Source organism: Acinonyx jubatus, chromosome A1, assembly GCF_027475565.1.
Source record: "Acinonyx jubatus isolate Ajub_Pintada_27869175 chromosome A1, VMU_Ajub_asm_v1.0, whole genome shotgun sequence".
NCBI classification, from domain to species: Eukaryota; Metazoa; Chordata; class Mammalia; order Carnivora; family Felidae; genus Acinonyx; species Acinonyx jubatus.
In genome coordinates this window covers 117555508-117843865 of record NC_069380.1, presented here as the reverse complement: position 1 = coordinate 117843865, position 288358 = coordinate 117555508, and the positions used below count along the sequence as shown (strand labels likewise).

Genomic DNA, 288358 nt, shown 5'->3' with positions numbered 1-288358 from the left:
TGTGAAGTAAACAATTACAGTATTCTTATTTCAGAGACCTGCTCTTAGGCCAATACCAGTAAGTTTGCTTATTTACAACAGCAGAGGATGAGGGCTGCTTCATTTGCTCAAAGGGAAAAAGACATAATGCAGTGTTCATGTGGTAGCAGGTATTTTCCCCTTTAGGTCATTTAATCTTCAAAACAAATGTATAAAGTAAAATATGAGCATCCCCATTTTACAGATGAGGAAATTGAACTTTGAAAAAGGTTAAATCCCTCATCATAGAGCCGTTTTCCAGGAGTGGAGCTGATCATCAAAAGAAAAACAATCTTTAAAAAAAAGAAGATGGAGAAGAAACCTAAGAAAGATGTTGGTACAAAACACATTGCCAGCTCACTCATGTGGATGTTGAAAATGAAGAGGTTAAGGAGGACACCCATTCTTTTGAGAATTCATTTGCTTTTCATAAAGTAGACCTGAAACACCATTTCTCACCTAATGATATATTCAGACCAAAATGCTACCTCCTGTGGCTCAGCATAGGTTATATTGGAAAGTTGTGTTTTCTTCTGAGTGCAACCAAAAGCCATGGAAAGGATTTTGTGGGGGAACTGACCTGTCTGATTTGGTGTTTAAAGGTCATGCTGGGTGCTGACGGGATAATAGGTTGAATGTCTGTCTTCCCAACTGGACAGAAGGTGATGTTCTTATTTGCTTTTCATTCACTTATACCTGTCTGTGCCCACTCAAGTGTCCTCTCCATGAACAGTGGAGACTGTGACTATTTTTTCATTACTGTGTCATCAGTGGGTGGAACAGCATCTAATTCAGATTTAGGTTCCTGATAAATATTGGTTGAGTGAATTAATACAAGAATAAGACATTGAATGAAGTACCACATGTTGAACATAAAGTATGTTGAGTGCTATGAGAAAGCATAGAGTGCCAAGAAGGCATATCAAAGGAGAAGTTGACCAGGGATGGGAGTGTGATGATATAGCCTGTTTCTCTATTAGCTCAGAGGCAAAAATGGAGAGAAGTAGATTCAAGGCATATTGGTGACATAAAATCAATGGTGCTTACAGATGGACTTGATATGGAGGCTGGGGGAATGCGCTAGGTATGAAGATGAGCTTTGTTTGCTCAGCCCTCTAAACTGGACATCCAATTCAATTCAGGATAAGTAAGTGACTGTTTCCCAAGTTGTTTATTAGCTATTTGTACAGAAAAACTGCAGCATAGCAAGGCTGATTTTCCAAATAGTGAGATTCTCTCTCTGAAAATAGGATGACAAGAGGGGTTATTTTTATATTTACAGGAATCAGTTGGTAGCAGTCTCTCTATGATGCTTTCTTCAATACTCGCTCCCTTAATCTCCTGATATTTCTATAAGGTTTCCATGGCTAGGTTTCCATGACACCACAACAGTTTCATCCATTCTGTCAAATAAATAAATAAATAAATAACTGGTCAGGGGAAAAAAAAAAGCATGAACCTGAATGAATGCACCGTCTCTCCACCCCACAAAACACATGCCCACACACACACCGTTGCTCCTAAGCACAGAGCTAGGTACAGATATTTACAACAATCAATTGCCTTGAATGCTTAGGTTAAAATAGCTTTCATATCTTAAAGACTTTTGTAAACCATCTGATTAATATTTATAAAGAGCAATTTCCAAGTTAAGTGTTCTTCCACTCTGGACTCTGAAAGTGATTCTCTTGAGATTCGTTGCTAAAGGCAGATGCTATTGTTTTACAAATTACACATGAAATTCCACTCATCTTATCATCCTCAAAGACCTGCTATTATTTCATTATCTTGATTTCAAAAGCCAGTAGCAAAGGAGATTATTTTCAGAGATGTGTATGAAGCATAGATTTCCCCTTTCCCTCAACTTCCTTGTTTAGAATTTGTTGGCTAGATGGCCCTCCTGAACTTGCCTTGTGAGATTTCCAATTTTTTTAACCTTTTGACTTCCTTCACCCATTTCTCATACTCCCACATCCATCCTCCCCGTCCCTCCCACTTCTAGCAACCATCAGTCTCTTCTCTGTATCTATGAGCCTGTTTTTATTTTAGATTCCACATGTAAGTGAGATCATATGGTATTTGACTTATTTTACTTAGCATAATGCCCTTTTGGTTGATCCATGTTGTCTCAAAAGGCAAAATCTCCTTCTTTTTTATGACTAAATAATATTCCGTTGTGGGGTGTGTGTGTGTGTGTGTGTGTGTGTGTGTGTATACATATACACAACAATTTCTTTATGCATTGCTCCATTGATCTTTTTCTCTGACATGAATATTTTGGCTGAGCACAGAGAGTTCACTCACAAGTTTCATATCTACTCTCCAGTTCCAAAGTGTGCCTTCTGCAACATAGTGGGCTTTTGAATCACTGCCGTGGTGACTGGTGGATGTATGTCTATGTCAGCGTTTCCAAGTTGTAAAGCTTAGATGACTAAACAAACAGCATGTGTACTCAATCACTTCCTCCTTCCTCCTCTGACTGTAGCATGTTGGGTTTTCGTTACATGGGTGCACCCGTAGATGGTGCACAATTCTTGTGAAAACAGTCGAGAGGCTGTGCTATCTTCTCAGGCTAAATGCTCTCTACAAGGCAGTAGCCACATAAAACACATCTAATCATCAAAATTCTTGGGGATTTAATAACAGGGGTGAGAGTACAGCAGCCTCTCTGACACCAGAGGTGTCGTTCAGAGGTCTCAGAAATACCCACGCTTGTTGCCATTGTTCTCAGTTTGCAACACATCCAATTTCTATTGATTCTCTCCTTTGTCTTCATAAGTGTGAAGTTTTATTAGCTCCATAAACACAATGAAAGCCCAAACCAGGCACTTCCCTGGGACAGCCTTATGGGTCTAGCTGGAAAATTTGTACCTTCTTGATGTCTGCAGAGTGGCCATATACCTTTATGTGTCTCAGTTTCATAAAGGGCTTGATGAAGGAGCTCTGTGATGCACAGATCCCAAAAGTAAATGAACATGTCATTGTGAAAAATCTCTGGAACTGTTCTACCACAGTTATGCTTGGAACCCTGAACAAGAATATGAGACAATTTTAATAGACAGGTGTGTAAAATATAGCACAATGCCCCAGTGGCTTTTGAGCATACGTTTCCTTTTTGTTTTTCTTGCATATAACATGTATATGGGTAGGGGGAGCATGTTTGATCTTGCTTAGAACTCTTCAAAGTTTGCCCGGTGCAGCTGTGTCTTGCCATAGCTTTACAAGGCCCTGCATATTACGGGCCCTGCTTTTCTGCACTTCGTGCTCAGTTACTTGATCCTTTTTCCTCTGTGGTTCAGCCACCTGGCATCCTTTCATTTCCTCAACACCTTCATCTCCCTTCCCACCCCAGAGCCTTTATACACCCAGTTCCAGTTCTGGACAACTCGCCCCACAAGTACATGTACACAGACATTCACCAACCACACTCACTCATCAACCACACACCCTCTTCTACCCAGTTAGCACCTACTCATCCTTCATATCTTAATTCAAGCACCACTTTTGCAGGAAAGCAACCCTCCCAGGTTAGATTAGGTTCTTATCTTAAACCTTGTCATAGAACCTATTCTTTTCTTTCAGAGCACCTGACTCAGCTGGCAATTATATAACCATTTGAGTAATTCTTTATCAATGGCATTCTCCTCCCTAGATTTTGTAAACCCTGTGCAAACACAGACTGAATCTATATTTTGTTCACCATTGTATCCTCAGCCTTCCACATTGAGCCTAGTTGACCTATAGTAAATATCAGGTGGATGGATGGATGGATGGATGGATGGATGGATGGGTGGATGGATAGACGGATATGCTTAAGTACATGTGTGTGTCTGTCAGGTAATTGGAATATTGCTGCTGTAACTTACGAAGTAGATTTTCAGTTTTCTTTAATTGAGACTTTTCTGATAAACAGAAAGTAGAAATGACACTACTCTTCATATGAATCAACTTGTTTGCTAATTCTGCTTACGGAATCAGCATTCACTCAGTCACATAAACACCACAAATGATTCATGGGCCTCTGGTTAGCATTGAAGGAAGAAAAATCTATTTATATGACTTATGAAAATCATATAAATACCATGTCTTGTTAACTATGCATCGTTGTTCATTTCACCTTAACCACAAAACAGTAATCACTCCTCTTTAACACCATTAACAAATCGTAACGTGCCAGAGATAAGATACTCAATAAACACGTGTTTAAATACATTAACAGTGACCAAGTAAGTGTTCCGTTACACACCCTGCACGCTCAGCAGCAGCCGCCCTCCCTCCCCACCTCCCCGGTGGACCGGCCTGTGGAATTTGGGACAGTTCCAAAGAGACGGGATGAAGAGTACAAATACGCATGGTGACGCTTACAGAGAAATGACATGGGAAGGTCCCATCACCCACTACTGACTGGTACAATACAGCTGGGAATGCATTTTTCATTGTGTACCAGATAATTCAAATAGTTGCAGAATGGACAAACGTTGATAAAAAGCACATAGGGAATCAGAGAGCTTAAAATAGTCAAGATTGCATACCAAGGTCAGGTTGAATTCTGGCTACAAACTGCTTGTGCCCATCCAAAAGCTGGCTTAGGGAGAAATGGGCATAGTAATATTCTGCTAGTAAAATTACATTTAAATATAGAAACCAAGGCCTTTTATAATTACCTTATACTTTGGTTTCCAAGTATGTTGTCCAGTCTTGCCTAAAGGGTCCAACAGTCAAAGGAATCATGGAAAATCAGTCTCATGATTCGTGAAAATGCGCTCTAACGTATCCTATAAAGACTAGTGGTGAGCTCTAGAGCAATATATGAAAAGTGACCCTAATGCAAGCCTGATTATCGTTTTCATTCCTTTTAAAATTTTTAAACTTAGAATTATATTTTAAAGCTTGAATTAATCTGCCTGGATTTGCCATCATAGAAATAATTCTCCTAAATCTATGGTTTGTGTTACTTTTAAAAATAAAAGTTATACATGCTCATTGAGATATGTATCTAGATTTACATATAAATATAGGGACATCTATATAGGTAACTACATTAAGTAGTACAGCCATTTATAAATTTAAAAATACCCTTCATTTGCTCCTTCTCCTGCTGCCTGTCATATCCTGTTTCCCAGAGAAACTCAGGGCTAACAATCTTGATATATTTACTTTTATTTTTACACAAATAGGATCCTACCATAGACACTATTCTGCAACCTACTTTTTTTTCTTTTAAGATGTATTTTAAATACATTCCTTCCCATTGAAGGAAGCTGAATGAAGACTGCACAAGACTTTTTGTCCCCATTGTAACCCCTTTGCAACTTCTTTGAGTCCATTAATATTTCAGAATAAAATGTTTTTTAAAAAGTAATTAGCTTTGGGGCGCCTGAGTGGCTCAGTCAGTTAAGTGTCCAACTTCAGCTCAGGTCACGATTTCACAGTTCGTGAGTTCAAGCCCCACATCGTGCTCTGTGCTGACAGCTGAGAGCCTGGAAGCTGCTTCAGACTCTGTCACCCTCTGTCTACCCCTCCCCTGCTTGCACTCTGTCTCTCGTTCTGTCTCAAAAATAAACATTAAAAAAAATAATAAATAAGTAAAAGTAAATGAATAAAAAGTAATTCGCTTTTGATTTTTAAAAAATGTATCTTAGTTATGATGTCACTTTGGCACATTATAACTGCCTCACTCTGTTGACTGTGTTATGAATATTTAATTGTTTGGATATGTGATAATTCTTGTCATTAGTCTCCTTTTGATGGGTATTTACATTGTTTTCCACTCCACTGGTGTTACAATAACAATGCAGTGGACAACTTTTGCCTACTTTTTGCCTTTTGTACTCTTGCCTCCAACTGTAAGGTAATTTGACACCCCACCTGTTTCAATTCTTCTTGTGTATCAGACATGTATTTAAACTTTACAGTCTCAGGTAATTGTGTCCACTTGTGTACAGGGAAGTTTTGTATTAGCAGAGTCACATTGTTGTAAGAATCATCTAGTCAGAGCAGACATAAACAAATTACTGAAAGGTTTGTGTCTACTCCTGCAAGCTGTCTTTGTTTTTTGGCCACGGTTTCTCCTGGAGGGGGTACATGTTCACCAGATCTTTCCTCTGTATTCAGAGGACAGTCTTTAGGACACCTGTGTGACTGAGCAGCCTTCAACCTTGACACGCTCAAACAAACAAAGCCATCTGCAAGTTCGGCAAAGAAGAGAGAAGGAGTTTCCCCAAGTTGGTTGAAAACACAGGCAAAAAATAATGAACTTCTAAAAACCAATCGCTTAAAATGGTGCATTTGTCAGGCCTTCTAAATTTAGCACCAATTTCTATTTGACAACCAATGACAGACTTTATCGGAATTTAATACTTCATCCCCAGCATGATATCAGACTTGTGTTGAATGTTAATATTTGCCACCATAACGGATAATCCATGTTTATATGTATTAATGGAACAAATTTAGGAGCTCCTACTATTGCTGGGCACTGTAACATAGATATTGGAATACAAAAATAACTAAGGTACCATCTGTACCCCCCAAAAAACACTCTATCCAGGATAGCAGTTCTTAACCACCTTTGCAGCCATGGTCCCCCTTGAGGACCTGATGAAACCATGGAACTAGGAAAATGTGCATGTGCATATATACCCAGAACTTTATGAATGACCTCAGCTAGTACTCCAAGCTTGGGAGCTAACCAATAGTCTATGAACCTAGTTTAAGATTTCTTGGTCTGTTGGAAGTGCAAGATGGGCAACGAGAAAAATTCGAGATCATCCAGCTGGAAGGATCCTCTAGTGAAGAATGTAGTCAATACCTTATCATGCTTCTCATTTGCAGTGCTTCCTTCTATCAGTGTTCTCCTGTAGTAAGCTGACCCCATTTCTGTCAAATAAGGCAATATGCTCAGAGAAATGATGTGACTGGCCCAAGGCCACTCAGCTATAAGCTGGAAGAACTTCAACCATAATCCAGGTCTATGACATGTACTCTGTTTTGGCAAATGGAATAGACTACTAACATGAAGTGCCATGAGCATAATTTAGAAAACAAAAATCCTGGTGTCCATAACAAGTTGAAAAGTTCCAATCAGTCATCAGGATTACCTTTTAAAAGTATTCCACCCCCAAGCCCCCAGTCTCTTTCAATATCTTTCCCTTTCTCACTTAGTACTTATTTGTTATACAATGAGTCCCCCCTATTAAATTTTGGATTCCTTGAAGACAGGGGCTATGGTTGGTTTATTTCCACCTCCTCAGTGCCTAGCAAAGTGCCTGCCATAGTAGCACTCATTGTTCATTGAGTGAATGAAAGTTCATTACAGAAAAAAAAGAGATTAAAGAGACTGGCTTCTACCAAATGTGTTCCTTGGTTCACGTCCTGCCTTCAGAGAATATCTCTAGGAAATGAAATGTGTCATCAGTTCATTGATATATTACAGTATTTTTCCAGCATTTTTCATTCTCCTTCCTCTCCACACCCCTTTTCTTAGCTATCTGTGATATTTGATAAAAGTGGAACCAAGCTGGGCCAAGTCTAGTTTAAACATTCAACACTAAGCAGTCTTTCACTTCACATAATCAAAATTTTTCCATGTTATATGCCAAAATACAAGAAACCTTAAGCAATAATTTAATTATTTAAATTATTTGCAGGGTTTGGATATTTTTTAGCTGGAAGCTTATTGGAAACAAAAACAAAAAACAAAAAACAAAAAAAAAGGAAAAAGCCAACTGTAGCTTACCACCCAACCCAATCCAAATGACAACTTTGGAAGCATTGTGGTTGCTGAAACAGTAAGTGAATGGTTTAACCCCTCTTGGGTCTTAGAAACCATACCCAGCCTTGCCAAGAAGGTCTGAGGGATTAAGTCTGCATTCTATTTAGCCACACTGAACTCCTTGAAGGCAGAGTCTATTTTCGATCTTTCTTTTTTTAAAAATATTGTCTGGCATATAGTGAGCACTCGGTAGTTTTCTGCTAAATTAAGTTGGATTTTTGCAAAATGTATACATATCTGTAATACATGTTTATGTGGGTATACACATTGTATAAATATCCTATGTGAGTGGGTATCCTAAAAGGGCAGGCTATGCCCCATATCATCCCAAACACAAACTGTAAAAAGCCCATAGTACTTATTTGTGTGTGACCACAGGTAAAGTCAGTTATGTTGTAGAATTCTATCTAGTATGTGCCCACTCTGGTGAAAACCACTCTGCATAGAACCAATTCTTTACAATAATGTCTCTGAAACATTTTCCTAATTCAAAATATAACATGCCCCTTTATACTATCTATTTAATGGATACTTTCAAACTCAAGCCATGAGTGGAGACAGTAGTACCCTGCTTCAGCCAGTAAGTTCCACTGTGCCACGTCGACCACCCTCTCGGACACGGAAGGCTCCCCTACACCATTGTGAGCAGTCTGTGGTTCCACATAGTGAATTGTAACCCTGCATGAATAGCCTCTCCCTGCCATTTGTTTTAGCCTTGCTATACAGTCCTAATCCACAATGGCTGATGACGGTGGGCTGGTAGTGGAGCTAGACGAAGCTAAAAAAAAAAAAAAAAAAGGATCAAAAAGCCATGCAAAAATGGCAGTTTTATGAAGGTTCAGTGTGCTTTTTAGGAAATGGTTGACACAAAACAGAGGGCTGAAATCAGCAGGTAATGGGATTTGCGGAAGTTGAGCCACAGCAGCAAGAATCTAGGAAACATCATTGTAGGCTGAAAGGGTCACCTGCAGCTGGGAGCAACCAGGGTCCAAGGTAGGCCAGGACACAGAGGAATTGGAGGAACCAGGAGAGCGATTGTTAAAGCACAATACTGCGACAAGTCCCATTTTCAGACATACACGCATAATTCCACCATGACATTCTTGAATTTCCTGCTAGAAGCACCTAGTCATTCTAGGAAAAACAAGGTGGGCCAGGAGAAAGTTTTGACCTCCCTTCCTGTCTAGGTGGCTTTTGCAACAAGAGACACTGAACTAGGAGGAAACATTTGGAGTTACTAACACTCAACACGCAATGATTCCACTTTCTCTCAAACTACCTCTCCCCATCCAGGGAGTGAAATCTGAGGGCTCTGAGGAGGGGGGCCAGGCCATCTCTACACCTCTATGCCTTGTACTCTCTGGACCCACACTGGGTGGATTTAAATGTGGTCACTCTCCACCATCACCTAATTTAGCACCCTGGCACTTAATAAATATTTAACACTATCAAATGTGCTTGCAGGAACCAGCTTGGAAATGAATTGCCTCGTTTTTAAGCAGCTGCTTGGGAATTGTGCGTTTTACAAAAACTGAATTGACTTGTTAGTAAAAACAAATGATTCCATGTGTTACACGATATTTTTTTAGTGTTAGTTTCAAAGCCACATGCCCCAGAAAATAGATCCCTTACTAAGAAGGAATGACTCAATTTTTTATTAAAATGATGGTGTTATTCATCTGTTAATTCGGCAAATATTTGAGCACCTATTATGTGTCCAGTACTATTCTAGGCACTGAGAATGCAGGGGTGAACAAGGCAGACAAGCTTTCATGGTGATTACATTCTAAAAAGCAGAAGTAAATACACAAATAGATAGCTACATGATGTCATGTACTGTAAAGAAAAAGAAAGTAGGGAAAGGGGATTAAGAGTGAGAAGAGATGCCATTTAACAAAGTAGAAGACATCCCAGAAAAGGTGACACTCAAGTAGGAGACCAAAATAGAATGAGAAAACAAGGCATGTGAGTATCTGGAGAGAGTTTCAGGGAGACAGGAGAACAAGGGCAAAGGCCATGTGATAGGGACATCCTTGGAGATGCTCAAGGAACACCAAAAAGCCAGGATGTTTGATGCTTGAGGAGAATGAAAGATGATGTTGAAGAGGGAGCAAGAAGTCACATTTACCAGGGTGTACAGGCTGTGCTGAGGGTGCTGGCTATCATCCCAAGTGTGATAGGAAGTCACTGGAAGCCTTTGAGTAAGACATGATCGCACGGAACTCTAGATCAAACACCCCAAACAACTTTCAAACCATCCAAGTAAAAACCTTCTCTTTCCAGTCAAAGGGGACTAGATATTTAGGGAATCCCTCATGTAACAGTATATCAGAAAGTGATGGGCATACACTCCAAATGTATGCTGAGTTGCCTATATACAAGACAGATCCTTGGAAGCTAAAAATATGAGTGAAGAAGGTTAAGTAAGCAATGGAGTGGCATTTGCCACAGGCTTATGGGCTAATTCCTGGCGCCTTAAAATCTGTATTTTTTTTTTTGGTTTTTTTTGGTTTTTTTGTTTTGTTTTGTTTTGTTTTGGGACAGAGAGAGACAGAGCATGAACGGGGGAGGGGCAGAGAGAGAGGGAGACACAGAATCGGAAACAGGCTCCAGGCTCCGAGCTATCAGCTCAGAGCCTGACGCGGGGCTGGAACTCACGGACCGCGAGATCGTGACCTGGCTGAAGTCGGACGCCCAATCGACTGCGCCACCCAGGCGCCCCTAAAATCTGTATTTTAAAAGGCTTTCCACCTAAAGAATGAAAGCAAACCCTGAGATAAGAGCAGAACAGTACAGTAGATCATAAGACTCAGAGTTGACACCCCATTGGTTAAAAAAGAAAGAAAGAAAGAAAGAAAGAAAGAAAGAAAGAAAGAAAGAAAGAAAGAAAGAAAGAAAGAAAAGAAAGAAAAGAACCATCATATAGTAGAAGATGGTGGTAATAGATGCCTGTTTGGATTAAGGCCTTAGGTGGCATGTAAAAAAAATTTTTAGTATGTCTGAAAATTCCTAAATATGATACTGCAGTCATATAGATTTGGGACCATAATTTATAAAACTTTTGTGGCAAAAAAAAAAAAAGAGAGAAAATTTAAATTGGTATGAGGTTAAAAGTTTCCCAAGAAGCCTGCTTCTACCAACACAAATCCTTTTGGGAATAAGATACATCTCGCAGATAAAGTGTGTAAAAAATATGAGATCACTATCGAAAAATGCATGCAGAAATAAGCCACAATGAATGAGAGATGAACAACTATAAACTACAAAAAACAACTACAAACTGTAGAATCAGACAAACCAAAACATCTAGTAATATACAATGTATCAACTATAGAACATAAGACTATTTGAATAAATGTCTACATAAATAAAAGATGGTACTGAAGTTGTAACTAGGAAATAAGAAAACATGGGGCACCTGGGTGGCTCAGTCAGTTAAACATCTGACTTTGGCTCAGGTCATGATCTCACACTCGGTGAGTTCGAGCCCGGCATTAGGCTCTGTGCTGACAGCTCAGAGCCTGGAGCCCGCTTTGGATTCTGTGTCTCCCTCTCTCTGCCCCTCCCCTGCTCACTCTCTCTGTCTCTCTGTCTCTCTCTCTCTCAAAAATAAATAAACATTAAGAAATAAGAAACTATCAAAACTGATCAGGCAGATATGAAAAAACAAACAAACATAATTCCTAGACATGAAAATATAAAAATTAAAAGGAGAAATTCAATGCAGTGTTGGCAAAACAAATTAGACATAATTCAGGAGAAAATTAATGAACTGGGAAGTAGAAGAAAATATCCAGAGAGAAGCCAAAGAAGAAAAAAGGCTATAAAAATAAAAGAGGAAAAAAATGAGAGCATAAGAGACAGAGGAAATAGTGATAAAGTCTGGATATACTTTCATTAGAGTTATGAAAGGACATCGTGGAATAGAAATATTTGAAAAGGAAACTGACTTAGAACTTTCCAGATGATGAAATCGATGACTTTGAATGTTTATTCAAATTCGAAGATCCCAAGCATGATTTAAAAGAAGGAGGAAGAAGAGGAGGATGGGAGAGGAAAAAGGACCAATGAGCTAATGAAAAGAAATAACACATGCTTAGACATATAATGGATACTGCATCACTGAAAGCAAAGGGGAAAGATCCGACTGTGTAGTTTTTAAAAGTCAGGAGAGAACTAGAATCTTTTCTAATAATAATATATGTACCACTACTTCTAAAGCGGTGGTTAAAGGGAAATATACTGCTTATATTAGAAGATATGAAAGGCTATAATTACCTAATTATCTACTTTGAGTGTTAGGGAAATTTTTTAAGGATAGTAGATAGAAAGAAATAATAAATATAAGAGTAGAAGTTAACAAAATAAAAAAAAATTCAGTAGAAATGTTTAACAAAACCAAAAATTGGCTCTTTTAAATGACTAATAGAAGTTACAATACACAATAATTTACAAGATTGATCAAGGTAAAAATGAAAGAAGGCACAAATAATATTATAATTGCAAACCAGAACATAATTAATATATGGTATAGACATTAAAAAGGTAAGAGAGTTTGAAAAAGGATTTGTACCCAAAATTTATAAAGAGCTCTTGCAATTCAATAATAAAAATATCAAACCCAATAAAAATTAAAATGGGAATATACATAAAGTACAGAAAAATTATTTTAGAAACACATTACAGAAGAATGAGTAAAGGAAATGATATCCAGCATCATTGGTCATGAAAAGCACAATAAGATACACATATATTAGAATGAGTAAATTCTTTAAATTTGAAATGAATGAATGAATGAATGGAAGGAAGGGAGGGAGGGAGGAAGGATGGAAAGAAAGAAAGAAGGAAGGGAGGAAGGACAGAAGGAAGGCAGGAAGGAAAGAAAGAGGGAAGGAAGGAAGGAAAGAGGGAAGGAAGGAAGAAAGGACAGAAGGAAGGAAGGAAAGAGGGAAGGAAGGGAAGAAGGAAGAAAGGAAGGAAGGAAAGAGGGAAAGAAGGAAGGAAAGAGGGAAGGAAGGAAGGAGAGAGGGAAGGAAGGAGGGAAGGAAGGAAGGGAGGAAGGAAGGAAGGAAGGAAAGAAGGAAGGGAAGAGGGAAGGAAGGAAGGAAGGAAGGAAGGAAGGAAGGAAGGAAAGACAGAAAGGAGGCAAGAAAGAAATCTGATAACACCAAGTATGGCAAGTATGTGTAGCAACTGGAATTTCATGTATCACTAACAGAAATAAAATTGGTACAGCTACTTCAAAGAACACTTGAGCAGTCTAAAATAAATTAAGCATATACTTCCCATGTGACCTAGGAGTTTCACTTCTCAGTGTCTACCCAAGAGAAATAAAATCATATGTCACCAGAGTATTTGTACACCATGTTCAGAGTATCCATTAAACAAAATAGTCAAAAAGTAGAAAGGATCCAAATGTGCATCAACAGGAGTTGATGGCAGGCATCTGACAGGTGACAGGAATATTACTCAGCAATAAAGAGAAGAAGCTACTAACACAACAGCATGGATGAATTTCAAAAACATCATGCTAAATGAAACAAACAGTGTACAAAAGACCTAGTAACATATGATTCCATTTATATTAAATTTTGGAAAATGTAAGGACGTAAAAGAAATACATGGCTGCCTTGTGGCAGGGATTGAATAAAAAAGGGTATAAGAATTATTTCTCAGGTGACCAGAGTATTCTAAAGCATATTTAGTGATATTTGCATGACCGAATGCATTTACAAAAACTCATTTGAATTCACACTTAAAACGGATGAATTAATGGCATTTAAATTACAAAAAAAAAATGTAAAGATGCTGAAAATGAAACAAGATGAGAGGATATTATAAAAACACTGTCAAAAATTTGAAAATGTATATAAAATGGATTGTGAAAATTGCCAAAACCTAGAAAAAATAGAACACTTAAATGGTACTATCATCTTTAATAAAGATCAGACTGTGGTTACAAATCTTCCTTTCATATAGGCTCCAGACAGTTTTACAGGTGAATTTTACCAAATAGTCAAGAAGCAGATCATTTTAATCTTAAACTATCCAGAAAACAGGGGGAAAAAAGGTGAGAAGGGAAACAGTCTCTACCTACTTTTAAAGACTTGTAGGGCCGCCTGGGTGGCTCAGTCGGTTAAGTGTCCGACTTCAGCTCAGGTCATGATCTCACGGTCCGGGAAATCGAGCCCCGCGTTGGGCTCTACGCTGACCGCTCAGAGCCTGGAGCCTGTTTCAGATTCTGTATCTCCCTCTCTCTCTGACCCTCCCCCGTTCATGCTCTGTCTCTCTCTGTCTTAAAAATAAATAAATGTTAAAAAAAAATTTTTTTTTAAATAAAGACTTGTATAACCTTGATAGAGAAACTGACAAGAGAAATTGGAGAAAGGAAAGCTACCCTCTAATCTCGTTCATTAACTTAGATACAAGAAATCCTAAGCATTATGTTAGCAAACCAAACTAAGCAAGGTATAAAAAACATAAGTCATAACTTAGGTTTTGGGCTAATTCCCAAAATGCAAATTTAGTTCAAATTTACAAAAATCTGTTAATGTCGTTCACCATATCTAGTGAAAGGGAGAAAACACGTGATCATTACAATAGATCAGAAAAAGGAGTCAATAAAATTTAGCACCCATAGTGATAAATCCTCTTAGCAAACTAGGAACAGAAAGGAGTGGTCTTAACCTGATAAACAGTAATTATAGAAAACCTGGAGCCACCACCATGTTCAGTGGAGAAACATTACAAGCATCCCTATTAAAGTCAAAATCAAGACAATGCCCTCCATCACCACTTAATTCAGTGATATATTGGAGATCCTGGACAGAATAGCAAGCAGAAAAAAAGAAATAAAATATATAAGCATTGAAAAATAAATAAAACTCCCAACCGATATAATTATCTACATAGCACAGAAATATCTACAGGCCAATTCTTAACATTAACAAGAGAGTTTAACAATCCTACTGGATAAAAGATCAATATACCAAAGTCAGTTGCAAGTCTTTAGTTGCCAGCCATAAGCAGGTAGAAAATATTTATTTTTAAAAAGATAGCACTATTAAGGTACTAAAATACAAGGTATTGAAGAATTATTCCCACAAAAGATGTAGAAAATTATGTAGAAAATTATAAGCCTGTTGAAAGGATATTTATTAAGTGCTGACAATGTGCCAGGCACTCTGCGGGTAGTAGAAATACAAAGGCTAGTAAGACGTACTGTTCCCATTCTTCAGTGCCAACAGGCTGGTGACAGAAACTGTGCCCAAGCAAATGGATGCCACACCTTGGAACAGTGCAAGGGAGGTGTGTTTAGATACGATAACAGGGATGAATCATGGGTAGGTGGATCAGAAAAGAGGCATTCACAGTTGGAGACACTTCAATGCTTACTCTGCAGATGAGTAGGGATTTTCCAGGAGAGCCAGGAGAGAGAAGGAGTAGGCAATGCTTGCAAAGCAGAAGGAACAGGATGGGAATAGGAAAAGGCAGGGGACAAAAAACCCTGTTCTCCACAGTCATAACCAGCTCAACAGGGATTTACTGAAAATGCCATCAGCTGCCCCTCTTCTGACCTTCTTGGCTGTCATATCCATCCCATCCCATCTCTTCCCTCCACATCTGCCTGTTAAGCTATTTCCTGGACCTGAAGACCCAATTCACCTTGCTTTCCCTACCCTCCCATGTCACCCCAGTGTGATCCATTTCTTCCTCTGTTCTGATAGTAACTTGGACCTCTAATTTTAATGGCACTCCAGCTGCATTCTTCTCTTTTACCAAATAGCGACTGAAGTATTTCTACTGCCTTTGCAAAATATCAAGCTGATAGAGTGGGCACTCAACATACGTGTTTTAAATGGACTGTCATTGCTCACTTCTGTAGAGTTGCTCTTTGCAGAAGATTGTGATCTGCAGGAAATCTTCGTTGTTGTTACATGACATCACAGTGAATGACCTCTGTCGAACTTACAGGGGGACCATCTAACACTCGGCCTCTCAGACCAACTCAACACTTTGTGCTTTAAAACAGTATGGGTCTCCTACCTTCTCACTGCTGCGTCCTCTCTCACCCAAATCCCGTGTGGGAATGCAGACAGGTTATGGACTACTGGGCTGCATTCTGCTGGTTAAAATGTTAGTTTGCATGTCAGCTTGTTTCCACCTGTGCACTACAAAGCACCCTCACCTACACATGCACGGAAATCATTTGATATTTCCTGGAGCTGTACAATCTCTACATCATTTGTTAAGTTCCTAAGTTTGCACAATTCATTGTAAATAATGCTGTTCCTTTTTAGGTTCAGAGGAGGTATGGGAGTATGGAGTAGTAGTAGGGGCACTGGATTTGCAGTTCCAGGAAGACACTGCTGTGAACTTGGGAGAAATGTCTAAAATCTTTAAATCTCTAATTTTTTAAGGCTTCTGTTTCCTCATCTTCAAGGAGGTGATAATGTCACTCCATGACCTATCTCATTTGGCTGCTATGAGGATCAAACAGGCCAGGTGATTGTGCTAGAGGTTTGAGAGGTGTAGAGCTCCCTTCCAGTCCCATGTGCCATCACTGTTATGAAGAGTAACCAACACAAGTTGGTAATCATTTCCCTTATCATGAACTTAAATCCTTTGAAGCTAGTGTTATCTACTTCAGCAAAATCAGCTCTGTTGAGGCATGCTCAGGAAGTTCACTGAGGACATCACCATTTTTAGATTGCTAAGATGAATGCATGAGTGAAATTTATCATCTTCCTTCAGCACCTTTCAGGATCACCCAAAGTCTATCGTTTTTTTTTTAATTGAGATATAACTGACCCATAACATCATGTAAGTTTAATGTACATAACATAAGTGATTGGATACATTTATATTGCAACATGATTAACACAGTAGCGTTAGCTAATACCTCCATCACTTCACACAATTATCATTTCTTTTTTGTGATAGAACATTTAGCAACTTTAAAGTTTATAATACAAGAGTGTTAACTATAATCACAATGTTGTACATTGTATCTCCAGAATGTACTCATCTTCTAACTGCAAGTTTGTACCCTTTGGCCAATTCCCCCACCCCCAAGCATCTGGTACCACTGTTCTATTCTCCGTTTCTGTAAGTTAGGGTTTTTTAGGTTCCACATATCAGTGATATCATACAGTATTTGCCTTTCTCTGACTTCTCTCACTTGGCATAATGGCCTCAAATTCCCCCCATGTTGTTACAAATGGCAGAATTTTCTTTTTTCTTGTGATCTAATAATATTCCATCGTGTGTGTGTGTGTGTGTGTGTGTGTGTGTGTGTGTGTGTGTGTGTCTATGTATATACCACATCTTCATTCATTCCTTCACTGATGGACACTCAGGTAGTTTTCATATCTTGGCTGCTGTGAATAATGGTGCCATAGACATGGGAGTGCATATATCTTTTCTATACCCTATTTTCATTTCATTTGGATATACAGTCAAAATTGGAACGCTAGATCATATGGTAATTCTATTTTTAAATTTGTTGGGGAATCTCCATACTATTTTCCATAGTGGTTATGTCAGTTTACATTCCCTGCAACAGTGCACAAGTGTTCCCTTTTCTCCACCCCTTCACCCACACTTGTTATCTCTTGTCTTTTTGATGATAGCCATTCTAACAGGTATGAGGTGATATCTCACTGTGGTCTTGATTTTCATTTCATCACTGGTGTTTAGTGATGTTGAACACCATTTCATGTACCTCCTGGCCATCTGTATGTCTTCTTTAGAATAATGTCTATTCAGTTCATCTGCCCATTTGGTGATCAAAGTTTTTGTTTTTCTGTTACTGAATTGTGTGTGTTCTTTCTATATTTTGCATTGTTGGTCCTTTAACAGATATGTGGCTTGCAAATATTTTCTCCATTCCATTCCATTCTCCTGTTCATTTTGTTGATCATTTCTTTTGCTGTGCAGAAGATTTTTAGTTTGGTGTCGTCCCTCTTGTTGATTTTTGCTTTTGTCATCTGTATGTTGGGTATCATATCCGAAAAAATCACTGGCAAAATCACTGGCAAGCAGCTTTTACCCTACTTGTTCTTCTAGGACTTTTATAGCTTCAGATCTTATGTTTAAGACTTTAACCCATTTTAAGTTAATTTTTATGAGTATGTAGGATAGGAGTTAAATATCATTTTTTTACTTGTGGTTATCCAGTTTTCCAATGCCATTTTTGAAGAGACTATCCTTTCCTCACTGAGTAGTGTTCTTGGCTCCTTTGCCAAATATTAACAGACCACATATATGAAGATTTATTTCTGCGCTCTCTATTCTGTTCTTTTGGTCATGCATCTGTTTTTATGCCAGTACCATACTGTTTTGATTACTATAGATTTGTAAAATGGTTTGAAATCAGGAAGTGTGATGCCTCCAGCTTTGTTCTCTTCCCCAAATTTGGTATAGGAGGAACAATCCTCAACATAATAAAAGTTATGTGACAAACTCACAGCTAACATTATACTCAGCGGTGAAGATCAGGAATAAGACAAGGGTGCCCACTGTCACCACCTTTATTCAACATATACAACTGGAGCCATCAGTCAAGAAAAAATAAATAAAAGGCATCCAAAGCCGAAAGGAAAAAGTAAGTCTTTTTATTTGCAAATGATATGATCTTAAATATAGAAAATCCTAAAGACTCAACCAAAAAGGAAAACTGTTTATAAACAAATTCAGTAATGTTGTGGTGCATAAAATCAACATGCAGAAATCAGTTGCATTGCTATACACTAACAATGAAATATCTGAAAAAGAAATAAAGAAAATAATCCCATTCAAAATAGCATCAAACTCAATAAAAAAACTTAGGGATAAATTTAATCAAGGAAGTGAAAGATGTGTACATGAAAACTACGAGACTTTGATGAAAGAAATTTAAAATGCCATAAATGGAAATTTTTTTTCACATCCATGGATCAGAGGAATAATATTGCTAAAATGCCTATACTACCCAAAGTTTTATAGATTCATTACATTCCCTATAAATTCCAATGACATTTTCCAAGAATTAGAAAAAAACAACCCTAAACTGGAACCACAAAGGATCCCCAAATAGTGAAAGCAATCCTGGGAAAGAAGAAACCAAGTCTATTTTTTAAAAGAGAGCCATTGCTTTATATATATATATATATATATATATATATATATATATATATATATATATGTGTGTGTGTGTGTGTGTGTGTGTATAAATATATACTTATATATTTATATATATTTATAATTTATATATAAATTAGATATATATAAATAATATATCCATTATCTAGTGGCACTGTTTCCAGTAAAACAAACCACCAGAATACATCCTCTTCATATTTCCAGAAAGATTACATAATAGCTCTAGGTTCCCTATCTGCTAAATGTTGTCAAGAATCCCTCCTCAACCAACACCTGTCTGACATGCTAGAATCTTTCTTTAATTTCCTATTAAATATCTAGCATTTGGAGCTAGAAGTCATCATCATCTCCTACTATTGTAATCCTCCATCATGCATTCAGACAGTGAAATACTATGAAGCTTTTTAAAATGAGATATAAGATCTGCATTTACTAAGTTAAAGAGATTCATAATATGGTTAAATATTAAATGAAAAAAATAGTGTGTTATGAAGCAGTACTATGGTATGATCTCATTCGTGTAATAGAAGATATGAACTTGTTTTATCACATAGCTAAAGGTCTGGATGGAAGTCAAACTAGGGTAATGATTAAGTGCCTAGACTTTAGTGTCAGACCCATTCTCTATTTGACTGGATGATGGTGGACAGGTTGTTCAATCTTTTTCCATCTCATATTTTTTCTTCTTTAGAGGAGGTAGCAAAAGAATTTGCCTTCTGAGGTTATTAGGAAGATTAAATGCGTGAAGTGTATAAAACATTTAGCACAGTGTCTGGCCCACAGTAAGTAGTCTATAAATGATACCCATTATTATGATGCTGAGTAAAAAGATACAAAAATGTCATCCAGTATTATCTCTGGGTATAGACTTAAGAATGATCTTTAGGTACTTTTTTGGGCCCCATCCCTAACTTAGTCAACCATTCTAATGTGTTGACGTGTACTTTTTGTATATGCATCTTGTGAAATAAGATTTTATAATGAGCTATTTTAATTATATGGAACTATCATTTTATATGTCTCATTGACATTAATTTTTTCACCAAGCATGATGTCTTTAAGACCCATCCATGTTGCTATGCATACCTTTAATCCATTCCTTCTCGATGCTTTTAGTACTCCAGAGTGGGTGTCCTCAACATTTTATCCAACTGCTCTCTCAGCAATTGGACTCAGGGTGCTTCTGACTCTCCACTGCTACGAATAACATTGCAATGAATCTCCTCAAGCACATCCTCTCAAGGATCAATGCGAGGGGTAGAATTGCTGTGTTTGGGCTATGTACCTTCTTAATTTGCCTAAGTAGAGCCAGATGCTCTTCAGAAATGCCGTAGTAGTCTTGCAATGATGAAGTTCTTGTATCCCCACTTCCCCACCAACACTCGGCTGTATCCATCTTTATAACTTTTACCAGTCTGATAAACATAAAGCATTAACTCATTGTTGTTTTACTTTTCTTGGATTACTAACGATTTGAGGCGTTGTTTCCCTTCATATGTTTAGTTAGCGATTGAAGTTTACTCTTCTATAAATGTCCTGTTTGTATCATTTGTATATTTTTCTACTGGTGTCGCTGCCTTTCTCTTGTTGATTTATAGAAGTTACTTGTGTTATTCATTTAGTGAGGTCTAGACATTGTAAATATTTTTCCAATAATGCCTTCTGTGTAACGAATGTGTACATGGTGACTTCTTTGAACAAGAAGGCTTAATGTTGATGGACTCAAAGTCATCAGCACTTTGCCTGAGATTTGTGGCTTTGAAATTTTGTTTGAAAAGCTTTTCCTTGCCCTTAGGTCACCAAGATATTTTCCTACATTCTGCCCCATTAATCTTTATAGTGGTACCTTTACTCCTTCGGTCTTCACTTCATGTGGAGTCCACATTTGTATGGTATGTGAGGCAAGGATCCAGTTTTATTTCTGTCTCTGTAGTGAGTCAGTTTTCCCAATGTAAGCTGCTAGGTACTGACTTGTGATATCTTTTTCATCATATTCAAATTTCCACATATACATATGGGTCAGTGTCTGAACTCTCTGTCCTATTTTATTGGCCTATTCATCTGCTTTTTGTACCAGTACACCACTATTTTTTGTTACTATGGCTTTGTTGTGTGTTTTCATAGAGAGACCAAGCTCCCTCTCTATTCACGCTTTTTAAGCTTGACTTAGCCATTCACAAACTTTGTGAACTTTCTTCCATCAATCTGTTAATACACTAACAGATTCATCCAAATAAACTTTAAAGCAACTTGTTACCATGTTCCTCAAATACCCCTAAGAAGAATTTTTTTAGGGTTGTATTGAATTTATGAATTAAGTGAAAGAATTGATGCCTTTGTAGAGTAACATTAAGTTGTGTCATCAAAAAGCATAGGGTTTTCTTCATTTATTCAGATCATCTGTTATATCCCTTACTAATATTAAAAAAAATTTAATCTTTATTTATTTTTGAGAGAGAGAGACAGACAGAGCATGAGCAGGGGAGGAAGAGAGAGAGAAGGAGACACAGAATCCAAAGCAGGCTCCAGGCGCTGTGCTGTCAGCACAGAGCTTCATGCGGGGCTTGAACCCACAAACTGCGAGATCATGACCTGAGCCAAAGTTGGACACTTAACTGATTAAGCCACCCAGATGCCCCAAAGAGTACTTTTCTGGGGTGCCTGAATGGCCCAGTCGGTTAAGCGCCTCACACTTTTATCTTTTTTTTTTAATGTTTATTTATTTTTGAGAGGGAGAGAGACAGAGCGTGAGCAGGGGAGGGGCAGAGAGAGAGGGAGACAGAATCTTAAGCAGGCTTCAGGCTCTGAGCTGTCAGCACAGAGACCGATGCAGGCAGGACTCAAACTCACAGACTGTGAGATCATGACCTGAGCTGAAGTTGGATGCTCAACCAAATGAGCCACCCAGGTGCCCACCCTTGCTAATATATTAAAGTTTTCTGTTCTCTCTGTAGATACCTTGTACATTATTCTAGTAATATAATTAATTCCTAGATACTTAATACATTTCTTGTTAGTGGGAATGATGTATTAGTATTTATTCCATTTCTCATTGGCTGTTGCTAATGCTAAAAAAAAATCTCATATTCAGTAAGCTTGGTTTTCTCACCCCTTCTAATAGTCTGTCTTTGAAATCTGTTGATTTTTCTAGGTAAAAGATTATATCATATGTAATCAATACAACATTATCTCTTACCTTCTTTCTCTGTTAGTCAGCTTTCACTCAGTTATGCTACAATAACAAACAATCCCCCAATTTCAGTGATTTATAACAACAAAACTTTCTTCCTCACTCATGTAACACATTGAATATATGTTGGCTTCAGCTCTGCTCTGTATGTTTTCTTTTTCCGGGATCCAAGATGAAGAGGCAGCTCTAATTAGGACCATACCATTCTTGGAGCAGAGGAAAAGCTCAAGGGTGCCAGCTAATCCACACAACAGTTGGCAAAGCTTCTGCTCAGAACTGGCACCCTGTCAAATACATTCGTATTCACCGGACAAAACAAATCCCTTGGTCAAGCCTGGTGACAATAGGGTTAAAGTTTCCTCCTCCCAGAGGAAGGTCTTACAAATTACATGGCAACAGGCAGTGAGTGTGCTTTTTCTTGCAGGGAAGGGGTTAGTGAATAATTGTGAACAAGAATATAACCTACCACCCCTCTCACTCTCATTCCTATTGTTTCTTTGTCTTTTCTTTAGCTTCAGCCAAGACCTCTAGTGGTAACAATGAGCATCCGTGTCTTAACTTCATCTTGAAGAGAATGAATCTTAATTTTCTCCATCAAGTGTAATACTTAATATAAAGAGTTTTTATCAAGTTAAGGAAATTCCCTGCTATTTCTAGTACTAGGAGTTTTGATCATAAATTTGTGTTGAATCTTATCAAATGTGTTTTTATCTTGATTGATTTCATCACAATTTTCCCCATTAATTTAATACACTAGCATTTATAATAAATTTTCTCTGTTGAACCATCCTATATGTCTGAGATACAGTCTGAATCTTGATGTATTATTTTTAAATTAGCAGTAAGTTAACTAATATATCATTTACAATCTTTGAACCCATGTTAATAAGTACAAATGGCCAATTGTTTTCATTTATGTGTTGTCCTCACTTAACTTTGAATAATGCTATGCTAGCCTTGTAAAATGATGTGTATACATTTTTCCCTTTTTCTTTTTCTGAAAGCATGTGTGAGGTAGAGATTAATATTCCTTAAAACTTTGGTAGAACTTTCCAAAAAACCATCTGGGTCTGGAGTTTTTTGAGAAAAACAGAGCTTTTATCATTTTAGGTTACTTAATACATACAGGTGTAGTCAAATTCTCTATTTCTTTTCTGTGTCAGTGTGGCATTTAATTTTTTTTTCTAGGAACTTATCCATTTTAACTAGGTCTTCAAAATTGTTAGGCTATAATTGATCTTAAAATTCTCTATTATGATGGATAGAAATATACCAGAATGTTTGAAATTAACACCAAGAGTAGGATTAAGGATTATTTCTCTGTTTCATATGTTCTATGTTCTTTTTGTTATAGTCTGAATGTTTTACACTAAGATATTGCTTTTATATAATCAGAAATAACTTTGGCTCTTTCCCTTTTGAGTTGAAATTAATACGTAAAATTTACCTAGTCTCGAGTTATTTTCAAACACTCATGCCTCATCAGAAGAAGGTATTTGGTGAATCCTTGGGCAGACTTTGTTTCTCAGGCACTGATTTCATCTCTAAACAAGGGGAAGGGATTTCCAGGGGAAAACATAACCTGTGCGTGGCCCTGAATCTCCCTGTGCACTTCCAATGTTTTCTAAGCAATAATAATTAATAGGCACTATCTGACCCTCTTGGATTTATACCAATTTGGTTTATATAAAAGGACATTTTTACCTAGCAAGCCCTGGGTACATTTTTTGTTTCTTATTTGTAGCTGAACTCTTGGAACATCCATTGTTTGTTCTGTTTGCCCTTGTACTGCCTTCACTCGCCACTCAAGTATGGGTTTTATTAAGCGGTGTATATTTCATCTAAGGCCTCGGAAATGTACTTTTTGAGGAAACAGCTTTTCTTGGTATTTTGTGGTGAGTGGTGACTTATTTCTGTTTGGTCTTTAGCATGTGTTGTGTGTGGGTCCTGACGATTCAATGAAGCTGTTTTCTGTTGAAAAGCTGTCAGAAAACACAAATCAAATCCAGTAACTGAATAGACACAGCCGAACAGGTTCAGCTAGTTCACATGCATTTTAAGACGAATGTGTAAGGAGGGATTTTTCACTATCCTCCCTTTCAATTAAATGTCTTTCGTTCTCTAGAAAAATGTCTACAGTGTGTGTGTGTGTGTGTGTGTGTGTGTGTGTAGAATGATATATTCAGAATGATAGATTCTTCACCCATCTTTGTGTTTCAGTCATACTGAAATAATCCTAGCCTCATTAGTACATTTTCTTCTCTTTTTAAAAAAAAATTTAATTTTTATTTATTTTTGAGAGAGAGAGACAGAGCACCAGTGGGGAAGGGGCAGAGAGAGAGGGAGACACAGAATCTGAAGCAGGCTCCAGGCTCTAAGCTGGCAGCACAGAGCCCGACGCGGGGCTCAAACTCACGGACCAAGAGATCATGACCTGAGCCGAGGTAGGACACTCAACCAACTGAGCCACCCAGGTGCCCTCATTAGTACATTTTCTTGACATCAATGAAGGAGATCACAGGACTCTGGAGTGAATTAATTTGGGAGGGACTAGAAAGCACACACAAAAAATTGTTTTCATTCACAGAACTCTCCGTCCTCATCTTCAAAAAGAGGAGGAGACCATGGTTTGGGAACGTGGCACATGATGTGCCCTCCTCCTCATTAGATGGACGTACAAGAACACTAAGGGGGAAAGAGATTGAAGGCATAGACCCCGGCTCTGCTAACCTTAAGCTGAGTGACCTTGGGCAAGGTATTCACCTCTCGGTTTGGGTTTCCTAATACAAAAACAGCACTTAATTCATATCTTGTCCTAAGGATTAATGGAGATAATATATAGTAAAGCCCCATACTTGATATGGTTGTGTCTATAACTTTTGTTTGTTTCCCCACTTGCCTCCTCAGGGCAAGAAGTTTTGTTGGCTTTGTTTACTATAATATCTCAGCAGCTAAAATAGTGCCAGAATTATAGCAGGTCCTCAACAAAAGCAACATTTGTTGATTGAATGCTGAATAAAAAGAAAAGGCATTTATTTTAGTAACTAGAACATATCTGGCAGTAGGTGTTTAATGAATAGTACTACAATGACAACTATTATAGGCTGTAGAAATGGTGGTGGTGGTGGTGGTGATGGCAGAAACCTGGGAGTGAAGTGCTGTGGTTCATAGCGAGGCTCTGGGAAGCAGGCTGCGTGTATTTGCTTCTGGAACATAAGTATGGACTCCGACCTGGATCTCACTTTGCTCATCTGTAAGATGGGTGTCATAATAATGGTATCTACTTCATAGGGTTATTGTGAGAATTAAATTCGTTAATATTTTAAGCATATTTAGGATAGTGCTAGCCATTACTATCACATCTACCTATGTAGTAGGTAGTAGGTAGTTACTAATTAGTAACTGCTATTAGGGGCTTAATTTTAAGGGAGGGCATTGAGGGAGACTGCCTCATCAGGAAGATACTATGTGAAAGAAAGAAAAATCGTCAAAACAATGGAAGATGCCATTTTCAATAGCCAGTAAATAAATATAAGAATCTTTATACCTAACAAGTAATCAAAGAATGGTGATAAAAACAGGGAAAAACACATTTGACCCATTAGATTGCCAACATGAAACACTGATAGCACCCAATGTTACCAAGAGGTGGGGCAACAGACACTTTTGTACGTAACTAGTAAGAGCACAAATTGGGACTGTCAGCTCTCTTTCTCAATCTTTCCTCTGTCAGTTCGGCCAAGCCAGAGTAGAAGCCCCTTTGAAACCCAAAGAAGACTGGCTAGCAGAGAGATGCTGCAAGCAGAGCTCCCAAGACACTGTCATCTCAAAGTCATGTGGCTGCCACGACTCCTGCAGTGGGAGTGAAGGCAAGACCCGCAGAATCATGCCAGAAGGCCATTTTGACTGTGAGGTGGGAACAAAAAACACCCAGGCGGTTAGTCTGTGGCTATAACCTAGCTGTTTTAATCCACAGCCTCAAGAACAACACTGACAGCCATAGATCTAAATGGTTTTAGGAATTAGCCACTAATAATGACACCTTGTATTGACAGAGTGACTTATGCATTCTCAGAAGATTCTCTTTGCTCTGTTCTCTCGTAATGGGTTTTTCTGCTGAGTTAAGTGTCCCCCATGGCTCAGATCACTTTGGCTGTGATTTAGCTGGGCTCTCCATGTTCGTTGAAATACTAGATGCAGCCACCTGTGAGCCAGGTGTTTTGTGTTGTAAGGCAGTTTAAAATGCTCCCTTAAAATACCCATGACCTCATCCAGTTCCCCCTGGACATGGAAACTAACAGCTATTGAACCTGTATACGTCTGGCATTGTTCAAATGTTACCTGACACTTAATCCTCCCTGAAACCCAGGGATTTATATCCCCATTACACAGATGAGGCCACTGAGACTCAGAGAGGTAAAGCAAATTGCCTGAGGTTACTTACCTGGTCGGTAGAGCTGAACTTCAAGCCCAAATCCATATGACTAAAAATCTGTGTCCTCCCCACCACACACACACAATTAAACCACCAACGCCCAACCTTTAAAACAAACCAACAAACAAAACTATTTCTGAAACTGCATGAGGAAAAACCCATTTTCCCATAGTTGACTAGGATTAAATAGATTTGTGTAGCAAGCCTATTTAAAAGTTCTATCAAATTAGAAGCCAAATTATGTTTTACACTCACATCCAAGCAGTTAGGTGTAAATATGATGATGACGTGAGGGGGGTGGTGGTGGAGGTGATGTCTTTTATTTGTGGAGCGCTCAATCTGTGCCAAGCACTGTGTATGCTCAGTGTGTTGCATTCTTGCCCTGACGCTTTCCATTCTGACAATAAGCCAGGTGTGCTGTGTTGTATGGCACAAGCCAACCCAAGAGCCCAAGCATACCCAGAGAGGACACAGCAGTCCCGAGATTTGGCCTCAAGCCCCCCGACTCCAGAGCCTTTGCTTCGAATCGCATCTCTGCCCTTTGTCTGACATAGGGCACCAGTACAAGAAAACAGACCCTGGAAATATTCCACGAGTTTCCACTGCACTGATGGCCCATTCTCAGATTTATGTATTTCATTCTGCAAGGCTCAGACATATTTAGACACTTTAAGCTAATCATTACCTGTCACAATTTATCTGAGCTGCTCATTGTCAGCAAGCACATGTAGACTTCAAGACGCATTTGCCCTCTGCTTTATATCATGTTTTTTTTTTATACAGCCATAATATTAATAGATGGGCTCTATTGCTAGCAGAAGGCCATTTTTGTGGACTTCAATATCATATAGGTATATTCTTGACCTAAATTAATGGGATCGTTGCCTCAATCTTCACTAATTTGGGCTCATGGTCTTGCGCACAATTGAGACAAAAGTCAGTCAGGGCTGAGATGACATGGTGTCCTCCAAGGAATCAAAAAAGAGCCGAGCTGAGCCCTGCCCAAGGCCCATAGATTCCAGGAACCTGAAGTTTAGATCCCCACCCACGCATCACCTCCCCTGACAGGGAGCAGGGCTGCCCACTCGGTTACCTGACTCCTCACCTCACGCTCAGAGGTCGTTACTATAGTGATGTGTGCCTGCTGTGTGCCCGCCAAGTTGGCGGCCACAGCACATACCTGTGGCATGGCGTTTCTGCTTGACTTGACAGCAGGCTTTTATACAAGTGGAATTGTAAGCTCTTATTAACAAACTTACACACAGTCTCCACTCTTTTCCTGCTAGAAGCAGCGTGACAGCCAGCTGTTGAGTCTAGTAAAGCATCCCTTTCATTGGGCAATTTGTGAACTATCCCTTCACTGAGGTGAGGTAGTTCTTTCTAATTCTGCCCAGTGTATTAGTTACATGGTGGAACTTGGAAGGATGGCAAGGCAAGGGAGAGACATCTGCAAGTGTTGAAGACCCAAGTAGACCCAAAAGATTACTGTCTTTTCTTGAATAAGATGGTGCTTTCAGTCCACCCCATACCAGCCCCACATCTCCAATACCAAACTAAAATGAGTGAATAAAATTGTGAGCTAAAAGTCTGCCGCTGAAATAGAACAGGGGACTTTTGCAATTGCACCCTGGAGTATAATTTCCTTGAGGGTGGAAACTTTTAAGATTTGGTAATAGCAGTCAAAGAGACAGGAACAATGGTTTATGACTCACACCCAGCCAACAAGGATGGCAAACAGTATAATTTGAGGGGCACCAAAGGGCCTAAAATATGACAACATATCAGCTCCTAAAATTCCCACCATTAACTTCACTACCTATAGGCCTAGTAGACATGCTTATGATGTTTTTAGTATTACTCTTTAATTTTAAAATTAATACATGCGCAAGATTTTAAAGAAAAAATATTACAGAAAGTATACAATGAAAACTAAACTGTTTCCACTCCCTTGAGCCTTGATTCCATACTCCAAAATTACTATTAATGTTTCATAAGTTGTATGTCCTTCCAGAAATTGGGTAATGTATACTGGATGGATGGATGGATGGATGGATGGATGGATAGATAGATAGATAGATAGATAGATAGATAGATAGACAGACAGACATATATGTATATATGATTCTGCATAAAAGTTATTCAAACAAATAATATCACCTTATTCATATTGTCTTTACCTTACTTTTTTACTTAATGCATTCTGGGCATCTTTCAAAATTAGCATTTTTTTAATCTTCTACATTCTTCTAAATAGTTGTATGGTACTTCCAAAGTCCCTCCTCCTCTAAGTGTGCTATAATTTAGGGGCACCTGGGTGGCACAGTCAGTTGGGCATCCGACTTCAGCTCAGGTCATGATCTCGCAGTTGGTGGGTTCGAGCCCTGCGTCGGGCTCTGTGCTGACACCTCAGAGCCTGAAGCCTCCTTCAAATTCTGTGTCTCCTCCTTTCTGTGCCCTTCCCATGCTCATGCTCTGTCTTGCTCTGTCTCTCAATAATAAATAAATGTAAAAAAATTTTTTTAATGTACTATAATTTATAAATATGGTCCCTTAATGATGGGTATCTGGATAATTTTAATTTGTTGCTCTCGTAAATAATATAGAAGTCAACATCCTCAAACATATCTCATTGCATATGAGGGCCTATATCCACAAGTATATCCATAAGATTGTTTTCAAATAGTGGAATTGCTAAAACAAAGAAAATATACATTTTAAATTTGAAAATATTGCCAAATTTTTACCAAAACAGTTTATGCTTTTCAGTAGAATGCCATTCATACTTAATAGCATTCAATGCCATTCAGTATAATGGCAGCCGTAAATCTCCCACATCTTCACCAACACTGAGTCTTATCAAACATTTTAATCTTATTAATTTCATTAAAAAATCATTCATTTTTATATTATTTTTGTCAGTTTAGTTGCTTATAATTGCTTTGCTTTGTGTTTCTTTTATTATGACGTGGTTGAACCTCTTTTCATGATTATTAGTCACTTGTATTTTTTTCTGCGATCTTCCTCTTTGTAATCTTTGCTCATGTCTTTACTTTTTTCTCTTTTGTGCAGTGAATGATACAATCTCTAAAGATAGCCTTTGTCACATGTGCAGCATATATTTTCTCCTAGCTTGTTATTTATCGTTTTACTTTGTGTATGGCATTTCTTACAATTTAGAAGTATCTCATTTATGTAGATAAATATACATGGATAAAAATTGATTTTTTTATGTTTATTTATTTTGAGAGAGAGAGAGAGAGAGAGAAAGAGAGTGATCAGGGGAGGGGCAGAGAGAGAGAGGGAGACAGAGAATCCCAAGCAGTTTCCACACTGTCAGTGCTGATGCAAGGCTTGAACTCATGAACTGTGAGATCATGACTTGAGCCAAGATCAAGAGTCTGACTCTTAGCCAACTGACCCACCCAGGCACCCCAGTTTAATAACCGTTGGAATATATGTGTTCTAGTTAGACATTTGATGATCCCTTTTTCTGACTCCTAGAACCCATGTGATTCTTACCATGTATTTGACATGTAACTTTTACTGAGTTGTATTTTAGCTAACATCTGTGTGTGTGTGTGTGTGTGTGTGTGTGTGTGTGTGTGTGTGTGTTAATCCTTACAACCAGATTAAAAGCAACTTGAAAGCCTGGAGAAATGAAAGATTCTTGTTCATTCCCCACCCCATAGTGTCCAGTATCTAGAAAAGAGAAAGTTAGACTTGGGGGATTTCAAATTAGGACACTGCTAAGAAGAGTATTGTGTGAATCTAGAGACACAGAGGCCCTAACTTAAATAATGACCCAAAGGACAAGTAAGATATTTCCCAAAGAAGGTATGAATGAGTCTCAAGATTAACCCAGTCTCCTTCCACCTTTTGCCTAGAGTGAAGATAGTTCCTAGTATTTCAGGCTTTTGCCCCCACCCGCTTTCCCAAATTTATCTTGTACCACTCTTTCCCTTTTTCTCTATATCCTACACCTGGCTTTCTATTTATGATTCAAATGCATGTCAAGTTTGCTTTTACCTACGGCCTTTGCCTGGAATATTCTTCCCCTCGATTTTCACATTCCTGACTTCTCTTGTTGTTCAGACCTGCAGCAGACTGGGTTTTCCACAGTTGACTGCATCAATATATATTCTACAATGTGAGGTTGATACTCTTCCATCAAGAAACGGGGGTCTATGTTGCTCCCTGTTGAAACTAGGTCAGTTTTTGCAATTACCTTAACCAACAGAATGCAGCAGAAGTGACACTATGTGACTTTCGGGCTAGGTCATAAAAAATAATAGTGTTTCCACCTGGCCCACTCTAGCTTGGGACACTCACCCTGGGAACCCAGCCACCACATTATGAGACCAGGATACCTGGACAGACCCCATGGAGGTGTGCAAGGAGCAGTCCCAGTTAAGTTCTCAGCTGGTGGTGAGCATCAACCAACAGCCATGTGCTTGAACAAACCCTGAAATTCTTCCAAGCCCAACCTTTTGAATCTTCCAGCTAAGCTCCAGACATGGTGAGGCAGAGACAGGCTGTCTCCAGTATGCACTCTCAGAATTCCTGACCCAGAGAATTCCAAAAGCATAATAAATTGTTGTGTTAAGCCACTGAGTTGATGGGTAATTCATTATGCAGCCATAGTAACCAGAATAAGACCTCAGCTTAAATGACCACAGAAGAGGGCTTCCCTGACCTCCCAATCTAAAGCTGTGATCTGCTTACTGCATCACCTTACTTAATTGTAGTCCTCCACACAACATTCTCTGCTGGTTTCCTTATTGTCTGCCTACCTCCACTGGAAAGTCAAGTCCAAGTGCACAAAGATCCTAATTCTCTTGTCTACCCCAAAGTCTTCAGCACCTACAACAGTGCCTGGCACCTACTAGGTGATCAAGGAAAGACAACTCTTTTCTTTGGGGATAAGTTGTAGTTTCCTTTTCTGTGGCTGTATGTATACTTCAAAGAGTGGTTTAAGACAAATACAAATAAAAATCAGTAATAACCAGGAGATAAATATCTGAGACTTTTTAAAATCAGGCTTACAAATGACAGAGAGGGAAGAAATAAAGGAAAGTAAGGCAAACTCTTTAAACGTTAAAATAGAAAAAGGAAGAAAAAGATCTTGCCAAAGAAAGTGATGTTTATCAGCCACATACACAACTGAATTCTACCCTTATGATATGGTTTGTAATTTCTTAAAAACAGTATAATCCTCCTTGTTTACTCAAAGAATAGCAGCATGTTGGTCAGAGAATTCAGTAAATGATGTGGGAAAATCCAGCTCTTTGAAATCTGATTTTTTTATGGTTGGATAGAATGTTAAACCAAAATTTTTCTCCATTCCCCTACTCATTTACCACTCTTTGCCCAAAAGTGGTTGGAATCAGTGACCAAACCGATGGAATATGAGAGAACCCATCGTGTATGAATAGAAGTCAAGCTCTTTGAAAAGCTTGAGTCTAATGGTTCTTAGCAATTGTTAATGAAGTAAGTCTGGGTTAGCCAGCTACCTAGGAAGCTTCTTCCTGAGACAGTGAGTCTTAGAGCATCTAAAAATGTCTTGTTTCCTCCCTTGAACAGCACACTTACACTTTTGTTTTTGAAATCAAAACCACCCTTGCTATCTTACAAATGTTGGAGCCAATTTAATGGTTTCATTGGCCTTTAAAGAAAGTATTGGAATCTCAGAAAGGAGCATAGAACTAGAATATTATACAGAGTTGCTAGGGTAATAGGTATTTTTGTGGCGTCCTTGGGAAAATGAACACCTAACAGCCATGAACTTGCAACTTGCTTGTGCCTATTATGTCTTACAGCTTACAGTGATGACTTCTTGTCGCTAAAAAATGTTCAAAGTTCCTTGGCTAAAAAAGGCATAGGAGATGAGGCATGGCCTGTTTGAAGCTAACTATTCCTCTGGAATAATAATATATAATACAGAACAAATAATGCCTTCCAGAGGATGCAGGATTAAAATGAAAGATGCTTAATCCTCTTCTCTTCCCTGCTATCCAACACTTAAACATGACTCCATGGACCTTCATTATGTACCCACTTAAAATACCCAAGTTGATCTCATTTACAACTGCCTTCACCTTTCCTTCTTATTTGGCACCAATTCTGGAATTTTTATCATGAATCTCAGTTTCACTAAGATTCTTCACAGCCCTCTCCTTAAGTATCAGTTGAAAGAAGTGAATTCAAAGATTATAAAGTAAAATTACTTACCCCTCTCAATCATCATCTGTTGAGTCAAAAGGTAGCTGGGAAACTGACCTGAAAACAGGACTTGACCAATTATTAGAGCATGTCTTAACAAGACCAAAATAGTAGATACAAATATACCCATGAGTTAATTTTACTTAACTATACAGGGTGCCTAAAATTCCCTTCTAGCCTTTCTTCATGCCCTGATAGGAAGGCAATTAAATGAGGAGAATATTAAAATTAGTCAAAAAACAGCAATACTTACTATGCAGCCATTGGGACCTTCTGCTCCATCCTGCATTTCCTAAGTTAGGTTAAGCCAGGTCTCCATGTCCTCTTGTGACTTGGATGTCAAACAGATGGTCTCTGGATAGGAGTTACCCAACCAACTGTTGACTTCCCAATCTGCAACTTGCCTTCCTACAGGACTAAATGGGAGCTAATTAGATGTCATTTACTTATAAATTCTAGTCACAAATTAGATTTTCTGCCTTCAAAGTTAATGTCCTTTAAGTGTTCCAATGCTTTTAACCCAACCATCCCTGTTTTCTAACTTTCCCTTCCAGTTCTTTGCCTTCTCTATTTTTAAACAATTATTAGGAAAAAGTTTGTTCCAAGAACAATCAGAAAAGAACCCAAACCCAATCAGCCAAATAACCACAGTCATTGTCGTCGTCGTCGCCATCATCATCATCATCATCATCATCATCATCATCATCATTATCTTTATAACAGGGTGCCAAAGGCCAGCCTGGTTTTAAAAGAACAGATTGCAATAAGCTTAAGATTCTTGAGAGTTCTGTCTGTACTAAATTGAAGCTGAAAAATGCACACTTTCCTTATTCCTTTGACCAAACTCCGTATCCTAACTCAAGAAAATAAGCTTTCAGGAGCTTTTTTGGAACAACTTAAATGGCAAGTTGAAAATCAAATAGCTCTGACACCACAGTGATTTTGATGAGTTAACTACCAATGTATATACCATATGGATGAAATTCTTCCTGAAATGCATGTGGGTGTGTTTAAGGGTAGAGTGCTTGGGGCAAAACACATTTCAAGCTTTTCAAAAACCCATTATTTGCAAAATCATTTGATGTACTTTTTTTTTTTTTTTTTTTTTTTTTTTTTTACTGATTCCAAATCTGGCCTATTTCAAAGACAAAGAGTTCCTGGTCTTTCTAGGCACCTTTCCTCTTTCTTTCTATATAGGCACATTCCTTCCTATCCTCAGAGAGAGAAAATGTCCAACTCCAAAAGCCCAGACTGTACCCACACCCTCATGTCTAACAGCAAAGCAACACACTAGAAAAAAGAGACACTGAAATTCACTTCCAGTGGAGTAGCTAATGGTGGGCTTCTCTATTCAACTCCAGCAGGCCACCATCGCTATAGGATGTTTTGTAGCCACACCATCCTGTCAATGCATATGGAGCTTAGGGTTGAACCTTCTTTCGTGGACTGCTATTTTTTTTAAGTTTATTCACTTATTTTGAGAGAAAGAGAGAGAGCACATGCAGGAGGGGCAGAGAGAGAATCCCAAGCAGGCTCTGAGCTGTCAGCACAGAGCTGGATGCAGGTCTCAAACCCACAAACCATGAGATCATGACCTGAGCCAAAACCAAGTGTCCAACACTCAACTGACTGAGCCACCCAGGTGCCCCATCATGGACTGCTATTAAGCCAAGTTTCCCCAATCCCAGAATGTATCCCACCACTGAATTTTGAAGTTAAGTGCAGGAATATACAGTTATCTTTATGAGCCTTCACCTTGTTGATTTTGATTCATTGTTTAGTGTTTTAAGATTATTCTGAATCCTGATTCAGTCAAATGCTCCAGTGGAGTTACATTATACAAGAGGATTTCAATCTAGTGTCAGTGTGTTTAGTGTTTAGTCAGCTATCACTGGTATTCTAGATAAGGCTCAGAATCCTTCTCAAATAGTGTTCCAACTCCTGCTACCAATCAATCTAGTTGGCATTTGAGATTACATCTATTCACTCTGCCTCCTGCTTTAGATGTTCCCTTTTCTCTTCATTAGAATTATTCACAGTGGGCAGTCAGAATTACAGTCTTTAATATCTACATGTGTCTTGAGCTAGATCTATTTTAGAATTTCTGCCTATGACAAGCCTACCCAAGTCATTTGAAAGCCATCTTCCCAAAACCTGAGACACACATGTGAGTGCCTAGAATCTCCTCACTTAATGGCAGGCTCACCTTCACCAGGTTCTCATCCTTTCCACATCATCAACCAGTGGCCTGATGGTAACAGGAAAAACAATGGTAAGCTCTTGGGGGGTTTTCCCATACTTTGACAAAATAAAAATAAATCAATAATTTATCAAGGTATATAGGGAAAAAAGCAATAGAAGATTAACTGTGGTTGCTATTCATACCAAACCACATGAATAATGTGGAAAATACTTTCCTAATGACAGATTATATAGGCCAAAGGCAAGAGAACACTGCTTGACCCATCAGCTAAGGGTGTCAAACAACTATGTGTCAATAATACCTCTTCTTGCTTTCTTATGTTCCAATGTCAAATTGATTTCATTCATCAACTCTAAGAATTTGTATACAGATCGTAAATCTAGTGAAGGCAGGGGTTTTAACTTATTCACTTCCACAACCCCAGTGCTGGGCATGGTACCTAATGTATATTAAATACTCAGTAAGTATATTAAGAATGAATGAAAATGAAATTTAAACAATTACTCCCTATTGTTTCTTTCTGAAAAGTATTAAGTTCTTCTTCTACCAGAGTTTTTACATAAAAAGCAATTTGAGTAAGAGTGAACAAGTTGCTCTATTTATTGAACTTGATTTTCTGAATTTAGCAAATCCGAACTTTTGAAAGCAAAAGTAGGAGTTACTGATTTCCTATCTTACTCACATCTTTCCCCACTCTTAATCTTAAAACAGCATGTGCTCACACACACACACACACACACACACACACACACACACACAAGAATGATGGAGACAGTGTAGAGAGCATATTATAATATTTTCTTCAGCAACTAAAGTGGATTTGCACACAAAACTATCCACACTGCCCCTTCTATCTTTCTTGTATCCAGGAATATTTTTTGCTAACTGACTGGTATGAGTTTGGCCTGCCAGTCAGCTCTGGAACCAAAGAGGAGCTAAGTGGCTCCCATAAAAACACAATCATCAGATTAATCTTGCTTGGCTGGGTACCAGTCCAGCTAACCATCCATTGACAATCTCATAACCTTCTGCATTCATCCAAAACAAACAAAACAGTGCCTGATTCTAAAAGGAAGAAGAAGAAAAAATGAAATATTTCTGTCCCATTTACCTTTCAAATAAAAGACAAAATGTAAGCTAGGGTGTAATATGAAAAGCATGGGTTTAGTAAGATCACAGTAGCTAAGTCACTTTGGGTACAAAGTGTATATTTTTGAGTGTACCTGGTGCTTTCAAATCAGGACATTATAATAACTGAAAATTATAGGGCAGTGATGGAGCTTCGTGGCTCAGAGCACAGCCTTTGAAGTTATGCAGACCTGAGTTTCAGTTCCTGTTTTGTCACTTTCTTTCTGTGTGCCTTTAACACATTATTTAATCTCTCTGTGCCTCAATTTCCTCAGCTGCAAAGAGGATGCTAACAGTTTCTATTTCACGGGGTTGTTGTAAAAATTAAATGAGGTAATCCATGTAAAGCACTCACAAAGTGCCTGACATAGAGAAACACTTAATAAATGTCTATTATTATAGCCATGATTCTTACATTAATCCAAGAGGAATTGATTTGGCAGGAAGGTTGAAGGATGGCATAGAAATAGCATAGAAGTGTCGTACCACTGAGAACATAGCCTTTTTGAGAAATAAGCTACCCAGCAAGCCCAATCACTAATTACAATTCATTTGGAATGAAACAGAGACAAACATACCATTGTAAGAACCAGGATAGAAAATTGCTAATGAGGATTGAGACAGTGGTTTGAGGAAAAGGCAGATCAGTCTAGTGTGCTGTGGACAGAACCCTCTGGCCGGTGGCCCCAGACAAGAACGTACTGTGAAAGTCTTCACCATTCCACCCAAAAGCTGAATCAGAGTCCTGAGAAGCCAGATCAGTCCTGTCTTACATGTGCCTGCCCTTTGGTAGGCAACAACCTGGTGCGTGGGGAGGTAGACGTTTTACATGGGAACTAAAACCCTTCCAGGACATGCTATAAGGGAGGGTCAGGAGGTATGCTACACTAGGGGATCTCTCCATGTTGCCTGAAGTTGAGTGTCCACATTAGAGGTCCTTGCAGTGGAAGCTTATGCCGCATGCAAATCTATGTTTCATTAATGTCTTTCACTTGCTATCCTACAGAGACAAGGTGGACAGGCCCAGACCTCATGGAGCTCACAGTTTAGTTAAGTGGGCAACTGGACTGTGTGACAGTACGAGGTGATGGGTGCCGTGATAGAGATATATACAGGGTATTTGTGGAGCTCAAGAAGGAAACATGTAACTAATCTTGGGGGGTGAAGTGTCTGCTTAGAGAAAATATCAATGATGGGACCTGAAGAATGAATAGGGTTAGAAAGGCAACAGGGGCCAGAGTGGGAGAGAAGGAAAGAGGGACGAGCATGGGCGGAGGTCCAGCGGAAGAGTGAGAGCATGGCATATTTGAGGGATTAAAAAATGGTCTGTGCAGCTGCAGGCAGGGAGCATGGAGCACATTCATTTTTGTGATGGATATCCAACATTAATTTGCACTTACTCTATGCCAGGCCCTGTGACAAGCAGACCCATTATGAGTATTAGCTCATTAAATCTGCACAGCAATCCTATGAGCTAGGGACTGTGGTTCACCTCATTTTACTAATGGGGACATTGCAGATGAGAGAGGTTGGGACTCAGATATTAAGTCCTGAGTCAAAGCCCTCACATCCTGTAAGTGAGCTGGGTTTTCTACCCAGGCAGCCTGGCTTGAGCGTTCACACTGCTCCTTCCCGGGGCACAGGGTCCTGCCACCGCAGGGTAGCTCACCACAGAAGTTTTAAGACCCAGGGGATTGGAAAGTACTCTTGTGGAAAAGTTCATGTCTATGGTTTACCTAAAGCTAAATCAAAATAAACCTGCCCCCACCACCAAAATCTCCAAATATGCTTCTCAGTGATAGAAAGTATGACCACAGGTTTTTTACTTCTACAAATTTTTAACAGGTTTTACCTCTACAGGCTCCCATTCTTGCAAAGTCTCAGTTGAGACTATTTTCTATCCTTTAGGTAGAAAAACCGCCTCATCTGAGAGGGATGTTCCATCTGGGACTCAGGCAAAGTTTCCAAGCGTGCCTGAGGCTGGATTCTCTCCAGATACCAGGGGAAGCGCCCAGGTAGCCATTCGAGAAAGAATAAAAGTCACTGAAACTTTTCTACACACAATAGCCAAATCGAATATCGGTCACTGTCAAAGTCCGACAGCACCTAGCCTAATGTCTTGCACATAGTGGATGTTTTAAGAAATATCAGGAAATATCAGTCATTAATGAGTAGATAGGAGCATGAATAAATAAATGAAGGAAGTTTCTGTTGCTTATTTGTTTCTTGGCTTTCTCCTTAACATGGGGTATGATAGCGTAAGGAGAAATATGTCTGTCTGGGGCCAGAAGTTGTAAGAACATATACAACTCTATGACCACAGAGGTCACAGCATCTTAAAGAGATCTTTGCACACCCATTTGACAGAAGCATTACTCACAATGACCCAAAGGTAGAAGCAACCCAAATGTCCATCCATATAGGAAGGGATAAACAAAATGTAGTGAGTACATACAACAGAATGTTACTCAGCCTTGAGAAGGAAGGAAATTCTGACACACACATGCTACCACACGAATGAAGCTTGAGGACATTATGCTAAGTGGCCTCAGTCAGTCACCAAAAGACAAATACTCTACAATTCCACCTATATGAGGTACCTACAGTAGACAAATTCACAGACAGAAATTAGAATGGTGGTTACCAGGCATTGGGGGGGGTGGAGGGGGCGGGGGGGGGGAGGAGAGAATGCAGAGTTATTGTTTAAAGGTATAGAGTTTCAGTTTTGCAAGATGAGAAAGAGTTCTAGAGATAGATGGTAGTGATGGTTACCCAACAATGTGGATGTACTTAGTCCCACTCAACTATACACTTAGAAATGGTTAAGATGCTAAATTTTATGTTATGTGCATCTTACCACAGTTTTTAGATTTTAAAGACAAAATAGAGATGTTTTCAGCTACAAAATAATTAAACTATTAAGCCTAATTATAAGTATTGGCATCTGATATTAATTATTGTATTCATTAACATGTTTTATATAATATATAAGTACACTATAATATAGTAATTTACATAGCTGACACCTACTTTGCTCACCATATTGTAATGTAATGATAATCTAACAACAACAATAATTGCTATTATAGTTAACATCTATGAACACTAACCAGGTGCCAAACTTTATTTTAATTATTCTTTGCCTCATATGTTTATAATAATACTATCAGACAGCTGCTATTATTTTCTCCTATTTACAGATTAGGAAACTGAGGTCCACAGATGTTAAATAAGTCTCCAAAGGCACACAGCTGATAAATGCATAGCTGACATAAATGAATAGCTGACAGGTGGTAGCTGCTTTGACACATTCTAGCTAGACCAAGATGTTCGATGCACCTGACCAACAGTTTGGATTAGATGGGCCAGAGGTCCCAGTAATTAACAACCTCACGCCAAAACTCTCCAGCTACAGCTGATCGATAATAAGAATAACATAAAAGGGGCTCCCAGATGCCTGGCACCAGAATGAGGAGTTTAGATGCATCTTCTTGTCCAGTCTTCCCAGTAACGATAGGAGGCAGGTGCCACCTATTGTGCCCATTTCACAGACGAGGAAACTGTGGCACAGAGAGGTCAAGAAGCTTTCCCAAGGTCATACAACTAATGAGTGGTGGAGCCAGGACACAAACACATGCAGCTCACGCTGGACTCTGTTCATTGACCATAATGCCAAGTGAGATGCCAGTTTCTTAAATTGTGATCCGAGATTTAAAATTTGTTTATTTTGAGAGAGAGAAAGAGAGCATGAGCAGAGGACGGGCAGAAAGAGTGGAAGAGAGAATCCCAAGCAGACTCTGTACTGTCAGCCCGGAGCCCCACACGGGGCTCAAACCCATGAATCATGAGATCATGACCTGAGCCAAAACCAAGAGTTGGATGTTTAACTGACCGAGCCACCCAAGAACCTCATGATTTGAGATTTAACTTCTTGGCGTTAGTCATAACAGTTACAAGAAGAGTTCATCTTAATTGAGCCCTCACCATAAATCGGGCTACATGCTTCCCATGTATTTGTTACCTCCTAGGTACCCCAAAAGGACCCTCTGAGGAAGGTCCTCTCATTGGTCCTGTTTTATAGGAAAAGAGAGCAGCCTAGGTCTCCCCACTAGCAAGGGGTGGAACCAGGATTCAAATCCAGGTGGTCTGATCCCAACTGTAGTCTTTCGAGGCTCCACCCAGACTCCTCAGAGTGTCAGAGCCTGAAGCATCTGAGACAGTTAGATGTCTCTAACTGTCTCTAACAGGAGACAGTTAGAAATGCAGCCTGTTAGACCTTACTGCAGAATGAATGAATGACAGTCCAGATGTTAACAAGCTTGGGTGACTGGTGTGCATACTGAAGCTTGAGAGATGCGGGACTATATTTCACTCCCTTCCTCAAAGGCAGGCCACAGGGATACAGCAGGAAGCAGTGTAGACCTGATCCTGCCTTCCAACAGTGTCCACAGGGTTGGAGGGAGGCCAAACAGACCACCAGACCGGCACTTTGAGTCTCAATCTCAGGGGACAGGTCTTGGAAATCTGTATCTAACAAGGCAATTCGTATGCTTCTATAGTTTGAGAGCCACTCTTATCCCTGGTAAGGCTCAGGGGCAGAATCAGAAAAGGGAACACCAGCATCTTTCCTACTTTTCCTATCACCCCAGTCTGTAGGGTCAGAGAGGCAGACTACAAGAAACCTCTCCAACAGGCTGCACAACTGGCAGATGAGGAATTGAATTTGTGCCCTCTGTGTGCATTAATTTAGAACATTGAACCTCAGGGATCCATGCGATGCTACTTAATGTGGCGCATGAAGCTGCAGGCACTCCCAATTGATCCTGGGGGTATTGACTGGTCCCTATGGAAACACCTCTTGCCTCTGAGCCTGCCTTTGCCTGTCTGCCACACAGTGAAGGCCATTGCCCCCAGCACTCTTGGGACAGACAGTTCGAATATGACCGTGGTAGCCAGGCCCTAGGCAGACACTAACCAATACCACAAGCACATCCCAGCTGGGAACCAATTCCCGTCTGAGGTGCTGGCCTGATGCCTGACTCCTAAAGAGTTCGTACACAGATCACTTATTAGCAATTCTCTGCCATTACTGAAAGCTGCTAACCAGCCTCAATGGAAAGAACTAGGGGAAGAAATGCAGGCAAACTGTTCCCAGGACTTGGAGTTTGAAAAACAATATCAGAAGAATGGAGAGGAAAGAAATAAGAGGGGTAACTTGCTTTTTTCCAAATAGTACTAACAATCGTAACTAGCACATAGAAGTGCTTTTACATGCTGCACTAAGGAATCAACATGTCTCGCTGAATTCTCCCAACAGCCTTGTGAAGTCAGTATTGTTTTAACTATCCCCATTTGACACAGAGAGGTAATCCTGTAACTTTATAGGAAATGAGAGAGAAAAGGACGAAAAGGAAGGAAGGAGAGAGAAGGAAAGAAGGAAGGAGGACAGAGCTCTTAGCTTTCTTCTGGTAGAAAGAAGAATAACTATGGAAGGCCTAAGGCAAAAGAAATTTCTCTGAGGATCAGGAATAGTGTAAAGAGAAACTGACTTTTTACCTTAATTTGGAACAATTGAAATACTCAAGAGATTGATTTGTTTCTTGTTCTGTAAACTCAGACAAAAATAAGTTGGCTGAATTTAACCACCCCCAAGTAATACACACACACACACGCACGCACGCACACACGCACACACACACGCACACCACATACATACGCTGTTTGTTTTCCTAATTATGACTTCTTGGGAATGAATGGAAAATTTGGCAATCCGATTAACTGTAGCTCACAATAAAATAGCACTAAGTGGGTGTTTTATATGCTGTTTGTTTCTCATTCTCCTTGGAAGATTGTCAAGAGTTTAATGAAACTAATACTTTGGGATTTAGATCTTTCTTAACCAGAAACCAGAGCCTTTCCAAACTAACAACTGGAAATAACTCAAGTTCTTTTGAGCCTGTGGGATGTGCCAGGCACTGAGCTAAGTACACCGCCCTACTGAATCCTCTCAACAACCCTATAATCAAGATATGATTAATAATTCCATTTCACAGATCAGGTACATGAGGCTCAGGGATTGCATAACTTGCCTAAATGCTAAATGGAGGAGCTAGAGTGGGTACCCAGCCAATTGTACTCCAGAGCATCCCTTCTTAAGCACTGTGTTGAACACTAAGCTACAATAATGTTGGCACAAAAAAATCTTTCTTTAAATTAGGCAGATTGGTTGCTTGGTATGCTGTGGAAATATAAAAATATAGTTTGTCTAATTGTTTTTAATGATTGTACAGACTATGCTTCTGAAAGATATCATACCTTTCTAATCAGAGTGGTTTGACCACCCAGGACACTGAGGGAATGTTTGTTATTCTAAAATATTATTAAGGAGTCATTGTGCCACTCATTCATTCAGACTTCTCCCCCCAGCCTCTATGGGAAGTGCACATTTCCCACCTGGGTCCACTGGGTATGGCAGATTGCCCCACGGGGCTGATGCCTTCATTCATCCAATAGATTCCAAGCACCTGAATGTGCTTGCCATGTGCCAAGCAACATGCTGAGTACTCCAGGAGCTATTCATTAATTCTCCCAAAGGCCCTGTGAGGTGGGTGCCAGTATTATCCCGATTTTATAGATGGAGAAATATAGATTCATAGTGGTTAACTATAGCTGGGTTTCTCACCAGGCCTGTCTGTTGACTCTGGAGCTTGCTCTCTCAAGTTCTATGTAATAGTGAGCAGGAAAAGATAGACACAGTACCCACCCTGAATAAGCTCTCACAACAACAGAGGAGATGTACATGAAACCACTAATTACCCAATTAATTCTTTCATTACCCAGACGGAAAGTACTACCTAGTTGAAGTAGAGTCCCCTGTGCATGTGTCGAACAGGAGCAGCTGACCTGGGGAATCAGTAAATCTTCCTGAAGAAAGTGATCGTTCCTTTTAGAGCTGAAGTGAGTAATAGCTTACCAGGAAAGGAGAAAAGGGAAAAGCATTTCAGACTGAGTAGAACAGCATATTTGAAGACCCTGATGTATTAAGAAATATTGGCATGTTGGATAAATACTGGCATTAGAAAGGTATGATGTCTCCTCTTATAACAGGAGATACAAGAATCTATTGAAACAACCATCCACTGTCCTCATCCTTTCTCTCATACCTCCTTGTGTTATTCTCTCTACCAAGAGAGAAGCTAGCCTCAGGTTAAATCCACCCACTATCAAATTCCTCACTGTGTGCCCTGTGTTGCCCAATAGAGTTTCTACACATCATTGATAAAGAATAAAACAAGTGGACAAGTGGACATGAAACCTGTTTGATCCAAAGTCAAACAATGTACTAGGGAGGAAAGAATCTATAAATCAATTTTTCTTATCAGATATCATATGTACAGATAGGTTTTGTAGCTGATTTCTTCAATATTTAGCTATAATTTTTTAAAGTATATGAACTAATGAGGAAAGACTAGTCTTTCCAACAAATGATGCTAGAAAAACTGGTTATCAACCTGTGAAAGAATAAAGCTGGACTCCTCCTTTACATTATACACAAAATTAACTTAAAATGGATCACAGACTTAAATTTAAGAACTAAAACTTTAAAACTCTTAGAAGAAAACATAAGTGTACATCTCTGTGACATCAGAATAGGCAACAGTTTCTTACATATGGCACCAAAGCTCAAGCAATCAAGAAAGTAAACAAATTGAACTTAATCAAATTTAAGAATGATTATTAAAAATGGTTTACTACAAATAGTTTGAGTTATCTCAAAGGATACTATTAAGAAATTGAAAAACCATTCCCTTAAAATGGAAGAAAATATTGATTGGTAAATCATATCTACCTGACAAGGAACACGCATCCAGAATATAACAAGAACTCTTACAACTCAACGATAGACAAAGAGCCCAATTTTTAAATGGGAAGAGGATTTAAATAGACATATCTCCACAGAAGATAGACAAATGGCCAGTAAGCACAAGAAAAAATGCTCAGTTAACATAATTAGATATTAGGGAAAAGAAAATCAAAACCCCCATGAGATACCCCTTCAGTCTCATTAGGGTGGCCATAGTGAAAAAGACATAATAACAAATGTTGGGCAAAGATGTAGAGATTGAAACATACATTGCTGGTGGGAATGGAAGATGGCTTGGCAGTGCCTCAAAATGGTAGACAAAGAACTACCATGTGACCCACCAATTCAACTGGGTACAGATTCCAAGGTATCTACCTAAGGGGAATAAAAAGACATGCCTACATAAAAACTTATACATAGGGGCGCCCAGGTGGCTCAATCGGTTAAGCTTCCAACTCTTTATTTTGGCTCAGGTCATGGTTCCAGGGTTGTGAGATGGAGCTCTACATCAGGCTCTGTGCTGAGTGTGGCGCCTGCTTGAGATTCTGTCTCCCTCCCTCTGTCTCTCCCCTGATCACACATGCTCGCTCTCTCTCTCAAAAAAAGAAAAATTTAATTTTTTTACACTTATTTATTTTTTGAGAGACAGAGACAGAGTGTGAGTGGGGGAGGAGCAGAGAGAGAGGGAGACACAGAATCTGAAGCAGGCTCCAGGCTCCATGCTGTTAGCACAGAGCTTGATGCGGAACTTGAACTCATGACCTGGGAGATGATGACCTGAGTCAAAGTCGAAGGCTTAACCGACTGAGCCACCCAGGTGCCCCAAATTGTATACTTTAAATAGGTGAATTTATGGTATGTAAGTTATATTTCATATATATATTTTAAAATTCATATGTACTTGAAGTAGTGTCATAACCCTCAAGTTTACTGGAACAGCATTTTTTCTTTTCCCTTTTTACTCTCAGTTCCTAAGGAAAGGCTCTGTTACTGTCTTTCTGCCCCTCCTCCTCCCGTAAAAGGTACTTCTTCCAAGATGGATATATTTCAATGATGGTTAGGTCCTGTCTTCTCAACTTTCTGCATCTTCAGGCCTGCCCAGTCATAATCATCTTCCTCCTAAGTAGCCCTGAAGCCCTGGAGAGTCCTGAATTATTCAAAGAAGGTTAAGATATTTTCCCTCTACTGTATTTCCATGGCTTCTATGCACCTCCTAAAAAGTCTGAACAGAAAGCTTGAAATAAATTTTCTTCGTAGGCCAAGCTAAGCAGAACAGCAAAAATAGCAACAATAAAAGCAATCCATTCTGAAGAATTCTAGTTATGTGAGTTTTTGGTTTTTTTTCTATAGTCGCAACAACAACTTTTAGACAGACTTGGGCCGCAGTGTGAGGAATTTAGGTTACACAAAAGTCATTTTCTTAGAAGCATTTCTGAACAGTGGGCTATTGAGCAAACATGTAAGTTGTCCTTCTATGGACATCCTTTGTTTGTTTGTTTGTTTGTTTGTTTGTTTGTTTGTTTGTTTAAAGATTTTTGTCTGCGAAGTCCAAGCTACAGTAGGGTTAGTCTTTCCTTGAGGTAAGAGGGTGAGCATAATTTCTTACATTCCCCGTCCTCCCTTATTACCTCTATTTAATGGTTTCCCTTCAACTCTTTCAGCTCTCTGGATCCATTCTCTGTTTTAATGTTGTTCATTTTTAGCTTAATAACCACCTCATTCTATGCATCATCTCTGAAAATTTCGGGGAATAGCCATGTAAGAGAAATGCGCTTTTTGAATTTAGAACAGTACATCATGTGTATACTTTTATATTATGTCCCATTTGTGCTTCTCCAACAGCATTGGCCGAGCTCAGTGGCAAACTAAAATGACTGATGTTTTCCATTTGGAAAGGATGGCTTATTTAGCAAATACATAATAGCATTTATTTTAGTTGCCATTAAACATAGTTTGGTGCCTTTGCCTCCCAGACCACTTCGAGTCTTCAGCCTTCCAAGTTTGAGCTGTTTACCGTGGCCAAGAAGATTATAACCTCAATGCTTTTGCTTTACTTTAAAAAAAAAAAAAAGCCTCTTCTTAACCCTGATGAACTGATGAGCTTATCAGAAAAGCTCTGTCTTTAAGTTTTACAGGACAATTTTTTTTAATACCAGTACAGTCTCTAGCAGAGTAATAATAGCAGGTAATATTTCTTGAATTCTTGCAATGGCCCCGAGGACTGTTTCAAGATATCGAGGTAGATGTAGAGAACACTAATTTATTTAACCCCACCAGTGACCCGATAAGACAAGTACTATTATTATCCCTGTTTTACAGATGAGGAAATTGAGATACAGAGAAATTAAAACTTTGTCCTAGACCACACACCTGGTCAGTGGCAAAACTGGGATTTAAACCCGCTCCCAAGCCACAATGCCTGGTAGCAGGAGCTTAATAAACCTCTTTGAGTGAACAAGTGAAGGATAGAGGGCAACAAAAGCAATCTATGACAGCGAAATTCCATCCACTCACTCCACCCATCTTTTCCAGGCATTTGCCCTCCAGGAAGCCTCCCCAGATTACTAGAATAGAAAGGACATTGTTCTGTGTCCCTCCTCCCTGCTCTTTCACCTCCTTCCTAGTCCTGGGGAGACCTTGACAGGGGATGTATTGGTAGAAACAAATGTGTGCTTGCAAAGCAAGCCAGTTCCCAGGAACCCAGACATCAGTGTGTAATACACAAAATAAATCCATTCTTTGACTCATTATGTCCATAAAAATAAAACAGTAGGATTCTGGTGAAGCAGATAGGGATAGCAACAATTCTGTAGGAATCCAGGGTTCTGACCCTGCATTTTTAACTTTGTCTGTTACTAGCATTTGTAGGAGACCAAGATTGTATGACTAAATTGGAAACCCTCTCTTTGGTGCCTTGCTAATTAACCAGACAAATGAACAAGGCGGCTCTTTGTCAGTTTGCAAACCAGAAGTCAATCGTTTCAGGTCAAAACTTGGTGGTAGTGGCTGCGTTCTTTGTTGCTCTTAGCATACCTTGGTCATTTTGGGGAAAGTGTCAGTATGAGAGCTGAAGGTCCTGACAGAAAGCCTGCACCAACACTTGAAAAAAAAAAAAATGAAGGGGAGTTAAACTGAGCTGAGATCACGTGAGCGGAACAAAAGCCCAGCAACCTTGTCTCACCTTTTGGGAAATTTCCACTGAGCCTGGTTTTGAGCCACATGCTGAAAGCGCTAAGTGTGCTGCTTTACATACGTGAGTTCATTTCATCTTCCCTGCAGTCCTACAAGATTATGTATTGTCCTAATTAAAGGGAAGTAAAGTCAAGATTTGAACCCATGTCTTTTGAATTCCAAACCTCTCGTTTGAACCATCACACCTCTCTTACTTCATCATACATCTGAGCATGAAGACACAACCTTGCAACAAATACCTTTCTGGAACCAACTCAACTCATTTCAACTCTGGAACCAACTCAACTGTCTCCTCAGTAGAATGTTATAGGCAGTGGAAACCCATGGGTCCAATCAGATTTCCCTCAAGAGTCTGATTTTCCCACAGTCTGTTCGTTGGGAGTAAGGTATTATTATTCCTAGAACACTCCAGTTAATGTGTGTAGAGGATAACAAATTTATACAAGTGATAAATTATTTTATATTCTTATTGCAATGTTTTATTTTAACTCTTTTGCTATATTACACCTGAGTAATGAAATCTGGCTATGGATGCTCTGATGCTGCATAATACATCAGGTTTCCAAAATCCTGGGGCACCTGGGTGGCTCCATCAGTTAAGCATCTGACTTCGGCTCAGGTCATGGTCTCACGGTTTGTGAGTTCAAGTCCCATGTCCAGCTGTGTGCTGACAGCTCGGAGCCTGGAGCCTGTTGGGGATTCTCTCTCCTTCTCTCTCTGTCCCTCCCCCACTCATGCTCTGTCTCTGCCTCTTTCTCTCTCTCTCTTCTCAAAAATAAATGAACATTAAAAAGTTAAAAAAAACAGGAAAGAAAAGAAAAGAAAAACCCTTTCAGCAATGCCATTTCATTGGATCATTGTAGCAACCTTATAAGATAGGTAGATGGGGGGCTATTATTCCATTTCTACAGAATGAAAACTGAGACTTTGTCTTCCCAGTGTAGCCCAGCTGCTAAGGAGTTGAATGGGTCTGGGATCCACCACCTCTGCTTGACTCCCATATCAGTGTTCTTGCCCCTCTTCCACATTGCCCCTCAGAGGTCCATTCATAGGTATCTCACACAAACATAAATTGGGTTATCCAGTGCCCTGCCTCTTGCATGGCTTTCACAGACCAAGTACAGGTCAGTTTGACAATGAAAAATGAAAAGATCCTGCATACTGGTGGGAAGAAGTATGCATACTTCATACTAAGAGAAGAAAGTACAAGGACAAGGACACTTGTAGCACTTTGTAACAGCAAGAATTTAGAAAATACTCCATCAGTAAGTAAACGGATTCATAGTAGGGTAGTCATGCAATGGAATACTACACATTGGTGAAAATAAATAACCTCTAGCCAAATGCAGTGGTAGGAATGAATAACAAAAAGTTGAAAGGAGGCAGCGCCTGGGTGGCTCAGTCGGTTAAGTGTCCACCTGCTGGTTTCAGCTCAGGGCATGATGTCACGGTTCACGAGTTCGAGCTTCACATCAGAATCCGCGCTGACAGTGCAGAGTCTGCTTGGGATTCTCTCTCTCTCCTTCTTTCTGCCCCTCCCGCTCACTCTCTTTCTCTCTCTCTCTCTCTCTCTCTCTCTCTCTCTCTCTCTCTCTCTCAAAATAAATACATAAACTTTTTTTTAAAAGTTGAACTAAAGATGCCATTTGTGGAAGGATACATAGAGTACGACACTTAAAGTATGAAAATACAATATTATACATTTGCATATATGTTTAACGAAAGTATTAAGAAATGTATAGAAATAGTAGTAACTAAATTCAGACTACTCATTGCCTCTAGAGAGCAGAGTGTGATCAGGGAGTGGGAAGCAGGAACTTAACACTTGCATCTGTAACCGATACCGGGGCTTTGTGATATTTTTCTTTACGCATTGATGCATGTCTTAAATATCTTGTAATACCTTTTTCAGAATGAAAATGAAGAAAGCAACCATTCACTCTATGAGCCTTGACTGAGGGCAGGTGGCATGCCAGGCGTTGTGCTGGGTGTTGGAATACAGGGGGGACAGGAGGGGCGTTGCACCTGCCCTCAGACCCTCCAGTCCTGCAGATGAGACAGAAGCATGTTTAGTGCTAGGAAACACAGGAGCTACAGGAGCTTGTGACCAGGAGGCTAATATAGATCGAATGACCTACGAAAGCTTCCAAGGGAATATGAAGCTCAAACTGAAACTAAAGAATGAAACATTTTGGTTATTAGGAAATGGAAGAATAACCCACATTAATTCTACTCAAAATATCTGTGTCTGAGGCTAAGCATCAGAGTGAGCAAGGTGGAAAGTGGCCTGAGATAAGGCTGGACAATGAGTAGGAGCCAGATCAGACGGGACCTCACCCTCACTCCTTGCTAACATTTTCTTATTATTATTTTGTTACATGCCGAGTATCTTATGAATCCAGGAGTCTTTTACACTGCTACTCAAGAGGACTTGTTTTTAGTATAGCTGACAATGTTACATTACTTCCAGGTGTACCCCATAGTGATTCAACAACTCTATACGTTATGCCTTGCTCACCTCCAGTGTAGGTACTGACTCTCGCCACATAACTCTATTACAATACCAATGACTGTATTCCCCATGCTGTGCCTTTTATTCCTGTGGGTTATTCTTTCTGTAATATAGGTGGAAGCCTTTATCTCCCACTCCCCTTTACTCATTTTGCCCATCTCTCACACGTCTCCTCTCTGGGAAGCATGAGTTCTCTGTATTTATAGGTCTGTCCTTGCAAACATGTTAACTTGATGGAGCGCCAGTGATGTGCCTGATGTGGGGCTACACGTTGGCAAGTATAAAGTGGGGGTGGGGAGGAGAGGGCAGGGAAGCAGAGCATTCTGACATGTTTCAGTGACTGCACTCTCTTGCTTGATCCAGAACTGTACCCATATCCTTTCCTAAAATAGAAGCAATGTCAGCAAGCGAGGGCAGGGAGCAAGAGACATGGAGGCAGAATGTGTGAGCTGGCTGGGCTTCCCTCCCCTTCCTACGAATGAATTGCTGTGGCAAGTTTCCACATTGTAGGTATTTTACAATTTGTCATAGGCAAGTTACACAACTCAGTTAGTGATTAAATTACCAACAGAGCTGCTATTTGAGTAAGAGAGGTTCAAGGTTGCTTCTGGCTCCTGTGGTCTGGTTTAAAGGGAATTGGATTAATTCTTTCCTAATCTCCTTGGTTAGAAGAGAGAAACACAAAAATCATGTCCAGTGTGCAGTAGACAGTGCAAAAAGCAGCATCCAACCTCATTCATCAACCACTAGGGTCTCTGTGTCTAACCTTGGTCCCATGTTTAGATTTATAAAGTGTGAGATCATTGTCAGTTTCATTTATCTCTGTTATTAAATTTACTGGGCCTCCTTCAAATGGCATTATATCTTCTTATCTAATTCAAATAAATGTCTTACTCATGGCTAGAATGCAGATGGTGAAATCTCATTGTTAACTCAGTATTCGAGATAATCTCGGTGTTTTGCTTTCCTAATAGAATCTTGAATTCATTACTCATGCCTGGGATTCCACTCATTTTCACCAAACTTTTCTTAAAACTGTTCATCTTAAGCATTCTCTCCATCTCAACGTTTCCACAAGGATGGAACATTCTTGCTCTGTTCTCTCGCATTCATCTTGATCTGTTTATCTTATGTAAAATAATCATTCATCACAAATTTGACAATTGTGTTTATTTTCATTAATTATGATTAAATATGCTCGTGGGGTAGTCGCTAAAATCACAGGCTTCGGAATAAATCCAGAGTTTGGATCCCAGTTCTGTGACTTTATGGTGGCTTCACCTCAGTTTCTTCATCTGTAAAATGGGGGTAATAATAGTTGCATCCTAAAAGTGTTGTGGAAATTAAATGAGATTATTTTCAGTGCATTGCCTGGGCCAGTTACTCATAGCAACCATTTAGATGTAAGTCAAACAGGGAGCGCCTGGGTGGCTCAGTCAGTTAAGCGTCCAACCTTGGCTCAGGGCTTGATCTCATGATTCCCAGGTTCAAGCCCACGTCATGATCTCACAGTTCACGGGTTCAAGCCCCACATGGGATTTTCTGCCGTCATTGCAAAGCCTACTTCGGATCCTCTCTCTCTCTCTCTCTCTCTCTCTCTCTCTCTCTCTCTCTCTCTCTGTCTCTTCCTACCCATCCTGCACACACACACTCTCTCTCTCTCAAAAATAAACATAAAAAATAGATTTTAGCCAAATGGAATAAGAAAGATACTGTACTCTGTATTTGCCTTGACTAGAAATGCAGTTTATCATTTAAAAGTTTGAACCAACCTTCTGAATTGTGATTGTGAAAGGGATTTTCTTTCTGCTTTATACCATCCTGTACTTAGATCATTTGTATCTGAATTATTGGTTTTTGCTCTATCATGTATACAAACCAGTATCTACATTCAATTTGTTTAGTTTGGTTCTGTTTTCCTGGTGACTTCTTCAGCTGCCACAGGAGAGCCCCTTGGAGTGGAGAAGGCAGCAGGGTGCCCTACTGTGACTATCCCAAAACAGAGCATCTGAGATTCCCACCCACATCAGCCAGGGATGCCTGGTAACCAAGAGCAAGAGCCTGCAGGGCTGGAGGCAGCTCAGATATGGACTAGGGTTACATCCCACATCCTGCCTGAAGCAGCCACAGCTTCCACCCCACGCCCTGTGCACTGTCCTACATCAGAGGCCTTTTACCTACTCTAACCGCTGCCTGGAAGTCTTCCCTACTCTCTTCCTTCATCAGACTAATTCCTGTTCATTTCTCAGGTCCCAGCTCACATATCACCTTCTCCAAGAAACGTTACCTCACTCCACAGGCTTCACAGAAGCCTCTATGATGTTCCCTAGCTGTCTCTCTTGTGTGGGCAGTCCTCATTCTACAGAGTTCTGGTAAACAAACTTTGCTTACCACGATGTGGTCATATAACATCAGTCCTCCAACAACAGGGTTCAAACTTAATTACCACAGTAGGTAAACTCTAATTGCATAAAGGAGAAATTTCACTGCTTGTTTTTCAGTCTATCAAATCACTTCATGAAAAACAGATTTGCACCACGATCAGTGACAAATTATGTCACTCCTTCCAAAGTGTGTTGGTGATGGGTCACTGCACATTTGTTAGTTCATGTGCAGGCAGCAACAGCGGTAATTGTGTTGCCTCTTTGTCTCCCAGTGATAAACCCATGTGACATTTTACAGATATGGATAGTCAAAAGGGGAAATTAGCCAGAAAAGATGGAAGTGCAGCAAAGAAATGAAATGTGGTTACCCTGGAAGTCAAATTCAAATTGAATGTAAACGGAGTTACAGAAGAAATAGCTGACCAGGGAATGTATACATCATGCCACTGGGATATAATCCAGATATATGGCCAGAGGGACTTAGTAAAGGCAAATGTATCGACAGCAATGAGCACAGTGGTTGTGACCAAAAGGATGATGACGTTCCAGAAGCGGTGCTGGCAGACCAATTCACATCAAAGGTACTCTCGGTGATACCTCACATTGACAGACAGAGAAGAAAAGGGTAAAATGGTGGACGCTCATCCACATTTACAAAGGAGTTTGATAGGGGCACCTGGGTGGCTCAGTAGTTGAGCATCCGACTGTGGTTCAGGTCATGATCTCACTGCTCGTGGTTGGAGCCCCACACCAGGCTTTGTGCTGACAGCTCTGAGCCTGGACCCTGCTTCGGATTCTGTGTCTGTCTCCCTCTCTCTCTCTGCCCCTCTCCCACTATCTCTCTCTCAAATATAAAATAAAACATAAAAAATTTAAAAAAAAAAAGAAAGGAGTTTGATAATTTGCCCAGACATTGGTAGGGTGTCTGCACTGTATTGTTATATGATGGAGAGGGCAAGCCCTATTCAAATGACTCTTGGTAAGTTTTTTTGCATTAATGTTTCTAATGCTTTAAATTACAGCATGCTAGATAAATAACAGTTTTACTATCTTTTGTATTTCCCTGTACATTTATGACTGACAGAGAGTTCTCAAAGGTCACGGAACAACCATAATTTTTCCCCTTGGTAACGATGATCACTTTGCATGGTGTCAGCCTACATGGCAATTTTCACGGTCCTGCAATACTGTGTGAAGGGAAAAGGGCTATCATGCAGTCAGTTAGCACACATACTCACACAGATAGAATTTTAAGTTGGGATGAATGGGTGAGTGAGTGAGTGAGTGAATGACCGAATTCTAATTGGGCTTCACTGATACGAAACACTGGGATGAAAGAGGATATTCTTTTCCTCCCTTGCCAGTGTGATTTGCCATAGTTTCTCCCCCATCTGGATGCCCATATTCCAAGGAGTAGATATGCTCTCTGTGCTCAAGTTAATTCGGTAGCCCTAATAATAATGGCCTGGAAGCTTAGAGTAAGCTCCCAACCAGCAGGTCAGTGAAGCAACTTGCAATTGACTCTACCAGGTCCAGACCTAACCCCAGCCAATCATAGCGAGTAGCACCACTGTGTCAACCTGGAGTTGCATTTTCCGTTTCAGATACCCACAGGTTTAGACCATGGTTGTGAGGCAGAAGAACATCTTAAATAAATGAAATTTACTATTGTAATATAAACCTCAGTCCGGCCAATAACTTTCTTTTTATTGAGGTAAAATTGGTACATAACATTGGCCAATAACTTTTACAACATCTCCTCCCACATCTTTACTAGAACTGTTAATAAATATCCAGATTTTATACGCTTTTTTTTTCATGCTGAGCAGTAGTGACGTGGCCAAGATGTCAACCTTGCCATGACAGTCCTTCAAAAGCCGTAAATGTACTCTCAGGATAATTGAAAACCAAACTATTCCTGTATTTTCTCAGTACTTTTGTCATTATAATCCTGTTGGAAATACAACTGGAAAGAGGCAGCCTAGGAAATAGGCAGTATCCCCACAGCTTTTGTATGTCAGATGGACGATCACATTAGGACATTTCCAGGAAATTCCACAAACCAACTTATTTATGTTTCTTTTACTCCTGGGATTCTTCTACAAGAATGTTTTAAAAACTGAAGTAACCTCTTTCCAAAGGCTTTTAATAATTCTTTGCTCCATGGGTATATTGGAATTTTCTTCCAAATCTGTTGCCTAGGGGGTGGCTGGGCATTTCATTCCTTTCTTTATTTATTTGGCAAACATTTATTGAACACCTACTCTAATCTCAGCTCTATGCTCTGCACTGGAATCAACGCTTAAACGGTCAGCTATGCCCTTGTGAGATTTACAGATTGATGGCAGAAACAGACACTCAACAGATGAACCAAGAGGAAGACTTGGAATTAAACTCACACCACATGCCATTAAGGGAACAAACAAGAAGGAAGGCGAGATACCAGGAAAGACCTTCCTCAGGGAAGGTGGGCAGGGAAAAGCTCTCAGGAGGTGAGGTCTGGAGTAGGAGTTGAGGGAAGAAATTTCCATACAGGGGAAATCACAGGTCATGACTTCTGACACAGGAAGCTTGTGAGGGGCGTGCAAGGAAATATGAGAGAGGAACTGGAAATTCTGTGCAAAGCTGTACCTGATTGCAGCCCATTTAAAGCCAGAGTAACTGGTACCATGGTGAGCCAGCCTACATCCCCTGCCACAGCCTGGTCCCCTCAGGCTGAAGGGGTGTCCACAAGGGAGACTTCCTCAGAGAGCCTCGGCTTCACCCCATCTGTTTCCTATTTGCATTAGGGCTGTCCTGATGGAAAAGTCATGCTTGAGGCTCCATCCAGGCCCACAGCTCTGAAATTTGCTGACCCTGACTTGAGGGATCACACCAAGCTTCTTAGTTTCAGGCCAGTCTTTCCCCATGTGCTTTCTCTTTTAACAACTTCAATACTGAAGTTCTCTTCATCATCTCCCCCCCCTCCCCGCCCCTGCTCCTCACAGCAGGAGGTGAGGGTGAGGGGGCCCTCCTGAAGGAGTCTTCCTCAGGTTGTGGGAGGGGATAGCTGGCCTTGGGTCAACTCCGCACAGGAGGGAACCTTCTTGGTAGGGGCATAGAAAGTCAGGAAATCTACTTTCCCCATCCTTTTTCTTCAGGGTTTCAAAACAAGCAGGGCCCTTCATTTTTAAAGCTCATTATAGCCCATAATTGAGAAAGTCTGTGATTTGAACTAAGCCAAGAAACTACTTACCACATGTCATCATGTCATACAATAAAACTGTAACTATATGTAGAGCAATTTTTAAATAATCCATTACAGAAGTTTGTCGGCTATTTAGTCCAGCTCTTCACAATATATCTCTTATTAACAAGATTTGGGGAAAGGGGGATAACAGAGAAGGTGATAAATCCAACAAGTCACTTCTCTTGAGCTTCTTAGCTTCTTTTTTAACCAAAAGGAGATAAATACTTGGGGCACGTGGGTGGCTCAGTCAGTTGAGCATCCAACTTTGGCTCAGGTCACGATCTCATGGTTCATGGGTTCAATCCCACGTCTGGCTCTGCACTGACAGCTCAGAGCCTGGAGCCTGCTTTGGATTCTGTGTCTCCCTCTCTCTCTCTGCCCCTCCCCTGCTCACACTCTGTCTCTCCTTCAAAAATAAATAAACATTTAAAAAAAAAATTTTTAAGGAGATAAATGCCACTGTCAACCTCTTAGGATTGTTGTGAGGACTGAATAAACTGATGGGTGTCAGCAATATGGCCTAGGCTAAGTCATAGTTAGGGCTTCTAAACAGTGAGTATTATCATTATTTTACAATGAAATACCATTTCTCTTAAAAAAAAAAAACAAAAAACAAACAAAAAAAAAACTATCCTGTACCTGGCTTTTTACCACAAAGACAAATTCTTCTTTCTAGTAAGATGAGGCAAGGGTTTATTCTTTATGCTAGGGTGATTATTTTTGTGAATTTTCCTTAGATTTCTCAGTTTTGTTAATAATTTACAGATTATAGCTGGATCATTACCTCACGGATAGCACAGTTCAGTCCCACAGAGGGCAAGTCTGAAGCCACATGGAGTCTGGCAGGTTGCTGGTAAAAATAATCCACAACAGTAGTCTCGACTTCATTAGAACTCTTGACATATGGTATACACCGTATTTATTCTACTTCCTAAGCAAGAGACACTTTAATACTCATTACTCTATGAAGTAGTTACAGTCTAGATGTAAAGGGCCTAATTGGTAAACATTGTGATTTTTGACACCAGAAAAATAATAGTAATAAAATTGTATTTCCTGATTCTTTTTTAAAATGTATTTATTTTTTTCATTCCGGGGTAATTAACATAGTGTTAAATTAGTTTCAGGTGTACAAGATAGTGATTCAACAATTTTATACATTACTCGATGGGATGACCACTGGGTGTCATATGTCAGTGATGAATCACTGTATTCTACTCCTAAAGCCAAGCCAAAGTTAACACTGTATGTTAACTAACTTGAGAATGAATTAAAAAATAAAACAAAGTACGAATTCCCCTGGCGGAAAAAAAAAATAAAAAATAATTCTATACATTACTCGGTACTCATCTCCTCATCCTCGATAGATTTCTTGGGTGCTAACCATGTGCCAGTCACTGTGTTTAGTGTTCTATATGAATTGCCTCATCTATTCCACCATCTGTAAGTTAGGCACAACTCCTACCCTCGTTTTAGGGATGAGAACACAGAGATGTGGAGTTACCACGTTTGCTACCCAAGGTCACTCAGCTAGTTAGTGGCAGACACAGGACACAAACCCTGGTCTCTGTCATCCTGACTGTGCTCTCCATGGGAGAAATTTCCACATCCTCTTCAAGCTAATTGTGATGGAGAAGAGCAGACTCCTGGGGAAGTCACATCACCTCTCTGTGCCTCAGCTTCTTCGTTGGTCAAACAAGGACAATATTCTGCTTCCTCAAACAGCTAGTATGAGGGTTAAATAAGATGATGAATGAAAAGCACTTAACCAGGAACAACCTGCCTTGCCCTTTAGGAACCCCGCTGAACCCCCTGGAGTATCACACTTTACTCGGTCAGAAGAAATTTCCCCAAATGGCTTGGCCTGACAGTCCATTGTTCCTTACCGGGGTCAAGTTCCTAGCTAGCTCCATCCCCGTTTCCGCTTGTGCAGTTGGAAGGTTAATTTCTTATAGTTATTACAATGTTCCTAATCAGTACACTTGATTCCAATCTAAGAAATATACATATTTCCACAATTCTGTTGATTTCTGTGCTAAAAGATTCAACTCCAGAAGTTCTTCAGAGTCATAGTCTTCTCAGTTCCCAGCCTTCCTCTTCATAGAAATGAAATCTTAAAGAAATTGATCAGGCCATCCTTGTCCATCCTTTGAGGCTGTGCCTTGCAGGAGGAGGGATTGACATTGTACCTTTGTTGTAGCGAAGCCATGCGAATTCATAAATGCCACACACCATCATATTAAATTCTATCTCTGTCTCTCTTTCTCTCTCTCCATTGCCTACCTGCCTACCTACATATCTACCTATCTTTTCACTATCAGTTCTCATCATTATATGGAAGTCCCTTATGAAAAAGTGGGGTTTTTAAAGTTTATTTATAGAGGTGCCTGGGTGGCTCAGTCGGTTAAGCATCCAACTTCAGCTCAGGTCATGATCTCACAGTTTGTGAGTTCAAACCCCGCGTCAGGCTCTGTGCTGAGAGCTCAGAGCCTGGAGCCTGCTTCAGAGTCTGTGTCTCCCTCTCTCTCTCTGCCCCTCCCCTGCTCATGCTCTGTCTCTCTGTCTCAAAAATAAATAAAAATATTTTTTAAAAAATTTTTTAAGTTTATTTATTTATTTTGAGAGCGAGTGAGCGAGAGAGAGCAGGGGAGGAGCAGAAAGAGAGGGAGAGACAGAATCCCAGGCAGGTTCCGCACCATCAGTGAGAAGTCCAACACGGGGCTCAAACTCACAAACCATGAGATCATGACCTGAGCCTAGATCAAGAGTTGGATGCTTAACTGAATGAGCCACCCAGGCACCCCTGAAAAAGTATTTAAAAGATGGGCGCTGGAGCCAGACTTCCTGGCACCACTACTTCCTAGCTGTGTGACCTTGGGCAAAGTTGGTAACTTTTCTGTGCCTAGTTTCCTCATCCATAAAAAAGGATACTAAGAGTATCTGCATTATAAGGTTATTTGAGAAGTCGATGAGTCCAGTGCTTAAAACAGTACCTGGTACGTAGGTACTTCGAGATGTTACTATTTATTGTTCCAATTCATAGGTGGTAAATTCTGCTTTTGAAAGGTGAAATAACTTACCCAAGGTCACATGAGCCATGAGTTACAGAGCTGGGACTGACTGATTGCAGAGGTGGTGCTCCAATCATGATGCTATACTGTCCCCTGTTTAGCACATACCATGTGTTCTTTACTCAGTGAGCATGGTTGAGCATTGTGGGATACTCAAAAGAGACAAAAACACCCTTTACCAACGACTTCACTTCCAAGAACTTGCGTGAAAGAGAAACAAGTGTATAAGGCATGCATAGAAGGATGGTCATCGCAACATTATTTGTGATGGCATAAGACCAACAAATGTTGCAGTGAAAAAGAACTAGAATATTAAAAAGCTGTTACATTTGTTACAAAATAAATAAATGAATGTTTCTCTACGTATGATCTTTTGAGCACACATTTTTCATGGAAAATGTCAAATAAACTTTTGAAATATTGTTGGGGAACATACAGGCTGTGGGAATAGTTGTCGATTGTGCAGGGAGAACGGGGTCTCATGGATTCTCTAGGGCTCACTGTCTCTTGTTCTCTTCTTGTCTCTGGAGATCTTTCCAACTCAAACCATCAAAGTGACGCTCTGGTCAGGGTCCGCCAGATCTAGGAACTCAACACTGTTGCCACAAGGAAAGAGATTTTTAGTCCTAGTTTCAGACTGTAGAGTCTCAGGGGTGGTCTCTGGGCCAGCCTGGGAAGGTGGGGAGATCAAATGTCGGGCTGGGTGGCTTCCTCATGACTTAGAGAAGAAATCACTGCACTTCAGGCTTTTACCCGATTTGTATCTACCACATGAAACACAAGTACCTGGATAATCAGAAAAAGGTTTAAACTTTTTTTTTTAATTAAAAAAAAATGTTGGGCTGCTTAAATTAACACAGCGTAATGTGCACTTCCCTTTGCATGTATGGACAAAACCCTTTTTAAATCTGTATTAAAAAATAGAATTGGCAGTGGCTTTTGCTCCCATTTGAGCTTGCCAAAAAGGTTGGAAATGAGCATGCTTCTTCCTGCCTGTCTTGGCTGGGTTCCCTTTTAGAAGTTGGTTGAGACAGAATCCTTCTCTTCCCCAACTTTCCCTTGAGCAGTAAGTAGACTAAGGGGTGGGGTCCAGGAGAAGGGCCTCTGCCTTTCACAATCAAGGAGGAGGTGATATAAGAATATCAGATGCTGGCAACAAGATTTTGGAGCTTCTGATCAAGTTCCCATGTTGTTGTTTAATCCTTAATCATCCCTCTTGGCATACTTCCCATTGCTACTGCTTGCATAAAGTTGGAAAGGCCTAATTGCCTCAATCTGTATTTTCCATAAAGTTATGCTTCATACAAAATGCACAGGGACTCCCTGTATGATCATTTTGACCTAATAGGTTGTTTTGTTTGCTTCCAAGAAGTCTCTTCTATCTTCCCCTCACATTCGAAAATTTTCTTAGTTGCAAGTGATGGTCAGCAATATGGTAACTATGTAAACATTTCCTGCAGAGAAACAAGATGTTAGTTGAATTCCATACCCATCTCTCTCAATGGGTTTAATTATCAGTGGGGGTTGCTACCGTGAACAGGGGTCTTTATGGAAATTACCTTCACTATTTTGTTTTTCCTGAAGACTATTCTTCAGAAATAATCATTATTCTTCAAACCTTCTACTCCAAAAGAAAAAAGAAACAAGGGAAGTAAGGAAGAAAGGAAGGAAGGAAGGAAGGAAGGAGTGAAGGAAGGAAGGAAGGAAGGAAGGAAGGAAAAAAGAAAGAAGAATGGATGGAAGGGAGGACAGGAGAGAGAGAGAAGGAAGGAAAGAAAGAGGAAGAGAGAAAGAGAGAAATAACAGTTGATTCTAGAACAAAGAAAGATCAGATTGTTTCAGTTAATTATTAAAAATGAAATTTGAGGGTTCTTGTGATCTAAAACATGTCACTTGACTCTAGGCTTTCTCAGAAAAAAAATTCACTAAACTCTTCAGGAATGAAAGTACAAGATACACCCAAGTTATTGCATAAACCCAAAATGCTCAAGGCCATCCCATGCATGTGAAAAAGGCCAAGACCTAGGTGCCCTCCCTTTCCTACTAAAGAGGCCCTTGCACTAAAATCACTTTCCTTCTAATGTTTGAATTCTGCTTTTCATGAAAACTGTCAAAACCCTCAATAACCATAGGAGGAAAAATATCATCAATTCCTAATAGCTTGTAGTCTGTTAAATCTTTCCCTACCTTGGGATGAAGAATGATTTCTTTCTGTTGCTTTCGTTTTGTAGATTTTACTATAGATGAACACAGAGAGAGAATGAATATATAGCACTTACAAGAAAACGTGCATTTCTCACCCCATGACAAGAGATGTTATAGCATGTCATTCTTTCAAGGGAAGAAAGAAAAAGAATATTTGGTTGCATGTGGAGAGGCAACGAGAGGGAACAGTGCCTAAGCCAGAGTAGCATTGGGCCAGGACGCCAGCACTGGATCAGGTCAGGTGTGGGCACAGTGTCAGGGAGTGGACCAATCTCTGCAGGAGGCATTTTCTGCTCTGATCCCTGATAACCTGGGAATACCAGCTCTGTCAGATTAGCATGTTCCTGAAATAATATTTGAGCTTTGAGTCCCTCACCACATCCATTGCACTAAATTCTTAGAAATCAGAGCCAGTTTTCAGTCCTGAAGGCATCCGAAAGAGATACTTCACTGGCCCAGCTTCAACCAGGTATCCACCCCTGAGCCTGCCAGCTAGAAGCAAGAATGCAAGCTTGGCTACATGGGGACCTACTGGAGCAGACTGAAGAGAAAATCTCAGAAGAAGAAAGGATAAAGGAAACCTTGTGACTTGTGAGGCCTTGGGGAAAATAATTGAGCCTCTCTGAGATTGTGCTCATCAGTAAAATGAATTATACCTCCTACTGCTCTTTAAACCTTAAACTACTTGTCAAAGGTGCTAGGACTCGACTTAACTATAAGTTTAAGTTGGATCACCAGTGTTATGAGCCTACCAAAAAAGCAAGCTTGATCTTGGATAGTAATGATACAAGTAAATACAAATTAAAATGAGGCAGGTCACAGCCTTCCTTTATTAGATATAAATATGACTCCCCTGGCGTATTGGCTTCAGTTTGAGGTGCCTCACTGAAAGAGATATTAGCAAAGTGGAACAGGATATGGTGGGACTTAATAATACTTCTTACAGCATACCATGAGAACAAAAAGGATTTAAAATACACTGGTCTACAGGGTCTTAAACAGTCAGAGATTTGCTTATTTGTTTGTTTTTACATAGCAAGGTATCTAGAGACAGGTAACTCCTGGCATTGGGTCAGTGGTTCAATGATGTTAAAGTTAGCATCTCTGTGATTCTCTTGACCTTTCCTCATGGTTGCAAGTTGGCCATCAGAGCTCCAGACATCTCATCCATGTTCAAAAAAGGGAAAAGGAGAGAAGTGCCACTAGCTTGATTTGACCATAATATCAGAAAAGCAAAAGCCTTCTGAGAAAAGTCAAAGAAGAGTTTTGCTTATATCTCATTCATTAAAACTGTCTCATGGCCACATTTAATGCAAGAGAGACTGGGAAGGTATTTGGCAAGGAAGAAAGGAATTTATCAATAGCTATAGTTCAGCCAAACACGACTGTCAGAATTTCCATTGTTTCCTTTTCCTTTTTTAAAACAATTTTTTTAATGTTTATTTTTGAGAGAAAGAAAGAGAGCATGACTAGGGGAGGGGCAGAGAGAAACATAGACACAGAACCGGAAGCAAGCTCCAGGCTCTGAGCTGTCAGCACAGAGCCCAACACAGGGCTCAAACTCACGAACTGCGAGATCATAACCCGTGCTGAACTCGGATGCTTAACCGACTAAGCCACCCAGGCACCCCTTTTTTCCTTTTTAGAAAAAAAAATATTTCAGGTATATGTAAAAGAAGAGAATCTGATTGGTCCACCCTAATTAGGTATCCATGGGATCTAATCAGCTATGGCTAGAATACAAACATGGTTGTAAAGCATCTGTCTGTGACTGTGAGCCTCTCAAACTAGATTGTAAGCATCTCTAGTTAGGAGTGACAAACATGGGGAAAAAAAAAAAAAAGGAGTCACAGCCTCCACCATTCATTTAGTTAATATCCACTGAATGCCTAGTATGTATCAGATACTGGAAGCACAGGAGACACAGATGGGTGCCCTGGAGATATTACTGTGTCTCTACAATTCTTCAACTATGTGTGGAACATAAAGAAATTTGTTGAATGAGGGACGCCCAGGTGGTTCACTCAGTTAAGAGTCTGACTTCGGCTAAAGTCATGACTTCATGGTTTGTGAGTTTGCGCCCCAAGTCAGGCTCTGTGCAGACAGCTCAGAGCCTGGAGCCTGCTTTGGATTCTGTGTCTCCCTCTCTCTCTGCCCCTCCCCCGCTCATGCTCTGTCTCGCTCTGTTTCTGAAAAATAAACATTTAAAAACAAAAAAGGGAAAAAAAAGAAATTTGTTGAATGAATGAACAACAAATAAACGCAATTCTAAGAAATCTGGGAGCTGTTCTCTGCAGTCTTTGTGTAAACAAGTCCTCAAACTTACTCTGGATAGCTCTAAAGGGAAGACTGAATGTAAACACATAAAAGCTACGTGGAAATACTTTGGCCCAAACATAACTGAAACTTTCCAATAATCAGATATATTCAAAGATAGGGTAGTGAACCTACACCAGCACTGGAGGTATTCAAGTACAGCCTGATTAACTACACAGCAAACCTGTTGTATAGGGAGTAGAGATTAGATAAGGGGTTGGACTAGGCAGGTCCTCCTCTAGTCCTTGACATTTTATAAAGTGCAGCATATCACTTAATTAAGTCAAGACCCTACTTTCTAAAAAAAAAAAAAAAAAAAAAAAAAATCCCTCAAAATTATGTGTAAAATTTCTATCAATCTAGTGATTTTCATATTAAAATGCCTGTAATTGTTTACCAAATGCCGTAAATCTGGCCCTTTCCTATGGGTTAGTTTCCTGTGGTTAGTTTCATAAATCACTTCCCTTCTAGCCTTTTCACCTTACATAACCCTTCACATTGTGACAGGATGGACTCAACCATTTGTTTATGCAGATGACCTGATGTGTTGCACCACAATACTTGAAAAAACAATGAAGAAATGCTTGCTTCCTATTCCAAGACTATTCTATACGGAACAAAATTATTGTTCTGAATCTAGCCCTTCCATTGCCATCTGTGCATTTGAAAACTTAGAAGCTTAATGCTTGAAATTAGGCTCTCCGTTGCTTTAAAAACACACTGGGATGCCTGGGTGGTTCAGTCAGTTGAGCGTCTGACTTTGGCTCAGGTCACTATCTCACGGTTTGTGGCTTGGAGCCCCGCATCGGGCTCTGTGCTGACAGCTCAGAGCCTGGAGCCTGCTTTGGATTCTGTCTCTTCTTCTCCCTCTCTGCCCCTACCCTGCTCACGCTCTGTGTCTCTCTCTCAAAAATGAACATTAAAAAAATTTTTTTAAGTAAAAAGCACACCACTCTGGAATCACAGGTTTAACAGCACAAAGAGAACTTAAAACTCTTACGTTTTCTCAAATCAGGCATATGGTATTAGGCAGCACTAAAGAATCACAGAATAGTCCTCTTTTAGCCTCTGCCAATCTGTCTTGGTTGTGAATCCTAGATTGTTCTCTGTCTGCTGAAGCAGTCAGTAAGCATTTACTGAGTGCCTGCTAGGAATGTGGCCGTATGCTAAAGTTAGGGCCTGGCATGATGCGTAAGAGATAGAATCTCCACTCTCCAGGAACTTTCAGTCTTCAAGCAGAGAGGTCACATGTATACAGAGAACCAAGAGAGTCTGACACACATGAGCGAGAGCCAGCGTCTGGCACATAGTAGGCATGAATAAGTGTGTAAGAAGAGGGCCCAGGATGACTCCCAGAGCTCTGGCGTGCATGCCTAGATGGATGCTAATGCCAGTCACTGTGAAAAGGAAACCTAGGAGGGATAAGAATGAAGGTAGAGGAAGTGAGGAGCAGATCATGAATTTGTCTTGCACACCCGTGGGGAGTGAGATACTGCAGAGAATCTAAGAGTTTGATATAAGCGTTTAGAACCCAGAGCCTATATCTAGGATGGAGATACAAATTTGTGAGTCAGTTGCACGTAGGTGAGAAATGAGACAGTCTAGATCCACGGTTGGAGAAATGCCATCTTTAATGTCTGGGTAGAAAAAGATGTATCCACAGCTCAGGCAGACAAGGACAGATGGGTATCACAGAGATGAAGGGGACAAGAGAGGTCAACAGAAGAGGTGAATACTACTGACAGTCAAGTGAATGAGGATACAGGGGGCTGTTGGCTTTGGTGGGAGGTAGCTGGAAAAGAGCTGTGGAGGAGACGGCAGGGTTTGTGCTGATGAATGAACCAGTGGAGATGGTGGTCAGACATGGGCAGAAGGAAGACAGGCATTCTGGGCAAGGAGCCACCGTGGTACTTAAAACCCAAACAATGAAGTAGTAGTCAAAGAACGATGTGTGTCTGAGCAGAACTCCCCTGCATAGCAACCTTCCAGAAGGGGACATTGCAGAGGAAACTTGAGTCAGGTGGGGCCTGCATGTTTGGCAGAGAACTTGGATTTTTCTCTCTAACAAAAAAGAGTCATTGGTGGTTTCTGAGCCTAGAAGCAACTGTGTATGGTCACAACAGAGGCTCAGTAGTTACGGAAGATGTTCCCCTTCTGGTAACTGGGTCGGGACACACTTCAGAAATACAAATTTCAGGCTGAGATTCAGCCGCAAAGGACAAAAGCATACATTTAAGCGGACAGATTTGTTGCACTGCCCTGTCCTCATGGATGGGAAAGGTGTTATTATCACAGCAATGGCCATCACCTTTCCAAAGAGAAGAGTAGGAAACCCGAGCTCCAGACCAAAAATGGAAAAATAGTAACTATTTTCCTCCTGTGGTTTCTGACTTGATGAGTTCTATAAGGATGGGCTGTGCTGTGTTCAAGGAGTTGAGTTGACCTGGTTCCCACAACAGAAGCTTCATCAATTCTGCCTCACGACCTTGGTTAATTTGACAAGTATGAAGTCTCTGCTTGCTCCTGTAGACTCAGGGCCCTCTGGACGGTTTGGGCCATCTTTGTGTTTAGATGCAAAACCCTGTGGTCCTGACCCCTCTCGCCTCCTGCTTCCTGTTTCTAGCAAGGAAATAGAGAAGGGAAATGAGATCAAGGGGGGTTGGAGTCCTTTCTGGGACTTTTCAGGGGGAGAGGGGGTGCTGGAAAAATCAACAGAGTTGGTGCCAGGCCAAGAGAGTTGAGAAGAAAGAGGAGAAGAAAGTTGACTCCTGTCTGTGTGCCTCCCATCTTGCCCTCCCACCCAAATGACCATAATGACTACAGTGTGCCTTCCTTCGTTGATTTCCTAAGAACTTACTAAATGTTCAGCATGCCCGGGTGGATCAGTCTGTTAAGCGTCTGACTCTTGGTTTCAGCTGAGGTCATGGTCTCAAAGTTTGTGAGTTCAAGCCCTACATTGGGCTCTCTGCTGACAGTGCAGAGCCTGCTTGGGATTTCTCTCTCCCTCTCTCTCTGCCTCTCTCTCTCTCTTTCTCAAAATAAATAAATTAATTTTAAAAATTAAAAAAAAAAGAACCTATATGCTCAGTACTGACCCAAGCACCAAGGATTACCCAGCGTCGACACCATCCCTACACTCATGAAATTTGCAGTCCAACAGGACACACAGAGAATCAAGCAAGCAGTCACCTGGGCTGATACGCATTTGCAAATACAAGTGCAGTGTAAGTGCAGCAACGGACAGATGCATGGAACCAAAAAACGAGGACGCCCATCCTAAGGGCACCTTCCCTGAAGAAATGTTGCTGGAGCTAGAGCTGAAGGATAATTAGGACTTTAAATAGTACCAGGATTAGGAAGAGAGTCAAAAGAGGCAGAGCATAGGCCCTGAGGCCTGAAAGAGACTAACAGTGCTAGGAATGAAGAAAGTCCAGGCAGGACACAAGGACAGGCAGAAGAGACGGTGCCAGGAGGTCCCCAGGGACCAAACCATTCAGGGTCCCCCAGTGGTAAGGATTTAGGTAGCTATCCTAAAAGCAATGGGCAGCCACGGAGCATTTTTAAGCAGGGGGTTGGATAATGAGGTCAGACCTGTATTTGAATCATTATTGTCAACAACAACAGTATGAATGATACTGCAACTAACTCTCCATACATGTTTGGAATTAACAAGGCACTTCCCCATCCACCCCCCCCCCCACCGTCCCTAGAGCTTGTCCCTAATCTTGTCCCTGTGGTTTTTTCCGGGGTCAATAAATTGCTTGGCTGCTGCAGAAGGAAGAGAAAGAGGCAGCCGGCAGATGTTCCCCTGAAATAGTGGCCAAAAGAAAACTGCTTTCAGGCGGCTGGCACATACTTAGAAACGTGGGAGTCAGATAAGGGCATCTTGGAACTGTCTGGAGGTTAATCCAGCCTGCTTAAGAATACTCTGCATATGAGGGAAATGCCCAGGATACACTGTGCATTAGAAAAAGCCAGGGATAGAGCAACAGAGGCAGGAACCAGTGCCCCGGGTGCCCCTGTGTCCTCATATACTTAGAGGTGCACATGAATGTATTTGCATGGGAAAGAAGCCTGGAAGTCAATACACACAAAACTGTTAACACAAGTTAGCTCTGCAGAGTGGGACTGTGGCAACATTTTTATTCTTTCTTATGCCTTCCCCCTTCCCGGGGTTTCCAAATGTTTCTTTAGCGGCAGTCAGTGAGTGGACAAGAATACAGCCTCCACTGCCTTTCTAGAGGTCTTGGCTGGTGCTGGGTCCTATCCCTCCTAGTTTTCACATCCCCAAACTCCCTTGCTCAGCATCATTGATGACCAGGGTAATCTGAGAGGGAAGATTCAGCCTCTATTGACCCATTTTCTCTCAAGACAATCACTCTGCTCCTTAAGATCTCAAATGACAACGTAGAAGGACCAAGGGCAGGGCTCACTCAGCCTCCATTCAACCAGTAAGCATTGAGTGGCATTCTCTTTACCAAGGGCTGTGATTTAGATAAGAAGAGAAAAATGGGTCAACACTCACAGGAGCCACTGAGGTGGCTAAGCCTCACCCTTGTATGTTTTACCACTCATCCCCCTGACGAGGAAACCAATAATTTCACGAGACTAATATTTTATTTTTATTTTTTTTGAGAGAGACATTTAAGTTTATTTATTTATTTTGAGAGAGACAGAGACAGCATGAGTGGGGGAAGGACAGAGAGAGGGAGAGAGAATCCCAAGAAGGCTCCACACTGTCAATACATAGCCTGACATGGCCCCAACTAACAAACCATGAGATCATGACCTGAGCTAAAACCAAGAGTCAGATGTTTAACCAACTGAGCCACCAAGGTGCCTCAAGACTAACCTTTTAATAAGTTTAGGTGCCATGGTCACTTGGATCTAGAGGTCAGGGCTAGTTTTCAGGATTGACCAGAGTAGAAAATAGTCATCCATTACATATAAGCCCCCAAATATTCTGGCCTATGCCCATGCCATGGCATTTGGAATCTCCATGTAACTTCTATCCTAAAATAATGCCTGTGACATAGAAAGCTTTCATAAATGTTTCTTGATGTGCTTGTTAGGGACCTCCCAATAGATGATGAAAGAGTCTCAAGCCAAAAGAGGGATTCACATAACTGAAAAAAATTCTGTGGTAGAACTGAGTCTCGTTGGCCTGGGCTGGTTCATGTGTCCATTGCTGCACCAGTCATTTTCCCAGGAGGATAGAATATGTTGACTAGCTACAGCTGGGTCAGGCACCAATCCCTGGAGTCTTGGGGCAGGCGTCATCATCCCACAAAAACTCCAACTGAGTATGGGATAGAGATTCTTAAAAAAAAAAAGAAATGAAGTGTTGTTATCATCAAGGATGGATGCCCACCTGGCAAAAATAGCAGATGTCCACAGTATCAAGGCACTCATTTAGGACCTTCTCCAGGCACTTACTTCCAGCCGAGTCTATGATGTGGTGGGTGGAATGCTAGGCTTACAAGGAGGAGACCAGAGTTCTAAACTCACATGCACCATGTTGAGTCTATGTATGACTTGGCTCATGCCTTTCCCTGAAACGTCCTTTTGACTTTCCTCACCCAGCTTTTAGCTTTCCAATCCTACCTCATCCTTTACAAAGTGGCCTAGACACCATATCCAAGAAGGCTTTCCCTGTGATCTCCCTATGAGCACCATAATACACTAAACATACCATACTCTTTGCACCTAAAGTATTCGAATTAACTATATATAAATATATTCCAGCAAAATAATCATGGTAGGAATCTTGTCTTACTATGCTGTGCAGCCCCAGCTTCTGGCACATTCACTGGCCCCAAGGACATACTTATGAAATATTTATTGAACTAAACCCTTCAGGACTCCATTTTCCCATATCTAAAATGAGGACATTGGACTGTGTGGGTTATCAGATTCCTTCCAGCTCTGGAAGATCATGGATCAACTAGCCTTTGTCACTAGAGAGCAAAATCAGGAGAGAATGAGACCTAGGGAAGGTCAGTTTTTATTTGGGGGACAGAAATCCAGAATAAATCCTAACCAAGAGGAGATATGCCTGGCCAAATTCGGCAGCCCATGAATTTTGTACCCCTAAGAGGAAATAAGGTTAATGTGTGTGTCAAAGAAAAAACCGAGTGATGTGAAATAGAGCTATTTTATCTCCAGACTGTAAGCTCACCATGTAGAACACATGGCTAGTCATAGACACAGTGCCTAGCATGGCTGGTCACAGAGTAAGCGCTCAACATTTTTGTTGAACCAAATGCCAAAAATCAACATCATCTGCTTCTCCACCCAGAGAATGGACTGGTATTTACCCAGTAAGGGGAGAATCAAAAAAAAAAAAAAAAATGTCTGTCTGTACCATACAAACAGCCATGGACTATCCTGACTGATCTCACCATGCCAGCAATCCAGCCTGAACAGCCTCTGGAAAGCTTTCTGCTAACCAAGAGGGAAGGGTGGGGGGGGATATGTAAAGAGTAAAAACTAAGGTCCCTTAAAATACCAAAAGCTTAAGAGCAGTGAAATGGTCCCGCTAGACTGTGAGCTACTTGAGTGTCTGCTGGGAAGGCTCATGCAAGTGTTATCACCAGCTTCCTCAGATTCCTTGCTATTCTTTCAACATCTGGTAGAGATTGAATTAGAGGCAGATTGAATTTATGGTGAGAGGAAAACCCACTCTGAAAGTAGGACAAGAGAGTTAGTATTTCATCATATTCTTAGGCAGAATGTTCCCAAGAGCTTTCCCATTTTTTTTAAATTGTATGTCAGTAGCTTGAAAAGGGGGAGTAGAAGTTAAATTTTTATGAAAATCTCATATTCTAGGATGAAGTCTAATTAAAAGCTTTAAAGATACATTTGCCTCAAAATAAAATTAATTCTGTTTTATCTAGTACTGATCTTCTAACACTCAAGAGAGAGTTTATTTTCAGGGACATTACCTCATCAGTGGTGTTGCTGGTTTGTTTTTTAAACCCCTAGGAGTTTGTGCCAAAAGATGTGTTTTGTCTCATGACCAGAGTTTTGGTAATATAAATGTACTTTACTTCATTTAATTTATTCATTTAATTTCTGCTTGGGTGATAGTCATCTGTCTTTTCCCCTCTTCTAACTCAGACTTCCTGACAATTTTATGTAGAAAATTAAAGTAATATTCTTTCTGAACCTGAATTGATTTCGCCCAGGTCTTGTTTCAGAAATAATAGCAAAGAGAAATAATAGACTCAAGGACCTTGAATTTCACAGATTCCTTCTTTGCAGTCTGGCCTAAAGCCATATGAAGTCAGAGGCTTTTTTTTTTTTAATTTCTCTCTCTTCTTCATCTCTCACATTTAAAGAGTAATCACTTGACTCGTGTCACTGGTTTGTAAGACTTTGCTGTTGCTGCCGAAAATAAATTGGTTCAAGGGCTGGTAATTAAATCATCTACTTATAGTTATCCCCTTTAAAAATTACTGGAGCCAGAAACCTTCCCTCCCCACCTAGTTCTGGGAGCCAGTGTCAAACAGATCTTATACCCCCCAGCTCTTGAGGTTAAAGGAAACCCTCAAGGTCGTGAAGTCCAGCAAAATTGGGGGGGGGGGGGGCAGCCATCTGGCTGTAATACAGCCTCAGTTTTCACATGACTGTTTTATTTGGCCTCATTTACCCAAATATTTGCACTTATTCTTTCTTTTACTTTCCCTATGTCTCTCTCTCTCTCTCTCTCTCTCTCTCTCTCTCTCTCTCTTTTATTTTTCCTCCATAGTATAGAGCAAAATAACTGTTGCTTAGTAAATTGACCAGGATAAAAATAAGCACATTTGAGGAAGGAAACCAATACCTACCTCCACCCCACCCTATAAAAAAAAATGATTGGTAAGAATTTATTTGCTTGTTCCCACAGATGAGGTTAGCCAAGTGATGTCTAGGTCTCCACTCTATTATATATAGATGCAGCCTTAAAATTAGCTGTATATTCCTCTAATGTTGTAGCATTACTAATGTTGTGTCACTGAGTGATAGAGGGGCCAAGATGTCACTATTAGGGTAAGGATTTGGGAGAACCAGGCCTTATACCTGGCATTGTCTCTACCCAGCTGTTGGCTGGTAATGCCCCTTAAATTCTATAGGTCTTAATTTCCAAACACGTAAGCGTGGCCTCAAAGCTTCATCCAGTTCTGATATTCTGGAGTCTTTGATTTCTTCTAAAATCTTCTCTAAGTGCCAGTAATCTGTTCCTAGTACTCTTGTGATCTCCATCTTTATCCTTAAAAGAAAGCAAGAGCTGCACTGACGGAATGTTTTTCACTTTGATCATAGACTTTTACTCTATAATGTTGGTAGGAAATGTGTGATAATATTTATAGGCTCTGTCAATTGCCAATTTACAGACATTCCCACTTTGTAAAGGGCAGTTAGTTCCTGCTACCCGAAGACATGCTCTGTAGGAGCCACACTGAAACTGGGCTCTCTCTAGTCTCTCTCCCTGATTCAGCCCCCTCTCCAGTACATAATGGGTCTGGCCACCAAAGGAAGAAAAGCATTCCCAGGGCCCATCCCCTCAGCTTCTGTCCATATATAAAATCTAGAACCAGCCTGTCCAATATAGTAGCTACTATCCCCATGTGCCTCTTGAACACTTGAAATGTGCAAATCAAGATGTGTTATGAGTGTGAAAATGCACACCACTTTTGAAGACTCAAAATGTGGATGTAAAATATCTTATAAACTTTTTAATACTGATTCCCTTTTGAAATGATACTATTTTGGATATATTTGATTACATAAAATATATTATTAAAGTTAATTTCCCCTGTCCCTTTTTACTTTTTTAATGCACACATTAAAAAATTTTTAAATTTTAATGTGCACACTAAAAAATTTTAAATTATGTGTGTGGGACTCACATCTGAACACAAAGCTGCACAGAGGTTTTTGCTACTACTGATAGGTAATGGCTACCGAAATCATTCCAGCAGCTTCTCTAGAGGAAAAATCTACCCTGGGTGAGGGGCCAGGAGTAAGGTGTGAGGCCCATTCTGGGCTAGAGTCAGATGGTCACATTTCTTTAGGCAGAGAGGAGAGGCCCCATACCCCCCCCCCAAAGGAGAAAAATATTTCTCAAAGCCAAGTTACATAATTTCTGATGTTTTTAAATTTCTTTGCAAAAAGTTCAACACATTCACACCAAATTCAGCACCAGGAAAGCTGCCAGTTTGGCAGTCCCTTACTGAATTTTCTCTCTGATCTGAGGTACAAAGTTGCTGGACTCTCTAAGTGTTCCTTCCTGCTGTAGTACTTCTGACCTGCTTGGAGAGGTTACCGTCAAGAACGTAAAACTACAACAGTGAGCTCGCATGACGCTGTAGGAGAAAGGCTGTACAAGTGGAAGCAAAAGAGAACCCAAACAGCTTGAAACTGATGCCAAGAGGAAAAAACTCAACTTACCTTCACAAACATCTTCCTCTCTAAGAGGTCTTTTAGACAACAGACTGCAAACCTCTTTCATCAAATATGTGATGTAGGGCGTGTTTTATGTGCTTTACTTCCTCCCATCAGGAGCTATATCTTACTCTGGGTGAATCCCTCCCTGGCTACCCTCCCTACTAATCTCCATGCTATGTATGCCACAGCCTCCTAAACTGCTCAGTTTCTCAAGTACACCTGCTGTTCTTTCTGTGCCTAAAATGCTTGTCCTCAATCCCCTCCCTCCACCTGAAAAAAAAACTGCATATCTTTCAAAACTCAGTCACAGCCTGGTTTTCTTTCTGAGGCCTTGTCCAAACCTCAGGGCCCTGACTGGCCTTCAGGTCCCATCCACAGGAGGCCTGAATTGCACACTCCACCTATATTTTTGCTTCCCTTTCCAGTTTTCAAGATACTTCAAGTTGTGGACCAAATATTTTTTGTGTCTCTGTCAGCCACACCTGCCTAGTTTCTGGCCCGTTATAGGAATGTGAAAAGTACTTATGGAGAGAAAAAGTGAATGAATGAATGAATGAATGAATGAATGAATATTTATTTTTGTTGTTTCAGAATGAAAGACTGAAATTATTTTAACAAATTGAAGTGTTATATTTCTGTCCAATGCTAAAACCAAGTGTCTTTCCTTTTGAACTTCAAAGCCTTTGCACGAGACTTGTTTAATTCCAGAAGACACCCAGAGATTATCTATTTCTCCATGCTTAACTTATACTTCACTCTGTTTTATTAGTAAGTGTGCAAGAGGCACGATAAAGAGGCAATCCAGTGGTATTTGATGATAGATAAGCCATCTGCTGTGCTATCAATCATCCATGGAACACACCCGTTCACTTCTTGGCTTAGGAATCAGGATAAGTGCAGATTCATCCATCTGTATACCATTATGCAGGCCCTTTGTGGTCAAGGAAACGTATTTTGCAAAAGGTATAGTAGATGAGAGAGCTACTTCTATGACCGTGAAAAGACAATAAAATCAGCTAGCCCAAATTGAAATGGAGGCCATTCTATCCATATAAAAGCCCAAAACAAAAACATTTATTCCTTATTTACTTAATTTCAGGCATATCATGATTTGTCAGTAAATAAAATTGAGAAACTTTATTGTTCTCTTTTCATGCCTTTTGTGGTAAATGGTGATCTTGATGTGAGCAAAGATCAAGTCTGTCAAGTCACCAAACGGTGACTATTACCGTAAGGAGGTACTCCACAAATATTGTTGACCAAATAGACGAAAGAATGGCAATTGCATGTGAGGTAGAAAAAGGCATGTTATCAAATTACTCCCCTAGCCACTTGATGTTGAGAACAGTGTGGTTTTGGTAAACATGTTCTCTCTTCTGTAAAAAGAAGTTTGATGAGATGATATTGTTGGACTACAGCTTTCTCCCCACACCATTCTTGAATGTAAAATTAAGAGAGACATGTTTTATGTCAAGAGGAAGCCAAATGAATGACGGAAACTGTTTTCATTCCAGAAGCAATAAGAAAACATGGAAAACCACATTTCTGCAAACCACGTTTCTCCACTACATGGAGTATTCAGAGTCCAGTAGATGAGAAAGGAGATGCTGGTACCAGAAGGGAGACAGCAACCCATGGGCACTATATGTGTGACTGGTTTCGTCTCTCTTTCCATTGAGTCAACACAGACTGGGAAAACATTGTGCTAGGTTTCTGAGTCTCTGAGTTATTTGAACCTTTCAAAAGCATGTTGAAACCAGAACTTGGAGAGGGGAGATGTTTCACAGAATGGAAAGTTACAATCTCAAGGGGACTTGGTGCCAGAGTTATGACTGGTTAAAAATAGTGGATTTGCAAAGGGCAGTAGTTTTTGTCAAAATTAACTAACCCCTTACTGGTATTACTCTGAAGTTAGCCTAGTACGGAAGAAAAAAAAATAATAAGAGAAACACACTTTACTTAATTATGAGTCCCCAGACTAAAGATTTTTTAAATTCCCTAAAGCTTTTTTTTAAGGTGTACACCATGATATTTTGATACACATAGTGAAATGATTACCAATATAAAGCTAATTAACATATCCATCACCTCACATAATTACCATTTATGTGTATGTGTGCATGCGTGTGCTTTAGATCCACTCTCTTGGCAAATGTCAAATATACAACATATTATTATTAACTATATCACCATGCTGTGCATTAGGTCTCCAGAATTTACCCATTTTATATAAAACTGCAAGTTTATACCCTCTGATCAATATCTCCCAAATTCTCCCACTTCCCAGTCCCTGGTAACCACCAATCCACTCTATTTCTATGAGCTTGACATTTTTAGGTTCCATATATATGTGAGATCAGAAGTAACATCCTCCGGGTTTATCCATGTTGTTGTGAATGGCATGATTGACCATATTTGAGTGAATAATATTCCATTGTGTGTGTGTGTGTGTGTGTGTGTGTGTGCACATACACAGACTATTCCATGATGCATATAATATTCCATTTTTATACTATGGAATATAAAATACATAAATATATAAATATAAATATAATATGTATAAAATAATACATAAGATCTATATAAATAAAATATATAAATTTTATATGTGTGTGTATGTCGATATATCATATTTTCTGTATCCATTTATCCATTCATGGACACAGATTATTTCCATATCTTAGCTACTGTGAATAATGCTGCAATGAAGGTAGGTGTTCAGATAGCTCTTCAAGGTAGTGATTTTTTTGAGAGAGTGAGAGAGAGCACACACAGGGAAGGGGCAGAGGGGAAGAGAGAGAGACAGAGAGAGAGAGAGAAGATCTTAAGCAGGCTCCACACCCAGCACGGAACTGGACTTGGGGCCCAATCTCACAACCATGAGATCATGACCTGAGCCAAAATCAAGAGTCAGATCCTTAATCGACTGAACCACCCAGGCGCCCTGGTAGTGATTTTATTTCTCATGGATATACCCAGATGTGAGATTGCTGGATCATATAGTAGTTATATTTTTATTTTTTTAAGGAATCTCCATAGTGTTTTCTATAATGGCCATTCCAATTTCATTCTCATCACAGTGTACAAGGGTTCCTCTTTGTCCATTTCCTCGCCAATAGTCAATATCTTTTGACTTTTCAATAACAGCCATTCTAATAAGTGTGAGGTGATATCTCATTGTGGTTTTGATTTGCATTTCCCTTTTTATTAGTGATGGTGGATGCCTTTTTATATACCTATTGACCATTTGTATATCTTCTTTAGAGAAATGGCAATCCAGTTCCTTTGCCCATTTTATAATTAGGTTAATTTTTTTTTTCTTTTCGTTACTGAGTTGCATGAGTTCCTTATATATTTTAGATATTATCTTCTGATCAGATGTAAGATTTGCAAATATTTTCTCCCTTTCCACGGATTGCCTTTGCATTGTTGCTTATTTCCTTTGCTGTGCACTTTTCACCCCACTTGTTCTTTTGTATTTTGGTGTTTTATTTTGTTTTGCTTTTGTTCTCTTTGCTTTTGGTGTCAAACTCAAAAAGTCATTGCCAAGGCCAATGTCAAGGGGGCTCCCATTTGTTTTCCCGAGCACAGTGTCCTGAAATGCTCACATTGGTGTACCTGCTCCCAGTCCCACAGCATTGAGCAGCTTTTCTGCACTTGCTCATGAGCTGTGTGCAGACGTGTGAGCTTCTGTGTCACCGACAGTGGCGGAGCGTGCAGGGAGACGGCCATTGTGCAGAGGGAACACCAGAGAATTAGAGCTGTGGATGGACCAGTTGGGGGGCCCACAAGCAAGCCGTCCTGAGTGCTGGTCTCCTGATGTCTGTATAGCAGTTAATAAGACCCACATCCCCTTATTGAGTTCTGAATCCTGGTTGCTAGGATTCCCCACCCCTCTTCCCTGCTCCCAGCTCCTCAGACTCAGCCATACTTATCCCTTCAGTATTCTGGGTGAGAGAGAAAGCAGTGGGAGTCTTGGGTTGCATCTTGGGAAGCTGGGTACTTACTCACTATGCTCTTGCTTTCCCCTGTGAAAGAAATCAGGACCTGGGAGATCTTTCTGGCATCAAGCTCTGCCACCTCAGGAGAGCAGTTGTGTGGGTAACATGAAACTATTGTTCTTACACTCTTGGATGTGTCTACCCTTGGATTTTTTTTGCTGCAGAAGTATTCTGGAACTTTTCCACTGGACTCCTGGACACCCAATTTCATCCTTGGAGGTTATCAAATCTGTGTTCTATGGGGGGATGACAATTGAAAACTCCTATTCCACCATCTTGTTGATGTTACTCTTCAGTGAAAGTTTGAGAAAACTTTAGACATTTTGTAGAGAGGATGCTTCTCCTACCTCCCAGAATATGAATATGTTTCTATCATCAGCACTGTTGTCATCATATCAATGTGTATAGCTCTAGCACCTAGGAGGCATTGGAGATGCTATAGTGTAGTGGTCAAAAGCATGATGTGTTGTACTATACAGTCAAGCTAAATATTCCATTTGTTAGTTTGACTTTAGGCAGTCTGTTTAACCTCTCTGGAAATGGCAATGATAATAATACTATCTGTCTCCCTCAGAGAGTTCATACGAGGGTTAGATAAGATAATGCATGCAATGTGACTGGCATATTGAACGCAGCCAAAGCCAGTGACTACTTTTATTGTCGTCATCATCATCATTATCATCACAAAAATTAGTATGATGTGTGGTCATTTAGGGCAGGACTAAAATGTTTACCTTTCCTGAGTATGAAAAGAAAATCATCCTATTACATGACATAATAAAATTAACAAGGTTGTGAGTGGAGGCCTATACATCTATAAACAATTTTTTAAGATATCAGCAACATTAATTTTTGTAAAAACAATTAACCGGAAACCATACACTCAAACTATTTACAAGTTCGCTGTTCTTTGAGCCTTACCATTGTTTTTTTTTCTTTTGTTTTGTTTTGTTTTGCCATTTTTTTTAAAGTAGACCTCACACCCAACGTGGGGCTTGAACACAGGACCCTGAGGTCAGGAGTCACATGTTCCGCTAACTGAGCCAGTCAGGTGCCCGCTCTAATCCTGAACTTTGGAAAACGTGATCGTATCAGTATTTCTGTCCATATGCTTTCAGCTTCATCTGTGTTACTAAATATACAGTCATTGAAAGCTGTAAACTATAATTCTTTTTACTATATTATGAAATTCAGGTTTTACCCTATTCAACCGACGCAATTATTTTAAACAAATTAGTTTTGTGACTATAGAAGGGGAGAAGGAGCAAAAGGAAGGGAAGGGGGGGGAGGGAAAGGTAGAAAGGAGAAAATAAAGAAAAGTCTTTCATACATTTACTTGAAAAGTAGATATTTGCTAGAAAACAGGTTTACTGTAAAACAATCTTTGTTTGCAGAAAATGAGCCAGGCTTCATTATTGAGCAACTTTGGAAGAGTTGTAATGTTAACTCAGTTCTTTGTTCTCAGTAGCGTGTTTCTCAGAACCACAGCACGAGATGAGGGAGCTCCAAATAAATCATGAGCCATTAAGGGAGGCTGCCCAGTTACCAAATTGTAAACTATCACTTCTAAACTTGGTTTGGCCCAGTTTAACCCTGTAACGAGAATTTTAACATTATAACACTGAACAGTCTCCAAGAGGCTTCTCTGAGACAATCTCTCTCTCCTCACGTTTATATATTTTCATTACCCTGTGTGTCCACAATGGGAGGAGATCCAGATTCCAGTGTAATTTTTTTTTAATAATTCAAATATTACAGATTGGATTGGAGAGGCTATGTTTCTCCAAAACTCCAAAATGATTAGATTGCAGACTGCGTGCTTTGGTTTTACTGACTTTCTTTTTTCAGAGACAGGATGTTGCATACAGAGCTCCAGTACCCATTTCAGACTTAATCAGTTTTCTGGAGTGGAGGTTGGGGAAGGGAGTCCACCTACTAATAGTCTCCCAGGTGATTGTAATGTGCAGTCATGTTTAGGAACAACTGCTCTGAGACTAAGACCAAGAAAACCTTGCCTAGATGACCTTCAAGGACCCAATGATCCTGTCTTCTGCACAGGATGCCATAAACCTTAACCAAAAGGAGGAACTCACTCTAAATGGGAAGTGGGAAGGGCAGAGGTAAGGTGAGTTCAGGCATTCTACGAGGCATCCTCTTCCTATCTCTGCTCATTCTTTATGTTCCAGTTCAAACACTATCCATGTGTGTATTTACTGAGCACATACTAGATGTGCTAGATGAGCAACACAGGGCAGTGGAACAGGCACGTGTTAACTGACTCTAACATACGCTGTGATGAGTGCGCCTCATGGTGTGAACCAAGTACAGTGGGGGGCAGGGGGAAGAATGAGTAACTCCGGTGGGGAGGAGGAGAGAGCGTTTCAGAGCAGGAAACTCACTAGATGGACCACAGAAGTTACTTCACTACACAGAATAGTGAGGAGGAGGTGTTCAAAGGCAGCAAGACTATAGGAAGCTTTGGGTATCTTCAAGAAATGAGGAAAATCTGTTCTCTGACACAAAGTAGGAGTAACTGGTAATGTCAGCTGAGAGGGCCTAGGAACGATGACATCTCAGTGCCTAGAACTTGGTTTCTAATATCCTTCTCCAGTAAAGGGTACCAGGGCTGCTTAGGGAACTGACAAATCCTACAACTGGGGCAGGAAATATGCCAGAGGAGCCCATCAAAGGGGCATAGGAGCCTACTGAAAGAGCTCCCAGCCACCAAAGCCGGCTCCATTTGGGGAATCAAATGAGTAAAATGGTGTTGAATTAGAACCCAAAGTGTAAAACAAATATTCTTTAAGTCCACGGTGATATAGTGATGGAGTGAATAAGTAAATGGGGGGAAAGAGTCAAATCTCCCATGCAGAAGAATTCCAGAGTTAAGTAGATGTTCTCGGAAAGGAGGAGCATAGTTACCTGCCCCTTAAGTGTGGGCTGTGTGTAGTGAGTTCCTTCCAAAGAACACGGTATGGAAAGAAAGAAGAAAGAGGACCTCAGAACTTCAGTATAATCCTGAGAAAAAAAAAAATCCCAATTGAGGGACATTCTACAAAATACCTCACCAGTACTCATCAAAACTGTAAAAATCATTAAAAAAAAAAAACAAAACAAGGAAAGTCTGAAAAACTGTCAACAGCCAAGAGAAGCCTAAGAAGGCGTGGCAACTAAACAATGTGGCTTCCTGGATGGGTTCCTGGAACAGAGAAAGGACAAAAGTGGGTAACAACTAAGGGGTTCTGGAGAAAGTATGGACTTCAGCTGACACAAATATATCGACACTGGTTCATAAAGGTGTGAAATGCACCATATTAATGCAAAATGTAAGTAATGGCAGAAACCGGGTGTGGCATACTGGGAACTCTCTGTACCGTCTGTGAACATTTCTGTACTTGTAAACTGATTCTAGCCTCTAAAGTTGATGTTAAAAAACAGGGATGCTCACATCTGCCTGCCTGGTAGGGTTGTCATGAATATCAAATGACCCGAGGATTGTGAGCTTACTGTCTAAACTCCGATGTGCGTTACAAATATAAATGTTTAAGTATTATTTTATTTAAACAAAATTATTTTTGCGTTTAAGATTCTTTTTAATTGAAGTTATTCAATTATCTTTTTAACATGTAGAAGTATTCTTGGTAAGAGGTTTAGATAGAGACTGATTATTCAGGCTGTGACCAGACTGTGGAGAGCCCCGGAAGCTGTGTGAAGGAGTCTGGGTTTAATTGTGGAGATCATGAAGTGTTAAAGGTTTCTTAGCAGAAGAGGTGTGTGATTAGATCTGAGTGTCAGGACTGGCAGCGGAAGGAAGCGGGACTCGTGGCAGCCCTAGAAATCCGGGTAGAAAGGCTTAAATAGCACAGAGCTGATGCCAAGAGGAGTCAAGTGCCAGATCTGACCCCTGTGATAGGAATAATTTCCTCCTCTGTCCCCCAAACCAAGACTCCTCCAAAATGAACTTTCCAAGGATGGTGTTGATTTGATATCATTTTAATATTTTCAATAAAAGGGAGTTACTATGAATAAAGTACAGGCGAATTTTTATATTTTGCTAAAACTCTTTTAAATGTGCAACTCACCCAGAAATTTTTTTGTCGTCCCATAGGTCTGATTTGGGTATGAGAATATTTTATCGTAATCATGGCGGTCTAGCACATGTTGGTGGTTAATTACTCAGCCTCAACTTCCTTCTCCATAATATGGAGCGGTAACCCCTATAATAGCAATGTGGCTCCTTGCCTGGCACATAGCGAGCACATGGCAAATGGTAGCTATTATTAATGGTAGTAATAAAAGAAGTAACTGGCCTCCCTGCCATGCTCAGTAGAATTACTAAAAATAGTGAAATAAATAAATCCTTGCTGCTACTCATCCTGGACCGGTTCATATATTATTCACCCTGGTGAGAAGCAACTAGATCATTGCTAATGAGTGTTGACAATTGGGAGCATCTGCCCTCAGTGACTTGCCTACTGAGGCTTGTATATAAAACCACTGTTTTGTTCTCTGTCCACTTCATCTTAATATATAGTACGCACTCAACAAATATCAGCTGCTCTGAATAGTGTTAGCATGTGCCGTGCACTCCTCCCAGTTGCAGTCCTGTTCAGTTTCAGGTGCACTGGAGGGCAGTTGGTCATCCATTTGAAACGCCCTCCTGGGACTCCTTCAAATTTAATTTTTGTGCACTTAGAGGCTACTTTTTATGTCAGACTATCCCAAACATACCCTCCAGATTTCGTAAAAGTTCATCCAGCTGTTTCCTGTGATGAGATGACAGGCAAACTGACAGAAACTTAATTTTAGGAGCAGAAGTTGTGAAGGCTTTCTGTGCCCTGCTATTAACTGCTACTAAGCTGTCAGCACCTTGAGGGGCAGACCTGTCCCACGCGTCTACATGCCGGGCCTGGCCTCCTGCTGGTCCTCAGTCCTCACTAAATGCGGTGATACTCACTGCCAGGAGAACCCCTATAAAGTCCACCTCTCTTCCTAGGAGTGCCTGGGCAGAGAGGGAGAGCGCCACCAAAGCAAACTTCCTGATGACACAGTCTTACCTGGAGTTTACTCTCGTTGTGAAACTTGAATGCATTAGCCACCTCTAATAGTCCCAATTATTCTTTTTTTAAATAGGGCTATTTTCTTCCCTACTCCACCATTCCAGGAATCTATTTGCATATTTTTAAGGCAAGAACTATCTAATAATGAGTAATTTCACTCATCTATATTTAGCAGCAAGGAAGATTTTTTTTTTAGGTCATTGCCCGGAGCTTCTCAGAAACTGTGCAAGTTGGGAAGAGGCAACAGAAAGTAAAGGTCATAATTTTTTTTCCCTTTCAGAACTGAAGGATTCACTATCAGGAACTAAGTCTCAGAGAGTACACAGTAGGAACTCAGTTTCCTCATCCACAAAATGGGCATTACAGTACTAACCCATCAAGGCCATGGTGAGGAATAAACAAAACACGGTCCATCTCCACTCGCCCACCTCTCAGCCACCAGGCTAATGCCCTCTCTGCTGTGGGGAGCCTCTGGCTCTTTCTCTACTCTTGGGCTCCTCCCTCTGATCTCCCAGTTTGCCCTTGCTCTTCCTAAAGCCTAGCTCTTAGATGCCTCTCTCCACCCTGAAATCTTTCTAGATCTTCAGCCTTGGGCTAGTATTCTTAGCTTCCATCAGTCCACCACATCCCATAGTTCTGGAGTTGGTTCCCACTGGTTCCCTGTGCAGTGATTCAGAATTACCCATTCTGTGTACCATCCAACAGGTAACTAATACACAGATTAAATGAGTTGATTTATGTAATTAGATGAATACCTACAACATGATAAATAGTATTGTATCAGTAGCTATCATTGTTATTGTTTTGAAATATTTTAACCATACAGAGAGTCTTAGTGTATAGAGTAATAAATACCCATGCCCCTGCCACTCAAATTTGTCAAACCATAATATGATGCCATACTTTTTTCCCATCTTTTGTAAGAATTGACATTACAGATACTAAAGAGTTAAAGCCCCCGCTGTACTCACCCAACCCCCATCCCCATCCTCCCCTTCACACCCATGGCTACAGTCCCAAATTGGGAGTGAATCATGCTTTTATATTTTTATCTTGTCTTCTAAAATTTTATTTAAGCATAGAATATTGAGCATAGCCTTTTTCAAGTTACACTTCTGATCAACCTTATGTTTTTGAGATTTACGCATGTTGAAATAGTTCACTTTAGTTAATTTTTGTTACTGTGTTGTATTTCGTTATCTGAATATTCTTTAATTTATTCATTCCACTTTTGAAGGACAGTCCTATTGCTTCTAATGTTAGAGACAGAAGAACTATCAGAGATCGTTATGCAGATGAGAAATGAAGCTAAAGAAGGGAGGTGATTTGGCTAAAGTCATACAGAAAATCATGGAGACAGGACTTTAAAAGACATTATTGACCAGATTTGTTCTGGCCAACAGACTTTCCCATTTGTTTTGTCCAGATTCTTTTGAATATCTCATCTCTCATTCCATGAGACCCTGTTGGGACTATCAATGATTCCCTGACCAACTAGTGAGAGAGCTCAGGGCTCAGTCTTTGTCAGTCACATTCCCTGGTATACAATGATTGGTTCAGTACAGATCATGTGGCTTAAGCTGAGCCAATATGAATCCTGTAACTTTGCTAAGCTGAAAAAATATAGGCTGCGGGTTTCCAGAAATTATCTGTCCTGCAAAGTGGGGAGAGTCTAACTCTAGTGGAGAGAATGAATCCGGTGCACAAAAGAGAAGCAGAAACAGAGGTGAGAGAGTAGAGAGAGACAGATACAGGGAGGCTTAATCAAAATTTTTCTGAGTCCCTGATGCTGCATTCCTAAACTCGTCAATGTTTAAAGTTAATAAATACCTGTTCCTTTTTGCTTTTAACTCCGGCACTTTGACTTGGGTTTCTATAGCTTGAAACAAAGGTCCTGACTCTAAGTTTACTGTTCTTTCTACTCTGTCACAACTGCACCCCCTAGATACTCAGTAAGCAGTGAACTGAGGATGATGATCTCAGTGAATCCATAAAAATACTACCAATCTTGGACATAGGGAATGTAGCAGGACTGACCACAGTCAAAGTTATAATGCAACACTTCCCTTTTCTTAGATATTTTATTCTGACCTGCTATGCATGCATTCAGTGTGTATCTATCTTGTTTCTGCTATGTATCCGATGGAAGACATATGACAAGAACAGCACAAAGGACATAGAGAAAATGGAACCCTTTTCTAAGTATTTTATATAAAGCGATTCATATAGACTGCCTATTGTAATCCCTAGATAAAAGGTTAAAAAGTCAATAAAGGAATTAGGCGGAATATTTTCTTTTTAGTATTTGATTAGCCTAACAGGAAACAGGAAAGAACAAAGAGAGGAATGAAGGGACGTAGACCCATAGAAAACAAATAGCAAGATGGTAGATTTACAACCAACCTTATGGGGCACCTGGGTGGGTGACTCCGTTGGTTTAGCATCCGACTTCAGCTCAGGTCATGATCTCATGGTTTGTGAATTCAAGCCCCCCATCGGGCTGTGTGCTGACAGCTCAGAGCCTGGAGCCTGCTTCGGATTCTATGTCTCCCTCTCTTCTGCCTCTCCCGTGCTTGTGCTCTCTTTTTCTCTCTCTCAAAAATAAATAAACATTTTTTAAAAACAACCTTATAACAATTATTAACTTGAATTTAAATAAATTTTTAAAATTTTTAAAAATTGAAAACCATTCCATTACCAACAATTACATTAAGAGCAAATAGGGTAAGCCTCCAACTAAGAGGCAGAGATTTTTACACTGGATACAAAAGCAAGACCAAACTATTTGTTGTCTGTAAGTCATAAACTTTAAATATAAAGTTAGGTTAAAAACAAAAGGATGGAAAAAAGAGACCCTGCAAACTGTGAGCCTACGAAAGCCAGTGTGGCTATATTACATCAACGATGATTTCATAAGGAATAACATTAGAGATAAAAACAAACTTTTCATAATGACAAAAGGGCCATTTCATCAGGAAGACATAGCAGTTATAAATGTGTATGAACTTAGAAACAGAGATTCCAGATCTACAAAGCAAAAACTGACAAAACTAAAGGCGGAATTCGATAGATTTACAGTTATAGTTCATCTTAACCTCCCTGTTCCAGTGATTGATAGGACAAGTACACAAGTAAACAGTAGCAAGTGATGTGTATAGAATATCCAAACACCACCAATCACCTTGACCTAAATGGCATTTATAAACCATGTGAAATCACTGTAGAATATATATTATTTTTAAGTGGACATGGAACATTCACCAGGATACACCTTATCTTGAGCTCTAAAATGAGTCTCAATCAATTTTAAAAAATTGAAATAAAAGCATATTCTCTACCCTCAATGAAATTAAGTTAGAATTTAATAGCAATAGGAAATCTCAAAAATGCCCAATATTTTAGAACTAAATGACACATTTTCAAATAGCATGTGCATCACAGAAGGAATTACAAGGGAAATCAGAAAATATTTCAAAATGGTGCTAAAGAAAATACAGCTTGGCAAAGTGTGTGTAATGCAGCTAAAGCAGCATTTAGAAGGAAATTTATAAATTTACATGATCATATTAGAAAAGAAAAAAGGGGGGCGCCTGGGTGGCTCAGTTGGTTGGTCAACCGACTTCGGCTCAGGTCATGATCTCCCAGTTTGTGAGTTTGTGAGCCCGCGTCAGGCTCTGTGCTGACCGCTCAGAGCCTGGAGCCTGCTTCAGATTCTGTGTCTTCCCTGTCTCTGCCCCTCCCCTGCTCACGCTCTGTGTCTCTCTGTCTCTCAATGATAAATAAATGTTAAAAAAATTTTTTTAAAGAAAATAAAAAAGGGCAAAAATCAGTAATCTCTGTTTCTACTTTAGAAACTAGAAAGAGAGCACCTTGGTGGCTCAGTCTGTTGAGTGTCTGACTCGTGAGATCAAGCCCCACATCGGGCTCCACACTGAACATGGAAGAAGCTTGCGATTCTCTCTTTTTCCCCTCTCCCTGGCTAACTATCTCTCTCTTTCTCTCTCTCCCAAATAAATATAAAGAATCCCAAATAAATAGAAAGAAAGAAAGAAAGAAAGAAAGAAAGAAAGAAAGGAAGGAAGAAAGAAAGAAACTAGAAAGAGAAGAACAGATTGCAAAGTAAATAGAGAGAAATAATAAACAAAGAGCAAAATTCAAGGAAATGAAATGAAAAGAAAAACAATCAAAAGAATCTAACAAATTAAAAAGCTTATTCTTTGAAAATATTAATAAAACTGTTACACCCCTAATAAGACAGATTAATGAAGAAATAATGAGAACACAAATTATGAATATCAGAAACAAAAGAGGACATGTCAGTGCAGATCCCACAGACATTAAAAGGGTAATAAGGGCATATTATAAACAACTTTATGCCAATAAAACCTAACAACTTAGATTAATTCGACAAATTCCTTGGAAGTCATTTGTCCTTCCTTGAGAGACATTCTCAACCTTCCTAGTAAGAGGCAAGTAGGTTTTTTGAGGAAAGTGATGTGATGATTCTAAAATATTTATAGAAATGCAGAGAACCTAGAACAGTCAAGACAATTTTGAACTAGAAGAGCGAATTTGGAAAACTCATGCTACCTGATTGCAAGGCTTACCAAGAAGCTACAGGAATCAAGACAGAGTGGCAGTGGCATAAGTGTAAACACATGGATCAATGAATCAGAATGCAGAGGCCAGAAATGGACCTATAGGCATTTTTAATTGATTTATGATAATAAATCCAAGGCAATGTGTTGGGACAAATAATATCTTTTCAATGACTTGTCCTGGAAAACTGGATAAGCATATAGGAACAAGGAAAGAAAGAAAGAACCTTAACACTTACCTTATACCATATACAGATCCTAGAACTAAATGGATCCCAGAACTAAACACAAAATCCTAAACTATAGGCATAAACATGAATACTTCTAGGGGGAAAAAAGGATAATACATGCATGAGCTTGGGATAAACAAAGACTTCTTAGAGGACACAAAAACCATTAATCATAAATGATAAATTAGACTTTGTGAAGATGTGAAACTTCTGATCATTGAAAGATAGGGATAAAATATTTGTAATGCATATGTGTAATAAAAGATTTGCATTCAAATATATAAAAACTCTTGCAAATCAATGGCAACAACAACAAAGAATCAATAGAAATGGGCAAAATACTTGAATGCATACTTTAAAAGATGTCTGAGTGGCCAACAGCACATGAAAAAGTGCTCAGTGCCTTTCATTAAAACCATGAGATAAACCATTTTATATCCCCTAGAGCAACTAAAAATCAAAAAGACAATACAAGATTTTGGTGAGCTCATTGAGCAGGTGGAATTCTCACACGTTTTTGATGGGATTGCCAAGTGGAATAGCCACTTTTTAAATCTTGCAATTCCTTACAAGGTTAAAGATACGTTTCTTCTGTAACCCAGCAGTTCTGCTCCTGGGTGCTCCCTCAAGAGAAACAAAAGCATGCATCCACACAAAGAGCTGTACAAGAATATTCATACCAGCTCTCTTGCTAATATCCAAAACAGGACCACAACTCAGATATCCATCAGCAGAAGTAGATTATAGAATTATAGATTATAGAATGTCATAAAGTAGAATATATGGAATACTGAGCCGTAAAAATGAACACAGAACCAATATATTCAACAACATAGACAATCTACTAATAACTAATCTACCGCGATAGAAATCAGAGGAGTAGTTTTCTATGGCAGTTCAAGGATTGACTGGAAGGAAGCATGGCAGAACTTTCTAGGGTGATGAAAGTTTTCTTGACTGGAGTATTGGTGACCAAAGTATGCACATATGTCAGAACTCACCCAAATAAACACGCATTCGGAATCTTTGCATTTCACTGCATGTAAAATTTACCTCCCTAAAAACAATACTCTCTTTTTTAAAAAGGGGGTGTGCCACTGAAGGAAAATGCGGATGTGAATCCCTGCTCTACCACTTACAAGCTAAGTGTCCCAACCTCTCATTTCCCATCAAACAATGGAGATGGTAACCACACTGATCTCCTCCTGGTCGTTGGGAAGATTAAAGAATGTGGCCCCCTAGAAAGGACTCAGCACAGTGCCTGGCTTGATCTACACTTTCTCAAACATGCTCTGTGTTAAAGACCTTGTTCCTTTCTCTTCTTTGAACTCAGCCTCTTAAACCAGCCAGCCCTCCCTGCTTTGTTGTTAATTCTTCTCTTGCATCATGCTTGGTTTCTTCGCCTCGCATTTTGATAATCATCATCTTTTTGGTCCTCTCCCCCTTTTCCTGGGCTTCAATATGATCACAGTAGACTGCAAGTTCTTTGAGATGAAAGCTATCTTTGCTATCTCCAGCCCTGGAAGAGTGTGAGGTGTTTCTCTGTGTTATTATGTCATTTGTGAGTAGGTAGTACCAATGTTTAACGGGGAATATTCAGTGGTTAGTCTCACATTGTAAAAAAACTAAAAATGATAAAAGAAATTCAGTGATGAGCCAACTCCCAACCTTTCTTTCTTCTACCTGGTTCCCACCCCCCTCACCACTACCACAATAAGAGAGGGGAAAAAATTCTCATATTTCTCTAAGAAAATATTATATATATTCTTATTTCTCCCTCTGTGTTACATAAAAGGTAGCTACTATACCACTTGTGCATTTTGTGGGTTTTTTTTTCAGCTAACAACACGTCTTGAACCTCTTTGCAAATAACTACTTAGAAATCAGTCATAAAATGTCTCACGATTGATGCACTATAGGTTATTTCTAATCTTTTGCTGTTACAAACTGCTGTAATGAATAACTTTTTATATAGACCCTTCACGTACAACTATTGGATAAATTCTTTAAAGTGGAATTTCAGGGATGAAGGATATGTGCATCGCTAATTGATGTCAAATCAGCCTCCCTACGAGTTTACCAATTTACACATCCATGAGCAATGAATGAAGGTGCTTGCTTCTGAACAGCCTTGCCATTGAATCAGTGATTGAACACTTGGACTTTTGCTCATGTCGTAAGTAGAAAATGGTGTCTCAATGTGGTTTCTCTCATAGTGAAATAGAATCCTGTATGTTTAGACACCATTTATTTTGCCTTCTTTGTGAATTATCTGTACCCATCCCCTGCCCATTCTTTTGCACAGTTGCTAGTCTTTTGCTGATCCATTTCAAGTCATTCCTTATATATCAGAAAGATAAATAAATACTTTCTAATATGAAATACAGTTTTTTTTATCAGTGTGTCATTTGTATTGGTCCCTACTTATGGAGTTCGTGCCTTCCAAAATTGTTTTAATGTTTATACAGTTTAAGTTATTAATCTTTTATTTTATGGCTTCTAGATTTTGAGTCACAGTTTAAAGGGCCTTCATATGTTTTTTGTTTTTAAGTTGGCTGTTTCATTGTACCACGTTCCAAAAAGATCGATGATTACAATGTAAAAATGGAAACCGCGAGAATGCTTCTTGAATTGAGTCTAATTTAATTGGCGCATTGTGCATGTTGGGGGACACCCTTAGCTCCACACTGGACACAGGGAAGGGATTTTGTTAATCTCTCCCGAGGTTATTATGTTTTCATTATCCCATTGGCTGAGGCTTTTACCAGTCAGCCGTCACTGACTACGGCTCTAACCAGCAACGTGTGCTTCTCACTCTGGATGTGGGCCAGAGACTTCTGTTTAAGTTGCTGCTTTTGTTTCTTTTGTTGCTGTTGCTTTGTTTTGTTTTGTTTCCTTTTCTGAGGAGTGGGAAAAACAAGCTGTTGTCAGCCACAGTTACTCAGAGGCCCTTATTAGTGCCTTTTTCTGCCCATCACAGAGGGATAAGACCATGGAATTAAATCGTTCATTCATTCACTTATCCAACAAATCAACAGAGTAAGCATCTGTTGAATGTAAGACAGTCTGCTTCAGTACTGAGCAGACATGGTGAAAAAGTGGACAAAATCACCATCCTCCTGAAGTTTATATTCCAGCAGAAAAGATAGATCTCAAACATGTGACAAGTGCTAAGTGCCAAGAAAAAGTAGAGGGTGTGGCTGGAATTTATAACTGGGACCCCTGCCCTGGTCTGACAGATCAGGGATGAATTCCCTGAGGAAGTCTCTTGTGAACTCAACTAGGAAGGGTTGAGTAGGAACTTATCGGGCAAAGAACAGGAAGAAATTTCCAGACCAAAGGAACAAATAACAACAATGGAGCTGAGGCCAGAAGGAGCATGGTGCAGCATAGGAGATGGAAGAACTGTGAAGTGATTGTTGGAGGAGGACAGTGGCTTGCAAGTTACACAGGGACCGCTGTCGGTTGGGTTCTCTGGCTCTTGGGATCACCAACCACGGGAGAAGAGGAGGAAGTAAGGCTGGGCGGAGGGGGAAGTTGGGCTGTGATGCAGTCATAAGAAGGCTTCAGTCAGCCCTGCAGGGAGCTCTGAACTGGATGGTCCTTCAGTGTTGGGAGAAGGAAGACAGTCCATGTCCCAATGTGAGCAGTCAGTCAGTGGACATGGGCTACTCCCTGACAGCCAGGGCTGAGAAGTGAGGGCTGTCAGGCTGCTGCATTCCCAGCAGCTGAGAGAAGAAGTCCTTCTGCCCCAGAAGGGAACCTGGACACAAAGCACAGCACCCATGGTAAGAGTCACATCATTCTGGGCCTTTTAAGTCCTGGGAAGAAATCGGAATTTTATTCCAAGTGCAGGAGGAAGCCAAAGGAGAGTTTTAAGCAAGCAAATGAGCTGATGGATCTTTTTAAAAAGATTAGTCGATGGGGCGCCTGGGTGGCGCAGTCGGTTAAGCGTCCGACTTCAGCCAGGTCACGATCTTGCGGTCTGTGAGTTCGAGCCCTGCGTCGGGCTCTGGGCTGATGGCTCAGAGCCTGGAGCCTGTTTCCAATTCTGTGTCTCCCTCTCTCTCTGCCCCTCCCCCGTTCATGCTCTGTCTCTCTCTGTCCCAAAAATAAATAAACGTTGATAAAAAGACTAGTCGGGGGGGGGGGGGTGGGAAGGGGTGGCTCAGTCAGTTAAGTGGCCGACTTTGACTTATGTCATGATCTCAGTTCGTGAGTTCAAGCCCCACGTCGGGCTCTGTGCTGACATCTCAGAGCTTGGAGCCTGCTTCAGATTCTGTGTCTCCCTCTTTCTCTGCCCCTCCCCTGCTCATGCTCGCTCGATCTCTCTCGCGCTCTCTCTCAAAAATAAATTTTAAAAAAATTTGTTTTATTTTTTTAAAAATAAAAAGACTAGTCTGGCTGCTTTGTGTATATATTTTTAAATATGATTTCCTCTTTTTTTAAGTTTATTTATTTATTTTGAGAGACAGAGAGAGCGAACAAGTGTGGGGTGGGGGGGGGGGGCAGGCAGAGAGAGAGGGAGAGAGAGAATCCCAAGCAGGCTCTATCTACACTGTCAGCACAGAGCCCGATGTGGGGCTCCAACTCACAAACCATGAGGTCATGACCTGAGCCAAAATCAAGGGTCGGACACTCAAGGGACTGAGTGACCCGGGCACCCCACTTTGTGTACACATTTTGAGTGGACAAATGTGGAAGAAGAGAAAGCATGTAAGAGGCTACTGCAGTGGTGGAATGGAATCCAGGAGCAGAGGACACCAGTGGGAGGTGGGAAGCAATGTGGCTGCATTTGGCCATAGGGTCAGAGGAGAGAAAGAGAGGAATCATAGATGATGCCTAGGTTCTGGACTCAGCAATTCATAGTTGGTGGTGCCATCTAATAAGATGAGGGAGACTGGGGAAAGGCACCATTCTGGGGCATCTCATCGTGTCAGATTTATAATTCACTTGTCGGCTCTCTGCACTCTCTGTGCTGTTCCTAAACACACAGGGGCACAATACCTTTTCTACAGGCTACAGTTTTCGCCTGAAACAAAAGTCAAAATCCTTCTCCTCCTTCAACGTCCAGGTGTGGTGCTTTCTGTAAAGCTTTCCTTGACCAGTAAAAATGCTGGTGCATATATAGGTCCTGTTCTTTTATAATTGAGGAAAGTAAAAACTAGGGAAATTAACTGACCTGCTCACCACTGTACTGGATACTCACAGAGCTGTGGGTAGACACCAAGTCTCCTGATTGGGTACCTGAAAACCACATTAAAACAAAGGGAGTTAGATAGTCAGTAATGTAAGCCAGAGTGAATGCTAGATCAGTTAGGAGTTTATTATAGAAGCCAAGAGATGATGGTAGGGAAGCATAGGATGGGAGTGGGGAGGAGAAGTGACTATATCTTAGAGATTTCTAGGAAGCAAAATGGCCAGGACTTGGTGTGGGGTTGGGGTAGAGGGAGTGAGGGAGTGAGGGAGAGGGAGGTGTCAAGGATAGCCATGTGGGGAACCTGATGTCATTCACTCAGCTTGAAAGCACTGGGAGAAGGGACAGTTTGGGGGAACAGATCATGACTTAGGTTTTCATTTCAGTTCAGACCTCTGAGGGGGACTGTATTGCCTGAACCCACACCTCTGAAGTTAGGGGCTTGGCGCTGGGAACCCTCAGTGGGTTCGCTAGGTAGTCAATATTTGATGCTCTCAGCGGACGCTGCAGGGCTGGTGTTCTAACGGATGTCTGTCACTGATAACTTGGAATACTACCAGGAAACAGTGGATCTGGAGCTGCATGCTGCCCCTTTTCCTGCCTCCTGCCCTCCAGTTTTCCACTGCTGCCTCCCATTAACAGAACCCAGTTTGAAGGTCTAGTGTCTGGCAAATGCAGGATCACAGAGCAGAACATGCGCAATGAGACCAAAAGACATTAGATGACAATCCAAACAACAGGTTCAGGGACTGAACCCTGGGTTGGGAATCAGAAAACTGGGTTTTATATCCAGCCCTGCCATCAGTCAGCGACGTGACCTTGGACATGTCACTTCCCATCTCTGAGTCTCTTTCCTTTCTTCAAATATGTAAACATCTCCTTGATGCTGCACATGCTTAGCTCGGTGTCCTTTAAGAAGCCTTCCCTAAACTTGATTCATATGGCTAGTTACGCATGATTCCTATTATGAGAGATGGGAAAGAATGTCCTTGCACCTACACTCCCTTCTTATGCCCTCAATCAGATAAAACAATGTATGTGTAGGGTGGGGGGGAGGGGTAAGTATTCAATGTTATAGTATCACTAATAGAACTCTAAATAAAAGAATTTTTTTTCTTTTCCCCACAAGACAAAAAAAAAAAAAAAAAAAAGAAGCCTTCCCTGACTCGTACCCACTCCTGGGAGTTGGTGCCCAGCCACCCTGTTGCTCATATAAACTCCTCTTCTACCTCCTTTTCTGTTTTACCTTCCTTCATAATTGGGAAATAGCTAACATACAATCAAAAGCACAGATCTTAAATGTTGAGTTTGATGAGTTTCGATAGTTGTATACACATAATTGTATACAACAGAAAAAAAAACTTTTCTTCTTCCCAAAAGGTTTACTGTTACTCCTTTCCAATAAAAATCCCACAATCCCACACCTACACTCTGATTTCCAGGACTATAGGTTGGTTTGCAAGTCATTGGACTGCCATTAAGTTAAGTATGTGATACACAGTTTTAAATATTATTTTGATCCAATATATACATGATAAAGTCAGCCATTTTAACAATTACTAAGTACACAATTCAGTGACATTAATTACACTCAGAATGTATGTTCATCACCACTATGCACCTCGTTATGTCACACTGCATTTTGTTTGCCTATTGATGGGGATTCAACACTTAAGGGCTAGGATCATTTCTTATTCCAGTGGTTGGCATTTAGTAAATGCTGGTATTTGTTGGTTGGTTAAATGAATGAGTGAATGAGTGAATGAATTAGTAAATGAATGAATGAATGCATGTCTGAAGTCTCACCAAATGTTTCTTTCTATCTAGTAACTAGAATAGTCACTTAACTCCTCCTTTATTCTTCCTCCATTTCTTAGACATTTATTATCAACAAGATATCTGCACCAGGCTCTAGAAATTAAAAGAGCACCTAAACAAAATTCTTACCCATAAGTCCACAACCAGGTTAGCTGTGGTTAGACAAGCAAGCAACATGGAATAAAATAATTAATCCTTATTAAAAGAGTGAGGAGGGTAGGAATTATGGGGGTAAAAATGAGGCTGTGCCTTATTCTGCCTTGAGACATTAAAGAGGGATTCATAGAGAAGCAAAATCAGATTTAGTGCTGTTGAGTGGTGGGGTGGGAGTGGGGAGAGTCTAGTGGAACTGCAAGGAATTTTTTAGGGCCAAAATCATGGTCCCTCATCCTTCTGAACTCCATCTAGCTGCCTCAATCCCTGAGACTACTCTTGGCAAAGAACTAAGACAGTTATGCTAATTTCTTTAAGCATGAGAGGTTTTACTTGTCCCCCCCTCACCCCCCACTGCCCTTTCTCTTGACTCAGGTCCTTCCTTATTTCTCAGGGCTTCCCTTTTTCTCAGCATTTCCCTCAGGTTAGTCTTTTCTCTCTCTGCATGCTTTCTTTAAATGAGTGGCTTTTATTATTTGTGGCTTCTCATGAAAGGTCTTTGTTTAAGACCTTGGTCCTTTCCCAAGGGAAGCCATATCAATCTCCAAAATAGTTTTAACATATGTATTGGTCTCTTATTTCAAAAGTAGCTGCTGAATGAACCTGTACCTCCTCACTCCTCAGTCTACTCACATTCGTGAAGCCCAAACAATGTACACATTCTCTCTCACCTATCCCCCACTCTACTCTCTTCTCCCATGTGTAGCTTAAGAACTCAGACTTCTAAGAAGTGGATGTTTATGGTCACAAAACCATAGACTACTAGACTGTCAATAAGGCATGACTGTCTTATTTAGAGGGCTGGGTGTTTGGACAGATGGATAGACACTTGGATGGATGGATGGATGGATGGATGGACAGATGGATGGATGGATAGGTAATGGATGGATGAATGGATGGATGGACAAATAGATGAATGGGAAGACAAACAGTTGGGCAGATAGACAGATGAATGAGACAATCAAACTTAGATAGATGTTTAGGTGGATGGATGGACAGACATATGGACAGATGAAGGATCATGACAATCAAGCTTCTAAACGCTAGCCAAGGCCACCTTGATAACAATCCTTAGCAGGCAACTCAAAATGAGTGTTGGCAATGATGATGACAGTATAATAATTTGATGATATAATATGATAAGTGCTGCAACAGAAGAATGAAAAAAAAATGTCCCAGGCAAGATGGTGATGATATTCCCAAGAGTTAGGCAGGGCTAAGACTTCATGCTTTCCCTCCTTCACTGAATGATTAAACAGACTTTTATGGAGTTATCTTCTTAGCATCACTTTCTGTTCACCTCTGTTGTACACTGTGAATACGAAAGAAGGGTCGGGGGTATCCCTCCTTCCTCTAGGGTAATTCATGGCTTAAAGTAAGAGATTCTCTTCTCCTTGGTTATCATAAGTTAAGTAATTATTAATTAATTTAAAGTCATTTGAAGTAATTCTTTTAAAAGACATGGGGAAAAATTCTTAACTCTAAAAGACAGGAATCATCCAAAAGCGTTTTTCAATAAAGTCCCTTTCATTTGCTATTCAAGATAATATTAAGTAATAATAAGATATTATCCATATTATTTCTCACCCTTCTGCTTATAAGGTTTCTTTCTTAAATTGTGTAAGCAATCCAAACAAGATCGTACTGTATTTTAGGAAGCACAGACAGAGAGGTCCATTACCAGCCATGCTCAGTGCAGGAGAGACAGTAGCTGGGACGGATAAGGGTAGGGGACAAGGTAGCATGTCTCTCTCTTCTGTACCCAAAATGTTTTTTTAAGATTTTATTTTTAAGTAATCTCAACACCCAACATGGGGCTCAAACCCACAACCCCAAAATCAAGAGTCACAGACTCTACTGACTGGGCCAGTCAGGTACCCCATACCCAAAATGTTTTGGAAAGAAAGACATAAAGATGTCAAAGAATATCTTATGCTTTCCTTCCTGCCCCTAACAGTAGTTAGGCAGTGGAATAGGCTAAGCACTGCATTACCACATGGTCCAAAACTCCATCTTTGTTCATATGAAAAAAGGACCATCATGGTGGCAACGGCCAGAAGAATTCCAGAGCGCGCAAAGCAAGGTTGTCTGTCTGGGGACCCTGGCTTCTGCCAAGAAGAAATGTGACTCTGGTTGCAGAAACAGGAATAACTTAAAAGTCATTCAAGCCAGGGGTAAAAAGATGATCTGACCTAATCACCTCCCCTCCCTTACGAATGTGAAGGTGGAACCATCAGAGAATCTCACCACAGGCAGAAGTAGCAGCAGCTGAAAAGGCACGAAGATGCACATGCAAGGGAAATTTACTGTTGAGTCAAAAGTATAAGCAAGCAGAGGCTGTGAGGCAGCTTGTTGTGCCTGGAACCCACTTTCCCCAATCCACTCATTAATCCTGTGGATCTCAGTTTTAACATCATCTCCTTCGAGAAACCTATTTAACCCTGGGGTGCCTGAGTGGCTCAGTCGGTTAAGCATCCAACTTGGGCTGAAGTCACCATCTCACAGTTTGTGAGTTCGAGCTCCACATCAGGCTCTGTGCCGACAGCTTAGAGCCTGCTTTGGATTCTCTGTCTCCCTCTTTCCCTGCCCCTCCCTTGCCCCTCCTCTGCCTGCATGTGCGCTCTCGCTCTCTCTCTAAATAAACACTACAAAAAAGAAAGAAAAGAAACCCACCTAAACAACCCTATCTTCACCCTCTGCCCCACCCTTACCCCGAGATTCAGAGACTTGGTCAGGGTCCCTATGTGCTCTCTCATCATATCCTATGTGATTTTCCTTGTCACGCTTACCACAGTTGTAATTATTATTTTTTTAGTTTTTTTTTTAATTCAAGTATAATTAGCATGCAGTATTTACCATAGTTGTAACTAAACAGTTATTCATGAGATTATCAGTTGCCTCTCTGTCTCCCCTGCTGGTCTATAAGCTCTATGAAAACAGGACCATGTCCATCTTTCTGTCACTGTGCACACTCTCAGTGTTCACACAGTACCTGGTTTGCATCAAAAAATAAATCCATGTTCCTGGGGAGCCTGGGTGGCTCAGTCGGTTAAGCATCTGACTTCAGCTCAGGTGTCTCATAGTTTGTGGGTTTAAGCCCCGTGTCAGGCTCAGTGCTGACAGCTCAGAGCCTGGAGCCTGCTTCGGATTCTGTGTCTCCCTCTCTCTGCCCCTCCCCTGCTCACTCTCTCTCTCTCTCTCTCTCTCTGTCTCAAAAATAAATTTAAAAAAAATGTTTAATAAATAAATAAATAAATCAGTGTTCTTTAAAAGATTTAAGGAGAAGAAGGTTTTACTCTGCCGAGGACACAGCCTCGAGGAGACTGAAATGAAGAGTCCAGCTTCGGAAGGCAGGTCAGTGTCCCTGGGCTTGGAGACACCCGCCTCTAAGTTGACAGCCCTCAGCCCAGTTACACCCGAAGCCACTGGCAATGACAGTTCTCTGCTGTCACGGTTCCTGTTGCAGGAACTTAATAGCGAATACTTGGTTACCCGCATATGTCCCCAAAACAGACAGCAGAGGCAAAGAAGCACAGATTATGTGCCACATAAGCGGAATCATTTCTAAATGGAACGCTTCACAAAGCCTCCTAAAGGAGTCAGTGGATTAAAGCTTTATATCAACACATCACTTCTCTGCCAGTGTTAAAGCTTAGTTTTGTTATTCTCTTCTGTTCTAGTTATTTAGAAAGATAAAGGACCCCAATTGATATTTTATTCTTTTTTGTATAATAACTTGTATTCAAAATACTAGCTTTTTTTTTTTTTTTTTTTTTTTTTAGAATACTGTACACGCCTCTTGGGAGTGGGAGGAATATTTTCTAAGAATATCACGTTCTGGGGTACCTGGGTGGTTCAGTGGGTTAAGCGTCCAAGTCTTGATTTCGGCTCAGGTCATGATGTCACAGTTCGTGAGTTGGAGCCCCACCCCCATTGGGCTCTATGCTGATAGTGCAGAGTCTGCTGGGGATTCTCTCTCCCTCCTCTCTCTCTGCGCCTCTCCCACTTTCTCTCTCTCTCTTTCTAAATAAATAAACATTAAAAAACGTTTTAAAAAAAAGAATATCATGTTCAAATAAATAAATAAGCTAAATCTCTCCCTTCTCTTCACTGGTCCTACACATCTCGCATTGTATATGGTTCATTTGGATGTCCTTGCTGTTGAACTGCCTTGTTCTTCTATACTTTTTGGAAGAATGGGGATTTCTTTTAATGGGACAGGCAGAACGTTACTACAAAGCAGGATGTTTTTGGACCAGAAAAGCCTTTTTTTTTTTTTTTTTTTTTTTTTTGCTGGGGGCTGTGCTGTGCATTGTGGGGTGTGAGACAGATCCCCAGCTCTGCCCACTAGATGCCAGTACCACCCACCCAGCCCCGTTATTATAATCAAAACAGTTTCCAGGCATTTCCAAATACCGCTAGGGGCAACCCACTGATTGAGAACCGCTGATTTAGAGGCTGGTAGCGACTAGCAGGTGGAGACTGTTTCCTTATCATTCAAAAAAGGCAGACGTAAATGAAGCAAGACTCTCATTGGCATTTTTGGTCCTATATTTTGCCAATCATCAATTGGGTCTCCTTACTCCACTTTGGCTCAGATGCAAAAAATACCTCATGGAGTGCAATCCCTTGGTGAAAATGTAGGACAGATGTTTTTCTGGAATCCCTGGAGCCTTCCCTCCGCACACAATGGGGAAAATCCTACATGGTCATCTCGTCTGACCAGCAGTCAGTAGGTCCATATGACCAACGGAGAGCTCCAAGTTCCACATGGGTACAGTAGGAATACAATACTTGGCCTCCATATCAGTAAATGGTTGGAAGAATCAAATCAAAGCCTATCCAGTTTTGTTTTGCATAAGTGACAGAGTCAGGCCAAGTAATGCCTTTCCATATATTACCCTTTCCTGATAAAATTACTGTATCCTTAACGAAGAAGTGGGAGGCAGAACAGAGCATGTTATGGGTCTGGGCTTTGAAATCTGGCAAGCCAGAGCTGAAAGCACACTTACCAGCCATCTGGGTGGTTTACCAACTAGGACATATAACCTCTCTGAACTTGTCTCTTTGTCATCAATAAAGTGATCCTCATACCTGTATCGGGGGGATTGTGAGAATTATATTATGGAATATAGGCAAGACATTTTGTACAAATGTCCAACATAGAATAAGCACTCATAAGTTATGTTTGCCATTGCTGTTGTCATTATTAATAAATACAGTAAGTACCACGTGCTGTCTGGCTAATGCATCGGAGAAACATTTGGGAGCAGAGTTTCCTTTAGGATCTCTAAACCAGAGCCTTCGTAGGAACTTCCATTTAAATTGCTTTGCTTAAAGCCCACAGCATTGATAGGTGTGTTTAAAAGATTAGTCCTCTTTCAGGCTGTGTTACCTTATTCATATCTATATTCAAAGCCCCTAGCACAGTGCATGGCCAGAGTGAGTACATTCATAACTGTGCTTGACAAGGTAAGTTTCTGAGCATCTACACGTTTCCAGAAACAGTCCTAGGGTCTAGGAGAAGGAACAGTGATGAGCGCAAAAAGTCATAGTCACGACCTTCATAGAGATGACAGGCCTATTACAAAGCCTGCACATCAAAAGCTGACAGGGAACAGGCAGATGTCCGAGCAGCCACACAACCTTTTTGATCTCTTTAATTTTTTTCACTTATGATAGACACTCAGTTATGGAGAAATAGTCCTCAACTTTAACAAAACCAACATTGCAAGAACAACAGTAAAGGGAAGAAGCCATGGTCTCGGCTTTAGGCAGTGGGAAGTGTTCGGAGTGGGAAGCTACGGAGGAGGATGTCACTATTGAATGATAAAGGTGGCACATTCTCCATATGGTTTTCAACTTTCTGGCTCTGAGAGAGGATTTTTGACGGTGGGGTGTTTATAATGGACAGAGGATGGTGTGCAGTTACAAGGGAGCCTGGGCTACAGGAGTCAAATTCCCTCAGTGCCCGAGCCCCAAGACTCAGCCAGGACTTGTCAGTGTAGGTGATATCACACATCTTGGAGGTAGATAGTGACTAGCCTAGCTCTTTATAAAGATTTATTTTATTTTTATTTTTTCAAGTTTATTTATTTATTTTGAGACATAGAGCATGAGTGGGGGAGAGGTAGAGAGCGAGGGAGTATGGGAATCCCAAGCAGCCTCCACACTGTCAGCACGTAGTCCGACCCAGGGCTCAATCTCACGGTTCGTGAGATCATGCCTGAGCCAAAATCAATTGTGGACGCTTAACCGAAGGAGCCACCCAGGTACCCCAAGACTTTTTTAAAATATCCACCCAAATTCTCCAGATGGGGAAAAAAATAAACTTTTTTATTCAATCAATTTGATAAGACTTTCAGAAAATGCCCCTCTGGGTGATTTCAAGTATCTCGTTCCTATAGGAAGAAGCCAATGGGATTAAACATCACTCTGCCTAGATCAGATCCTAATCCTTTTAGAATGGCTAATTGTCTACAGGATTTGTTACATGGCTGGGAATGGTCTTAACCTCCTGGATGCCTATGTTTAGAATCTTGACAGGGTCACACAGGATGCTTCAAGAGAGATTAGAACCAGGCTGCCCCCAACTTGTCTTGTCTTGTCTTGTCTTGTCTTTTCTTTTTAATTATTTTGCCTTTTTAGACTGAATAGTCTATAAAACTCTGGAAAAGGAACAAAATGAAGTAGTAGGCTTACAGGGAAGGGCAGAAAGAAATAAAGGACCCTGAGAAAGGAGAAAAGAGTTGGGGCATGTTGTAGTCTTAGAAAAGAGTTTGGGCATGTGCTTTATTTCCTTCTATATAGGACAATCTGGGACATTTTTAAGAAAAGGCCTGCAACATTTTACACACAAGAAAAGGTACAACGCTGTGGCGTTTATCATATGGGTTTCAGAGTTGTCTTTTTTTCTCATGGCATGCTTATGAAAGCAAGTAAAATTGAATGCTATTTTAATAACCCTTATGGTACAGTATTATATATTAGATACAGTTCATTGTGTCCTACCCCATATTTATTTTCCACAGCGTACCACTGCCTTTACATTAGACAATCTACCCTGTAGGGAGAGAAATGGGTCTAAACTATAAAGCTAGTCCTTTCTTTTTGCAGACATCCTGTAATTAGCTCAAGTTTTCATCTTTCATCAGGATCCTGCTGCACAAAACAGAGAAGTTTTCTTTCCTCAACATGTTCTTGCCAGATGTTTCCACAAAAGAAATGTAAAGGCAAAGTTTTTTTGTGTGCACTGGGGCATATGACGTCATCTTTAATGACTGCTTCCAAATGCTCCTCCTTCTTAATGAAGAGAATTAGTTCTCCCCTAGTTCCTTTGTAAAGAACACCTATTGTCTCTGTCTGCCCAGTCTCTCAGTGTTCCCACCATGTGTGATGGTCACACATGCCCTCGGGAGGGGTCAGACGCTCGGCCGCAGCATCACTCATTCTGCGTGTCCTGCGCAACAAACCCAAAAAAAGTACTTGAACGTCCAACAAAAGAAAACGCAGTCCCTGCAAATGGACATGTAAAGCAGCTGAGATCTGTCCAATTTACCTCACATTTTCATCTGATTAAGGAGTGATTCTGTGTGGAAATATTAGGATCAATTTGCATCAGTATTAGCAGTCAGGCGCTGTCTCTCCATTTGGTTGGAGAGAGCAGTGTTTTCAGCTTCGATAGAGAATTTTTTTTATGTTCTTTAAAAATATGTTTCCTTCCTTATGCTCTTACCTATCTCTACCATCTCCACGGAATTTTGGAAAGTCATTCCTGGAGGTGACCTCTGGGGGTCTGATTCAGCCCCCTATTTGATAGGCGGCAAAACCCAGAGGAAGGTAAGTGTCCTACTCATCCGTCTGATTAGTAAAGACTTCTGAGGCCTTAATCTATCCCTTACTTCTCGCTACTAACAGATGGCCCTGAGTTTTCATGTGGAAACCCAAAACGAAATGACAAAATGCCATCACTTTTTATCAATGACATAAGCTTGAAATCACTGATGATGGTATACCGTCTGTATATACCCACCTAACAGTTCCAAGTCAGTATTTTTCACTCCAGCTATCCCATGGGTTGGGCTGATCTCATTTCAAAAATATGGAACGCAAAATGAGTGAGTTCCCATGAGGAAGAGTGGCATATAGTTAAGACTTCAGAGGAGGAAAGCCTTTGTAGTTAGAGTCCAAATCACAATTTTACGCAACTCTTATCAACCATGACCTGGGGCATGTTTTTCAATTTCTCTAAGCCGCAGTATACTCACTTGAAAACTGGATTAGTAATAGGAACGTCTTCATAGAGCTGCTGTGAGTTATGAATAAGTGATTCATATCATCAATAAATTGATGAGGGGAAGCATGCGCAGGACAATGCATGATGCCGACACATTAGCCCTTTGCTGTATCTAGTTAAAAGCCCAAGGATTGGTGACTGCCTAGGTCAGAAGGTGTGGGGAAAAGGAATAGACACAGTGTCACCAGCGAGGCTGAGGTTTCAAGCCCAGGTAACTAGACATTCCTAGTATTTTCCAATGTCCTCCCCACCTCTCTCTCCTAAACACTGAAAACACTACATTTCCTAGCCCCCTTTCAGTTAGGTAGGGCCAGGGCCCCAACTAAGGTGAGACCAGAAACATATCTACAGTGAAAAAAATCTAAAGAGCCACTGGCTCTCAAGATCACACAAGTGTCAATCCTGCACTTGCACAACCCTGAGAGCCAGTGCCTTCCTAGACTTCTCACCAGGTGTTTTCATCCTCTTACCTACGCCCAGTGGGGCTGAGGCCATGTGTCAAGTTCTGGCCAGTGAGTTGGCACTGGAAGGGACACTTGAGAGCCACAGCACCCAGGGATTCTCTATGCCATCTTCCTCTGCACCTGAGGAAGTTGCTTGAGGTAGGTGGTGAAGCTCAGTATCTATGTGAAGCAGGGTCCACTGCCAATGTACATGAACATGTAGCATGATCAAGAAATAAAATTTGGGGGGGGCGCCTGGGTGGCTCAGTCAGTTAAGCGTCTGACTTTGGCTCAGGTCATGATCTCACGGTTCCTGAGTTTGAGCCCTGTGTAGGACTCTGTGCTGGTAGCTCGGGGCCTGGAGCCTGCTTCGGATACTGTGTCTCTCTCTTTCTCCCTATGCCCCTCCCCAACTCACGCTCTGTCTCTCTCTCTCTCTCTCTCTCTCTCTCTCTCAAAAATAAACACTTAAAAAAAAAAGAAATAAAATTTTGTTGTGATGAGCCACTGAAATTTGGAGATGGTTTGTCACTGCAGCAAAACCTAGCCTGTTCTTACTCTCATTTGAGTTATCCTAGTCAGAATAAATCTCTCCATATTTGTCTCTGTCGGCATGAGTAATGAACCCAGGCAGAGGGAGATTTAAATATCAGCCATGACACTTTCTAGTTGTATTTTCTCTGAGCCTCCATTTCCTCAGCCAGTAAAATGGCACCAATAAAAAGCCAAGGCCTGTAGGGTTATTGTGTGGGGTAAGTTTCATCCTATTTGGCTATAAATGGGAATGTCCTCCCTGAGATGCTTCCTGTGGGCAGGCAATGTCTCTATATCCCCAACGCCTAAACCAATGTCTTTGCATATTACAAATATTTAATTGATGCTCATTGATTAAGTAAGAGAAGACTTTGGTTTATGAGTTACAGCAAATTGTTTTACAAAGTAAAAGCTATGAGCCATCAGTGAACCAAGAAAATGGCCCAGATTTTTTCCTGCATCTCTCTGTGAACCTCTTATTCTTTCAGTGCCTGCACCAGCTGGGTTGTCAAGGTTACCTCTCATCATCTTTGGAATATTATTAGATGTTGACCCATATTGTGGCAGAATTATACAGAGACCTGGATGTGTGTTTGCCTTTCCTCCTGTTTCGACTCTACTCACTCTCTTTCCTGATCTGTTTCCCTCATTCTACTGCATTTAAATGTGCAAGAGATTTTACAGCTCGGCTATTCACCAGAATGAGATATCATTGTGTCTCATGCTGACTCAGTGAGATTTCGAGGGACTTAGCCCCAAGCCATGAATAAGTTGCAAAGTTGTTTTCTTAGCACTTAGGTGAGCCTGGCCTCCTATTTCTAACTGTGGGGATACCATGTGGAGTTGCCCTCAGGAGTGCAGTCAAGTCTCTCACTTTCTTAAGCTTTCCTCCACTACTCATGAGCACCACCACTATCCCCATCACATCTCAGGAGTTTATTTGGTCCTGGGTCGGGGACTCCGCTGAGGACTTCATGTGCACTCCATCCCTGAAGTCTTACCACACCTTATGAAAGAGGTGCTAGTAGTGGTCCGATTTTACAGATGAGAACACTGAGGCTCAAGACAGTGAGTTATCCAAGGGCACGCGGTCCTCAAGATCAGAGCTAAGATGAAACCCAGGTTTGGTTTGATCCTGAGTCCTATGATGTTAGCTTTCTCCCGTCCTAAGGAAGATGTAAAAGTGAAGGGGTTCTCAAAGATGGCCCAGCTTCTTTCCAACATGCATTTGAAAAATGGCGATGATAACTAATATTCTGAGTATTTCAGTTAGGGATGGGAAGCAGAGAGGAGATCAGCGGAAGGGATCAGAGTGAGGGATGGGGCCCGAAATAAAACAGCCCTCAGAGCAATAGCCCCCAGTGTCTTTATAAGCTAGACTTTTTTTTTTAATTTTTTTTTTTTTTTTTTTTTTGAGACAGAGAGAGAGCATGAACAGGGGAGGGTCAGAGAAAGAGGAAGACACAGAATCTGAAGCAGGCTCCAGGCTCTGAGCTGTCAGCACAGAGCCCGGCGCGGGGTTCGAACCCAGGGACCGTGAGATCATGACCCGAGCCGAAGTCGGACGCTTAACCGACTGAGCCACCCAGGCACCCCATAAGCTAGACTTTTAAGAGAACAGTAAAAGGATGTTATTTCGCCAAATTATTGGGAGATTTTGTTCGAGTCGCTTCTAAAGGTACGCATGATGAGATTAGAGGTTAAGGAAGAGAAAAGGTATACAAATATTACTACTCTTCAGGCAAGTTTAAAGCATTATACTTCATGCTTAAAATAAATTCTCTTTCAAAAAATTACCTTTTATTTAATTTTGTAAGTTTATTATTATTTTCTTTTAGTAATCTTTACACACAACATGGGGCTTGAACTCACGACCTGATATCAAGAGTCAGAGGCTCTTCTGGCTGAGCCAGCCAAGTGCCCCTCAAAAAAATTACCTCTTAAAACTGAATATCTTTAATCTAAAAAAAAACTGAACTTCTTTAATTGTTGAGGTTGAGCAGCCTCTGTCTGTTGGCCATTATTATCTCCCCTGCAAATTAGCTATTCATAAAATTAGCCTTTTTCTGTAGAAATCTCTTCGTGTATATACAAATGATTTGCAAGAATGTTTTATGTATTATGGAAATTAGGCCTTTTGATTGTCATTATGTTGTAAATATTTCCCAAGTTTGTTGTTTATACTTTGTTTATGGCGTTTTCTGTTTACAGTTACTTTTCATATTCAGGTTTAAAAAGGTAGCTTTGAGGCTTCCAGTGACAAGGAAAGAATTTGGATGTCAAACCCAGTTTCACAAATCAATTTCATGCCAGTAACGAGAAGGCAGGGAGCCACTGTATAATTTGTGAGGCAATTTGCCAAAAGTTTCCTGTTAGTCTCCGGGCATCATTAAATAATAGCCATGTGCTGATTTGGCTACTTTCCACGCAATGCCTTAGAGCTACTCTATCAGCACTCACATCAGTTTGCCATGCCTGGCTGGTCATAATAGGTGTTAACACCAGCCCGTAAAACTACTGCTACTTTATGGATTTGTTGAAATGTCAGGTGATTTGCTGCTGACAGAAAGAATGAAAGAAAGAGGACAAAATAACACTAGAAAGGAGGGAGGGCAAAAACTAAGAGAAAAGGAAAGAATAAAAGAAAAGGGAGGAAACAGGACAAGTAGAAAGGTAAAGAAAGAGGTAGGAAAGAAAGTGGTTGAAAGGAAAAGGAAATTTTTTTTAAAAAGGAGAAAGAACAGGTGGAAAGAAAGTAGAGAATCAAAATATAAGGAAAGATGGATGGATGGGTGGATGGATGGATAGGAGGGAGGGAGGAGAGAGGAAGGCAGGAAGGAAGAAAAGAGGGAGGGAGGGAAAAATGAAGGAGAAAATGAAAAAAAAATGTAAGGCCAAATCCATTTTAACCATATAAAGAATCATAAATCCTAGGGATGAAAGAGAATACAGTTTCTTTAAATCCAAAGCTCTTCTTTTACAAGAAAAAAAAAAAAATTCAAGCCCAGAGAGGTTGAGTAACCTGCCTCACACAGCACATTCACAACAGAATGAGAACCAAATTCCAGCCCAGGCTTCCAATTTCCAGTCTAACTTACCTTCTCTCACACTTTTTATTTCACCAGAAACTTGCGATTGACTTAAACTGACTTAAAGTAGTATCTAACGTAAGTCAGACAAGCTCCAAAAATAGGCCTTCTCCTAGAGCAGAAAATCTTACCCCCTGTGAATTTTTTTAACTGCAGCACATTACTATAACTGAATTTGACCTACAATGTGTAAACTTTAAAAAGACAATTGAGCTAGTGGTTTCTTCCTATTTAAAAAAAAGAGAGAGATAAAGAGAGAGAAGTTGTTTGTAACTTGGTATAGAAAAATGTATTTCAAAGGAAATTACCGAAAGAAAAGGCTACAGTCTTCAGTATTGTTTAGCAGAATTTTGATTTATTTCCCGTTGATAACTGAGGAACATTGTATTTTTTTCTTATTGCTGTTTGAGGCCAGATAAGGAGAAGTAGGAGGTTGACATTGTCACAGTCGGCTTTTCATTTAATGAGTGGGATTTGAGGTGGAGGTTGACTTCCCTAAGAAGGGAGGTGGATAGTGAGTTGTTGAACATCAAAAGGAAAAATGGTGAGTGACTGGAACATGAGAGTGTTTCTCCAGATGCACTTAAACACCAAGAATATCCCCTTTTGCGTGATGGAAATGCGAAATGTGCCCTTTCCTTCTTGCAGTCGGGAGGCAGGGCTGAGAGAGAACTCACATTTCCTTTCAGTCTCCTGAAGGAAGATTCTATAAGATCCTATAACAGTACAAAATCCCTGTGCCCTAATTAACCAACCGGTTATTGCTTTAATTTTCTATTTTACTTTGGCAATGGGGAACTTGCTTCATTCTGTTAATTTATTTTGGACGGCATTCTGCTGTATTAGCTTAGCTGTTTAGAATTTGTGCCAATGAGGCCAGAGTATTTACTTTCATTCATTTATTCATTCAACAAATATTTATTATGCTACACTCACCCACATGGCACTGTTTTGGGTGTTGGGCATACAGCATAAACAATACACATAAAGACAACAATAACAACAAGAGCAACAACCTGCCTGACAAGAGTTTTTACTCTAATGGGTGCCTATGGATAGACAATAAATAAGTTGACACAGTCATATGCGGTATGTTAGGTAGTAATAAGTGCTATGGAAAAAAAATTAAACAAGGGCATAGAGAGGGCAGGGGTAGAAGAAGAGCCTTAATTTTAGATGGGATAAAAAGGAATTCAGGTAAGATGGTCTCTCTGATGAGAAAACACCTGAACAAGGACCTGAAAGAGGTAAGGAGTGAGATGTAGGTGTAACTGAAGGATCTTGGTGGGCAAGGGGAACATGCCTGAGGACAGCCACTCAGGATGCATGGCCAAAGCACCAGGAGGCAGGGAGAGAGCTCAGAGAGGTCAGAGGTCCAGATCTTGTAGAGTCAAGTAGCTACGGGAAGGATTTTCATTCTAAGTCTGAATGAGATGAAAAAGAAAAACCATAGGAGATGCCTGAGCAGAGGGACGTGATCCATGATTTCACATGGTCACATTGGCGGCTGGGTGGAGAAGAGTATATTCAAGGGCAAGGGCAGGGCAGAGTGAGCAGTAAAAGAGGCTATGCCAGCCCAGGCAAGAGATGATGATGACCAGCACGGGACAGCAGTAGTGGAAGAAGAAGTATATGTCAGATGCACCCTGGTATCTGAAGTCAAATGCACATGCATCTGGAGACTAGGAATAATAGAATTTGTTAATGGATAAGATGTGATATGAAATAAAGAGAGGACTCGGGATGATTCCAAAATGGATCCAGTTATCTCCATGCCATTATATATTCAAATAAATCTCCACTGTTCACCACAATCCTCTTCTTCTCTACCTCTACCCGCCCAGGTCCAGTTGTACTGGCTGTCAATATGTTAATACAGGTTGTGTGCCACTGGAACTTACAAAACCTATTCTGCCTTTCCCCTTTGCGGGAATTAGCCAAGTTCACACTGAGTTTAAGACTGTAACTAAACTGGGGGTTCCTGGAGGGATATTGGGTAGGGGGGTGAGCTAAATGGTTGATGGGCATTAGGGAGGGCACTTAGGATGAGCCCTGGGTGTTGTATGTAAGTGATAGATCACTAAAGTCTGCTCCTGAATTCATTATTACACTATATATTAACTAACTTGGATTTAAATTTTTTAAAAAGACTATACTCATAACTGGATTTCTGCTGTACTTGCTTTTTCTTCCTTTTCTATGGTTTCTGGAATTTTCTTTCTGTTTTAATGGCCTGATACGATATGAGCCTTTGTTGTTACTTTTAAACTTCTGGGGAAGCATATCCAGGGTGGGGAGAATGGATGGGGGGACAGGAGAAAGACATAAAGGGAAAGAGAGAGACAAAGAAAGAAGGGATCAAGAGAGACAGAGACTACAAAATGGCCAAATAATAAGTGGATTAGTTGAGTTGGAAAGTGAAGAAATAAATGCGAGAACCATCACTGGGCAGACAGAGCAAAAGAACGTGAGAGGTTACAGTAGATCCGTCACCACCCCCCCCCCCCAACTATCAGAAAAAGATGAGATGTTCACTGGAATGCATACCAATAGCGTCTTCCCCAAGTCAATGACTATAGAACCTAAGGTCGTAGTTCATACCAATTTACTGAGGCAAAGCATAAAAAAAGAGAGAACAAAACTTAGAAGACAAGGAAGAAAACCCGAGTTCAGTATATGCTAACTCAAAACAAGAATTAAACTGTTTTTATAATTTCAAGGAGGACAATATTCTAAATGTGTGACCTAAAAAGATAGTGAGATGGGACAAAGAGTAGCACCAAGATGATGATTTTTGGATGACTTTCATGTGTTGCCTTGAGACCAGATCGAATTACATGCTCATGCTCCATCTCGTTGCATGACAGCTTTTAAGAATATATACAGTAGAAAAGAAGGAAGGAAAACCTTCACAAAAATAAGAGTGAAGAGAAAATATTGGTAATAAAAATAAAGCCAAAGGTAAAATTAGTGTAATCCCACTCATCCTCCAGAAAAGAAAGAAAAAGGTGTACAAACATAAAGTTCTGTGGAGTCACTAGAGATAGTCTGTAAATTTGTTTTTGAGCTTCTTGCCAACCAAAGCAAAGAGGAAAATATGGTCATGAATAAAAACCTACAGTTTCTGTAAGATTAAAACAAACCAGCAGTATGGTGGGAGCTAAGACTAAAATCTAAAGACACTATGTTCTATGGAGACACACATCAGATAAAGACCCTGACAATATTCTTTCAACAAATACAATAACAGTGCATGAGTTTCCTTTTCTCCACATCCTCATCAAAACTTGTTTTTTGTTTTGTTTTTTGCTTTTTGTTTTTTGGTGGGTTTTTTTTTTTTTTTTTTTTTTGTCTTTTTGATGCTAGCCATTTTGGATTTGCTTTTCCCTGATGATGAAAGATGTTGAACATCTTTTCATGTGTCTGTGGGCCATCTGTATGTCTTTGGGAAAATGTCTATTCAGTCCTCTGCCCATTTTTAAAATTGGATTGTTTTGGTTTTTTGTTGTGGAGTTGTATATGTTTTTTATATTTTGGATATCGATCCCTTATTGGATATGTCATTTGCAAATATCTTCTCCCATTCAATAGGTTGTATTTTTGTTTTGTTAACGGTTTCCTTTGCTTTGCGGAAGCTTTTCATTTTGGTGTAGGCCCAATAGTTTATATTTGCTTTTGTTTCTTTTGCCTGAGGAGACACACCCATAAATGTGTTGCAAAGGCCCATGTCCAAGAAATTACTGCCTGTAGTTTTCTTTTTTTTTTTTTAATTTTTTTCTTTAACGTTTATTTATTTTTGAGACAGAGAGAGACACAGCATGAACGGGGGAGGGGCAGAGAGGGAGGGAGACACAGAACCGGAAGCAGGCTCCAGGCTCTGAGCCATCAGCCCAGAGCCCGACGCGGGGCTCGAACTCACGGACCATGAGATCGTGACCTGAGCCGAAGTCGGATGCTTAACCGACTGAGCCACCCAGGCGCCCCAACCTGTAGTTTTCTTTTAGAAGATTTATGGTTTCAGGTCTCACACTTAGGTCTTCTAATGTCCTTAATAAATTTTTCATCTTTTCCTCTTTTTAAAATGTTTATTATTTAGTTTTGAGAGAGAGAGAGAGGGAGATAGGCAGAAGGAGAGAGAGAGAGAGAGAGAGAGAGAGAGAGAGAGAGAGAGAGAGAGAGAATCCCAAGCAGGCTCCCCACTGTCAGCACAGAGCCCAATGCGGGGCCAGAACTTGCAACCGTGAGATCATGACCTGAGCCAAAATTGAGTCAGATGCTTGACCGACTGAGACACCCAGGCATCCCTCATCTTTTCCACTTCTTAAGCAAAAAAACATCACCAGTTAATTCTGGTAAATTTCATTTCAAGTTAATATGTTTTAGAACTATCACAAATGTACCATAAAATGATCCTTGCCACTGTGGTAACAATTTGACCTAGCTGTCACTTTCTTTATGCCAGCTAGTAGGATAAAAAGGCAACAGTTTCTAGGTGTAATTTCCACAGATGCTTTAGGTAAAACAATGACATCCTTTGTAACTTCTGCCATTTGACCCGTGTCAAGCAAGATTTCTGGAAACGTATCTATTTGAACGATTCTGCTGTGATCAGAGCCAAATGCACTAGATGGAAACCTTCTGATTGGGGCCAAAGAAGCCAGGATTATTGGCTGTGCTGTGGGTGTTCGTGGGGTTAGCAGAATTCTGAAGGTCACCATCATTAGTATCAACATGGCCACGTAATGCATTTCTCAACTTGCTCAACTGTAATAAATGTGCTTAAAACGGAGCTAATTTACAAGTTAAATGCACATGTGGGATAGTGATCAGGGCACTGTGCTGGTTTAGGTGTTTAGTTCTAGGGGAAACAAAAGGTATGTTAATATTTTATTCATCTCCAAATTAACTCTAAAGTATGTGTCCTTGTATAGCCCCTCCTCAGGCAAATAAGTTGTTAAAATTAACGTATAAAAATCTAAATGAATTTTTTTTTCCTGGCACCTGTTTGATGACAGAGAATTATAATCAATGGCAAAATTGCCCTTGAAGACAAGTTTTCATTTCCTCCCACAGGGTGGTCAGAACGCCTGTGAGGGTTTGCTCTCGCCCCTTCAAAAGTCCCCTCTTCCTTTTCTCTGGCTGCCTCCCCCTTTCATTCTTGTGCCTATGCAGATATTCAAGGAGATGCAGATCACTTTCACTTCTGCTGGGGAAATTACAACACACTTCTTTAAGTAGAGACCAGGAGGAAACTCAGATCTTCAGACGCCAAATTATTGGGCTTTAGAGGATCAGTGAACTTTGAAGCCCAGTAGAACCATAAAACGCCTGCATGTCCGAGAGAGGCACAGGGGCAGAATGGGAAAGGAACGGAAAGGAGTTAGAAAGGGAATCGGGGAAGAAAGAAAGAGGGGAAGATGGAAACACATTGTTTAGTGTGAATATTCACGCACTCATCTATTGAACAAATCCTTTGTTAAACATCAGAAAGTTCCCAGCACCAGACCTTACAAGTTAGTTTTCACAAAGGTCTGACCGCGGGGAGTATCTGCTGACTCAGTAGCTCTTAGCTGAACCAGGAAATGCACCAAAATTAGGAGAGTTACTGTATTAATCAGGGTCACTCTGAAACAAGTTATATCTGAGAGAAAGAATCCTCTGATCTGAATTCTTTCTCTTCTTGTGAAATTCCCTGCTTCATGTTCAAAGCACAGAACACACAAGCAGTAGCTTTTGTCCACCAAGTGTCATGCTTCTTCTGGAAAAAAGGAATCTGCGTCACTTCTAAGCTAGATTTCGTCCGCTGCTCTCAGAGCGTTGGCCCAGAAAGGGGGCCGGTTTCCGTGATGACTGAGACAGAAGTAGGTGCAGTTTGTGTCCCACAGATACTAACTTTGATAAGTACTTACTGAATGCCTCCTCTGGGCAGGAATGGAGAGCAGCAAAGCATAGCTCCTACTCTCCTGGGGCTTTAAGTGTAACTTCAGAGTGAGAATTTTCATCTCTCTGGCTCCCTCTCTAAAAAGCAAAGATGGCTTTTCAGAGGCTGCTTCATTTAAGGAAGGTAGGTACTATTTTCATTCCCATTCTCCAGCTGGGTAAAGTGAGTGCTACGGAAGTCAAGTTACTTGCTAAAGGTCACCCGGAGGTCAGAGCATCAGAAAAAGAAAAAAAGAAAAAGAAAAGAAAGAAAAAAGAAACGATCACAGGACTATGTCATACTCTGGGTAGTTTAAACTGAAAAGGAAGAAAACACTTTTTGTGTGTGGGCTTATCTAAAAAGAAATGTGTTGCTCTGTGTCTCAGTTTCATGTATTCAGCAAGTAAGAGCCAGACACTATTCTAGGCAGTGAGGATAGAGCAATGAACAAAACAAACCTCACATGGGGCTTACATTTAGATAGGGGAGCCAGACAATGCACTTCCGAAATGTCTAATGTGCTAGATGAAAGTGCTATGAAGAAAATAAAAACGTAGCAAGAGAGTAGAGTGACTGATGGTGCTGTTTTGGATGGCGTGGGGCAGGGGCTTCTCTGGGGAGGTGAGGTGTGAACAGGGCTCTGAATGAAATGACAGAGCACTTCATGTGGTCATGTGGACCTCTAAGGGACTCCAGGTAGGGGGAGAGCAAGGAAGAAAGCTTTCACAGAGGAAAACACTTGGCAAGTTTAAGGAACAGCAAAAAGACCAGCGTGGCCAGAGAGAACCCGGGGCAGAGGCCCGGAGACTTGGGCCAGCAAAGCAGCCACGGGCCGGGGTGGAGATGTTGGCTTCGACTCTTAGCGGGATGCGGAGCTATGGAGGGTTAGAGCCAAGGACTGCCAGGCACCTGGCTTAGTTTTCACAGGATCCCTCTGGCTGGCGTGAGGAGAACAGACTGTAGGGGGGGAAGCAGGGAGAGAAGCCTGGAAGCTTGCGATCCTCTAATGGGAGACACGGTGAGGACTTGGGGAGGCATGTGGCGGTGGGAAGCAGTGGAAAGTGGTCATTCGCAGCAAGCGTTCTGAATGCAAAGCCAACGGGATTTGCTGAAGGGTTAGAAATGATAAATGAGAGAGAGAGTTTTACAGATCAGATAATCTTGCCGATCCGTAAGTTCCTCCCAGCTTAACATTGCAGGATCCCCATCAGAGCCCTGGAAAACACTGTTGTCTTGGGCACTTTTGGCCTAAACAAGATGACATGTACCTTCGGTCCTGGTTCCACCTGCTACCATCCGAGAGGCTAGGGCAAGCTGAGTATCTCCCACTACTCCCTAGTGGCTTAGCTGTGAATCAGGGATGATCATGTCCGCTCTTCCTACTTCAAAAGGATGCTGAACAAAACTCTGTAAAGTTGAGGCAGTACAAGCTTAGGGATTATAAGCTCCATCATCAGCACCATCAGAGTTAGCTTTATGAGCCAGTTGAGTTGCCTCTGGTGTATCATTAATAGATTCTAGGAAGTTCCCCTGCCCCAAATTCTCCGTCCAACGGTTTGTCATGATGAAAGAATTTCACAATGAACCTGATTCCTTTCTGTTAAGGCATGGTGGACCTCAGACATCCTCCTTTAAAATAGAAACTTTAATTTGACCTACTGTCAGTCATTTGTCATTTTACATGAATTAAACCTATCAGATTGCTTTTCTGCCATCATAGCTAACTTAAGTGGGAATGGGAGAATGGGCAGAATAAATGGGGCAGAAAAGGCAATTGTTGTGGGGTTGCTGAGTATACTGTGGACAGATGAAGAAGATTCGTTGGGAGAGTGGCCTCCAAAAATAAACTGTATCTACAGTAAAATGTCCAGATTTGCCTGACATCATGGTGTTTCTCTCATGTAATAAAAATGAAGTCCTAGAAGCATGTCTCCTTGACATAATTATAACAAGTAGGTACAGAAGCCAAATTGCTCTAGAAAAATATAGAACTCATGGAGAATCATGAATAAACTGGTCCCCGTTGCACACTTGTTTAATTATGGGTATCCCTTCTTTGCCTCAGCCTTTAAAGAGTCCCTGTCCCCTAAATATTTCTGGAAATGCCCAGGGGTGCTAACATGTGATTGAAAATAATTCTGTTGAGCGTCCCCACCGTGACAGGACCTGGGCTCCAATGCTCCCACAAAGATGTCCCTCAGGACTAGAGGTCTGTCCCCAGTTCCTGCTGCTGTCACCGTGACCACCACCTGGAAATGCTGCAGGCCCTATATGTTGGTAAATTTGGAACACCTGCCAGGGAAGCTGGGGACCCTTGTCACCTTCCCAGGCAGCAAAGCGAGAGCTAAACACTTGCTGAGGGGGTTCCACAGCAGATGTGTTCAACCTCAGATGTGATGGCGGTTCGTGGCAGGACTTTCTCCCTGGAGGTGTGGTGGCCACGCAGAGAAGTCATCACCCCATACCCTGACACTGCTCCGGAAGTACTGTTCCTCCAAGGTGTAAACAATGCTCCTGTCATCTTTGCAGCTAGCAGCCACACCTCAGGGATGGTCACGTCCATGCCCAAGCCACTATAACTGTGATTGCCAAGCCAGTGTCATGCCACACTTGGCGGGAGCCACCACGGCAAAGTTATTTGAGCCCCAATGTGTTACTCCTGTTGCAGAGTTAACATTCTTCCGTATCACAGCCACTGTGCCTTTTGTTCCCCAAGGCTGCTGACAAGCCCCTGAGGTGACTGGGTGAGGAAAAGTTCTGGTGTCAGCTAAGATACTATCTGTAACCCCACTCTGCACTAATGATAACTTTGATCATGTTTCATTCTTCCCTGGAGGTACCTGTTCCACTGAGCAATCTGTCCTCCGTGTGGGAGTAACCTCGTTTCTGCACATCGGTGGGCAAGATTTTGATTTTTCTCAGGAGGCTTGTAAGCCCTGTTGAAATTCAGTAGATAGAAATGGATGCATTGGGTCGGGGCGGGGGTGGGGGATGCCTGGGTGGCTCAGTCAGTTAAGTGTCCAAACTCTTGATCTCAGCTCAGATCATGATCTCAGGGTTCATGGGCTTGAGCCCTGCGTGGAGCTCTGCACTGACAGCGTGGAGCCTGCTTCAGGTTCTCTCTCTCCCTCCCACTGCTCCTCCCCCATGCACTCTCTCTCTCAAAATAAAGGAATAAACAGTTTTTAAAAAAAAGAAGAAGTGAATGTAGACAGGCATGGCCCACCCCCACTTCCAGGAGCTCCAGAGCCCTGGGCCATACCTAGTCCTGGCACTCTGCAGTCCTAGATCATATCTGCACCTTTTCCCTCTTCTGCTCTGAAGGGACCCCAAACAGTACATCCCATGAAACCACAAAGATCGAAACCTCCCCTTCCCTCCTCGTTATCTCTGCACCAGCAAGAAACAGATGATTAAATTCACAACACGCTTAGCTGGTACTGATGCTTAACTGGGAGTTTCTGAGTGCAATTCAGAACTGATTCAAAGCAGGGATCTGTTTTTTGAGTGGTTGCATTTAAATGCTCAAGGCTCCCAAATAGGGCAGGACCTCACTGAGGAGGCAGGCTGTGAAGTACAGAGTGCCAGCACCGTTCCTTAAAATAACATGCGTTGCGAAGCTTTTCCTCTCATAGACGTAAAATATCTTCATGGGACAAAGTAGAAAAGTACAGAAAAATATATTGAAGAAAATAATAATCAACTATCATCCACTTCCCACAGACAACCATGGTTAATATTTTAACGCATTTCCTGTGAAAGCATTTAAGATAAATTAATGTATTTTAGGAAACAGCTAATATCATTGAATAAAATACATAAAGATATGTCAAAAGCAAAGGCCGTCTTATACACACGCAATTGATACACACATGTATATGTATGTGTAAAATAAGTATAAGTAGATATTAATAAGTATAAATAAGAATATACAGATATTTTTTGTGAGCATTTTCCCAGATAGCAAAACACAATTTTTGAGGGCAGTATTCTGTCTTCTGGAAGTAGCATAGTTAATTTAAACGTTCTCCCTTTGGCTGGTTTTAGGGTGGTTTCCATTTTCTTACTATCGTTACACTGCCTCCCCTATCAGTGAGGAAGAACATATTCTTAGGAGCAGAATTTCTTTCTCAAGGGATGTATGTATTTGGCATCTACTAATATATACGGCTGAAATGCATCCAAGATACTTTGTTCTGACTGCGTGCCCAGAAGGTTCCAGCTGTGTGACTGTGCCAAAGAGGAGGCAATGCCATTCAGTGCCCCTTCAGCTTTTTGTTCCTGATGGGAGAAATCTTGACAGTGGTTTCCAATATTCCTCTGCCTGAGAGTAGAGACATAGCCTGATCAAATCACTTAACTTCGTCCTGCCTCTGTTTACTTACCTGGAAAATGAGGAGAAGCTCATTGATTTTGTAAACTGCAAACTACGCGAGGATGAGGTATGAGTTTAACCATATAATGTGGTTATAGAGCGAACACAAATTAATCAGTGCCCTGGTGTCAGACTGCAGGTTTTGAATCTTATATCTGTCATTCATTTTGTATTATTATGTAACTTGCCCAAGTGACTTAACTTCTCTTTTCCTCTACTTCCTCATCTTTAAAATGGATGAGAATAGCACTACCTCATAGGTACGGATTAGGTAAGATCCTTAAAGTGTGCATCATGTGTTAGTGACTATTATTGTTGTTGTTACTTATTATTAAGCAGAGAATTTAGACTCAATGCGAAACTGTCTCTGGCTTTCTGTTAAATGTTTTTAAAGCACGGGTGGTATTTGTAGTTACAAAGTTACAAAGTAGCTTTATTCAAAGTGACAAATCAAATTAGTAAGGTCAGTGTCTTTCAAAATTTTTGCCCTGAAGTAATAAGTTCTGTAGAGGGTGCCCTAGGGACCTCTGATGGGGAATGGGGTGGTAATCAGAATGGTAAGGGCGGTTAGGTCTTCAGGACCCCCAGCACATAGATTTGTGGGGGTTTGTTTGTTTTGTTTTTAATTTTTTTAAATGTTTATTTATTTTTGAGAGAGAGAGAGTGCGTGAGAGGGAGAGGGGCAGCAAGAGAGGGAGACACAGAATCCAACGCAGGCTGCAGCCTCTAAGCTGTCAGCACAGAGCCCAACGCAGAGCTCAAACTCACGAACCACAAGATCATGACCTGAGCTGACATCAGACATTTAACTGACTGAGCCACCCAGGGGCCGCCATACATTTGTTCTTATGGCAAGAATTGTTAGCTGACAAACAAAATCATTTCTTCATCTTGGAAGCACAAGTAGACCTCATTTTCCAAGTGCAGTGCAATTAGGCGTTACCATTGGCCATTGTGGGCCATATGATGTCTGTCTCAACTACCCCCAACTCTGCCATTGCAGCGTGAAGGAAGCCTTAGACAATATGTCAACAAATGTGTGTGCTGTTTTCCAATGAAACTTCACAAAACTTTGCTGTAGTTTGCCCCCCCCGGACTAGAGCATGGGGAGCAAAGGAGGGTTATACCAAATGGTTGGACGACAGAACTTGCCAGACAGACGGGAAGGACCTTGTGGACCCTAGTGTGAAGCGTAGCTTTTATCCTCAGAGCAGGAGGGAAGGCTTCAGAAGGTTTTAGAAAGATGTTTAGCCTGATATATATAAACCCAGTGCCCAGTGGATGAGTGTTTCAGCTTTCAATCACCATGTGAACCACTGACCCCATTTAAATATTCTTCTGTGAATTTCCTAAGCAAGCTCCTGATCAAGTTGGTAACTTCAAGGCAAGACTGGCAGGCTGGCCCCAAGGAGTTTCACAAGGTGGCATCATGTTGCCACAGCTTTAGCTCCAATCCTCAGGCAGGATCAGAACCCTGAATCTAAGTCCCTCACCCCTCTCTTCCTGTCTGAATCACTAACACTAAATCCATGTGATTAACATACTAAGTCAGAAGCCCAGCTGAGTAACCATCAACAAAAACCAAAGCAGCCTATTCACTCCCCATAGACCTGACTACATTTGAGTAACATAACAGCAATCACAGTGGTTAGTTAGCATTTATTAACAATGTGCCAGGCATGGTGCAAAGCCCTTTATATGATTACCTAGTTTCATCCTCACAAGAGGCCTGTTTGGTAGAAACTGTGGTTAAGCCCCCTTCACAGAGAAAGTCAGAGATTCTGTAACTTGTACGATGACAAAGCGAGTAAGTGTGAGAGACGGGAGCTGAACCCACGTGGTGTGAACCAGAGCCTGGGCACTTAACCACTACAGCATGGTGTCCCCTGGAAGGCAGACATGTTCGGAAAGTTGCCAGTGTATCGAATCCGTGGGGAAAAGGAAGGCAAGGAAATCCAATTTTACGGTCATCAGGCTCACATGGCCCAAGAAATTCATCTCCCTTAAGAAAGGCATTGCCAGCAAGTCCTCAGCTCACAGTCCTGGGTTTAGAACACTCTATCCACCTCCACCCCAGGAGGTGGCCTATCTGCTGGGACAGGAATTCCCAAATCCTGTTATCTATGGATGGGGCTGGAGGAAATACTGCTGAGGTTTGCTTTAGCAACTCCCTTTTGCCTCTGTGTCTCATCTTACCTGCCTTTCTGTGTCTTTAGATGACTTTGCATCCATTTTATGTGAATTTCATAATTAAACTCCAAGGGTAATTCCCTTGGTCCCACCCCACCACCAGGGAGTCCCCAACATGATAGATTAACCCTGCCTAGTAAGACTGCAAACTGTTTCAGAATCCTTATTTGTATCTCCATCGGAAAGAGGGGGGAAAAAAGCCATATCTGGGATGCAATCATCAGTAAAAACAGTTTGTCACATTAAGTAATGAAAATCCTACCCTCCTCCTACATGTGTACACCAGGGCTCCACCTCAAGGACTGGAAATATTACAGTTGCCTAGGTATGCTCAGGAGTTCACTGAGGAGAGGGAATTCGCATTTGAACTCCTTTAAAAAAGCAGACAGAAATGAATGAAGGATCTGCTTGAATAGACAAGACTAAATCCATATGAGCTGTGAATTATATTCCCAAGAGCAAATCAAATCTTACATCCACTTACGTGGATGCTCTGCCCAAAGAATGAGAAAAGTGAAAGCACATGTGAGGAACAGAGAGCAGATACAGTTGGTGCGGTCTTGCAGAGAGACAGGTTGAGAGGATGAATGAGTGTACCAGAGCCCCAGGGTTAGCCCCAGATAAACAGCTGTATAGTGAGCCACAGAGCTTGCACATATCCAGGCATGTCTCACTTGTACCTCTGAGACAAGGCTTGACCCAATAATTAGTGTACCATAAAGTTTTAATCAAAGTTGTTTTTTCAAAGTGCTGCTTTGAACACGAGTTATCATACAGGAGTTTAGAAGTTAGTCAAAGAAGTCTCAACAAGCAGATCCTTTAAACTCAGCCTTCCCTTGGCCCCTGCCTACTCTTGATCATAATCTGGATGAACTTTAACTTCCCACCTCCAGTGGAACATATATATCTTTACAAAACAAATAGCAATGGCCTAACTGTTGCGCTTGCTTAAGTCAGCTGAATTGTAACAATGTATCAATATTCCAAACAAAATAGAAAGCGTATGCTGGCCTTAATAACTTCTTTCTGTTTTTATTATTGCTGTTGATATCAAATTCATATGATATACGCTTCACCATTAAAGAAAAATACAATTCACTGGGTTTTAGTGTATTCTTAGTTTTGTACATCCCACTACCTAATTCCAGAGCTTTTCCATCACTCCAGCAATAAACTCTATACCTGTTAGAAGTCACTCCCCACTCCCTCTTTCCCAAATTCCCAGGCAACCACTAACCAACTTTCTATTTTCATGGATTTGACTATTCTGGACATTTAATACAAATGGAATTATATAACATGTGACCTTTTGTGTCTGTCTTCTTTAAAATTTTTTTGCATGTTTATTTATTTTTGACAGAGAGAGAGAGAGAGCATGAGCATGAGCAGAGGGAGACAGAATCAGAAGCAGGATCCAGGTTCTGAGCCGTCAGCACTGAGCTGGAAGTGGGGCTCGAACTCACAGACTGCGAGATCATGACCTGAGCTGAAGTCGGACGCTCAACCGACTGAGCCACCCAGGCTCCCTGTGTGTCTGTCTTCTTTTACTGAAATAATGTGATTGATACCTGTTGTAGCATGTATCAATTAGTACTTCATTCTTTTTTATGGCTGGATAGTATTCTTTTGTATGGATATGCTTTTGTTCATGCATTCATTAGCTGATGAACATTTAGGTCATTTCCATTGTTAGGCTATTAAGAATAATACTGTTAAGGACATGCGTGTATAAGTTTTTTCTGTGGATAAATAAATTTCTTTGTTTCTCCTCAATAGACACTTAGGAGTAGAATTGCCAGCTCTGTGTTTAACTCTTTGAGGAACTCTGATGGCTGTGCCATTTTACAATCTCATCAGCAATATATGAGAGTTCCAGTTTCTCTACATTCTTACCTACACTTATTTTTTTCCCATTTTTTAAGTTATAGCTATCTTAGTGAGTATGAAGTGATATCTCATGTGTTTTTTGCTTGCATTTCCCTAGTGACTAATGATGTTGAGCATCTTTTCATGTGTTTATTGGCCATTTGCATGTCTTCTTTAGAAAACTATTCAAGTCATTTGCCCATTTTATTTTTAAAAAAAATTTTTTAACGCTTATTTATTTTTGAGACAGAGAGAGATAGAGCATGAGTGGGGAAAGGGGCAGAGAGAGAGGGAGACACAGAATTGGAAGCAGGCTCCAGGCTCTGAGCCATCAGCCCAGAGCCCAACGCGGGGCTCGAACTCACGGACCGCGAGATCGTGACCCGGGCTGAAGTCGGACGCTTAACCAACTGAGCCACCCAGGCACCCCGTCATTTGCCCATTTTTAAAGCATATGGTTGTCCTTTTATTATTGAGCAGCAAAAGTTCATTATATATTCTGGATCTACCTTATGATTTGCAAATATTTCTCCCATTCTGTGAGCTGTCTTTTCATTTTCTTCATAATGTCCTTTGAAGCAGAAAAGATGTTGATTTTGATGTAGTCCAGGTTGTCAACTACTTTTTCCTTGTTTGGTTGTGCTTTTGGTGTCATACCTAAGAAACCATTACCTAATCCAAGGTTACAGAGATGTACACCTATGTTTTCTTCTTAGGGTGTTACCGTTTCAGATGTTACATTTAAGTCTTTGATCCATTTTGAGTTAATTTTTGTATGTGGTGTGAGTTAAGAGTCCCACTTCATTTTTCTGCATATGACCATCCAGTTGCCCCAGCACCATTTGTTGGAAAGATTATTCTTTCTTCATTGAATAGTCTTGACATTCTTGGCAGAAATGCGTTGACAACAGACATGTGGGTTTTTGGACTTTCAGTTCTTTTCCATTGACCTATATGTCTAGATTTATACCAGTACCACACTAACTTGATTACCATAGCTTTGTGGTAAGTTTCGAAATCAGGAATTGTGAGCCCTCCGAATTTACTCTTCCTTTTAAAGATTATTTTGCTGTGCTGAGTTAATAACTTTAAAACATCAAGTTAATTCTCTAAGGGAAGACGCTTTCAAAAAGGCACTGTGACCTCTGCTTGGTATGTAGTAGGTACTTTTTTTTTAACGTTTATTTTTGAGAGTCCCGGAGGAGGGGCAGAGAGAGAGGGAGACACAGTATCCAAAGCAGGCTCCAGGCTCTGAGCTGTCAGCACAGAGTCCAACGCGGGGCTTGAACTCATAGACTGCAAGAACATGACCTGAGCTGGAGTCGGACGCTTAACCGACTGAGCCACCCAGGTGCCCCTAGTAGGTACTTTTGAAAATGCTTGTTGCACGGAATAGATTAATTTTATCTCTGTTCCAACTCTGAATGCCAAAGTCACTTGTTTGGAGCCTCTCCTCAACCTCTTCTCCTTTCTAAGAAAATAACTCTGTAAATATTTTATATTCTGTAAATATATCTGTTGGAGCACCTGGAACACTTAATTATATTTATTTGTTTATGTGTCTATTTCCCCCATTAGACTATAACCCCATCAAGGACTAGAATCACATCTAATTCATCTCTAGGTCCCCAAAGTCATGCCCTGAGTAGATGACCAATGTGTGTTTGTTGGAAGGAAAGAAGGCAATGATCAAAGAAGGGAAGATGGGTGGGAAGGTAAGAGAGAAGAGAAAGTAAAAGAGAAAGAGAAAAGAAATAGCCTACATTTACTAAATGTTTATAAAGTTCCGTACATTGTTTTAAGAGGCATTATCTCATGCATTCTCATAGCAACCTTACAAGTATTCTTATAATCCCCATTTTACAGTTAAAGATAGTAAGACAAATAATTAAATAATTTGCCCAAAGTCATACAATTAGCAAGTAGCCTAGGCAGCCCGGCTCCTTGGTTGTTTTCTTGAAAAACACACCATGCTACCTGTCAACTAAAGACTAAAATAAAGATAGATCCCTGGGCTGTCCATTTAGAGATTGGTTCAGTAGGTTTGAGGTGGTGCCCAGTTATCTGTACTTTAAATGAATTACCAAATGATTTCATGGACAACTCCATTGGAAACAACATTATAAAGGATGCCCAAATAAAACACCAGGGAGGGTCAAAGCAGGGAAGACTGGGTGAGATGTCATACTTGGAAGGAAGAGCTAGGAAAAGTTAGGGACACCTGGATACTAGTAAAGATAAGTGGGGGGTGGCGGGTAGGAAAAACAAGCTATTTGTAGTCTAACCAAGGAGGAGAATGGACCAAGCAATGAATACCACTTCAACCACTGGCTCCCAGTTGGTCCTGTCTGTGACTGTGTTGCATACAATGCATGTACCTTTTACTAAGTCCATATCATACCTAAAGTCTACTTCAGAATATCCTATGAGTGGGGCACCTGGGTGACTCACTCCGTTGAGCGTCCGACTTCAGCTTGGGTCATGATCCCGCAGTTTGTGAGTTCGAGCCCTGCGTCGGACTCTGTGCTGACAGCTCAGAACCTGGAGCCTGCTTCACATTCTGTGTATCCCTCTTTCTCTGCCTTCCCCTGCTCATGCTCACTCTCTCTGTCTCTCAAAAATAAACATTTAAAAAAATGAAAAAAAACACAAAGATTATCCTATGAGCAAATGAATGATCGACAAAAACAAGACAAACAACTAGCCTGTATTTATTGCTTATCATCACCAGGCTATGTTCTCAGCGCTTTATATATAAGAACTCAGTCTTCACAACATTCCTGAGGCTGGTACTATTGTCTTCCCTCAGGTTACAGGTAAGGACTCTGAGGCACACAGAGGTTAGGAAGTTTATCAAGGTCACATAGGTAACAAGTGGAGAACCAGATTCAAACCCAGGCAATTTGGCCCCAGAGTGGGTACCCTTAACCACTATGCTGCTTCTAGATGGAAGATAATGAAGGATGAGGCCCATTAATGTTGTAATTCAGAAAAGCTACTTGAAGCACATTCTCAGCTGAACAAAACGAACACACACACCCTTCTGAACCCCTGTTGTTGGCCCAGCCCCAGTAAGAGTGTTAGGAATACTATGAGGACTTTGAGAGCACTTGGCTCTCTCCCCTCAGAGGCTGCAGAAGCCAACATCAGGTGGCTAGTCACTTGTATCCCTGGTAGTGGGGGTGTGGAGCAGGAAAGAGTCCCAAAGCCAAAATCAAAACCCAGTCTTCTGCTGCCTTGCTCCATGCTTTGTCTTACTATGTTATACAAACTTTGATGGCAAAGTGAAAGGGTTTTTGATGGCATGGATATAAGTAAACAAATGAATTTGTGAGTTGACACATCACCAGCAATAAATTCATAAAAAGTCAATATTGACATGTGAAGATTAATATATCACTGTGTTTAGTGTGTAGAGAATTCAGCTAGGAGTTAGGAAAGCTTGCATGTTCATTTTGGTTCCTTGGCAGGTCAGTCACACTACAGACAAATCATTTCATTTCTTTGTGCTTTTCATTCTTTTGGCTATAGAATTTTGCTGGTTAAAGAGCATGAGATCAACCTCCTCGCTTTTAAATGTCTTTCTTTATTTGAGCATGCTCAGTTGGATATGGAAAATCTATGGTTCTCTTGGGTTTCATAACGATCAGATCCCACAGGGATATGTAACTTGTGTGGTTTATAGAATTATAGGACCCCAGAGCTGTGGGGATCCTGATAAATCATATAGTGAAAATGTCCAGGTAGTGGCTGAATTTCCTTTACAAAAACCCCAGCAGGTGCTCAGTGAGTCTCACTTTGCAATTCATCATATAAAGAGGAAAGTGGTTTAGTTTAAAGGAACCTACTGGTGTGTGTGTGTGTGTGTGTGTGTGTGTGTTCTCTAATTGGGGTATGCCTACCTGTCCTTTTCACTTTTTGCAGAGATTGTGATTTGTTGGTTTCCTTACATTGCCAGTTCCTAGCACAGGGTTTAGTGACAATAATCATGTAATATAACAGCGCTTATGAAATGTCAGAGTTTATGGGTTTTTAGAGTAGTTTATTTAATCTGTACAAAGCAAATACTATTATTACCTTTATTTTTCAGATAAAGAAATTGAGATTCAGAGAGGTTAAGTAACTTGCCTGAAGACACATGTCTACTAAGAGGTAGGGTCTCAAGTCTATTTCAGACTGAGCTGGAGCTATTAATAACTAAATAAATGTTTACTGAATCAAATTAATGATATTCCTATTCATGCCTTATTTCCCTGAAATGGATGAAAGAGAAGTGTAAAGCTTATATATGTAAAACATTAGCAATATTTGTGTTAAGCCTTGTGGATGTAATTCAACTAAGGGATTGATATTTTTATATTAGCAGAGTTTTTTCTTCAGCTATCTGCTTTGAGTATCAAAAACAAATAAGAAGACGTTAAAATATTTTAGTACATACTTCACTAGACCGTAGTTACAGAAACTGTATTTAAGTTAATATATTATCAAGTCTACTATAAATAAAGCAATAAAATTTAAGACTGCATTGATATGGAAAGCAGAGTAATAATTTAGGCTGTCCTAAAGAGGAACTAAGTAAAACATTTCTTTTGGAGTATTAACTGAGGTTTTGTTTTTCTTTTAAAGCATAGCCTAAAATAGAGAAGCAATTTCTATATTAATTGAAAATGAAAATTTGAGGCAGAATGAACTGAGGTTGATAGTCTCACTTATGTACATACGTTTTAAAGAAACAGTTTGGCCATCTCACCTAGTTAATCATTAACAGGAAGCTGTAGCCAAACTCTTGAAGAAGGTAAAGTTTATTTTTAGACATCCAACTGGCTTCTCTCTCTGGCCTCCCCTTCTCTTTTAGGGTCACCCTAGATGCCCTGTAACCTTAGCCTGTGTCTTTGTTTCAGAAGTAGCAGCACCCATGTTTTAGACCTTGAATTTTTATGTCAGGATCATTTCAGATGCAAGTGTTAAAGAGGTCATTCCAACCAGCTGAGGTGAAGGAGGAAAAGAAGGAGAAGGAGAAAGAGAAGGAGAAGCAGAGGAAGGGGAAGAGGTGGAAGAGGAAGAAGAGGAAGAAGAAGGAGAAGGAAAAAGAAGAAGGAGGAAGAGGTGGAGGAGGAGGAAGAGGAGGAGGAGGAGGAGAGGAGGCAGAGAGAGGAGAAGTAGTAGTGGTGAGGGGAGGGGAAGAGAAGAAAAAAGGAAACAGAAGAATGGGGAGGGTGAGAAAGGAGAGGAGGAATTTATCAGAATCTGTAATGTTGAAGTCTAGGGGTAGCCCTAGTCTCAGGATCTGGACATCCAAATTTTATTATTGGGAATCTATTTCCAGATCTCTTTGGTTCCCCCACCCCCCCCCCTTTTTTTTTTACCACCCTCACTGTATTGGAAGTTCTAAGTGGTACAATACAGTTCTCCAAGCTTGCATTTTATCAGTTTGAAAAGGGCATGTTTCTGAACAGTCCCAAAGGACCTAAAAGGAAGACTCGTTTTTGCCTGTTAAGTACCCATCTCTAAACTTAGTCTCTGATAGGACAGGCCTGACCCATCCATAGAGTTTGGGATGGGGCTAATCCCACCACAAATATATGGACTGAAGTTGGGGAAAGGATAGTTTTCCAAAGGAAAATTGAAGTTCTAGTACCATATGTGGAGAGTAGATGCATGGCGGGCAAAACAATATCTACGTACCATCTGGTCCTCATAGAGGACATAGAAGACACTCACAGAGCAAGGAGGTTGGTCATCACAATCATTGTGGTATCCCTAAATGATCCCTTTCAGGTGACTCTTCCCAGTTCATATATAAACCAATCCTCTTGAAGTTATAATACAGTTAGCATAAGGATGGATTAGCAAAATTGGGTCCCTAAGCAACACGTGAGGGTCTTCAGGTAGAAGCCTGCTTGGCACAGCTATCCATGACTCTTCCTCTAACTGAATTTTTCTAGAATGCCTAAAGGAATATGAAAGTAGAAAATGAGCTGGTAATGGACAAGCATATTTTCAATAAGCCTACTAATGTGGCACATTTGGGCACTTGATGATTTGTTATCAATTACAATTGACTGAGTAATTTTAATTCTATACTACAGAAATACATTCACAACGGTGCAAAGATATAGCCACAAGGGTGTTCATTGCAGCATGGCTTCCAATAGTGAGAAACTGGAAACAAATATTCATCAACAAGGAAAAGTTTAAATAAATTATAATATAGCCAACAATAGATACCTATGCTGCTATTACCGGAAAATACTGACATGGAAACATGCTCCAAAAACATTTGATGAATAAAATTGAGAAATATGCATAGTAAAATCCCACTTAAAAAATAGTGTGTGTATACATGCATAGACAAAAATGTTCTAAAAGGATGCACACCGACTCAAAAATAGTTATATCTGCAAAATGGGATTGTGTGGGGGAGGGGGTTTTCGCTTTTGACTTTATGCATTACTCTCATTTAATGGTTGGATTTTTAAAATAAGCATGTATATTTAAGCATGGATTATTTTAAAGTTTTTTTAAGACCGAAGTAATATCTATCTAAAGATACGTTTCAATCTTCTAATGCTATCTACACAGTGATAACCAGTTTTCTTGGAAGCCCCTGATCTTCCTTCTGTAAAATCTTTCCCCCTTGTCATAGTCAAAGCTTATACCCTCACTCCTCACTGTTCTCCATTTGCTCTATAAAGTGACCTAGTCAGGACATATAGCCGTATTAGGCATTATTTCTAATAATATAATGAAAAAAACCTGACTTATAAAGCATGTATGAAACATACTACCAGAATATTCATTTAGTAACCTATTTTTTTTCACAGTTTATCCCCTCACTAGTTCCAGAGAGAACTTATTATTATTTCATAAAAAAATAAATTTAGATAGGTAGAGATATCTCATAGATGGAATACAATTAAGCAATTAGAAACTGATCAAAGAGGCTCTGTTGGTGTGATGAACAGAAGCACATGGGATGAAATCACAGAGAGGTAAAATAGAAAATGAAAATCAGGACCAAGGAAAGAGGAATAAAAATATGCTGGACATCATTCAACAACTATTTGCTGATGGTAATTATAGGGATGGAAAACCCATCAGGCCTATGGAGCTAAAATTAATCAGCAAGTATTCACAGAGTGCCTCCTGCTTCTATTACTGGTTCTGGCTTCCTGCCTGCCCAGTGCCCAGGCTGGAGACATTTGCGTGACATTCAGATTGTCAAGATAGAAGTAGCAAAATAAGTAGGCAGAGGCTCACAGCAGCCTTCTCTATGCTATCGTGTTTGTTAGAATCATCGTCAGGCAAGACAAACTCCTTCTGCAAAAGATTATGAAACGAGCTTCAAAGTTGTAAACATCACTATATCACCTGAAAAGGGCCCAATTAAGTAGAAGTACTATTTCTGTAAAGCAATAGTCAATCCATGTGTGTACTACTTAAAAATTTTAAAGTACAAATCTGCATTCTCTTTTTCTGTTAAAGTCAGGAAGGGAAATCAGGAAGACCCGTAACAGCTATGCCTAACTTTCAGAGTTCTTTCCATTGCTGACAAACATTTTAGTCACTAGTAACTCCCTTAAAGTATAAAATATGATGTTTATATCACTGGTAATATTTTGATAAATAGCTACTGTAGTGAGCATCTCTTCTCTCTCTTTCTCTCTCATTTTACCCCACTCTTAAATGTCAGTAGTGAGAACGCCACCTAGGTTTTGCTGATCAGACTGTATACATCCCTTACATCACTTGGTCATAGTTATTGGTGCAGGGATGAGCATGTGACCAAACTACGCTAATGAAGGCCCTCCCAGAAGCATGCACAAAAATTCGTAGAAAAGAAGAATTCTCTTTCTATTGAAGTTACTAAGCTGGTAGGAAGTTTTAAATCAAGGTTCTGTAGGCTATCAGGTGGAGATAGCCTTCTCAGGAATAAAGCCCAAACAGGAAAGTAAAGCTAAGAGAGAGCCCAAACCCTTTGACATCATTTGAGCCCCTGGATCCAGCCATGCCTGAACCTGACAACCTCTAGATTTTTAGGTAAATCAATGAACTTCCTTTTTGCTTTCACATTTGGGTTTCTTTTAAATGCACCAAAACCCCATGCTAGAACACTAATGACAAGCTTTCTTTGTAAGTATTGCTTCTATCAGAAATAACCAAATTACCTGGAAGAGACCCTTCATAATTCAAATCAGTCATGCTTACTCCAAAGCACTCCGATTACCATCTCCACATCCACACCTACCTCCCTATTCTTAAACACCCAGATGACTTCTTGGTGCATATGTAGTACTTTATGCATGTATCACACATTTCTACATTGCTCACACAAGTCTGCATTGTTTGAGAATGACTTATTACTGTATCTGTCTCCATTTCCTCCAAAGTAAATATTGTACTTAATGGTTTTTATATCCCTCTTGCCTTACACTGGGGCCTAATATGTAGTAGTTGCTATTTTGTTGATGGAATTGTATTTTGCTGAAGAAAAGAATGAATGGGAAAGGAAATGAGTTCAGAAAGTCCCTTCTATTAATAATGATTCCATGAATTGAAACCATCAATAACACAGGTAGATAGGGAAGACCCAAAGGAAACCAAATCACTATATCCAAACTGAAGCCTCAAAGTGTCAGTTGTCGGTAGCTGTTGAGAATTTTTCCTTTCTCTGGTCAACAGGGTTGGTGAATGGGAAGAGGGAGTCCATTCTTTTGCAAAAACATTTACCATTTTAGAAATTCCGTAAAATTTAATAACCTCTCTTGTAAAATGTTATAACCAAAACATACAACCTGTAATGTGGAGTATAGGTTGTCTGTTGCAAAGGAAGCAGCAGGGAGAGCAGTGGTAGCCAGAAGCTTACTGTTACCTCGCAGGCAATACAGCAGGGTGCCTTATGGTCATGTCCTTATTTATGATATAACAAAGAAAAACTGAGAACAAGGTCATCAGAAGCCTAAAAGAGGCAGCACTGTCTGTGCAGCACAGGGTGACTGGGTGAGAGTTTTGTGATTAAAATGGACATATGCTAAGAAAAAAAAAAAGTCTACCGAACACTGGGATAGGATCAAGGCATTGGGATGAACAAATAATCCCGCTATGTAGGCAAAAATCTTCATATAATGTCTAGATAAGTAAGAAAACTTCTGAGTCTGTGAGTTCCAGTTATGACATGTTACTGTCTTTTGGGGTTTCCCCTCCCCACTCCCTCTGTAAGGCAATCAAGCCTAACTTTCTCTATGTGCTTCAAAGATATTTACTTAAATGCTGGAACTGCCTCTCTTTCCTTTCCTCCTTCTACATCCAGCACCCAGCTCCTTTTCTCAGGTATGGCTTTCTATGTACTCCCTTCCTTCAACCCTTGAGGCTTCCTAGTCTTCACCACATGGCCTTCCTTTAACAGGGCAGGGGGCAGGACTTCCGCAGAGCTACTGAATGACTGGTTTGCCTGCCTTTGGCCTCCAAATGCTCCCGCTATCCCATGGATCCTAGCTTCTCACCTCCACTGTCACCACCCAGTACGAATCGCCCTCTTTCTCTGGACCTATGCACCTGCCTCCTCACTGTTCTCCCTGCCTCCTCTCTGAGCTCCTACCACCCAGGCTCCACATTGCAGAGTGATCTTTACAAATAGTAAACTATGTCCATTAGCACACGGATAAATGTTTAACAACTGCTATCCAGGCAAGGGGCGGGAGGGAGTATGGGCGTATCTATGTGTCTATACATTACACATTTTGCTGATAGAAAAGATGTGTAACACACAATTTACCAAAAAAAAAAAAAAAAAAAAGAGGTGACACTATCATAAATTCTATATTGCCCACTGATTTTCACAGAATGATTTCGGCGACTTTTGCCAAACTCTCGCAGCCATTGTGAACCCACAGTTGGAATTCAACCATGTTTGGCAAAAGCAGACCATAAATAAATATTTTATTAAAATCCAGTTCAACAAAGAAGTCATTCCAGACACTGAAGCTCAAACATGAATGCCGGTTGATGTTTTTTACATTAACAAGCAAGATGAAAGAGAAACAACAAAGATGTATATGGGGACAATACTCGTTTGTGCACGATGGGAGAGACTACTTTGTTGATCAGGTAACAGTTTGCAACTTCTAGAAAAATATTTCTTTAATTTTTTGCATTTTTCACACTTTCAAAATTTAACCTTTATTATTAAAATTTTTCCTATCAGTTTCTTAAGCTTAGACAATCAACAAAATAAATCGAGCTCTGATTTGTAGTTTTCCCATTTCTGTAGTGTAAATACTCCACCATGGTTGATCGCAAACTATCAAAAGAACATTTCCAAATGCAGAGTTGGATGAGATATGCTGTATCCTATCACTATATAGTACATTCATTTTAAAGAACAGAGGGAGATAACTTTAAATCATAGTAGCAAAATGTAGTCAAATAATTACAAAAGGAAGTTTTAAGCATTTGTTACCTTCATTTTTCGAATATTTTATTTAACTGTAAGTTTATAAATAGTTTAGTTTTTAATGTTGGCTAGGACAAGTGACTGAAAAATTCCTGAAAATTTAAGTCGCCTCTTGCAAGCTCATGCAGCTGGGCCAGCTCTCTACTGAATTGTCACTCCTCTACTTAAACTTTTAAGCTGCCCATTGCACAGATTGTCTGGGGAATGTGAGAGGCAATGACAATTTCTCAATAAAATTAGTAATCATTTTTGTTGTGATGAACTGATGATGCAAAAATTCTACAAGTCTCTGCCTGTTTTCTGAACCAAACTTTATGTTTAAAAACCCCTTTTTGTATGCATCATTCCATTTGAGCCTTACAGATTTCCTGTGAGATGATAGGTAGGGTAGATATTATTATCCTTCCTGTACAGATAGAAAAACAAAGGAGCAAATGACTGGCCCCAGCTCATTCAGTTAAGTGGCAAAACAGGAGTTCAAACCCAGGTCTTATATTGAAAATTAAACAGGGGGCTAGAGAAAATTTAATTGAATAATACCAAGATAAAGTTTTCTAAAAATGTAACAAATGTCTTTTGTAACACTCCAGAGTCTGATATCAAATACATTCATATCTTGTTAAGGGATTCTTATACCAAGGGTGTTTTGATCTTTTAAACTCCACTATTTCTGAATTAGCTTAAAAACAAAACATAACCCAGCATGACCTAATAAATAAATAACGTGTAAGCACCAAAATGGAAATGTAGGTTCTCAAAAATTCACTGATGGATTCCACCTAGAAATGGAGCAGATTGAAACAACCTCTACCAAAGGAACATGGGACAGAAAAGGAGATTAAATCAGAAGAGGAAGAAAGCTAATGACATAATGGCCAGCCACAAATGCCACAAATGCAAAACAAAGTACATAATATTTGTTACAATCATTCACTGTGCTTGATCTAATGTCTCCAAACTCGAAAAACATGAGGTTCTTGCTTATTTCAACATCTCCCTCATTTATCTGCCAATATTTACCTCATTCTTGAATCAGGTACTACTCAAACTAAGTTCTGTCAGCATAAAGAATATAGATTTAACAGGACACCCACAGAGCATGCCATGCCTATGAGCACAAATTGTGATATTTTAGGTTGCTTATGATGAAATCATTGAAAGCATTATGAGAAGCAGCAAAACACCAGGGATGCTGGTAACAATTTAGCATTTCCCAGTTCATGTGGGAATGTTAATTCCAATTACAAAGAGAAGTACCAAAGTGGAATTCATTATGATTAAGAACTTGCTGTACTAAGTGCGAATTGTTTATAACAGACATGTCTGGTGTAAAATGCAAATACTGAGGCAGAAAGAGATGGGACATTTAAAGCTTAGCTGAGTTTTCTCTTGTACCTCTTACCTCACAAAGTTAAACAAGAATAGAACTATTATTGTACGAAAAGTCAAGATATTATCGTAAAGAAGCATCTAATAGCTATGATAGCTGCCGAAACAATTTTTTAAAGTTCTGACAACCCACAAAAGTTGCTTGTGTTGCCTTAATATAAAATTAACGTATGCAATAATCATATTCAAAATTATTAATACACATAAATGTGATAAGTATTTATTTGATGCCAATTTACATTTACTATTATAGAGTTAAAGTGTGTGTGTATGTGTGTGTGTGTGCGTGTGTGTGTTGGGTGGGAGAGAAGAGACAGAATAGATGGAAAATAGAGCCATGACAAAGACTCATGGGCTGTAGGAGGTATCCTTATGTAAAAGGAAATATATGTGATAAACAATGATAGAGGTGGGAATGGATGTTGTATATGCCATGCCCTTTCTTCAACAGGATGGATTCCTCTTAATTGACACTACTCAATGCATTCATCTCAACTAATTCAAGTCCTCCATTCTCCCTGGAAAACATACTGACTGATGCCTAGGGAATGCTGAACACTGGAGCCAAGGTTACTTCTTGTACTCCCCACACTTCTGCTCCCTCCAGTTAACCTATACGTTTACACCGGCTCCTTCTGTTTTTTTCCCCCAAAACATATTTATTCCATTTGCACTTGTTATTATAATTAGTTAATTTAGATAATTCATTAAATGATGAACTAGGATTAAAAAAGTAGTTGTTCTAGAAAATCTAAATGGAAAGATGCTATATAAACAATCACTGTCAAATCAGGTGTATGCAAGCCAATTTTAACAGATTGGGGTGAGGTCAGGGGGGCTAAATCATACAAATTTAGAAATCTACACTCACATATATTTGTAAGTACTTTTAATTTCTTGCTCCAATTTGGAAACTGGAGAAAATAGTAATATATATATATATATATATATACATATATAAATGACTGCTGCTGATTAAACACTTAATATGTCCCAGGAATTTGTCTAAGCACTTCACATACTTGAAACTCATTTGATGTTTCTAGTAACTTGGGTTAGTATTATTATCATCCCCATTTTACCAATGATGGAAACTGGGGCACGAAGAATTAGCTTGCCTAAGGTTATATTCCTCATAGTGGTGGAGGTCAGCCAGCCAGTCTGCTTGTAACTGCTGGGCTGTACTGATGCAATGTGGGAACATTTTATACACAAATGAAGACAGGGAACTCCAGTCAGTGGGCTCACAAAAGCTTTCACAGAAGTACGACATAAATTTTCAGTTTTAGGTTTTAAAACTTCACATTTGCAAGTATGATTTTAAAAAATAATTCCTCTGCTTTAACTGAATTTTTAGTTTAATTAAATATGAGTCCAGTTGCATCAGCTAAGAGGCTTTGCCTTCAAGAAATGGGCAGGTGAAAGCTAATGGTCTTAAATCTCAAAATGGGAGTTGGGATCTCTATACAATGGAAGGGAATTATTGTAGATACTTGAGCAGGAACATGGCATGATGTAATTATGTTCTGGAAGAGTAATCTGGAAGTGAGGTTTGGATTATTTCAATGGGAATGATTTAAAAAAAAAAAAAAGATGCACAGAATGGTCAATAAACATTAGCCACAAAGCTTAACAATTCTAACCATGACAGACACTAGGTTAATCTACAGTTTATGCATGCTTTCAGATGAATGTGAAAGGCTAAAGGATGTGGAATTTTTTCCATGAAATTACAAAATTAACAGACATATTTAAACCACTGAAAATTTCACCCTTTTGCCCAATTGAAAGGGTTTTCAGTAACAATGTTTAACCTAAAACAATGTCCTTTTCCATTTCAAGATGATCTGCTGGACCTGCAGACAAAATGAGTGGGGAGAAACTTAAAGGGGACTCCTGTACAGTCAAGTATTATTTAAAAACATAATACCTAACCCGAATTTAAAGAGGTAAGAGATGAAGTGGATTGTTATCTTAGAGCAGAGATTCAATCGAGATAGGTTTATGTAGTGGGGAGAAGTTTTCTATTAGGTATCTGTTACTGTCTCTTTACATATATATGCAAATTATTATATTTTTATAAGGTATTCATATATACAATTCCTAGCATAACTTTTAAGTGATGTATTAGGATAATCATATTGGTATGAGTTGTTGAACCCACTTTTAAAATACGCATACGATATTAAATTTGGGAATTGGATTTTTTTTCCCCATGAAACTGTTGATTTGGGGACCAATCCATGCAAGAACCTTGATTTTAGTAACTGGGGCTTCTAAGGTGGAAAAACTCTCCAAGTAGGCAAAGTAGCGTTCTTGAGGTAAATTCTGTGTCCCCTTTGAGCACCCAAGGCAAGGGCCTCCCTCCAGCTGACTTGCGCCAAGGGAAAAGAAAAGAGGAGTCATCTCTTCTAGATACATAAGGGGGTTCTGTTAACAACTGGGTTGCTCAGGGCTCTGTGTTGGCAAAGGTTTTGGTCCCCTTTTCTGAGGCAGAGGGCAGCTCTTTCTTTTCCAAGATGGCGGCCTGAGAATGGTCTGCAGGCGGCCCGAGTAGGTCGTCTCCGAACAAGCGAGTAACTAAAATGTTTAGTTCTCTCCTTTCACGACGGACAACACATGGGGCAGTTTCTACCCTTCAGAACACAGAAAGGGCTTCTTCCGGAGCCCGCGATCTAGAACCTTTGCCAAGATGGTGGACGCGAGGCCGGGCAGGCGTCACCGTCCTTTACCAAGATGGCGGGGAGCGGCTTCCGGCCCGCGTTTCCCCAATCCTCTTCAAGAAGTCAGAGCAGAGGTGGCCACGGATAGCGTCTGAGCGCTGCCTGAGGAGTGAGTGGCTGCTGCCGAGCGCCGGGGCAGGGATTAGGTGGAGCTGCGGCAGCCTCCGCCCCCGTCAGGAGCTGGCAAGCGCTGTCACCTGTGGGGGCGCAAAAGTTACCGCCCCAAACCCTAAAGCAACACAGCACAACCTTTCCCCGAGTCACAAAAATCATAATATGTGTCGCACAAGGTAGGAAGTTCGGTCCGGGCAAAGCCCAAGCCCTTCGGACGCGGCGAGCTGGGGCAGGGGGCTGGGGCGGGCGTCTCCCGCGCGGACTCCCCTAGCCCCACGCCCCTCTCCTTGGGGACAGGCCACGTGTTTCCCTCGGACTGAGGGGGAGGCGCGCAACGGGAACAGCTGGAGGGAGTTAAATGCTGACATTTTAAAGCTGCGTGTGTTTTGTTTTGTTTGGAGGGGTAGGGGTCCCGTGCACACGAAAGGGTGGGCGACGCACTGAGTGGAGTGCAGCAAATGTCAATATTCGGGTGAGGGGCCTTCAGGGGAAACTTGGACACTGGTCCTGGAGGGGGTAGAAGGAGAGGTCAGGAGTTTGCGGGGGAGGGAGGGCGTACTTTGCAAGCAACTTACTGTTTCGCTTGCAACTTGCTTTTAGGCCTGCCACCCCCTGCTTTCCTTAAAAATAATAATAAAAAGTGCAAAGAAATTCAGCACGCCGGAGGTTTTGCATTTGGCGTGCAACTTCCTTCAAGTGTGAGCGCGCTAGCAGGGAGGGAGGGGTGGGGGTTGAACTTGGCAGGCGGCTCCTCCTTCTGCCGCCGCCGCCGCCGCCTCGCAGACTCGGGGAAGAGGGTGGGGGACGGTCGGAGCGCGGGGGAGGGTGGGTTCTGCTTTGCAACTTCTCTCCCGGTGGGAGAGCGCGACGGCGGCGGCGGCTGCAGACGGGGCCGCCCAGACGATGCAGCGGTGGGGGACCTGCCGGCACGCGACTACCTCCGAGTCGAGAGTATGTACGCACCGACCCCGTCCTCTGCCCTCCCTTCCTTAAGCCTCCCCAGAGGGCGTGTCTGGCTGTCCGGCCCGAGCGCGGCCGAGACGCTGCGGCACCGTTTCCTTGCAACCCTCGTAAGCCCCGTGCTAAGTGACACACTTCGCGCAACTCGGCTCCGAGACGGCGGCGCGGACCACTCCCGCGGCCCTGCTGCGGGCCGCGCCCCGGCGGCCCCCCCCCTCCCGCCCCAGACAGCCCGCTGTCACCCGCAGGGGCGCTGACGGCTCTTGCCGCCGGGGGACTGGGCCCGCTCCGGAGTGGGTCGGGAGTCGCGGAGCTGGGCGGGGGCGGGAAGGAGGCATCGAGAAGAGAAACTAGAGAAACTCGGCTTCCCTCCCAAGCGCGCCCTAGAGAGACCAGGTTGGCCGCTGCCGCCGCCTCTCCCTTTTCTCGGGGGGTGGGGGCGCGAGAAGTCCCGCGCGCTCGGGGAGGGGGGGCGGCGGCCGGCCGCTAGGGTCGGGGCAATGCCGGGGGTCGGGGGCGTTCAGGCGCCGTCGGGGCCGGGGTGGCGGGGGCCAGCGCGGAGGGCGTGGGGGCGGGGGCTGCGGCCGCCCCTGCAGTTGCCGAGCTTCGCCAACAGGTTGCACCGTTCCCCGCCGCCTCGCGGCCCCTCGGGCGGGGAGCGGCCGGGGGTGGAGTGGGAGCGCGTGTGTGTGCGAGTGTGTGCGCGCCGTGGCGCCGCCTCCGCCCGCCCCCCGATCGGTCCCGCTCGCTCGCCGCGGCCGGGCGGCCCTTTCGCGTGTCCGCGCTCCCTCCCCTCCTCCTCCGCCTCCTCCTCCATTTTGCGAGCTCGAGTCTGTGACTGGAGCCCGAGTCACTGCCCGCCCGTCGGGGACGGATTCTAGTGGGTGGAAGGAGACGCCACAGCCGGAGCGGCCGAAGCGGCAGGGCGCCGGGACTGAGGACGCGCGCCTGGGAGCCCGGCTCGCGGGGACTGGCACGGGGCGGGGGGCTGGCTTGTCAGCCGGGAAATGGGAGACTTTCTCAAATAGGGGCTCTCCCCTCCCCCCCATGGAGAAGGGGGCGGCTGTTTACTTCCTTTTTTTAGAAGAAAAAAAAAATCTCTCCCTCCTGCTCCTCCTGCTTTCACACGCTAAGTTGTTTATCTCGGCTGCGGTGGGAGCTGCGGACGGTGGCGGGTGAGCAGCGCCTCTTCCAGAGGTAAGAGGTGGGGAAGGGCCGGGGCTCGCTCCCCCGAGGTGCGGGCCGGGGACGCGAGGCCGGCTCGGGGGCCGCGGCGGGAGCCTGCAAACTTTTATTAGCCTCGGGGAGTGGGGGTGGAGGCTGGCGAGGGCCGGGTGACGGTGACGAAAGGGCAGCGTGCGGGTGACAGCGCTGGCCTCTTCCTCTCCCTCGGCCGCCGTGCCTGGGTCGGGCTGAAGGGGGAGGAACCTGAGCTCGGTGCGAGCGGAGCCTCTCCGAGCTGCCCCGGCTTGCAGTGCTCCGCTTTCCGGGCGCGGAATTCTGGCTTCTCCACTCCCGGCGCCCCAAGTCCCCCCTCCGTGCCCTCCCAGGGGGCTGCCCAAACACCCGTCATTTTCCCTTTTTTTTTCTTTTCTTCTTCTTTTTTCTTTTTTTACGGTGAACACCGAGCCGGGTCTGAATGCTCCTCGACCGAATACTTCCACTCCACCCTAGTGCGCCCGAGCGCGATCAGGGTTTCTGTCGAGGCTCCAGTGCGTCTCCTTTCTGGAGGGCGCGCAGGGATGTGTGTGTGTGTGTGTGTGTGCGTGCGCGCGTGTGCGCGCGCGCGCGCAGAGAGAGAGCGTGTGTGTGTGAGTGTACACACGCAGGGGGCTGACAGCCTGCAACTTGGAGACTTCGGCCAGGGCTGGCGTTTTCTGGTAGAAGTGGGCGTGTCGGAGAAAGGACTCAACAGGTCTGGACACATTTCTTTTACCCTTGCACTTTTTTTCTCCCCCAGGAGAGGGTTTGTTCTTCAGGGCTTGGCATCATTGCGCGCCTGACGCTTCTAAGTGGCCCCTTTTAGAAAAAGACCTTCCCTAGCCGGAATCCTTCTGTGGTCAAGCGCTAGTTTGACGTTTGGGGCTGCAGGCTTGGTAACTGCCTCCTTGTAATACCACTTAAGACCCCTTGCCACGGTTCATTAAGGCCGGTGAATGTGACAGTTACTTTCAATTTAAACTGGGGGATAAAGTGGTTTGAGGGATTGTTTCGGTTTTTTTTGAAGTATTGTTTTGGTTTCGAGTTGGAAGGCAGCTGTCAAAGCCGCGTGGAAATTCATTAGGCTCCATTTGATACCTTGTGTTTACAGATCCTTATCCGAGAAACACGGCGGAGGGGCGGGGAGATGAGCAGTTTACCCTCAAGATGTGTAGGGGCAGGTCCCCAGCCCCGTCTCCACCTACATCACACTGCACTTCCCGTGAGGGCCATTGAAGTTTATGCTTAAGGTCTCTCCGCACAGCAGAAGTTTCCTTCCATTGCATAGGATCTGACTGTAATGTCCCAGATCTACTTATCAAAGTCTTGGGCTGCCTGTTAATAACATCCTGATGAGAAACAATATACTAGCAACCCAAGACTCTCGAGAACAGCTTCCGAATTGGGATTGGTGAAGGTTTAGAACACGAGAAAATTATTCTGAGCATTTCATTGGGTATTATTTTATTTGCGTTTATATGAACGTGATTTCACAGTTGCTTTTTCTGTTTCAGTACCTCTTTATATGGAAAGGGAAAAAATCTTAATTTAGGGATAAAATAGTGTTTCCTACTGAAGGTCTTAAGCAATTTTGAAAAAAAGCTTCATTAGGAGTCTATTGTTTTGTAAGGGTTGAGAGAGTTATATTTGTTTTTAAGTAAGCTAAACTTGTAGCGAGAAGCTGCTGCACTTTCTTTTGCTTTTTAAAATCCAAATTTTAGTTGGCCTGTATAGAACATGTTTCATTTCCTGTGTCCAAAATTTGAAGAAGGCAGGCACTTTGAAACAGACACATTTAGTAAGAAATATGGGTTAAATATATGTGTCCTTTTTATGGTATTGGAAGATGAGCAGATCATCATTGCTTTTTTTTTTTGTTTTTTTGTTTTTTTGTTTTTTAAATGTGCGTGGTTCATCCTAGATTGTACTGAAAGGTTTGGATGTGTGACTAGCAGGTAGGAGGCCAGTTTGGGAGCGATTTGAGAGAGAATTCTAACATAGTAATTACCAAATTTTATGTGTATGGGTTCTCAGAAAAGCAAACAGCCTTGACTGATTGAAAGGAAGTAGGAATTTTAATGATCATACTCTTTTTAAATTAAATACTTTGACATCAGTTTGAACCTTTAGGATAATCAGATGTAATGAGTTATAATGTCTGTGATTAACAAAGTTACAGTTCTGTGAGTGGCAGGATGAATAGCCAAGCTTAGTTTGATACAATTTTGCCCTCCGCTGTGCAATTGAATTGCATTGAGCTTTTAAATGTGCCACACTGAATGGGGGCAGGGGATGCGGATTTTTTACTCTGGAAGACAGAAGCTACTTTAAACAAGGAGTTAAGAGTCGGAGTTAACTAAAAGGTTCATTTAACTGGCTCTTACTAATCAGATCACTGAGATAATGTGACTTTATAGCTTATTATGTCTCCCCCACCTTTCTTTCTTTTTTTTTTCTTTTTTCCCCTTGGTAGCTGATGATATTCTCTGATGGACTCCAAGGAATCATTAACCCCCCCCAGTAAAGAAGAAATCTCTAGCAGTGTGCTTGGTCGGGAGAGGGGAAATGTGATGGACTTCTATAAAACCCTAAGGGGAGGAGCTTCTGTGAAGGTTTCTGCATCTTCACCGTCACTGGCTGCTGTTTCTCAGTCAGACTCCAAGCAACAAAGACTTTTGGTGGATTTTCCAAAAGGCTCAGGAAGCAATGCACAGCAGCCGGATCTGTCCAAGGCAGTTTCGCTGTCAATGGGACTGTATATGGGAGAGACAGAAACAAAAGTAATGGGAAATGAGCTGGGATTCCCACAGCAGGGCCAAATCAGCCTTTCCTCTGGGGAAACAGACTTTCAGCTTCTGGAAGAAAGCATCGCAAACCTCAATAGGTCGACCAGTGTTCCCGAGAACCCCAAGAGCTCAGCGACCGTTGCTGTTGCTGCTGCCCCCACAGAGGAGTTTCCAAAAACACTCTCTGATGTCTCTTCAGAACAGCAAAATTTGAAGGGCCAAACTGGCACCAACGGGGGCAATGTGAAGTTGTATACCACAGACCAAAGCACCTTTGACATTTGGAGGAAAAAACTCCAGGATTTGGAATTTTCTTCTGGGTCCCCAGATAAAGAGACAAGTGAGAGTCCTTGGAGATCAGACCTCTTGATAGATGAAAACTGTTTGCTTTCTCCTTTGGCAGGAGAGGATGATCCATTCCTTTTGGAAGGGAACTCGAATGAGGACTGTAAGCCTCTCGTTTTACCGGACACTAAACCTAAAATTAAGGATAATGGAGATCTGATCTTATCAAGCCCCAACAGTGTGTCACTGCCCCAAGTGAAAACAGAAAAAGAAGATTTCATTGAACTCTGCACCCCTGGGGTAATTAAGCAGGAGAAACTGGGCCCAGTTTATTGTCAGGCAAGCTTTTCTGGGGCAAATATAATTGGTAATAAAGTGTCTGCCATTTCTGTTCATGGCGTGAGTACCTCTGGGGGCCAGATGTACCACTATGACATGAATACAGCATCCCTTTCGCAACAACAGGATCAGAAGCCTATTTTCAATGTCATTCCACCAATTCCTGTTGGTTCAGAAAATTGGAATAGGTGTCAAGCATCTGGAGATGACAACTTGGCTTCCTTGGGGACTTTGAACTTCCCTGGCCGATCGGTGTTTTCTAATGGCTATTCAAGGTAAGCCAGATGGTTTTCTGTCTCTTCGGAATGGACGTAAGATGGATGGATAGACTTCAATATTCAACAATTTGTGTTTGTCTTCCAACGACTCCTGTGCTTTTTTCGTGTGACTAAATTTTAAGTGGTCCTTTGAAAGTAGGTGGTCTTTCAATCATGCCTAAGTGACGTATCTGTATATAAGCATTTCAAGTTTTCTTTGAAGTAATGGCATTCAGTATCCCACTGGCCGGTAGTGGAAGATTTTATTTAAAAAATTCTAAATAATTTTGCTCATTAACAGGTATCTTAAGTAAAAATTACATAAACTTAAGAGGGCTTTCATATGTAATATTTCTGTGTGCTTTGAAGTACGCTGTTATGTTAGAGTAAAATGTACCCTTGATATTTCACAAAATCAGAAGTTGTGCTCTGGGTTTGTACACTTGTAAAATAGTAGCTTGAGGAGATCTAAGGGTTAAAATTAGAAGATTTAACAATGAGCCTTTTCTCCAGACTGAAGCTTCTGTGGAGGAATTTGAGTTTGGAGATTGCTAAAGCAGTGAGCAGTGTACCTGACCATAGCCCTAGAGGTGGGACTGCTGTTCAGCCTTTTTAAGAAAGGAATTGGTGCCAAAATGGTGCAAAACAAAACCTCCCTTTCCAGAGAGTTCCTCCAAGTTCTCAAAGAAACACCTGATGGCTTCAATTCTCACCTGTCATTTGATTTGTTCCCCTTTTTTCCTCAGACATTTATAAGTACACTGACATTTCCTTTTGACCTCAAAAAGGTCTCTTAAAATGAAATTAACAGGAAAACGTTCTAAACTGAGATGGATCTATTGATAGGGGCTAAGGTCTCTATCCTGTATCCCTGTCCCCAATTCAGATTGTATGTCACATTTTAGGTGTGAAGGAAATACAAGAATGTGATTGTAGAGACACGGGGTTGATTAATCAGTGGTGTGTTTTGTTTTGTTTTGTGTGAAAGGCAGAGTAGACAGTGATTTACTTGGACATGAGCCTTTCAAGGTTTTTTGTTTTGTTTTTTGTTTTTTTAATGTTGGTGGTTTTCTTTGTTCCTAATTAGTCATTGAAGATTTTATTTAAAACTCTCTTTAAAACACTTTTTCTGTTAAAGATCTATCTTAACAATGGTGTTTGTCTCTTTTCTATCCTCTTGAAGGAGGAAGGTTTTCTCGTTGGGGAAAAAATTCAGACCTAGATTTAGGCTAGGTTCTATTCCTTTAAGAGAGAGGCTCACTTGGTTCTTGTATGCCTTCATGTAAACTGCCTACTAATCTATTATGTAAATAATCTTTCCTTTAGAATACCACTTCAACTTTTTGTTGTCATTCTGAATGGAAGGCTTAACAGGTTTTCAGTAAGGAAATTTGAGATATTTCTTAATGCGTTAGTTGTGTCTAAATGTTAAAAGACATGCTGTGTTTTAAATTTTTCAGTATCAAAATTTTGGCAATGTAATGATTCGGGTGCTTGGTTGTCTTAAAGAGTGCTGTTGATTTGACTAAGTTATCTGTAGGAAACTATTACTGAATTATAAAATGTAATTGTACAAAGAAGCATAATATATCTTAGGAAACTCTTGGGGATTATTAATGCATTTTGTTCTAGCAATTACCACAGTACTGTTTTCATTTTTCTTACTGTAAAAAAACATAGAACAAGACTTACCGATTTTTCATTAATAGTGAATTTTCATTAAGCCTTGTAAACTCTGGGGTCTGGAGCAGAAGTCTTAGATGAACATAGGTGACTTTAAATCATTAAATATCATTTTAATGCCTTTTATAGGAATTTATGACATGTAAAGTGCCTTCACTTATTTTTAATTTGAGCCTCATGACAACCTTATGGCGATTAGCAAAGGAGTGATGATGTGGTTCTTTTGAGATTCTTTAATAACCATTGAAATGATTATTTTTATGCTGGTGTGTGATTTGTAATTACAACCAGTAGTTTGTGTCCTAATGAAAAGGTGTCATATACAGGATAATTGGCTAACACTTGAAAACTTTATACCTTACGGCATTAACTTAACACAGGGAACTGTGATTACCCAGAACAAAGCTTCTTCCAAGTAAATTCAAACAATGTTTCTTTTCTCACCATCACTGAATTAGTCTATTGTTTGCAAACAACAGCCCTGATATAACTAAAATTGGTTGCTTTCTCTCCTCTATATGTTACATGGTTCTGGCCAAACTGTGAGCAGTGACCCAAGTGATGAACAGGTTGAGATCACAATTGTAGTGAATCCTGACTTTCTGACTTTAGGTATAAAAATGCTGTATGCCACGAATAACTTGACTTGCATTCCTTTTTAATTAAAAAAAAAAAAAAGCATAAATTGACTTTTTAAGATGTCACTTAAAATTGCTTTCTCTCAAAATGCTTTAAAAAATATGTTTTATACTCTGTTTTGCCAGGGGCGGTCACTCCTAATGTGTCAACATAGTTTAATATCCAGTTCACATTTGTTTGTAAAATTATGATTGTCCTGACTGAGCGTAGTCAATCAAGTATTTTCTTTTTAAGAATTACGTTCCTTCAATGATAGTGGAACAGAAGAAAACCTAGTGGCATTCAAAGATACTCTTTAAGTAAAACAAACTAGCGTTACTAACTGAAATCGCTTCTTACATACTGAAATTAGACAAATTGAGCATACACTTGTAATGCTGATGAAAACACATTTCTGCATAATTTGATTTTCAGCATTGTTTCACTTACACATTAATGGTGAAACTTCTGAAGAGAGGGAGGGGAGTGAATGGTTATAGGTGGAATTAGAGTTTTTATTGGGATTATGTTGAAACTTGAGTGTTAAAAAGTTGACCGTTTTTTTGAGGGTTAAGATTATTGAAGAGAGAGAATGATGGAGGATTAATTTGTAAACTCAGGCTTGGGGACAATTTAGGGCTCTAATTTACAAAGCTCCGAAAATTTATGTAGATTGTAACATCTCTTTTAATTGCATCTGCGTCCAGTTGTATTTACATAATGATATTGAAGATCTGTGCACAGGTTGAGTGAAGCAAATTCTGCCCCTTTCTCTTTTTTTCCTATGAACGCCATGCTGCATGTTTTCTCAGAGAAGGGACATAAGGAAGAGATTTTGTTTTGGTTATGATTTATTCCTTTTTTAATGGATACTTGGTTTACTTCCTATCTTCTGTTTTTCTTCTCCTTATGAAAGTTCTGGACTTTTTTGGGTTTAATATTTCCAATATTTACTCATAGAATTTGATTCCTGTACGTTAAAGGAGATTTGCTTTAGGTGTTTACATATTTATTTTTAGCTTTATGATAAATATCTTTTTCTTTTTTTTTTTTTTTTTTTAGCGCTGTACTTTGTTATGGCTGTCTTAGTAAAAGAAAAAGATAAAACACACTGTGTATTCAGGTGTGTCAGTTTAGTGTGGAAGGCCTCAGATACAGAAATGTGTGATTAGCATGTGGTGAGGTTTTATTGAAATAACTTCTTATGATGTTTCTTCGGCCATTCCATTATATTTGTACAATTGCTGACATAATTTGTATTGTGATGCTGTTTTGGTTTTGTCTATGGCTGTAACAGATATTTGAGTCAAACACCTTGAAATACATCATTGAATGTTTATACGTTTTATGAAAAACTTCCTCTAAAACATACCTTGCATAAATGTAGGTTAAGTGCAAATTGTATTAAAAATGAAATTCGTATGTGGGTGGAGATTACTGTAGGGGCCTTTTGAGATTTTAGTGGAGAGATTGGATCAAAAGGGTTTATTTTAGTATGAGTACCTAATGTGAAAGAGCATCTGTATTAATTGGTTGGTTATATAAGTCTTAATCCACTCTGGCCTGCAGGTGATTGAAGTAGCCTAGTTGTTAGGAAATCTTAATTTACATTAGATTTACCGTAAGTCTGGGGCATATTTCTTAAAACATATTTTTTCTCACTTTAAAAGATTACACCTAATTTTAATTTTAATTAGCACCCTGGTAATTGTACAACGTAGTATTTACAGGTATTGGGCAAATTAATGGACACCTGCTTCCATATTTCTGGGTCCTGTAAAACATATATTGGTGAAGTGTGTTGCATAAGAGTTTTCAAGAAGTATTTTGTTGAACTAAACTGTAAACGAAAAAATACAAATTCCTGATTATTGAATCTTACAGAAGAGTTTAAAAGCCCCTGCTTTCCTTGTCTCTGTAGTTTCAGAGATCCAGCTGCTCTTTTCTTCTGGTTTATTCATTTAAAGAAAGAAAAGGTCCATTTTCCCTTTGAATTGTGTGTGATCATTTCTATGCTGAACTGGATTAGAATGTGACTTTTAATGGTGATTTTTACCTTCATTTCACACATTAAGGTGTATATTTTAGAAAATATACGCTGTTGACTTTATTCCTAACTGTCCTCACAAATGTCCCTTGAATGCAGGATTTCCCATGGAGTTTGTGAATTAATGGGGTTGGGGGTGGGGTGGGGTGGGGAGGGCAGGAGAGGGAGGATCAGAAGAAGTGTGGAATGTGGAGGCTAAGTTTAGAAGTATCAGGAACGATTTTGAAAACCAGAAGTTTGTATCAATTGTCATGAAATTCAGAGGACTAAAAAAGAGAAATCTGGGGTTGTGTTTATGTACAAGGGAGGGCAGTAATCAGAATTACAATTTAGCTTCTTTTATTTGAGGTAGAACTCTGGAGCCAAGTATAGCAATATAGCCCTAACTCTTTAAGGGTTACTTTGTTGTCTTTTGCTGTGCTTTATTACCAAAAAAAAAAAAAAAAAAAAAAAAAAAAGGTATGGAGTAGACATTTTAGTTCCATTTACATTATTCCAGGTAAGATGAAGTCCACATTTGTCCCGTTTTTATTTAATCTCTTTAATCAATGAAAATCTAGTTACTACAATAGAGTTGAAATAATGATGATCTTAGGTTGATGAAACCACTTTGTATTTACTAGTACACTTTTACATTCACTGTCATCTGATAAGGGATGCAACCCTTTGTTTTAGTAATGTACTTTCAGGGGCTGTGTGTTTTTCTGCTGGAATATTGAGGAAATTAAATTCTTATTCAACAGTACATAGATAGAATAAATTATGGGGTTTTGCAATTGCTAGATAGTCATTTAAACTATTTATATTGCAAATATAGTCCTTAAAGCTAATTATTTTGAATGGAAGTGTGTCATCCCCTAATTTTATTTCTTGGCTAATTTAAATATTAATATGTTATCTTGGTAGAGCTGCATATTTTAAACATACTTTTCCAGAGTAACTCAAATATTAATTTTTAGTGCTTTCAAATACTTTTTGAGCCAGTTTCAAAATATTATAAGATTGATAGTGTTTAATAATGCAGTAAATTTAGGCAGAGTACCTCTTTATTTTAGAATTCTTTTAAAAGTTCATGGTATAAGGCACCAAATATATACACACATGTCTATGTATATATGGTAAGAGAAAGGTTTAATGATGATTAGTTGCAGATGTTTATTTAGCACTATTGTCTTACATGAAGTTTTATTTTTTAAGTTTATTTATTTTGAGAGAGAGCAAGAGAGTAGGGGGGGGGGCAGAGAGAGAGAGGGAGAGGAAGAATCTCAAGCAGGCTCTGCGCTATTAGGGGTTCAAACTAATGAACTGTGAGATCATGACCAGAGCCGAAATCAAGAGTCAGATGCTTACTGGACTGAGCAACCCAGGTGCCCCAGGAAATTTTATTTTTATAATTAACGTTTTGGCATTCAACTTGAGTATGCCATATTTATAACATACAGTTTGTTGCAATAAATGTTACCTTTTGTCCGTGTTTATAATAAATAGAGCCTCTATTCTAGTTGTTTTCGTAATTATCCATAGTATTTAACTGGCTATTCTGAAAACATATTTGATAGCCAACTTTTTAAAGCTGTTGTGAAATGGCATCTAGTTCATGATTTATTATTTCATGCTATTGGGGCAATGCAGTGACTTGTGACCTTGTGGTCATCACATGTCGAACATTAAAGCTCTACCAGTTTGTTATGGACAGACTTTGTTATTGTTGTTTTCATGTTCTGTTGTTTTGTTTTGTAATTATTGGGGATTAGGGCTTCTTTAATTTTAAGATGACTTAAATTGCATTTTTGTGGCTTAAAAAAAAACACTCAAATTCCTTTCAATTTGATTGCATTATTTAGTGTTAGAAATCATGGAAAAGAACTAGACTTAGAATGAGAAGACTTGAATTCTGAGGCTGAGCAGAGCCAGTCTTTGACCTCTAGTGATTAGATATTGTGGAGTCAAAGTACTTTCCCTATAATTATATATGAATTATTTTCATAACATGCGTGTGTGTGTTTCTGTTTCTAAAATTCTACATTCCTCTTAACCGATCACCGTGGGTAGGGAATAGTGCACTAAATTTGGTCATTTGATTTTTTGTGTTCACTGTCATGTACAAGACGAAAAATGGACCTGGATTTGGTATTTTTGTAAGAAATAATGTCAGTGGTGGTGAAGAGAAAATACTGTGTTAGTACTGTTGTCGGTTGTGCTAGAAAGGTGGGGCTCTTGAGTTCTCCGAGCTTGTTGTATGTGTTGGGTACAGTGATTTTAGATTAGAGCTTAAAGGCTCTTGAGAGCTCATCTGCTCCCACACTCTTTTTTTTCCAGATGAGGAAATGAGACCCATAGGAAATGTCTAGAGATACATCGCAGAAATAGTTGTGTTGCTGGGAGGACTATCCTAATTCTCAGTTGTCTGAGTTCCCTCGCAGGCTTCTCTTAACATCCGGTCTCTAGTTCTAGAGACGTGACACTTAATACAGATTAGCCAGGTGTTTTATAAGAGTTGCTGTGAATCACCTAGCTCGGCTTTGAAAAAATGTACACTATCCATATTCTTAACTATTTTTTAACTCTCTTCTCTGCCATCGGTGATGAGCATGGATGATGTGGCAGCACCATGCTAAGGGCTTCATATACGTTCATCTCATTTAAACCTCTGAGCAACCCGTGGAGGTTTGTAATTGTAGTTTCTGTATTAAATTACTGACTGTGCCATTATCTATGTAGCGTGGAAGATCGGTGTTATTAACTTAATTTTACAGGTGGGAAAATGAGACATTGAGAGAGAAAAGAATAGTCAGAAAAACTTAATACTCATCTGAAGGGGAATGTTTAATACTGTGTAAGAAATTTCCCATGGGTCTTTAGGAGTTTTTATTTGTCATCTGTGACTCTTTAAACAATATATATAGGAGAAATGGGATCAAGCCTCTGCTCTCCTGTATGTATTTGTGTAGTCATTTACAGCTTTCTGTCACAGTTTCAGCTTCTGTAAAACAGTAAGAACACCCAGCATTTTTGCCTGACAGGATTTGTGTGTGGATGTTTACTTTGAAAATTAAAAAGTACTATAAAAATTCAAGGGAGGATTTTTAAAGCTCTGCCAAGTCTCCTGAGCTCAAACCAGCATGACCCTCATTGGCTAAGTACATGAGGACATCTGTGCCTGTGTTGGTATTTCCTATTCATCAGGCTCTAAGACTTTTACAGTGTCTACTGTGTGAGATCCTTAAAGGGTCATGGATCCCAATTTCATAAGGACTCCTGTATTTAAAGCTTTCAAGAGCCAAGATAATTGTATTTACATTATTATTATTTTTAGTTTTAATTTTGTTTTTTTGTTAGCTTGTCAGTGCATTTTGTTAATTAGATAGGTCATTTAAATTTAATAGCATATTGATAACCTCAGCGACATTGTTAGGTTTTTATTAATAAATGGTAGAATGCCCCCTTGATATTTTATTGTCTGGTATTCTTGTAAAATCAAGCATGTGAAGATACATTAAAATTTCATTAAGAAACTTTAATTTTCCTGAAAATGAGAATGAAGTTATTAGCATTAATTTTTTTCACATTTATTTAGCAAAGCTGTGTGAAAAGAGTTTCTGACTATATTGAATACCAGAGTTTATCCTAAGTGCATAAATTTGGATTATGTAACTCAACTTGACTACAGTTAATAACTCTTTATTGATCAAGTGGTAAAACAAACAAATTTGATGAATTAAACCAAAGTTATAATTAACTTTTTTTATATCACAAAGAACCAAGTACAGAGACAAGTTAAATGGCAGTTTGAAATGGTAAACATACCAGTGTAAAATATAACTTAAGTTCATAGGCAGCTTTTTTTAAGGGAAACATTAAAAAATTTAATTAGAACTTTATGTGGAATTTGTCATTTGGAATCCAGCTGAGTTGTGTTAAGGACAAAGTGTGACTATAAAATAGATTGATTTTTTTTTTTTAACAGAAAACCAAAATGAATGTTGTATTTGTAAGCTTCTACCTTTGAAGAGCGTATGTATTATTCCCCTTTTGAAATTGCCTTCAGATGCACCTTGTAAGCCATAAAGGAAAACTGGACTCATTACAGTATGGTAATGCCTGAATGTTCTTTCTTAATCAGAAGATGTATTTATTCGTTAACTTGATCATTTACCTTTTACCTTATTTATGTGATTCCAAACGATTTCAGTATTTCCAGAAATTTAGAAATTTAATCTTCTCTCACATTATAACATTTGTTTTCATTGAGGTTATTTAAAAGAACCCATGTAGGTATTTCTATAGATGTTTAAATGTGTCTCAAATATCCCTGGAATAAATGCCTAGCTTCCCAAATGACCAGTCTGAAGTGGATGGTGCTCTGTGGTTAAGGTGTTTTGTTTTCTTTACAGTTAAGATTTGTTTTCTTTAAGCTATTCAAGAGCCTTCTATATTCTCTTCTGTTCTATTCTAACAGCTTCTATGTTCTCTTTTCTTGACATAGTACAAAAAAAAAATATTACTCACCTGTAAGCCTGATTTTTTCATATTTATGTTCAAATAAGGTACCTTTCTTTCCCTTGGAGTTGAAGGGAATTTGATGACAGGAAATATAAAATAAATGTAAGTTCCTACATGTAATTGCTCATCTCCCCAAAGGTTTAATTTCTCATTCTAGTCCTCAGTGTATCAAGGAATTAACTACTTGACGATCATTATGGCAAGAACAACTCCAAGTACACTACAGTTATTTACACCCATAAAAGAGTTCAACAGAGAGTTAAAACTCCAATGTAAGATTCACATACTAATTTACATATTATCTCTTATTCCTTATAATCTAAAAAGAAATGTCCTGCTTGGAGTAAAAGTACTTTTTTAAAAAAAAAATTTTTTTAACTTTTATTCATTTTTGAGAGACCAAGAGAGACAGAGTGCAAGCAGGGGTGGGAAAGAGAGAGAGGGAGACACAGGATCCAAAGCAGGTTTCAGGCTCTGAGCTATCAGCACAGAGCCTGATGCGGGGCTCAAACTCAGGAACCATGAGATCATGACCCGAGCAGAAGGCAGACGCTTAACCAGTTGAGCCACCCAGGTGCCCCCTGAAGTGAAAGTACTTTAAAAAGTTAAGTAAATTTTGGTTGTCACTATTTTCTAAATTTAGCGGTGTTTGTTATTTACAAAATGCTAAGATTGGAATAGGTCCCAGCCTTTGAATTTGTAAAGATCTATGCAGTGGAATTCATAATAGGGTATATACCTTTTATAACCATCCTGTTACATTCTGTTTTCCTATTAGGTAAAAAAATATTTCTTACTACTAAGCAGTTACTAAGGTTTGGTGTCTGTGAAGTTTATGGGTACTAGATTTTAAATATAATAAGTATTCTTAAAAGGAAGGTAAGAAAAGTAGGTGAAACAATCTCTAATTTCATACATGAGGCATGAGTGACCCTTTAATTGGTAATGTCATTTAACAGAACTGTATACACAGTGCTTTGGAGCTACCACAGACATAGTTAAATGAGAAAACAGTAAATGAAGGTGGAGGAAAATTTAGAATTCAGAAACCCATGGAAAAAGAAAATGAAAGTTCTCCATCCCACTTCCAGCATCCGGTTAAATTTCTGGGCCCGGGTGTCTCTGTATGAGCACTGGGAAATCCTAAATAAGCAGCCTAGCCACATGGTGTTAAAGGGAGGAACTGCAAAGGCATGTTCTGGGACAGGAGGTCTTGAAGATGAGTGGACTGGGCGGTTTACTTACCTCTAAGATCCTTCCAGCTGACAAGCAGCAGCGAACATCTGTGCATGTGGACATTTATTTCGGTCATTTATCACATTCATACCCTCGCTTTATTTAGGTCTCCACTTAAATGTCAACTCCATAGGACACCACCTGACTGCTCTATCTGAAATAGTAGCATCTTTCACACACAGTTTCCTTCCCTTCCATATGAGACGGATTGTGTCTTGTCCGCTCACCTGCTAGAATGTAAGCTCCAGGAGAGCAGTGATAATGTCTGTCTTGCTTACTCCTGTATCCCAGCAAGTAGAAGAGCGTCTAGCACATAGTAAGTCCTCAGCAAATACGTGTTAAATATATAAATAAACAAAATTGACACATATACCAAGATGATGTGTGGTGATGGAATGCACCTCTGTCTTTGCAGAGAAAAGGAAGCATCAGCAGACAGTGAGTATCACTAAAAGGAATTGTACACGTTATCCCCTCCAAAGAGGAAATTGATTTTAAGATGGACATGTGTTTTTGTATACACAGAGTCAGAGTACACTAAGCAAATGTGTTTTTAATTGTTGACATCCTATAAATTTGTTTTATGACTTTGAAATGCACTGCTTTTCATAGTTTCTTAAAACTCTGGTACATTTACAATTGAACAATTGAGGGTAGCCAAAGCTTGGCAATAAAGTTTGAGGCTTAGTTTTGTTTTATTTATCTTGTTCAAGATTGTAACCTTTAAAATTTTTTTAATGTTTATTTTATTTACTTTGGGGAGAGAGAGAGAGAGAGACATACAGACAGAATCCAAAGCAGGCTCCAGGCTCTGAGCTGTCAGCACAGAGCCCGACTTGGGGCTCGAACTCATGAGCCCTGAGATCATGACCTGAGCTGAAGTCGGAACCTTAACCAACTGAGTCACCCAGGTACCCCAAGATAGTAACCATTTATAGCAGAAGCTGTCCTCTTTATGTTTTTCAGTTGTATAAGAATTGGGATTATTCCAGCAGATATCTAGCATACATGTTTGTGTTGATCATCTGGAAAGTCAGGCAAGAAACTGATTTGCCCATTTTTCATGTGAGTGTGTGTAATTACTGACTACTCTGAAAGGTACTTTATTTTTGCTTGAATTCTAAATTCCATTTCTCCAGCGTATTTATGTTTTAGATTTGACTTATTGTGTGTATAGTTTTGACTTCTACCTGTAGTATATTTCAGCCATTCAAAACGTTAGTAAGATGAGTTAGTTATCCCTTCTAAGAGTTGTAGGAGAGTTCAGCCTAATATGGTCAAGACAGTCACAGGAAAGAGAAAATGCAAGGTAAGTACTATTAGCTAAAGCTGGAAAATCAGATGAGGTCATTTAAGAATGAACAGCTTCAGGGTTTAGGAAAAAAAGAGAGGAGGACCAAGGACAGGGCTCTGGAAGGCATCCAAAGAGAGCAGCCACAAAAGATAGTGAATGAATAGCTTGAGAATTAGGAGGCAGCAGGTTTAAATCTGGGTGGGGACAGAGTAGTTCTTGCTGTCAAGTCAGCTGTGGTACAGGAGAGAGAACAGAGTATCCTAAACACGAGAAACTGTTGTTGAAGCCCATCTTGCAATTATGTAAACATTCTGAGAAGTCAAAGAGAATCTGTGAAACCCTAAATGGAACAACAGAGCTGGTGATTAGTTTGTAATTTTCTTGTTTAAAAGAATAAACCCTATATTGGAGAGCCCAATCAGTTTCTGGAATTTAGATTAACATATTGAAATGGATAATAAATATAATTCTGAGACCACAGAGACCCTAAGACTGGGTTGGGGTAAGACACGAAGGCGGGAAACGAGGAAGAAATTTAAGTTTGTGTTCCCCAAGAAGTCAGCACAACAGGGGCACCTGGGTGGGTGGCTCAGTCGGTTAATTTGTGGGATGGAGTCTGGCTTGGGATTCTCTCTCTCCCCCTCTCTTTGCCCCCCCTCCCCGCCCAAATAAATAAACTTTGAAAAGCCAACACAACAGAACACAAATCTGGCCATCCCTTAGTTTGAACTGTTATCACCTCAATAGTCTCTTAGTTGCTTTCTTGTTCTTCTCCCTTCTCAAGCGTTCAGCATCAGTACTGCCAGATTATTCCTACAACACTGCTTTCAGTATTATTCCCCTAAGCCAAAAATGTCTGTGGTTCTGTTGCTCATGGCCTAGTGGTTCCCCATGTTCTTTCCACTGCAACCCTTATGCCAATTGTGGTGCATGGCAAGGAGCCACAAGAATACTCCAGAACCCTTGGAGGATTTGGGTTATGCACAGCTTCATACAACTCTGCTGTTCTGTCTTCTCCAGGAAAGCATATCTGAGTGTAAGTAAGTGAATTCACAGGGAGAGTCTGTGGACTGCTTCTTTTTAAATAGTTTTTATTTATTATCATTTGTGGGGTGCCTTGGTGGTACAGTTAAGCTTCTGACTCTTGATCTCCGTTCAGGTCATTGTCTCACAGTTTAAGTTTGGGCCCCCCCATCGGGCTCTGCACCATCAGCACAGAGCCTGCTTGGGAGTCTGTCTCTCCTTCTCTCTGCCCCTCTCCCACTCGCTCACCTGCCCTTGCTCTCTTTCAAAATAAACTTTAAAAAGTCATTATTGTTTCTCCAAAAGCCCTTCCAAAATTTGTGAAAATGTGTTCATTAACTTGAGTAAAATTATACCAAGAAAACACTGATGGATAAATAAACTTCTTCTATCACCTCTTTTTTCGTCTTTCTTCCTCCCATCCTGCCTGTGTCCCCTTATCTGGCACGTGTCTGTGTAATCTTAGAAGCATAAACACACACATGCAAGGTATTCTGGGTTGTTTGCTGGTAAATAAGTACAGAATCCTCACACACCAGTTTGTCTGCAGCTTACTGTGCTCACCCAGCAGTACACCCTGAACTTCCTTCCAGATCAGATATGGATCCTGTTCTATTTAATCGTGGTACAGTATTCCATGCAGGTTGTTTAAAGATTTTTTGCCACTTCAAACAGGACTCCAATAAACACCCTTTTCTGTGAATACTTAACGTGTAGCAACTTTGTTTCGAAGCATGGATTCCTACCAAGGTCCGGTTGCAGAGTCAGTGGTGTATATATTTCTTTCTTTCTTTTTTTTTTTTTAATTTTTTTTTTTAACATTTATTTATTTTTGAGCCACGGGGAGACAGAGCATGAATGGGGAGGGTCAGAGAGAGGGAGACAAAGAATCCGAAGCAGGCTCCAGGCTCTGAGCTGTCAGCACAGAGCCCAACGTGGGGCTCGAACTCACGGACCATGAGATCATGACCTGAGCCGAAGTCGGATGCTGAACCGACTGAGTCACCCAGGCGCCCCCCGTATATATTTATCTCTAAAGTGCTTTTCACAGGGATTACCGCAAAGCACAGTCTAAACTGGCAGCATTTATATATGTATTTTTTTGCAATGAAAATACAAAAGTGATTACTACTAACATTTTTGCCACAAATCCTAAAATTGATCACAGCATACCAGTGTGCTGTATGATGGAACTGAGGATTGTTGTGGCCTGAAATTCAGAGTCCTTCTCTCTGCTTTTAACACTGTGTAGCCTTCTAGACCAGTTTAACGCCCACTTTCTACACTTTTATGTGCTGTGTGCTATATACTGCTCACCATACAGTTCTTTATACCTAACTCTGTGATTAGCACATAGTAGATACACAATAAATATTTGTTAATACTGTTTTCTTTTTGTATATTTCTTTTTAAAAAAAAAAGTTTACTTTAGAGAGAGCACACATGTGCATGAGTTGGGGAGGGGCAGAGAGGGGGAGAGAGAGAATCTCAGGCAGGCTGTGTGCTGTCAGCACAGAACCCCATGCTGGGCTTTATGTCACAAACCATGAGATCATGACCTGAGCTGAAATCAAGAGTTGTTGGCTGCTTAACTGACTGAGCCACCTAGGCGCCTCTCCTTGTGTATTTTTTCTTGAACTCTTGTACTAGATCTGTTCATAAGGACAAGGACTGTTTTTACCACACCACTGGCACTTAAGATACTCAATTTAGGTTGGCTCTTTGAACAAAGAACTCCTACAGAAGAGGAAGCAAATAGCATGGCCTTGCCTTTAATCATATATTTTAGCCATTTAAGGGCAAATTGGAACTGTAAGAATCCTGTAGCAGCAATAAGAACAGCCCTTGTGTTGAGCTGTTACAAGATGTGAGGCTCAATTCAAGTTGCAAAGGATGGAGCAGTGCGCAAGGCTGTGTTGTCTCTGTCCTTGCAGACCTTCTGGTCTGTGGATGTTACACTTAAAGATTTGTAGGTTACATGAAAACAGTGGTAAGGGATTTCAGCTTCTTTCCAACAGAGGCTATGGGGTATTTATCCATTTGTTCAATGCCTGCTCGGCCGGGCACTTAACAGAAAGCCCAGGGGCAGCCAGACCTTTGTTGCAAGGTGGCAAATGGACCAGGGTAACTGCTTGTGCATAGCAGACTTGTTTCCCAAACCATTTCTGTACCTGTGTATAGAAGCAAAGGGGAATAGAGTGGTTAATGTTAGCATATTCCTTCTTAGGAAAAGGTGGCAATCCTACTTGCTGTCCAACACACAAACCACTAAGGAGTGTATTCTTGTCCCTGTCACAGAATTCTAGAATTCTAACTGCAGCCAATCTTGATATCCCATCCTTATTTTTCACCTGTGGAAACTAAGGCCTGGTACAGTTCTTAAAAGACAAGCTAGTATACTGGAAAAAGGAAAAAAAATAAAAACCAAGACAACTTGAGCACCCTCATCTTTATTCGGGAAGGGGAGAAAGGGAATTCTGGGACCACCCCTCCCCCCTGCTCCTGGCTAAGCTCACTCTCCCCACCCCCTCTCCCGGGGGGGGCGGGGGGGGGTGGTGCTCCGAACGGGCAGAGGAGGTGAGAGAAGGGGGAGGGCCAAGGGTGCCCATGTCAGAAGGGGCAGCTAGCATGGTATTTGCATGCAGTGCCTGGGTGAGAGGCTAGGGGGTGCGCCCTGAGGGGCCCTGCGGGCAGATGACAGGTGTACATGTGCGGATGGGGAAGTGCAGGGGTGTGGGGCTTCTGGAGGCTTTTCTCTTCTCTGACTTGGCTGTGGGTCATAATTAGGAATTGCAGTCAGTGTGTTTGGGTATGAATCTGTTTAACAGTTCTGTGACCTTGAGCAAGTTCATAATCCTATAAATCCTTGTTTCCCTTACCTTTGAAATGAAGACAGTGAAATAATGTATATAAACTGCTTTAGCAGGTGTCTGGCAGTTACAGGATGAGATAACTCCTTGTTGTCAAAGTTGATGCTCAAGAACTCTGTCCATTGTGCCATACCAGCCTATTCTTTTTTTTTTTTTTTAAGGTTTATTTATTTTTTGAAGGAGAGAAAGAGTATGAGTGGAGGAGGGCAGAGAGAGAGAGGGGTACACCGAATCCAAAGCACGTTCCAGGCTCTGAGCTGTCAGCAGAGAGCCTGACATGGGGCTTGAACTCACGAGCCGTGAGATCACGACTTGAGCCAAGTTGGATGCTCAACTGACCGAGCCACCCAAGTGCTCCCATACCACCCTATTCTTAAGCTTTTTTTTTTCCATTAACTGATAGTTCTTTAACTGGCTTCATCATGATCTTTCACGCTAAGTAATTATGCTTATGTAATGGAGACTTTAACCTCTGGAACCATTATCAGATTTTTTTTTTTTTTTGACCATAAGTTTGAGGAGGAACTGGAAAATGCGTACGTGATTGATGTTTTGTTAAGAAGCCTCCTGAGTGCTTCCTGTCTGGCTTTCTCCCACTCCTGCCTGCCCCCGCATCCTCACCAGTGTTCCTGTCCTACTACTTGAACCCCTTAGGACCTTGATTAAGGTAAATTGCAGTCAATGTCTGAAGAGGAGCAATCTTATTTTTTGACAAACTCTGGGGGTATTATGAGTTCATTGCTCCTATTTGATCTCTTTGTTTATCGTTGGCTTCTTCTTAAAGAGAACATTAGCTTTCTGAGAGTCCTATTACAATACACAGTTTCTACCTCTTCACAGAAGGACCTCAAAATTAGTTGTTTTTTCTTTTTTTTTTTTTTTTTTATGATTTAGTCTGAATTAAATCCCACCATGAAAAAGACATTCTGGATGTAGATTTTCAAATACACAATTGTTCGTGTCCATATCTGAAGTTGCTACATGTGACTGAAGTGCCTTGCAAGTTCTTGAATTGATCAAGTCACATATTTCAACCTTATTTTGCAAATTTAAGTCACGTAATTAAGGATTCGTTGAACATCTCTCGTATTTTATTTTTTTTAATTTTATTTTTTTTTACTTTTTATTTAAAAAATTTTTTTTCAATATATGAAATTTATTGTCACATTGGTTTCCATACAACACCCAGTGCTCATCCCAAAAGGTGCCCTCCTCAACACCCATCACCCACCCTCCCCTCCCTCCCACCCCCCATCAACCCTCAGTTCTCAGTTACATCTCTCGTATTTTAATATCAACAGGAGTTTCCATGTTGAGGCCCATCTTTTAGAAATAATTTTTTTTGTTCAACTTCCTCCATTTGTTCAAAGTGTTTGTTTGGTGGTTGTGTCAGGTAGTATTTGCTTTATAACAAACCACCCCCAAATTTAGGAGATTTAAATAATAACCGTTTAGTATGCGTCTTGAGTCTACAGGTCAGCTGGGTGGTTCTCCTGAACTGGCGAGGCTCACCTGATGTCAGCTAGGCCCAGTGTGTCTGTGGCAGCTGGCTGGTTGACCGTGGAGGTGAAGGCTGACAGCCACGTGTCATTTTTCAGCAGGCTCTCCAGAGCTTGTTCACAGTACACAGCAAGAATCCAAAAGAACCAGCAGAAGCATGCAAAGCTTCTCAAGATGTAGGCTTGGAACAAGTCTTACTTCCACCAGGTTCGATTGGTCAAAGCAGGTCACATAACCAGTCTGCTTTCAGGAGATGGAGGGAGTGGCAAAGGCATGACTATTGGGAGGGCTTGGGGCGGGGGGGGGGGGGGGGGCGTCTTTTTTTTTTTTTTTTTTTTGGCCATCTGTCACCATAGTTATAGGAATTGGGTGCATTTGAAATTCTGAACCTTTTAGTTGTTGGTATTCTGATTGCTTATGAAACTTTCCTAGGGTGGAAAAGCAGAGTCAGTATGACCAAAAGGATAAAAGCTTGGAATTTAGAGACTAACTGGGGTTCACATTCCAGCTCCATCACTTATTTCTGCACAAGTTATTTAACCTCCCTGGTAAGCACTTCATAATGGTTGTTGCGCCTGAACCTCAGATTCTTCATGTGTAATTTATTGAAAAGAAAGGGCTAGGCCTCTGTTAAGTATGTAAATAATTGCTTTTATTCATGCAAAATAGAAGAAATTGCTTTTATTCCTATCCCCCCCCCCCCCCCCCCCAGTCAAGGTGCAAGACTCAGTCCCTTCCTTGGAATTAAAAGAAAGGAAAAGTGTGTTAGGAAAGAGGAGAAATTGACTAATAGTGGCCTCAAAATGAACTGACTCCTCGCTGGGTATTTTCCTGTAAGAAAAGAATGGCTGAGACCCATTTTATTAAGAAATAAAAAGGCCTGGGTCTCCTTGGGTAGGATTCACTATGTTTCATGGGATGAGAGTTGAAACATAAGATATAATCCAAATCTAGATTTTGTCTTTTTTTTTTTTTTTTAAAGAATTCTGGCCCCTCTTAGACATACTAAGTGCCTTAACACTAGATTGGGGGTTTGTCACACCTAGAAATCACTTAATTTTCTCCATCCTCCTAGTAGGAAATGGAAAAGGTCACGTACAATACTCACACAAAGAGCCTCATATTCCAGAATTCAGGTAATCAGAAATGTTAACTGGAGTTCTTATTGCCTCTCTCAGGAGAGGTCCTAGGTAAGTGTTCTCAAAGAACTGAGAACTGACTGAACCATTTCTGGTGTTAGCTAATTGTGTGAACCCAAGCAAGTCAGTTGCGATTAGCCCCGTAGTTCCCTTTCATGTTGATAATTATACTCTATTCTCAGAAAGGTTGGGTACACTTTTTTGATAAATGATAAGATATTTTAGTATGGACAGTAAAAGTCTGTGGCTTAGAAGCCGTTAGTGGTTTTGGTTTTTTTTAAAGATTATATTGGTTTTTATGGATTTCAATCTCTGTTGTTGTTTGCGTTTTTTGCGGCATTTTTTTTTTGTTTTTGTTTTGATCAACATTTCCCGTTCCATTCCTTACAAAGAGCATTTTCAACTGTAAAAAAAGGTGAACTTCATCTTCTCCAAACATATTTGAAATGCAGGGATATTTTCCCAGAATGTGCAGTGCTAATTTCATGTTCCTACATGTTTGCAAAAACCAATAAAAATAGATCGTGCTGAGAAAGGAACTTTAGTTTACAAGGATAGTTAATTGGAAAGGAGAAAAATTTGACAAGTAAAGTTCAGTGCTCAGAAGGAGGGGTCATCAAAAGGATGGCAGTAGAAGAGTGTTTCTCCCCAGTATCACCTGCTCATATGGCAGGTCAACAAAGGTATTACTGAGGACTTTCCACCTGTTGAGTGTGGCAGTCTGTGCTCTGGCGAGGAAAGAGAAATCATACGTTCTTCCTGATCTCAGAGGAGCTTGCATCTGGCTGGGGAGACATGGTGCCAGATCCATGAAATAATTAAGAAACAGTTAGCTGTGACAGGTGCTGAAGCATCTTTAGGAGGTCACAGACTGGTCAGACAAGTGTGGGAGAAGGGTCATCCTAGTACATCATCATTGGTTCTTGCTTACGCAGATCCTTCCTTCCTTGCGGGTCAAGTCTTGTCCCAGGCACACAGCTGCTTCTCGATACAGCCCTAAAGCTGGCCTGAGGCACGTGGCAAAATCCACCACACTGAGTCATGGCCTTTAGGGGGGGTGGGGGCGCCTCCTTCCTTCCCCGCTCCAGAACAAGGGATATGGTGCTGCCCTCAAGCCTGCTTTGTTTTAGTAACCTATTAAAAAAGAAGCAAATGAATTTTAGCTCCATCAGCGAAAATTTAATACTGAGGGCTATTTGTATTTTACCAAATGACACAACTTTAACGAAGGAGTGAAATCCTAGTGGTGGGATTTAAGACATTTTCCTTTATTTTAGTAAAAATGCTAGTCAGATAACTTGAGGCAAAAGAGCCTTCCCCGTGTCGGTTAGTCACGGCACCTGCTTCACATAAACGTGAAGCTCGTTCTCCCTGTCTTTCTCACCGAGCCGACTAAGCCTGCTTGTTGCTTTCCTCTTCCCCTGGCCATTCTTCATCTCCAGTCTTCCACACCACCACTGCTTCCAAACCCTGAAAGTCTGAAGTCCCAGAGTGTGAATCCATCAAGACTGGCGTTACACTGGGGCACCTGGGTGGTTCAGTTAGCGAGGCACCCTACTCCTGATTTTGGTTCGGGTCCTGATCTCATGGTCTCGTGAGTTTGAGCCCCATGTCAGGCTCTGCACTGGCAGTGCGTCAGCCTGCTCATACTCCCTCTGTCTCTAAATAAATAAATTAATAAACTTAAAATTATGTGTTATCCATGTGACTGGCTTTCAGTACTTTTGGGTAAAATTCCCGAAATCTTCAATTTAAGCCTAGGTGGGCTGACTAGGCTTCCTTACTGAAAGAGTGAGGGCCTGTGAAGAATTTTGGAGACGGGTGCGCAGATATAGCTGCTGACGTGATGTAAGCCTGCAGTCTGGCGAGGCAGGGTGTTGAGTCTAGCGACTGCCTGCGTGCCCACGTCCCATTGCTGAGATTTGTGGTTTTCCTCATGTAACGGTAACCATCCCAGGTTGCAAGATGGCACCTGTGAAGATAGGGTATGGAGCCAAGGAGCTTGAGAGAAGAAGCTAGCATAATCTACATACTAAATAAATCACGACTGGAGAATTCAACTCTCAGGCCCCCAGTTCAGCTCCATTCTTCTCTGTGATTTTCCCTCAGTCCCTCAGTGTTGCATCTTTTGGTTTTCATTTACTGCTCTGAAAAATAGTCCCCAGGCTGATATGAGGCTGAGGCTGATTATTAACAGTTTAGAGTATGGGAAGGTAAACAATATAAATACCGAATAGGGAACATCCTATAAAGGCAGTAGCATGTTTTATGTTAATAGAGTGGCTGAATGAGACAGTTGTAGAAGCCGAAAGACAGGAAAGAAGAAAGTGAATTGATGAACTATTTTGAAAACACATTTTCTCGTTCTACCATAGGCACTGTGTTTTTTAATGAATTATTTCATACGCATAGAAAATATCTATAACTTGCATACATGATTTACCTAATAATGAAATAGGCACTTCCTTGCACCCACCACCAAACGTGAGGAAGAGGTTGTTACATTACCTCCGCAGCTCACCGTCTGTCCCTTCCCAGCATGTCCCCTGCTTCCCAACCTGTGGGAGCTGCAATACTGACTTTTGTGTTGATCTTTCTTTTGCCTAGTTTTGTGACTTGACTACCTTTTAATATATCACTGAATATATATCACTCTGCTTAGTTCCAGATGTTTTGTAACTTCACATAATTGTTCATGTTGAGTGCCTATTTTTTTCTCTTTCTTTACTCAGCATTGTAAGATTGATGCATGTAGGCTGAAGTTTATTAATACAGATCTGTGCAATGCCTCTGAATGAATATAGTAGTACACACATTTATTTGGTCTTCTGTTAATGGACATTTGGGTTGTTTCCAGGTTTTGTTGTTGTTGTTGTTTTGCTATTTTGAACAGCGTTGCTCTGAAAATGTCTCTTAGTGTATTCTGTAAGAGCGTTTTCTTAGGGAATTAAATCTAGAAGTGGAATAACCAGGTCATAAGGCATATGCATGTACCTACAATTTCCAGAGAATGTGACATTGTTACCAAGCAGTGTTAGAAGTGTTCTTTTGCCCCACATCCTCACCAGAGTGTGGTAGTGTGCTGCTCTTCCTTTTGTGCCAATGTGGTGGGTGTCAAGTAATTACATTTCGGTTTTTCACAGTACTGTTTTAAGTCGATTTAAAATATATATATATATGTATATTTAAAAATCAAAGTAGGGTTTTTTTGTTTTGTTTTAATGTAGAAATTGAGAGTAGGACTTGGAATAAACATTGGTTACAAAAGTGCCTAAAAGGAAAATTTTTTCAGTTTTCTGGAGCTACTCTGCCTCAGTGAATAAAACTAGTGTGCTAAATTATGCATGTGTGGTTTGAAATTCAGAGCAGTTTTTGTGCTGGCTTGTTGAATAGAGTGACAGTAAGCTTTTTCTGAATGATTGTACTAGAGATAATTGTGGGTCAGTTTCAGTCTCCCCAACTTTTGTATGCCAGTGGTTGCCCCTGAGTTAAAAGACTCATGTTAGATGAGTGTGATGCTGACCAGCTGTGGCAGAACATCAGGAACTTGTGTAGGAAATTTTGAGATTTACTGTTAAGTAAGTGCTTGCTGAAAGAAGGCTGAGTAAGAGAGGTGGAAAAAGCATTGGAGAGGGTCACTTCCGCAGTTTAAGGGTAAGCAACCAGTTATTGGGAAAGCACACAAGAAACGGGGTTTGTGTTTTACCTTAGCAACAGCAAGCAGAGATAGTAAGTTACAGTCACACAGAACTCTTAACATTTACAGAACATTCCCGTTTGTGATCTTGTTATTGATAATGCTTGAGGAAAAGTATCATCTACTTACTGCTTTAATGATAAAGAGGCAAAGGTAAGAGAGGTGAAGCAGGTTGACCAAAGACACCCATCTTGCAAGTGACACAGATGGAGTGTGTCCTCAGGTTTCTTCTGGCCACGCCCCCAGAACTTGCTTCATACTTTGCTGCCTCCTGATAATCACAGCTGCAGTGTCTGCTATCAGAGTAACGTCTGTCCAGCAAGCCTTCTGAACACTCTCATGGCCTGCTAAAGACTAAAATGAGGAAGCCAGATTCCTGCCCAAGAGCTCACAGTCTTAGGAAACAGCGAGAGAGAATGATATGAAATAAGACACAATCAAAATGGTTTCTTGTGGAATGCTAGACTGTGTACTAAGAATCTACCTTTGTTGTCAGTCAAAAGCAAGGGCGCTTTTCATAACAATAAAAACGTGAGAGTTGAAATGACATGTAATGTTCAAAATTCGAATTGGGTTTTCTTAAAAAAAAAACTCCCCTTTTCATTCTTTCATTCTGGTGTTTAAGGTATGGCTAATTTGTCTGATAACGTCAGGTGGCCACCTAAAGTAATTGAGGCTATCCACATAATGGAAGAAAACCTAACATTTTGTTTATCTTTTATTTTATTTTTAGAGAGAGCAAGGGAGCAGGGGAGAGGGGCAGAGGAGAGAGAGAATCTTAAGCAGGCTCCACACTCAGCACAGAGCCCAACGCAGGGTGCAGGGCTCGATCCCACCATCCTGGGATCATGACCTGAGCTGAGATCAAGACTCAGATGCTCAATCTACTGAGCCACCCAGCCCCCCCCCCCCCCGCCACCAAACATTATATTTTTAGAGACTACTACGATATCTTAAGTTTTCCCCTTTCTGGCCTTTGGTCATTTAGAATCTCATTTAATTATCAGAGTGGGACTCTTAGAAAACTTTAGTTTCTTATATTTGTTTATTTTTATTAATAGCCCTCTATGCCTTGCACTTCACTTTTCATTTGGCTGTGGTCTAAAGAATCCGTGCACACACTTAATAGCTTTATTCTAAGTTGTTCATCTCTAGTGTCACTTTGCTTTCACTATCAGATACTAAGCTTCCAAGCATTTATTGGTTCCTGATAAGTTCCTTTTGTGCAGACCTCATTTCACTTTCTTTACACTTTAGGTTTTCTTTTTCAGTTACTCTATTAACGAGGTAGGTGTTTGAGTAGGGGTAGACCCAGTAATAACCTAAAGTCAGACCGGTACACCCTCAGCTAAATGCCAGTCACTGCTAAAGCCTGGGAGGACCAGGGTGTTGTAATATACAGATCTGTAGCCAGTGTTCTCAACATATTGGTGTCATGTCTCAAGACTCCCTTCCCTAAATTTACAGCTTAAGAAATTCAAGTTACCATTCTGCCCCAGAAGAGAGATTTTCAAAATTAATTTATCCCCTCACTTTAAGTAAAGCTGGCTAAATAATAATGATATATTTACAGTCAGTGGCTTTCGAGAAGAAATATGATAATGCACATTATTCCTCAGACTTAACATTTTCAGGTCTTTAAAAAACAAAAGTTCAGTAGGCTCCCTCTGTTTGGTGGCTATGCAAGGGGAACCATCTTATTTTTGACCCCTGGCTGCCAGCCCAAGATGACATAAAGTCTACTCAAAAGAGTAAGCTTGATAAGTTGATAGCATCCTCAAGACGATCAGAGCTATTTGGAGCTCTTATTTGGAGCTCTTAATTTTTAAGAGATACCAGAAACTATCGTTTTAGGGATTGGGAGAAAAGGATCAGAGGGACTACTCTTAGGAAGATCCATTGAGCTGCTTCAGTATTATAATAAACTGAAGACCCAGATTCCATCTCAGTTTTCTCTTCCATGAATTTTTATTTTTTTCATTAAAAAAAAAACCTACATTGAAATGCGTTTTTTATTAGGTAAATACAAATTGTGTTACAAATGTTATTATTGTTTGATTGTCTAATCTGGTGAAATACTTAGGGCAAATATAAAATTATCCCAATTTTTTGGAATAAGAAAACAAGTCCAGAGAGCTTAAGTGACTTGGATGTTAATTCAGCAGAGACAGGATTTGAAACTAGGTCATGATTTCCAATTCTGTACCTTTTCCCACTGTACTTCAGTGCTTTCTGCTTCCCGGAATCAGACCTGTGAATGTTGACTTCTCCTGTTTTTTGCAAGCACATCTGTTTGTAAATTAACGCACTTCTGCCCATGTTCCTGGTTTTCAAACACCTTCATTTGCGAGGAGCCCCCTTCGAAAGCTTTTGTGAATGACACCTTTTATCTCATCTTTCAAAGAAGAATAAAAGTACTAGTGATTGGTCGGGTTCCAGTACTGGGAAAAAGATCAGAAAAGATGCACAAGTACCGGCATGCTCACAGCTTTCTTAACAGTTACACACATTATTGTGTAGAGCATCTACAGCAACACACCTGACCTTATATGTCCAACCCGGTTTTGAAGACCGGGATCCCAGTCTCAAAAGCTGTCATCTCATCTTCTCCAGTGACTGGATGTAAATGTACTCCAGCAAGGAGATATCTACAAAAGAAACATCCTTAAAACAGGTTCTCATAACATTGTGATGACATTTGGATTTCCCAAAATCCTCTTACCTAATCTGATTGAATTCTTTTCAGAAAAGAAATTTATTTGAATTGCAAGATCTTAAAGATGTCTTAAAATAGGCAACTTTTAAGGTACACGCTAAACTTGAGACTGCCCCCAGAAGAGAACACTCATTCACCAACCTATTTCATATTGTCAAAATGAGCAAGGATCTACAGCTCTAATAAGTTTGGAGTACTGTGTTCGAAAATTATATGAATATAATTTTACCAGATTGGTTATTTTTGCCCATTTAATAGATTGAACTTCACCTTAGAACAGATTTTCAACCTCAGCACCATTGACATTTTGAACTCAGTAATCCTGGGAGGTTCGGCTCCATTGTAGGAGGTAGCATCCTTGGCAATCATTCATCTTTCTGTCTCTATGGATTCATTTATTCTGGAATTTTCTTTCAGTAAACATGTTTTAAAGGTTCATCTGTGTTGTCTCATTTAACCGTATCTCATTCCTTTTTATGACTGAATGATAGATATCCCATTGTATAAATACACCACATTTTTTTAATCCACGTATCAGCTGTTGGGTATTTAGCTTGTTGCCACTCCCTGGCTATTATGAATGATGCTGTTATGAACATGCATATACCGGTGTTTCTGTGGATATACCTAGGAGGGAAACTGCTGGGTCAAATGGTAACCATACATTTAACCTTTTGAGTAACTGCCAAACTGTTTTACATAGTGGTTGTACCATTTTTCAGTCCCACCAGCCATGTGTGAGAATTTCATTGTCTCCATGTCCTTGCCAATACTTGGTGTTATCTTTCTTTTTGTAATAGCCGTCTGAATGAGTGTGGATATCTCCGTGTGGATATGATTTGCATTTTCCAAGTGACTAATAATAATGAGCATCTTTTCATGTGCTTCTTGGTCGTTGGCTTATCTTTGGAGAAATGTCTTTTCAAATCCTTTGCTCATTTTTTAATTGGGCTGGGTTTTTCTAACCTTACCAGGTAAGATTTACAGATGTTTTCTTCCATTCTAAGGGTTGTCTTTTCACTTTCTTGAGAGTGTTATTTGACTCCAAGGTTTTTATTTTTAATGAAGTCCAATTTATCTTTTTCTTTTCTGATTGCTTGTACTTTTGGTATTGTATCTTTAAGGGAAAAAAGGTTGTCTCATCCGGTGTCACCAGTTTTCACTTACTTTCCATCTAAAATTTTTTAAGTTTTAGCTCTTACACTTGTTTTTTGATCCATTTTGAGTTCATTTTTGTATGTGGTGAGAGGCAAGGGTCAAACTTTATTATTTTGCTTGTGTAGAACTGGTTGTCTCAGCACCATTTGTGGAAAAGACTTCTGTTTTCATTGAATGATTTCAATACCTTCTCTGAAATTAGTTGACCATAACGTATGAGTTTATTTCTGGACTCTCAATTCCGTTCCACTGGTGTATATGTTTAACTTAAGCCAGTACCACACTCCTTTGATTCCTGTATTTTCATTCTACATTTTGAAATTGGGAAATGTCAGTCCTCCAGCTGTGTTCTTTTTTCAGAATCATTTTGGCTATTCTGTGTTTCTGGCAAATCCATATAAATATTAGGTTCAGCTTTTCTTTTTCTGGGGAAATGGCACTTGGAATTCTGATAGAGATTGCATTCAATCTATAGATCAGTCTGGGGAGTATTGCAGTCTTTAACTATATTAAGTATTTCAGTCTGTGAACACAGGATTTCTTTCCATCTGTGTACATCTTTAGTTTTATTCGGCAGTGTAGTTTCATTATTTTCAGAGTACAAGTTTTATACTTCTCTGGCTAAATTTATTCCTAAACAAACATTTATTTTAGGAAGTTTTATTCTTTTTGAAGCTGTTAAAAAATTGTTTTCTTAATTTCGTTTTCAGATGGTTCATTGCTCCTCCACAGTAATGCAACTGATTTTTTTTTTGCACCTGAGTTTTGTGTGTTTACTTTGTATCCTTAAACTGCTAAACTCATTTATTAGCTCTAATAGGTTTTTTTGGTAGATGCTATAGGATTTTCCATATATAAGATCTTGTCTTCTGCAAATGGAGGTAGTTTTACTTTCTTCTTTTCAATCTGGGTTGTTGTTTTTTGTTTTTTTAACTTCTGTTACCTGTCTAATTGCCTCAGCTAGAATCCCCACTATAATGCTGAATACAGTGGTGAGAGTAATGAAGCCTACTTGTATTGGCCCTGATCTTGGGGGGATATACTTTCAGTTTAAGTATGTTGTTAGCTTTGGTTTTTTCACAGATGTCCTTTATCGGATTGAAATATCCTTTTCCTTATTGGTTGAGTGTTCTTATCATGAAATCGTGTTGGATTTTGCCAAATGCTTTTTCTGCATTTGTTGAGATGATCATGTGGTTTTTGTCTTTGAAATCTATTGGTAAATTAAATGATTTTCGTACATTGAACCAACCTTGTATTCCTGGGGTTAATCTCACTTTCTCATGGTTTATAATCATTTTTGTGTACTTTTAAGATTCAGTTTGCCAGTATTCTGTTGAGGATTTTTGCATTTATCCTCATAAGATATTTTGGTCATTAGTTTCACTGTGATACCTTTGTCTGGCTTTGATATCAGAATAACAGTGCCTCAGACTGAGCTAGAAAGTGTTAAGTGTTCCCTCCTCTCCTATTTTTTGGAAGAGTTTGTAAAGGATTATTATTAATTCTTCTTTAAATATTTGGTAGAATTCACAAGCTAAGCCATTTGAGCTTTGTTGGAATGATTTTGATTACTAAATTCATTGTCTTTACTTGTTATAGGTCTCTTAATTTTTTCATTTTTTTTTGGAGACAGCTTTGGTAGTTTATGTATTTCTAGTAATGTGTCCATTGCATCTATGTTATGTAATTGCTTGGCACACATTTATTCATTGTATTTCTTTATAATCCTTTTTACTACTACAAGATCAGTAGTAATGTTCCCTGTTTCATTTCTGATTCTGTAATTTAAGTCCTCTATCTTTTTTTTTTTCCTTTGTCAATCTACCTAAAGTTATGTTAATTTTTAATAAAGTCACTTTGGATTTTGTCAATCTTCTCTATTGTTTCTCTTTTATCTATTTTATTTCATTTATTTCCCTCTAATCTGTATTATTTTCTTACTTGCTTTGGATTTCGCTTGCTCTTCATCTAGTTTTTTAAGGTGAAAAATAAAGTTACTGATTTGAGTTTTTTTGTTCCTTAGAAGGTAAGTCGACATCTATAGTTACAAATTTCCCTCTTACCCCTGCTTTCACTGCATCCCATAACTTTTGGTGTATGGTAATTTTCTTTTCATTTGTCTCAAGATATTTACTAATTTCCCTATGATTTTTTTTTCCTTTAATCTATTCGTTATTTGAGAGTGTGTTAATTTCTGTGTGTTTGTAAATTTTCCAAATCTTTTTCTGTTATTATTTCTAACTTCATTCCATTTTGTCAAGAGAACACACTTTATATGAGTTTAGCCTTTTAAATTTTATTTGATTTGTTTTGTGGCCTAATATAGTGTCTATTGTAGACAGTTTCCACATGCAATTGAGAGGAATGAGTATTCTTATTTTGTTAGGCAAAGCGTTTGATAGATATGTCTTAGATCCAATTGGTATATGGTTCAAGTTTTCTGTTTCCTTGCTGATTTTCTATCTAGCTCTCTTACTGAAAATGGAGTATTAAAGTCTCCAACTAATGTTATTTGATTATTTTTTTCTTTTAATTCTCTTAGTTTTTACCTCATATAGTTTGGGGCTTTGCTATTAGTTCCGTATATGTTTATATCTCATAGTTACACATTTATCGTTATATTATAGTGTCCTTTTTGTGTCTCGGAATGATTTTTGTGTTGTCTTTTTTTTTTCCTTAGAGAAAGAGAATGTACGTGAGCCCGGGAAGGGTGGAGGGAGAGGGAGATAGAGAATCTTAAGCAGGCTCCATGCCCAGTGTGGACCCCAATGCAGGACTGGATCTGACGAACATGAGATCATGACCTGAACCAAAATCAAGAGTTGGACACTTAACCAATTCAGCTACCCACGTGATCCTTGTGTTGTCTGTTTTATCTGTTATTAGTTTAGCTCCTCTCGCTTTCTTTTGTGTACTGTTTGCATGGAATATCTTTTTCCATCTTTTTACTTTCAGTCTATTTGTGTCTAAATCCAGGGTAAATATCTCTAAAGAACATATAGTTTGACCATGTTTTCTTCTTCTTCTTTTTTAAAATCTGTTCTCCCAGTCTCTGCCTATTAACTGGAGAGTTTAATCCATTGATCTGTAATTATTGATAAGGAGGACTTGTGACATTTTGCTGTATGTTTTCTTGATGTTGTGTCTTTTTTGTTCCTAAATTACGCCATTACTCCTTTCTTTTGTATTAAATAGTGTTTATGTGACAATTACAATTCCCTTGTTATTTTTTTTTTTTTACTGTATTTTTTGAATTACTTCTTATTGTTTGCCCTGGAGATTACATTAACCTCTTAATAAGGATACTTTAGTTTGGGTTAATACCAGCATAATTTCAGTAGTATGCAGAAATGTTCCTATACATCTCTGCTCCCTCCCTTTTACGCTCTTATTGTTATAGATTTCCTCTTTATACACTGTGTGCCTATCCACCTAGATTTATAATTATTACTTATGCAATTGTCTTTTGAACCACATACGGGGAAAAAGGAGTTGAAAACAAAATATATATTTATACTGTCTCCTGCATTTACTTAAGTAGTGAGTGGCCTTTCCTGGTGTTCTTTATTTCTTCATGTGAAGTTGAGTTACGGTCGAGTATCATCTTATTTCAGCCTGGAGGACTCCTCTTAGCTTTTGTTGAAGGGTAAGTCTCCTAATGATGAACTACCTCAGTTTTTGTTTTCTGGGAATGCATTAATTTTCGCTTCATTTTTAAAGGATTGTGTTGCCAGAGAGAGAATTCTTGGTTGACATTTAATTTTTTAGGCACTTTGAATGTGTCATTCTACTGTGTTCTGGCCTGTCCCTCATAATTTCTGATGAGGAATGTATTAGTCTTATTAAGAATCACCTGTACATAAGGAGTTGCTTCTCTTTTGCTGCTTTCAAGATTCTCTCTCTCCATCTTTCACTAGATTGATTATGGTATCTAGGTCTGGAATTTTTTTAATCTCTCCCATTGGGATGTGTTGGGTTTCTTGGATGTTTTGCATGAAATTGGGCATATTCTTGACCATTATTTGTTGACATATTCTTACTGCCCCCTTCTCTCTCTCTCTCTCCATCTTATGTGACTCCCATTATGCATATGTTGGTATATTTGATGGTGTTCCATAGGTCTCCGATACTCTGGGTTTTTCTTTTTTTTTTTCTTTGAATTCTGTAGCCTGGATAATCTCAATTAACCTATATTCACATTTGCTGATTTTTTTGCCTGCTCACCTCTGCTGTTAATTCTCTCAAGTGAATTTTTCATTTAAGTTATTGTACTTTTCCACCAAAGTTTTTTAGTTTAGTTTTAGAATATATTTCTATTAATCTCAAATAAATGAGACTTTATTTTTAACTTTCCTATAATTCTTAAGACATTGTTTACATCACTGAGCACATTAAAATACCTGATTTTAAGTCTATCCAGAAAGTACAATACCTGGGCTTCCTCCAGCAGCTTTTTTTTTTTCCCGGTGCATGTGCCATGCTTTTTTACTTCTTTGCGTGTCTTACAAATATTTTGTTGAAAACTGGGCATTTTGAATATTATAATGTAACAACTCTGGAAATCAGATTTTCTCCCCTCTCTGAAGTGTTTGTTGTCGTGTGTTATAGAATGTTGTTTGTTTTGTTGTGTGACTTTTCTGAAGTAATTCTGTAAAGTTTGTATTCATTGTCCATGTGGATCCCGAAGGCTCTGTTCCATTGGCTTAGTGGTCAGCTGGTGGTTACAATGAGATTTTATTAAATATCGGGAAGCCAGAATATCTTCACAGTTTTTGCTCAGGGGCTCATTGTGTGTTAGGACAGGTCTTTAATTCTCATCCCTGCAGTTTGCAACTCTGCCTAAGCCTTTACCTTCAGCTCGAATAGAACCTCAAGGTCAACAGGAGTTGAAAGCCTAGTGGCTTCTTAGATCTTTCCAGAGCACATACTCAGTGCTACTCAGCTTACGGCCTTCTAGAGTCCCAGGAACATGTGAGACCTTTTCAAAGCTCCAGTCTTTCCTCCTAAGCTTTTTGGTTAGTCTCTTGTTTGCCCCCAAATGTACCTCTGTCCATCACCTCAGGCAGCAGCAAACTAAGGTATTATCATGAATGCTTTTAACAAAATTACCCCCCACCCCACCCCAAAAGTATAGCACTTTGCCACTAGGCCAGTTCTGAGTTAGGCAAAATCAAGACGCTCTTCTTGAGGTGGTCTTGTAGAGACAAATAGTTAATTATAATTCCTTGCAGGTGAGTTTCATTCTGCTACCTCTGGTACCAGGAATGTGGGCTCTTAGTTTAATAGCTACTGCTGAGCCTGGGGAGTAGGGGTTACGACTAAGTTACTTAAAACACCACAAGGTTCACTGTTCTTACCAAGAATCAGTGTATGTATTGGGGACCAATGAAGGGGGTCTTAGATGGAATAAGCACTCTCTGGGTTGCTGCAAGCCTTTGGTTGATTTGCAGAGTTCCAAAAAAGTTGGTTCTGACAGTTTTAGCCTTTGGCTTTGCTCTTATGGAAGGGTGGAATCTGGAGTTCCTTACTCCACCATTTTTGCTGACTTTACTCTCTTATATTAAAAGCACTTTTTATAAAACCCAAATGTTTTCTTTCCAAAGTCTCTCCACTTCTGAATAATGAAAAATACTATTATGGCCCTTTAGTTTGGAAAATGAATTCATATTGGCTAAAACCCAGTACTAGAGCTTTGGCAGACTGTTTGACTGTTTGTTTAACTTCAGAATCTGTTGAGTCTTACCATACTGTCTAACGTACAGGTGGTCTTGAACTGTCAGAAGTTCAACTTCGGAACAAATGAGTTTCTTGGTAACGAAGTTGTGATTGTTTGAAAAGCATATATTGATGTGCTATCCACAAAAACACTTTTCATAGTAAATCTAGAAATTTCTTACAGCAGCTGACAAACATTTCAAGTCACTGTATGGTACTACTTGCCAGCCAACAGCTTCGGTAGTATGCATCTTTATTTGGACGGTGGCATTTGAGCAAGTGATGATTTTATTACAATGGTTTTCAGATGACTCTGAAGAGCTACTGGAAACTTTAGTGTAACCTGGAGAGGTGGAGTTAAGCACAGAGAACTCTATCCAGCTCTTAACTATATACCACATTTCCAGCGATGCTTTTCTATGAAGAAAGCATTCTGGGGTTGAAAAAATTAATTCAAATGCTACTTGTTATATTTTATTGCATTTATATGGTTTTTAGAGAAATTCATTGGAAATAGAAAAATTAATGTTGGGTTCCTATATTTAATACAGTTAGGACAGCAGTACAAATTATGAGTATGCACCAAACAGTCAATCTTTGGTTTCACCTTTGTGCTCCCATACACTTAATCAGGTGGAATGTTTGTCCAGTAACAAAGGGGGAAAAGATCATAGAACATCTGTGAAGTATAGAAGTGCATCACCGAATATTGTGTCTTCAGCATGAAATACACAGAAGGATTCTGTAATGTATTTTAACTCTTCTTGGAATAGAACATTCCCCCACTCTCCTTGTAAGCTTGTCACAAGTGATTTTAAGAATGTGTCATTTATAGCGGTAGGGAATGCCTACATTTATCATTGAATCAAGACTCTCCATTGTATAGGAAATAATTCATAGAAAAGTTTTGCTAATTAACCTATCTTTCACTTCCTTTCCTTCTATAGAGCTATTAAAATGTAACACTTTTTAGTTATGCTGTAATCCAGAGCAAGGTTTTAATCCACTGAAGTTAATTCCTGTCTTGCTGCTCTCTATTTTGTCCTCTGTCGTTCAGCAGTGCTTCCTACTTACAGTAATTAAAACTAGCTTAATCTAACAGTCAAAAAGGAAATTGCCTAAGTTTAGAAAAATGACCTTGAATTCTTTTCAAACTAATACCCAGTACACTCTCCAGTTGCTGTAAGTCTGCTCAGTGCACAAGCGTGCAACATGATTATTTTTCCTCATTCCCATTCCTCCTCCCGTGGAATATTTTCTTTCAGTTTAAACTGTGTTCAGTATGTTGTAACTTTGGTGTGCTTTGTTGACTTCTTTTTCTCAGTACATAGATTCTGACAAAACGTTAAAGGATTCCCTACAGCAGTAGCTGTCAGCTTAGAGTGGAGACAATTTAGAATGGAGCTAGGCTGTGCACTTACATGTATCTAACTTGGAAGTCGCTCTGCTTAGTATTTATCAGTTGCTTTACAGGAGTCCTTTAATAAGATAACAGAAACCATAGAAACGTCAGTAGGTGGAGCAGTGTCATTAATGTTTCATTAAATGTTATAGGTAAGGCAAAGCCTAGTACTAATTTTGGCATCATTGTGATGAAACATCCATATTACTTTATTCTTATATTGACATTGTTCCTTTTATGTAGCAATTGAAAACTGTAGACTCGGCTTAAGTTAATCTGTAAAGAAAGGTGAAAGTCTGAGGATATCTCAAATATTTTGTGCTTGCAAATCACAGTGATCTAGTAATGTATTCCTATAGTAGTGTAATTGAGAAGTTTGAAAATTTCTTCCTCTTTTAAATTATCATCTTGAATTTTGTATATCTCTTAAAGCTGACTCAAGTCCTTTCTGAAACATATCACAGGCTCACTTGTGAATTTTTTTTTTTTTAAAGCTTGAAGGTACATAATGTTGCAAAGAAAGAACTTAAACATCTCTCAAAACTGAATCATATACAAGCCAATAGAAGTAGTTTTACTAAGTTTATAGATAGTGGTAGAGATCAGAATTCATGCATTTAGTATGTTTCAAAATTCTGGTCAAATATTATGCTGTGAAAAACACTTGAGATGATTATTCTTTAATCATGTATGTGAAAAATGTGCCTCCCCCCCTGCCCAACGCCAACCTGGGAACTTTTCTGTATGCCAAACTGTGCCTTTAAGTTTTTAATTTTGGGGGCACCTGGGTGACTCAGTTGGTTAAGCGTCCAACTTCGGCTCAGGGCATGATTTCATGGTTTGTGAGTTCGAGCACCGTGTCGGGCACTGTGCTGACAGCTCAGAGCCTGGAGCCTGCTTTGGATTCTGTGTCTCTTCTTCTCTCTGCCCAGCTTATGCTCTCTCTCTGTTTCTCAATAATAAAATAAACATTAAAAAAATTAAATTTTTAATGATTAAACAGGAAAAACTGAAACCACAAATACAACTTAAATTGTGTGTGCTCATTTATTCTTTTTCTATAAAATACATAGGACTGAAGTCTTTAGTTTTGAAGGCCAGAAATGAGTTTTACTTTCTTCAGTAGAAATAATAGCTTGGTTTTTAAAAATCCAAACTGAGGAAACAATTGTGTATTTTACTACATTCCTCCCTTAGTGGTCGTGACTGTATACCATGTGGCCTATTCCTCATTAAAGACAGTGACTTCAGGATTTCTGAGTGGCAGGAATCATTGAGTATTTTAGAAAGAAGAGGAGAAAGCTTTTGTTGAGGATGGTTGAGGAAGATTCTAAGGCAGTGAAGGGCAGAATGAGCAAAATTGTAGAGCCCATTAAAGGTACACAGAACATATTTGTCAATGAATGAATGAATGAAGTTGGTGTACTGAGGGACACTGAGAAAACATACTGACAGGAAGACAGTTCCTGCAAGAAATTGGTGAGGGATAATGTTGTAGTTGAGTTTTGGGTGGGCCTTGTTAACCTTTGGGCTTGGTTTTTGTCAGATTTGATTAAAGTTTGCAAACGGGGCTTGGGGCTGATAATGGGGATAAAGTGAGGGTTTAGGACAGTGGTTTCCAAACTCTGTGTAAAATACAAAGTTTGGTGTTAGGCTTGACATTTCCAATTTCAGTTTCACTGATTTCATCAAAACTTTACGGATCTCACTGATTGCTTCCTATACAGAATTAATATTGTAAGTATGTGTTTGAAAGGTACGCTTTCCCAGTATAATAACCCTTTATCTTTCTCATGTATTGGAGGGTTCTGCATAAGCTTTAATCTCGTAAAGGAAAGGATTTTGCTGCTAAGGGCTTGAAAACTGCTAGAAGACATTCATTAGAGCAGATTAAAACTTGAGGCAAAGAAAACTGTTAGGAGGCTCTTGTGTTTGGAATTCTTTGCCAACACTTATTTACATGGTAAAATTCCTGGTATCTGATATTAGATGGTTACAATGGCCAAGGTATCATATTCATGACTCGTGATCAAAGTGACATTAAGGCCCTTCCCCTTCAGAACTAAATCATTAACTTGTTTGGCATACTTGCTGTTAATGTTGATGTCCCCAGACCTTTGTTTCTTTCTAGTATCCTCTTGGGCCCTGTACACTGCTGAGCTAACATGGGTCTTACTGAATGTGATTAAGAAAAACATCTGTGGTGGAGAGTTCTCTGTATAGTAAATGTTAAATAATAATGGCTTTTGGAGAACGGCGGCAAAACATTTCAAAGGATGAATAAAGAGGAAAGAGCAAAACAACAGTTACGTACATGTTTTGTTTACTGGGGCGGGGAATGGGAAGAGCTGGTATGGGGAATGGTCAAAGAGGATGTGAAGAGAAGAGATACCTACCTTCATTTTCTCGGAGCCCCGTTTAGTCAAGTCCTAACATACTTCAGTGAAAATAAATGTCCTGTTCAGTAGCATGTAATAACCTAAAGATTGAGACATCTTAACTTAAATGTTTTTGGATGAAAGAACTGTTCATTTGGCTTGAACAGGTATTTGTTCAAGAAAATATCTGCTTAAGTTTTTTTTCTTGTTTACCTCAGGTTTTTCGGTTAACTATTAACCAAAATTTCAGAGCTAGTTTTAGTTTGGGAAGTCTAACAACTGTGTATGGGATGGTGAGGAATGGGGGAAAGATGAGAGGATTCTTGAGGAAGAGAAGTACCAGAGGTGCCTCAGTGGCTCATTCGCTTAAGCGTCCTACTCTTGGTTTCAGCTCGGGTCATGATCTCATGATTTGGGGGTTCAAGCCCCATGTTGGGCCCTGTGCTGACAGTGTAGAGCCTGCTTAGGATTTTCTGTCTCTCTCTCTCTCTCTGTCTCTCTCTCTGCCCCTCCCCTGCCTATGTTCACAAGCTCTCTCACACTCTCTCTCAAAATAAATAATTAAAAAAAAAAAAGATGAATAGAAGTACCAACTTAGGACAATGAAATCATAAGGTTATATATTAGCAAGGGCAACTAATATATTGCCATAGAATTTTCTTTTTTACTGAATGTTAAAAATGCCATTCTTAAGTTACTATTCTGGAAAACTTAAAAAAATAATAATGGAAGAGGTAAAGAAAAAGGGAGGAAAGGAAGCATGGCATTCCTTTATTTGTAGTTCATGGTGTCTACCTACATTACCTTTCCTCAGTTCATCTACAAGGTGAAGATTACAGGATGCTTTTAAAATTTTTTTCTGGGGGCACCTGGGTGGCTTAGTTGGTTAAGCATCTGACTTCAGCTCAGGTCATGATCTTGCTATTCATGAGTTTGAGCCCCGTGTTGGGCTCTGTGTTGACAGCTCAGAGCCTAGAGCCTGCTTTGGATTCTGTGTCTCCCTCTCTCTCTGCTTGCCCCCTCTAAAAAATAAACAAACATTTAAAAAAATTAAAAAGTAAAGAAAAATGTTTTTGTTTTTTCTGAGGTATAGTTGACATACAGTATCCTATTAGTTGCACATGTACATCATACTGATTTAGTATTTTTAGGCATTGTGAAGTAATCCCCCATAAGTCTAGTTACTGTCACCATAAAAAATTCTAATGTTATTGATTTTATTCCCTTTGCTGTCCCTTGCATCCCTGTGATTTATTCATCCCAAAGCTGGAAACCTGTATTTCCCACTCCTCTTCCCCATTCTGCCTATCCCCCACCCCATCCCTTCTTGCAACCATCAGTTCTCTATATTTATGGATCTTTTTCTGCTTTTTGTTTTGTTTTTTGGATTCCACATATTAATGAAATCATGTGGTATTTGTCTTTTTCTGTCTGACTTACTTCACCTAGTATAATAGCCTCTAGGTCCATCACTGTTGTCACAAATGGCAAGATTTCATTAGTTTTTATGGCTGAATAATATTCCATTGTGTATATATATCACATTGTCTTCATTCATCTGTCATTGCACACTTTAATTGTTTCCACATCTTAACTATTATAAATAATGCTACACTGCATATATCTCTTTGAACTGGTGACTTTGTTTTCTTCAGATATATCCCCAGGAGTAGAATTGCTGGATCATATGCAAGTTCTGTGTTCAGTTTTTTAAGAAATCTCTATACTGGCTTCCACAGTGGCTCTATCAATTTACATTCCCACCACCAGTGTACAATGGTTCCCTCTTCTCTACATCCTTGTTATTTTTTTGGGTTTTTGAGGATAGCCAGTCTGGCAGGTGTGAGGTGGTATTCCATTGTGGTTCAATTTGTATTTCCCTGATGACAAGTGATGTTGAACATCTTTTCATGTGCCTATTGGCCATCTACAGATCTTCTTTACAAAAATGTCTGTTTAAGTCCTCTGCCAATTTTATTATAAGGTTTTTTAAAAAATATTGTGTGTGTGTTCTTTATGTATTTTAGATATTAACCCATAGTTAGATGTGTGATTTGCATGTATCTTTTCCTATTCAGTAGGTTGCCTTTTTGTTTTGTTGATAGTTTCCTTCATCATGCAAAAGCTTTTGAGTTTGATGTAATCCCATTTGTTTATTTTAGCTGTTGTGGCTCTTGTCTGTAGAGACTGGTCCAAAAAAATACTGCCAAGACCACTGTCAGAGAGCTTATTGCCTGCGTTTTCTTGTAGGGTTTTTATGGTTTCAGGTCTTGCATTCAGGTCTAATCCATTGGGAATTCATTTTTGCATATGGTGTAAGATAGTGGGCCAGTTTTATTTATTTCATGTAGCTGTCTTGTTTTCCTAGCACCATTTATTGAAGAAACTATCTTTTCTCCACTGTATATTTTTGCTTCCTTTGTCATAAATTGATTGGCCATATTTGTGTGAGTTTATTTCTGGGCTCTCTGTTCTGTTCCATTGATCTGTGTGTCTGTTTTTGTGCCAGCACTGTTTTGATTACTACACTTCCGTGGTATACTTTGGAATCTGGGACTGTTATACCTCCACCTATTCTTCTTAAAGTTGCTTATGCTATTCAGGATGTTCTGTGGTTCCATACAAATTTTAGGATTCTTTGTTTTAGTTCTGTGAAAGATGACCTTGACATTTTGATGGTGATTGCATTGAATGTGTAGATTACTTTGGGTAGTATGGACAATATTAATTCTTCAGTCCAGGGGTATGATATATCGTTTTATTTATTTGTGTCATCTCCAACTTTTTCATCAGTGTCTTAAAGTTTTCAGAGTACATGTATTTCACCTTCTTGGTTAAATTTATTTCTAGGTATTTTATTCTTTTTAATGTAATTATAAATGGGGTTGTTTTCATAAATTCTTTTTATGAAAGTTTCTTATTAGTGTTTAGAAATGCAACCAATTTCTCTATGTTAATTTTGTATCCTGGGACTTTACTGAATACATTCTGGTAGGTTTTTGGTGGAGTCTTTAGAGTTGTCTATATATGGTATCATGTCAACTGCAAATATTGACTGTTTTACTTCTTTTCCATTTGGATGCCATTTCTTTCTTTTTCTTGCCTAATTGCTCTACCTAGGAGTTCAGTTGATATATTGAGTAAAAGTGGGGAGAGTGGGCCTCCTTGTCTTGTTCCTGATCTTAGAGGGAAAACTTTCAGCTTTTCATGGTTGAGTGTGGTGTTAGCTCTTTGTCAAATATGACCCTTATTGTGTTGAGGTATGTTCCCTCTCTACCCAGTTTGTTGACTTTTTATCATGAATGGATGCTGAATTTTGTCAAATGCTTTTCTCCATCTATTGAGATGATCATACTGTTTTAAAAAAAATGTTTATTGTGAGAGAGAGAGAGAGAGTGCACAGACGCATGCACATGACCAGAGGAGAAGAGAGAAAAGGAGAGAGAGAATCCCAAGCAGCCTCCACGCTATCAGCACAGAGCTCGAGTCAGGGCTTGATCACATGAACCATGAGATCATGACCTGAACCAAAATCAAGAGTTGGACACTTAACTGACTGAGCCACCCCAGCACCCCTAGATCATATGATTTTTATCCTAAGTTTTATTAATGTGATGAATCACATAGATTAACTTGCAAATGTTCTACCTGCATCCCTGGAATAAATCCCACTTTATTGTGGTATATGATCCTTTTACTGTATTGTTGAATTTGGTTTGGAATATTGTGTTGAGCATTAAAAAAATTTTTTTAATGTTTATTTTTGAGAGAGAGAGACAGAGCATGAGCGGGGGAAGGACAGAGAGAGAGGGAGACACAGAATCCAAAGCAGGCTCCAGGCTCTGAGCTGTCAGCACAGAGCCCAACGCGGAGCTCAAACCCATGAACCGTGAGATCATGACCTGAGCTGAAGTGGGATGCTTAACTGACTGAGCCATCCAGGCACCCCGAGCATTTGAATTTTTTAATTCAAGAATTTTCATTTAACAGGTAGAATGAGCATCTTTTGGCTTTCTTGGAGTTCACCTTTCTCATGCTTTGATGCTCAATTTTGTATAGAATAGTTTTCTTAAACTAACAAAATAGTGCTTTTTGTTTTTGTATTTTTTACTGGTTAAAATTGAAAGGAAAAGTGGAGGTTGGAAATTTGAGAAATGGAACTGTTACTGTAAAATTTATTAATTAATAGTTATTAATTATAATTTATGACCGTTATCAACCTGTTAAATTTGAATTTCCTTTGTCAGTACTATGTATAATCTTACTTTCAAGATATTTGACATTGTGTTGACAAATCAACTTGCTTTCCTGTAGCAAAAGCTCTAGGAATACATTACACTTACAGAATAAAACTTACAACTTAATGAATAGTTGATGATTTTTCCCCCTTTGGACCCAAAAGTGACTAAGGAAGAGAAAAGGCACTACTGCTTTAGCATTATTTTGAAATCCTCCTTATAAACTATATAATAATCTCCAAGGCCATGAGTCTGGCACCTTTCCAGCTTTTAACTGCTCTAACAAAGATAGAATTTTATTTTTGGTCTTTACTTTCCGAATGAAGTCTAATTAAAACCTTACACCCTTAGAAATAACATGCCCTTTGACCTGTAACAACTCCCAGTACTGTGTATATTCTTTGTTGTTTGGGCTTCAAAAAAAGAAAATTAAACTAAGTGTGATGATCATTAACATTGAACTTGCACCTCCACCCCCAAAAATAGATTTGAAAAGTAGTATAGGCTAATTTATTAATTTATTTGATAGAATATTCACGTCATCTCTTTTTTTGAAGAAATAGGAATTATGAGAAATATACAAAAGTAAAAGATGTAACGGAAGAAATACTAATTATACAAGCAAACATTGCAGCAACTAAAAGTCCAAGATTATTGGGCATAACGGACTTAACACAAGGTGTGGGGGGAAACACAACCCAGATGTGTGGCTTAAAGAGAAGTTTTGGTTCCTAGTGCCCTTTGAGCTGAGCTTTGTTCAAAATTCATGTTAGCAAAGGAAGCTAGATTCTGTTTTAAAAAGTGAAAAATAGGGCTGATTTCATTTTGGGGACTTGTCACCAGGTGGTTTGCAAGCAGCCCCCTCCCCCCAGCTGCAGAGCCCTGCCACAGCCTTGGGGACTTTGCACAGCTAGGCTAGAGCTGAAGGTGTCTGCCCACATCATACTTTAGGATTTCTTTATTAACTATTTAGTAATGCCATACATTTTTATGAGGTTAGATTGTTTGAAAATATTTGTTTACATTTCATATTCCAATAAAATCGTATTGCTATTGGTTTAAAAAAAAAAAAGGATCTCAACTTGATTCTAGGATCAAGTAGATGTTGATGAGAAAGCCTGAGACATTCCCTTTTTGTATCTTCTGCTCACTTGAACACTCATTGAACACACTGAGTGGAAGGTAGGTTCTGAACTTTTCAGAGCAGCTGATACCAGTGACGGCATGTCACTTAGGAAGTCATTTAGGGAACAGCTATAGTAGACAAGTTTGGTCCATGAAAATAGGTATTTTACTACCTAGTTTTCCCCTGAGCTGGCCAGCATGGATGACAAGAGGCTCTCCAAGGGCTAAGCACCAAACGTGATTTCTGGGGGTTAGTCCAGGCATCACTTACTTAGATCATTGTGTTTTCTTCATTTCTCTTTTGATGATCAGAGTTCACTCTTTCTGTTTTCTGTTCCCCTGGATATTGTTTCTTTTACTGTTCTCAGTTTTTATGCTAAATATTGCTCATTTAAAAGTTTCAGTCTAGTTAAATTAAAATCCACTTTAAGGGAGATATTGTGGCCTTTAAAAGTTAGTAAGGCACTTAAAAATGATAAGAAGACACTGCCCATTCCACTGATGAACTGTGATTTTCAGATTGGCTGTGGAGAGACAATTATGTGAGTTGAAAATGCTGAGGTTATGGAAATTGGATTGGAATATTTGGGAACAGCGTTAAAAATAATACCTCTAAGAATTTAATAAAGCTTATAAACTTTTCTTTCTCTGTCGCTCTGTCTTGAAAAGACACCCTGACTGTGGCTGGAGGCACTTTTTCTCTGTGATGTGATTGTGATTGGTGGACAGGGAGTAAACAACTTACTGTAAATGGGCACCATGCCAGCTGGCTTCAAGTAACATCAGGCTTGTGATTCGCAGTCAGGGTTAGGAAAATGCCTTTTAACTTGTTCATTTCCGTTTCTTTTAAGCTTGGAAAAAAGGCACAGCTATACTCACTTATTAAGGACTGCATAAGATCTTTTAGGGCTTACAAATCTTTTAGCAATCCCCAGAAGTTACTAGTGCTATTTCATTAGTATTGATATCCCGGACTTTCCTATAATAATGACAAGTTTTTAAAAGACAGTTTTAATTAAATTAAACGGAATTTTTCAAACTGGCTTGCCCTTACCTTGTCTGATTTATTTGAGATTATATTTGGGAATTCCTCTGACCTACTTTCAAAGTATTTACTGTCCAACACTGTTTGCAGGAAAAATGTTGTATGATATTAAAATTGAATTATTTTTATTCTATTTTTTTATTTATGTAAGATAAAAAAAAAACTTAGAAAATATATTATCTCTCAGTGTGTGTTCTGCCCCAAGCATTTGTTCGGAGCTGGTGAATCACTGAACCACCTGAGCCAGCTGTCACCCCTGCATGAGGACTGGAGGCCGCCGAATTCTGTACAATTTTTTATTGAAAAACTGGTCGAGACCTAAAGGTCTTCCTAAGTATTCTTTTGTATTCACAACTCAAATGCCTGTGTTTAGGGTTTTTTTTTTCCTTTATTAAGATTAGAACAGTTTTGTGGGGTCACATTACTGGTTGGAGAAGGTTTCTAAACGATACTTGAAGATTTTTATTTACTTGTAAATTATATGAAGAAGGGAATTTTATCCAAATTAAAATTCATTTTAAAAATTGTAAGAAAAATGTTTTTGTTTCTTAACAGTAAAACTTTATATACTGTCACTTGAGAATACAGTAATATAATGGTTTATGTCTTTAAATACCTTTCCATATCTGAAAGTCTTTCAGGGGAGGGTTTACCTGCATGATGTAAAACCTGATTATGATTAAGACAATGTAAATTTTTTGTAGGTGCAAAAGACATTTACTGAGTTGACATGTGTTTCCCTGTCTGTTCCTTCAGCAAGTTTAAAACTGATAGCAAGCCAAAAACAGAAGGACATTTGATTTTCGATAGCCTGCCCTTCTTTCATTGTTATAATAGGAAAATAATTTTTTGTGTGTTCAATTCTGGTTCCTGAGTCGGTATTTTTAAGCTTTTTGGACCATGAAAGTAGCTTTTTCCCCAAGGGAAAAAAAAATGCATGAAACACACATACTTGTAATATTTTAATGTTATGATTGAGGAAAACTCTTTGGGCCTAGTTGAACTTAGTAAGTAGCGGTGCTTTCTATGTTGCAGACAGAATAAAACCTATAAAGTTTAGGTTTGAATATCTCTATTTTTACCAGTGTTTAAGCAACTCAATGTGAATTTCCTTTCTTCGTGAAAACTAAAAAAGGAAGTCAAAACTGGGATTAACATTTGCCATTTCATACAGTGATGCTTTATTTAATTTAAATTATAGCACCAGGCTAAAAATTAGGACAGTTCATTATATAAACAATACTAAGAAATTGGCTGTTATCTCTAAAAAGTATCCATGGCAGTTTACCAAAAAAAATTTAAGCCAACACATTCATCTTTGAATTAAACTAAAGAATTAGCAATGACAAAGGCTCCAAATAGAAATTATGTTGTGTCCCCCAAGTATGTAACACATAAATTACATGTTCTGTCCCCTTGGACTGCCACAAAGACTATGATGAGTACAGAATGGGTACTAATCAGCAAATCAGAATCATCTCTCAGGCTTCGTCCCAGACTTACTGAATCTGAATTTGGGGGTTGGAATTGTTTGTTTATATTTTGATAAAGCCCTCCAAATGCATCTGAGAACCATTGGTAACATGATAGCTGCAGACAATAGAAGAGTACACTATCATAGTTTGATATTAATATATCATAGCTGAAAAATAAACATAGCAGCACATAAAAGAGATAAATGTATATTATAGAAGATGTTGAGATTTCAGCAATCTGAATGAAATGTTTTTTCTCTAGTTGAGAGCATGCTTTTTTTTTAAATTGAAGTGTAACTGACACAATCTTACATTAATTTCATATATACAACATATTTGGGCTATGCCCACCACAAGTGTCGCTACCACCTGTTCCCACAAAATGCTGTAACAGTACCGTTGACTAGATTCCCTATGCTGTACTTTTCATACCCATGTAATTGGAAACATATACCTCCTATTCCCCTTCACCCATTTTGCCCAACCCCCAGCCTACCCCCTCTGGGAACTGTCAGTTTGTTCTCTGTAATCATGGGTCTGTTTCTGCTTTTGGTGTGTTGGTTTTGTTTTTTAGATGTCACATGTAAGTGAAATCATATGATACTTGTCCTTCCTTGTCTGATGTATTTCACTTAGCATAATATTCTCTAGGTCTGTGCATGCTGTTGCAGATGGCAACACCTCATTCTGTTTCATGGCTGAGTAATATTCCTGTGTGTGTGTGTGTGTGTGTGTGTGCGCGCGCGCGCGCGCGCGCGCGCACATGGGTGTGCATGCACGTGTGCATTGTATGTGTATACACATCTTCTTTATTTACTGATGGACATGTGGGTTGCTTCCATATTTGGCTATTGTATATAATGCTGTTGTAAACAGAGGTGTTTACACACTAAAAAATTAGTGTTTTTGTTTTCTTTGGTTAAATACCAGGTAGTGGAATTACTGGACCCGTATGGTAATTCTTTTTTTAATTTTTTGAGGAAAGTGGCTGCACCAACTTACATTTCCACCAGTGGTGCACAAGGCTTCCCTTTCTCTCCATCCTCACCAGTGCTTGTTTCTTTTCTTTTTGATACTAGCCATTCTGACAGGTGTAAGATACCACTTCATTATGGTCTGGATTTGTATTTCCCCGATAGTGGTGTTGAGCACTTATTATGTGCCTGTTGGCCATCTGTGTGTCTTCTTTGGAAGAATGTTCAAGTCCTATGCCCATTTTTTAAATTTTTTTAAAATTTTTATTTTATTTATTTTTTAATGTTTGTTCTTGAGAGACAGCGTGTGAGTGGGTGATGGACAGAGAGAGAGGGAAACACAGAATCCAAAGCAAGCTCCAGGCTTGCTGTCAGCACAGAGCCTGATGTGGGGCTCGAACTCACAAACTGCGAGATGATGACCTGAGCTGAAGTCAGACACTCAACTGACTGAGTCACCCAGGCGCCCCTATTTTTATTTTTTTTTTAAGTAGGTTTCACACCTAGTGTGGGACTTGAACTCATGAACCTGAGATCAAGACTTGCATGCTCTACCAACTGAGCCAGCTGTTTGGTTTGGCGGGGGAGGCTGTTGTACAAATTATTTATATACACTGGGTATAAACCCCTTATCAGATATGTCATTTGTGAATATTTTATCCCATTCAGTACATTTCCTTTTTGTTTTGTTGATGGTTTTCTTCCTCTGTGGAAAAGCATTTTATTTTGGCGTAGTCCCAATAGCTTATTTTTGCTTTTGTTTCCCTTGCCTATGGCGACATACCTAGAAAAATGTTGCTAAGGCCAATGTCAAAGACACTACTGCCTATGTTTTCTTCTAGAAGTTTTATGGTTTCAGGTCTCACATTTAGATCTGTAATCCATGTTGAGTTTTATGTATGGTTTGAGAAAGTGATCCAGCTTCATTCTTTTGCATGTAGCCATCCAGTTTCCCCAGCACCATTTATTGAAGAGACTGTCTTTCCCCATTGTATATTCTTGCCTCACTTGTGATGGATGAACCATGTACATGTGGGTTTATTTCTGGGGTCAGTATTCTGTTTCATTGAGCATCCTGATTTTTAAAGTACATGCAGTTAAGTCCTGATGATTTTAAAAGCTCCTGGAGTTAAACCCATTGGTTTTCAAAGCCAGATGCTATGCAGACTCTTCTTCCACCACAGGTCTCCAGTACCTGGGGTGCCTGGTGTGGGTTCTGAACCTCCTGCTTCTCTGTGCTTATGGTGCTCCTCCTGGTTGTGGGTAGTCTTTTTTTTTTTTTTATATGTATAAAGTTTATTTATGTTTGAGAGCGAGCGTGTGCAAGTGAGCAGGGGAGAGGCAGAGAGAGGAGGACAGAGGATCTGAAGCAGGCTCAGCACTGACGACAGAGCCCAGTGCAGGGCTCAGACTCCTGAACCCTGAGATCATGACCTGAGCCAACGTCGGGCACTTAACCAACCGAGCCAGCTGGGGCTTTGGTTCCTAACTATGTCTCCAGCCCTTGTACCCTTTTCCGTGCTGTCTCTTGTCTTCAGTTTACTGTGGAGAGTCTGTTCTGGCAGCTTCAGGACATTGTCCGTTGCACATACGGAGCTATCACCTAGTTGTCTGTGGGAGAAGGTGAGCTCAGGATCATCTACTCCTGCCATTTTCCCCACTCCCTCTTTTTGTCTTTTGATTAGGGAGCATTTTTAAGACCATTTACATTTAAAGTACTTATTGATGGCCATGTACTTACTGCCTTTTGGTTAATAGTTTTCTGGTTTTCAGCATTCTCTGTCCTTTGCTCTTCCCTATTCTCTTATGATTGATGACTTTCTTTCGTGTTACATTTGACTTCCTTTCTCCTTATTTTTTGTGTATCTATTACAGGTTTTTGTTTTCTGGTTACCATGAAGCTCCTATGTAACATCGTAAATACACAGCAGTCTGTATTAAGATAATGGTCATTTAGGTTTGAACACATTCTAAAAGAACTTCGTTTTTACTCCCCCCTCCACATTTTATGTATATGTTCTGTTTTACATCTTTTTATTTTGTGAGCCCCCTGGACTAATTTTTTTTTTAGGTATAGTTGACTTTACTACTTTTGTCTTTGAACCTTCATACTAGCTTTGTTAGTCCTTTATTGTACGTCTGTCTTTACTAAAACACAACTGCCTTTACAGTATGTTCACTTTTACTCATGAAAGTTTTTCCTTCCATAATTTTCTTCTAATTATGGCCTTTTGTTTTCCATTTAAAGAATTTCCCTTTGTTTAAGGCTGTTTTAGTGGTGATAAACTTCTTTAATTTCTTTTTTTTTTTTTTAATGTTTATTTACTTTTGAGAGAGACTGTGTGTGTGTGTGTGTGAGAGTGAGCAGGGGAGGGGCAGAGAGAGAGACAGAGACAGAATCTGAAGCAGGCCGTAGGCTCTGAGCTGTTAACACAGAGCCTGGTGCAGGGCTTGAACTTACGAACCATGAGATCATGACCTGAGCCAAAGTCAGATGCTTAGCCGACTGAGCCACCCAGGTGCCCTAAACTTTTTTAACTTCCATTTGCCTAGGATTGATGGTAAATTACAACTACAGAAGGGGAACAGACTTCATGGCATTCCTCCACAAACATGAAAGATGTGTCTGGGATAATCAACTCATCACCTCACGCTACTACACTTGACCCTTGAATAACATGTTTTGAACTGGGCAGGTTGCTTATAAGCAGGGGTTTTTTGTTGTTGTTTTTTTTGTTTGTTTGGAGTTTTTTTTGATAAATGCAGTGGAATACTACAAATAAATTTTCTTGTCCTTATGATTTTCTTAACAGTATCTTTTTCTCCAGTTTTATTGTAAGAATATAATATATAGTACATACAGAAAGTATGTGTTAATTGACTTTATGTTCCCAGTAAGACTTCTGGTCAACAGGCTATTACTAGTTTTGGGGGCAGAAGTTATCTAAATATTAACCGTAATTGAAATTTTAAGTTGACAGTGGTAAATTTTTCTTTACCAATCTTAGTAAAATTCTTCATAATACCGTTTATTTTGGGTGTAGGATTTATAAAGTGAACAGTAATCTTTTGATGATTGATCCTGGGATTATTGCATTTATATATCACTTACATATCCTCATATAATACTCACATATATTTACATATAAGTTATTCATGTATTACAATGTAGTACCAAAGCTAGCAGGTAAATTATAAAAGGGCAACATCTTTGGTAAGCATATTTTATCATCACTGCATTGCATTATTTGTCCATGTATGTGATGGTGCAAAATCTTAGAAAACTATAACAACAACAAAAAGGAACAGGAATGTTGTGATGGATGCAGCTCTGCCTAAAAGAACATAACCTGCTCAATGTGTTGGGTCATCTTCAGCATATCATTCAGATGTGTCACAGCCCTCTGTGATCTGTTTAGATTAAAACTAATCTGAAAATCTTAAATGGCTTTTGACCCATATACTTACTTGCAATAAGCATGTGTATAACTGGAAAGCTAGGACACTTGCTGGCTTAGTGCAGTACAGCAGTCCCCCCTTAGCCCCAGTGTATGTGTTCTAAGATGCCCAGGGGATGCCTACAACTGCAAATGGTACCCTAAAAGAATGTTTTCCTGTAAGGGACATCCCTGTGATAGTCTAACTTATAACGCACAGTAAGAAATGAACAACCGCAATTAATAAGAACAGTTATAACACTAAACTATAATAAAAGTTATGTGAGTGTGGTTTTTCTCTCTCCCCAAATACCTTACTTTACTATACTCACCCTTCTTACAATCATGTGAGGGGATAAAATGCCTCCGTGAGAAGAAGTGAGGTGAATGACACAGGCATCATGCAGTAGGGTTAGGCTGCTGTTGACCTACTGATGCTACATCAGCATGAGGATCATCTGCTTACAGACTGCAGTTGGCCATAGGTAACCAAAACAGTGGATAAGGGGGACATTGTATGTACAAGCTCCCTTTTCCATTTAGAAACCCCTGGATAGCTTCTGCAAGGCTGGTAAGAGGAATCCTTAAACAAAACAAAACAAAAAGCAAAGCCATTATCTCTTGTCTTCTTTCCTTGTCATTTTACTTAGCTAAGAACCTAATTGAATGAGTAAGCTGATAATAGGATGGATATGTTTTCTATAAAAGATTAGTATTTATAAAATGCATTTTTCTCTCTTTAAGCTATGTATTTCATGCCATAACACAACAGGAAGTATCTGTGTTACATGACAGTTCTTTGTCAGATGTTACTCGTGGAGGAAAAATGAAGGACAACTGTGGACCTTTCTTTTCTTTTTTTTAAATAAAGAAGAAATTACTCTCACCTACATGCCCATAATTGTTGACTTTTTAAATGTTAAAAAAAATGTTTTTAGGATTAGCATTTTTTAAAGTCATGTGTGTGGAGCATGGGCTGTTAGAAGTAAGTGTAGGCAAGATGGCTGGAGGCACAGATTTGAAGAAGATAATGGAAGTCTTTGTCATGCTAAGGAGTACCCTTGGAGTTCCCTTGCTAAGGAGAACCATTGCTTTTCTGAGCTAAGGACTGGTTTGTTTGAAGCTGCATCTTAAAAAAATCACTCTGGCAGTCATGTGTAGAACATGTTAAATATTGCTGTGTTTTATTTAAGGAAGAGGACGTTGCAGAAAAAGACTACATAGTAAGGTAGGTATATAAGCCATTGGCAAAGGTCAAGGCAAGTAGGAATAAAAGCATGAACCGAATGGTAGCAGTGGAGAAGGAAATCTAGGGATAGATGTGAGAGCCATTTGGAAGATACGAGGCACCTGTTTGAGCTTGGAAAATCACTGGTTTCTGTCTGCACTCCACTGACCTCTTTCCAAGGTTACCAGATACCTTCTTGTTTAGTTAAGTGGACCCGTCCAGTGACCCACTGTGTAGCAGCCCACACCAGGATCCTGTTGGTAATGGCTTCTTCCTGTGGTTTTGTTAACATAGTACTCTTGAGATTTCTTCCATCTACCTTTCTGGCCTCTTTAAGTTCCTCTTCCTTTTAGAGTTTCTCGGAGCTCTGTCCTGGGCTCTCTTCTCACTTTCTCCCTCTCCCTGAATAATCTTACCCTCTTTTGACACATCCATTACAGCGTGCCTGTATGCACCAGACACCCGTATTTTCTGTATCTCTAGGTCAGACATGTGCTCTTGACATCCTGACCCTTAGTTCCAATCAGCTACTGAGTATCTTCCAAAGTCTTCCATGTCCAAAGTGATGCATCAGCTTATTCCATGCCATGCTTCCTGAGTACAGTACTTGGTCAGTCCTGTTCCCCAATGTAGAAATCTGGACATAATCCCCACTTACCCCTTTTTCCCCTCTAACCCCATATTTTAGTTGTCAAGGTTTGTAGATGTGACTGACAGATACCTCACAAACCCATCTACTTAGTATCTTCCCTTTTCTTACCTTAAGTTCCGGCTGCTGTAACTTTGTAGTTGGCTAAGTGCAACATCATCTTGACTGACTCTCTTGTTGTCATCTTCAGTCTGCACTCTGTAGTGCAGCTAAAGCTGTCAGACATACAGATAATGATCAGATCAGTCCCCTGTTTATAACACCTCAGCATCCTCACTGCCTCTGGACAGTCTAACAGTTTACTGTGGCTTATAAGGACTTTGATGACCTGGTAAGCTTTTCGTTGTGTAACCTTTCCAAACTGCTTTTCCTTCCCTCTTTGTTGTCTCTGTGCCTTTGCATAATGCTGTTGCCTATATTTCAGCCCACTTCTGACCTTTCCACCTATAGAGCCAGCTCTTCTTCCTGAGTAGCCAAAGCCCAACTAAAACATCATATCCCCAAGCAAGCCCATCCTTGAAACCCTCCCCCCGCCACAGCATCTGGGTTACAGGCCTCTCCTCAGCACCAAGCATTTTTCTTATCCTAGCATTTATCTCATTGTAGTGCAACCACCTGTTGACTTGTCTCTGTGTCCCTCCATTCTAGACGTTCTCTGAGAGTAGAGGACCATGGCTATCTTTTTCACAGAGTTAAACCCAGAACCTGGCATAGGATAGGTACTCCATAAATATTTGTTAAATGTATGAATAAAAGGAATGGTGAGGGATGAAGTTTGAAGGCAAGGAAACAAGACTATGTAGGAAAGGCCCGGGTTAGGAGGTGAAAAAATACTTGACTTTGTTTTAGGAAACACTGTATTTTAGACCACTATATGTGAAGCAAAAAACCGAGGTCTGGGTGTGAGTAGAATCACCAAAGAATGGATAGTCATGAGTACCAGGATGGAGAGGAAGAGAGTCAGGTTCCAGACTTCTCTAAAGTGAGAAATGGCAGCTGGAAGAATTAGGGGATGGAAAGATGAACCTACTGCATGTGTAGACCCCACACCTGCGGGGTGATGCACCATGGGAAAAGAGTAACAGCAGTGGTTGTGTGAGGGAGGAGATTTCTGATCCCTCTTCTTGGTTTTGACTCTCTCAGACTGAAGTAGTTAGAGGAGCAGCCATCCTTAGGGTTGTGGGGGAAATTGTGCCAGTGGGGAAGCGGGTCTTCTGTAGAGCAGTGCAACCAAAGAAAACATTCCTATCGGGGCACCTGGGTGGCTCAGTCAGTTAAGCATCTGACTTTGGCTCAGGTCATGATCTCGTGGTTTGTGTGTTTGAGCCCCATATCAGGCTCTGTGCTCACAGCTCAGAGCCTGGAGCCTGCTTAGGATTCTGTGTCTCCCTCTCTCTCTGCCCCTCCCCGACTCACGCTCTGTCTCTCAATAATAAATGTTAAAAAAAAATTTTTTAAACTGTACTATCATTTTGTAACCAACACTGCAGAAAGACAGTATAATCATTTTTGACTCTCCCCATCCTTTCGCAAGGATTTGGAGAGCTAAGAAGAGAAAAACTTACGAGGCTTCTTCCCCCACCCAACCCCCACTTACTCAGCAATAATAAGGAATTTGTATAAAATTTCACTAGGACGACATGTATGGAGAGAAAAGTAATTATTTGGATACTTTCCAAGGTGCATTTATATAAAAATATGTACAAATATAGTAAGACCCATTCTTCTTTCTATACCTATATAAAATGTTTAAATTGAGCTCTTGGAATTTTTTTAAAAGGAAAAGCAATTACTATTCTGCAAAAAAAATATATTATTTATGAATAGATGCACTGATAAACATAATGGATATAGATAATGGATGGATAGGGATAATGCATCTAGGTACCACATCAGGGGCTGGCAACTTAATGCCCACAAGCTAAACCCAGCCATTCAGAAGCCATGAGCCAAGAATGGCTTTTATATTTTTAAAGGGTTGTAAAAACAAAGAAACAAAAAAATGTGACACATGGTTCGCAAAGCCTAAAATATGTGCTACCTAGCCCTTTACAAAAAAAAATTTGCTGACCCCTAACCCACATCATCCTTTTTAATAGGTACTGTACAGTATTCATCAGACGGATATATAGGCTGTTCCCATTTTTCACTCTGTTATGTTCTACAGTAACCTCAGTGAATGTTGAATTAGTAAATACTGAGCTATTGTTCCTAGGGGAAACATGAAGTTAGGTTCCTGAGAGCCTCTGGTCATAGTAGTTTTGCCAGCCCATCATTATACAATCTTGTTTCATGTGTTTCTGTTTAAAGATTCTTTATTTAATAAATATCCTTGATTCATTAACATTGAACGTATAGCCAACAGTACCCTAAATCATGCCTGATCCAACCTTGTGTGATACACCTCCTCCCTAAGGTACATGAAACCCTCTTTCTGCTGAGGAATACGAAGCACTTCATCACTATGCTTGGGGGCCGTTGTAAAGAGGGAAATCACCAACAAAAAGCACAAAAATGCAAACAACATGGCCCTAAATGTACCACTGAAAGGACACTTGTTTACAGTATAAGAACTGAAGCAAGAAGGCAAAATGTCACTTTGTTTGACCACAGCTGGGAGCATGCACATCAGGCAAGTCAAGTTTTTTTCTTACTCTGTGCTTCCCCACACATGGCGAAAAAAGCAACGTGAGTATTAATGTTGGAGTTACAAGTGAATTTTAAACATTCACGGAGGCCCTGATATTAGAGTTGAATACTGAAGAATTGTGTACAGGGTAATGCTATCAGGCAACCTGTATTCTGAGGGTCCAGGCCTCAGACCCACAAGGCAGAAGATACACAGGGATTCAGATAACCTGGCTGGAGGACAGAGGTTGAAAGCTGACACGGCAGTGTGTACTTAAAGGAGAAAGAGCTCAACCTGGAGAGGCACACTGTGCACAGACTGGGGGGAGCTGTGTTTGCTAAGTGAGGAAATTGAGACTTTGTCCTCTACAAAATAAAGCTCTTGGTTTTTCAGGTGTTGCATAAAAGCTACATTTTAGTACCATATGTTCTGTTTGTTTGTTTATTTGTTTTTTTTTAAGTTTATTTATTTTGAGAGAAAGATTGCAAAAGAGCATAAGGAGGAGACAGAGAGGAAGAGAGAGAATTTTAAGCAGGTTCCACACTGTCAGCATAGAGCCCAACATGGGACTCAATCACAAAAATCGTGAGATCATGACCTGAGCCAAAATCATGACCTGAGCCGAAATCAAGAGTCAGACACTTAACCCACTGAACCACCCAGGCGCCCTGCTGTTGTACTTTATTAACATCTTATAAGAATGTTTCATTTTAGTTTCTCCTTGGATCTGAAAAGTATTTTGGTGGTGATTTTTTCCTAGTAATCCAGAAATTGTTCGAATTTGGGAAATTTTAATTTCCTAGATTTATAACTTCCTTACAAAACCACAGAAAACGTTTTTCCTATGTGTTCTTCAAGGCCCTAGGCCTCTTGTCAAATTATTTTCAAGTACTGATGGCATGATAGATGGGAAAATCATGAACTACAATAAGGCAAAAATACTGACTTTCATTAAGTAGCTGGGTAGGGGCCTATTTTCCTCTTCTGTCCTGTCTCATCTTTTCTTCTGGAGATTGCTCTGTACAGATGGAGGGTCTGAGGTCTGTGGGACCTAGGCAGGAACACATTAGGAGGCTGTGTCATGTTTGAAATGGCAGATGCCATGGAATTGTAAGGGAGAGGGAAAGGAAACTGTGAAGCAGTGACCCTGACCCAGTGCCTTGATTGAGCACAGCTTGTAGGTCATTTAGCCTAGTGGATATAGCTCTGTCACTTACTTGCCAATTATCTCTAGCTTTTACAGTAACTTTGATAATCCAGACTCGGGATTCTGACAGCCTGCAGAGCGTGCCTTGCAATAATCTGCCTTTTATTAAAGGCCTAACCTCATATGTTTAGCATAGCCGTTAAGAGCTTGGCATCCACAGTGGTCTGCCTCATCTGGGATCCAGATACAGCTGTTTCCTAGTCGTGTGGCTTTATTTCATAAAATTTTCTTACCTTTTTGAGCCTAAATTTCTTCATCCAAAAAATGGGGCTAAAGCATATGAGAAATTAAAAAGCTAACTATTGGTTTTAATTTCCTAGATTTATAACTTACTTACAAAACCTATTAGTTTTTTGACCTTGGATGGGTAATTTCTCTGAGTTTACAGTTTGGTTGATTGTTGGGGGATAATAATAATATCTGCTTCAAGTGGTTGTAGTGAGGATTGAATAAAATGAGAATTTTTATTGATTAGCATGAGCTAATACTTATAATGTATTTTAGACTGGTGTATAACACATAGTAAATACTTAGTATTGATTACTGATTGTATTATTTTGATGTAGTTCTTGTTTGGTTCGCCTGTGCACTACCAGGACATACTGAAATGAAGTTCAAGAACTGGCTTCATGTTAGAGAGGGGGGCCTAGGTAGCTCAGTTGGTTGAACATCTAACTCTTAATTTCAGCTCAAGTCATGACCTCAGGGTCATGAGGTCAAGCCCTGGCCCTACGCTGAGTGTGGAGCCTGCTTAAGATTCTCTGTTTCTCCCTCTACCCCTTTGCCTCTCTCCTCCCCTCACTCATGTGCTTTCTCTCTAAAAAGAAAAAGAAAAAAAAAATGAGTTCATGTTAGAGAAAACCAGAGTTTTATACAATTACAGATGTAGAAGACTGTGTCAGAAGTCTGCTTTTCTTTCATGTCTAATTTATCTTAGTCTGCTTAAAGCCTGGATTCCCCAAATGAGAAGTAGCAAAATATAATATTTAAATGCTAAGTACTATATCACAGGAAAGCAATTTAAAGATTGCTCATGTTTGTCTTCAAGAGCATCATAAAACTATAATTTAGAAAAATGCTAGCCTAAAATTACTGATTTATAAAGGTAAATAAAGCATAAGCCACCTTTTATAAATCAAAAGGATGTGACTTGATCTTGGGGTTGTAGGTTCAAGCCCCACGTTGGATGTAGAGATTACTTAAAAATAAAATCTTTAACAATTAAGAAAACATATTTACAATATCGTCCTGTATTTATCAATATCATAAGTGTACATCATCTGTTTACAAGATGAATCATTTGTCACTACCTACGTCAGTACTGTCTTACATGATACAGAACAAGGTAGGTGTTTTATATGTTACTAACACTACACGGTAAAAATGAAAAGTTAATGTGAAAAAAAAGAAATTCATGCTTCTTTACATATATCATAATTAGTGCATTGGTAATGAAGAAGCAACAATGTGATGTCTTTATAGTAGGCCAGCGTAATTGATAAGATTGCTTCATGGTAGGCTAGCCTACACACTAATGAATGACTGGTTATAAAATTTTAGTGGCATTCAGTATCACAGTCATATTCATAACACAGTATTGGAAACGTTACATTAAAAAAAATTTGTATGATAGGCTCATATTCTATTTCTCTGATGGCAAGAGAGAAAGAGACAGACACATACTGTATGTTAATGCTTTTCTTTGAAAGCAAAGCTATAAAATAGTAACAGAACTAACACATTGTTAATTGTATATTAAACATCACTTGCCAGGGCGCCTGGGTGGCTCACTTGGTTAAGCTTCTGACCTGATCTCAGCTCAGGTCATGATCTCAAGGTCTGTGAGATCAAGCCGCGTGTTGGACAGTGCATGGACAGTGGGGAGCCTGTTTGGGATTCTTTCGCTCCTCTCTCTCTCTGTGGCCCTCCCCCACTCGTGCTTTCTCTCTCTCTTTCAAATACATCTTAAAAAAGTATCCCCTCGCCTAATGCCTATACGTAAGGATAGGCTAACCAATTCCATACAGGTCTTACATGTGATGTTCTCCACACTGAATACTTAGGTGGTGATGATGATGTTGCAGAAACCTGTCCTCCAGTTCTTGACGTGCAGTTACTAGATTTTTCCACACCAGGACACTCACAGGCACAACAGATAAGTTTATTAACTGTGAGGCCTGATGACTGTTTCCTATTTATTAAGCAGAAGTGGATCACCATAACATTCTTGATCCTTGTTGTTTTTATGTTCAGTAGGCTGAGGAGGGGGAGAAGGAAGAGGGGTTGGTCCTGCTGTCTCGGGCAGAGGAGGCAGAAGGGGAGGCAGGAGACGTGGCACACTTGGTGTAACTTTCCGGAAATACCTCATGATTTCTGTCTGACTCTTCTGCTTTTTCATTTATCAGTAAGTGTTTCTTTGTAATACCAGCCCATCTTCCACCACTTGCTTTAGTGTCAGTGCTTATATCATGGAAGGGTCCTTGTCGTAGAAGTTCAAAGCAGTCTTGAATCATCAGGATGCTTCGGCCAGATTGTCTAACGTCCGTCTACTTTCTGGCACTGCTTCTTCTGTCTCTTCTGCCTCACTGTCTGGCACTGGTTTGGAAACACTCATCTCCAGCAAGTTGTCTTCTGTTAATTCCTCTGCTGTTAGCTCTTGAACTTCTGCAATATCCATATCTTGAAACCCTTCATCCCCTCCTCCCCCCGCCCCATATCCACCATTTCTTTCATGATTTTTTTCCTTGACTGGCTCTGTCGTAAATCCTGTGAAGTCAGGCATAGCAACATCTGGACCCGTTTTCTTCAGCCAGAATTTATCGTTTTGGGCTTGATGGCTCTCACGGCTTTTTCTGTAACAACGATGCCATCCTCCGTGGTGTCCTCCAGACTGACAAGAGTCGTGCTCTCTCTGTCAGGGTTCTCTCCCATAATGTTGACAATTCTTTCCATAAAGTATCTTGTGTAATCAGCTTCAGAGGTCCTTATGACTCCCTGATATGGAGGCTGGATTAGAGTTACTGTGTTTGGAGCAGGTACACCACTTAGGCATCTTTGATGTTGAACTAATGAGATTGTGGGAGACCAGGAGCATTGTCCAGTATACAGAGAACTTTAAGAGGCTGTTCCTACTGTCAAGGTGTACTTCCTGACTACAGGGACAAAGCATCAGTGGAACAAATCCAGGAAAAAGGGTTCTCATTGTCCAGGCCTCCTTATTACACAGCTAAAAGACTGGCTGCTGGTGTTTATCTTCTTGCTTCAAGGCTTGGGGCTTGGCATAGATAAGGGCAGCTCTGATCATAAACCCCCCTGCATTTGTACCAAACAGTAGAATTGGCCTGCCCCTTCCTGCCTCGCATCCTCTATGCTTGCTTCTCTTCCTTACTAGTACATTTCCTTTTTGGCATTTTCTTCCAGAATAGGACACTTTTGTCTGCAATAAAAACCTGTTCAGGCAGACACCCTTTCTTCTTATTGATTTTCTTAATGGTGCTGGGAACTTGTCTGTTGACTTTTGGTCAGCAGAAGTTGCTTCTTCTGTTATCCGGACATTTTTTAAGCCAAACCTCTTTCTAAAATTATCAAACCATCCTTTGCTGGCATTAAATTATCTAGGGTTTTTTTTAACTATTTTTTATTTTTTAATATAATTTATTTTCAAATTGGTTTCCATACAACACCCAGTGCTCATCCCCACAGGTGCCCTCCTCAATGCCCATCACCCGCTTTCCCCTCTCCCCCACCCCCCATCCACCCTCAGTTTGTTCTCTGTATTTAAGTCTCTTATGGTTTGCCTCCCTCCCTCTCTGTTTGTAACTTTTTTTTCCCCTTCCCTTCCCCCATGGTCTTCTGTTAAGTTTTTCAAGATCCACATATGAGTGAAAACATATGATATCTGTCCTTCTCTGACTGACTTATTTCACTTAGCATAATACCTTACAGTACCATCCGCATTGCTGCAAATGGCAGGAATTCGTTCTTTCTCCTTGCCAGGTAGTATTCCATTGTATATATATATATTCTCTAGTTTTAAATCCTTCACCTTCCTTTTGCTCTAAGTTGTTGTATAATGACTTTACTTTTTCCAGAACCATAATGGGGTCTATAGGTATGTCTTTATTGTAGCAATCCTGAACCTACATAAAAGCTGCATTTCAACATGAGCTAAAAAGGCATTTCATAAAAAGTACAAGGTTTTTGTGCCCGCTGAAGTAGCTGCAGTGATAGCTTCATGAATTTCCTTGCCTTGTCTTTTTTCTTTTTTTTTTTTCAGTGGTCCTTAGTGCCGAACTCGCATGTATTGAAATGGTAGGCAACCACAGCCGTAGACCTCAATCTATAGTTCAGCAGTTCCACTTTTTCTTTTTTTTTTTTTAATTTATTTATTTTGAGAGAGAGTGCAAGTGGGGGGAGAGAGAATCCCAAGCAAGCTTCTTGCTGTCAGTGCAGAGCCCAACGTGGGGCTCCATCTCAAAAACCGTGAGATCATGACCTGAGTTGAAATCAAGAGTTGGAAGCTTAACTGACTGAGCCACCCAGGCGTCCCCAACTTTTCTTACAATGTCTGACTTTTTCTGCTTCCTGGGAGCACTTCCAGCATTGCTAGTGGTACTCTATGGGTTCTGTGATGTTATTCAAGGTTTACAGTATTGTACAAACCACGATGAAAAATACGTGGGAACCACAAGACCTCACTTTCTACTGTGACACACAGTTTATTAGAGAGATGAGCTTCTCACATAGAGATGATGGGTGGCACATGGTGTTTTAGGACGATAGTAGCAAAATGAGGCGGCTGTGAAATTATTACAGTAGTACAGTATGAATTACAGTTAATTTCATGCAGTTATGATTGAATACGGTATCTTTGCATTTGTTTGCATTTCTCTCGACTGTCATTGGTACCATGTGTGAGCTGTAAGTCCGCATGTGCGTATTTCTCAAATTTGAGAAATTTGAACTTATGATTTGTATATATTTTATGGTAGTAAATGATAAAATAGGCTGGTATTTACATATGTTTTATGCATTCATGACATCCCTTTTTCTGAATTGTTTTGATATTTGTAAACCCTACAGTTCATCTCCATGTTTCTTTAAATTGTTGTGAATCTCCAAAAACTTTAACACGAACTTACTGAAAAAAACATGCTTGAGTGGTACCGTGCAGCTCATGCCCATGTCGTTCGTGTTGTGTTCGCTACTGTTACTGGTTCTCATGTTATTGTCGTTGTCCCTGGTTATGTGCCATCATGTAACTGAGTTAGAGAACCATGGATGTTAGAACTAAAAGAATCCTGAGAAAATTACCAGGTCCAGCATCCTGTCCCCTGCAATGTAAGTGTCTTTATCTTAGGATTAACCGGAGAGGGATCTTGAAGTCTAGGGATGCTGAGTGAGCTCTTGGTGGTCCCCCAGTGAGCTGGTGGTAGGACATCTGAAGTCTCTCTGGTTGCCCATTTCTAGTCAGTGTGGGGTGGAGGTGGGGGTCTGCTGGGCGCTAGAATGCTGTGCTATTCTAAATAGCGCTAGGACCACTGTGTTACTAAAATTTCTATTTTATTACCTTCCCTTCCCTAGATGCTGTCTTAAATTTGCACCTTATAAGTTTAACCTATGACTTAAAGGTCACTTTGGAACCTTGGTTGGACAAAATTTTCTGATGTTCTTTAGTATTTTTGTTGGTCCTATTCTGGTGCCTTTCAGTTTCCCAGAAGAGCTTACTCTGTGTACCAAAACCCCTCTGTACATGTTATCCTGTCTCCCTCAACTTCCCTCTCTTGCTTAGCTTTCCAGTGTTTGGCATTTGATGCCATCTCCTCCGGGTAGACTTGCCTGATTGCTGTCTCTACCTAAAGACCCTTCCGTATTCTCCCATGGCAGTGTGATCAGTGTATTATAACTGCCCATATCCTTGTATGTCTCTCCTATAATGGACTGTAGAAGCCTTATGAAAACCTAATTTGTGTCTGTCCATCTTAAAATTACAATCCTAAGTACACAGCACATTTCCTAGGTCTTGGTTGAGAACTTAGTTTACCATCCTTCCTTCCTCGCTCAGGACATTCATGTTCCTTCTGCAAACATTTTGGAGCATCTCCTTCTCGTGGTTTCTGCTAACATTTTCTCTTACTGCTGTGAGCCTTTTGATGGCTTTTCCACCTCTTCAAAGTGTATCCACAGGAAATGTTACCCATATGTCATCAAAGTAAAGAGCAGCAACAGAATCCCGTCAAGAAACTCCTCTGCCAGAGGTCTGAGAATCTGGATTCTCATTCTCTGTGACCTGCCACCCTGCACTTCTTTCCTTATCCTGAGAGTGGGGATAGTAACAGAACCCATTCTCAGAGATGTCTCCAGGATGAAAGTAACCAAAATAATTGTGATACAGCATTTGATTCAGTGTCTGACACACATTAAATGGAAGTCAGCAACAATTAATTGTAAATTAATTAACAAATTAAGTGAGGTAATGAAAAGGAAAGAAGTTCTGTTATTCTTGAAACATAGTATGTTTCAGGCTTTTTTTCCCCCCTGTGGAACACCTGCATGGCACCTTTTTGTTATTCATAGTGTTTTCACTGTGGCTGTTCTGGATTCCTGTTGAAGGTCTGAGAGACCAGTTTGTCATTTTGAACACAGCATCAGTGGAATAGCGTATGACTCAACAATCACGTCATCCTGGACAGGCATCAAATGGATGTGAGCCAGGACATGATGTGATGAAAGACATTCATTTTTCCCCTCTTCCTTCTCTGTTTTTTCTTTGCCACAAACTTGATTCACGTCAAGCCCATAGAAGTAACGTTTCAGTTCAATTCATAATAAAAATTGAGGGCATTTGCATATGTTATCTGTCGCGCACACTGAATAATTCTGTATTGTCACAATTTGTTTGAAATAGATCTTTTCTTTCTACTTTAATAATGAAAGAATAAATTATCTAAGAATATTTAAGAACAGGCTTATACTAAATATTTAATGTCCTTTTACTATTAACATTCTAATTGTAAAACAAAATAACTAGAGGCAAAAACTAAAGGATGCGATGCATGTGTTTTGTCAAAAGAGTTCTGGCAACTAGAAGACCTGACTTCTCACATGGGGAAGTCCTGGTCCTCAGGGCAGTTGTGAACAGTGTAGATAGATGGCCCCAGAAAGACCAATGGTGGATATAGTTCTTTCTACTTTGGTTCCCTCCCCCACCCCCCGCATTCTGATTGCCGAGTATTGACTTCTGTTTTCACCTCTTCTTCTCCAACTCGTTATTGTCCTAATGACTGCTTAAGTAAAGCCTCTCGTTTTGCTGTAAGGCATCAGAATATTTACCTTCAATTTTTAAAAGTACTCAAATGAGAACCTCATAAGTCAAAGAATACCTGTAATTCTGAGTTAACACATCCAACTAAGCCTTTGGCAAAGAAAAAAGTTTTTTTTTTAAGCTGGTTGGTTTTCCTTTAACATTCCTTTATTCACTTGCTGGTTCTTTGGAGCAGTGACTTGTTTAATATATTTCAGGCTTTTGAACAAACCGAGGAATATAGGTTATTATTTTGAAACTCTAAGAGCGTATATAAAAACATCCAAAAGAAGAGTTTGCGTATGCCCACAGGTTGAAGAATTGTTTCAGTTTTTCTTATTTTTTTTAATGTTTTTATTTATTTTTGAGAGAGAGAGAAAATGAGCATGCGAGCAGGAGAGGGGCAGAGAGAGAGGGAGACTCAGAATCCGAAGCAGGCTCCAGGTTCTGAGCTGTCAGTACAGAGACTGACATGCGGCTGGAACTCATGAGCCGTGAGATCGTGACCTGAGCTGAAGTCAGCCCCTTTAACTGATTGAGGCCACCCGGGTGCCCCAGAATTGTTGCTGTTTTCATGGATGAGCTGCATTCATTGTATGTATTTAATGCCTGGTACTCTAACATATTTGGTAAAGGAATGATACCATCTTTCAAGACATTTAGACCTCCCCCAGAAGACAGTGCCAAACTTTAAGATCTTCTCTGTCTTGGCAATTTGCCGTAAATTTTAGAAGCAGCCTGTCAGTTTCTGTACACAAAAAAGCCTGTTGGGATCATAACCAGTAATAGAATTTGCAGGTCAGGGAAGAATGGGCAAAACTAATGTTGGCTGTCTCTCCATTTGCTTAGATCTTCGTTACCTAATTTCACCAGTGTTTTATGTTTTCCCTCAGAGCTCTTGCATCCCTTCCCTCCCCCCATTTATTCCTGTTTTACGTGTATATGTGTTTGTGTTTTGCTGCTATCATGAATGACAGGAAATATCATTTTTGAATTGTTTGCGGTATCTAGAAGGAAGGTTGATTTTTTTTTTTTTTTAAGATTGTGCCCAGTGACCATGCTGAATTCATGGATTCTAATTTCCTTTTAGTTTTTTGTTTTGTTTTTTGTTTTTAATATCTGCCTGCTCCTTTCTCACAGTCTTTGGCTGGAACTTCATTTGCACATATGTGGGGCCGTTTAATATTGTCTCTGAGGTCTTTGAAGCACTATTAATTTTCCTTCAGTCTTTTCTTCCTCTCTGTTCCTCAGGCCACATGAATTACATTGATACTGGATATAGAACAGCTCACTTAATCCTCCTGTTTTTTAGAAGATACCTCTACCCTCAACTGTGTCAGGCATTCTTGTCCAGGGTCCTTCTGTTTTGCTCTTCCCAGAGAGAGGTCTCCAGCCTTCTGCCTAGAAGAAGGGGATGGATAGGGTGAAAGGAAGGATAGCTTCTAATGGAAGATCAAAACAAAAAATAGAAGAACCCACCTTGGAGGCAATAGAAAATATGCAGAGAGAAGGAATTTCTCCCAAACCTACTGTTGCTATGCTTAGAGATAAGAAAAATAGTGTATCCACCACATAAGAGTAAGGTGTTTAAAAAGGGGAATTTCAGGGAAAGGTGAGGGAGGACAAGAAAAAATAAAAAATATAAAGGGAATTTTCAGGGAGTGAAACCAAACTATTAGAAGTTAAAAAGGTTATAGCATGAATGAAAAGCTCAGTAGAAGGGTTGGGAAGTAAAGGTAAGAAAATAACCCAGAAATAAGAGCAGAAAGACACACAGGTGGAATATAGGAGAGAAAATAAGAAAGTTAGAGGACCAGTACAGGAAATCATAAGTGACTGGGAAAGGAAAGGTAATGTGGGGATGAGCTATCTGCTTCTTTTCCTATTGGTTTTTTTAGAGTTAAGAAAACTCTTTACTTGTGACACAAAGCAAGACATAAGAATAACCTACACACACAATTTAATGAATAATTACAAAGCTAGCACTCTTGTAACTGTTCACATAACGTGGTAGCACCATGGAGGCCTCCAGTGTGACCTTGCAACATTGCGGTCCCATTTTGCTCCCCCTTCTCAGAGGTAACCACTATCCTGACTGAATAATCATTTTCTTGCTTTCCTTACCACCTGTATATACATCCTTAAACACCGTAGCTTACTTCTCATGCTTTGAACTTTAATAAATAGAATAGAAATGAAAAAAACTGTATGTATTATTTTGTATCTTGTTGCTTTCCCTCTAACCCGTACAGTTCATCCCTGTTATTATATATAACTGTAGTTCACTGCTCTATACAGTTGTACCACTGTTGATACATCCTTCCCATTGTTTTGAACACTCGACTTAGTCTCTAGTTTTGGTTTACTACAAAACCTGTCATTCTAACACATTTTACTGTATCTACACATCACTTTCCTAAAGAGTATACGTTTCTTTAAGTGTATGTCAAGTGTTGCTGCTGGATCGCAGGATATTCTCGTCTTGCCTTTTACTGGATAATGCCGCACGGTCTTCCAGGGCGATGTGCTCTTTAAACTCAGACACGTTTTAGTGTCAAATGTTTAATTTATGCCAGTCTGGTGGGTGTGTAATGATATTGCGTGGTGGTTTCAGTTTGCATTTCCCTGATCACTAATGAAGCTGAATAACTTTTTGTATGTTTATTGGCCATTTGGAGTTCTAGTTCCTAAAATAGCTGTATAATTTTTGTCCGTGTTTCCAGTGGGTTTTCTTTCCTTTTATTTGAAAGCTACTTTTGTCTAAATTTGTGAATATTATCAGAGCCCAGGTGGCTAGGGTCCTTTCCCTTCAATTTTAGCCTAAAACCCTGTCATTTTGTCAGCACATTGGTGCTTTTAAGGATTTTTCAAATACATTTTTTAGCTAACATTTCAATTTTGACAGGCACGTTGCCCCCCATAACCTGGCCTGTCATTTCTATAAAAAGAAACCTGTAAATGTTCTTAAGCAGACTTTGAACCATTCCCCCTGATTTTGACCCCTACCTTTATCCCCAATTTCTCAGCCTTTTGAAAATGGTCATATTAGGTTGCTTCTTAGCTTTCCCCCCTGGTAATTTAATAGACCCCAGAATGCTCATTCCAGTGTAAAATTTTGCTAGTTATCATCTCTCTTTTTTCCTCCTGTGTTATTGTGCTTTAGCTGACAAAACACCACTTCTCTCGTTGTCTGAAGTCTTAGAGGTTCATGCCTTGGAAAACAAATGTCATTACTCTCGTTTTACTTCCCAGAGGAAGCTGAAATTAAAGCATGTGTTACAGGCACCATCTTTAAGCAGAACTACATGTGGCTGGTCATTTGTTTTCAAACTCACATAACACTTGAAGCAGTAATGTGGCTAAAAGAAGTATCACGCGAGCAATATAATTAAGGGCTCTGAACAACACGGGCTATTTCATCAGACTTGAAATATTTTAAAATTTGATTTAAAATTCAGGGCTTTGTAGATATGTCCTCATTGGACTGAGTGTTGAAATACTTAATGTCCAAAATGTTCTTATAAATCCAAAGAGGACCAACACCCCAGTAGGGAAATAGTGTTCATCAAGTGATAGTTGACCAGATGTGTTTTCTGTGAGGAACAAATGTGGGGAAAATGCATGTATTTCCTTTTCTGAACCAAGGTGGGGTGAGCAGTTTAACAGTATGTATGGAAAGTCCTAAAACTGTCTATTGGCTTTCCTCGTCCTTTTAAGATTTTAACTTAAGTAATAATCAAAAATGTTTGCAAAGGTTTATGCAAATTTATTATAGTGGAAAAAAAACAGGAACAAAGAATAGCCAATAATGAGGGAATGCTGAAGTTACTGCTGAGTATTTTGTAACCATCAAAGAATCATGTAATAAGAGATAAACTATTGACACAGGAAATCTTCTCAAAATGTTGTTAAGTAATAAACAACAAATGCACAGTGCCTCACTTACAAAAAGCCGGATACAAAAGAGTTATGTAGAATACTATACCCAGAATAAATATATATAATTTTTTAAAAGATTAAAGATATATATAAAAGTATTTCCTGTTTTTTTCTGATAAAAGTATGATGGTTTTATTTTCTAATTTAAGTTTGCTAGTGTTTTCTAAATTTTCTAACTAAATATTTATTACTTTTATGATTTAAAAAATATCTTGTGTTTGTTTTATTTGCCAGATTACTTTTCTATTATATCTACTTGTATATTTCTAAGGGACTATAAAACAATGATCTTGGAGTTGGTGATGGATTAGAGATAAAGAAATGAACCAGGACAAAAATAGTTGGGTCTTTATCGACATGGTAATGAGCTTTCCCCAGTATGGTAACAATAATTACATTCTTTTCCCCATGACTGAAAAATGGGGCAGCCCACATCTAGAGCTGTCTTCGTAAGTAACATTCTAGCAGGGAGAGAAGGGAATGGCTTCCTATCCCAAATGAGAGCCTCAGGCCCATAAACAGTCCTTGAGTCATGTCAGCTACCCACTACAGTGGCAACAAAGTGTGAACCCTCCTTGTTTTCTGTCTTGTAAGTTTCCCTTAGTGGCTGTTTCTCATTCTTTACAGGTGTAGGGTTTATACTACATTTTAGAAATCACAAAAAGTTATACTTTATTTTGTTTCACTCTTTTGGAGCACTGTGAGAAAAATTAAAATTTCAAACAGATGTTCTCAACTACTATTCGTGTGTGCCCATTTGTCCCCTTTTTTGAGAGAGGTGCCGATTTCTTATTCCAGCTAACTAGGCATACTTTTGCCAACCACCTCCATTTAATTTCAAGAGATTGGCTATAACATCTTGCTCTCAGTACTTTTACTTCTTATGGTTCGGGTGTTAAAGTTCACTCTGTGGTTTTTAGAGAAAGTACAGAAACCAAAATGAACACTCAGGGTGTCCAAATAGTCTTAAAATAAGCCTGATTCAGCTCAGCTCACGCATTGATTATCTACTTAACCAACAGTCAACGGTCCACATTGTGACGTGTTGTTTACTGCTCTACAACATGTCAGCTTTCAGGATTCGACAATCCTTTATCAACAATGGAACCCTCAGTTCAGAATTGTCAGATATTTATGCTATAAATTAATGACTTTATCAATTTTGTGATTGATGTTTTTGGCAGATAGATTTTTTTGTGTGTTTTGTTTTAAACTGTGTGAAAATTTTGTCAAAGTCATTGTTTGTATGGGTTCGCTTTCTCTCCTGCCTTCCTCAAAACCTGGCCATTTCCCTGTTGGTTGAATTGTGAAGCTGTTTGAAGTGATGATTTCATTGAAGTTAACAAGTCTGAAAACTACTTAGATACTTTAAACTGAGGACTTTAGTTTCAGAAGTTGCGTTTCTCTTAGACTTTGGAGCTGTCCTTTGACGGGAATGTCAAATCTGCATGGTATTCAGCAGGTTCTGTTTCCTGCATACACAACCGACTGCTTACATAAGAACTCAACTTTAAGATGCTTTCTTAATGGCTGACTATTCACATTCGAGTTCTTTGAAGCAAGGGATTTGGTTTCGTTAAAATAACGATTTAACACTTCTGTGAAAATACAAACTTTGACAGAGCATTTAAGACAAATCTGAGAGAATACAGTATTGGTGTTGTTTTTCAATCTGCAAATTATTTTATAAATAGAACTAGTATTATTTGATCATAAATGCTTATCAGTTTCAAAGCTTCCAGAGTGCAAATTTCCCACTGCAGTAGTTACCATTTATCCATCCTCCAAAAAGTGCTGCTTGTGCCCTTGAAATTTTTACATTCCAAATATCCCCAAGACTTTACAACAAACATCATGTCATCACTTGCTTTCAAAGTTTCTTTTCCATTCCTATATAGCTTCTAAAATGTTAGAAGATACCATTTTAAAAGAAACAGAACTTATTTTTCTAATGAATATTCTAGAATAAACTACAGTAATCTACACTTAGTTGGACTGTGGAAAACCAAAGCTTGCTGGTTTTTTTTATTGCTAACGTTAGCAAAAGTGGAACTACGTGATAGCTTATGTTGCTCATCACTGTTTTTATAAAATTTTGTTGAGAAAATACATGTGTACAAATATGTTTAAATTGGTGTACCTATACACAATGTGCACTACCCCAGTATGTTTTTCGTTTAGTTTGTTTTGACTCCTGTAATTGTATAATATACAAAGGGGTTTTCTCGATGTAAGGAAAGTACAGAATTTAAACAATTCACATGTATTTTAAAAAATGTAGTCAGTCTTGTTATCTGTATGTGGAGAACGCAAGATACATAGATAATAAATGGCTATTGGTGCAAAGTACTAATCGTAGATCTAGGATAACTGTTATTTTGGGCCTCACTGGACATTAGTTTCTATGAAACAGGGGCTCCAACATTTTAATGCTCTAATTTAATCTACCATATAGTTAGCCCAAAAGTTATTACTGGTATGCGCTACAAAAGTAGTAGACTTGGAATCCTGAAAACTTAGACTTTCCCTTTCATTAGTATTTTATAGGGCCCTGGGACTAATTCTCTACATCTGTGAATCTTAATTTCTGCATCTATAAAATGGGATTAGCGAGATCTTTCAGGATAGTGATGAAGATTATAAACCATGTATATCAAAAGTGCCTAGCACCTAAAAAGTACTAAATAAGTAGTAGCTGTTATTGTATAACTTGAATTAAATATATAATTACAGTATTTTAGTGCTCTTAAATTGAATAACTACAGTTTTTTTGGTTTTGTCTTTTAAACATTGGTTGACAATTTAATTTACACCCATAATTTATTCTAGCCAATAGATATAAACCTTCCATCTATAAAAGTGGTAGTGTGACTAGATAGCACCTTTCTAGTTAAGGCAGTGTAATAACAAGTTCATTTTACTAAAAGCAACTCTTACTCATTTGCCAAAAACTACGATAATTACTATTTATGACATCATGTATCTCCAACAGGATACTTTGATGGAGCAGTGTCCTGGGACAAAATGAAATATATCTCAGTCTAAGGCCTCCTATATTTAAGTTAAAACATAATGTCTTCAAAACTCCTCTGAGGGCAAGAATGGTATTATAAATATGCAAAACATTCCTATTTCTATCATTTTCTAAAATTTTTTTAATGTTTATTTTTGAAGGAGAGAGAGAGAGAGAGAGAGAGTGTGAGCGGGGGTAGGGCACACAAAGAGGGAGACACAGAATCCGAACCAGGCTCCAGGCTCTGAGCTGTTAGCACAGAGCCGGACATGGGGCTCAAACTCAGAAACTGTGAGATCATGACCTGAGCCGAATTGGGAGGCTCAACCGACTGAGCCACCCAAGCGCCCCATATCATTTTCATATTTTTCATACATGGTTGCAAATATATAAAACACTTCTGTTTCTATTTTCATATTTTTTAATATTTTGCCAGGTAATTTAGTCTTTAATGGTTGCTGTTACAGTATCTTAACAATTTGGAATGTGAATATGCTAATTTGAGATTTAAATTAATGCAACTAGAATCTAAAAAAGTGGAGGTAATGTGGAATTATTTAAAAATTTAAAAATTGAATTATAGGGGCGTTTGGGTGGCTCAGTCGGTTGAGCCTCCTAATCCGGCTCAGGTCATGACCTCACACTTTGTGAGTTTGAATCAAGCCCTGCGTCAGGCTCAGTGCTGACGGCTCAGAGCCTGGAGCCTCTTTGGATTCTGTGTCTCCATTTCTCTCTGCGCCTCCCACACTCATGCTGTGTCTCTCTCTCTCTCTCTCTCAGAAATAAACATTAAAAAAATTTTTTTAATTGAATTATAGGGGCACCTGGGTGGCTTAGTCGGTTAAGTGTCCATCTTCAGCTCAAGTCATGATCTCACAGTTCATGAATTCTGAGCTGTCAGCACAGAGCCTGGAGCCTGCTTCAGATTCTGTGTCTCCTGCCCCTCCCTGCTCGTGCTGTGGCTCTCTCTCTCAAAAATAAATGAATAAACATAGTTTAAAAATTGAATTATAGTTAGAACACAATATTATGTCAGTTTCAAATATACAACATAGTGATTTAATGTTTATATACATTTTGAACTGATCACCAAGATATATCTAACTGCCATCTGTCACCACACAGAGTTGTTACAATATTATTAAGTATATTCTCTATGCCGTACATTGCATCCCCCTATCTTATTTATAACTTGAATTTTGTGTCTCCTAATCCCCTTCCCCTATTTTGCCCATGTGCCTACCTTCCGCCCCTCTGGCAACCATCAGATTATTCTCTGTATGAGTCTGTTTCTGTCTTGTTTGTTCATTCTGGTTTTTTGATTCTGCATATAAATGAGACCATATAGTGTTTGTCTTTTCCTTGACTTGTTTCACTTAGCATAGTAATCGGCAGTTTCATCCATGTTGTTGGAAATTGCAAGATTCCATTCTTTTTATAGCTGAGTAATATTCCATCATATATACATACACCACAGCCTCTTTATCCATTTATCTATCATTGCACACTTAGTTTGCTCCCGTATCTTGGCTATGGTGAATAATGTTGCAGTGAACATGGGTGTCTATATCTTTTTGAAATAGCATTTTCATTTTTTTTTCTAGATAAATACTCAGAAGTGAAATTGCTGGATCATGTGGTCACTGTGTTTTTAACTTTCTGAGGAACCTCCATACTGTTTTCCACAGTAGCTGCACCATCTTGCATTCCCGACAGCTGAGTCCCAGGGATGTCCTTTCTCTACATCCTTGCCAACACTTATTTCTTGTCTTTTTTAATAGCCAAACTGATAGGTGTAAGGCAATATCTGATTGTGGTTTTGACTTGTTTCCCTAACTATGAGTGATGTTGAGCATCTTTTTATGTGTCTGTTGGCTATGTGTATGTTTTCTTTGGAAGAATGCCTATTCATGTCCTCTGAATCCATTTTAAATTGGATTGTTTGGTTTTTCATACGGAGTTGTGTCAGTTCTTTATATATTTTGGATATTAACCCATTATCAGGTGTATCATTTACAAATACCTTCTCCCATACAGTAGGCTGTCTTTGTTTTGTTTACTTTTGTCTTTGTGTTGCCTTCACTGTGCCTAAGGATTTGTTTCACATAGTACCATTTGTTTCTATTTGCTTCAGTTCCATGTGCCTGAGGAGACAAATCCAAAGAAATGTTGCTCAGACTGATGCCCAAGAGCTTACTGCTTATGTTTTCTTCTATGAATTTCATGGTTTCTGTTTTTACGTTTAAGTCTTTAATCCATTTTGAGTTTATTTTTGGGTATAATGTAAGAAAGTGGTCTGCTTTCCTGGTTTCGCCTGCCGTTCAGTTTTCCTAATACCATTTACTGAACAGATTATCTTTTGTCCCTTGCCTCCCTTGTCATAAATTAATTGACAGTATAAGCATGGGGTTTATTTCTGAGCTCTCTTTTGTATTCCATTAATCTGTGTGTCTGTTTTTGTGCCAGAACCATACTGTTTTGATTACAACAGCTTTGTAGTATACTTTGAAATCAGGCAGCAAGATACCTCCAGCTTTGGTCTTTCTCAAAGTTGCTTTAGTTACTTGGGGTCTTTTGTGGTTCCATACAAATTTTAGGATTAGGTGGTACTAGTTCTATGAAAAATGCTATTGATATTTTGATAGGGATTGCCTTGCATTGTTTTGGGGAGTATGGGCATTTTAACTAAATATTAATTCTTCCAGGATATAAGCGCCATATATCTTCCAATTTATGTCATGACATATTCAATTTCCATAATCAGTGTCTTACAGTTTTCAACATATAGGCCTTTCCCCTCCTTGATTAAATTTATTCCTAGGTAATTTATTCATTTTGATACAATTGTCAATGGGATTTTTTTCTTGTTTTCTCTAAGAAGTATATAGAAATGCAACAGATTTATGTATATTAATTCTGTATCCTGCAACTTTATTGAATTCACTTATTATAAGCTCTGATTAGCTTTTCGGTGGAGCCTTTAGGGTTTTCTATATGTAGTTTCATGTTGTCTGCAGATAGTTTTACAGTTTTACTTCTTTTCCAATTTGCTTGCCTTTAATTTTCTTTTCTCATCTAATTGCTGTCTCTAGGATTTCCATTACTGCGTTGAATAAAAGTAGTAACACTGGGTATCCTTATCTTGTTCCTGATCTTATAGGAAAGCTTTAAGCTTTTCACTGTTGAGTATGATGCTAGGTGTGGGTTTATCATGTATGGCCTTTTATGTTGAGGCATCTTTATTCTATACTTACTTTTTTGAGAATTTTTATTATAAGTGGATGTTGAATTTTATCAAACAGTTATTCTGCATCAACTGAGATGATTATATGATTTTTATCCTTTTGTTGTTGTTAATGTGGTGTATCACATTGATTTGCAGACACTGAAACCATCCTTGCATCCCTGGAGTAATTCCCACTTGGTCATGGTGTATGATCCTTTTAATGTATTATTGAGTTTGGTTTGCTAATATTTTGTTGGTGATTTTGAATCAAAGTTCATCTGGAATACTGGCCTCCAATTTTCCTTTTTTGTAGTATCTCTGTCTGGTTTTGGGATCAGCATAATGCTTGCCTCATAGAATGAGTTTGGAAGCATTTCTTCCTCTTCAGTATTCTGTAGGAGTTTGAGAATAGGTATTACCTCTTCTGTAAATATTTGGTAGAATTCACCTGTGTAGCTGTCTTGTTCTGGACTTCTGTTTGAACCAGTAATCAAAACCTCCCAACAATTTTGTTACCAGTGGTTGATCTGTTCAAGTTTTCTATTTCTTCTTAATTGAGTCTTAGAAGATTGTTTCTAAGGACTTAACATTTCTAGGCTATCCCGTTTGTTAGCATATGATTGTTTGTAGAACTCTTATTATATGATCCTTTGTATTTTTATGGTATTGGTTGTAACATACCGTCTTTAATTTCTGATTTTATTTGGGCCCACCACTCTTTTTTTTTTTTTTTTTTTTTTTTGATGTTGATAATGCTGGCTAAAAGTCATCAAATAGGCTGCATGTCCAGTGTAGAGCCCAATGCGGGGCTTGAACTCATGACCTGAGATCAAGACCTGAGCTAAGATCAACAGTTGGAGACTTAACCACCTGAGCCACCCAGGCATCCCACATTGTTCTTTCTATTGCTTTTTTGTCCCTATTTCATTTATATCCACTCTGATCTTTAATATATTTTCTTTCTTCTACTAACTTAGGGCTTCATTTGTTCTTTTGATTTTATTTCCTTCATGCGTAAAGTGAGATTGTTTATTTGAAATTTTTCTTGAAGTAGTCCTGTATTGCTATATACATTTTAGATCTGCTTTTGTTGTGACCATAGATTTTGGACTGCTGTATTTCCATTTTCATTTGTCTCAAGATGTTTTTTATTTCTTCTTTGATTTCTTCTTTGATTCATTGGTTGTTGAGTACCATGTTGTTCAGCCTCCATGGGTTTGTGGGGTTTTTTGCACTTTTCTTCTTATAATTGATTTCTAGTTTCCTACCATTGTGAAAAGACGCTTGTTATGATTCAGTCTTTTAAAATTTATTGCGTCTTGTTTTGTAGCCTAACAGGTGATCTATCCTAGAGAATATTCCATGTGAAATTGAAAAGAATACATATTCTTCTGGTGTTGGATGGAGCGTTCTGTATCTGTCTGTTAAGTCCATCTGGTCTAATGTGTCATTTAAGGCCACTGTTTCCTTATTGATTTTCTGTCTGGGTGATCTATTTATTGATGTAAGTAAGGTGTTAAACTCCCTTACTATTAATGGATTATTGTCAACTTCTCCCTTTATGTCTGTTAGTAATTGCTTTGTTTCTTTAGGTGACTGACCTTCGGTTGGGTGCACAGATACTTACAAGTGTTATACCTGTTTGTTGGATAGATCCCTTTATCATTATGTAATGTCCTTTTTTTACACTCTTTGTTTCAAAGTCTATTTTGTCTGACTTAAGTATTGCTCCCTGACTTTCTTTCCATTTCCATGGACTCACACAGATGGGTCTTTTTGGTTTTTTGTTTTTTGTTTTAATCCATTCAGCTACTTTGTGTCTTTTGATCGGAGCATTAAGTCTATTTAACATAGTTATTAATAGGGGTACCTGGGTGGCTCAGTCAATTGAGCATCCGACTTGAGTTCAGGTCGTATCTCACAGTTTGTGAGTTGGAGCCCCACATGGGGCACTCAGGCACGCTTGCTCTCTCTCTCTCTCTCTCTCTCTCTCAGAAATAAACATTAAAAAAGATAGTTATTGATAAGTAAGTATGTATTGCCACTTCGTTCATTGTTTCCAGTTGTTTTGATAGTTCCCTGCTCTTTTCTTCTTCTCTTGTTCTTTTCCCTGTGATTTGGTGACTTCCCCTAGTGTTATGTTTGATTTCCTGTCTCTTTATTTTTTGTGTACCTATGGTAGGTATTTGGTCTGTGGTTATCAGGAAGTTCATATATAATATCTTCTGTATACAGCAGTCTCTTTTAGGTTGATGGTCACTTAAGTTCAAGCATGTTCTAAAACACTACCTTTTTTATCTCTCTTTTATGTTTGCACTGTCAGACTAAGTACTGTAGGTCTAGATGATTTGACTCTTCTTGTCTTTTAACCTTCATACTAGCTATGGAAGTGGTTGATCCACTACCCTTACTATATGTTTACCTTTACCAGTGAGAGGGTTTTTTTTTTTTTTCCCATAATTTCCTTATTCCTAGTTACCGCCTTTTCTTTTCCACTTAAGGAAGTCCCTTTAACATTTATTGGAAGGCCAGTTTGGTGTTGATGAACGTCTTTAGCTTTTACTTTTCTGGAAAACTCCTTATTTCATCTTCAATTTGGAATGATAATCTTGCCAGGTACAATATTCTCAGTTGTATATTTTTTTCCTTTTAGTATTTTGAATATTTTAATACCACGCCCTTCTGGCCTGTAAAGTTTATGCTGAAAAATCTGCAGATAGTCTTACATGGGTTCCCTTGTATATAACAAGTTTTCTCTCACCACTTTGAAGATTCTCTGTAAAGTGTCATGATATGGGTCTCTTGGGTCCACCTCATTTGGGATTGTCAGTTTCCGGACTTAGATACAGGTTTCTTTCACCAGGTTAGGGAGGTTTTCAGCCATTATTTCCTCAGATAGGTTTTGTCTCTTTCTCTCTTCTCCTAGGCCCCTACAATGCAAATGTTAGTATGTTTGATGTCATCCTAGAGGATAGTCTTAAACTTTCCTGCTTTTTAAATTTCTTTCTGTGCTGTTTCTGTTGGGTGATTTCCACTAATCTTTCTAGGATCAGTGATCCCTTCTTGTGCATTATCCTATACGCTGCTGATTCCTTCTAGTATATTTTTCATTTCAGTTATTCTTCGGCTCTGAATGGTTCTTTTTTATGTTTTCTGTTTCTTTGTTGAAGTTCTGTGTTTATCCATTCATCTCTTTAGTTAATATCTTCATAAGCATTGCTCGGAATTCCTTATTTGGTAGGTTGCTTATCTCTGTTTCATTTAAGTTTTTTTTTCTGAGTTTCTATCTTGTTCTTTCATTTGCAACATACTCCTCTGTGTCCTCATTTTGCCTACCTCTCTATGTGGTACTAGATCAGTTACATCTATTAGTCTTGAAGGAGTGGCTTTATGCAGAAGGTGTCCTGTGGGGCCCAGGAGCCTAACATGCTCTGGTCACCTGACCCAGGTGCCCAAGGACTGATGCCTGGGTGGGCTGTGTATACCTCCTGTTGTGGTCGGTCCCAGTCCGTATGGACTTGCTGATGTGTGTGGGGCTGGCTGCAGGAGCTGACTGCAATGCCCGATGGCAGCAGTATGGCCAGGCTGGTAGGCAGGGCAGGCCTCCTTCACAGCTGGCTACACCTGTTGTAAGTATTTTAGTTTGCTGGGCTGGCACCCCAGGGCAGGATGCTTGGGAAGAGCTGTAGTACCTGCTGGAGACGTGGGGTGGTAAGCCTCCTGGGAAGGGCTCCAAGTTGGTTGGATGGAGTGAGTTCACAGAGAAACACTGGGGCTATGTTTCCCCAGAAACACTGGGGTATAACATAGGTGCTAGTTATGGTGCTAGCACGATAGATAGAAAGTATTAGAAATGGTGCCCACCAATGCTGGTCCAGCTGGGTAGAATTGACAAGAACAAAATGGTGCCCACCAGGGCCACTGTCCCTGGGGAATGCTCCAAGTGATCCCTGTGTCTCTGGCACACACCCCAGCCATTAGTGAAAGTACTTCCTTCACATGTAACCCAGGTGCTTTTCAAACTGCTGCCTCTGCACTGGGCTTCCACACAAGTGAGAATGCACACATGCTCTTTAAGAGTGGAGTCCCTGGGGGCGCCTGGGTGGCTCAGTCAGTTAAGGGTCCAACTCTTGATTTTAGCTCAGGTCATGATCTCAACGGTTTGTGTGTTGGAGCCCTGCATTGGGCTACATGCTGCAGAGCTTGCTTGGGATTCTCTCTCTCCTTTTCTCTCTGTCCCCTCCCCTATACACATGCTCTGTCTTTCAAAATAAATAAATAAATAGATAAACACTTTATAAAAAAAAAAAAGAGTGGAGTCTCTATTTCCTACTATCCTCTGGCTCCCTTGGCTATAAACCCCATTGCTTTTCAAAGCTTGTTATTATTGGTGCCATTTGCCTGAGCAGTGGAGACTGGTGTGGGGCTCAGACCCCTCCTTCGTCAGTGAGGCCTCTGTGGTTGTGATATCCCTCCCACCTGTGGGCCTCCCCACTAAGCATGCAGGTCCTGACTAAACTGTGTCTGCACCTCCTATATATCTCACTTTGGCTCCCATCCTTAGTTGGGTATGATCTTTTCTGCTTGTCTTTAGTTCACTCTGAGATACTTGTTCCACTTGTAGGTGCACACTTTGGTGTGTCCAAGGGAGGATATGAGCCCAGGATCCCCTACTCCTCCTGCCCCTCGAATGTCTTAATTATAGGCAATTTCTATTCTACTGTGATAGTAATGATAGAAGAGAGAAAATCAGAAATTATTTTTAAAGTTTAACCCTACCTCAAGACGATCTACTTGATGACTCACACAAGTTTTAAAAAATTCTGTCAAGCTTGAATGGATATTACCCTGCAGGTCCCTGCTAGGCAGCACAGTTAGGAAGGTAAGGAACACAGGTTTTGGAATAAGGCAATGCTGAATTCACATCCAGGTTTTGCTCATGTGACAATGGGCAGACAAATGGTTTAACTGTCATCCGTAAAATGGACTAGGAGGAAGGATTATTAGAGGTCATGTATTTATTAAAGTTCCTAGCCATGGAGTTTGGCATGTAGAATTAAAAGATCACTTAACTAGTGTACCCTGTAGTCATTACTATGATGGGAGTGTTTTGTGTCCCCTCCTAAGAACCTCTTGTCTTAAAGTTTCCATCTGCCTGCCTGATAAGACTTCTTCTGTCTTCCATCCTCTTCAGAAGATAAGTTTCCCATTCTTTTTGCTATTAATTCAATACTTAGAATTATTCCTCTAAGCTATTTCAGTGGATGTTTAGAAACCAGGGTGTGAAGTGAGAGCATCATCACCAAAACCCAAGGGAAATGCATATAGCCAAAAAACAAAAAACCAAAAAACCTCTCATCGGGTAGACGGGCATGACAGAGAAACCAAGACGTTTTCACAGTAATAAAAGAACCTGAGAATTGAAGAATCAATCCTTGACTTTTGGCTGAGGTCAGGGAGGAAGTGTGTGGCCATAGATCAAATTGAGGTTGGTTCTGAGTGTTTTGTTCCTTCCTTTATACTAATATAAAGTTGAATAAGGACCCAGCTGCTCTGAATTTGTGTGATTTTACAAAACATCTTTGTAAGGATTTAGGAATTGTGTTCATTGTACAGAATGAGATAAGTATGAATTTGTGGATCATTTGAAAATTTAGTCCAACAATACACTGTTGCACAATCTTAAGGCAGCTGTTTTTCCCTATTTCCCTCTATTTGGCAACCCTTACTTGGACAAAAATCTGGATTTGCAGATCCTGATTGGAAGCACGCACAGGGAATTTGCTCCCTTTCGTTGTATATCATTGCAACCCCAGATTCCATAATCAAAAATTCCATAATCAAAAATACTTAAAACTAATGTAAAATGAAGACAAATACAAATCATCAGTTTACCACAATTCTAAATTAAACTACAAACCCTAGGTAGACCGTAGCTGATAAAGTCTACTTAATCTTGCAAGCTAGATGTACATTACTGAAACCCGACACAATTCCCAAAGATGCTGGTACCAGCTTAAACTCAAGCTTACATGGGGTCACAAATAATTGTAATAACAATGGCGTTCACCTATGGACTTGCCATGGAGGATATCTACTGGATCAATGTCTGTGAAAAATCAAGTCTTGAAAAGATGGAAAAACATTACAGGTGAGATTTGAGCTCAGAACCACAGCTCCACAGCCATCAGTTTCACCCCTAGATATATAGTGGGACATACATTAGAAGAAGGTAGTGAGCGTACCATTGTCTCAGACATGTTCTTGTATTCCTGAAAAATGTGGCATTCCTAACTCTGTGTGTATCAAACCATAATTATCCTTGTGTGCTTTCAAGAAGTGAGGAACACACATCCTCACTCCACAGCATCAGTACTTGTTAAAATTCATGTCCCCTAATGCAGGCCTGAGCAAACAGAGCGGAGGACTTGCAGCCTAAGGTCTCAAGTTAGCTAATACAGTGACCAGACTGAGGACTGATCCTTCCAAAGAGAAAGAAATACATTTCTTCTGTGAAACATTTTAGATCAGACTTTACAAAACAAGTTCAGATAAGGTGACCATGTTCTCTCTTCATAGAAATAAATACACAGGACCAAAGAAGCCTTTTAGAGGCCCAGATGTATTCTTCCCTGCCTATACCCCCTGTGCCACCTTGGGAAATGTGGACAAGTTCTTGGAGTCTATTGATGGAAGACCTTCGTTTTACAGACAGAAACTAAGCCCAGAGACATTAGGTGGCAGGCCCTTGGTGTCTCAGAGATGTGAAAAAGGCATTTCCTCCTTCATTTACCCTTTACTGAAAATGTTCCTGTCTTATTAGAGTTTGTGTTGTCTAACCTTCTCCCTAAGATGAGTGAGGATAAATGATGCACGGTTTGGGGGAACTGTCTTAATATGCACCTAAAGTTAAAACAAGTTAGAAACCTCTCTGAACAAATGCAAAGCAAAGAGAATAATCGATGTTTCTTCGACTTCTTCAAGAACATGTGTTCTGGTAGAACCGTTTAACAGAAATATCACGAAAGCCTTGCCTCAGAGTATTTTTCTGTTTGATTTAAAAACTATTCCATAGCTTATTATCAGATAAATCAGTAATCCTTTAGCTAATGCAGGGATAAATGGACAGTCAGAAAACATAATCACCTGGTGTGTGCAGCTGAGTATTTACATTTTGCCTAATGAAAAAAGATAAGAAAAATGCAGGTGATTTTAATGTGTAAAAACCACGTTTTCAGGCTAGCCCTAGAGGGACAAATACATTACTGACTCAAAGTAATCACTAGACCTCTGTAGTCCCTGGTGTCAGCTCTGTTTTGAATCTCTTTTTGGACTCATCTTGAATCAAAGAATATTTAAGCCTGTTTCAGTAGGACGCTTGCTCCCTTTAAAGATAGTTCAAAGGTTTTAAAATCTGTTTCTGGACCTTGTTGGATTGTTTTCTTCTCTGTGTTGCCTAAAGCTTTATGTATAGCAAGGGTTCTTAACCTCAGCATTATTGACAGTCAACTCTGGGTAACTCTTTGTTGTGGGGGATTGTCCTGTGTACCCATGGCATGTGGGTGGACCAGCACTCCAGTCTTTTGTCATTAGCTGTCAGCAGCATTTCCTCAGTTTGACAATCACAGATGTCTCCACCCATTACCAAGTGTTCCCCCCACCCACCTACACACACCCCTCTTCCCCGGGAGCAAAGAACCACTGGTTTACAATATTTGGCCAATGAGAAAACACCTGTTCCATGTGTACTTGATAAAAATTAATCCAGTTTTATTTTCAGGATTTTTCCCCATGTTAATTATACTTGTTTTCTGAGGTGATACCCTTTTTGCTTTGCTTTGCTTTGCTTTGTTTTGTTTTGTTTTGTTTTGTTTTGTTTTCCCCCAAATGGGTTCCTTGCATTTCATTGATTTAATTCACTTAACTTGGAGGCTAAACCAACAGCACCATTTGGATTTGTAATGTTTATCGTCTCTGCTTCTTTGTCTTTGGGAGAAAGCCTCTACTAAGCAATACTGTATCATCTTGCCAGGTACATTACAGTCCCCATTTAGAAATAGGGCAATTGAGATTTAGAGAGATTAAAAGGTCACCAAGCTACTACACTGCAGTTAGGTTATGAATTCTAGCCTGCCTGACTTAGAGTCCTTACTATTCTCTGTAACAGCAATTCTCAGAATGTAGTCCATGGACACTTGGGTGTCCCCAGGACCCTTTCAGAAGTACATTAATAAAAATATACAGTCTTCGTTTGCCTTTCTCACTGTGTTGGCATTTGCAGAGATGGTACAAAAGTAATGATGAGTAAAACTGCTGGCCTCATAGGGTACAGTAGTAAGTGTACTCACTGCCTTGCACTCCCAAGTTAAGGAAAGCCAATTCCACTTAAGAATATCTTTGAGGGATTCCTGTGTGGCTTAGTCAGTTGAGCATCTGACTCTTGGTTTCTGTTCAGGTCAAGGTCTCACGGTTCGTGGATTTGAGCCCTGTGTCAGGCTCTGTGCTGACAGCAAGGATCCTGCTTGGGGGTACACACACACACACACACACACACACACACACACACTCTCTCTCTCTCTCTCTCTCTCTCTCTCTCTCTCTCTCAACTTTAAAAAAAGTTTGTTTTTTTTTAAAAAGGATATCCTTGAGGAAGCAAAATATTCTTTTAAATCTCCACCTTTGACAACGTCCTTTTACTATCTGTGTGACAAAATGGGAGGATGCTTGAAGCTTATTACGTACTTACGCTGCACATAGCATTTAGGCTTGTGTCAAAGAGGAGTAGGTGTAAGACTGTTTATGTTGCACATTGAACAAGCCACCTTTTTCATGACATACCATGGATAAACTATGGTTTTTAGCCTTTGGTGTTTGCCAGATGTTATCTCAAAAATGATTGAAGTGAGCTTATCATTTCAAGGAAGACAGTTTAGAACTTTGAAAGACTTATGTCTGCCACTATGAGCTTGATAGATGTGACTGTTATATTGTATAATGGACTGGTCAACATTTAGAAAATCTGCCCAACTCAGTGAACCAATATTTTCCAAATGACTAATGCAGGATAGTACAAAATCATGCACGGGTAAAAGGACCATTCCAAGCGCAAGACAGACAGATGGATTTTAATGTAACAGTGTTTCAAAAAGTTCACTGACAGGGTTTCAGATTCTGCACTGCAGTACTGACCTTTTGAAAAACCAGAATGTTTTATTTTGGGGTAGAATCACAAAGAATATCTACATTTACCTGAACTCAAGCTCTTGGAGGATCATTAACCCTCAGCTGGCTCAGAGAGAAGGGTATTTATGGCACTTGCCTTCACCTGAGATCCTCCAGGTGGTCCCATGTCACAGGAGGCAGGTAAAAAATATTGACAAGAGTTTCAAGGTTCGTTATTTCAGTGATGTATTCCATGCGTAATAAGACTTACATACATGAAATGACTTCTGTGTCGTCACAACATCTGACAATCCGGATTCGTGAGCACGTGCTAAATGAAAGGATGTCATTTACCTGTACATTTTATAAGCTCCTCGAGGGGTGGGATGGATTCTCACAGTCCATCCATGACTGTCCGTCCGGGAGCCCCCTCTCAGCACTTGCTTTTCTTGTAGAACTCGACAGAAAAACCCAGCTTTGAATGTGTTGTTTTTTGTTTGTTTTTTCTTTCTCAACTCTCATGTAAACTCCGTCGCCTCAGGAATAAGCTGGTGTTTAGCACACTGTCCACTGTAAGTGGGGAACAGCATTTGAGTGTTCACTTGGAACAAGGCATTTTGTTCCTATGAGTCTCCACTCACCGTGGATACGGTCAGTTCATAATGGAACCTCTTACTGTCTTCCAAGTTTGGCACAGCCATCCGTACACACTGATCGAAGACCCCACACTTTTCAGCTTTTCCATTCAAGGAGATGTCATTATACACTCTCATTCCTGTGTGCTTTCTCACAGTATTTGTATTTGCCATGTATCCTTACTAAAAGATGGTGATTCCATATGATTTTCCTTGTAGCTCTAGCAGTTTGGTTGGCCTGTAGCCCGTCAACAGTAGCACAGGGTCACATTTGTGGTTGTAAACTGTGCCGTACTCATCCGTGTTCCCCAATGGTGTTCTTCCTAGGCTGTCCTAGTCCTCGTGTTTGTGTGACAGAAATGGATTTTTTCCCACCGATGTCTGTGGTATACTTGGCAGTTTTCCATGTACTCTGTTCTTATCTGATGGAGCCTGGAATGACTGAAGGGATTTCAAAAGGCTGACTTAAATTACAGATGCTCAGCTACACTTGTATCCGTCCATTGGTTCCTAGCTTTCCCTGTTGCCATCTGTAGCTCATGGTTGAGTGGCCTGAATGCGTTTTGCCAATGCTCTCATTTATAAGCTAGAATTTGTGATTACCATCCTGGGTTTCAGACTGAATACTAACTTTCTACTTACATAATGCTGTCTCATAAAATCTCTAGTTTTTGTGAAACAGGAAAGGAGGAACATGTATTGGGTGTTTGTTCTATGCAGGAATTACATGCTGCATTTTGTGTGTTCTCCTGTTTTCACAGCACACACACAGATGACGTCCTTCCCACTCATGAGGAAACTGAGGCTCAAAGTGGTAGACAGCAACCCAGGGTCACACAGACTTTCCATGGGGAGAGCAGGGATCTGAAGCACGTCAGTTTGACTGCAAATAGACCCCCCGATCACCCTCCTCTTACTGCGTTGGCCTCATCTGGAGGTGATACCATCCTGTCACGGGGCTGGTGAGCGGCTAGACGAGATTTTACTCACGAAAGTGTTTTCACAGCGACAAAGTCCAGGCACACCTAGTTTTATGGCGCTTTCCTTTATTGCACTTTGCGTTTTTTACCAACTGAAGGTCTGTGCCAACCCTAATTCAAGCAAGCCTGTCAGCACCATTTTTCTAACAGCATCTGCTCATTATGTGTGTGTGTGTGTCACATTTTGGTAATTCTCTTGGTATTTCATATTTTTTCATTATTGTTAGCGTGATCTGTGATTTCCGACTCGCTGAAAACACAGATGAAGTATTTTTAGACTAAGGTCTACACATTCTTTTTTAAATATAAAGCTCTTACAGACTTTAACAGACTGCAAAGCAGTGTAAATATAACTTTTATGTGCACTGGGAAACCAAAAAAGTCATTTGACTTGCTTTATTGCGATATTCACTGTATTGCTGTCTGTGGTCTGGAACCAAACCTGTAGTATCAGTGAGGTATGCCTTTACTACAAAAGTACCATTTAAAAAAATTTTTAAACACTTACATATGCCTATGTTTTTGTGTGTATTGTGTGTGTGTGTGTGTGTGTGTGTGTGTGTATATATATAATTGGTTGCGGAAGCATTTCAGAAGTAACCTTTCAGATCTTTAAATATTATACTCATTTTCCATAAACAACTGGTTGGTCCCTAAAAATAGATGTCAGATGACAGAGATGGGCTGAGCAGGAATAGGCGCATCTTCAGGCCACAAGCCAAGGAAGTTTTTGCTTCCCTGACACATCGCTCTGTTCACTCACACCAAGTCCTTCCTACCTTTCTGTAAAAATACTGCCTAGAGCAGCTCCTCCGCGTTAGTCACAAGCTTCCATTCATCACGGGTGGCTCACGCCAGACCTACAGCACGGTCATTTCAGTCTGTCCTCTCCCATCGTCCGCTGTCCCCCACCTAGCAGGGAACCAACACCTTGTGATACGGAAGCATCCAGAACTTTGTGGCCATGTTCAGAAAACATGTAAAACCCTGAGGCCTGTTCCCAGAACTGGGGTGATGGCAACACCGTCCACCTGACAAAGCCTCTCGAACGAAGACTGGCAAGGTGCAGTAGCTTCATCCGAGGACAGGATTTAGGGGAGCTTTTGGGATTGCTGAAAGGTTTCAAAACAAATTAGGGCCTAGAGTATCTTTAGAGACACAACAACAGCACTCACTGTGGTGAGAAGTCTGCAAAATGAACCACGAGATGGGGTAGGAGAAGCAGATTCCTGTCCTTTTCTTGAGGCCACACCCGGCCTCGGTGCAGAGGACAGAATGCTCCTTCCTGTTGAAAGCCCACTGCCCTTTCCGTTCTTGCTGTGAGCCACACAGGAAGGTGACAGACAGTGATGTTTCGCATCAGTCTTTGTAGGCCATAATGAGAAACCTGACAGCATTGGGATTGAGAGATGTAGGCCCAAACTCGAATACTCTATGAAGTTTTGACTCTAGCGGAGGACGTGGATTGACTGAATTTAGACACTGAGTTTAGAGAGAGGCCTGTACAAGGTCTTAAAATGACAAAAATTAACTTGATGTCCCAAACAATTAAAGGGGTAGGATGCATCTTCTTGAGGTGACAGATGTCTACACTATCTCTGGATCCTGGTGGTAGTTGCACTACTATCCGTTTAGCCAAACTCGTCAATGGTTCACTTACAAATGGTGAATGATATGGAAGTGACCCCTTTATAAAGGTGATCATGAATGTAAACAAATGCTACGCAACTACAGATGACAGTTTCAAAGTGAAGCATGTATTCATCATTCTTTTTAGGGAATGCTTAAAAGGAAATTACCTCACTCTTGGGGTGCCTGGGTGGCTCAGTCAGTTAAGCGTCTGACTTCTCAGGTCATGATGTCACGGTTCGTGGGTTCAAGCCCCGCATCGGGCTCTGTGCTGACTGCTCAGAGCCTGGAGCCTGCTTTGGATTCTGTGTCTCCCTCTCTCTCTGCCCCTCTCCCACTCGCACTCTGCTTCTCTCTCTCCCCACTCCCCCCCACAAAAATAAATATTGAAAAAAAATTTTTTTTAAAGTTACCTCACTCTTAATTTTGTCTAAAAGAAGATTAAAACATGATTTGAAAATATTTGAATAGACTGTTGTAATGCTTGCTAGTACTTGAAGCCAGAGTTCAGTGTGAACATGCTCCCTAGGGAGTGAGGAGGTAAGAGAGCTGTAGTTCGATGTTTCTTTGAAGGTCATGACAGTGGATCCTGACACTGCTTTCTCTCCTCCTTCAGCCCTGGAATGAGACCAGATGTAAGCTCTCCTCCATCCAGCTCTGCAGCGGCAACGGGACCACCTCCCAAACTCTGCCTTGTGTGCTCTGATGAAGCTTCGGGGTGTCACTACGGGGTCTTGACTTGTGGAAGCTGTAAAGTATTCTTCAAAAGAGCAGTGGAAGGTAGTGTGTGTTTTGAAGAGTTTTATTTTTCCTCTACTTGGTTCTTGTCTCTCAAGGTGGATTGTGAAGTTTCTGGTATATGCGAACCCCATTAAGGCTGGAAGTCAGTAAAGTCAGGTGTGGGGGGTTGGCTCGGAGGCCTTCTAAATGGAGAGATTTTAAAAAGCCACACAAAAAGCATAAGAGACTCTTAAATACAGAGAACCAACTGAGGGTTGCAGGAGGGAAGGTGGGTAGGGGGATGGGCTAAATGTGTGATGGGCATTAAGGAGGACACTTGTTGAGATGAGTACCGGGTGTTACACGTAAGTGATGAATCACTGGGTTCTACTCCTGAATCCAGGACTACACTGTATGTTAACTAACTTGAATAAAACAACAACACAAGCAGAACTAGACTAAAATAGAAAAGTATAAATTAAGGAGAGGGAGTTTGGTCAGATAACGGAAGGTAACGGTAAGAAAGTGCTGTCGTGGGAAATGGTGTTACGTTACTGCCCAAACCTAACATTCACTGTATGAGAATCATGGGCTTTAACTCCCATGAAGTAGTTGGTTTTAAAACCACCGACTATTCCAGTCTGACAAAGAAGGAGGGTCAGTAAGAACTGTGAGGGGAAAATCTGGGTGGGTTTTTCTTCCTGTTGAGCCAGGCACTGTGCTAAGTGGTATCAAGTCCACATAAGACGTGGTCCCCACCCTCTGAGTGCTCACGGTCTGCTTGAAGTGAGAGAGGAGTTCAAAGTTTCCAGGAAAGAGGTGGTAGTAAGAAGCAAGTGATAAACAGCCCGAGGAGATAGAGAAAGAAGGTAATGTAGAGAAGCTGATTTCACTATAGGAATACTAATAAAAACTGTACCCTGGTTATAGATTCAGTCTGCTGACAAGGGCAGTCACATCAACTCCTTAAAGAGAAATTCATTCCATAGCAAATTAGTGTTGGAAATTACTCTAAAATCCTCTTGGGAAAAAATCATGTACTTTAGTTATTTATAAAGCTGTTTGAAGGTGGTGTCGCATGAATGGATTACCTAAAGCTCTGAGTATGTTAATTTTTAAAGAAGTGTAATTATCCATCCACAGTATGAGAAAGATTATGATTATTTGCCTCAAGTTCTGTTTGCATATCCTTAAGAGTTAGATGAGTCATTTTCTTTTGTTTGGATTACTTTTTAATCCATGAGCAAACTATAAAATTCCTCCTGTTACCCCACATGGAGCACAGGGAGGCAGGCTTTGACCAGGTAGGAGACCCCAACTGTTGAATAGTGCTAAGGAAAGCCCACCCCTGCACACTCTACTGCCTCTAACAAAGTAGACCTTATTCACCACGGACCCAAGAGATTGAAGCTTTTTCTTGTCTGCACTTTACTTCAGCACTTTATTTTAAATGTTTTTGTTTATTTCTGAGAGGGGGAGGAGAGAGAGAGACAGAATGGGAGCAGGGGAGGGGTAGAGAGAGGGGGAGACACAGAAGCCGAAGCAGACTCCAGCTTCCGAGCTGTCAGCACAGAGCCAGACGTGGGGCTTAAACCCATGAACTGCAAGATCATGACCTGAGCCGAAGTCAGATGCTTAAGTGACTGAGCCACCCAGGTGCCCCTGTCACAGCACTTTAAGTCCTGAGTTATCTCCATGATATAAATGCAGTGATAGAGGTAATCCAATATACAGTAATACTGGCAAATTAATTTCTGCAAGTGAAATTCAGAAAGAGACTGTGGAACCTTAGAAGAAAAAAAGGGGGTATTTAAAAAAATATTTTAATTAAAATGGAGGAGAATGAAAAATTCTTTAAAACAGGACTATAAACGTAAATGCCTATACGGACCAGGTATGTGTCCTTCTGGCAAATAGAAGACATTTGGGACAAGGAAGGTTAGAGAGTGCAAGCTTACTTTGAAAGCTTTCAATACCCTTTAAAAAGTAAAAAAGAAAAGTAAAAAAAAAAAAAGAAAAAAAGCTAAACCTAACTCCCCAATAAAATACCACTGCAGGCCATATGCCCTCAGGGCTTACCCCCTGCTTTAGAATTAAATTCTTAAGCTTGTTTTTAAGGTAAAAATTTCATAGAATATGAGCTGTCCCATTTCAAAATGTTTTTTTAGCGTTTAAGTATTTCAGTTAAGTATGGTGGCTCAATTACATAATTAGTAGGGGAAGGTTTAACTGTGGACTATGTTAAGTAAATCCTATATTTGGACTTTCATTTTCTCCAACGTCCCTTCCAGCTCTAAAATTCTGTAATCCTTTGACAACCTAACTCGGAACAGTTCTACTTTTCCTCTCTACACAGGATGGAGATGTTTTCATTACAGAGATGTAGTTTCTAAAGTCTGTATCATACTTAGCAGTCCATTTTTGGCACCTGCTGGAAATACTAGTCCCCCCCCCCAAATTGGCATAGGATAAAATACCTGAACATTTCAACAATTTTTAAGAAGTTTTATCCATACAACCCAAATCAAGGATAGATACCTTGAGTTTTTTTAAGTCTGTATTCTGGGAGTCACTTCTCTACATACAGAAGAAAACTTTGGGTAGCTTCATGTCTTTTCATGTATACTAGTTCAGTGATGTCCCCCCTTCCACCAAGTCCCTTTTACTTATATCCCCTGTACACGAAAGTACATGTAATCTTTGTTGATGGGTCATAATGATGATAGGCATCCATTACCTTTAATGTCCCATAGACCAAGCATTATGTTTTATGTACATCATACCATTGAATTAAGGGCTCTATGAGCTCTTAAATGCTGTTCTGATCCTATTTGATCAAGGAAACTGAGGCTCAGAGTTCAAGTGGTAGAGCTGGGATTCCAGGGGCAGTAACAGCTGGTATAAGACATTGGGCATTGGAGAGCGGAGCAGCTCTGGAACAAAGCTCAACTGTAGGCCATCGGTCAGCCCGGTGGCCTACTCCTCACAAAGAACTGAACCTGATATAGCTAACCATCTACTCAAAATGCACGCCTCATAGCACTGTGATTTATCCTCTTATGAAGAAGGGAATATGGTTTGTTTCCATCCAAGTAGTAGGCAGTCCCGTGCAGAAGGGATCTTTTCCCAGAAATCAGAACAAGATACATTCAACCTAGTAAGCGGATGATTTTTCTCTTTTCTCTGAATGCGATTTCCTTTGAGAAGAGAAATGCCCTGGTGTGGTCCTGTGCATAGCCACAGTGGTGTTGTGCAGGAGGATCTTTTCAGTTTCTGCCGGGCCAGCAGATCCTGAGATATTTTCTTTGACACTCAATGGCCAGATTAAGAGACAACTACAAGAATGTGCTTTTTGGGGTGGGTAAGGGTATCATTCTTTCCATTTTAATTTTTTTTGCCAGGTGAAAACTGCACTTTGTACCTCTTACCACACATTATTAAGTACTAGGTGCCAGAAGATTGTATGGACAGTGACAGTCTAATATCTGGAGTCGGTGGTGGATTTAAACACTCACATTCTACAGTGCCTGTGACGTAATGGACAAATATCTGTAAGATCTATATACGGTAGTTAGTTTGCCAGGTGTGTGATTTCCCTAACTAGTTGTTGGCAATCTTAACATTCAAGATGAAGTTTGTTCCCTGTCACTTAGACTTGAAGGGGGAGCACGCTCCATTTGCATATGGTGGCATAATGTTGAGGGAAAGTCATTTTCCGTGTGGGGTTCTTTGAGTATTTTGAAAGCAGTTTCCTCTTTGTTTAACCTTCCTTAGCATTAAGTCAGAAGTCATAATGAAATAGTGACTTCAGACATCCTGTCAAACTGTACTTTAAACAGTTTCTCCTGTAATGCAGAACAGGGTTACCTTGGAGGAGGGTAGTGACTGGAAAGGGCCTAGAAGACTACTGGTGGGGTACTGTTCTTCTTGACCAGAGAGCCGATTACATGGCGGTGTTCAGTTTGTGAAAACATAGGAGATGCTACACTTAACAACCTGTGCACTTTTCTGTATGGATACTGCAGTATTTTTCATGAACTGTGTTTATTTGTTGAGCAGAATAAGAAAGAGACATTTTTAAGGTGACCTCACAACTCTGTAATGGGAGTGGAAGCAAGTACATCTTTCTTCATCACTGCCTGTGGTCCCTGCCCGTGGTCAGCCCAAAACAAAAGGGCAATGAGTCTCGCCATAAAAAGATCCCTTATAACCTGGGAAATGTTAACAGTGCCTTTGTTTTCTGTGTAGGACAGCACAATTATCTTTGTGCTGGAAGAAATGATTGTATCATTGATAAGATTCGAAGAAAAAACTGTCCAGCATGCCGCTATCGAAAATGTCTTCAGGCTGGAATGAACCTGGAAGGTAATGTAAACGCCTGAAAGGAAATGTCTCTGCATCATATAAAAATTTGTCATTTTCCTTTTTAAGATATAAGTGAGCAAAAGTAATAATTTAGTCGTTGCAATATATATGTGCTTGGCTAACATCATTTTATATTACTGCTTTATTAAGTAGGATTTTTGTGAATATTTCATATTCCACTTGAGTTTTTTCACCAGCTCGTACTACACACACGGAATTCATTACAGCCAGACTGTCCACTGAGCAAGTAAATTAGGTAAAAAAATGAAACTTAAACACGTGAAGCAACATTACTTACAGCTTTCTCTCCTCCCTTTCTTCGGCCTCAAAACTGTTCCCTAGAGTTGAAAATGTGTCTCTGTCAGATGTACTTACATGTGCGTTTTGTATCATTTACCTTTTACTTGGCTCTATAGCTAGACAGATGAGGGAAACTCCTCAAGGAGGTATTGGATGGGTTTTGTTTGTTTTGTTTTTCAAGTAAAGAAGAAACCTGAAGCTAGTTGTAAGTTTGAGTTTCATAGCCCTGTTTATATAAAGTTGTATGATTAACATTGGTCTCACCATTTGAAAACTTCCCTTTGAAAAACGTTTGGAATTCTCCTTGAGTTGACAGGGCAAACTCCATGAAGGTAGTGGTGGTGCCAGAATCACACATGTGCTTCGTATTTGCTGTGACAGTAGCACTTTCCTGCTCAAACCTGCCAAGGAGGCAGGCGGTGCACATCAGTCAAATAAAGTGGTGCCTGTTTTAAGGAGTCACTGTCGACTTAGGTTGCAGAGTCCATCACACAATGGTGTGGCACACTACAGAAGGAACTGGAGCAGGAGCAAGAGGAGGGTCACCTCCTTCTGTCCTGGAAAGCTGAGAACGGTTCCTTGGAAGAAGCAAGATTCAATCTAGAAAAGCTGAGTTAGAAGGAGTTATGTATAAACCAAAGTGGGACACAATCAGATTCACATTTTAGAAAGACTGATCCCAGAGAGAGAGAGACCAATTGAATGACTGTAGAAGTAATCCAAATAATACACTGCGATGTTGGAGGGAGAACACCAAGTGTGTGGCTCTTTTGGTAAAAGAGGGACTGACTGTTGGCACGATCTGCACAAGCCACATGTGCACCTGTTTTTAAATATGAAGTAGATTCATGGGTATGGCTGTGAAGAGTCTTAATTCCTCAACTCACATACACAGCATCATCTTCACTTTTTCATAGCACTTCAGTAGCAAAAAAGATGAAATTCGTAAATGTAACTTAATACCAGAAGTGGTGTATTTTGGTACTGTTGTTCCTATACCAAGTAATTCTCAAGATTTGCTATAAAGCAGCCTTCTTCAGTGCTTAAAGTTCCTGGCATTTGAGTACAGATAAGTTTTTTAAGGGTAATCCTTAATGTTTTCTTAACTTCATTTTAAAGTATATCGTAATCATTCCAAATTATAGTTGTCTTTTTTTTTTTTTTTAAGTTTATCCATTTTGAAAGATAGTGTGACCAGGGAAAGGGGTAGACAGAGAGGGACAGGGAATCCCAAGCAGGCTCCACAGAGCCTATGCAGAGCCCCACATGGGGCTCGATCCCACTAACCCTGAGATCATGACCTGAGCCAAAACCAAGAGTCAGACGCTCAACTGAGCCACCCAGGCGCCCCTAGTTTTATTTTTGGTATGAAGAGTCAGGTGGAACTTAACAGGCAAGGAGGTTTGTGACATTATCAGATTTCATACCTTTTTTTTTCTTTTTGAGAGAGAGCGCATGTGAGAAAATCGTAAGCAGGCTCTACACTTAGCATGGGGCTCAATTCACGATGTGAGCGAAAATCAAGAGTTTGGATGCTTCACCAGCTGAGCCACCCACATGTTCCCAAACTTAAAACTTAAGCTAAGTTTTCAACTGTCACAGACTTCTGAACACTTCTGTAGAGATCAGAAATTGACTGATAATCTATATATTCCAAGGAGTCAAACTTTATATAGAGTAGAAATCTTAGCAAAGTGCTTGAAAATAGTGGTTGCTTAACTAATTCAATTAACAACTTCTTGCTAAAGTTCTATGAAAACATATTAGCACGCATTCTTGCTCTAGTCAGTATTTTGAGCTTTATTCAAAAGCCTTAGTTCTCTCATTTCGGGCAATAGCTAAACAGTAAGAAATTATCAACTGAGCACAGAAGATTTTTAAAAATCCCCCAGTTTGTCACTGTCCTTTCTCCTGTTCTCTGGAGTGTAGGTTCTGAGCCATGGTTAATTGAGGTCTTCAGCTTATTGTTTCAGTGTGATTTGGGAAAGGATGTTCTCTGTCATTTCTTCTCAATGGAGTACTTGCCAGGATTTTGAAATGTGGGTTTCCTAAACCTTTGGTTGTTTCACGTGTTTCCTTATGTATTGTAGCACTTGCTTTTTTAAACTGTACTGCTCCTCTGTGTACTTTTACTGTCTACATTGAGAATACTCTAAAGCCATATTCTGCCACCAGTTGAGGTAGTGATAGTCCTTCCGTAGCACTTGGTGTGTGCCACCACCTGTTCGAAGCATTGTACGTGTCTTAATTGATTTAATTCTCAACCACCCTCAGAGCAAGGTACCAATATTACCCTCATTTTGTAGAAGAGGAAAACTAAGGCCCAGGGAGTAACGGTGAGATCCCAGCTACTGCATGGCAGAGCCAGGGTTTAAACTCAGCCATGATTGTTTCAGATTTATGCTGTTTACTACTACACCATAGTGTGTTTCAACAGAGCGTGGTAAAATAAGAATGGACCTGTCCCAATCCCTTCTCTGTTTTGAGATGTGACACAAAAATTTCTAATTTCTCACTAGCATATTCAACACAATGCACAATAATGAGACCATTCTATCATTTTAAGGGCAAAGAATCTACTGATTATTTCAAAAGGTGATTAGTATTTACTTTTCTCTGAGCAAAAATGTTTTGTATCCCTGATAAGTGAGGCAGGTACATTTCTTCTTTCATATGAATTATATTCATTGCCCTTCCTTGGATCTCTGAGACCTTCCTTTTGAACAATACTGTGTTCCCTTCAGCAGCAGGTGCACCAAAAAAGAAATTCTTATTTGTTACTAAAACACGTAATTTCATACAACACGTAAGTTTAAGAGTACGTATATGTTTACTAAATAATCTATGGAATCCATGTTGTAATTTGATTGCACTATTCCAGACTAAGTCAAAGATGGAAAGATATCTTTGTATATACTTTGTATATGATATCAAAGTAGATGCTTTAGGTTTATCAGGTCATCAATATAAATCTCTTACAAAAGGGAAATCCCCCCCCTGATAATTTATGTAAAGAAATATAAAGTTCTTTTCTTCATCTCCCAGATGTTGTTAGACCTAAGCAGTATCCATCATATAAATGTAAAAACTGGACTTTTCTGCTATTGAAATTAATAGTGCTTCTAGCATATGATCTGCAGTGTCATCTTAATACTATCTTGAGAAGAAGGGGAATTTATGCTAGGTTTTAGTATGCCTGTCTTCATTATATATACCATCATGTAGATGAACCCTTAGCCACAGTTTCTAGTCTGCTGTTAGGAACTTAGGATTTTTCTTTCAACTGCTAGTAAAAGTATTGCCTTATTAAACTGATGAGAATTTCCACTTAGGAGTGAGAGTGAGAAATTAATTCATATAAGAATCTATATAAGTGATTTGTTTAGATTGTTTTCACATAACATTGAAAGACACTTAATTATGATGTTTGTTTATTTTTGAGAGAGACAGAGACAGAATGCGAGTGGGTTAGGTGCAGAGAGAGGGAGACACAGAATCCAAAGCAAGCTCCAGGCTCTGAGCTGTCAGCACAGAGCCCGGCGCAGGGCTCAAACTCACAAGCTGGGAGATCATGACCTGAACCAAAGTCGGACGCTAAACCAACTGAACCACCCAGGCGCCCCAATTTTTAATTTTTTTAATGTTTATTTATTTTTGAGAGAGAGAGGGAGACACAGAGTGTGAGTGGGGGAGGGGCAGAGAGAGAGGGAGACACAGAATCCGTTTCAGGCTCCGAGCTGTCAGCACAGAGCCAGACGTGGGGCTCAAACTCACAAACTGCGAGATCATGACCTGAGCCGAAGTCAGGTGCTCAACTGACTGAGCCACCCAGGCACCCCAAAAGACAATTTTGTATCCGGTATGACGTGGCTTCATATACAAATGGGTTCCTCTTGACTCTGCTTTTTCCTCTTCTATTTCACTTTATAATTGCTGAATAGTTTCAGAAATTAAAATACTTATTGAATAAACTCTGTCACCCAGACCTTCCCAGTAAAACTCACTCTGTGTATATATTTTTTAAATACCCACAGCTCGAAAAACAAAGAAAAAGATAAAAGGAATTCAGCAGGCCACCCCAGGAGTGTCCCAAGAAACTTCTGAAAACCCTGCTAACAAAACGGTAGTTCCTGCAACATTACCACAGCTCACCCCTACCCTGGTGTCCCTGCTGGAGGTCATCGAACCCGAGGTGTTATACGCAGGGTATGATAGCTCAATGCCAGATTCGACTTGGCGGATCATGACCACACTCAACATGTTAGGCGGGAGGCAAGTGATTGCAGCAGTGAAATGGGCCAAGGCGATACCAGGTAAGATGCAGGGGAGGACACAGCTAAGGTATAAAGCTTTGCATTGTCTTAAACAGACGCAGTGCTCTGGCTGTTTGTCAGCCAGCTCCCACTGTGCGTCCTGCTTCCTCAGTTCTGGGGCCTAACAAGGGGAAAGGCTGGAAAAGCTGGGAGTGGAGAGTTTATCATAAAACTTGTATGCTCCTCCCAGCTTCTTCACACTGTTGCTCAGAGCAGTTTCAAGCAGGATGGTGTAATATCAGAGCTAGGGGCACAGGACTTACTCAGAAATTCCTTTTACACCCAGGTCTAGTGGGGGGGAAAATGCGTACTTGTAAGAACTCAGTTGCTTTTCCTTCAGTGTGTCACTTTAAAAAATCAGGTTATTTGTAAAATCTGTAAAAATCTGGTGTCGTGACCCTTTCTCAAGGTAAAGTAGAATGATTCTTAACTCTTAACTATGTAACATGATATATGTTGAATGTAAATCTTCATTAGTCTCATTTTTAGGATCATATGAGATAAAAGTCCCCCTATGGGAACTTGATGTAGATGGGACATAAGAGGTCAACATTAGTGTCAGCCCAGACTTTACAGCTAGAGGAGAATCAATAAGCTTATGTTCACACAGAAAAGAGACAGGACAAGAATGAAGTCACCTGACCTCCGTCATCTCTACTCTGTCAAGAGGGAAAGAGGTGTTACTGTCAGGGGGAATTTTTAAAATTGAATTCATTGACTGTGTAATGTACCAAGTCAGGACTCTGGGCTTTTCTGTTTTACTATTTAGGTCATATTGTTTAAATAGGGGAAAAGTGACAGTAAGTTGCATTGTACCGGATGCTGTTAAAAAGCACCAAAGGCTTTGGTCTTGACATGTTGGATGACAAAGGAGAACTGTGCCCCCTTAGTGTTACTTCATTTCCTCTGTCTCTTAGGGGTTCTGGTCTGTGGCAGTTCCCAAAGAGATGATCTTCAGCACCGAGTGTTTCCTCATAACCTTTACTTCTCTTAATTCAGGATTCAGGAACTTACACCTGGATGACCAAATGACCCTACTGCAATATTCATGGATGTTCCTCATGGCATTTGCCCTGGGGTGGAGATCATATAGACAATCAAGTGCAAACATGCTGTGTTTTGCTCCTGATCTGGTTATTAATGAGTAAGTTATTTGGGAGTCTGTTTTTTTGTTTTGTTTTTTTTTTATCCCGCTGATTTTTTCCTGATGGATTGCTGTCATGATCATTGAGAACTGAATCCATTCTATCAGGTTTCTTGGAACAGGGCACACTTGAAAGAGAGTGGTTTATCAGTACATTTTGGCAGACCAGATGTACATGGGGCAGGACACATGTAAGGGTACTTTTTAATACAGTGAGCATCTCTGGGGTCAGTTGATCTCACATTCAATAGGGACGACTATAGACGAGGACATCTTGGCCGAGGAGGTGGGAGGTACAGACCCAGAAGCAAGGGGACTCTCTTGCCAGGGCAAGGCCTACTCCATGTTTATGACTTGTAGGATTTGATAAATCAGCCACCTATGCTTTTCTAGGCCTATGCTTCTATCTGTGAAATATTTTGGGTGTCCGTTCTGTTGACCTCATTGCAGTTTTTCCTGACTAGTTTTCTACCTCTGATGTACCCTCCATCATGTTCTGATTTTTTTCTTCCTACGGTACAGTTTGATCACATCACATACTTCCGCAACACCCAGATGTCCTCCCTGCCCACGCCATGCATGTTCAGCATGGTTACTGGCTTTCCAGAACCTGGCTTCTTTTCTCTCACTGTTCTCTTTCATAGACACGGCATCCCCACTCAGATGACCTGTTCCTCAAGCATACCCTTAACTCATGATGTTCTTAGCACCTTATAAGACCTCTGTGCTATATATCCCTAGTTCTTATCACTGTCCACCTTGTAGTACAATTTTTGTGCCTGCAGCCTCTCTCTCTTATGAGAATGAAAACAGGGAGTTCTCCCACACATACCTATGGTCAGAGCAGAGTAAGAAATGAAGATTTCTTTAATTGTGAGCTCTGGGTGCTTTTGACCAGGGGTCAGACGAATCAATGTAAACCTTAAACCCTGTTATTAGAATAATTCCATTGCACCCTATATGAGTCAACCCATCGTGAGGTGAGCAGTTTGTGTTAAGAACTGGATGCCATATTAAAATTGGGAGTGACAACTTTAAGTATGTCCAGGAGGGCAAGGAGAATGGAAATTGACATTGGTCAGTGAACAGCGAGGGTATGGAGGAGGGCAGCCTACAGACATACTGTTTTGCCTTATGGGTGTGCCAGGCACAGAAATAATGGGTAGGAGCTCAAGAAAAACCTCTATTTGAGCAGCACTCAGTGGGAGAGCCTGCCTTACCATGTGGTGAGCTCACATTATTTTAAGTGTTTTAGAGGAGACTGGATGACACTAGCTCCAGGTAGTTTTGAAGATATTCTTGGGCGTTGTGACAGAAATCTCTAAGGCAGAGATTGCACGTTTCTGCCGTCAGGCTAGCTAGGTGCATAGAAAACCAGTCTAGAAGTCCTGGCTGAAATGAATCCTGAGTTAAAGTTGGTGTTCTTTCTCTATTGGTGATACTTATTTTCCAGCACAGTATTCTCTCAGTGATAGGAGTCCTTACCAAGTGCCAGACTCTCTTTTAGGAGCCTGAGCTGTAATAGAGAGCACAATAGATGTGGCACCCGCTCACATTCCAATGGGGAAAATGAAATAGATAACCAAAATTACTTTAGAGAACCATGGTATAAAAGTGTGCCTGGGCAAAGGGAGCAGTGACAGGCACCTGCTACTTTAGATTTAGGGACCATAGAAGACCGGTCCAGGGAGTGGACATCACACAGTGCAGAAGCAGAAGCACAAGCTGTGTGAAAGGTGGGGCCCTGCAGACAGAAGAAGTGAGGGCAAAGGCTGGAAATACCCTATGAGTCTAGAACAGAGGCTTGTAGGCCATGAAACAGAGTTTAGATGTTATTCTAGGAGAAGCCGCGGCCAGTGGAGGCTTTCAAACAGGATAACATGGTGGAGGATGGATGAGAGGGAACACCACTGACTCCTCATTCCTAATAAGCCTGGGACAGAGTAGCTGAGAACAAGACAGACAAGCTTTCCCGACCTGTATTGCTTATATCGTCCATACAGGTAACTACCAAATAAAATAATTTCAGATTGGGATAGTTTATACTGGAGGGGTCTATTTCAGATAAAGTGGCTAATGGCTTCTGGGAGGAAGTGTAATTAGAGGTGAGTTAAACCTAAAGGGGAAGGACAAGGCTTCACACTGAGAAGCAACAGGACAGGAGGCATGGGGAATGTACATGCAGTGACCCACCTCTTCGTATTCCCAGAAGGGGCCAGATGTCCCCTCCCCTGGCCCTATCAGACCTGGACAGACCCACACTCCTAGGAATCTGTGTCAGAGAAGGACGTCACCTTCAATTGCCAGCAAGAGGGCTGTTCAAACTCCTGTATCCCAGTTGAACAGGGTTTTGGTTGTTTGATCAGATATTTAATTAGCAAATGAATACATGAAATCTTGTGAGTTAACTCAGACACCAAAACTCCCTGAGTACTGGTTGCACATTTCGGGAATCCAACCACAGTTATTTAAAAACATCATGTTGGCAACATTTGCTATTTATGGTCCCTTCCCAAAAAAAGTAATTTGAACTCATAGTATTGGGCTTAAAACTGTGAACTGAGACTTCTGTGAAACACCAACTTATCCTTCTATTTTAGGAAATTAATTCAGGGTTTTTATTTGGGGGGCACTCAAAGTTAGAGGTAAGCAGTCACAGCATAACCTGAAGAGTGCCGCACGCATTTGTCACACGAGGTGGGAATTGCAGACTTTTTCTCAGGGTTCCGCCATGCTGGAGGACAGACAGCAGACGGGAAGAGTGGTTTTGTAGAGGGCGTTCTTACTATTCCCCATCCTGGGGTCTGTGCTGCTCTGTTCCCTCTGCCCGCTCGTTTCCATCCTGGTGTATCGTCTGACAGGCACAATTTGAAGGTACACTTTCACCCCACATCTGCTTGTGTAGCTAGCAGGTAGTCTCACCGTTGTTTTTAGGTCTTACTATTGTAAAAAATAGTTTTTAACAGCCTACTGAATGATTTTTCCTGTTGGGAGATTGGGAAGGTACCTCTTTAGGAAGAGAAGATTTTAAATTTGAAGAGTCCTGTGAGCTCCTGTGTCATCACTGTCACAGCATACCATTCCTGTCAGAGTTATTTTATCCTATAAAGAAACAAACTGTATCTTCAGTAGAAAAAAATAGTGACCTTTTTTTAATCTAAATCCAAGATCACTCTCTGTCAGAAACAAACAAACAAACAAAAATCTTGAGGTATTGTAAAAACCATGAACCAAGCACAGTAAAGTAGTTAAGAAACTTCAGGGACGCCTGGGTGGCTCAGTCAGTCAGGTGTCTGACTCTTGATTTCGGCTCAGGTCATGATCTCAGGATTGTGGGTTGGAGCTATACTGCAGAGCTTGCTTGAGATTGTCTCTCTCAAAATAAGTTTTTTTAAAAAAACAAAAAAAGTTAAGAAACTTCAGAAATACCAGAGTTGAGTTCTAGTGTACTTCTGACCCTCTGCAAAACTATAAACAGAATCACACATAACTGTTTTCAGGATGTGATGCTGTGAAAAAAAAAAAAAACTTTGATTTTGAATGGGTAAGACCTAAAACCGTCTTGTGTAACTGGCCTGAATGCAAATGCTGCCATAAAACTTTGGATTAAAAGAAACATTGAATTAAAGGAGCAACTGGTAATGGTAAAGTTCTGCATGAATCAATTCTAAACACTTAGTAAGTGGCATGCACAACAGAAGAATAATTTCTCCAGTGTAGATTGTTCCGCAGTCTCTTTAGGTGCTGTCGTGGTTCTTAACGGTAGGGAATTAGCATTAATAGCAACAGTTAGCTTTTCCTTTTTAAGTTCATAGTTTTTCAAAATAAAAACAAAGAAGTCTACCTTCGGGCAGGGGAACAAGCACTATTTCTTTCCTAACTCAAACACTGATATTTGTCTTTCACAGGCATAGAATGACTCTACCCTGCATGTATGAACAATGTAAACATATGCTGTATGTTTCCTCTGAGTTACACAGGCTTCAGGTATCTTATGAAGAGTATCTCTGTATGAAAACCTTACTGCTTCTCTCTTCAGGTTGGTAGAACACCTATTTGCGTCTAAAATTCACTTCTAAGTATGTCAAAAATAGGAAATATAGAAACAAAGGTTTGTTTGTGTACATAGCACCAAGTCCACGGTTATTTCCTGCTACTCAAATAGTTGAGCCTGTTCATAAATGTAAAATTTTATAAAGGCCCAGCCAGTGATGCTAAGATTAGGAAGACAGTTGGGTACCATTGGGAAACAGAGAAGTACATGAGCTACGCAGGAGCCTCTGTGGGTCTGGAATGTGTACACACCTCCTTCCCCGGGGGAAACAGGGAGAAACAAAGCCAGCTAGAATGATTTTAGTTTCTGTGCTCTGTTGTAACCTGGTCAACTTAGTTACCCAAGGAATACTCCTGTGTCTAAGAAATTGAGACAAAAGTACATCGCGCTTACCGTTAGAACATCCCATGATGCAGCACGGTTGCCAGACTGTTGGACAGAGGTCTTCTATCTGGAAAACAGCAGCAAGAGTTTATGAAACCGTCTTCAAAGTTTAGATAAAGTTACTGGTATGTCAACTTGAGTGAGACTACTTTTGACTGGCAAAGGCACTACTCAGTAAACCTAGAAAGCTTGTGAAAAATACAACGTATCTGATTTGTAAAAAGGTGGCATTTTCAACAACCAGTAGAAGGTGTGTGAATAGTTGGAATAGGCTAAAATTGTATAGTACCAATAAAAATCCCATATGAAGGTAGTGTTTATAAAATACTAAGTTGATGACTGAACCCTTCTTTCATATACAAATAAAGTTGAGGGTTTCAAAAAGTCTTTCCATGAGTAATTCTGGTTTCAAAGCTGCCAAGTAACTCGAAGTGATGGATGTTGCATGTGACTGTATCTGTTTCAGCTTTTCCAAGACACCTCTATCATTAATGCTTTCATACTACCTTGTTCTACAGAAAGTTCTTTTATATTACTAATATTTAAATCCATTAACATTTTAGTCAAGACAGGAATTTTCCACAACTCATTTGCTAGAGACTTTCTGACGTTACCTAATGCAGCACATGTGTTAAAGAAATGAGCTTGACGTTATTTCAATAAGCTGTTGAAGTTCTGATCATAATTCCAGGTACAGATCAGCACCAAACACTAAGCAATCCTATTTGTAAACACTGGTGATTTAAGTTTTATACATACCAGATCCTTCATTGCAGAGAATACAAAAAGTAAACTGAACTAGTACATATCACTGGTCCTTTTTTTTTTCAATTTTTAAAAAATGTTTATTTTGACAGAGAGTGCAAACTGAGGAGGGAAGGAATCCAAAGCACATTCCACGCTGTCAGCCCAGAGCCTGACACAGGGCTTGATCCCATGAACCTTGAGATCATGACACTAAATCGACTGAACCACCCAGGCGCCTTACACTGGTTCTTTTTTAAAAAAGGAATAGAATCACAAGGAATAAAATAGATACCATAAGATACAGTCAGACTTCTAGCCTATCAGAATACCAGAAGAGGTACCCTAACCTCCCACTGAAAACGCTAGACTAAAAGCAGGAAAAACTAAGTGCAGACAGGAACCCAAAGAAGTCAGCCGTACTAAGAGGGTATATTTAATAAGTTTAAAGACAGGGGTTGGAAACCTAAGTGAAATTTTTTAAATAAGGGATGTCTCTAAAAGCAGATCAGACCCATTTGGAGAGAGAAGAAATTAGCCAGAATACAAGTTTTTAAATGCATAGATATGTATATGTGTGTATCACATACATAAGTAACAAGAGGCGTGACTGAGGGAGGAGGGCTGAAAGAGTGCTTTAATGAACATAAAAAGGAGCATTTCTACAGTAAAGCAGACTGAGAGTAAATGAAATGTGTATCCTGACACATGGGTGACCATTCATGGTATGCCAGTTGACAAAAGTTCTGGTGGCACATAATCACCAGAGATCCAAAATGAAAGGGAGTGAGAATAGGGAAGGGAACTATGCAAAGAATGGCTGAAAACTCTCCTGCCCTATCCAGGCAGTTCAATGAATTCTACCTAACATACAAGTAAAATCCAACTGACTGAAAAAAAAAAAAAACCCTCAAAGGAGAAGCAACTTAATAACCTATGTAGCAGGAGTGAAGACAAGGGAAGGATTTTTTCGTAATGCTAAGGAAAACATATTGAAAACCGAAGGTGGACTTCCATTCATCTCTGACAAGTTAACAGCTTGGACACTGCCATTCCCATCTTCAACAGTAAGAAGCTGAACTAAAAATCAGTTAACTTTTCTTGGAGCCATCAATGAATTGAGGTCACAAGGCAAATGACCATGTCAAAATCTGTAGAGACAGACAGATATAGAGAAGCACAGCCATGATCAGCTTACTGGGAAAAGAAACTTCTAGAGCCAGTACCTGGTTAGGAATACTTGTAATTTTGATGAATTGCTGGAGACCTAGGAAGAGCTTGCGAATTAAAAACTAAGGGGGTTGCCTCCCCACACTTTTTGGGGGTTTACGTGCATAAGCCCCACCAGGTTTTCACAGTGAAGATCAGAGAAAAGATCCCCTCTGTTTGTTGCCCTCTGAGGGAAGCCTCTGTAAAAGAAATTTATCTGACCTGAGGAAAAGAGCAAATAGGTCAGGGCAGCCCCCTTTTCCTTCCTGTATCTCTGGCAAGGGAAACAGGAATATAAGGTGGAGGTTGTGGTTCGGAAACACTTCTAAAGTTCAGGACAAAACAGATTTAATCAAAAAGGATCAGACACCCCACATCACCAATACCTTACCACCATATCAGTAGGGCTCCACTGGATTAGAACTGTAGAACACAGCCATCTGAGAAGGAGTTCTTAGGGAAACCCGAAGACAAGAGGGGAAAAACAAGGAAACAGGTTTAGTTTCCATTAAACACCTATGGCTAGCATGAAACACAGCTCAGCTCCTAGCCAGATGAACATCAAACCTCATGCTAAAAGCATAATTACCTCAGTTCTGACAACAGCCAAAAAAAAAAAAAAAAAGCAAGCTAAAAGGCAAGAAAAAATAGTCTGAAGAGTCAAGCTTCGCATCCAGCTCAGCCATGACACAGATGTTGTCATTATCAGAGAATTTAAGATAACAATGATTAATATATGGTAAGGGCTGTAATGGAAAAAGTTAGCAACATGTGACAACACCTGGGTAATGTAAGCAGAGAAGTGGAAACTCTAGGAAAGAAACAAAAGTATTATATGATGGAGATATTATAAAGATGAGAATTACTGTAATGGAATGGGATATTTAGCTCATCAGTAAACCGGAAGTGGCAAACTCCCAAACTCAAATGCAAAGAGAAGAGTGAAAAAAAACATGCAACAGAGTATTCAAGAACTGTGAGGGGACCATAACAACATGTGTAACATACAAGTAATGGGGATATCCAAAGTAAAAGAAAGGAATTCAAGAAATATATGAAGTGATAACGACTGAGAAATTTCCAAAATTAATGACAAACACCAAAACATGGACCCAGGAAACTCCCAAACTCCAAGAAAGATAAATACCACAACATCTAAATCTAGACATGTTTTACTCAAAATGCAGAAAACCAAATCAAGAAATCTTGAAAGAAGCCTGAGGAGGAAAAAAAGCAGCTTACCCACAGAGGAGCCATGCAAGCAGGAAGGGAGTCGAGTGAAATATTTAGTGCTTAAAAAAGTAAAAATCTAGAATTATATATCCAGGGAAATTATCCTTCCAAATTGAGAGCGAAACAGCACGTCTCAAACGAAAACCAACAATTAGTCACTAGAACACCTGCCTTGCATAAAACATTTAAGGCAGTTCTTCAGAGGAATTGAAAATGACACAGTCCAGAAACATGGATCTCCATAAAGGAAAGAAGAGCATCAGAGAAGGAAGCAACGAAGATAAGATTTCCTTTTTCTTCTTCGCTGATGTAACTTAGCACAACTGTGGAGTAATTACAGCAGCCGTACACGGGATGGGTGTAAGGTATACTGGTGAAATGAACGGCAGCAGGGTTCAAACCAGTGGGAGGGAGGGGCTAGGAATACTGCTGGCAGGTACCTGCCCTCCCTATCGAGTACAATAGTGTGATGTAAAGGAGATGTAGATTGGTCGTCTATGTATAGGGGGAAGGGTAGGGCAACCACTGAAAAGTTTTTTGGTGGTGTTTTTTTTTTTTAAATTATTTTCAGACAGCACGAATGAGGGAAGGGCAGAGAGAGGAGAGAAAGAATCCCAAGCAGGCTCTGTGCTGTCAGCGCAGAGCCTGGCACGGGGCTCTAACTTACGAACCATGACCTGAGCCGAAATCCAGAGTCAGACGCTTCACCGACTGAGCCACCCAGGTGCCCCTGAAAACAGCTTTTAAAAATGAGTATTAATTGATAAGAAAGAATATAGAATCATAGGAAATACTCAGTGAAAACCAGAGAAAGTAGAAAAAAAAGGGAAGCTTACGAAAGAAAAAAAGAACAAGTGCCCTGAGTAGAAAACGGTTACAAACAGGGTAGCTATTAATCCAAACATCACCTTACATTTCAATAGTCTAAATGTACCAATAATCTATTTTTTAAAGGAAAGTTTGCCATCATAGATCCTGAATGAAGTAATTAAAGGATGTACTTAGGATAAGTGAAAGTAATCCCATCTCTAAGAAGGAAAAAAGAACAAAGAAAGTGGAAAATATGTAGATACATTTAAGCTAACATTTACTGTATAAAATAACAGCAATTTGGAGGGTTTAAAAAACAGAACCAAAGGACACAATAATTACATATAAACAAGAAGAGGAGTTTGATAAGAATGAGTGTTTACATTTCAGTAATGATGGCTAAAGACGGAAAAACTACACAAAGGACCAAAGCCCTGAGTCGCAGGGTGGCAGCAGCTGAGGAAAACATGGGAAGGAAAAGTAATACAAAAAAATGGAATGAGAAGGAGGGGGGGGGGGAGCATAAACTAAAGCATGGTAAGGGAAAGTAACAAATCGTACCAATAAATGTATTAGCAATTTCGTTACATCAAGAGGGGATAAAAGCTACAAGGCTCCAAGGTGAAAAGACACAAAAAAGTGCAAGTCTGGATTAAAAAAATAATAATCCAATGTTATGCTGTTTACATGAGAGTACCTGAATAAAGATACTGAGTGGCTGAAATACAAGGCCATCTAGCCTATGCATAGAGTAACCCGGTGATGGCAAAGTTGTGCAGGACAGTGTCAGATGGTAAATGTTTTCAGCTTTGCCTACACTCCCTGTCATAGCTAATCAGCCCTGCTCCCTGCAGCATGAACAGGGTCCTCAACAATGTAAGGAGAGAAGGCAGGGCCGTGTGCCAATAAAACTTTATTTACAAACACAGGCTGCTGGTCATGGTTTGCTGACCACTGCTTAAACTAAAAGGAATTGGTAGCAGCTACACTGCTGTCAGCACAGACTGTAAAGCAAAAAGAAAAACAGTTCTTTATGTAAAGATACTCTTTAAATAAAACATTTTATCAGGAAAGTAATTCTAAATATATGGCCCAACGACATAAAGCAAATAGATGGAGCTACAAAGATAATTAGGGGTAATTTGAGATGGATGAGATTCTTTTAAACATAAGCAGTGAATAGGGCTCCACCCACAATTACTTTTAGAATTTGGGTAACATGCAGGAGAAAGTTAAAGATAAGCAATCAATGAAAATATTAAATTTCAATATTTAAAAAATTAGCAGTAATTAGGTTATGTGTAATATATTGACATAGGCCCATTTTTAACATGGTAGGCTCTTACCACTCCTGTTTAAGTAGTCTTTGTTTTCACAGTAATACTGACATCTTAGAAGTACCAAGTAGTGCTTTCTAGAATCAGAACGTTTTCGTATGTGTTCTTTGGCCTAACCCTAATCAAAATCCAGGGAGAGTGATATAGCACATTAACAAAAGAAAGGTAAAAAATCATATAATAATCTCAACAGATGCAGAAAAAGCACTGACAAAATTCAATGTCTATTTATGAAAAAAACTTTTAAAATTAGGATAGAGGGAATATGTCTCAAAGGCTATATATGACACATCCACAGCTAATGTCATAGTCAGTAGTGAAAAAGCTACAAACTTGTCCTTCATGATCAGGAGTAACACAAGGATATCCACTATCATCACTTTTATTCAACACACTATTGCGGTTCTGGCCAGAGCAATTAGACAAGAAATAAAAGGCTTCCAAATCTAAAAGGACTAAATAAAACACTCACTGCAGATGACATGATTTTATATATAGAAAACCTTAAAGATTCCACAAAAGGACTGTTAGAATTAATAAACAAATTTAGTAAAGTTGCAGGATACAAAATCACTATTTAAAATCTGTTGCAGTTCTAGATACCAGTAACAAGCTAGCAGAAAAATTAATAAATGTATCCAAGGAGGCAAAAGACCTATACACTGAAAACTGTAAGACACTGGTGAAAGAAATTAAAGAAGACATATATAAAAGATACTCCATACTCATGGACTGGAAGAATATCGTTAGAATTTCCATATTACCAAAAGCAATCTACAGATTCACTGTAATCCCTGTTAAAATTTCAATGGCATTTTTCACAGAACAAATAATCCTAAATTCTGTACGGAACTATAAAAGACCCAGAATAACCAAAGAAATCTAGAGAATGGCGAACAAACCTGGAGGCATCATACTCCCTGGCTTAAAACTCTATTACAAAGCTGTAGTCCTGTAAACAACATGGTATGGGCAAGAAAAGAGACACATAGATGAATGAGAGATAGGAGAGCATTAATTTATGACGGAGCCAAAAAACATATAATGGAGAAAGAACAGTCTCTTCAGTAAACAACCCTGAGAAAAGTGGACATATGCAAAAAACTGGACCATTATCTCACACCATACAAAGGAATTAACCCCAAAATGAATCAAAGACTTGAACGTAAGACCTGAAACCATAGAAATCCTAGAAGAAAACATAAGCAGTTAGCACCCTGACATCAGTCTTGGCGGGGATTTTCTTAATCTGGCACCAAAAGCAAAAGCAAGAAAAGTAAAAATAAAAATGGCAGCATGTCTAACTATAAAACTATGCACAGAAGGAAACGATCAAATGAAAAAGCAACCTACAGAATGAGAGAAAATACTTGCAAGTTGTCTGGCCAACAGGCACATCAAAAGGTGCTTGTCATCACAAATCAACAGGGAAATGCACATCAAAACCACATGAGAGATCACCTCATCTTTGTTAGAATGTCTGTTGTCAAAAAGACAGGAAATAAAGGGCTCCTGGTTGGCTCAGGCGGTAAAGCGTCTAACTTCAGCTCCCGTCATGATCTCACAGTTCATGGGTTCGACCCCCACGTCCAGCTCTGTGCTGACAGCTCAGAGTCTGGAACCTGCTTTGGATTCTGTGGCTCCCTCTCTCTGCCCCTCCCCTGCTCATGCTTTGTCTTTCTCTCTCTCAAAAATAAACAAACATTAAAAAATATGTAATAATAAAAAACAAGACAAGTGTTGACAAGGATGTGGAAAAGAGGCAACCCTGTGCACGGCTGATAGGAGTGCAAACTGGTGCGGCCACTGTGGAAAAAAGCATGGAGATTCCTCAGAAAATTAAAAATAGAAGTAGTACATTACCCTGCAATTCCACTTCTGGGTTTTTGTCCACAGAAAATGAAAACACGACGTAAAAAAATGTATGTAGCCCCATAGTCATTGCATAATTATTTACAATAGCCAAGATGTGGAAGCAACCTAAGTATCCATTTATGGATGGATGAATAAAGAAGTCGTGGTGTGTATACATTCAATGGGATATTATTCCACCATTAAAGATCGTGAAATCTTGCCACTTGCAACAACATGGATCAACCTAGAGGGCATTAGTCAGACCGAGAAAGACAAGTACAAATAAACATGGAATCTCACTTCTCTGTGGAATGTGGAAACCCAACAAAGACAAGCTCACGTACACAGAGAACAGACTAGTGGTCTCCAGAGGTGGGAGGGTGGGGAGTGGGAGAAATGGGTAAAGGAGGTTAAAAAGTACAAACTGCCAGGTACAAAATGAGTAAGTCATGTGGATCTCATGTACAGCATGGTGGTTATCGTTATTCATACTATATTATATATCTGAAAGTTGCAGAGAGTAAATTTTACAAGTTTTCATCACAAACCAAAACAATGGTAACATATGGTGATGGATTAACTATAGATTTATTGTGATCATTTTGCAATATATACAAATATTTCATCATTACGTTGTACAACCTGAAACTAATATGTCAATTATATCTAAATTTGTAAACCAATTTTAAACAGTTCAGTGAGAACGAGTAGGAAACACAGCTCAGGCAGGTTATACTCAAATCCACAGGGCAAGTAAAAATTAAAACCTCTTGCTCCTAAAGCCACTGCTCTTCCTGAATTCCAGCATTTTCTAAGATACCAGCAACAATGAAGTTAAGTTTGGGAAACAACACACCCCCCTCCCTAGAAAGTGCTTAATTTTGGCCCTGAAACATCCTGAAATCCAGAAATCTCCTTAACTTTGTATTAACCTTTAGGTTTGCTTCAATGTTGACCAAATCCTTTTTTCCCTAACCATTCACACAGAACCAGAGTTTCTAGGTGCACATTTTGAGAAAATTGAGCAGTGTACAAAAGTCTATCTCTACAAGATTAATAGAAAGCATGATTAACCTTCTGTTCACAGTCCTTCCTACTAGTAACATTTTGAAGAGTAAGAAAAAAAACAACTGATTTTATAGCATCCGTGACATATTTTCTAAGTGCCTAAGGGAAGGCAGATACCTGCTCCCCAGTAAGGCTTATAACTCCAGGTTAAATCCTCCAATTTTCTATTATCCCCTAACCTCTCTTGGCTGCACTCTCATGATCCTGTGAAATGCTTGTAATTACATGGAATATATTCAGAGTGTATATACGATGTATGTTATGTCAAGAAGCGTGCTATTAATCATAAAAGGCCCTGCTGGCACCTATGGCAGAGTCACCGTAAGAAAATTCTTTATGTGACAACATCTTTACCTTTTAGTTCCTAAGGAAGGTTTGAAGAGCCAAGAGCTATTTGATGAAATTAGAATGACCTACATCAAAGAGCTAGGAAAAGCCATTGTCAAGAGGGAAGGAAACTCCAGTCAGAACTGGCAGCGGTTTTATCAACTGACAAAACTCTTGGACTCCATGCATGATGTAAGTGTCAAACTGAAATCCAGATATCCGAAACATTTTCTGGGACTTCTGATTAGTGTATGTAATTATACGCCAATTGTTTGTTTTTGTTTTTGTTCTTTCTGTTGGTGGATTTGGGTGATGGTTTGAGTTCACGTTGTGACAGCTTCACTTTGGCACACATCTCTCCTCATGCCAGTTATGAAATATTTCATCTAGTCACGTGCATAGAACAGCATGATGCCAGTACAGAATGGCACTATTCTTTTAAGTCAAATTCTCTTTTATATGACTAATCAATTAAACCAGCATGTGTCCTTCACATGTCACGGTGCTGTGTGGGTCACGGTGATGCGCTAAAGGCCGTATGATTCTAGATACAGTTTTAAAGACCCCAAAATGTCTTTGGTAACCTGAATGCTCACTTTATCCAACTGAACTTCTTTATCTGGCGGATTCCAGCAAAGACAGGTATACTCTAGGTCAGATATGTTTTTTAAAATTAGAAGCCAACAAGCATGAGATCTTGCTAGTAATGTTGAAGAATAACTGTTAATCTATTTTCTCTTGCAGGTGGTTGAAAATCTCCTTAACTTTTGCTTCCAAACATTTTTGAATAAGACCATGAGTATTGAATTCCCAGAGATGTTAGCTGAAATCATCACCAATCAGATACCAAAATATTCAAGTGGAAATATCAAAAAACTTCTGTTTCATCAAAAGTGACTGCCTTAATAAGAAAGGTTGCCTTAAAGAAAGTTGAATTTATAGCTTTTGTTGTACAAACTATCAATTTGTCCTGTAGCAGTTTTGCTGTTTTATTTTTTTCTCTTTTGTTTTCGTCTGGTCCTTGGTTTTGTTCTGTTTTGTTTTAAATACGCACTACATGTGGTTTATAGAGGGGCCAAGACTTGGCAACAGAGGCCCTTGGCCATCACTCTTCAGTGGTGGGCCAAGTAGAGAGTGATGGTTGGTGGGTCCCGGGAATCAGCAGCGGTCGCAGTGGGGGAGCCCCCACCTGCCAGAGAAGGATGGCGCCTAAACCGCCAGTGCCCGAAGTCTGCGTGACAAACTTTCTGCTCATACTTTTCACAGTTGGCTGGACAAAATTTCCTAGACTTTTTGTTGGTGTATTTTCCCCTGTATAGTTAGGATAGCATTTTTTGATTTATGCATGGAAACCTGAAAAAAAGTTTACAAGTGTCTATCAGAAAAGGGAAGCTGTGCCTTTTATAGCTATTACTGTCTGGTTTTAACAATTTCCTTTATATCCAGTGAACTACGCTTGCTCATTTTTTCTTACATGATTTTTGTATTCAAGTTATTGTACAGCTGTTTAAGATGGGCAGCTAGTTCATAGCTTTCCAAAATAAACTCTAAACATTAATCATCTGTGTGAAAATGGGTTGGTGCTTCTAACCTGATGGCACTTAGCTATCAGAAGACCACAAAAATTGACTCCTATCTCCAGTATTCTCGTCAAAAAAAAGCTCATATTTTGTATATATCTGCTTCAGTGGAGAATTATATATAGGTTGTGCAAATTAACCGTCCTAACTGGCGTAGAGCACCTAGTCCGGTGACCTGCTCCTTAAACCGTGGATGATGGTTGTAAAAGAAATTAAAAACAAACACGAAAACTACCAAGAGGCCCTGTTTGTACTTAAGGGCCTGTCTCTGCAATGGTTAGATGGCAAGGAAGTCGGTAAACTGTCTTTCAGGACCTTTCGCTGTCGTTTGTATACCTTCTTAAAAGTGATGATTCCAAAGAACCAGCTGAGACACAACTGAGAGATTGGAATCAGACCAGGTATTTCCGGTCACTAAACTTCACCCCCAAAATAAATCTCCAACGTGGAAAAAGTAGCCAGACACCCATTTTCACATTCCCATCCGTCACCAATTGGTCTACCTTTCCTGGCGGTACAGGAAAGTTCAGCTACTGACGTTTGTGATTTAGAACTGTCTGTCAGACTTCCATGTTCTTGCAACTCCACATGCCTCACATCCCTCCGTGTGCCATAGAGTTTAACACAAGTCTTGTGCATTTCTCCTCCTCGCTGTTGAGAAAGATCATTTTAAACAAAGTAGGAGCTGTAGTAGCCCTTTCTGTGTGCACCTTACCAACTTTCTGTAAACTCAACTTCTATTTACTAAGCCACAAGAAAGCTGATTTCTATTCAGAGTGGCCAAATTATTTGTGTAATAGAAAACTGAAAATCTAATATTAAACATACGAAACTTCTAATATATTTTTATATTTAGTTATAGTTTCAGATATATATCATATTGGTATTCACTAATCTGGGAAGGGAAGGGCTACTGCAGCTTTACATGCAATTTATTAAAATGATTGTAAAATAGCTTGTATAGTGTAAAATAAGAACGATTTTTAGATGAGATTGTTTTATCACGACATGCTATATATTTTTTGTAGGGGTCAAAGAAATGTCGACGGATAACCTATATGATTTCTAGTGTGGGTGAGCATTCATACAGGCAGCAGTGGTCTCAGAAACCAAACGGGTTTGCTCTAGGGGAAGAGGGGGATGGAAACCGGCCCTGTGTGCGGGGGAGGTGGCTGAGGCTCCGTCCCATTCGGATCCTCTGCCTCCCGCAACCACCGCCCTTCTCATTCCAGCAGGGAGCCTGTCGGTCAGTGCCGGTTCGGTTTGCCAAGTCTCCCCTGGCCCCTGGCAGGCAGGCGTGCGAGCGAACGGGACAGAAAGGTGGTGCCCGCGCGAGTCCGAGCACCACGTGATCGCACGGTTCCTTTCCCAGACAGCCTCTCCAGCGGTGTCATCAACACAGAGGCCTCAGAAGTTTGGCAATAATATGCGTAGAGGTACCAGCAATATGTAAATAGTGCAGAATCTCCTAGGTTGCCAAATAATACACTAATTCCTTTCTATCCTACAAGAGTTCATTTCCAAACAGAATGAGTACACGTCTGTGTTTTCTTTGAATGCTTTTTTGAATGTTACTTGTTATTTTTCAGTATTTGGAGAAATTATTTAATAAACAAGTGTAATCATTTGCTTTTTGAATGCTCTCTAAAAGGGAATGTTCCTTTTGTAATGGTTTAAATTGAGCTCAGAGTATTTTAAGATGGTTTGTAACCCAGATGGATGTGAAATTTTTGGTGCCTAAGAAATACCGCTTGGATATTATTATCAATGACAGTGTTAAGTTTCAAAAAGAGCTTATGAAAGGTAAATTATTCATATAATATAGAATATTATATGGTTAAAACCAGAAAGCACATCACACATTAATCTTATTTCAGTCCCAATCTCGGTTCTCAAAAAATAGAACTCAGTGAAAAAAAGGTATGTACACTTTGTGAAAAGAAAATCAACTGGCATCCGTGGAAGTAGGAGGCTGTACCTTAAATGGAAAAAGAAGTTGTGCCCTTTTAGAGTAAGTGGGAAAGAAGAAGGTTATCTTAACTACCTTTGAGTACAATTGACAATTTAAGGGAGAAAAGATAGGGTGCTATTTGAAAGCAACTTCATTTTCTGTGTATGTGGTATCTTGCCATCCCAGATTAAGTTTGTACTAACTTCAGTGAGAACTGGCCACCGCAGATCCTGAAAAGTATTTTTCATTAGCGGTAGAAAAATAGGACCTTCTCAGTGTTTTAAGGCCTTGCCGTGGGAGACCTTACAAGTAGCCTGTGGGGTACATATAGCCAACTGTCTAAAACTAGGAGAAGGGAACCTAAAAGATCATCTGCCTTCTCCTGGCGAGAAAAAGAAATGGAGACACCAGTGGGAAGACCGACATGACCAGGGTCTGTGAAGAGCTTGATAATTAGCATCAGAGAGCTCGGGATGTGCGTGCAAAGGAAAGCCAGCCTCATTTCAGAACTGGTGGGTGGGAGGGGAGGGGCAATTCCGATTTTACTTCTGTATAATTTTACTATTATTGATAAGCCTTATCTTCGTTTTGTGTCAAACACCCTAAAACCACATCACTGTGGAATGAACAAGATTACTATACTCTGATCTGTCGAAATTCAAGAACCATGGCAGCCCTCAGTGAGATTTCAGTCTTAGCCCGTCGCCGTCAAGGCTGTAGCGGTAAATGAATGTGTTTTCATGTGCCTGGTTTGAGAGTTGGATGGGAGAATAGGAGTGTAAGCAGGATGCTTTAACCACTTTGAATGCAAGTTTCATCATTTTCCAGACTATGATCAGTCAGCCTGGTCCCCCAGGGATTAGTGACCAGGTTTTCAGGAAAGGATTAGCTTCTCTCTAGAAAATGCCTGAAAAAAGGATTCTATTTTCTGATGAAAGGCTGTATGAAAATACCCTCCTCCAATAACTTGCTTAACTACATATAGATTCAAGTGTGTCAATATTCTATTTTGTATATTAAACAAATGCTATATAATGGGGACAAATCTATATTATACTGTGTATGGCATTATTAAGAAGCTTTTTCATTATTTTTTATCACAGTAATTTTAAAAATGTGTAAAAATTAAAACCAGTGACTCCTGTTTAAAAAATAAAAGTTGTAGTTTTTTATTCATGCTGAATAATCTGTAGTAAAAGAAAAAAAATGTCTTTTTACCTACACAGTGAAATGTCAGACTGTAAAATCTCGTGTGGAAATGTTTAACTTTTATTTTTCATTTAAATTTGCTGTTCTGGTATTACCGAACCACACATTTGTATGGAATTGGCAGTAAATGTTAGTTAGCCATTTACAGCAATGCCAAATATGGAGAAACATCATAATAAAAAAATCTGCTTTTTCATTATGTGACTCCAATATGCATTTGTAGAACTCATGCACTCCCAGTTTTCCTATTTTTTTTTTTCTCCTTCCTCTACAGAAGGTAGCGTCATCACGTCAGGAAACCTAGGACGCTGAAGTGGGCATTTACAGGTCAGTGTGGCCCTGTCTGCATGCAATCATGGCATAAGTCCAAAGGGAGCTTAACCCTGGCGCCAAAGACCCAAAGACTATCCCACTCGTGCCTCAAATGGTCCTACGCCCATTACTGCAAAGGGTGCTAAGGCAAGGAAGAACCCACGCCTGAGGTTTCGTGCTCTAGAACAGTCTTCCTCAGGAAAAGCAATGTTTTGTGGAAACCAAGTTATCTAGTCAAAATTCTTGCCTTACGTATTTTAAAACCAATTCTTTCTCCCAGAAAAGGGCATAAATACTTGGTAAATTTCACAGCAACGTGGCACAGTCTTGACAATAAAGACAGAAGGGGCTAAAGCGGTAAACCAGCTCCTCTCAACAACCTGTTCGGTATTTTCCGAAAATGTCTTGTTTTGAGGTCAGATCCAGCCATCAACTGGATGATGTCACAGTTTTCCTAGAAATACTCTTTTCTTTACCACTGACTTCCTTCACTAAGAAAAAAAGTTTATTATTTGTTGTCCTTAAAAACCAAGTTTGCCTTCGCCATCCTCAGTATACCAAGCATTTGCTACCTACTTCACTAGGTGATAAATACCGCAGATACAAGAGAAGTAAGAAAAATACCATCACCTCAGTCATTGGAAATATGTGATTGGAAAAGTGTGTCTACCAGACTTTCCCCGTGCTTTACAACGCAAAAGACACCAGGTACAGCACTAGGAGGCAAACACATTACTGCTTTACCGTCCGCTTGAACTATTAAAGTTGCAGAACACCTTTGCTGACAGGATACCGGTTATCCTTACCCAATGAATGCATGAAATGAGAACAAATGCAGAGGAAAATAGTAACTCCATTTATAAAACAGCAGACAGGCTCAGAGTTTAAGCAACTGGTTCATAGCTACTAACGCCCCTTTTACTGAGATCTGAATGGAAAGTCTCTGCAAGGCCATTTATCACATGTCAGAGAACACGTCTCTTGTCCAAAAGCCTCCCAGGGAACTGGTTATGTTTTTAAATTAATGTTTTACATTTACTGAGCACTTAACCGAATGCCAGGCATGTTTCAATATATTATCTCATTTAAGCTTAGCAAACCTTATAGGAGTGCTCATAGCCGTGCTATGAAATATTGCTTTCAAACACTACAAAGCATTACTATTAACTTTGTTGCATTTATAGGAGGAAACTGGGGCTTACGGAATTGAGTAACTTGCCTAGGGTCACAAAGCTTTGAAGTGGTTAAATAGAACCTTAAAAAAAATGGGCATCTGGCTCTAGGGTTCATGCTCTTAAGCACTACGGAGAAATTATTAATATGAAGCTCCTAACTAGATTAAAAGAACCCATACCGAGTATTATGTGTCAGGCCTTGTGACATGGTCTCATTTTAATCTAATCCCTCTTGCTACCATATCAATTTTGACTTAAACATTTAACAATGACATTTCCTTCTCTTAAAAACATGTGTCCTATCCCCCAGGGATGTTGATGATTAAAAAAAAAACACTGGCTGCCCAGAGATGACACTACCCCTTAGTTTGTCAAATACACAACAAAGAATCTGTCTCATCAACAGCCACAGGAAAATCAACAAACATTTCTTCAAGGGATGTGGAACATATAGACTACATTCAAACCGAAGAAAAAAGTTTACAAATGAAAACTGATGCAGATCAGTAATGTGTACACAGTGTAAATTAGCCATAAGCTTTCCTATTATGATGTGTCTTTTTTTTCTTTCTTTTAAATATTTTTGAGAGAGAGTGTGTGTGTGCACACGCACATGTGTGGCAGGGGAACAGAAAGAGGGGGACAGAAGATCTGAAGTGGGCTCTGTGCTGTCAGCAGAGAGCCCGATGTGGGACTGGAACTCATGAACCGTGAGATCATGACCTGAGCCGAGGTTGGAGGTTTTAACCCACTGAGCCACCCAGGTGCCCCAATGCGTCCGTGTCTTATAAAGTACCATCTCAGTACATGTGCAGCTCTGCTGGAAATAAGAATCTAGGCCAGCGAAAACCATTAGGATCATTTACTAGCACTGCAAAGAAAGGTTCGTACAAGATAACACCGTGTCATAATTATCTTCTGATGAGTTTCTTTCCTGCTATGTGGCAGGCATGCTAGATGAGCCAATGTGAAGACAGACCACAAAGGAAATACTGAAACTTCAAGAGAAGGTTTCTGCCCTCAGGGAGTCAAAGGTGAAAGCCACCTGGCTCATCAATTCCATTCCTGTGTCTGCTCAAAAGGAACACACGATGACTTTCGTGCAAATGTTCATAGCAGTATTCATAATAACCAAGCCCACAGACCCCAACGTTGGTCAACTGACGAATACATAACCAAATTGCGGCATATCCATACAATAGGGTACCAGACAGCAATAAAAAAGTGACATCATGCGTGCTATAACATGGGTGAACCTCAAAACCATTATGCTGAGTAAAAAGTCAGACACAAAAGACCACAGGTTATTTATGAGATGTCCAGAAAAGGCACATCCACAGATCAAGAAGCACATCAGTGGTTGCCCATGGTTGGGGTTGGCAACATGGCTTACGTGACAACAGACACGGGGGACCTTTACGGGGAGATGGAAATGTCCTACCACTGGATTATACTGATGGTTGTACAACTCAGTAAATTTAATAAAAATTATCGATTATACACTTAAAGTGAGTAAACTTTGTGATATGTTAAACATATGTTTAAACAAGTTTATGTAAGATGCAGAGAAGCAAATGCATCAACTGCCATCAGAAGCCAATACAAAGTCCTTTGGATAAAGACAGATGCAGCAGTTTTTTCAGCTTCCAGCAGAAGAGGTTTTCACCGTGCTGGGTGTTAAAGGATCAGTTGAAGTTAACAGTGCAAACAAGGGGTTACTCATTTAATAGTAATAGATTTCCCCCTAATGCTTAATTTATTATACGTTGTACTTACCCTGAGATAGCCACCATGTGCAAAGACATCGCGAACATAGCAAGTAAAAATAGAACTCAAAGCGCACACATGCTCATTTCAAATACAAATGAAAGTGTGGCATAAATGCTGTATGTAGCTACAACTTTATAATAAGACAAGTCTGGGATCAAGTTTTGCTTCTGTCATTTACTAAATCTGAGACCTTGGGGAAGTTTTAGAGCCGCTCTAGGTCCATGTGAAAAATGGAGTAACATCTTGAAGGAAGAGAGAAGTAAATGAGGTACCATATTCGTTTGTTGTAATGTTTATCTGAGAAAGAAAGCATGAGCAAGGGGAGGGGCAGAGAGAGAGAATCCCAAGCAGGCTCAGCACTGTCAGCACAGAGCCCGTTGCAGGGCTTGAACCCATAAACCATGAGATCATGACCTGAGCTAATATCAAGAGTCAGACACTTAACCAACTAAGCCCCCCAGGCGCCCAGAGATACAATCTTAAATGTGTTTAGCTCAATTCCTACAGTCCGATCAGCACTCAAGACATGGTAGCTGGTTTTTAAATCCTCAAGGAAATCTAAAAAGGGAATTTGTTAACGCTCTCCTCAAAAATGTACAGAAAAAGTCAAAGTGAATGACGAATGATGGGAACGCCAGAAATGCACATAACCTCGCATATCACTAATAAAGAAGGGTCACACACAGGGCAAGGGGAGACTGTTAGGATACCGGCCTGCATTTTCATTATGCCACACGCTCCCAACTATCAGCCCCTGACAGATGTGACCCAGAAGACGCGACCATTCTTTCAGAAAGGGTCTTGCACTTCCAACAGGAGAGTGCTGCCAAGGCGGTCAAGACCAGAGGAGAAGGGTGAAGGTGTAGATTGAGGTCTTCTATCCAGAGTGTTTCCTGGTCAGTAAGGAGGCTGACAGAAAAAGGCAACCAGCCTGTTACTCTTCTACCGCACATTTAAGAAAACTACACAGACTATCCCTCATGAGCATAGATACAACTTTCTACCTAAAACTTTACCAAATAAAATCTATCAATACATTAAAAGGATGACACCACGACCAAGTTGGATTCACATTTCAAGATCAACCAGTAAAACTGATGATAGTAGAAAACTAAAAATCCAAATGATTATCCAAACAGATGCAGACAAAGCGTAACACCCAATAGACACTCCTAATTAAAAACTAACAAACTCTTGGGGTGCCTGGGTGACTCAGACGGTTGAGCCTGCGACTCTTGATTTCCTTTTGGGTCATGATCTCACAATTTTGTGAGTTTAAGCCTCGTGTTTGGCTCTGTGCTGACAGTGCAGAGCCTGCTAGGGATCCTCTGTCATCCTCTCTCTGCTCTCCACCACCCCCCCTCCCCGCTTGTGCTCCCTCTTAAAATAAATAAACTTAAGAAAAATAAAACCAACAAACTCTCAGCAAAGTAAGAATAAAATGGAACTTCCTCAACATAATAAAGGGCATCTAGAAAACACTTTCTGTTAGCACCATACTTAATAGGAAAAGACTGAATATTTCCCTTCTAATTTTACTAACTAAACAAGAATGCCCACTCTTACCATTTCCATTTAACATTGCACTGGAGGCTCTACCCAATGCAATCAGACAAGAAAGAAATAAAAAGCATTTAAGTTAGAAAGAAAGAAAACTATTTTTATTCATAGACATCTATGCACAAAAAAAAATTTGTGGAATGTACAAAAATGCAACTAGGCTTCAAAAAAGTTCAGTACAGAATTACCTTAGGACCTTTCCTAGGTATCTACACAAAAGAACTGAAAACAGGTCCTTAGGCAATACACACATGTTCATCACAGCAGAACCGTCCACAACAGTAGAAACAACCCATATGCCCATCAAGGGATGAATGGATAAGTAAGCTGTAGTACATATAAGTAATGAGATATTACTCAGCCACAAAAAGGAATGAAGTACTAATTTATGCTACGACATGGATGAACTTCCAAAACATTACGCTAAATGAAAAAAAGGAGTCACAAAATGTCACAAACTGTATGACTCCATTTATATGAAATATTTATTATAGATAAATCTACAAATACAGGAAATATATTGACTGTTTCCAGGGGCTGAGGAAAGGGGATAATGAGAAATTACTTTGTGGATAAGAGTTTTACTTTGGGGTTATGGAAATGTTTGGGAACTGGTGGTTGCACAACACCATGACTATACTGGATGCCACCATATTTTATTTTTGAATGGTTAAATTTATGTAATATTAACTTCATCTCAAAAAGTTCATTTTTAAAAAGCTACTAGAGAAGAGGGTCCAAGATGGCGACATAAGAAGACCCTGAATTCACCTCCTCCACAGACACACCAAATCAACTTCTATTTATAGAATAATTCTTCCTAAAGAATAATTGAGGGCTGACTGAACAGCTTCTGTACAATAAGAGATAAACCACACAGAGACTGGCAAGAGAGACAGAGTGATGGAGACATAGTAAGTGGAAAGAAAGAGTGGAAAGAAAGAGTACAGAGGGACCATGAGCAGATGTGCACACTCTGGGGCACAGGAAAAAAAAAGTCACGGCCTAAAAGAGCAACTAGAATATAAAAGATTCAGCCTCAGAACCCTGCAAAAGGTCAGGGATGCTGCTTGAACTCTCTCCTAGTGGGAGACGCTGGCGAACACCATGGTTTACTCTCCCTCTCCACCTTAATAGTGTAAACCAGAGGACAGGCCTGGTACCACGGCTGGCCAGCCACCTCAGTGAGACTGACGCCACTAGCCTATACCATCCCGTGCTATCCCAAGGCAGCCCCAGCATGGTGTACACAAGGACACTCCTGCTCAGCATTCATTATAGCTTCAGTCATGTCACCAAGATGATAAGGCACAGAGCACACCCCGGATCATTCCAGGTCCATACCACTTCACCTCCAGATGACTTACTAGGGCACCCCAGCACAGAGTGCCCAGAACCTCCCAGCCCATGCCTGCCTCAGCTCTGGATGACTCACCAGAAGCATCCTGCATGGAGCATCCCTTGCACAGAGCACCCCAGCCTGAACCCACCTGGGCTCCATCCACTAAGGTGCCCCTTACATGAAGAATTCTGGGGTCCCTGTTTGTACCCACTTCAGCTTCAGCTGTCTGGCCAGGAGGCCTCTTGCATGGAGAACCCTGGAATCACGCCAGCCCACACCCACTTCAGCTCCAGCCATCCCAACAGCGCATCCCCATCACAGAGTACCCGGGAAATCCCAGCCCATGCCAACCACGCTCCAGCCACCCAGCAGAGTCAAAGTCACCAGGCACATAGTCTACACAGTAGATAACCATACACAAGACCATTGCTTCAACGTACAGAAAATAATTGTTCTTGTTTTTTAAAAAAGCATGTCAATGAATAGAACATCCAGACAGAAAGTCTGTCAGGAAACAGTGCCTTAACTGGCATATTATACCAAATAGACTTAACAGATCTATACAGAACATTCTATACACAAACTACAAAATATGCATTCTTTTAAAGCACACATGGGACATTCTCCAGGACAGATGACATGTTGGGCCACAAAATAAATCCCAATAAATTTACGAAGAATGAAATTATAGCAAGTTATCTTTTCCAACCACAATGGTATGAAACTAAAAATAACAAGAAAAAAATAAAAATCACAAACACATGGAGGCTAAACACCAGGCTACTAAGCAACGAATGGGCCAGTGAGGATATCAAAGAGGAAATTAAAAAAATACATGGAGACAAATCAAAATAAAATCAAAATGGTCCAAAATGTTTGGGGTGCAGCAAAAGCAGTTCTACGAGGGAAATTTATGGCAAACAGGCCTCCTTCAAAAAACCAACAAAAATCTCAAACAACATAACCTTATGCCTAAGGGAACTGAAAAAAAGAGAACAAAACCCAAAGTTGGTAGATGGCAGGAAATAATAAAGATGAGAGTGGAAATAAATAGAGGCTACAAAAAAATTAAATAAAAAAGATCATTAAAACAAAGAGAACTGGTTCTTTGAAAAGATAAACAAAATTTATAAACCATTAGCTAGATTCATCAATAAAAAAAGAAAGGGCCAAAATAAAATGAGAAATAAAAGAGGAGAATTAACAACCTACACCACGGAAATACAAAGAATTACAAGAGACTACTATGAAAAATTATATTCCAACAAATTGGACAACCTAGAAGCAATCAATAAATTCTTAGAAATATATAATCTTCCAAAGCAGAATAAGGAAGAATAGGAAATGTGGACAGACTTATTACTAGAACAAAATTGAATCAATACTCCAACAACTCCCAGAAAACAAAAGTCCAAGACCAGATGGATCCACAGGGGAATTCTATCAAACACTTAAAGAAGAATTACTACCTATTCTCCTCAATGTATTCCTACAGTGGGTCAATAATCATTCAAAATGATATATACCACATTAACAAAATGAGGGATAAATATATGATCATTTCATCAGATGCAGAAAAAGCATTTGACAAAATTCAACACCCATTCATGATTAAAAATGAAAAACTCTCAACAAAGTGGGGTTAGACAGAGTGTACCTCAACACACTAAAGGCCACAGATGACAGTTAGCATCATACAGAGTGGTGAAAAACTGAGAGATTTCCCTCTAAGTCAGGAACAAGACAAGGATGTCCAGTCCTGCTGCTTTTATTTGACAGTACTGAAAGCTCCAGCCACAGCAATCAGACAAGAAACAGAAATACAAGCATCCATATCAGTAAGGATAAAGAACAACTATCACTATTTGCTGATGACATCATATTATACATAACAAATCCTAAAGACGCTACCAAAGTACTATTAAAGTAATCAATGAATTTAAAGTTGCAGTACAAAAAATTAATACACATACATCTGTTGCATTTCTAGGCACTAATGACAAATAGCAGAAACAAAGAAAACAGTTCTATTTACAACTGAACCAAAAACAACAACCACCACCACAAACCTAGGAATAAACTTAACTAACTAGGTGAAAGACTCTGAAAACTATCCAACACTGATGAAAGAAATTGAAGATGATGCAAACAAATGGATAGATAGTCCCTACACGTGGCCTGGAAGATTATTATTAAAATGACCATACTACCCAAAGCAATCTACAGATTCAATTCGATCTTTATCAAAATGTCAACAGTATTTTTCACAGAACTAGAACAACTAATCCTAAAATTTGTGTGGACCACACAAGACCCTGAATAGCACTCTTGAAAGCACTCTTGAGAGACACAAAGCTCCAAGTGTCACAATCCCAGATTTCAGGATGTACTCCAAAGCTGTCGTGTTCAAAACAGTATGGTACTGGCACAAAAAATAGACACAAAGATAAGTGGAACAAAATAGAGAGCCCAGAAATAATACCATGTTTATATGATCAATTAATTTACAACAAAGGAGGCAAGAATATACAATGGGGAAAAGACAGTCTCTTCAATAAATGGTACTGGGAAAACTGGACAGCCACAGGCAAGAGAATGAAACTAGAACACTTTCTCGCACCATGCATGAAACAAACTCAAAAGGGATTAAAGACCTAAATGTGAGACCTGAAACCATAAAAGTCTTAGAAGAAAACACAGGTACTAATGTCTTTGATATTGGTCCTAGCAACATTTGCTATGGATGCTTCTACAGGCAAGGGCAACAAGCAAAATAAACTATTGGGAATATATCAAAATAAAAAGTTTTTTCACAACAAAGGGAAACCACTAACCAAACAAAAATCCAGCCCACTAAATGGGGGGAAATATTTACAAATAATATATCTAATAAGGGGTTTATATCCAAAGTATGTAAAAAACTTAGACAACTCAACACCAAAAAATATAATAATAATCCAATTAAAAATGACCAGGGGATTAAAAAAAACACTATGTCCCCAAAGAAGACATTCAGATGACCGTACACATGAAAAGATGCTCAACATCACAAAACGTAAGGAAAATGCAAACGTAAACCACAATGAGATGTCACTTCACACCTGTCAGAATGGCTATTATCAAAAAGACAAGAAATAACTGCTGGCCTGGATGCGGAGAAAAAGAATCCTTCTTCACTTTTGGTGAGAATCAAAATTGGTGCAGCCACTTGTAGTAAAAAGAAAAAAGTGGAAAGCCATATGGAGATTTGGAAGCAGCCCCAGCGTCCACTAAGAGTGAATGGATAAAGAAGATGTGGTTCACACACAGAGGAATACTACACAGCCATAAAAAAAAGAATGAAAAATTGCCATTTGCACCAACATGGATGAATCTAGAGGGCATAATGCTAAGTGAAACAAACCAGACAGACAGTGTATGATTTCACTTTCTGTGGAATTTAAAAATGAAAACAAAACCAAAAAATCAGAAACAGTCCCATAAATACAGAGAGCAAACTAGTGGTTACCGGAGGGTAGGAGAGTGGGGGGGTGGGGGGGCGGGCGTGGACAAAATGAGTGACAGGGAGTGGGAGGTACAGGCTTTCAGTTATAGAATGTATATGTCACTGGGATGAAAAGCACAGCACAGAGAATATAGTCTATGGGACTGGAATAGTGCCCTATGGTGACAGATGGTAGCTACACTTGCAGTGACTATACAGCATAGCATAAAACTGGGGAATCATTATGCTGTACACGTCAAACTAATGTCACATTGTGTTTCAACTCTACTTCAATTAAAAAAATAAAAGTAAAAATAAGTAAAAAAAGCTACAAGAACTAATAAGTAAACTTAGCAAGTTTGCAGAATACAACAGGGGTCAGCAAATCACGGCTTACGGCCAAACCCAGTCCACTGCCTGTTTTTGTAAATAAAATGTTTTGAAATACATACACTTACCCATTTTTACAGGCGAACTATGTTGCTGTCATACTGCAATGGCAGAGGTGAGTACTTGTGACAGAGACATATGGCCTGCAAAGCCTAAAATATTTGCTACCTAGTCCTTCACAGAAGAAGTTTTCTGATGCCTGGGATACCAGACCCCTATACAAAAATTAATTTTATTTCTAGGTACCAGCAACAAACAATTAGAAACTGATAGTTTTTTAAGATACCATTTCCAATAGATCCAAACAATTAATTAAATACTTAAGAAACAAACCAAAGCATGCGAAAAACCTATACACTGAAACCTACAAAATGTTGCTGATAAAAGTTAATACTTAAAAACATATAGAGATATATCTGTGTGATAAAAGACTTAATATCCTTAAGATATCAATTCTCATTGATACACTGATTCAATGTGACCACAATAAAAATCCCAGTAGGTTTCTGCAGATATTTACAAGCACATTCTAAGATCATGTATAAATAAAAAGGACCTAGAATAATAAAAAAAAAAAATCTATGAATTAAAAAAAAAAAAACCAAAGAGGACTAAATGCATCTGATTCCAAAAATTATTATAAAACTATAGTCATCACAACAGCATGGTACTGGCATAAAAAGAAGCAAACAGTCCACTGGAACAGACCAGACAGTCAAATAAACCCACATTTACACAGAGACTGATTTTTTTATATATGTAAAGAGCTCTTCAAACCTCAACAATAGGCATTTTTTAAATGCCAAATTTTTGAATAAATACTTCACCAAAAAAAAGATGGAAAATAGGCATATAAAAAGATGATCATCAATATGTATTACGGAAATATAAAATAAACCACAATAATATTACACACCTAGTAGAATATTAAAATTAAAAAGACTTACTGTACCAAATGTTGGTGAGGATGTGGAGGAACTAGAACTCTCGTACACTGCTGATGAGAATGTACAATAGTACAAACAGTAAGGAAAATAGTACAGTAGTTTCTTAAAAATTTAAATATATACCTACCATATGATCTACACATTCAGCTTCTAGCTACTTACCCCAAAGAAAAGAAGTATATGTCCAAAGATTCCTTCATCTGTACATTAACATTCATAGCAGCTTTACCTGTTAAGTCAAAAACTAGACACAATAAAAAAAAGTCCATCAATAAATGAAAAAATAAATCATGTTAAGTCATACAATGGCTTACTGCTCAGCAATAAAAATGAATGAACGATTAGTAAATACACTAGCTTGGATGAATCTCAAAAGCACGGAAAGAAACCAAACCCAAAAGACTTCATACCGTATGACTGCATTTATAGGGCATTCTGTAAAGGCAAATCCACAGCAACAGAAATCAGATTAGTGGTTGCCAGGCGCTGGGAAGAAGAGGGAAATGACCACACAACAAAGGGGAGAACTTAATGGAGTGATACCTTGATGGCTATGGACTGACATACACTTACATCACGGTGTGAGTCTGTCAAAACTCTCACCTGTACGCTAACTAGGGTGAATTTTACTGTACGTAAATGATGCCTCAATAAACATAAAGTTTAAAAACAAGAAAAAAAAACTTTAACTTATAGAAACAGATGTAACTGCCCCTGGAAATAAAACACAGACTTAAATTATTTCTTAAACAACATTAGGCACTGGAAAAGAGTTCATACAAAGGTTCTCAGATTAGAAACTATGACCATCACTAACATATGTATATTCTCTTTAACTAAAACACCTGGTTTCAAGTCCTTTCCAAAAGTCCTGTTTTAGGGGCGCTCAGGTGGCTCAGTCAGTTAAGCCTCCAATTTCAGCCCAGGTCATGATCTTGCAGTCCATGAGTTCAAGCCCCCGGCAGGGCTCTGTGCTGACAGCTCGAAGCCTGGAGCCTGATTCGGATTCTGTGTCTCCCTCACTCTGCCCCTCCCATGCTTGTGTTCTGTCTCATTCTCTCTCAAAAATAAACAGACATTAAAAAAACCCTTTTTTTAAGTCTCAGTGACACTGCTATCCAGGCCCTAATTACGCCTCATATGAATTACAGCAAAAATCTTCTAATGGATCTCCCTGTATCGCTGCACTGCAAACCAGCCTCCACATTGCTTTCCACATAATCTTCCTAAACCAAATCTGGCCACATAGGCCTCCCATTGAAAAGCTTCTGATGCTTCCCCATAGAATAAATTTTAAACTTCTTGTAATGAGCACCGGGTGTTGTATGTAAGTGATGAATCACTGAATTCTACTCCTGAAACTAATATTACACTGTATGTTAACTAATTGGAATTTAAATTAAAACTTAAACAGTAACAAAAGCAAAAAATACCCCCAAAGTCAAGCAAGGCCCTTCTCAGATTAGTCATAACTTCTGCTTTAGGCCCACTTTCTGTTCTTTCTCTCCAACACAAACTTTTAACCAAATATATAGAAACACATGGAAACATCACATCATCCACAGGCTCCTGGGTGGCTCAGTCAGCTAAGCGTCCGCCTCTTGATTTCAGATCAGGTCATGATCATAGGATCATGGGATCAAGCCCCACATTGGACTGAATGTTGAGCATGGAGCCTGCTTGGGATTCTCTCTCTCCCTCTCCCCCTACTCCTCCCCACCCCCCTCCCTCTCTCAAAATAAATAAATAAACATTAAAAAAAAATCAGATCACCTAGACCACTTGGAATTTCTACTTGCTATCTCCTCTAAGCCTCTGTACTATCTGCCTCACAGAATTCCCTCTGCCTGAACTGCCCTCTCTCCTCAGATTCTTCTATAAAATATCATCTTAGGAAGACTTCGCAGCCTGTTCCCTCAGCACACACCTCCTTTACAGCATTCAGCACATGTTGTTACAATCTGTTCACTTGTTCACACTCCCTAAATTGAGATATCCTCAAGGACAGGTACCATGTCTTGATTTGGCTCTGATTCTCCAGGGTCTTAGCTCCACTCTAAGTGGATGCATGCTTTGGTGGGTCAGAGACTTGTAAATGCAGTCGTTGTCGAGAACTTCTTATTCAATAAAATGCTTTTTTTTCTTATCACTAAAGCAGTAGGAAAAACAACTGTTGAGAACATCATAAGTATCATTTGTTTTTGTTAAAACATCGTGCTATATTTAAAACAGAGTACTGTGAAAGAAAAAAAATCAATAAGTGAAATCATAAAGCCTATATGAGCTACTCGTTAGCTGTATTACCTTGGGTAATTGTTAACCTTTTGGCATATACTTTCCAGATATACAAAATTAACAATATCTGTTTTCACAGGGGTAATGTAAACACCATAATGTGATAACACCTTATGAAAGAGTTTTTGTGAACTGTTAAAGGGCTGTATAAATTTTTGTAGTAATAAAGAAAAATTACTATTTTTACGAAGTCAGCAAGATGACAGAAGAGAAAGCTCTGGATCCTCCTCCATACCTCCACAAACACTAATAATTCATGGAAAAATACCCTTGTAAGAAATCCATAGACTCATTTTTTTAACATAAACAAAAATGACAAATCTTCAGCTAGGCTAAGAAAAAAGAGAAAACTCAAAATCGGGAATAAAAGACATGACAAATCATGTCACAGATATTAAAAATATCTGAGATTACTTTGAACAATTATAAACCATCAAACTGGACAACCTAAAAAAATGGATACATTCCTGGAAGCTTACCAAAACCAAATCATAAAGATATAGAAAATCTGAACAGAACTATAATTAGTTTGGAGACTAAATCAGCAAACAAAAACCTCCTGACAAAGAAAAGCCCAGGACCAGATGGCTTCAAATATAAAGTCTATCAATCATTTAAGAAGAATTTAAGAACAATTAAAAGCATTAAGAACAATTGAAGTCCATCCTTCTCAAACTTTAAAAAATAAATAAATAAAGGATAGGAAATAATTCCAAACTCATTTTATAAGGCCATCAGGATGATGATATCAAAGCCAAAGACACCACAAGGAAACGGAAACAGAACAACACAAAAACTACAGGCCAATATCCTTGATGCATACAAATGCAAAAATCCTCAACAAAATACTAGCAAATCAAATCCAAAATGTCACTAAGGGGCACTGGGGTGTTTCAGTCAGTTAAGCGTCCAACTTCAGCTCAGGTCATGATCTCGAGGTCTGTGAGTTTGAGACCCACGTTGGGCTCTATGCTGACAGCTCAGAGCCTGGAGCCTGCTTTTGATTCTGTATCTCCCGCTCTCTCTGCCCCTACCCACTCACTCTGTCTCTCTCTCAAAAATAAATAAATATTTAAAAAATTAATAGGTCACTAAAAGGATCATACATTATGACCAAGTAGATTTATCCCTGGAATGCAAGGATGGTTCAACCACATGAAAACCAATGCAATATACCACATTAACAGAAAAAAAAAAATCACACAGTCTTATCCACAAGTGCATTTGACAAAAATTCAACACTCTTTCACGATAAAACACTCAACAAGCTAGGAATAGAAGGAAGTTACTCTAACATAATAAAGTCCATATATAAAAATCCCACAACTAACATCATACTCAATGATGAAAAAACTGAAAGTTTTTCCTTTAAAATCAGGAACAAGTCAAGGACACTCACTTTAGTCACTTCTAGTCCTACTATTGGACTATAGTATTACAAGTTCTAGCCAGAGCAAGTAGGCAAGAAAAATAAATAAAAGCCGTCCAAATTGAAAAGGAAGTGAAACCACCATTATTTGCAAATGATATGATCTTGTATATAGAAAACCCTAAAGATTCCACCACCAAAAAAAAACCTGTCAGACTAAGCAAATTCAGTAAGGTTGCAGGACACAAAATCAATATACAAAAATCAACTGCATTTCTACTCCCTAACAACATACAATCTGAAAAGGAAATTAGGTTAATAATCCCATTTAAAATTGTAGCAAAAATAATAAAATACTTATGAATCAACTTAACTATGGAGGTGAAAAATTTGTACACTGGAAACTACAAAGAAATTGGAAAAAAAAAAAAAGAAAAGCGGACTGCTGGATTAGAAGACTAAATACTGTTAAAATGCCTATACCAACCCAAAATGCTCTAGATCAAAGGAATCCCGATCAAAATGCCAATGGCAATTTTTCTTTATAGAAATAGAGAAAAAACAGGAGCACCTGTGTGGCTCGCTCAGTTAAGCATCTGACTTCAGCTCAGGTCATTATCTTAACAGTTTGTGAGTGTGAACCCCATGTTGGGCTCTCTGCTTTCAACACAGAGCCCACTTCAGATCCTCTGCCTCCGTCCCTCTCTCTGCCCCTCCCTGCTCTCATGCCCTGTCTCTCTCTCAAAAATAAACTTAAAAAAAAAAAGGAGAGGGGCGCCTGGGTGGCGCAGTCGGTTAAGCGTCCGACTTCAGCCAGGTCACGATCTCGCGGTCCGTGAGTTAGAGCCCCGCGTCCGGCTCTGGGCTGATGGCTCAGAGCCTGGAGCCTGTTTCCGATTCTGTGTCTCCCTCTCTCTCTGCCCCTCCCCCGTTCATGCTCTGTCTCTCTCTGTCCCAAAAATAAATAAACGTTGAAAAAAAAAATTTAAAAAAAAAAAAAAAGGAGAGGGAGAAATACGGGCACCTGGGTGGTTCAGTCAGTTGAGTGTCTGACTTCATCTCAGGTCATGATCTTGCAGTTCATGAGTTCGAGCCCGACATGGGGTTTTGTGCTGACAGCTCAGGGCCTGGAGACTGCTTCAGATTCTATGCCTCCCTCTCTCTCTCTGCCCGTCCCTGGCTGGTGCGCTGTCTCTGTCTCTCAAAAATGAATAAATGTTAAAAAAATTTTTCTTTAATATGTTCACTGAGGATATTGAGCCAAGGAAGGAAGGGAGGGAGGAAGGAAGAGAAAACAATTCTAAAATTCACATGGAAACATAAATGACCCCAAACAGCCCAAACAATCTAAACAAAGAACAAAGCTGAGGCATCATACTTCCTGATTTTAAAACATACAGGCATACCTTAAAGATATTGTTGATTCAAAAAAAAAAATATGGATTCAATTCCAGACCGCTGCAATAAAGCAAGTCAAATTAGTTTTTTGGTTTCCCAGTATATATACAGTTATGTTTATACTGTAGTCTACTAAGTGTGCAATGGCATTATAGCTAAAAATATAGTGCACACACTGTAAAAATACATTATTGCCAAAAAATGCCAACCATTATCAGAGCTATCAGCGAGTCATATCTTTTTGCTGGTGGGGGTCTTATCTCTACAACGATGGTTGCTGACTAACCATCGTGGCAGCTGCTGAAGACTGGAGTGGCTGTGGCAACACCTTAAAATAAAACAGTAGGTCTGCTACATCAATGGACTCTTCTTTTCACAAATGATTTCTCTGTAGCATGCAATATCATTTGATAGCATTCTACCCACTTCCAAAATTGCAGGCAATCCTCTCAAACCCTGCCACTGCTTTACCAACTAAGTTCACGGAATATTCCAAATCCTTTGGTGCCATTTCAACATTTCACAGCATCTTCACCAGGAGGAGATTCCACCTAAAGAAGCCACTTTCTCTGCTCATATAAGAAGCAAGTTCTTATCTGTTAAAGTTCTATCATGAGAGAGCAGCTCATCAGTCACATCATTCTAGTTCTCCTGCTATTTCGACCAAATCTGCAGTTACTTCCTCCAATGAAGTCTGGAACCTCTCCAAGTCATCTATGAGGGTTGGAATCAACTTATTCCAAACTCCTGTGAATGTTGATATTTTGATCTCTTCCCGTGAATCATGAAAGTTCTCAATGGCTTATAGAATATTGAATCCTTTCCAGAAGGTTTTCCATTTACTTTGCCTAGATCCACCCAAAATATCACTATTGATTGCAGCTAAATAGGCTTATGGAATGTCTTTCTTCAGTAACAGGACTTCAAAGTCAAAATGACTCGTTAGTTCATGGGCTATAGAATGGGTGTTGTGTTAATGTTGAAAACAACATTAATCTCATTGTATATCTTCATCAGAGCTCTTGGGTGACCAGGTGCACTGTCAATGAGCGGTAATATTTTGAAAGCAATCTTTTTTTCTGAGCAGGTTTCAACAGTGGGCTTAAAATATTCAGTAAACCACATTGTAACCAGATATGATGTTATTGGTATACAGACCACAGGCAGAGTAGCTTTCCTATCATTCTTAACATTACTGGGATTTTCAGAATGGTGAAGGAACATTGGCTTCAACCTAAAGTCACCAGCTGCATTAGCTCCTACCAAGAAAGTCAGCTTGATGCTTTGAAGGCACACCTGTCCTCTCTAGTTATAAAAGTCATAGACGGCATCTTCTTTCACTAGAAGGCTGTTTCATCTACACTGAAAATCTGCTGTTTGGTGTAGCCACCTTCATTAATTTCCGCAGCTGGGTCTTCCAGAAACTTGCTACAGGTTCTCCATCAGCACCTGCTGCTTCAACCTTGCACTTTCCTGTTACGGAGCTGGTTTCGTTCCTTAAACCTGATGAACCAACGTCTGCTAGCTTCTGACTTTTCTTCTGCAGCCTCCTTACATCTCTCAGCCTTCATAGAATTGAGGAGAGTTAGGGCCTTGCTCTGGATTAGGCTTTGGCTTAAGGGAATGTTGTGACTGATTTGATCTCTCCAGACCACTTTATTTTTCTCCATATCAACAATAAAGCTGTTTCAATTCCTTATCATTCTTGTGTTCACTGCAGGAGCACTTTCATTTCCTTCGAGAAATTTTCCTTTGCATTCCTTGGCTGTTTGGTACAACAGGCCTGGCTTTCAGGCTATCTCAGCTTTTCACATGTCTTTCTAAGCTTAATCATTTCTAGCTTTTGATCTAAAGCGAGAGATGTGTAACTTTTCCTTTCACTTGAATACTTAGAGGCTGCCAGAGTATTATTCATTGGCCTAATTTCAATATTGTTGTGTGTCAAGAAGAGGGAGGCTGGAGGAGAGGGAGAGAGATGGGTAATGGTTGGAAGGAGAACCATTAGGACATGCAAGCCGTTAATCAATTAAGTTTGCTAATCTTATACAAGCATCTTATATGGTTGATGGTGCCCCAAAACAATTACAATAATAATATTAAAGATCATAGATCATAAGAAAAATAATGAAAAAGTTTGGAGCGCCTGTGTGGCTCAGTCGGTTGAGTGTCCAACTTCGGCTCAGGTCATGATCTCACCGTTTCTGGGTTCAAGCCCCACGTCGGGCTCTGTGCTGACAGCTCAGAGCCTGGAGTCTGCTTCAGATTCTGCGTCTCTCTCGCTCTCTCTCTCTCTCTCTCTTGCTCATGCTCTGTCTCTCTGTGTCTCAAAAATAAACATAAAAAATTTTTTTAATTATAAAAAAAGAAATATAATGAGAAGTTTGAAATACTGTAAGAATTACAAAATGTGACAGAAAAACATGAACTGAGCAAAATGCCTTTAGAAAAACGGCATTAATAGACTTGCTCAACAGTTTCACCAAACCTTCAATTTGTAAAACACAAACAAACAAAACACCCTAACTTCAAAGCGCAACAAAATGAGGTATTCTTGAATTACAAAGATAGTTATTAATATAATATAGCAATGGCATAAAGACAGACATACAGAATAAGGAGCCCAGAAATAAAACCATGCATACGTGCATGGTCAACTGATCTTAAACAAGAGTGCCAAGAAAATACATCAGGTAAAGGATGGTTTTTCTTCAACAAATGTACTGGGAAAGTTGGATATCCACATGCAAAAGAATGCAATTGTATTTTTATCTCATACCTTATACAGAAATCAACTCAAAACGATTAGATGTTTCAACAGACCCCAAACTGTAAAACTCCTAGAAGAAAACTTAGGGGAAATCTTCATGATAATTGTCTTGGCAACTCTTTGATGGATATGACACCAAAAGCACACACAATAAAAGCAAAAAATATTCAAGCGTGACTATGTCTAACTAAAAAGCTTCTGCACAGCAAAAGAAACAATCAACAGAGTGAAAAGGCGACCTACGGAATGGGAGAAAATATTTGTAAGCCATTTATCTCAGAAGGGGTTAATTTCTGAAATACATAAAAAACCCCTATAACTAAATAGTTTTTTAAAAAAAGGCTAACAACTTGAACTTCTCCAAAGAAGATAGATAAATGGCCAACAAGAATATGAAAAGATGCTTAGCTTCAGTAATGAGGGGAATTACAATAAAACCCATAATTAGATATTCTATTATACCTGTCAGGGTGGCTATGGTCAAAAAGTCAAAAGACCGCAGATGTTGGGGACGATGTTGAGAAGTTGGAATCCTTGAATGCTGTTGGAAGGAATGCAAAATGGGACAGTTGCTGTAAAAAACATTATGGAGGTTCCTCAAAAAATTAAAAATAGAAATACCCTATGAACCAGCAACCCCACGACTGGATATATTTTCAAAAGAATTGAAGTAAGAATCTTGAAGAGGTATCTTCACTCCTATGTTCAGAGCAGCACAACTCATGATAACCTGTGTGGAAACAACCAGTGTGTCCATGAGGACATGAATGGGTAAAGAAAATGTGGTACATACATAAAACAGAATATTATTCAGTCTTTAAAAAGGAGGAAATTCTGCAATATGTAATAATATAGGTGAACCTGGAGAATATTAGACTCAAGGAAATAAGCCAATCATTGAAGCACCAATATTGCATGATTCCACTTACATATCTCAAATAGTTATAGAGTAAGAGAGAGGAATGGTGGCTGCCACGGGTTGGGGGAAGGGGGAAATGGGACTTGCTACTCAAGAGCCATACATTTTCAACTATGCAAGACAAGTATTTTCTAGACATCTGCTGAACAGCATTGTGCCTAGTTAACAAGGCTGCATGTACGCTTAAAATTTTGTCAAGAACATAGAAGAATATTCCTGTTTTTCTGGCTCACAAAGTAGAGCAGAGACCTCCACCACAGCATGAGTTTAGGAAAGCCTTTGAAAATCTGTGGTTAGCAGGTTTTTCAGTAATATTATTCAGGAGTCTGGGGCATTAAACACAATCTGGGGCAGGGGAATATAATCAAGGAATTAAAGATAATTTTTAAATTCTACATAAATAATGAGCTTTTACAGCTATAGCTGGAACTTTCAATAAAATCCACTGAGAGCTGGCAAAAGCTCAAGCCATAATTAAGAATTCTCAAAGATTAACCTATAAATAAATACAACAGTAGAATTATTCTAATTGCAGCCTTCAGGAGGTCAAAGATAAAACAAAGATTTAGATTGAAACACTCAATTTGTGTTGAATGGGCCTCTAATCCTGAAAGAGCAAAAATATGGGGGCTGTCCTTTTCCACCAGCCAAATACAGTATATCAGCATCCAGTAGGATTGTTAAAATAAAAAAGACAATAAAGAGCGTTGGCAAGGATGTGGAGTAACTGGTATGGCCATACATTGCTGGTGGGGATGTGAAATGGTGCAGTCACTGTGTAAAACAGTTGAGTTTTACACAGTGTTAAAACAAGTTAAACACAGAATTACCATATGTCCCTGCAATACCACTCCTGGGCATATATCCAAGAGAAGAGAAAAAATACGGTTACACAAAAACTTGTCCATGAATGTTCATAGCTGCAGTATTCACAATAGCCAAAAGGTAGACAAAACCCAAATGTCCATCAACTGATGACTGGATAATAAAATGTGGTACATCCATACAATGGAATATTATTCACCTACAAAAAGGAAGGAGGTACTATGACATGCTACAACATGAATGAATCTTGAAAATGTTATGCTAAGTGAAGGAAGCCAGTCACAACACATGACATATTACATGACTGTATTTATAAGAGATGTCTGAAATAGATAAATCCATAGAGACAGAAAGTAGATTAGTGGTTGCCAGGGGCTGAGGGAAGGGGGGAATGGGGAAGTGAGTGTTAATGGGTACAAAGTCTCTTTTTTTCAGGTGATGAATATGTTCTGGAATTAGACAGTGGTAATGGGTGCACAATTTTGTGACTATACTACAAACCACTGAATTACACTCTTTGAAAGGTTGAATTGTATCTCAATTTTTAAAAATACAGAATGTCACAACAGAGCAATCCATGTGATTAAGCAAGGCACAATCTTTGTGACCTGAGGGCCATGAACAGTTTAGCTGTATCCTAGTTAAATATGTTAGACTGCAAATTACACACCTTCTTGTGGCCACGAGTCAAAGATACACTGACCGAGACATCACAAACTGAATGAGAAAGGTGCTATGACATCGCCTATCAAAAACAAAGTGGCCACAGGGTGCCTGGGTGGCTCAGTCAGTTAAGTGTCTGACTCTTGACTTCAGCTCAGGTCATGATCTCAGGGTCATGGGATCGAGCCTCACATCAGTCTCTGTGCTGACCATGGAGCCTGCTTTGGATTCTGTGTCTCCCTCTCTCTGCCCCTCTCCCTTGCTCATGCTCGCTCTCTCTCTCTCTCTCAAGAAAAACAACAACAACAAAACAAAGCTGCCAGGGATTCAGTTGAAAGATTGGATCTATTGAAATCTCCTTTAGGATCGATGTGTCCCAAGAATTCATCAAAAAATATATATTTAAGTAAAGAGCTGAGAAAACATTTTTCTCAAGTACTCTTTGCTGGAGACAGATCTCCCTTTGGGCCTTCAGCACCACAGGAAGAAAATCTCAACATTATTTTTACCTTGAATTAAATGTTTCCAGAATATAGATTTCCTGACACAGTGAGGTACTGTGTAAGAGATTTTGTTCTGTGTCTGCAACATGGGAAAAGGCACTGCAATAAATATGATCCTAAAAGGGCTCTTGATTTCCTCTGTCAGTTACGGGTAGTTGGGAAGAAATCTGTTTCAAGAATAGTAATTAATATTACCAAGAATGCTCGATTGTCTGCAAGAGAAGTGCTGACTTCAGGGGAGAGGGAAAACTCTAACTACAATGAGAGCCAACAAAGGGCCAAGTAGCCAGAACCCTAAAATTCACTCAGAATGTTTTCAGCTTTCCATCTTTTTTTTTTTTAATGTGTATTTATTTTTGAGAGAAAGAGAGACAGCGCGTGGGCGGGGGAGGGGCAGACAGAGAGGAAAACACAGAATCCGAAGCAGGCTCCAGGCTCGGAGCCGTCACCACAGAGCCCGACGAGGGGCTCGAACCTGTGAACCATGAGATCGTGACCTGAGCCGAAAGTCAGATGCTTAACTGGCTGAGCCAGCCAGGAGCCCCTGCAGCATTCCATCTTTAAAGAAAAAAAGATTGTTTCTTTACTACTTATACCCCAAATTCAAAATCTAGGATGACAGCAGGGGCTCTTTATGGATGACACTTGTAGCATGCACTTCTGAGTGAAGGCCTACGTGTGGGTTGGTCGCCCATCCCCAGGGCTTAGCACCATGATTAGCATTTTACCAGTAATATGTCTTAAATTAATGTTGAAAAAACCACCATCTGAAATACTGACCCTCCACCACCATAAACCAGGAATTCAAGACAATGTTGCCTATCTATCTTGCCTGACTACCTTCAAGAGTTGCATAGAGAGAACTTTTACACACATTTCACAAGCTCCATTCTCAAGCATTTCCGTCTGACAGTCACTCTTCCAAGAGCAAATTAAATAACTACAAAGCAACAGGATAGAAACCCTAACATCTTGGGCAAAGGATGAGCTGGGATAAATGAAACGCTTTATTAGCTGCCGCCTGCAGGAAGGGGCTGCTTATACTCTTCACCCGAGGATAAAGGGCTGAGATGGAGTCAGGTGTCCTCAGGCTCAATGGACAAGCCGGGCAAATATGTTTACAACCTTAACTGTCACGAGAACAAAAAACACAGTAGTAACACAAGGCAGGACTGCAGAGGACAAATGCTGTTTAGTCGCAGATCGTGTGTCTAGCGGAGTGGGATTCCTGTGGCTTGTGGCACCCACTTTCTGATAACGAAGGTGCTGTGTAAGGAGCACTACCACACCCTGTTATAATCGCACAGTGTTCACAGAGAGGGCCTCTCCCCGCCCCCCTCCACCACTTACAGGCTGTGAGAGCTCCTGCAACTCATCTAGGCTTCCCTCTTTGTGACTAACAGATGGACTCACACTGCTGGCTCTTAGGATTGTTGCAAGGGTGCAAATAGTTTATGCATATAAAACACCCAGCCCAGAGAGCAGCCAGTCAAAAATGTAAACCCCCTCCTTGGAAGTACACACACGGAACACTGCCAAAGGGTGCCCTTCATCCCCAGCAATTTTTCAGCACATGCATCCTGCTGGGTGAGTCCAAAGGAAGGGAAGATGCATGAGAGAGTGTCCCTGTATTCAGGGAGCCTACAGTCCAGCAGGGGGATGGGTGCTGGGAGCTCCCAGAAGGGCTGAAAGTGGGCAGACCCAGCTGTGGCTCAACATGCGCTTTGCCAGAGTGGGGCAGGTGCCCGACGCACTGGGGCAGGAACTCAAAAACTGGGGTGCAAGGGTCCACCCCTCCACCAGAAAGCGGGGAGGAAGAGCACACTAATCATGACTGAGCAGAAGCCCACTCTACAGGTGGAAGAAAGGAGAGTCAATCACAGTGTCTATCACTAAGAGCTAGGTAAAGAAATGGTCGGTGAAGGGATGGCTGGAGTAATGAATGCATGGCTGAATCCACAATATAATGGAATATGTGCACTTTTTTAGAGGGCTTTTTCTTCTTTGGGGTGTGAGGCTGCCTTTGATTTAGGTTCCACATAATCAAATAGAGAGAGTCATCTCAATGTACCTAAAATGACTTTACGGGAAACCTATCGGCAATTAGGCATTGACCACCAATAATATGACTAAGCTAGTAATATGAGTCAGACACTATATGGAGCGTAACTTGGGTTAAGAGCATAGGATGTGGACTGAGACTGACCCATGTTCAAATTCTGTCTCTACTACTTACTGGGGAGGTAACCTGGGATAAGTTGCTTAACCTCTCCAGGCCTCAGTTTTCTCATCTGCCTAATGGAGAAATGGCAGCTCCCATCTCACGGTGTGGTTTTGAGGGCTCAATAATAAAACATACCTGAGATGATGAGCAAACAGAATGTTTAATGAATGTTAGCCCTTATAATCCTTCATAATAAATCCACCCTGAATCACCTTTAGCTTCATGTGAACTGTACATGAACCTAGAAGAGGAAGAGCACCTGCTCTCTGGTTAATGTACAGCTCAACAAACGGAAAGACAACTGTTAAAATAGTCCTCTTATTAGCCAATAGGACGTAGGTGGGCAGGCTGCTCCCGTCTAAGGTAGAGGCTGCCCACTTTGGAACCAGGTCCTTTCTGCGACAGTACCTCCCTGGAAGCCCTCAACGAAGCAAGTTATTACTGGGTTCTGGGTTCAAAATCTACCTATTTACCCCAAAGAAATGAAAAGATATGCCCTCATAAAGGCGGCACATACATATTCATAGTAGCTTTTATTCATCATAGTCGAAAATTGGAAACGAAGTAACACTGAATGGAGAAGCAAACTGTAATACACTCAGAAAATGAAATGCTACTTAGTGATAAAAAGAATCAACTCTGATACATGCAACAACATGGACAAATCCCAAAAACATGTTGAGTGAAAGAATCCAGGCACAAAAAACACATACTATATAATTCCATTTATTTGAAATCTTATAAAAGGGAAACTGATTTATACTAACAAAAAGCAGATGAGTGGTTTCCTGGGGCCAGGAATTCGGGGTGGTGGAAAGTGGGGTGAGGCAAGAGGGAATTTTCAGGGGTGATGGAAATGCTCTATATCTTGACTGGGGTGGTGGTGGTGGTAGTGGTTACAAGAATATATATATTTTTTTCAAAACTCATCAAGCTGGGTCCCTAAAATGGGTACATTCTATTGCATGTAAATTATACCTCAATAGAGTTGATTTTTAAAAAAACCAATGAGAAAAATCTAACCTATAGTTGACCCTGGTGTGTATATATACTTATATAAATTTATATATGTCTATATATCTATCTATCTATATATATATAGATATTTCCTACATAACTGAAGTATAATTGACCAGTAAAAACTATATATATTTAAGATGTACAATATGTTTTATTATGCATATATTTTGTGAAATGATTACTACAATCAAACTAATTATCATATCCATCACCTCACAGTGGGTTTTTTTGTTTTTTTTGTTTTTGTTTTTGTTTTTTTTGTGAGAATAAAACTTATTCTCTTGGTAAACTTCAAGTAATCTTAGTAAATTTCAAACTATAATTCAATGTTGCCAATAATCACCTTACTGTTTAGATCTCCAGAATATATTCATCCTGCATCTCTGAAACCTTATACCCTTTGACCAACATTTCCTCATTTCCTCTACTTTCTGCCTCTAACAGACTTTTTTAGTTTCCACATTTAAATGAGATCATGCAGTATTTGTCTTTCTGTGTCTAGCTTATCTCACTTAGCATAATGTACTCCAAGTTTATCCATGGTGTCACAAATGACAAAATTTCCTTCTTTTTAAAAGGCTGAGTAACATTCCATTGTATATGTATATTACGTTTTCTTTATGCATTCATCCATTGTTAACACTTAGCTCGTTTCCATATCTTAACTGCTGTGAATAATCCTGCAATAAACATAGGACTGCAAATTATGTCTTGATAGTAATTTCATTTCCTTTGAATATACACCCAGAAGTGGGATTGCTGGATCATATGGTAGTTCTATTTTTAAGGTTTTGAGGAACCTCCATACTGTTTTCCATAGTAACTGTACAAATGTGCATTCCACAAACAGTGCGTGAGGGAGGGTTCCCTTTTCTCCACATTCCTACCAACGCCAACTATCTTCTGACTTTTTATAACAGTGGTTCTAATGGGTGTAAGGTGATATCTCATTGTGGTTTTGACTTGCATTTCCCTGATAACAATGTTCCCTTAACAACGTTAAGCATCTTCTTATATACTTGTTAGCCATTTGTATGTCTTCTTTTGAGAAATGTCTATTCAGGTCCTTGCTCATTTTCAAATCAGGCTATTAGTTTTTTTTTTTTGCTAGTGAGTTCTGGGACTTCCTTATCTATTTTAGAAATCAACCCCTTATCAGATACAAAGTTTGCAAAGATTTTCTCCCATTCTGTAGATTATCTTTCTGTTGATTATTTCCTTTGCTGTACAGAAGCTTTGTAGTTTGATGCAGTCCCATTTGTCTATTTTTGCTTTTGTTGCTGGTACTTTTGGGTCCATATCCAAAAAAAAAAAAAAAAAAACATTGCCAAGACTAATGTCAAGGAGCTTTCTCTCTATGTTTTCTTCAGTTTCAGGGCTTAACATTGAACTCTTTAATCCATTTTGAGTTGGTTTTTGTCTTTTTGTATAAGGTATAAGATAAGGGTCCAATTTCCTTCTTTTGCATGTGGATCTCCAGTTTCCCCAACATCACTTATTACAGACACAATCCTTTCCTCATTGTGTGTTTCTGGCACTTTTCTGGAAGATCAATTGACTATAAATGCATGGATTTATTTCTGGGCTCTCTGTTTGAACAGATTTTTTAAACAGTAGGTCTATGCATATATATACTGAAATACTACAAAACCACAGTTTTATTTAGAATTTATTATACTCTGGGGATTATTCTGAGTGCTTTGCATTTGATTCTTACAACAATCTCTGAAATAAGTACCTTTATTATTGCCATTTTATGGATTAGAATAATGAGGCATTGAAAAACGAGCACTCCCAAGATCACAAAACTGTTAGGTGGCAGTGCTGAGACAGTCTGTCTCTAGATCCCATGATTTTTTTTTTTAATTTTTTTTTCAACGTTTTTTATTTTTTGGGACAGAGAGAGACAGAGCATGAACGGGGGAGGAGCAGAGAGAGAGGGAGACACAGAATCGGAAACAGGCTCCAGGCTCCGAGCCATCAGCCCAGAGCCCGACGCGGGGCTCGAACTCACGGACCGCGAGATCGTGACCTGGCTGAAGTCGGACGCTTAACCGACTGCGCCACCCAGGTGCCCCTAGATCCCATGATTTTAACACTGTGTTGTATTGTTTCCATGTGACACACACAAGTACGTGCAAAACGTGTATATGGAAACATTAACCCACGGTGCTAATAGCATTTCTTTATTAAGTGGCAGAATGTCTGGAGGTTTTAATTTCTTACAATTTCCTAATTTTCCCACAATGATTGGGCATTACTTCTGCAGTTTAAAAGTGGAAATATAATTGTACACCTGAAACTAATATAATATTGTGTATCAACTATACTCAAAATGTTTTTAAGTAAATAAAAAAATAAAAACAGTAATGAAATAATTCATATGGTATCTTATCCATTTAAGTAATAGTTTTACTAGTGTAAAAGATACCTAGGTTTTTTAGGAGCAGATCCCTTTTTTATTTGTATTTTTTTTTAATTTTTTTTAACATTTATTTATTTTTGAGACAGAGAGAGACAGAGCATGAACGGGGGAGGATCAGAGAGAGGGAGACACAGAATCCGAAACAGGCTCCAGGCTCTGAGCTGTCAGCACAGAGCCCGACGCGGGGCTCGAACTCACGGACCGCAAGATCATGACCTGAGCCGAAGTCGGCCGCCCAACCAACTGAGCCACCCGGTTTTTTTAAGTAGGCTTCACACCCAGCATGCAGCCCAATGTGGGGCTTGAACTCACAACCCTGAGATAAAGACCTAAGCTGAGATCAACAGTCAGACACCTAACTGACTGAGCCACCCAGATGCCCCAAGCAGACCCTTTTTTTTCAAAGTCATATAAAGTCTTAAATATAATATACATACATATATATATACATATACATATATATATACATATATATATATGTATATGTATATATATATAATACAAAATTAAAACTACTTGCATAGTATTTTATTAGCATACAATCAGTTCAAGTTTACATTTGTTTTACATGGGACGCCTGGGTGGCTCAGTTGGTTAAGCATGGGACTCTTGGTTTTGGCTCAGGTCATGACCTCGAGGTTGGTGAGATTAAACCCCACATGGGGCTCTACGCTGACAGCAGGAGCCTGCTTGGGATTCTTTCCCTCTCCCTCTCTCTCTCTGCCCCTCCCCCACTGGTGCCCCCCCCCTCCCTTTCTCAAAAATGGATGAACATATTTTAAAAATCTTCATTTGTAAGTTTGGGATGATACCTTCTATTCCATATCAACTTCAGGTTCCAATTCAACAAAAATAATTAACACACACAAAGAAATGTGTGAAGTGATAATAGTTTCTCTTCAACAGCTTGCTGACCAATCTCAAGCTACTCTTCTATTACACTGGCCCAGAAACTTAAGAGAGAACAAAATAATGTGAAGCTGGATCTTAATTTAAAAAATAAAGACTGAATCCTAAGAATACCCCTAATTTAGTGAATTGGAATGAATATCCACCCTATGGTTTCCATTTCTTGTAACTAATATAAAAAGCAGAGACAGAGCATTTCAAATGTACACTGACACTACAATAATAACATTACTGCCACTGTGAAAAACTGACTAGTTTTAATCACTTCACTGAATATCATTCCAAGATATAATGTTCAGACAGCATGCACTGAGCAGTGGGATTAACCCTGTCTCAAACTTAACCAATCTTTAATTAAGGTACATATGAGCCATGGTAGTATACTTGCTTGTATATATACAAGTATATACTTGCTTGTATAATTTTACATTTGCAAAGATGCGCACCCCCCAGTTTTTTAAAAGACCAAGGAAAAAATTTCTAGTACATGTATAATAATAATAATAGAAGTTTTAATCCAAGGAGCACATGCAAATCAGTTAGCCTGATGCCTAAATTACCACAGAGATGTTTTATTTTGTCTCAAAATTCAATATGGAATACTTGAAAAGATGCACATCGTTCTTCAAAAATAATTTGTACATGACACAGCTGACCCTTAAACAACGTGGGGGCTATAGGTGCCATGGTTCCTCCTACCCTGCAGTTAAAACTTAACATATAACTTTTGACTTCCCCAAAACTTTACTACTAATAGCCTAGCATTGACCGGAAGCCTTAACGACAGATAACACAAAGAGTTGATTAACACATATATTGTATGCTATCTATGTTATGTACCGTATTCTTGCAGTGAAGTTATCTAGAGAAAAGAAAATGTTATTAGGAAAATCAAAGGAAGTGAAAATACATTTACATACTGAACTGCATTTATGAAAAAAAATCCATGTAAAAGTGGACCCATGCAGTTCAAACCAATTTTGTTCAAAGGTCAACTGTACTTGAAAATAGTATGGAAGGACTTGCTCTCTCAGATGTGTAGACTTATTATAAAAGCTATACTTGGGGTACCTGGCTGGCTCAGTCGATTAAGTGTCTGACTTTTGATTTTGGCTGAGATCATGATCTCCTGGTTGTGAGATCGAGCCCAATATCGGGCTCATGCTGGATGTGGAGCCTGCTTAAGATTCTCTCCCTCCCTCTGCCCCTTCCTAGCTTGTATGTGGCTTATGCTCTCATGCTCTGTCTCTCAAAACCAAAAAATATATTGATAGTGTGGTACTGGCAGAAGGATGGATGAACAGGCAAATGAGATTCCAGAAACAGATGACGACAGTAAGAAAATGTATTTGATTAACACTAAAGGTGACAACTGCAGAGGAGGAGACAAGGATGGACCTTTGAATTAATTAAACAACCTATCAGATCAATTGTGTGTCCTTGTGATGGTCAGTTTTATGTGTCATCGTGGGGAGGCTGTAGTCTCATTATTATTCAATCAAATAGTAATCTAGGTGTTGCTGTGAAGGCATTTTGTAGACGTGATTAAGATCTACAACCAGTTAGCTTTAAGGAAACTATCCTAGATGGCTGGGGAAGGTGGGGGTGTGTGCACCTGAATTGTTTGAAAAGCCTGCAGACCAGAAGAGAAGCTTCTCTGAACAAATTCCACCCGTGGACCGACAGTTCCTGCCTGAGATTTCCAGCCTGCTTTCCTGGTGGCCTGCTCTGTACATGGATTTTTCTCATAAATGCAGTTCAGTATGTAAATGTATTTTCTCTTCCTTTGATTTTCCTAATAACATTTTCTTTTCTCTAGATAACTTCACTGCAAGAATACGGTACATAACATAGATAGCATACAATATATGTGTTAATCAACTCTTTGTGTTATCTGTCGTTAAGACTTCCAGTCAATGGTAGGCTATTAGTAGTTAACTTTTGGGGACATCAAAAGCTACATGTTAAGCCTGCTCTGTAGATTCCAGATCTGCCTAGCCAGCAGGAAAACCCTGGGTCTAGCAAATATTAATTTGCAGCAAGAAGGGAATGGTTAAGTAAACTACAGTACCTCCCTGATTCGGGATTCTGCAGCCATCAAAAGGATATTTACAAAATGCTTAAAAAACAGCAATGCTTTTGCCATCACTTGAAATAACAAGCGATCATACATTTTTTAAAGCAGTGTATGATTTACATAAAGTTTGAAAACAGGCAAAACTAATCTATGCTGTTACTCTTGGGGAGCAGTAGTGATTAGAAGGAGCAAGGTGGTGGGGTGGTTTCTGGGATGTTGGTAATGTTGTACTTCTCAGTTCTGGGTGCTGGTAACATGGGTGTGTTGAGTTTGTAAAAAACTCTTTGAGTTGACTTGTGTGTGTGTATATGTTACGTAAAGGATATATTATACTTAAAAAATTTGTTTAAGTTTATTTATTTATAGGGTGTGATTGTATCTCCTGGTGTTTTCACTTACGCAGGCCAACAAAGTCTTCTTTTAACCTTTTCTGAATTGAGCTGCTAGCGCTACCAGCCAAGAGTCTCACTCAGGTGCATACCAAGAAGAGGAGAGTACCACAAACCACCCTGCAGAGAGGAGCTTTTTATCAGGACTTTGTGTGTAAGTGCCAGATCATAACAAAAAAGCACACCAGTTTTTAGTTGGTTTTATTATCGTTTAAATTTCCTATAGACAGTGCACGTCAATGTCCATGTCAGGGCCCCGGGGCACACTGCTCCCACTGTCCCCTCCCCCTCTCCCCACTCTCCACCCCTTGGTTTAGTCTGCAAACACAGGAGATGAAGAGCATCCATAGATTTTGGACTGCATATGATCCGAGAGAGACTCAATCCAGTCAATCCATGTATCCATAAGGAACTGAGACTTGGAGAAGAGAATAAATTTGGCCAAGAGCTGCTTTGCAATGGTCCAGAGAGGCAAGAAGAATAAGAAGCAGAGTGCCTGGGTGAGCTGTGAAATGGATGACCAACATGAAAAAAACCCTCAGTGGGCCTGTGCATTTCTGTTGCCATGTCCTCCGCTATCTGCTGGCTGTGGATATAGGTGGGGAATTTTTTTTCCGTCTACTGCTTTCATGTTTTAAGGATTCAGCCACATCAATCAGCTGAAAGGACTCATCTGTTTTTATCCAGACAGATAGTGGCACTTAGACCAGGTCCTTGTCTCAAACACAACTAAACAGCTGGGTTGGAGAAGGAGAAACCTCGTAGAATGGCTGGTGCCTCTTCACACTGGCACGTACCAGCTTCAGATCGGGTGTTTCCAGAAGGGCTTTTTTGGTTGAAAAGCTACATGGACTGTTCTAAGACAGTGCACAGATGTCTCTGAATTAGGGGACCACCAGCAGCTATCGTTTCACATAAGCTGATGAAGGTAACACTTAGACCCTAGACTCACCCCTCCTGGATCACAAAATTAGATGACTGTTTTTGAAACAATAAAATCCCCACTGCATTTCCCATCCCCCCAAAACATCTTTCCCCTTAGTCACTCTTACCCTTGCTTAGTTGCAAACCAAACAGAAAGGCTACTCTTTCTATTTCTTCCAATGCCCTTCCTTGTGTCTTGCTGGGCAATGAACTACTGAAATGAGTTACCTTGCATGATAAGGAGTGGGTAGGAATGGAGCAAAGTACTGTTATTAAGATCTCTTTTCTGTTGAGCCATTTGGACCTAGCAAGGTCCAGCATCTGAAAGATATGGCTTCACATCCCTGCTCTTAATGGAGTTACAGGCTTTGTAAGCTTGGTCAAGTAACTCTGTGCCTTACTTTTCTCATCTGTAAAATGGAGCTCATAGCCTCATGTGGAGTCCAAGTGAAATGGAGGCTGGTTCTCTTGTTAGTGTCCATGGACTGCAGTTATCAGAAAGCCAGATTACTCTTGGCAAAGTTCCTGTCCTACATCTTCACAATTACCCCAACCAGCAACCAAGGCCTAAGGGGTACTCGCTGGATCACTGACCTGGTCAGCAGTAATGCTTGGGCTCAACTTCAGACATCCCAAGTCTCGGACCTGTACTAACGTCTTTTCATGGCTCTGAGCTACATTTAAATTTACCGGAAAGACATAAATTATTATGCCTGGCACAAAACAGGGCTCGTAGAAGATCAGGCTGAAGAACACAGAGAACAACTCCCCCAGCACTGCCCTTGCCCCGGCTGGGGAGGAGGCCAACAGGCCTCCCCTTTGCAGGTGGGAAGCACTGGTTAGGCCTGAGTGCTTAGCAGCTTTCTGCAGGCTGGTATCCCCAACTCCACACAAATCTGCTTTCTTTTTTTTTTTTTTTAACAATAGAAGCAAAGTATTCTGACTCCCTTCCCAGATGGGAGGCAGGAGAGCTGCCCTCTGCAGCAAACCATCCTTTACACAACCTGGAAGACTCTGTATTCCTGGGCCAGCACAGGCTTCTGCAGTTGGAGACTGACTTCTGGGGCAATTTTCTCCTTTGTGTTTTAAGTCTGGAGTGGCCTGAGAAGAAATGCTTCTGTCGTGCTTTGCTGGTTCTGACAGGATGATGGAGACAAGGCCCCTCAGCAGCTCTGTTCTTCATACATGAAGCCCCTCTGGGCCAAAGCTCCTTGGAGCGGTCTCCAATGCCCACACCCTCCAGGCACCATGAAGGTCTCCTTCCCAGCCCTCAAAGCTTTCATTTCTGTTCATTTAACTTCTGTATTTGTGCACACTTTACGAATGCAAAGCATTTGTTCACGGCTGCCTTGTCTCCAGGGCTATGCTCTCTTAAGATAGCAGGGGTAGGGTCTGCTTAATGACAGCAGTAACGCCGGGTAGGTGTGGATGGGTTGTGTGCATGAAAGTCTGGGTGGGTGGGTGGATATATAACCCACTTTCTGCTGCTTCTGCTTAGAGAAACTTGGGTCAGTCACTTCACTTCTTTGCGCGTCAGTTTCCCCAGGGTGAAAGACCAGGCTTCTGTGTTCCCTTACAGTGCTAACGCCCTGTGACTCCATGAGGAATGGGCCACAGCAAGTTAACCTCCACAAGACAGGCTTTCACATGTAAGCAAAAGGGGAAGGCTTCCAAGTATCCAGCTGGCAGTTATGTTACACGATTGTGCCATGCTGTTATCTATGTGACTGACTTCAGATGCCCTCACACCCCCAGGAGGGTTACAGCCCTCCACCCGGAATGGGGAGGGTTCCTGGCCAAAACCCAACTGGAGGTTGAGCATTTCACAACAGCTGAACAGATATTCCCTAGGAAGGGTATCAGGGAGGAACAATAATGTCCATTGCATCCACACTGGGCCTGGTCTTCAGGGGACGTGAAGGGGCTCTGCCCACCACCCTCCAGTGCCCCCTCATTGTCCCGGCCTGTGTTCCTCTGGATTCTGAGCTCAAGGCTCAGGCAGGTCAGGAGTCCCTGGACCCAGCCCCAGTCTTTGTGCTCAGAGGGAGGAGACAGTCTTACAGCAGAGGCAGAGAAGTGACTTTGGGTGGCACAGACTAAGGGCGTCATTTCAAAATGTGTTTCACAAGTACCGATTTTATAAAGATCCTCCTCCTTCCTTCTGTGGGCTCTTTTAAGTCCTTTATTTTAACCTGAAAGGGATCCATGGTGGCAATTAGCTAAACTGATAAGCCTAAATCCTCTGCCCTTTCTTCCAGCAATTAAGAGCAGTTTGCATAGATAATGAAATCAAAATGCACTTACCCTATGAACAAGCAAGTCCATGTTTAAGGATCTCCATTGCAACTACACTTGCAGTTGAGGTGTGAAATAACATGTTCAAGGACATCCAGTGAAAATTTGTTGTAACAGCAAAAGACTGAAAGGAGCTTAAATGTCCATCACCAGGAGACAAGTTAAATAAATAACCCATATGATGCCGTTCTAAGTAGCCATTAAGAAGACTGAGACAGGCATGTCTGTATTTACTGATATAGAAAAATTCCCAAGAATATTCAAGTTAAGAAATCAATATCCAGGGGTGCCTGGGTGGCTCAGTCGGTTAAGCGTCCAACTTCAGCTCAGGACATGATCTCGCGGTTTGTGAGTTCTAGCCCCGCGTTGGGCTCTGTGCTGACAGCTCAGAACCTGGAGCCTGCTTTGGATTCTGTGTCTCGCTCTCTCTCTGCCCCTCCCCTGCTCATGCTCTGTCTCTCTCTGTCTCAAAAATAAATAAAACATTAAAAAAATTTTAAGAAAGATCCCGATGAATGTTTAGACTGTGCTTAAAAATTTGCTGAAAAATGATAATACGCTTGAATGCCTGTGTGACATGAGTGGTGAAGTGTGTAATCCCCAAATTCATATGAAGTCCTAAACCCCCAGTACCTTACTTGGAAATAAGATCTTTATGGAGCTAATCAAGATAATATAAGGTCATTAGGTTGAGCCCTAATTAAATATGATGTGTCCTTATATAACAAAGGGAAATGTGGACACAGACGTGCACAGAGGGAGAAAGCCTTGTAGACAAGAAGGCAGGCATTGGAGTGATGCCTCTAAAAGTGACAGAATGCCAAAGATTGCCAGCAAGCCACCAGAAGCCAGGAGAGAGGCATGGAACATACTGTTCCTCAGAGCCTTCAAAAGAAACCACCCTGCTGACCCTTTGATCCCAGACTCCTAGACTTTGACAGCCCTATTAACTAATGGTGTGTGTGTGTGTGTGTATACTTTCTTCTTCCCACTTCCCCCACACTCCCAAAATATATACTTATATATACAGGGGCGCCTGGGTGGCTCAGTCAGTTGAGCATTCGACTTCAGCTCAGGTCATGATTTCACATTCTGTGTGTTCAAGCCCTGCATCAGGCTCTCTGCTGTCAGCACAGAGCCAGCTTCAGATCCTCTGTCCCCCTCTCTCTCTGCCTCTCCCCTGTTCACATGCATGCTCTTTCTCCTTCTTTCAAAAATAAACATTTAAAAAATAACTATATATACAGGTAAATAAAAGTAGCCTTCTAGAGACTCCGCTCTTCATCCAGAAAACATTCGCATCTTCCTGATCTAACTTAAGGTATCAGTATGCTTCGTTGTCTGGTGCCAAGTCTGATGGATTGTGAGGGGCTATCCATCACTGGGAGTGCTGTCTTGGATGATGATGCCACTGGGCTCAGTGCAGAAGAGTTCATCAGTCAATGAGAATGTCCACAAGGAGCAGGGAGGAAATCTAGGGGCAGGAATTTCAAGCGTCTGCCATCTCTGACCCATGGTTGGGATTTCAGGTTGGTTTGGGGGTGCAGGGGTTAGTTTGCAAGTAATATTCACCTTCATGTAATAGGGAGTCCCATTATGATGGAGCTTTGCTACAATCTAGGGTCAGACAGGTGGCTCCCACCATCATGTGAGATGATGACTCAGCTCATGCCTGAATCTGGGCCAACTGTGTGCAAAGAAATCCTTTTTCCTTTCTGAAGTAAATGGGCAGATGGATAGTCACTGTGTGAGTCACGAAGCCTGAGGCCCCAAATGGCTGTGCAGATGGAGAAAAATGAGATCCCGTGCAGGAGGCTCCCATCTCCTCAAACGGTGGGGTCTGACCCCTGCATGTGCCGCACCTGCCAGAAAACATAGCTACCAGGAGGCAGTCTAAGCCCCCAAGGCAGAGGAGGCACAGAGAGTTGGTGTGACCGTGGGCACTGCCAGGATCTTGGTCACCTTCCAAAGTAGAAATGATCAGAAACTTGGAACAATACGCAACGTGGAAGAAATTAGAACGAAGGCTGGTAAGTGCCAGGGTCAGCCTAACCCTGCTTCTAAATGTCATAAGAAAACATGACCACGTGTGGAAATCCACACCTGAGATGTCAGCATTTTATAGTGTTTACCGTACTGTTCTATTGAGTGGATCTTCTCTCTGAAGGATAATAGGTAAAGCCTTTTAAACAAGATCAGCTCTTTGATCCCATTGGGAAGTATATTTCCCCAGTCAGTGAACCCAAAATACAATGTGTGTGTGTGTGTGTGTGTGTGTGTGTGTGTGTGTGTGTGTGTGAGAGAGAGAGAG

General features: G+C 40.0%; 1 protein-coding gene across 8 annotated transcripts; it reads left to right on the top strand.

The window, feature by feature from the left end:
- The first annotated feature begins 89826 nt into the window (after positions 1-89826).
- NR3C1 (nuclear receptor subfamily 3 group C member 1) lies at positions 89827-252261 on the top strand. 8 transcript variants are annotated; one of them, XM_053222535.1, is made up of 9 exons: positions 89827-89988; positions 139394-140605; positions 224080-224246; positions 228432-228548; positions 232883-233161; positions 234161-234305; positions 238214-238344; positions 247360-247517; positions 248070-252261. In XM_053222535.1, exons 2-9 carry the CDS (start codon positions 139410-139412, stop codon positions 248220-248222), a joined length of 2346 nt encoding a protein of 781 aa, XP_053078510.1. In that variant the 5' UTR covers positions 89827-89988; positions 139394-139409; the 3' UTR covers positions 248223-252261. The 8 variants fall into 8 exon arrangements, with proteins under 8 accessions (XP_053078510.1, XP_053078509.1, XP_053078518.1 ...); XM_053222534.1 differs by lacking the exon at positions 89827-89988 and adding an exon at positions 134784-134936; XM_053222543.1 differs by lacking the exon at positions 89827-89988 and adding an exon at positions 135575-135711 and having other exon boundaries at positions 224080-224243.
- The last annotated feature ends 36097 nt before the right edge of the window (positions 252262-288358 follow it).

Excerpts from the sequence above, each read along its gene's own strand:
- NR3C1 (XM_053222535.1), top strand. The coding sequence starts at position 139,410 with ATGGACTCCAAGGAATCATTAACCCCCCCCAGTAAAGAAGAAATCTCT. Across the intron at positions 238,345-247,359 it reads CTTACTGCTTCTCTCTTCAG|TTCCTAAGGAAGGTTTGAAG; the intron begins GTTGGTAGAACA and ends TTTACCTTTTAG. Across the intron at positions 247,518-248,069 it reads TCTTGGACTCCATGCATGAT|GTGGTTGAAAATCTCCTTAA; the intron begins GTAAGTGTCAAA and ends TTTCTCTTGCAG.